Below are 276,559 nucleotides of genomic sequence, written 5' to 3'. Positions count from 1 at the left end.
ACAATATCACTTCTAGAAAGAAACAACAATTGATGAATAACTGTGTGAAAGCTATTTTTCGGTTTTTTTTTAATTTCAAGTTTACCCTCATCAACCATATAGGTTATTACCGGGGTTCGATACATTTTATATGTCACACAATATATTTATACACTTCAGGAAAGTAACAAGTCTATCAATGTTCTGTGGGGTGAGGATTGCTCGTAGGTCACCGGGTAAGCCACTAGCACGTCTTTGTCGTTGGTAAGATGGACAATCCAGAAGAATGTGGTTTATATCAAGGTTTGTTTGGCAGGTTTCACATTTTCTGCCCACATCTCGTTGAAGGAGGTGTTGATGTGTTAGCTTGGTATGGCCAGTGCGGAGCCTGGTGAGAATCACTTGGTACCTTCTACACATCCCCATGTATTGGACGGGATTCAGATTCGGGTTTATTTGCAAAAGCTTGTTGTTTTGATTTTTATGCCATCTGTCATGCCAAATATTCCGTATATACGTTCTAATAAGGAGCTTCATGTCTGTATATGGTATTTTTGATATAATTTCGGCAGATGGGTCTGCACTGGCCTCTTTTGCAGCCACGTTGGCCTTTTCATTACCAGGAATGCCTATATGGGATGGGATCCACACCAGTTCGATATTTTTTCCTTGGAGTCTCATCTCATATAACTGTGTCTTGATGTTCTTCAGTATGATATGTTTTGGGTAGGGCTGTTTAATGCTCTGTAAGGAGGTCAGGGAGTCAGTGAATATTACCGAATCTTTAGCGTTGAGGTTTGTAGAGAGTTTAATCGCTTCCGCTATGGCATGTAGTTCTCCCGTATAAACTGAGCATTCTGGAGGCATACTGAACTTATAGATGTTGGTCCCTGATATAACTGATGCACCGACTCGTTCATCTTCATACGTCTTAGATGCATCAGTGTAGAGAATGTTGAACCCACTGTACTTAGTTTCTATCTCGAAAATTTTTTTAAGGAGTTTGGGGTTGGAGGTAGTGGACTTAAGAAACGTTGTGAGTGAAGTATTACAGGTAGGAATTTCCACAAGCCAGGGTGGTGGCTGATAGGGTGTTAGAGGAAGTGAACCCATGTTTTTGACTCGTACATTGAATGGATCTCTAATACTTTTATTCTGTTGGGGATTTCTACCAGAAGCTTCCGAAAATGTATGTTCATAAGTTGGATGTTTATTATGTTTATTATTTTTCGGGTTTCTTGGCCGTAGTCTGCAGTTTTTATGTCTGATGTAAAAACTTGGAAGAGCTGGGCGTCAGCTTTCATGCGGTTCTTGATGGTTAGAAACGCATTGGAAAGGACAGAAGGCTCGAAAACTAGATGCCCCACAATTTGAACGATCAATAGAAATTATTACGTTTCTTCGTATATTCTTCTTTGCTTTTGAGTGACCAAATCAATCCTTTTTTGGATTGTATCATCACGTGTGATAAAAAGTGGATCCTCTATAATAACAGGAAACGTTCAGGATAGTGATTCGATACCGATGAGCCACCAAGATACTTCCCAAAGGCTTTTGCCTTACTGAAACATACCATGGTAACTATACGATAGGTTGCCTTTTTATGTTTCGGGAATTGGCAACCCTATAGTGTTGTAATCTGGCAACTGACAGCTCTATCCCCACATAGCAATAGATATTCCAGGAATATTTGATGAATATACATTTAAGGATATTGTATTATGCTATGAATACGCCATGAATATATGTATCTTCTGGAGAATATTCCATGGAAATGTTCCTAGCGAACGTTTGATACATCCCAAGAATATTTCTGGGGATATTCTTGGAATATCTTGAAATATTCTTAGAATATATAAGGTATATTATATTAAGAATAATTCCAGTAATAGAACCCGAGGAATATTCATAATTTATTGTAGGAATATAGAAAAGGGAGCCACCATATACTAAGGACTAACGAGGTCTTATCTTTTAACGTGTGATTCCTAACACGGTTGCAGAATCATCCCAGCTTCAACGAGATAAATTATCTCGAGAAAAATATCTGGTCGAGGCAGGAATCGAACCCACGGTCTTCCCATCGTGAGTCGGGCGCACTACCACCGCGGCCAATTCCACAACATGTTGAATGTTGAATGAGTTAATTCTCAAATTGACCATATGTATGTCAGAATGCCTGCTTAATAAACTATATAACTAGGTGTTTTAGTTTGAAGCAACTTAAACAAAAACATTTTTATCAAATATTGGACTATGTACCTCGCATTCAGCTCCTTCATTTTTAACAAAAATGGGGTGACATGTTCACCATATGGTATACAGCATACGAATCGCATGCAAGCATTTTGTATACGTCGTAACTTCTGTTTGTTATATTGCGGCAAAACATTGTAACACACCGAACAACAATACTCGATATGGGGGTAAATAAGAGTTTTAACTAACCTGAGTTTCATTTCTTCTGATAACTGATACTTTACTTTATATAGCGATTTGAGTTTGAAGAAAAATACTTTGAAAATGTTTGTCACTTGTTCATGGATAGATAAAGAGCTATCTATGGTTACGCCAAGATTTTCAGCACTGTCTAAAGTCCAACCAGTTATTATCTGCGTTATCGAGAGTGAGCCTAAAGTTACACTGAGTTTCTACTATTTGTTTTCGAGACCATATGCATAAGGCCAAAGTTTTATTTGGATTTCAGTCCATGATTCTCCGAGTATGAAGATGTTTTGTGCAAATCTATGTTTATATTGGCCACGCAACTTTCTGTATCGGTGTTATGAGAAGACAGATATAAATGTATATCACCACTTTCATAAGTATGAAAAACGTCTTGAAGCCGACCCTGTATTCTGTCAATCTACGTTATTTCTACGATTTACCCACTTTCATCACCTATATTAACGGGAACGAGTTGCCCACTATACGCGTTATTATTTAATCTGGTTTTCAAAGGGTTCGCCTAACATAACTCAAGGTGAGGATGGAATTCCTTTTTTGTCATCGCTTCGGAATTCAAGTTCGCAATTCCACAGGGTGATGGATATTATTGAGGTATTTTATTGATTAGCATATTGGTTTTACAAGGTGTGGTCAATATTCCGTTGTAAATATTATTGAGCAGTTCATTATCCAGTTCATTTTGGCGAATCCAGGAAATTGTTTTGGAAATAATCTCTCATATGTAAACGAACTATGTTTAGTCGAAGTAACCGATATAGTAATACTAAAGGTGTCGGCGAAGTCAAATGCCAAAAAAACCAATACAAAGGAATTATGCCGCAACGAATTAGTGGACTGAAGAATTGACGGTTCGTATTGGATAATTTTTACTAACCGAGTTTTATGATTGGCTGAAGAGTCATAAAATTGAATTTGAAGTCATGTTACGGTGATCAATAGAATGTAGCGATGCGTACCGCGTTGTGTTATTAAAGGGGAACTGCTGAATGGTAGGGGGCATTTATCTTTCACTTGAACTATACCAGGACTGTTTCCAAATACCAGAACTACAAAACTCGACTCGCATTTCGCAAACCAAATTTGCGTCTTCATTAGATGAATTGATGAATTCTATTACTCTGCTTCAGTTAAGTTCAGCAGTTCTGGTATTTGAGAATACTTTTAGTTTCAGATTCATTCTATTCCAGGAGTTCCAGATCTATCTTTCACTGAGCGCGTCCTATTAGTACAATATCCCGCCGCAAAATCACTACGTTCATAGCGTAGTTATTCAAAATCAAATTTTTACATACATTTATGGATAGAAAAATACATTATGACAGGTTGCCAGTCAAAAAGTGGCCGCCAATATTTTTATTTGAAAAAAATCAAGCTACTAAAATACTTCATGGAGCAAGAGCCCGGTCAATCCCTCTACGAAACCCTTCATCACTTGGAAGGATCGATTGCAGCTTGAGAAATGGTTCTGAAGCAGATTCTGTGAAACATGTTCTCCCTAATTAATCAGTAGAGAGTTGTCCTGAAAATCTTGCGAAAAAAATTATATTGGATAATTTAGGAAATGTTACCTACATGAATAGCATTCTACAAGTATTGCATTTATTCTTCAAACTCCAATCTTAAATAATATCCTTTTGCTGATATATGCAGTCTCGGACTGTTTGGACTGACTTGAAGAGTTTAAAATCATCAGCAAAAAGAAGACAATCTATATATTTCAGAACTGACGGTAAATCATTAACGAAAATTATGAACATGAGTGGACCTATATTCGATCCTTGTGGTGAACCTGAACTGGCTGGAAATTTATCTGAAATTTTTCAGTTATGTTTGACAATGAAAAACCGATTTTGAAGATAATTCTCCGTTAGTTCCAATTTTTTTTATTTTATATTCACTCACTTATTTTATGAAATTTGTTTTCAGATTTCTTATACTTTATTTGGTTTCCACGATATAGCCATTGTAAATACATACATACATTGTAGATGGAGTTGAAGAAGTTTTACTTCAGTCGTGTGGTTCGAAGAACGCTCTTTTTTTTTAATCAAAAATATTTGCGGCCATATTCTGACTGGCACTCTGACCCTGTCGTAAATGTATTCCTCTATTCACAAATGTATGTAAAAATCTGAGTTTGGTTAACTATGCTATGGACGTAGTGATTGAGCAGCAGGATCTTAGACTATACCTTTGAATTTAAATACTTAAAACAAAGTGTATGTGAGATATCATTAAAATTTTGCAATCCTTTGAAAGACCTGTCAATGCTATTATGTGTGAAATATAACACCTAAATCAGGCTGAATTTGACCGATGACATAGGTTATATTTCCTTTGAGAACCGCTGTGGTTTATGGCTTATTCGCAAACACCTGCGACTTGAGAAAACCCCTCAAGAAAATGTCTAACGAGGTCAAATCTCACGATCTCGGTGGCTAGTTCACATCACCACCACGTAAGATGACCATCCCCTCAAATCGCTCGTGCAGAATATCCGATGTGGCATGAGCTGTGTGTGGCCGATGCCGCCGCTAGCCCAAAATCCACACCAAACAGTGACTTTTTCGGTAACCATTGGGCGCTCTTAGATCTCATCTGGATTGATACCGTTCCAAATTCAACAATTTTGTTTGTTCACGTACCCAATCAACCAGAAATGGGCCTCATCTTCAGCGATGAGGCCCAGTTGAATGCTATATCCGTCCAAAGTAATTTGACAAAACAACTAGATTTAGCTTCAATAAGGTGATCGTTATCAATGGGGAATGTTCCTCAATTTGGGTTATTACAGCAAATGCAAGTTTGAACAAAATAAAGTTGAGTTCAATTCATGAGTTTTTCAAATTCACTTCGAAAAGTATTCAAATTGATGTTTCAAATATTGGGTTTTAATTTTTAAAGGGACTTGTTTCTAATTCACATATTGTCAACAGCGCCTATATCAAGTTAAAATAATTTATACGTACCTAGATATTCTACTTTAAAAAAGGAAAATTATCTTTATAAATCAACAATTAGGGTAAAATATAAATTATAGTTCAATACCACCTCCACAAGCCACATAAACAACAGTTGTTTTGCTATTTATTTATATAGATAGGTTAGGTGCACAAAATGTCATATGTCACTGAATGTCTCGGAACTCGGAACATAAGTAAACAGAACAGCACGCCTCTGAAATATGTCTTTGTTTGTCTCATACAGGTAACAGATTCATTGTCCTTTATTAGCTATAACCGATGTTGCCAAATGTTGAAATAGAAACGAATCCTTTAAATGTTGAATGAATTATTTCATTCCTCTTTTTTGAGTATTTAAATGATTTTTTAAAGAAAAATGTTGAAATGATAAGTTTAAAATGCGTTGTTTCAGAGATCTTTTATGATTTTCGTCAGGAGGAACATTCCTCATTGCCAAAGTTCAGAAGTCCATGTTGGAAGATCCTATACAAGCCCTGAAAAGTTACTCCTCATACCAACGTTTGATGATATTTTATACGAAAGCGGGGACTGAAAACTTTCTTTTCCAGCTTCTACAAGTGACTTCATATCGCATAATGTATTTTTGTACAATGGACACAGATTTCTAAGATTACGCAAATATAGAGAATACTTTCTTTTCGTTACATGGGAGTAGTTCAACTTTTTCATTTCTTTCAAGTCTCTGAGTACCTATGATTTTATTACGAGCTGATCCCTGCTCTACTGGAGATGAGAAACGTAAAACTTGGCACATCAACAACCGATGAAAATGTTGAGAAAGTGAGAAATACCGTCGCATGAGCGTCGCTCAGGAGTTTTTGAATGACGTCAACGGCGGATGGGAATATTGTTATGACGTTCCAATGGAAGAGCCCAGGACAGTCTAGACCAAAAAAACCACCCCAAGTTCTCAGATTACCGTGGCCTACTTCATCAGGAGTTCTTGTCACGTGGTCATACGGTCAATAAGAAGTATTATCTTGATGTTATGCGCCGCTTACGAGGAGCAATACGAAGAAAGTATGGTATAGCTAATGCATCTGCTCATTCGTCATTACTTGTTCCTAATTTTTTGGTCAAAAACAACACCATTATCATACCTCAGCCACCGTGTTCGCCAGATTTGGCTCCCAGTGACTTCTTTCTGCTAATGAGAGTAAATAGACCTACGAAAGGACGGCGTTTCGCGACGATCGAAGAGATAAAAAGCGAATTGCAGGGAGAGCTCAAGGATATACCGAAAAGGGCATCTCAGAACTGCTTCGAATATTAGAAAAATCGCTATCAGGAGTATTACTGGAGTTTTTTCCAACACCAAATCGTTATTTTACACCTCGACACGTGTTTCGATCACCAAGTGATCATCTTCAAGAGGAAGATAAAACTAACAACTACTCAAAACTAAAGCTACTTATACTAATCAGGTACATCATACAGGTAGGTAATCAGTAATACTACTCATACAAGTGTACCACCCTAAATTAATTTTACAATTAGCCTTTCTATTATTTTACAATATGTCCTTATGTATGTTTAAATGTAACAGCTAGATATAGAACAATTTTCAGCTATATAAAATTAGTTTCACAATATTGCCTATCTAAATATATTTACAATGTGTCTTTTTGTAGTAATCAGTAAACCCAACAACAACTAATTTGGTGTTGGGAAAAAACTCCAGTAATATTCATTACTACACCAAAGGTTCCAAACAGTACATCACAAGCTATCAGAAGTGTATTGATAATAATAATAATATTCTTTATTGTCACAAAAACAACTGAGGACATAGCACGTCAGGAGTTATAAAACAATGCATTAAAATGTATGTACTGTGACAAGGTTACAATACAATTCATTGACTAAGTAAAATAAATACAAGTACGCATAAACACATCTACTGAAAATTATTGTATTTCGAAAGTATATGAGACAAATACATTAAGACTCATCACCAGCTGTTGAAACTGTAATAATTTTTCTCTTTCAGATACTCTATCGTTAGGAGTCTTAATTTTCGCAGATACTGAGTATTTTTTATTTCAGTTGGTATGCCTTAATGGCTTTGTAGTGGGGTCCCTTTTGTGATGATGTGATGATGTTTTGTGTTTTAGTATACTGAGGTCGGTTCTTCCTCTAGTATTTATTGCTATTTGATCGGAATAATGATCACAGTTCCTTGTAAAGATGTGGTAGTGAATTTTTGCGGAAGTAACTAATTGAAGAAAGTACAAGGAAGGAACGGTTAATATAGCAAGTTCTTTGAAGTATGGTCTACATGTTGACCCTTAAGGTAATTTTAACATAGAGCGAATTATATACTTTTTGAGTTCTGAATATTTTGTTCGCCATAGTAGATGTACCCCAAAATATAATGCCATATTGAATACTAGATTGAACATGTGCATAGTAATATACCTTCATGCTGTTCAACGAGACTTGGTCCCTTGTTTGCTCGAATTACTCCTGCTACAGAACAGAGCCTGAAGTTCAGTTTATTCACGTGTGTGTCCTATCTGATACTGATATCAACTGTGACCCCCAAAAATTTGAAATCGTTTATTTCCGGAATAGATTTAATGGTCCAATTTGACATAGATCGATTCCTGTCTATTTTGGACAGTTCTGAAGTAGATTAGTCCTGTTTTGTTTGTATTCAATTTTAATCCGTTCTCCGAACAACACTTGAACATTTTTTTTGCTACCTCAGATAACCCTCTGGAGAGAGCCCTTGAATCAGACCCAGACACTGTTACCAACGTATCATCTGCGAATTGACAGACTAGACCTATACCAAGTGATTGTAGAAGGTCATTCACGTATATTATGAACAATATTGGTCCTAGGATAGTCCCCTGTGGAATAATATCTGAGAGAAAGCCTTTGAAGAGGATAACGTAGAAATTAATGAATAAATGCATATTTTTTGACAAAACTGAAAATTCACCTCATTTTTTGAACAGACAGCGTTCTTCAAACAAATGTATTGGTGGCTATCTGTAGCAACAATTAATCAGGTCTGTGACTTCACCACTATCTACAGCTTGTATTCTTTGTATACATATTTGCAACTTCAATTCTAGATTTATGGAGATTTATTTTTCTCTCTTCTATCGACACTTTCACGGGAAGTGTTCAAGTGACTTAATACATTTGATTCCACCAAGAGCGGTGCATATCAGAAATACGCGACGGACTGTGGCTACTCATCGTTTTGAGGTTCAACTCAGTACACCTTGAACTTAACTGTTTAAGAACTCTTTCATCTGGAGAACTGCGTTTCTGTGGAATAAACTTCCAGATAACGTTATTCCAAATGGATTTAATCTCCAACGATTCAAATCCAATGTGAATCGCTACTTTCGCACAGGCACCGCTCTGAGAGCGCCTTAAGAAGTTTCCTGTAGTTCTTGCGTTTTGTCCTTGTGAAAAAAAAATATGTTCAAGTAATTTTAATCGTCACTTCCGCCCATTTTTTTATTTTTGACTCCAAAATGGATGTATTTCATTAGTTCGGACTTACATTGTCTAATATGATATAAATTGGTTTGAAATCCCTGAAAAAGTCTCTAAAAATCAATAAAAAATAGCTGGAAAATAACAATTATGTATATTAAGCAGAAATACCAATACAAGCAACAACCAAAAAATAAAAAAAGAACTATTAACACGAGATGAAAATAAAAAATTCCAAAATTTGAAACCAAGTTACTTCACGACGTTTCGGTTGTTAGTATCCACAATCGTGTTCAGGTGATCATCTGAACTTCATTTTCATGAATTTTCATTTCTTGTTAATGATTTTTAATTTTCATCTTGTGTTAATATATAATAATCCAATATTTTTATTTTTTGGTTGTTGCTTGTATTTGTATTTTAATTTCATTGTTATTTCGTTTTTTTTTGCTTGGTATAGTTTTTATTTTTCAGTTTTAATCTCTTACAGATTTTTTCAGGGATTCCAAATCAATTTATATCATATTAGACAATGAAGTCCGAACTATTGAAATATACCACGATACATTGTCAACCACCTTCAAACAAACGTCCAAAATGGATGATTAATTTCCAATTCAAATTAAATAACTACATGAAATGAAGCATTTTCATAAATTTTCCCTTTTACCTTTTGCGTCTTTGTATACTGAAACTATCCATGATTGTTGCTCTTTTTATAAACCTTATTTCTTCGATTTTATCTTGAGTGACTAAGAGATGAAAACCCGTCGGAATGAATGACTGTATATTTGGTTATTTTTACGCCGTTTGGCATTCAATCTAATTACTTTCTGTCACCATTCAAGCCAGTCGAATCATTCAAACAATCCCACATATTCTTTTGTCATCTATCGAGTGCAGCTATAAAATATAATTGACGTAATTCTTTGAGAAATTCATTTTTTTCCATTTTATCTTTGCTCCTACGAATTTGACTGAACCATAATCAGTAAATTGGTATTTCAATTCCCATAAACTTTTTTTATACCTACCCTAAGAACGAGAAATCGAAACTAAACGATCTCTTCTCAGGACAAATCCTTTGACTTTTTCAACGTAACAAAAAGGAAATACAGTTAGGGACATTAAGAATTCTCACCAGTCCTAGTACAGCTCGAAGATAAAATATGTGTGACACATTATTATGCTTAATATACTGCCAAGCCACCTGGAAGAAAAACTCCAGACCAACATATATTTGATATGGTTTGATTTCTTGCCATACCATCGAAGACAGGTTTTGTGAGTTCACACGGAGAGGATTCGCAAGAATTTCCGATACCTTTGATTTCAATCAATTCAGTTCATCCAAGTCAGCAAAATACATTTTGTTGGTGAACTTAGCGAGGCACGTTATTGTAATACAGGGCGTTTTGTGAACTCATCACAAATGCCATAAAACAAGAAAATATATACTTTTGAGAACAAGCTCGAGTTGGAATAGACCCAGGATAGAAAATCAATTTTAGCGAAAATGAAATGAACCTTCTATGTGTTATGATAGACTAATGACTGAAGTTATTTCAAAATGAAGTTGATAATTGTTCCATGTATTGAGAATCCTTCAACTATATTGTCAAGCTGTAGATTTCTGGTTTCTCATTGTTTTTGTATTCTCATATTTACAATCAAACATATAATTGAAACTTGTCTATTCCTGGTAACTGGTTTCAAAAAACCCATTTCTCTTCAAATTCTTCAACTCTTTTTTTGAGAGAAGTTATCAATTATTCTATTGTAATTATAGTGTGCATTAGTACGAATTCTCAAACATGAATAGACTTGGCACGTAGAGTAAATGTTGCAACCCCTAAATTTTTTAAAATCAATTATCATTTAAAAACATTAAATCAACTGTTTGACACAATTCGCTACATTGCATTGAAAATTTAGTATGAGGTACCGTGAAAACAAAAAACGACACTGGTACACATATCATTTTTCATTAACCGATGGAAAGTATACTATGTTATAGATTATTTTGCATACTGAAGAACATCAGTGTGATACAATGTCATTTGAGCATGTAAATCCTGTATTATGACCCATTCCAACTGATGACCTTATGTTTGTTTGAAGGTGGTTGACAAGGGACGTGGTTGACACCTTCAAATGGAACCATGGGGATGCATAACTAGACATTTTCCTGCAGCACATCAACAACGTAAGTCCCTCCATCACTTTCACAATGGAGGAGGAAGTCCACAACGAATTGCCATTCTTCGACGTATTGATGAAGAGGACCGACACTAAATGGGATACATCTGTATATGGAAAACCCACTCACACGCGACAGCATCTAAACCAGGCTTCCAACCACCATCAATCGACTAAGAGAGTAATTATCAAGACTCTACTAGACCGTGCTTTCGGGCTCTATAATATAAAGGAAGGTCTCGAAAAGGTAGAACAGGCTTTATTTAAAAGACAGCAAGAGCTACACAAGGAAAAGAAGCCACCACAACCAGTACTTGTACTTCCCTACATCAGAGGATTGTCAGAAAGGATAAGAAGGATAGGGTCCAAGTATAATATCAGGACCTGCCTCAGATCTGGAAACATTATCCGTAACAACCTCACGAAAACCATGCCACCAAACGCGGATTGCGATTTCCAGAATTGCATTTACCGGATACCCTGCGAGTGCGGAGAATCATACATCCTTGAAACTAAGAGGCCTTCGAAAATTCGCATTGCTGAGCACGAGAAACACACACATCGGGGTGAAATCAGCAAATCCGGAATAGCAGAGCATGTTTGGACTCATCAATAAAACATCAAGTGGGCTCAAGCTGAAATCATTCACAAGGAGGAACACTGGTTTAGGAGAAAATTCAAAGAAGCCGCGTATATGTTGTCCAACAACGCATTTAGCCAAGCTAGCGTAGAGATACGTAAAATATGGAAACCTCTAATCAAGCGGAACACGACCAACTCCCACCAAACGGTCAGCTCCCGCTGAAGCGGAGAGAGGGAAGAGAGAATAGGTGAAAGCACTGAAATAACCTATGAATAGTCAATTCTCGGAGGAATAAGTCCAGTTATCACCCGAAGGCGATTGTGGATACTAACAATCGAAACGTCGTAAAGTAACTTGGTTTGGAATCTTAATTTTTCAGTTTTCATTTCTTGTTAATAATAATTATTAAATTTTCAGCTCGTGTTAATAGTTATTTTTTTTTTGTTTTTTTTTTGGTTGTTGCTTTTATGTTATTTCTTTGTAACTTCAGCTTTTTTGTTTGATAAACTTTTTATTTTTCAGCTAATCTTTTCAGTTTTTTACAGAGTGATGACCTTATATTAAATGTTATATGGCTTTAACAGACATGTACGTGAACTATAAAACAAAAATAAACTTATAAATTTCCATTCTGATGATAATAGAAATAATAGACTGGCGTACTTGTATACATTATTTCATGCATTTATGGGTTAATATTTTCTTGAATAGTTGGAGGTATATAGAGGAAGCATCCCTTTGAGGGTTTGATAAATATAAATGTAATGTAAGGTAATGTTTTAGCCATATTAATACTCAATAGTTCACTTTCAAACCATTGAATTATAGCTTTGAAATTTTCTTCAAGTTTTTCTTTCAGACAGCTCCACGTTTCCGATTTGTAAATGACTACTGTGTCATCTGCGAACCTTATTATGCCCCCTTCCACATCTATCATGAAAAGATCGTTTAGGTAGATATTGAAGAGAATTGGACTCGAATAGTACACCATATTGTACTATTCGAGATTCACTGAGAGTGTCTTTGACTTTCACACATTGATACCTTTCATGGAGATACCTATACAGGAGTTGGTGAGATGTTCCTCTGAATCCAATACTCTCAACTACCTCTAGAAGTTGATCATGGCTAACTGTATCAAATGCTTTCTTCAAGTCTACAAATAAACATAGCGATGGTGATTTTTCGTCTATATATTTACTGATTTTGTTATTAAGGAGTGTTATTGCATCTTCAGTTGATTTTCCCTTTTGAAATCCGAATTGATTGTTTCGTAAGATTTTATATTTTGTTTTTCAATGCGTGATTTCATGATGGTTTCGAATATTTTTGCAAAGTTTGTAATTACGGATATTGGGTGATAGTTATCCAAGTGAGTTTATTTCCAGACTTGAATATTGGTGAAATAACAGCACACTTGAATGGAGCTGGACATGTTCCACTACTGAATGACCAGTTGTATATGTATGTCAATGGAATTGCTAGTTCTTGTGCTATTAGTTTGATAGTTTCATCTGTAAGAGTGTCAATTCCGGGAGATTTTTAGTCTTCGAGTTCTGAATAACTTGCAAGACCAATTTCGCTATAGTGTTCAACAAATTTGTTATCAATTTTTTTCTGGTCAGTTATCATAGAACCATCATTAGATTGAATTTCTTCAAATGTATTCTCGTTACTCCCTTTATTTGTCATTTCTTTGATAGTTTTCCACAGTTTAGAGGATTCTCCTTTATTATTTTCAATTTTGTTTCGACAAAATTTATTCCTCGACACGTGTTTCGATCACCAAGTGATCATCTTCAAGAGGAAGATAAGATGTTCCTCTTGAAGATGATCACTTGGTGATCGAAATACGTGTGTAAAAATAACGATTTGGTGTTGGGAAAAAACTCCAGTAATATTCAACTCTATACATATTTAATGTTGTGTGATTTCAAAAATAAGTCTGATGGTTGAGTAGCAACAGTGGAAGAAGTTATGTATTCTGTTTTGAAAATATTCAAATGAAGTAAATTAACTCATCAATCACACGAAGTAAATTATCATTAAACCATATTCTAACTTTTCCAAATTATTCTCTGTTAGTTTTTTTAACTCCTTCCCTTCAATAACTGATAAAAATTATGGCAGTGTCGTCTGCGTAGCAAATCGAGTGTCCTTGTGAGTTTTTCATTTTTGACAAACTGTTGATATAAATGGGGGAAAATGTAAACAATATTGGACCTGATACTATACCTTGTGGTACACCAGGCTCATCCTCTGGCACTCATCCTAATATCAAATCAAACCGTCCTTTCATGTTAGTCAACAACTCGGTTGTGGACAATCTGATTGCGAGCGTTTTCCTTTTTCGCAAGTGAGCTAAATCTGTTGTTGCCTCCACTTTCTACTTATTTTTTTGAGGAAAAGTTCCACGTAGTGAGATGAAACGATTTTATTGTGTTTTTGATTATTGTGACAAATTTTATTCTGAAGATTTATTTATATTTTGATTCTTGTACAAAATTAAAAGTCATAAAATGAATACACAGTGACGGGATTTTGTCAAAACAACAAAACAAAAATTTCATCTGTAATGTAATTTTTTGAAAAATATGAACTTGAGAAAAAAAATCATAATCTCATCATAACGCAAAAATTATCAATCATGAACACACGTTTGAAAAAAATCGACGGAATATTTAATTTTCATATGTGAAATCTAAGAAATAGTGCACAAATATTGATACGCATTGACTATTTTATTGTGTTTTTCAAGCAGATCATTATTTCATTCAGTTTCAGATACAGACTGAAATTTTTCAACAATCTCAATAGAACCATATCCCATGATGATTATCATGTCGTTTTTTTAATTTCAACTTTGTAAAAAATTAAGATTTTATTATGATAATAATATATTTTGCACATTCTTCTATAAAGAACAACTGATATGTTAGTGATGAATAAGATAAAACAGATTGCATATATGAAGAATTGTTATGAGAATTTTTCGTATTGTTACGATATATTGAAAATCTCCTTTTGAATGCTTTCGACGTCTCCACCTTAGTTTCCTACGAGGAAGTACCAGGAGGACCAGGAGGACCAGGAGGACCAGGAGGGACAGTGGAACCAGTAAAATCAGGAAGACCCGTAGGACCTATAGGACCAGTAGGACCCGGAGGACCTGAATCGAAAGATAATATAAATGAACACATTTATTCAATAATAAAATAAAAAACGATGCTATTTTTCAACATACCACAATTTGATGCAGTCCAAATTGGTGAAATATAACAATTTCAAGATAAATGTAAGGTCAAATTCTAAATATCATGCATTGGAATTCAAACAGTGCACCAATTATCAAATATTCCTGAATATTTTTTCATCAAGTCTATCAAATATTCCCACAACAGTAATAAATAAGCTAACTGGGATGGAATACAAATTAGAACAAATGATAAAAGTGGTAATACAAAACATAATGAAATACTCGAAAGTGATTGATAATATTTCATGATGAATTTCATTAGTTCGGACTTCCATTGTCTGATATTAAATATTATGATTAAAATCCCTGAAGGAACTAATAAAAAAAGACTTAAAAATGAATAGCTGAAAATAACAATTATATTAAGCAAAAAGAAACCTGCAATGAAATAATAGTGAATTAAAATACAAGTTTAAATAGAACAATTGAATAAAAAATAAAAATTTGAGAGATTACAAGCCAAGTCTTCGGGTGATGACTGGACTGATTCTTCTGAGAGATGACTATTTATGGGTCATTCGAGTACTTTCACTTATCCCCGCTTTCCTTTTTTCGCTTCACCGGTTTAGTGAAAGATGCCCGTTTGACGGGAGTTGACCATTTTTCGCTTAATTACGGATTTCCATATGTGGCGTATCTCTACGTTAGCTTGGCTGAATACATTGTTGGACAATATATATGCGGCTTCTTAAAATTTTCCTCCTAAGCCAGTGTTCCTCCCTGCGTATGATCTCAAATTGAGACTACTCAATGTCATGTTGATGGGTCCAAACATGCTCTGCTATTCCTGATTTGCTGGTTTCCCCTCGCTGTGTGTGTTTTTTGTGTTCCGCAATGCGAACATTCAATGGCCTCTTAGTTTCAGTGATATAGAATTTTTCAAATGAATATATAGAATATATCTTTGGACAAACTGGAATATACCAAGAAACCCATAGGAAAAATAAAATAAAAAATCAGAAATTCTTAGAAAAATGCAATGAATACAATAAAATGAAAATGATTGATCGGCTGATAACGATCAATGAATTCATCTGGAGAAGAATTTGAAATATTGTCTGTCGATGCACGTTTTGCTAACCAAATTAGCATCATTGGGAGATGATTGAAACAAATCCTAGAACTGACATGTAGATCTGGTTGAACGTTACTCTTTGAAAATGAGAGTCATCAAATGGAGGCTATTAGTTATTTTTTATCGATCTCTTTAGGCTATTTTCACATTCCCCAATCTGAAAAGAATAGAAGATTGAAGTGGAGAACTTCATATTGCAGAAAAAAAAATCCTACATGGAAAAATTCTCTCGTTCAATACTTATTTCTGTCATTAAAGTTTACTACTCATTCAAATATTGAGAATATCTGATTCTGATAGCTAATATTCAACTCGTGATAATTCATTTCATGTGGAGCAAGATTTGACTTCAATGGTCTATGAAACCAATTCTACAAAACATGTTCCTTGTAGCGAGCTATTACAGTCCGCTTACTTTCACCAACATACTTTCAATGACATTCTCAGAGCATATTTTGTAAATTACAGACTTTTCATTTTTCATCGTCTTATCTTTTGAGGTTTTCAACACTTCAACAACACAAACCCATTATGTGTTCATTCCTTCGAGAATAAGTTGTTATATTTTTGTTCATAGTGATGAACTACAAGTTGTGAGTCGTCTTTATGGAAAGTCGAGAATTTACGAAGTCACTCTCTGAATTTTCGTTTCCTAATCAACTTATCCACTTTGTTTGGATAATACCCGTTACTTTCAGTTATCTCGTTGATAATTTTTCCTCCACATATTTATGTGCCAGTCTATGGATAAGAAAATGTATTCCTGACATTTTTTTATGACCAATGGTTGGTGATCTCAGAAATATTTGACAGTATAGTTCAAGTAAACGATATAGTGCCTACCTTCCAAGTGCTCCCCCTTCAATAATATAGTTAGGGAGCTATCTAATTTCGTTATTCAATAATCATTTCTGATTACATGTAAGAATGACAGTAACAGCTCATGTTGTGGCCGGAAGTATTCAATTTCTTCCTTATGATTTCAATTGAAGGTATCTCATTGCTTTTGTAGCAGTCGAGGTTTGTTTTTTTCAATGATTTTATCAGAGGTACACCTGAAGGTTTTGGTAATCCTGTATCACATCGCGTCTTGCGTTCATAAAGTTTGTTTTTGACTATTTTACGTACACTTGAGAAAGGAATTTCGGTCAAATCTGATGTTGCTTGTAATAGTTTATTTCCCTCGGAACCAATCTTGAAATGTAGATTATTATATACATTGAAACATACTCTCTATGTTTCAATATTCAAATGCCTCTGAATCTTATTCACTGGTACCTCTTTTTCGCATTGTTCACCATCGCTATTGGAATCACTACACAAGAAAAAGTCTGCGTTGTTATCATACTCGTTATTACTATTAGTACTTGCCCAAGGATGTCACATTTTAAACGGATAACAAAAATTTCAAGTGATTATAACTGCACCAATATCGAATTTCAACATTCAAGTGGCGATCAGTTCCTGAACTGAACATTGATAACACGACTCTTATAACCATCCTGGCATTCCATTCGTCACCGTAACATGACCTCAGATTTAATTTTATGACACTTTGGCCAATCATGAAACTCGGTTATTAAAAATCATTCAACACGAACCTCAAAGTCTACAGTCTACGTGGACTAGTTGGTAGCAGCTTTATTTCTCTGTTTTGGTTTTTTGGCCTTTGAGATCGCCGATAGCTTTAACTATGCACAATACCGGTTACTTCGACTATACCAGTATTCTTCCTCGTAGACTGTTTCGCAGCTGTGCTTCATGGCTTGTTACTGCTTGTTCGTGATTTTTTTGGCTAATAACAATCATACTTCAGCCACCGTATTCACCAGATTTGACCCCACGTGACTTTTTCCTGTTCCCAAGATTGAAGAGACCCATGGAAGGACGGCGTTTTGCGAGATTGAGGAGGTGAAAACCGAATCGCTGAGATAGCTCAAGGATATACAAAAAAGTGCATACTAGAACTACTTCGAAGATTGGAAAAAACGCTGGCACAACTGTAATATTCCTGAGGGGTACTACCCTGAAGAGGACAAAATAGAAATTGATAAATAAATTATTTATTTTTGGGAAATATTAAAATTTACTTACCTCGTATTTAGAAATATTGAAGACATTTCGAAGGAAATTGTTTCCAGAAATGATTCATTTAAAGTAAATATGCAATGATATTCATTTGATCATTCGAAGGGTTAAATGTTAAGGAGGTTCGCGATTTTCAGATCTTAATCAAAAATCATCGAATCATCGATAGTCTAAAAAGATTCTTATCAACACTAAACTAGTGAGGGACTATGGTTTGATATATATCTAAGTTATTACCAGGAGGTCCAACTACAACAACAGGAGGAGATCCTGATAAACTCTGATTGACTGAAACTACGACTTTGTTGTTAATGATGGGGCCTTTGGGGTGAGAATTGATTGGCACATCTTCTTCACTAGATGAATCGCAGTCATTCCACCAACAATCGAACTGAAAGAGAATATTATTTCAATATCGTGATTTTATGGAAATCAGAACTTAGAAACAAAACTTCCGTGATCAAATACAAGGCAGTGCTGTTTCGATCTGCTAAAAGTTTCAAAGATGGTGCTAGGCTGAACCACGAATGTAAGTATGAACATCTCCCATTGCGGAGACTTGGGAGCTGCGTTCATCATTGATATTTATGGTTGAGTTGATCCCATTCATGAAACAGATATTTCTTCATTAACTTTGTCCAAATATGCCTGAGAGGCTCAATAACATGGATCGGCTCAACAAGCATACATCAAATAGTCTTAAAATTGCAGAAGGTTTCAAGAACTATCGATATATAAGTTGCTACGAAGCAAAATTGATCAGGTAAAAGTTCACTGAAAACTATTTATCACATAGTTCAAGATTAGTTTGTGAAAATTAGTCTGTGACATAATCCAGTATATGTCTATCAACTAGTTGATCGTTTTTCCGAAACTGGTTGACAATATTTCATGGTGAGTTCCTCTAGTTAGAACTTCCATTGTCTAATATGATTCGAAATTTTAACACGTTTCGATTGTTAGTATCCACAATCGTCTTTGGGTGATGACTTGACTATTATAGGTCATTCGAGGGCTTTCACCTATCCTCTCTCCCCTCCCTCCGAATCATCGGTTTAGCTGGAGTTGTCCGTTTTCCGCTTGATTACAGGTTCCCATATGTTGCGTACCTCTACGCTAGCCGAATGCGTCGTTGGACAACATATATGCAGCTTCTTTCAACTTCTTTGCAAACCAGTTTTCCTCCCTGTGAATGATCTCAGCTTGGGACCACTCGATGTTATGTTAATGACTCCAAACAAGCTCTGCTATTCCCGATTTTTTGGTTCATTATCGCTGTGTGTTTCTCTTGTGCTCGGCAATGCGGACTTTCAATAGCCTCTTAGTTTCACCGATGTTTGATTCTCCGCACTCGCAGGGTATCCGGTAAATGCAATTCTTGGAATCGCAGTCCGCGTTTGGTGGCCTGGTTTTCGTGAGGCTGCAACGAATGGTGTTTTTCGTATCTGCAGCAGGTTCTGATGTTGAACTTGGATCCAATATTTCTCATCCTTTCCGACAATCCTCTGACGTAAGGAAGGACAAGCACTGGTTGTGACAGCTTCTCTTCCTTGCGAGGCTCTTGCTGTCCTTTCACCAAAGTCTGTTCCACCATTCCGTTGAAAATCTTTTTTGATGGTGCCTAGTTCCTTCTCTGGACCTTCCTTCGTATTTCGAATCATATTAGAATCATATTAGACAATGAAACTAAGTTGAATGCTGTTATATCAGCTAATCGAAGCAATAGATGCTTTAGAAGTAAGGACGTTTGAAGAAATATTGAATAGTACAGGTTGCCTAGTATTACGCGATGGCCCATTGAATGGAACCACTGAAAGAATTTCTGTTGAATTTTTTCATTATTAATAATCTCGAAATGAAATAGCCTGGCTGTCATTCCTTTCTTTTCAGAGCCAGTATCCTAAATTCATTTTAAAGTGCGATTGATCCTATTGAGTTATAATCAGGCCATTGATGATACTGTTGAAAAGAAAATCTGAAAAACTTGTTTTGCATTTTTTCAATTCCACCTAAAATTGTGATATATGTTGAGCTTAGGTATCAGTAAAGTGTTATATAGGTATTTTATAACGTTCATATTGGTAGAAAAATTAAACTAACGCTATGGAAGATAACGTAGTACCTAGATAAATGCCTTCTAATTTTTTGCAGTACCAACAATGTTCAACCCCTGAGGCATAGAGGATGTCATAAAGGATTCGCAGTCTGCAATTTGGCATATCCACATTGTCATTAGTAGACAATATTCAGGTACTCAATCAAGCTAAGTACCTCTATTATTACCTATAGTGGTGTTATTTAAGCGCTAATGTAAACAACCATTGTTAGTTTAATGTATAAGTTTGAAAATGTCCTCATAGGACGAAACTGTAGTTATATTAGTTACAAATAAAAGTGGTAAAAAACATAGACAGTTTCAATTCTCTTTTCTTCAATATGATATCCCGCCACATAGTAACGGCTAGATCGGTTAATCGGTTAACAGTTAATCTTTCACCACTTTATTTTCATGAAAAATTTGCTAGAATCAGCCGAATCATTAGGAAGAATAATATACTTGCTGGCAACCTGCTTTCGTTATTTCAATAATTGGTCATTGGATAATCGTTCAATATTGATTCTGCAGACAGTCAAACGACCACCATCATCGATATTGATATTTTCGTTATCTCCCATTGAGCGGAATATGCAGTCTGGTTAAAGTTCAAAATTGAATGACAGATAATAAACAGATGTTGATATATATTAATCCATCCAAAGAAAGTCATAAACTGTCCATCTTGCCTTACTTTTATTGACTTGGCCCGTGGTTTCATAACTGCCAAGTCATCCTAGAATCTAAACGGAATATGTTGTTTCTAGGAAACATGGGTACAGGTAATTTCTGAATCATCTTTCATCAATCTCCCATTTATTGTCTGTTGAATTCGGTGGGTGGAGCTGCAACCTTAATTGAAAGACGGTAAATGGTTATTCAAAATAATCAATGGGGAGATATTTGATGAGGAGATAGACCCTGAAATCCTAAGATTTCAGCAATTTTTAAGGGACCAAGCATGCTATTTGTATATGAATCTGGGCAGCTAAATATGCATCGGATCATATTCGGAGAGGATCTCGTAGTGAGAGAGTTGAAAATTTATGAAACATTGAATTTTTTCCCGAAATGATAAAGTGGCATGGAAATCCGAACAAATATCTTCTAAGCGAGAACCCCAAAAAGTAATGTTAAACTTTATAACCAAGGAAGTAAGAATGAAACGCTATCACCAGGAAACTTCAGTTACAGTTTGATTGTGATTTAATGAATCAATCTGGTCAAATACCACTTAGAGAGTATCTGAATTCATTGAACGTGCAACAAAAATTACACTTCTAGGGTCGTTAGCATTAATGAAGAGATAAATAATAGCTTCATATCCATTTTGCGAACTATTCAGATAACTGATTGGTTTCTCTAATCGTTTGATTAATGTGACAAACGCAACGTGAAGAAATAGGAATGTATTGAACGACTTTGTGGATTGAATTTCGATCCCACTCACACTAGAAATGGTGTCTAGTATTTAACAAAACGAAAGCTAGTGGAACTGTGTTCGTATTCCAGAAACAAATTCTCATTAAAACATTGTATATTTCAGACTTCAAAGTATTCATGGAATATATAAAAAGTGCGAAATTAGTTGGATATAAGTGCCTTTCCAGAACTTTCTTACCCCTTTTTTGTTACTTGGGAATGGCCTGAATTGAGAATCTTGGTAAAGTTCTACAGATTAATGGGCCTATCTTTTCACGAAACCTAATTCTAATAGCTGGTCTATTTGGTCAAGGTTTATTTTTGGATGTTTGTCAAAATAATTTTAATCCTTTCCTACTCGTGATCCAATGCCGTACATTCACATAAAATATGAGCAGTGTCTAATTTTTCGTTGCACTGCCTGCAGGAAGACAACTCCTCGGGAGGATGTACAATGAGTCACATGTGGCCTAAGTGCTGTGGACCTACACTCATCTTCCCTACTCTACAGATACAGAAGTGTATATTTTACCAATATTTTTCATATTTCTTATTGTCCCATTATCTGATTTGGTTCCACAGATATATTTTGGTACTTACTTCACAGCTTCAGAGCCAATATATAGATCTGATAATCCATGTCCAGTACACTCATCAATTTTCTCATTGCGTCGGATTTCCGAGAATCCAGAAAACTAATGGATCTATTCTAGTCTGCAAATCTTTTTGGTCTCAATGGCATTGTTAGAACAATTTCGACCTCTGCACTTTTGGGATCATCAATAACCCGATGTCTAAAGCCTCGAATTGATACTCTTTGGCAAGACAAGATTTTGTACAATTCCAATTGAGAGATGGTTGTGTATTAATCGAGCGTGTAGCTGTAATGCAAATTTCTGCCTGCACAGTATATTCCAGCTCCCGTTCCATATTCTACTTTCGTCCCGTCTATACATCAGGAATATTTGTCAAGCATATTCTTGGGATGAATGTTCATAACTATAGTTTTCGCCAAAAGTGAGTAAGTGAGGGATCCATTGTTTGAGCTTTTTGTCCAATACGTTTTGAACCATCAATAACAGCATTGGAGCTGACTCCCAGTTTCTCCGTCATCCTGTCGCCGAGACGGTTCCCGGAGCGGTCCCAAAAGGGTACCCGGCTGGGCGTGAGTTTGCAAGAGACCTCTTGCTCCTAGGTCGCTCGTCGCAGGCAGATCAGAGCCGGCGGGTGCTAGGCCACCGGAGGATCTATTTCCGTATATATCGTCGTCCTCGAAGATTAACTCCCAGTCCTGAACGCCTCGCGTCCCCGGCATCGTCGCAGATTTCCGGGGCAAGACCTTCTTTTCTTTACACAACAAAGTCTCGAATTTATTATTAGTATACCCTAAAATTTCTAGCTGTCTGACAGGCGCCGCGGAGGTACAGCTGGCCACCACGATGGCACTAGGCCGGACCAGAGGGTTCCCTACGATCCCTAACCACCTAGCCGACACACAATCGCGATTTGACCTACCTAACTCCCTAAGCCCGAAGGAAAGAGACCGCCTCCGGAGGCGCAGGGTCGCTTTAAAGCCCCCAGATATCAGTGCAATGGGACAGCCCGCGTAGACTGTCCCTTAGATATACTGGGTAGGCGTACCTCCCGATGTATTCAAGCCTGGGTAGGCCAAATACGTCCAAGGAGGCCGGCTAGTGGGTCCCTCGGTGCGGCGTAGTGCCGAAGACGAAGAAATGCGAATTCTTTGTGTAAGCCCTGAGAAGGGCAGTATTAGAACTGAAAAGTTCCGTTTGCAGCAATTTGGCCTTAAGAAAGACCTGTTTTATGATATATCCTGGATTCCTGATTCCTGGGTCGTCGTTGGAGCTCGGCCTTGATAAAGGCCAGAAAATTTGTTCCACAGTGTGGTCGTATACGAATTCAGATTGGGAAGTAAATTTGGTTTTTTTACTTCCCAAATCTCTGCCAGTAGAAACTGTAGCCGAAGACTCCTTGTACAATTTTTCTAATTCGAAGTTAGACAAAACCAATGTCCAGTCTTTTAGGTTTCCATTTACAATTATATTGTCAATCTATTATCCAGCAAAATCTCCTCTAAGATTTTTGTAATTCTCGAGCGCAGACTACGAAGCGGACTTGACTAGCAGGAGTCGAGCTCTGCTTCTTCCGACCGCGGCGCGCGGTATTTATTCGTTCGCGGCGAGCGCGCGCAGGCTCCGCCTACCTTGCTCGCTGCCGTCTCTCGATGATCATTCGTTCTCGCGGTTCATATACTCTAATCGCTTTTGTTAGAGCTCTGGACATTGGTAACAATCCCACGCACAGTTTATAATGGGTCAGCCTCCACCGGGGTCTTCAAATCCTCTTCCTGGTTAACTGTGGGTCAACCACTTCGAGGATCATCTTCTAGGCTGAAATCTCCGGAACAAAATCTTGCAAACCAACGTCGGATAATTAACACTATCACTGTCAAATGCTTGGTTAATTTTTCAGGCTGTTTCGGGAGCGCTTCGGTTCAATTCGAATTCGTTTAGAAAAATTGGTCGAAAATCGCCTAACAACATTGTAGAGTAATAAGCCGAAAAGAGGCAAAAAATAAAAATTTGGAAAGAAATGAGCATCAATGTGCAGAGTACAAAATTGAATGAATATTCAATGACATATGGAGCTTCAAAACCGAGCTAAACTTCTGAACCTAATATTTTGAATTCAATTTTATTTTCACCACCTTGGTATGTTATTTTTAAAGAAAAATCTTCAATGATGAATCAACATTACATTACGTTATTCTATGATATTGAGTCCACTTCACTGAATGGTGGAATTTCTGGCCTGCTGTCCATTATGTAACTGAAATTGTATTGTGATTAATATTTCATTGGACATGAATATTCGTTTTATTGTAGAATACCACTAAGACCTTATTACTCACCCAGAACTCATCAAATTTGTGAGACTCCCGTGGATTTTTTCAACTTTTACATCTGGTGTCATTAACCTTTTTTTACCATACGACTATGGAAGACCAAGGAGTTGAGGACACCATCCTGGCAAATTATGATGAATCTGTTAGTTTTCTCCTGCATACGAGGTCTTCGGAGGTAGGCTCTTACCTCCACGTGCATGGGTATTCCAAATCAACCGCTGCATAGCGACGATTTGTAGGTGCTTTTGCTAGTACTTGCCACTGAGTGGTGGTGAATGAAGTGCATTTAACGAAGCCGATTAGTTTGTATGGTGAATGATCTTTCAAGTCAGATTGTGAGAGTGTGGTTCGGCCAAACTCTGAAAACCTGATTCGATATGCAGCACAGAGTATATGCTCTGCTGTTTCATCATTTTCCAGATAGAGGCGACTTACACTGTTTTCCGACAGTCCGAATCTCTGCATATGATGATTCAAATGACAGTGACCTGCAAGGCCTGTTAGACATCGTAGTTCATCCCTACTGTAGTCCAACAACTGTTTGGTTCCAAGCTTAGATAGGTGAATGAACGCCTTGAAGTGAGCTAATCCTGGAAGATTTTGCCAGAAGTCCTCAAATATTTTTGCCATCCAGGTGTTCAATGTTTGTTTGGCAAAACATAAAGCGATGTCAATAACAGGTTCTGGTCCGATAAAGCTGTTTGCAGCACCTCCTTTGCAAGAGAGTCAGCAGCCAGAACCAGAGATAACCTGTTGAGTCTTTCTATTGGGGAGGGTCGTTTCAGGCAATTTGCTACTAATTCAGACGTTGCTCGGTAAGAGCCAAGACTTCCAGCGCCGCTTGACTGTCTGACAAATTTTTTATTGAATTGTGTGTGAGAATCGACTCTACCAATCTCTCCGCACACAACTCGATAACATAGATTTCCACTTGAAATACACTCGCATAAGTCCCTAGGCAGGTTGATATCTCTGTCCTGATCATGCAATTGAAAACACCTGCACCAGAGCCTGATGTTGTTTTTATCCATCTGCGAACCTACAACTATCTGCTCTTGATATTTCCAAATCCCAGAGAATTCAGTCCTCTCTACAAGGCAGTTCGTAGTTGACAGTTGGAGGCATGAAGTCAGAGGTCATTTTCAGAATGCTGTGACTTTTAACGTCTACCAGCCCTCGTTTACTTTTTGATCATCCTCGAAGATTGCTTTACAGTATCTAATGGTGCAGCAGCTGTTTTCGCAAATTTTTCCGAGGGTAGTTATAGTACAACATTGTATTCTCTGTAATTCAAAAATTATATTACCTTCGATTTCCACTATTGGAGCTACAACCAAATTAAAGAAAACGATAAAGAAGAAAATAATAAAAAGATCTTTGTCGAATCTATTTTCCGTGCAGTTTGGCCGTGGTCTGCAGGTTGTTATATCTGACGTTTCGTCTACTATTGCACTAAACTTTATCGAATGCGATGTAGTAACGATCGCACTGCCTGTGTTGGTGCTCGAGTTATTGTTCCCGTTCCGAACGCGGTAACTACTATAGTAGTATTTGCCTCTGGTTTCATATTATTATTAGTGATTTCTCTTGATTAAATTACCTAACCTTATTTATTTACCTGTAAGGACAGGTAGCCAGATTTTATTGATGTTGATTGCTTCTTCTTTTCTATTGAAATTATTCCTGTGTCTATATGTGTTCTGTTTTTCCGTTAACCAACTGTCGCACCCTTACGAACGACAACCCTCAGAAGTCGAAACTTGTGCGAGACAAGGATTAACGAGGTCTTAACTTTCAACGTGTGATTCTTAACACTATACTCTTGGATAGAAATTTGATCGAGTATTACTGTATCTTCGATTGAGATAATGTAAGTGCCTTCTTTATTGAGAGCATGTTGGGCTACAGCTAATTTTTCAACTTGCCCGAGTCGACCGACCCGTAGTTACAAGGAATCCATCATACTCCGGGTGTTGCTAAAGGTTCTTTGGGGTTCTTAGCTGACCTAAGACTCAGTCTGGTAGTTTTTGTTGGCCTAAATATTGGTTTCACGTCGTGTTTCACTACTAAGATTTTCCCAATCCGGTCTGTAACATTTCCAATATATGGAAGGAACGCTTTTCCCCTGATTTAGTTGGGGTTCTCTCCTGGGTCGTGAAAATTTACATTATAAACCGGCCAGAATGTTTCCACTTCTAAAAAAGTTTTCTTTCGAAGGAAACGTTCAAAAATCAAATATTTCTTGACAATGGCCAGGTGATGAAGAACGATAATTTGCACCACTGATATCAATGCGCTTTTTTAAATCTTTTCAACAGTTGAGTTTGAAAAAGGATATTGAAACATTTTAAAATGAGCTGATGAGTGTCAGAAGCAGAAAAATCACATTTATTTTGAAATACTATAAGTAAATATTACCGTGCCAACGAAGAGATGACGACCTAATCTGACATTTGTATAACTGTCTGCCTGAAATATAGATACAATAAATATTAAATTCCTTGAATCGATGAGAAAAAAAAGATCGAAACTGTTTTATGGAAGGTGAATTTTATTCCCTATAAGCTAATAGAAAGAATTCGTTAGAAAGCAGAGGAAACAGTTACCTTCATCAGTTAGAAAATCCAAAGGTTCGACAAACAAACAATGATTTTCTTCTGTAAGTCAGAAACGGACATGTTATCGAAAATTTCAAAGAACAAGTCAATTTTTATTTCTAGAGAAACTAATTCTGATATGAAAATCATACCTGAAACTTCACCCAGCTGCGGTCAGCAACTATCCCCCTATTATTTTTGAATGGTATGGGGCGTCGAGTGATACATCATTTGAAAAGTCTTTTGTCCCTGTATTACCTCTGTGATTTTTTTCGAAACTGGTTCGTTCGTTATTGAGAAATTAATGTTGGAATGTTGAAATGTTGAACGTTTTTTTTAATAAAAAACAGAAAAGTTGCTGTATTTCATTTCAATGAGGAAACCAACAACAAATAATATCAGTGGAAGCAAAATCAACATATAAATCGTTCAAAATTACCTCCACCTAGTTCCATACAATAATACGGTATACTCTCGAAAGCGTTCCGTACATTATTCAAGATGTCCGAAGTCATGAATCGGCATTTCCGAACAATTCTCTGTCGCAGGTCTCTTAGATTAGTAGGCTTAGTAGAGTACACTTTCGACTTCAGGTGTCCCCACAGAAAGAAGTCCATCGGTGTGAGAATCAGGTGATCTAGCTGGCCACTCCACTGGACCCCTTTTGCCGATCCAAGGCATTGGAAAATGTTCGTTCAAAAACTGTCTCACACGAATATCAAAATGTGAGGGTGCATCATCCTGCTGGAATGTTATTTCATTTTCTACGAAATTGTCATCGTTTTCTAAAATTTGTGTAATCATAGGATCCACACAGTTTTGTAATAGATTGAAGTATGTGTCTCCATTGAGATTACCTTCAATGAAGAATGGTCCAACGAAATCATTACCAAGAATGCCGGCCCAGACATTCAATTTTTGTGGGGTTTGTGAATGTGTTTCCATCACCAAATGAGAATTCACATCGCTCTAGTAACGAAAATTAAGTCTATTCACTTCACCATTGAACATGAAATAACTTTCATCTGAAAAACGTGTGTTGTATTGTGTTTGTCCTATGTCATTCACAAAAATATTGAATAACAGAGGTGAACAATGTGATCCTTGTGGCACTCCAGATATTACTAATATATCACTCGATTTGCATCCTCCAATTTTAACCTTCTGTGAACGACCAGCCAAAACACTACCGAACCAATTTACCAAATGTTCTGTAAAACCAAAATTTCCGATCTTCTTCAATAGAATATTGTGATTTATTCTGTCAAATGCCATGGAAAAGTCAGTGTATATGGCATCTATCTGACCTCTACCCTCCATGACATTCAATATTTTTTGGTCGTAGATGAGAAGATTAGAAACAGCCGACTTATTTCGAGACAAGCCATGTTGATTATTGATCAATCTTTCCCTACATGAGAAATTAAGTTGATCTGAAGTTATACTGTCAAGTAATTTTGGAAAAGATGACTGGCTGCACACACTTCGATGATTTTGTATATTTTCCTTGCCACCCGATTTGAAAATTGGAATAATAAAGTTGTGCTTCCAATAATTTGGATAAACTGCCTGATCTAAGGAATTCTTGAAAAGAAGGTACAGAGGATGAGTAGTATATACAATTTTTTAGGAAAATATTTGGGATTCCGCCAGGACCTGAACTGAGTTTGGGGGAGTTTGTAAGGAACGCTCTCGAAAATAGACTGTATGTATGGAACTAGATGGAGGTCATTTTGACCTCCATTGACAAAACACTTTTTAAGTGATGTATCACTCGACCCCCCATGCCATTGAAAAAAAAATAGGTGGGGGGTGAAGTTTCGGATGATACTCTGATAATACGAATATAAAAACTGTATAGGTAATACTGAAAAATATACTGTACAACCAATAAATAATTCAAATGAACCTACCAAATGAAAAACAGAAAACAATTTGTGTAGAATTTTTGATTGCATTCATCATTTTCAAATTTTGATCAGTTATTAAATATATAACACAGCTCTACAAAAAAAAATTTGTTTGTGTTGCCCTGGATATTTTTGCAAATTTTTATGTTTTCGAGTGCCTAAATCACGGATATATTTATGAAAGTACTGAATATTTTGTATGATTTTCACGTATCTTGTATTTTTAATAATAATCGGCTTGTTAGTAAAAAAAAATTATTTTCTCAGTCATGATTAGGCTTCTGCGCAACTTTTTTGCGCGTACAAACATCACTTCTCGGGCTCCTTGCTCTGGAAAACAGCTGAGAAGTCAGTTATTTGATAATATTGAAGTACTAACACGGAAATCTGGATAAGTTGTTATATGTTAATATTTTGTTTCAATTGTTGAGTTTCCGTTCTCTTTTCTTTTTAAACATGAGTTTGTCACGAAGGAAGTGCAAATATAGTAGGGATTTATTCTGTTATATTTGTGGTATTTATATATCAAAAAAAACAAAAAAGAAATAGCACAGACTCTGTTAAGGAAACTAATGCTGAATATTTCGGTTTTAAAATGGACAAATTAGATAAATCATGGGCTAATATGGCTAATAAAGTTTGTAAGTCTTGCGTTGAGTCTTTGCGGTTGTGGAAAAAAAGAGAACGTTCTGGATTAGACTTTGGTATTACTATGATCTGGATGGAGCCTAAGAATCATTTCGATGATTGTTACTTTTGCGTAGTAGATGCTAAAGGTTTTAATCGAAATCAAACGTGGAGATATCCAGACTTACAGTCTACAAAATGTCCTGTTTTACACAGTGAAAATCTCCCTCGGCCTATTTATGTTTCAAAAGTGATTCGCATGCCCTCAGAAACAATGATGTTGCCAAATTCACAGAAATCGACTCAGTCTACCAGTGGAAGTGAATGGGAGGGTGAAACATCTACGCCAAAGTTGTTTTCTCAAAATGAACTCAGTGATTTAATACGTGATCTAAATTTATCGAAACAAGGATCAGAACTATTAGCTCCAAGAACGAAAGAAAAAAAAATTATTGGCACCGACAGTTACAATTACAACGTACAGAACGCGAGAAAGTGAGCTATTACAATTTTTTGATGAAAATGAAGGATTGGTATACTGTAATAATATTGCGAAGCTGCTTCTGGACATGGGTTTGAAAGAATACAAACCTACTGAGTGGCGTCTTTTTATTGATAGCTGTAAAAGAAGTTTAAAATGCGTCTTACTGCATAATGGAAATGAATTTGCATCAATTCCAATTGCCCATTCTACAAAACTCAAAGAAAAATATGAAAATGTCAAATTAGTTTTAGAAAAAATCAATTACTCAGAGCATCAATGGTCGATCTGTGTGGATTTAAAAATGGGTAATTTTTTACTTGGTCAACAAAGTGGATACACGAAATACCCTTGCTTCATTTGTATGTGGGACAGTAGAGCAAAGCAACGTCATTGGGAACAAGATGCATGGCCTGAAAGAAATTCTTTAACTGTCGGTAAAGCTAATGTAATAAGAGAGCCGTTGGTGAGCAGAGACAAAATTATACTTCCACCATTGCATATTAAGTTAGGAATGATAAATCAATTCGTAAAAGCTTTGGACAAGGAAGGAGATTGTTTTAAATATATTTGTAGAAAATTTCCAAAACTTAGTATGGAAAAGTTGAAAGGTGGAATATTTGATGGTCCTCAAATACGGCAATTGATGAAAAACACTGATTTTATTAAAGTTATGACTGTTCCGGAAAGTAAAGCTTAGGAAAGTTTTGTGTTGGTAGTCATAAATTTCCTAGGTAACCATAAAGCACCAAATTATGAAGAAATTGTACAAAATATGCTGACAAACTTTCAGATTCTAGGAGCAAATATGAGTATCAAGTGACACTATTTTCGCAACCATTCGGATAAATTTCCAGATAATTCATGAAATTATAGTGAGGAGCAGGGAGAGCGGTTCCACCAGGATCTAAAAGTAATGGAAGAAAGATATCAGGGTCGATGGGATTGTCACATGATGGCCAATTAGTGCTGGTCTTTAAAAAGAGATTGTCCTCTGAAAAATTATGAAAGAAAAGCTCTTAAAAGGCGTTTCATGGAAATATAACATGTTTTCGAAATTTCCCTCTCTATTTACTTCACAGTATCATATTTTTTCCAAATAAAACTGAGATTATAAATGTATCTGTTATTTTGTTTCTTGTTTTCGAATTTTTGTAATGTAAAATGAAAATAAATATTTAAAAGAAAACGGGAGCAAATCTTACAAAACCATTGATAATTTCATGAATTGTGAGTATAAATACACCCAAAATCAATCTTATATCTAGGGCAACAAAACCACTGTAGACCAGTGTAATGATGCATCGTACATAAAATTAATTAGTAAAAATAATTGTTGATTGAAAACTGTAATATAACTGCTTTTAATAATTAACTGAGACATTGAAACATTCCAAATAATTTGTCATTTGAATCATTGATATAATTGTTACCAAATATCATACATTACAGATTAAGTGTATTGGAAAATGTTTTGAATTTTTTTTTAATTATGATGATAACAACATACACCCGATATCAATCAATAGCTTATTTAAGTATCTCAGGGCAGGCAGGCCCACGTGTGAAGCACTGTCCAACCAATAAATAATCCAAATGGACCTACCAAATCAAAAGTGGGAGCACCCGTTACGAGTACCAGGCTGACCACCACGACGTAACCGACCACCGGCAGAGTAACAGTCACCATACTAACAAAACCGTGCCTATAAAGCTGTCTTTAACTTCAAAATGAATTAAGGTGGCCCCACAAATAATGTATATAAACGAAATGAACCCAAACCCATTAGTCAGGCCGGATTAGCAAAACGAGCTCTCGGCCTTGTTGAAAAGCACGTTTTCGGTTCGTATAAAAAAATCGCGAATAACAATGTTTTTGTTCGACTGCTGTTTTGCATGTTACGAGCTTTTTTATGAAAGTATCGTGTTTCCATAATACGGATTGAAGGGGTCTAGGTGGTGTTTATTTGCAAATAAAGTGTTATGTGCTTGTTTTGTTACTTACGAGTTTTCCTGTATTGTGAATTTAATGCCCATTCGTCCTTAGTAACATAATATTTCTCAAGAATCCGCTTCAGGATACATATTTCATCATATATGCCTCACTGTAGATCAAACTTATAGTGGCTTTGAATACTTTCATATACAGTGCTTTTCAGATGAAAGTATCCACCTTTAATAACTTTTGTAATACTGGTATTTAGAGAAAATCCAAAAACACGTCAATTTATGTTGGAAGGGGCAAGCATTATGGCTTATTTAAACTTACTGGAAAAGCCACCCCCTCACCCCTAGCATCATCCCTTTTTTTTAAATTACTTCTCATATTTTTTATGTTAAATTTGGATACTCCTCTTTGAGCTGGTTTCAAAAATGTATAATACTTGTAGGTTAAAGTGGTTAGTTTATGAGATAAACAATTTTTCTTTTAATAGCACAAATTTCACCTAATTTTTACTATCACCTTATTTGCCTGTAATAAAATGGGTTGTACAACAGTTCAAACTCTTCAATCTTTTTAACTTTTCCAAAGTGACCTTTTTAGTATTCCGTTCTTCAGAAAATATGACCAAAATGACGTTCAGGGTAAGGTCTCGAGTTTTTCTGTATCATAAATTTAATGACCATTCGTCCTCAGTTACATAATATTTCTCGAGAAACCGCTTCATGATACATACTTATCACACATACCTTACTGTAGATCAAACTTATAGTAGCTTCGAATAGTTTCATATACAGCTTTTCGAAAGTGACCTTTTTAGTGTTAGGAATCACACGTTAAAAGGTAAGACCTCGTTAATCCTTAGCTCGCACAAGTTTCGACTTCTGAGGGTTGTCGTTCGTAGGGGTGCGACAGCTGGTTAACGGAAAAACAGATTTTAAACAGATTTTTTTTTTTTTTTTTAGTATTCCATTCTTTAGAAAATGTGACCAAAATGACGTTCAGGGTGGAGTCTCAAGTTTTCCTGTATCGTGAATTTAAAGCCCATTCGTCCTCAGTTACATAATATTTCTCGAGAATCCGCTTCATGATACATACTTATCACATATGCCTTACTGTAGATCAAACTTATAGTAACAAAACATTTTCAATGCGTTGAGATTGGAAGATTACCGATTTCAGGATACCTTCAATCAGATCTGCATATAGTTTTAGGGATCAATCTGTTCACTACTCGCTATAGACAATCTGTGGGATATATCATTTCAGTAGCCAATTAGAGGAGAAAGTTGTTCATAGTAAATTTTCCGAACTGGGAGTTTAGTTAAACTGAAGTGGAAGAGTCAGCTGACGACAATAATTTCGGTCAAACTAACTAGTGGACTGTAGATATTCGTAAATGAAACACATTGTACTTTTTATAGATTGATATAATTATTTCCAAAAACAAAAAATAAAACAACATTATTTTGAATCCAATCATTCTATCCAATTTAACTGTTTTGAAAATCTTGACTTCCCATTCTTCAGTAGACGTAACCTTGTATATGAGCATCAGAGTATTTTTTATGTCAATTTCTTCCCGAATGAATACTCTAGAAGGCATATCGATATACAGCTTGAAACTCAGTTTGCCAAGAGATACGACGCTGTTGGAAATACCACCACAATTTGAACGAATCCGCATTAGACATACCTGAAAATTGAAAGCACTTCATGTGGATTCAATTTGGAAGAAAATATTTCATTTATTCAAAGAATCTTTGGGCGTCATATTCATCCTACAAAAACTGCAAAGTAACATTTGACAATCATAGTTTCCCATAAACACTGCTGCAATAATCATATCACGATCTGATCTGATCTAATATAGATCTGATGAGAAGAAAGGTCTAAAATTCTAAATGATTTTAGCAATATTCAACTCACCCAATAGAAAAATGAAGCTCCAGAATTGGCAACCAATAACGGAATCTTCCGGAGGTTGCAATTTTCAAAAAGCTCAGCAGTTGTAACTATAAGACTGCTCATATAGGACAAGAGCAGTGAGGAAATCGATATGGTGAATATTGAGTTGAAGGTATCAACTATATTTTTAAGTTGCAGCGTGCATCGTAACGTATCTTTTATTTTTCTCACACAGTCTTCATCCTTCCTGATTGCCAAAGATTGGGACATCCATCCAAGAAGCACCAATTCACCACTTTCCGATTTAATAAACTCAGCAGGAGGTACCTCATAATAATCTGAATATTGCTTGGCGAGGGAAGTTTTCAAGTGTTTCGTTAGAGAAACAATCAAATCAGTTACGTATGTCAGAAGAAGTGCCTCCAGAAAAAGCATTAATTCAATTATTATTTGGGAAATTGATAAAAAAGTACCTGCATCGTTCAATATACAGATGCAAGAGACTTTCAGTTCAAGAATCACTAACATTATGGATATTTTCGACAAAACAGCAGCATTGCGTTTCATGAATGTCTTCAGCTGTTTCCTGTCTTGGGGGAATTGTAACAATCCTGGGGTTTTCATTGTAGATAACGAGTTGAAAAACATAGCAATTTCTTGAAATCTCGCATATCTGGTTAATATTATCACGAAGCATGAGCACAACGATATGTAATAAAATAATACATTTGCATGTATTTCGTGTTTTTGGTAGATGTTTCGAGAAGATACTAAACTTGTACACAATATCGTGAACAGGAAGATACCATAAATTTTTCTATTTTCATCAACACTGCGTTTACTCTCTTTGACCAAACTGATGGGGAGGTATAACCCAAAAATCAAACTACTTTTGTTGCAAATGTGTAGTAGGTACCACGTATTATCGGAAGAGTCCATTTGTACTTATTGGAACTCTACAGAAGTTTCAGGAATATCCAATGCGGGCAATTGATTTTCTCAACAGATACATCCAGAAATCAATTCCCCATCGAATATTCAGATTTCAATCAGTGATAAAGAATACTCACACGAAACATTGCATTTCAGCAATATAATAAATTGATTATAACACAAAATTCTTTGCCACTCCACCTAAATAAACAATTTTCGAATCAATATGGTACAGCTCTATTTGATAATGATGGCATGAGAAAAACAACAAAATCGTCATTGTATGACAACATGAGCCCAATTGATTTTGTTCTCAATGAAAATAATGTGACGTTCATTATTGATGGCGGATTTCTTCTTCATCATGTTGTATGGAGCAGAGAAGATACTTTTTCTATTATTTTTGATAAATACATGAATTATTTACAAAGGCATTACAGTTCCAAAATAATTGTTGTATTTGACGGATATTCAGACTACAGTAGGAACGTAAAAGCTATGGAGCAGCAGAGAAGACCTGCTGCACTTTCAAAAACGTATGAAGTTTGTTTCGATGAAACAATGGTTGTACCAGTTACTAAAGAAAAATTCTTATCAAATCGAAATAACAAAGATAAGTTCATTAATATGTTGATTGAAAAATCACAAGCTGCAAATATTACTACTAAACAAGCCAGAGATGATGCGGATGTTCTTATTGTTGAAACTGCAATTGAAGAATCAAAGTCTAAAAAAAACTGCAGTTATAATAGGACAAGATATTGATTTACTTGTCATTTTAATTGGGCGTACACTGTCTTACGAACAAGAAATTTTCTTTAAAAAAGTTGGGAAAGGTAATGTAAAAACGGAGATATACTCGACTAAAAGTTTTGATAATTATCCTCATTCTAAAAAACATATTTTATTTCTGCACGCATTAAGTGGCTGTGACACAACTTCTGCGCTTTTTAAAAGTGGAAAAAAATCATATTTAAAAGTTTTTGAGAAACTGACAAATTTGGATGAACTAGCTGCAGCATTTGAGGAAGAAAATTGTTCGGCCCAGAGATTATTAGAGAGTGGAACTCAAACCTTATTGGCAGTCTATAATGCTCCGAAATCTGTGAAAAGTCTCGATCATCTTCGTTATATGCATTACGTCAAGTCTACAAAACTTAATAAACCTGTGCAGCTTTCAAATATTCCACCAACAAGTGCAGCTGCTCATCAACATTTCAACCGTGTATATTATCAAGTTCAAACTTGGTTAGGACATCATTTGGAACCCCAGGTATGGGGTTGGGAAATGCGAAACGATTTTCTGGAGCCTATCATGACAATTTCACCACCTGCTCCAGAAGATTTGCTAAATACAATTTTCTGCAACTGCAAGAGTGGTTGTGGTTCGCGATGTGGATGCAGGAAAGCGGGCTTGCATTGCTCTTTAGCTTGTGGCCAATGTAATGGGCAAGCTTGTCTCAATGCTCTACCATATCAGAGCGACATTAACGAAGATAGAACCTTTGACCACGAAATCATGGAAGAACTTGAGACAAATGTCGTTGAAGACGATAATGAAGAACAGTTTGAAATTTACCAGCAGCCAGAAGACGACGATAAAGAGGAAGAAGATGATTAAAATTATAAATTGTAGTTTTTTTACCCTTTATTCCATTTCTTTACTTTTAATAAAAATAAATGTATTCAATGATATTTTTTAATAAAAAGATTAATTCATAGTTTATTTGTTTTTTTTTTTCATCATGTAAGAAGTTATAAATATTAATTAGGTTAAAATTCAAATATAATTCCTATATTTTCATTAACAATTCTGCAATTACATGGGCAGGTAAGTGTTGTTAAATAAATTAATACTGAATAAAAAGTGGATAAGGATAATATAATAGTTAATAAATAGTGACAAATATTTATAATCATTGATTTATCGATAGTTCATCAACTATATATGGCGCGTTTTCGACCGGAGGCACCGGTTGACCTGAAGTGATGCTGTGACCGCGTGCTCTCCGCCCTCTATCTCGAAAACGGTTCACCGTATAAAAAATTTTTTCAAACAAAATTTGTAGAGAATTTTGTATTCTACAATATTGATAATGAATACGAATAGCAAAAAACCCATAGAAATTGAGATATTTCCAAAAAAAGCGCAAAAAACCGATTATTGTGACCTTTGACCTTGAAATTTAACAGTTGCTTACACCCTACCATATGTAGGTTTTGAGACAACTTTAAGGGTGTCAATATACAAGTATTTACAGACTTACAGCTGGGTATCTCGAATTCCGAGCTGAACTTACTATAATGACTGGACTACCAATACAAGGTATTTTGAAACAATTTGTTAGATTTATTTTTTCGTGGAAGAAATCAGTTTTTTAAACCTTTCTGGAGATTTTTACTTTATCTAATTTGAAAAAATAAAAAAATATAATCTGTTCAAATTTGAAATTTGTTTTTTTCCAATATTTGTTTTTCCGTAATCCAGCTTTCGCCCCCTACGGAAGGTAACCCCCAAAAGTCGATATGTATGCAAGCTGAGAATTGACGAGGTCTTCACTTTTCAACCTGCTATTTCTAGCACAATGATGGCAACCTTGATAAAAGTGTAGGAGGTGAACTTTTCTATTCACCCCGATAAGATACTTCATGAATTCACAGTAAATTTCCCGAAGGAAAATGTATTTTCATCAGTAATTTTTCGTTTATGATAATTTTCCTATCAAAAAAGAGATGACAAATGATAGAGATAATCATTTGAACGTTGTGTAGACCAAAATACGAGAATGCCTTAATAATTGAAAAATTCTCATGTTTTTTTCATCAATTTGTCATATTTCCGGTTTTCTTCGACATATATTCTGAAAGACTCTTGTGACATTTGTCGAGGAAGTACAAAAATGAAACAAACCGAGGTGCACTGAATAGCTTATCTCTTCTATCACTGTAGAAAGTTCTCCATTACAATTTAATTTTTTTTTTCAGATTGTAGAATGAGAAAATATGCAGGAAAATTGATGAAAAGTACTTCGAAAATTATCAGACATGGTGAGTGGTGGAATTTTTATTTTACTTTTTTCAGTATCGCTATGGCGAAAACTGATTGCTCAATGAAAAGTTCTATTTTCCTTTATTGTAAACAAGGAAAATACAGTTCTCTGGGGTTCAAATGAAAGTCTTCCTTCAAGACAATTTATATTCATGGGAAATTTACCAATCAACAAAAATCACTTAAGTTCAAAATATCATGACCGTAACCGAACTTTTTGTTGTTCTGTTGCTAGTGCAAACAAGATGAAATTAACCATTAATAATAATAACAACAATAATGTTTATTCACCAGCGATGGAAGAAATTTCCAAATACATCGTAAACGATTTCAGATAGAATACAAAGGAAAATATTAAACAATCAATTGTTAACTAGTGTGGGACAGAATTCTCCAAAATACCAAGAAATTCTATGTTATAACCGTTTCAATGAGATCTTTGGAGAGATAAAAATTTTTAATACCTTCGAAACAACATTATTTAATTACCTAAATGTAAATACTTTTTATACAATACAGGAGTACCTCACTGTTTGTATGTATATAAAAATTGTCTGTGAGTTTTTCATATTCTCTTGTGAGTTCTATAATGTTCTTGTGAGTTTTAATAATATATATTTTGTACCATTGTGTAAAAAACTTTAACGATGAATAAATTATCTGTATCTGTATCTGTATGCTCTAACTGTTGTAACTAAATCTTATATTCAAGTTGCAAGATGATGAGAAGTAGTGTTAAAATTATTACAGTTATCATGAACAACATAGAGAAGTCCACAGGAAATGTTCCTGCCCAGAACTGAACTTTCCTAATTCTCACATGTTCAATCAAAAGTTTTAGGTCTTCTTTAATAATAATTTCTTGGGAGTTCTTGGTGTGAGACGGAAAGTCCAGAAGTAATTTATAACAGATGTTGGAAGTTTTTCTTGTTTCATTCGCTGTTTCCTGGCAAGACAATGCTAAGATGACACCGAAAGTCTGAAAAATGGCCGTTATTAAAAGATAATGCTGTTGATTTACTTCTAATACGGGGGTTTTACTAATGGTATGCCAAGATTCAGAAAGTTTTAGGAGGTTTTCTTGCTTCTTGGCAATGAAATGATATGATGACACCGAATGCATAAAAAAGGTAATCATGAAAAGATAATGCTGATAATATACTTTGAATAGAGGGGTTTACCTGATCATATGTGAAATTTCAGGTAGTTCAATTCAGGGTTTTGAAGTAAATGGTGTTGAAGTTTCGAAAAAGTGTTTTTGTTATAACTTCATGATAAACCATGGATTTGTATGTGGAACGTATAACACCTCTGCTCTTCTGTTACTCAGATTCGTCCTTCAAAGACATTTCACTAACAAAAGTGTATTTGTGGTTCAGCTAATTACCACTGATGAGCGCGATAGATCGCTGTCCGGCATGAGATCATGCTTTGTTTTTGTGAAACATGTTCTCAGATGCCTGTTCATCAATGTGGAGCGTATTTGATTTTAATTTTTTCACATATTCAAAAATTTCCTACCCCTGATGCTTGATGAAAAATCCAATATGAATTGGAATACCACTTAGGTTAGGTTAGGTCCGAAGTGAGTGAGTCTATTCAACCCTCCACCGCAATCTGCAAGGTTTATTGTGGCTCTCACCTATTCACACTCGACCAAAAAAACCCAGTTTCTTGACGAAACCGATTAGTTTATATGGTGAGTGGTCTTTCAGGTCAGATGGTGAGAGTACGGCTCTGTCGAACTCTAAAAAAACTGATTCGGTCCCCAGCGGGGCAGGCACAAAGTATGTGCTCTGCTCTTTGATCATTTCCTTAACAGACGCAACACACACTGTCTTCCGACAGTCCCAGTCTCTGCATATAATAATTCAAATGACAGTGACCTGTAAGAAGGCCTGTTGGACTTCGTAGTTCATCCCTACTGTAGTACAACAGCTGTTTGGTATCAAGCTTCAAGGGTATATAAAGGCCTTGGAGTGAGCCAAACCTAGAAGATTTTGCCAGAAATCAATCAATCTTCTTACCATCCAGGTATTCAATCTCTGTTTGGCAGAGTCTAAAGCGATGCCAATGATAGGTTCTGGTCAGATGAAGCTGCTTGCAGCACCCTTCTTTGCAAAGGAGTCATCAGCTTCATTGCCTTCCACGTCAGTATGGCCAGAAATCCAGATATCTGTTACGTCTTCGTATCGAGAAGAGTCGTTTTTAGCGATTTGTTACCAATTTAAACGTTGCTGCGTAGAAGCCAAAAGCTTCAAACGTCGTTTGACTGTCCAAAAATATTCTTATTGACTTGTGTATGAGGCAGGGTTCTTTCAATCTCTCCTCACACAATTCAATTGCGTGAATTTTCGCTTGAAATACAGTCGCATAGGTTCCTAGGCAGGTTGATATCTCTATTCTGGATCTGCGACTGAAAACACCTGCACCAGAACCGGAAGGTGTTTTTGATCCATCTATGAACCAACAACTATCTGCTTTTAATATTTCCTGCACCCGGAAGATCCAGTCCTCTCTACTCGAGAACAGTACTTTATAAGGCAGTTGGTAGTTGACAGTTGGTGGCTTGAAGTCAGAGGTCATTTCGAGAATGTTGTGACTTCTAGTGTCATCCAACAGTCTGTTGCACTCTGCATTAAATTGATTTGTGCAATTAGCAATGTGCACAAATCTATATGCAGTCCATCTAGCCTCTCTTCCAGAAAAATATGGAGAGGAGGTAGATCTAGAAGGATCTTTATGGCTGCTAACGGTGTGGTATTGATGGTACCACTCATGGCCAGACAAGCCTGTATCTGTGAGCCAGGAGCTTCACCTGGGCTCCACCAATTACTACGAGATGTGAAGGCAGCAGATTTGACAGTGTCTTCAAGGTGCCATTAGTATGGTTCTCATTCTACCCGTTATTTTTAAACAATCATATCTTTGCACTTTTCTCAGTTTGGTAATGGCGAGCTCTTGTTTGAGTTCTGGTTCCCAAGCTGAAGATAAATTATGTTATCATAAATTAATCACCATTGGTAATATAACCAATACGGCATATCTGGTTTCAACCCCCATATTTTTCCGTAGTCTCCGATCTCCCAGATATTAACTCTTCGAAACAATTTTAGTTCTTTATCTTTTTGTTGGATGCTTATTACTTTTGAATAATTTGCAATTATGACTTTTGACATACAAACTGTTATTTACTTACTATGTATTGCAGAATATTGAATCCACTGATTACAATCAAAGACACAGAGTTTGGTTCAAATATTTGTGATCCCAGTATAATTCGAAGTGAATTGTTGATATCATGGAGAACTTCAACAACTATGCAAATAAGAATGAAAAATATTTGTGTATCAAAAATATCTCCAACCATATTTGTAATATCACAAATCATGTCATACTTTTTCACGAAGAACTCGGTTTCAATCCTGAACATGTCTTTCAGTTCATGATCCACAAAATTTGTCGACGTGACTGGTCGAATTTTCTTCACCATACTCTCATGTGTAAATTGTATTATCCTCTTGATGCAAGAACAGTAAAAATACACTTGTGATACAATAATCGAAATTGACATCACGTCTGATTTGGACAAACAGTAAACAGCTACATGCCAAAATGAAGAATTAAATAGACCGCTATAAATATACAACTGATGCAAATTGATTCCGATGATAAAGGACTGAAATAACAGAAACTTAGTGATGAGTTTGTTGTTATCGTATATAATTGTTTCTTGACACTTCAGTTGCATTTGTTTTTCTAGTGTACTGATAGCTTTCGCTAACTTCACCATCTTCCTTCTCTTCAGAGTCACCGTCATAATTACAGAAATGATATTTGTTGCTGTTGATAGAAACAAAGCCACTGTATGGAGTATATTGGTGCTCAACGGCTGGAGATGGTACTGATTTCCAGTTGTTATGACTATATTGAAAATCAACGTTACAGTTTGTACCAAACAAAGTAATACACTGTAGATCACGTAGAATATTGAAAGTCCTTCATAAACATATAGGTTTGGAATGGATAACCCAAACGATACAGATAATATTTGTAATAATTTCACTGCTCTTATGGACTCCCATAGATGTACTTTGAACGGTTCTTGAGGGACGGTATTCATCTTCTCATGGGAACTTACGGAATAGTTTTTCAATTATTTATTCGGAAATTTTCATCGCCGACATCAATCGATAAGTAATGAAAGAAAGTGCTTTTAGAGCAACCGTAATTTTCTTTTTTTTATTTGTCAATAAATCATAAATTGTTTTCATTACATTTCAGTGTGGTAGAGAGGGCAATCATTTTTGGAATATTATCATCTCTTTCTGATAAAATCGAAACTGTTTTGGTTTCAAAAAGATATTTCACAAAACAGAAAAAAGGAGTCATAAAATCGAGACTAGATTAATAAAGGTATGTAGTAACAAGCTTACCATTTTTATTATAGTATCACCCAGTGGATGACACTCAAGTTTTCGAAATTGAATTATCTTCTGATAAACTTCAATATATAACCATCATTAGGATAATATTCCTGAAAATATTTTCAATAGCTTTATTGTACTTTTTCCTGCCGCAATAGATCAGGAACAAACTATTCCTTCAGATGATTTTATTTATAGTCAGTCTCCAAGTATGCCCACTGACTATATGTGAAGTTTTTTTCCTTATACGAAGAATTGGGCAAATTTTGGATATGTAGTTGTTACCTCGTTCACAGGCAGATGGGGCGATGACAAATATGTTGTTTGTTGTCCGCTTCAGCCTAGTTCGTGGAATGATACTCTGAAAGAATTCGATTTTCAATTATCGGAAATAATCTATTTTATGTTGATGATAGACACTACCTTGCACTGACGAGTGGCCAAATAGCCCGAGACCGGTCTGCAAGTTTGTTCCAATAATTGAACATCCATTGCGGCAGTTGTATCGCCAACAGTATATGCAGGAATAACTTCAGTGAAGAATCCTGCACTGACACTTGTCGGATGTAATCCAACGCCCTTCATGGTATTAGCCAGGGGAGTAGTTGTTTTCTGATAGGTGTCAGTCCAATAACCTTCAGTGTAGGGAGTTGGGACTAGACTGAACAAGTTGTTACTTTAGATGAGTAGAAAATGAAATTTCAGAATGAAATCCCTAAATTTTTCACTCACTAAATAATAAATTTTCTTCACTAATAACTTCTTGAGGTCAAATTCATACAAATGTTTTGACGAATAACATATTATATAATTTGATATCGGCGGATGTGGAAGAGCTTTATTACAATGCTACTCTATGATGTGGGACTTTTAATTCATTAGCATAATATCTGGTGATGTACGAGTGGATGAAATTTAGAGAATTCATAGTATTTCTAATCCCCTTCAGTGATAAAATTTCTCTTTGTTTCATCGGAAATGAGTAGAAAATATCTACCAATTTTATTTAAAATTCAATTGTTTGCTTATTAAATTCAGGGGGTATTGTAGACCATATTATAAGGAGGAAAAAGTTTAGGTTAAGAATGAACGGCATCTCGACCCGTAGAAGCGACAAAAACCAAGATAAATATATTTCAGTTCCATACCACCAATACACAAGGAACTTTGAAAAACTTTTCAAGGAACTAGGTATGGAGGTGATTTTTAAAATACGTCATAACTACAGAGCCTTCAAATAAGTTCAAAGGGCAAAGTTAAGAATTCGGAAAAGTCTAGAATCTACGAATTCAAATTTAAGGACTGTGATGCAAAATATTATGTACAGACAAAACGATCTATCAAAATAAGATATTTATCTGTAGAGTGTGGAGGGTGAGTGTAGACCCACAGCATTTAGGCCACATGTGACCCATTGTACATCCTCTCGAGGAGTTGTCCTTCTAGGTCATCGTCCATCCTGTCATTTCCAAGAAGGTGAACAGGTCATTTGGAGACATCTTCTTTATATTGGCAGGTGTAAGCCAAGACTCACCGAACACACACTCTCTTATCGACGATACCTCCATAAGACATGCTGGACAGTTTTATCTTCCTGTTCAAACATCCTGCATAGTCTCATAATATGAAGATGTTTCCTTAGTTGACAGTGGCCAGTCAAAAATCCTACTGATAAGCGTAAGTTTTTCCTGGTCATCGCCAGATATTTCTTTGGCACCAGCTTCCCAGGGTCGCCCAGGGCGATCGTTTCAAGACTGCATCTTTTGATACCATCTCATCTTTTCAGGGATTGAGCATGGGTGTGATGTTTGCCTAGTTCCGCAATTGTCCAAGTCATCAGGCCGTAGGTGTCACTGGGTCGTAAAATCCTTAGTCCAGCCGCTAACTTGGCTCAAGTGTAGCAATGCGATTACCTTTACTCCTGGCATGCCCTTTAACCCACCTCAGGATAATCTTATTATCTACTGAGGCTTTGGTTGAATCTTTATGGTACCCTAGTACTAGCCCTGAGGTAACACGTTGTCTGTTCAATGCTAATAGGGCTTGTCTACTGTCAGTGCAAATTGTTATCTTTTTGCCAGAAATTCCTTTCCTGGTTATTTCTTTTGTGACGATTGAGATACCAGCGATACCACGCTGGTATTTTTTCCCATTTCCCACTTAATCTTTAGGCTTAATAATCTGGAGTAAACTCCACATCCTGAGCCTTCTTTGGTTTTTGAGCCGTCTGTATATATGCGTATAGCATTTGTAGCATCTGACTCTGTGTTCAGTATTATTTGTATTTTGTAGCGTCTATTAAACACGAATCTGGGTTCAACAGCACCACTGGCTGCCTGCAGTAGAGGTTGCGCAGTAAGCGCTTCTCGCTATAGGCTTAGCCTCAGTTGACCCATTCTTACTTCAAGGTTTACACCAGGTGTGCGCAATCGTAACATGCCCATTAACGCAACCTTCTTAACATGCAGGTACAGATGGGTGAGACCATTAATTAATTCCATTGCCACGGTTGGTGTTGTTCTCATGGCTCCCTGTGATATTCAAACAAGGCAATCGCTGTATTCGACATATCAAAATAAAATATAAGGAACACTTAGCACACCGTTAATACAGAAGACCAGAAAAATCAGCAGTCGCCTATCATGTTTTGGAAAAAATCAATTCCATAGACTTTAGTTCACTAAGATTAGATAGGCATCTAGATGCCTATGATCCATTTTCTACTTGATTTCAATTCAGTACTCACTTACCCATTCATATACCCCGATTTTTATGTTGAAGAAATCCTGCAGTTGAATTTTTTTAGATTCGAAGATTAAAAAAGAATGTATTGAATTGTGTTCTTCAGAAAAGTGAAATTATTACTGTAGTTGTATTGAAGGGTTTCGAAGTTTTTACTCAGTCGAAAAACATCACATTCTTGACAGTTTCAGGTCGTTTCGTGATCAATAATAAGGTACGCTTGAAAAACCAGTATGATTTTGAAATTTAAAAGACCAAGGAACCATACAATTCAAAACATCAATACAACAAAGTGGCCTTGGTAGCTTCTGGGAAGTTCAAAAAGTAAATTTGCATTGTTTCTTCATTTATTTCGACAGCCATATCAGTAGAAGTAAAAACTTTTTGTGGGATACAGTGTTTCTCCAATAGTTGAGGCGCTACATTCACCAGCAGTAGCTTCAAGTAAATAGATAGTTGTAGTAAATTCACTTTTTCTTGCTTATGACAGATTCAAAAATAAGACATCGCCGGTAGATCAACAATACGATATGTTTGTTACAGTTGAAACATATGATAATCATCTTCAAATTCAGCTCACTAGAGCTGTCGATTTCCTCGATGTTACATTAAAAGTTCTTTGAAATTCTGAAAGTCTACTACTTCATCAGCATTCATTATTAACTACATGTCTGTACCATCAAGTACTAAATTATATTGATTGCTGAAGATAATAGGTCAAGATAAGATTATTGTATGTCTCCATAGGTATATTCTCATTCAGTTTTGATAAAGTTTTGGAACTCTAAAACTATTCAAGTTTACAATCAATAATGTATTTGAAAATGATCCAAAGATGCGAGAATGAATGAAACTACGATGCTTTGGGATTTCTAAGACATTTTCAAGTCGCGTCGGAGCGTTGGGTATGCTTAAAAACAATTTCAATGTCTCACAAAGATAAGCTGGTTTCCGTGCCAGGAGAGTTTTGTGGGTAACTGTGAAGGAGATGAAGCCACTGATGTCGGCTTCATCTTTGTGGAAAGAAGGTCACGATTTGGGTACAATTGTCGGAGAGTATTATATAATACCTTACATAAGTTGCTGACATGTCCCAAAAAGCTCAGCTCACTGTTAGATACAAACCTAGATCCGGCAGTCCTTGACCTGAGGGAGGTAGTCATTTTCAATTTTTCAATGGCTGAATTTCTGGACGACGTAAGACCCAGATTCATGAAAGGAGAATTTTTCCATTGAGCTTCAGACTGTGATCCGTAGATATGTCCAACAATGACTGAAGATCTTGATCTTCTGAGTGGGTTATGGAAGTCGACTTGAAAGTGGAGTATATTTGTCTGTCGTCTGCTTAATGGTGGGTTTGACTATTCTGATGTATTCATGGAAATCCGATATATGAATACTGAATGCAACATTCAATGTTTCAGATCTATCTTTGTCCATCACTACCCTTTGTGTGCGATTCGTTAGGAAGTCTCGTATGAATTTAACAGAATCAGATGAAAAACCAAAAAATTCAATTTTTGAACAGTACCTATAACTCAGATCATTCAAATTCTTGAATGCTCTGATTTTATCGTGGTATATTGATAAATCGAAAATATAATCGACAGCTTCAAATATACATTCAGCTCCTTGAATTTATGAAAAATTACCCTTTTTCATTATTAACACAGTGAACTACCAGTAATTCGACAAACGTTCTGCAAGATAGTGTCGAATTATAGCTTATACAGTTTGTTTTTGAAAAATATTTATAAAATTAATGACGTAGTTAGTCACGCCTTCTCAAATTTATTTTCTCAACTGGCAGATACTTGATGATTATACGTAACTAACGTATTCAAAAAACACTTTGTGAGATTTTCAGTAAACATTTTTACGAAAACGCAACACGTGTTTCGTCATATAATGGCTTTTTCGGGCATGAAAATCTCACGAAAAAGTGTTTTCTGAATAAGTTAGTTTCTTAACTTAATGAACTGAGAACCTCTTTATTGAGATCGAAAAAATGGTTCTGTCACAATTAACTCACTATCAATTTCGAAAATACCAAATATTTACCCTTCACATCATATTGCAGTTCATTACCCGATAGAGGATACTTAGGAATCTAAATGTCATACAGAAATGGATACTGAAAATTATATTCAACTGAAAAAAAATTCGCCAATTTTTTTTATATGAGAATACTGAATAATGTTAAAAAAGGAAACATCAAAATAGAACCAATCAATACTAGGAAAAAAGAAAACTCTTTAAATGCACCACGATGTGACAAAACTATAGGACAAAGAAACGCAACATATCTTGGACCACGCTTATACCAAATATTACCAGGAGAAATAAAAAATATCAACAGTTCTTCTATGTTCAAAAGAGAAGTGAAGAAATTTATTCTTAATACCGAAAGAACTTTTTTTCTGACTTCATTAATCAAACTATTCCAAACAGTAATTTGACCTAAGGAATTATTGAGTAGATGAAAATAACTATGTACTCTGTCTGTAACTACTGTTTCTGTTATTAGGTTCATTTATTAATTGATTGTTCACTCATTATTTTTCAATGAAATGTTATTGTAATGTAAAAGTATTTATAAACTTAATTCACAAAATAATAGTCTCATCACGAACAAGCTATAGATTTCTATGGTTTCTGTGATTATCTTGTTTATTTTCGATAGCAATTCATGTAATTTATATCAGTGTATGAGAAAATAAACATAGCTTTATTATTATTATTATCATTATCCAAGAAAAATGTAAATGCAGCTTTGTTGAACAACTGTATCGAGACGAAAAACTAAAAAAACATGTTTACAATAAATACAACGGTTCACATTCAATTTATCACATTGATTCTCACTTTTTTATTTGAAAATGACTATTTGGGTAATTCCTCACTATAGATTTGTCGTAAATGAATCCATTGAACGTATTATACTTTGCTAAATACTCGTACATACGTAAATACAAGTGGGTTCACAGAAATTACAACTTTACTCAAGTCAACAGTCTAAACGTTTCAGTCCTACCCACAATCCCCCTTCAGCATTCAATCTAGGAATTTTGGCGACCTCCAGAGGCACTTTCGTTTTTTCCACAGGTACTATTTCAAAATGAGACAGAATATGGTAGTACATAAGCTTTGCTTGCAGGATAGAATACTTCGATCCCATACAAGTTCTTGATCCAAAACCAAATGGAGTGAAAGTATTCGGTTTTATTTTGTGTTTATTCTCATCGCTGAATCTTTCGGGAATGAAGCGTTCTGGTTCTGGGAAGAACTGTGGGTCATGGTGAAGACTGTAAATCGGAACAATCACTCTGGAACCTCTTTTCACTAAAACTGGTTTTTCTTCTGGTAGAACGGGTTGGATCACATAGTCCTTTGAACAAATTCTGTCGACCTCGATGACGGAAGGCCATTTTCGCATAGATTCTGGAAAACCACTATTAATTAGGTATGGTTCTATCAAAGCCTTCGAAATATATTGAGAATTAGACCAACGAAAAAGCCGTCTGGATGTTTTCAACTAATGTCTATGTATTTTGGTGTTCTAAAAACTAATAAAATACTCAAAAAAACATAGAACATCAGGTTATTTTGCAAAACGCAAAATAATATTATAAAAAAGGGGTTTTTAGGCTAATTTGAAGTCATGAATGGATAGGTACGTTGGCATCCAAAGGAGCTCAACGTTGGCAAAAAGAACATTCTGCATAAAACATTAGGTGTCTCTTCATATAAAGCTTGCTTCACATAAAGCTTGGATTGATGAAGCAATTTATAAAGTCACTTCCAAGAGATGAAAGTTGCTTCATATACTTGATATCAAAATTTCCAGGCCTCTCAGAGGTAAAGTGAAGAAAAGTGTTTTCTTTGGACGGTTTATGGCTAATCCACAAATCATCACAACCATGACGATCCTCAACGAGAAGGGTGGATTGCTTCGAAGGAGGTCATAGAGAAATTTTTAGGCAATTGAAAAGATCCTAACTACCTGTCTGTATCTGTAGAGTAGGGAGGGTGAGTGTAAGGCCACGCACTTAGGCCACATGTAACCCATTGTACATTTCCCCGAGGAGTTGTCCTCTTAGGGTCCTAGGACATCGACCATCCTGTCCTTTCCAGGAAGGTGGACAGGTCGCTGGGAGACATCTCCTTTATATCGGCAGATGTAGGCCAAGACTCGCCGAAAACACACTCTCTTATTGACGATAACTCCGGGCACTCGCACAGGACAGTCTTATCTTCCTGTTCACACATCCTGCATAGAGGTGTGTCCACTAGCCTCATATTATGGAGGTGTTTCTTTAGTTAACAATGGCCAGTCAGAAAACCTACTGTTGAGCGTAGATTTTTCCTAGTCATCGCCAGATATTTCTTCGGCGCCAGCTTCCCAGGGTCGCCCAAGGTGATCCTGACAAGGTTACATCCTTTGATTTCATCCCATCTCTTTAAAGATTGAGCATGGGTGTAACATTTGACTAGTTCCGCAATTGTCGAAGTCATCAGGCCGTGGGTGCCACTGGGTCCTAAAATTCTAGCCGCTTCCTTGGCTAAAGAGTCGGCAATGCGATTACCTTTACTCCTGTCGTGCCTTTCAACTACCTAACTACCTACAAACAAATCGTCAAAAGAATGTTGAAAGTATTTCAAGCCTTAGGTTGCCTAATGAGTTCAAAAAGTACATTTTCTTCATTTCCACCTCAACTACTTTCCAGAAAATTTAGGAGATGTGACTGAAGAGCAAGGTGAACGATTCCACCAAGACATTAAGAAGATGAAAAAATGATACCAGGGAACATGGAGCGCATGATGGCAGACTACTGTTGAACGCTTTAGGCTTTGCCAAACAAAGATGGCAAGGATGGCAAGAAGATAGGTGGACTTCTGGCAGAATCTTTCAGGATTAGCTTACTCCAAGGCGTTTATTCTCCCTTTGAAGCTTGATACCAAACAGTTGTTGGACTGTAGTAGGGATGAACTACGATGAACTACTTACAGGTCACTGAATCATCATCTGCAAAGACATGGAGTGTCGGCAGACAGTGTATTACGTTACGTCACAATATTAGAACAGTAAGACGTATCTACCGTTTGGTGGGGAGATATATCTTTTCATACTAACAATGTTGGTTACGTCTTTCATCACTAATATTGAGAGCTGTTTCTGTATATACCCCTATCTTTGTTGGAAAAATGTAGTTACGCCTTTTTCAATTAACACGGCAGTCAATGAAAGGTAAAACTCAATCCTCTGGCGTAGAATAAATCCGAAACGATTACTTTCACGAAACACCAGAACTAAATCCAACTAAACAAAATACAACTAAACCAATAGGTTCACTTTATTTTCTGTTGAAATACGCGTCGGGTAGAGTATTGCAGTACTGGTGTTTAGGGAAAATGCTTGTTTCGGTCTTGCTTCTTGGTTTGCCCGTAAAGCAAACTGTGGTAATATCAGCTGATGACCTCTTAGTTGAACGAAAATTGTATTTGAAACACCACTTCTACTGTAAAGAACATACCTTGAACTACCATATCTATATATTTCATTCTATTCAATACTTCATAGGTCAATTTTCCTCCACATATTTCATCAGTTTCTCGAATTTCTTCTCTAACCTTTTCTTGTACATCGGGGTTCACTGCCAACTCGTAGCCCATGAAGCTCAATAATGTTGGAGCAGGAGCACAAGATGCAAAATGGAAAAAGAATGCTTGTGCTATGATGTCCATGTTAGACCAATCCGCATTGTAATCTGAAAATTCACCAATATAATGAGAATGACGAAGTATGAGTTGATGAAATAATTCTTTATCATCTAGTCTTATGCTATTTAGCTAAGAGTTGAGACAAGGAATGGCGTTGGGAAGTAAACCAAAGCCAGTAGTTGACAATTTCTACAAGGAATTATTTGAATGATGAGCTCTAGAATATTCACTGGATTGAACCTCCTGTTGGCTATGCAATGTTGATGTATTCAAATAACACCTCATTTTGAGATTTTTACCTAACAGTTTTAACATAGCCGCCACACGTGTTTGACTATAGAATAACTTCTTCAGGTGAGTTCAATACTTATGGTTTGGTATCAAGAAAATAACAACTGACAAAATTTGTAGAATATCTGAATTCCTGAAACCCAAAAATTCAGTTCGTTATTGCTTTCCTGGATATATTAGTGGAAATTTGGGAGAACGACTGAGGCATAATGTGTACAGAGAGCCGATCTATACAGACAACCACCATCCGCCATAAAACTGGCGCTTTAAAGCGCTGTTAAGTGTCTGGAAAAGAAGGCAAGATATATCTGCAAACTGGAAGTGCTGAAGAATTGAATATTTCATTTGAAAAATGCATCAACCTAGCCCCATAATCTAACCAAAAACACCACATATTGATATCTGAACAGACTGGAGAACTTTTTTGCCCAACATAAGCAGAGTGACGGACCGGATCCTCGAGAAACATAGAGTTAGAGAATCTTTCAAGCTCTAGAATTAGAAAATGATGTCAAGTCTGTTGAAATTCAGGATTCCAGTGAATCATTAGGCTATATAATGAATAATATGGGCTCCAAGACCGTTACTTGAGGCATACCACAGTTCTGACAGTGCTCATGCTGTTTTCCATTTGGATATGCTGTTGACGATTGGTCAGATAACTTGCAAAAAGTTTCACCACATTTCACGTCATACCTATTTTGCTCAGTTTTTTCAGTGAGAGTTGATGGCATCAAAGGTTTTTATCAAATCAAGGAATACGTTTTGGAATTATTTCCAAAATTATTATTATTATTATTATTATTATTATTGTTAAATTTCAGATTTTGTTATATCGTGTTGTCCTGACAAATTGGCCTAGATTTCAAATTTATTCAGAAAAATTCAGTTATTTTTTTTCCAAATATTCGATCAACCTCTTCCCAATATATTTTTTTCAATTTTGGATTTGTTCGATATTAACGATATCGGTAGTTATAATTTTTTCCTGATTTATCTAGCAGATTAATTTTGAAATAGGTATTTCGCCACTTTTCATAGCAATATTGATTATGAAACTATATAATAGTTCAGGGTTATTTTGTCAGAGCTTAAGTTTTTCATCTTTCAGTTCTGAAATGAGGTTTTCAAATCCCTAAAAAAATTGATTGACTTTTTTGTATGAAAACTGTTTTTTCGGTCATTTACGTGAATAACCAGTTTTCCACCAATATTAACAAAATGGCTGTTGAAAGTTTCTGCAATTTCAATTTAGGGCGGAAATTAGACTTTCGCCCTGAACGCCCGAAACATCAGACTCAAAAACTTGCCGACCTTGTAAATAACCACTGGTCTACGGAGCAAGATAGAAACTGAAATTTGAAAAAATAAAAAGTAATATTTATCAATTGAGTAACTATAGATGGAAATCAATCTGGAAGCACTTGAAATTATCATGGAATATGTTATGAACTAGAGGGAAGTTTTAACAATGTTTAATGAAGTTCGTTGATTTCCAGAACAAGTTTCTATCACAATCTACCTATTTTGAAGTTATGACTCACTTTTATATGTTGATTTCACGTTTGTTTCTTTGTCCTTGTTCATTTTTGCTCGTTTTCTTCCTTCTAGTAGCAAGTGTATGAGATCAGCTCCCAGAATTCCATTTTCTCTTTCCTTTTCTCTGATCTTCATGGTGTCACTTATGATTTGCCTGAAGAAAGAATCCGCATCCCAATCCACTATTTTCATTTTAAGAAACTGAAAAATTACAAATCTTCTGAATATACTAATGTGATATTTGACACAATTCACTTCATTACTATATTAATAATTATATTTCTGATTGATTCGGCCGTTACTTGATGAAGATCCATAGTATGTTTCATACAAATAATAAGCATCTTCTCTCATTCTACAAGATTATATTTTTGTTAACAATACGTTTCTATCGATAGTTCTCTTCAAGTCTGGAAAGACGACTACTACGTACATCAACATCAACTTACCTTCACTAGTTTCGGTGCTAACAAATAGACATTAAAGCTCAGCACCTTCGGCTTACTAATAGTATCAACAGCCTTGTGACACATCTGCCAAAATTCGTTGTTTGGTTCTGCAAAGGAATCGACGTTGATTCCGAAGGACATCTTGGCGGAAGAGTCATTACAAAATCGTGTAGTAGTATCACGCATCTCGATCCTAAGGACATCTTCTTTTCTACTGAGGAAATGTTTTGCCAATCTCTCAGAATACTCGTTCATTGTACTGAAGAGGCCCTTCATTTTACTACTTGTGTATGATGGGGTGACCGTTTTTCTTACCTTTTGCCATTCTTCTCCTATAAATGAGATGTGTCGAAATCAAGTAGAAGAGAGTTGGAATCAATGGGCTTGTTTCATGATTTTTGGTTTATAGTTCACTTGATAGGAATTTTAAATTGGAAAACAGTGCACTTTGTTTCATCTCTCTAAGTACCGTAGTTTTCCCGTAATTAATTATTAAAAATCGAATGTGGTAGGGTGGTGACGTCACGCCCCTATTCCCGCTTCTTGTTCGATTGATCAATAGGAACAATAGAAATAATCAACACTGCCAAATCGTAAAATTTACGGAGCCTATAATTATCAATTTAATTATGGAAATGTATATGAACCCGTTAACGTTTCCATTCTCCATTCTCCACATGAAATAAAATGGACACGATAAACTATGGAAATAAGTTCTATATCTAAAATCAGTACACAAAGTCGATAGATCACAAAATTTAACTATGATTTTATGCGTTATATAATAATATACAGTTATGAAAATCAAAACTGGATTGAAGAATCATTTCAAATATTAAATTTCTTCTACAATCCTCAATCTGTACAACTGCAATTTATTATAAAAAAAAAAACGATTCCCACATACATACATCTTTCTTATATAGCTATTAAATTTGAGCGTTGCGTTGGTTAATCTGTTGAATCTTTCAAAACTTGAGAGGAAGGTTGAATGAGCTCAAGTATAGACAGAATTGATTGTACTCGAACTGATCCAACAAAAGCTTCTGAGGTAATAATACCATTAATCATATGATAAAATTCAATTTATTTCGTTCCATACTTTCAGTAACAGGATCAACTCCAGATAATACTTTCTGTGGAGAATACTTGGAAGTTGGAATAAAAAACTCTGTCATCGAATTCAATATTTTCGTTCCCCTTTCATTTATAGTCACTTTTTATACACTATAAAGTCTTGGAAGAGTAGAAGGATTGTAGTTCCTTCTTTTCAATACTTTCACCCATTTTTTTCTCATCATTTTATCCTTAGGAAACCTAAACTCATTATATGAAATAACTCACTTATAAACCAATGCGCTTTCTGTTTTCTTGTGCCTTGTCGCACAATTAAAATCAGCACAAGAATACTAAAAGACGTTCAAAACATACACAAACTAAACTCGATGAACAAACGAATTGTTCCTACGCGAGCTGTCAGCTAAGAAAAAGTTGAAACTCAATGTTGCAAAAACAAGCAGAATGGATCCGATATGACATACATTTTCAATGCCGAATAAACCAATAATTTGTAATATGGGTATTCCATTTTCTTGAGAAAATGAACGATCAATTAAAATATTTTGTAAATATTCATTAATTTTTTTCAAGAATAAAGCCAGCAAACAAATCAATATACAATGATAAGATCGCTCGAGTCCACGAATTAGGCATAAAAATGGACAATAATATTTGCCTTGATAACTGATATAGTACAAGTTATATCTAAATATAATTCTGAATAGAATTAAACGAGCTGTAATTTCAAATAGTTTTCGAATGCTCATGAACCCTAATTAAATAAATCAATTATGCATTCATGCCACCCACTAAAAAATAAGAAATTCAACGTTACTGGTATATTAGCCATATTGTCATTCAGTCATCCAGATATTGAAAACCAATACACTTGGCAACTCCGCTATAGACACGATCAATTTTATTTGTCAACAGACACGCGGCCAATTTAAATTCTTGCTTTTCGAATTGTTCTTTTTTCTGCAAATATAAAGCGATCATGAGACCGATTAGGCTTCATAAGTATGATATACACCTAACTCGATCAGTCTATAAGCAAATCAGTATCATTTTCCATAGCATGAAACAAGCCCATTGTACGGAAAATAGGGAGAGAGATGAGGATTTTGAAAAGGAAATCAAGGCCCGTGGGTTGGGCTACTTATCGGGCGCGTCCTCAGGTGGCGGATAGGGGAACGGCTGGGGGAATGGAGGCCCTGTCCGGGAAGCCAATGTGGCCTTGCGGACGGAGTCGCCGGACTCCTGGTCAGTGGCAGAAATAAGTAGGGGGAGGGGAACAAAAACTCTCCAAGAGCCTTTGCAAAACATGCCACCGAGGACCAGCCTACCCAAGCTAAGGTGTAAGGAATCGTGCCGACAGCTGAATGGCCGCAGGATGATAGCGATCACGAACGATCCCGTTGGGGAAGTTAGCGAAACCTCATTGTAATCTGCCTACCTCTGGTAATGCGGGGCTCTACCAAGTCTTTCTTTGCTACTCGTGGGAACACACATGAATGAAACAAACACAAAAACAGAAACAACAAAAACAAAAATCAATCCCGAGGCTGGACAGCCAATCTAAGGCAGTGGCTGAACAGAATTGTCCAACCCGATCTTCCGCTTGGAATGAGGCTGGACATAGCAGATCACCACCCAACAGCAAGGGCACTTCCTGCAGCGGGCGCCAAGAGCTCCGTCTTGAATAAAGACAACCGGCTACCCCTGCAGGAAAGCTCCCTCACTTGTGCACCTCCACGGAGAGAACTCCAAGAAGGTTGAAGAAGCCGCGCAAGTCATATCGCTGCACCTTCCAAAACTTCGCAGAGGCCATCGTGAGACACCTCAAGCTTGCCAAAGGGAGTGTGTTCGGCGAGTCTTGGCCTACACCCGCCAATATTATGGGGATGTCTCCTAGTGACCTGTTCACCTTCGTGGAAAAGACAGGATGGACGATGACCTAGGAGGACAACTCCTCGGGAGGATGTACAATGGGTCACATGTGGCTCACATGTGGCCTAAGTGCTGTGAGTCTACACTCACTCTACATATACCAGAAGGAAACCAAGGAAAAAAATGGGAAATGGAAGTGACAACCTACAGGCATTTCATCTAAACTCACCTTTGAGGGCAAAAATACACTTGGTGAAGAGCGGGTCAAGGTCATCGTGTATGAGAACCCTGTGGTCATTGAAGTGAACATAGTCTGTTACTAGCATCTGAGTAACAAGGTCTGCATCTTTCACCATCAAACCTGGCGAGGTCATTTCATATATTCCATAATATCTATAAAAGAAATATAGAAGTGCAATGCAGATTCAATGAAAGTTCGTTAGAAAGAAAAGCAGAGTTGAATTTTGCCCCTATCGTTCACCATGTAGATGAAAATTTGCTTTTTCAATAAAGTACTTGTGACACGCTGTTTGAAACCAGTAATGAATATTACTGACGTTATATCACAACACCAGACCGTTGTTTTTAACACCTCGACACGTGTTTCGATCACCAAGTGATCATCTTCAAGAGGAAGATTAAACTTCAACAGGAAGATTAATCTTCCTTTTGAAGATGATCACTTTGTGATTGAAACGTTGAAAATAACGATTAAGTATTGAGATAGAAGTCCAGTAATCTGGAGTTGATCTTCCTGTTGAAGTTTAATCTTTCTCTTGAAGATGATTAGTTGGTGATTGAAATGCGTGTCGAGGTGTTGAAAATAACGGTTTGGTTTTGGAATAGAACTGAGGTAATATTTGAAAAATTCGGTGACTATTACTATTATTCGTACCAGAAAGATTACTTTTATTTTAGTCTTCATTCCAAATAGACCATCGAGAACTCGCTTCATCATGATATTTTAGTATTGAGAAAAATAAACGGGAAAAATTCATAATGAAACCAAATATGGACTACTTTCAAAAGTATTACAAAGTTTCAATGTATGAATGGCGATCACCAGTAATCTTCAAATATCTACTATTTGTTGTTATGATTCTAGATTTTTGACAGAGGTCGAATTGAGATACAGTCTACCGAAATCACTATTCTTTCACCCATTATATAGGAGACTCATTATATTTCAAGTTTCTGGTAAATCAATTCATGACACCTCCAGTGGTATGCATTCAAGTTCCTTATTCTATAGGAACTTGCTTGCATAGTGCTGGACAAGTCTTTGTAGAGCTGAGTGAAGAGAACTCAAGTCTTTAACAAGCTGTAAACCATACTCGAATGTTTTTGAAAACACTCAGTATAGTGGAAAATAAACTCATAGATCAAATAAATTATCTAACACAAGTATCTACTGGACAACCACATGAGGGGTCAGGTTATGTTTCTCAGAAGGTGTTTCAAATGGCCTGGCATAGACTAGAGCATATTATATCTAGGGTGAGTGAGTTAGGAAAGTACAAAATCAAAAATGTTCAAGGAAGAACTGCCCGAAAAAGTTCACGAGTACAGCCAGGAGGTGCTCTAATTACCAATGAGCGTGATTCTAATATTCCTCCTGGTTCATCTACCTAATTTGACTGCAAATGTAATTTGTAGAATGAAATTTTGTAAGCTATTCTGAAAAAAAAAGTTGACTAGGTTAGTTCTGCTTACCGATGAGAGTTTTGTTGAAAATAAAAAAACAGTAAAAATTATTGAACTTATGTAGGTATCTTCTTTGTTATAGATTTGTTGAACATCCTTATGAGATTCACTTTTCTTTGTTCGTTTGTATGAAGGTGGTTGACAATGTTTCATGGTGAATTTTAATAGTGTAATATTATTCCGAACTAATCAAATTTTCCATTCTTTATCACTTTTCTTTTTCTTTTTTCAATAGGAAATGAACATCTTTAATATTTTCCTTCATAGGATAGACCAATTACACATATCAAAAAGCAAAAATTTCAAAAAAATAACAATTATCATCAGAGTGTGACATTTGATATCTGTTGGAAGATGTCTTCTTCGGTCCTAACCTTGTGTTTTGAAACTGTCGTTTGGAAATGACTAGACGTTCTTTCTATGTGAACTTTTGGGTACAATCTACATGATATTTTATAGATACCTGGTTGACTATCCTCCTCAATGCTTGATTTTCTGTTTTTTATATGTCTACCTGAGGTATTATCAATTAATAGAGAAATGTAGGCTTTCACGGCTTTCAATTGACGTTGTCTTCTTTGGTTACAATCTTCAAACGTTTCAACTGCAACTGGGGCAGTGAGTATCAACTGAAACATCAAGAAGAGTACTTCGACCACGCCAATGAAGATGACTGCCGCAGTTGCAATCGAACCGTTTGGAGGTTGTCGCCAAAGAAGTCCACGGCAAAACTCGGAAACTAATCAAAACAAATGAAATCAAAGTTCAGGTGCTTTGAAGGCAAAAATTCTTCATTGTTGTTGAAAATATTCAATGTATCGGTTTATCCTCGTATTGTAAAGTGATATACGTGTTAAGCTCCCATTCAACTCGGTGACAGAGTTGTAATCACGCGTGTGATTTCGCAAACGAGGCAGAGAAGAGTATTTGAACCCTTTATGACTTTATAGTCTTCATTCAGTACCATTTTCTTGTGAAGACACTCCAAATTCAAAAGTCCACGGCCCCTCTGTTATCGAGGGACGTATAAACATAGAAAGGATGATGATGAGATGATGAGATGCGAACTCCCATACATATACAGTGTCATTCCGAAAGTATGCACCATATGGGAACTTTATTTGTTAAGGGTTTTTCGACAAAAAGTTATTCCTGATAAAAGTTTTTGCATTCCCTGAAACTAAACATGCACCAACAAAATACAGTAAAACACACGTAATATACGAGGAGCCTTCAAATATTTGATTTTGAGACAAGAGTAAAGTACCTCAGGAAATGTTATTGGGAAAAGTTGTGTTCAACATTAAAAAATACATCTAGATTTAAAGCCATGGCTATCTAAGTGAAGTTTTTTTTTTCTTTTTTTTTTTAAATGTGGATTACGAAAAAAATTTGCTAAAATGATAAACAGACAGCATCCTGATGTGGTGTTAACCACGGTCAATTTTTTTTAAGAGTAAAATAATTTTCTAAGTTTTTGGTGCAAAGTTATTTTTATTTTTTGTTAACACCGTAAGAGCTGGTAAACTCTCTTTAGCGATTGGCTAAAGAACCTCATCGCTTCTCTTCATCACGATCAAGTTTCCATCATCCACATTTTCGAAGGTGTTTCTTCATGCGGTTTTCAAAGAGATCATAAAACGGTTCCGAGTACATCTATTCATTAGCCTTTCTCGCACATGCTTAGGAAAGCAGTTTGAAATGTTACCATTCTCGCCTTTTCAACTTCACAAAACTGTATATTTATCAATTAAGTTTCACAGAAATACAAAATGACCAACTCATAGACAGTATTAACAGTGTGAAAACGATAGTTATTCAGAAACAATCGGATGATTTCAAACGAAAGGCAGAAGAAATTCACATGAAGACGAGTTACCTGCAGAAAGCATTATACTATTCAGGCCAATCAACTGAAGATTTCAACCCTGCACGAAATACATCGCATAAGTATATTGTATGAGTACTTCATCCGTTGTCTCATCGTCTTCGACTGTTCCTACCTCAGTTCAAGACGAAACTTTAGGTACAAAAACCTGCAGACCACGACCAACAACGACAATTAACACACCAAAGCTCATTCAGATTGGTAGATATGATTCCTAGATATGATTCCTAGATATGATTCCTATTTTAAAAGACATAAAAAAAATTTCTGGATCATCAACGCTGTTTTTTACACGCTTTATATTAGCTTCATCTGTATGTATGTATGTTTGTAACTCTCAAGCTCGGGATCTGTATTGACGGAATTATCGACATTATTGCTTGATCTATTCGCAGGTAGATGGCGCTCTACGTAACCTCCTTGATATTTCTTGATCTATTCGCGGGCAGATGGCGCTATACGTAACTAGCGACATTGTTGCTTGATCTATTCGCAGGCAGATGGCGCTATACGTAACCTCCTTGATAGTTGATAGGTTGTTCAAAAGAAATTCAAAATGGAAAATTAATTTTGAGAATTATAAGTGCTGGCGAAATTTTGTACTCAATATTATACAGTATTGTAACTTTATATTCAATAATATCAAATCAGAAAACATCAAAATAAAATAGGTATTTCAGAACAAACTCATTGATTTTTTGGAGATTTTCTTGTCCAAAATAATTCTCCAAAATAATCTCCATAATCAATGAGTTTGCTGCAAAATACCTATTTTATTTTGATGTTTTCTGATTTGATATTATTGAATATTAAGTTCTTATTACAATACTGTAAAATTTTGAGTGATTTTCGGTGTTAACAAAAAATAAAAATATCTTTGCATCACAAACTTTGAAAACTATTTCACTCTCCAAAAAGTTGACCGTGGTTAACACTATAGTTGTGTAATTCGTGATATCACAGGCTTTTAAAATAAACCGTTGTATATAGGATACTGTCTATTTATCGTTTCAGCAATTTTTTTTCGTAGTCCCATTTAAAAAAAATGGGTAAAAAATAAAACTACACTCAGATAGCCATGACTTCAAATCTAGATGTATTTTTCAATGCTCAACAACTTTTCCGAATAACATTTCCCAGAATTTTTCAAAATAAGGGTACTTTACTCTTGTCCTAGAATCAAATATTTGAAGGCTCCTCGTATATTACGTGTGTATTACTGTATTTCGTTAGTGCATGTTTAGTTTTAGGGGATGCACAAACTTTTATCGAGAATAACTTTTCGTCGAAAAACCCTTAATAAATAAGCTTCCCATATGGTGCTTACTTTGAGGATGACACTGTATATCATGTTTTGGTTCTTCACGTCAAGATGATACATATTTTCACGTCGAGTCTATTTCATTACTTCAATGAAGTAAAGTGAGATCGCATATTTTTTTTTTCGATAGGGTCACCATATCTATCGTAGTGTTTGCTGATACTTGCTTCGTAGAGAATTCTTCGCTGAGACGTTAGTGGCGCTGTTCCACCCCTAGGTGGATATACGTCCCCCAGGCATCCAGAGTATGCTTTCGTTTACGAGCTGCACATCCTCTCCGTAATTAACGCTCTTTCAAACGAAAACGAACCAATGAAAGAGAATATATGATACATTGATATTTTCATGGAAATGAATCATGCCAAAATCAAAATCGTTCAAGATTTTGGTACCGAAGTGACTATAACCTGACTATAACCTGAAGGTTATTAGGAAATAATATAAATGGATAATTTTACCGAGTAACTGAAAAACCGTCATATTTTTCTGGAAAATCTGTTGTTTGAAACATTCTAGAATTAAGAAAAAATCAGAGGTAACTACAAATTGAACTCACCGTGAACCTGGAAATTTGTCGTAGCGATTTATCACAGCTTCTAGAGGATCTTCACGTTTGAAAATCACATTATAGAAAGTAAGAAGCAGTTTTTTCAGTAAGGTCAACGGATTGTCCTGTTTCACTCCAAGGTTTTGCCAATAGCATAGTGGTCTGTAAAGATTGAAGTAAATATAGGTAAGTACTAGAACTGCTCCTAAAATTACAGGAACCAGCATTTTTTCAGTGAATCAGAACAGATCTGAAACTTATTTGGATCTGAAAAGTAAAAAGTAAATCAGTATGAAGTTTTCAACTCTCCTGCTCTTTTTTAGTCGTATTGTTTTTCTCGTGAACACTGATGACAACAAAATTAGGATTCCAAATCTCCAACTCACCTGAAAATATGTGTCCATACGTCAAGAGGAATACCCGCAAAATATATATCCTTTTGTCAATTTTCTTTATATATATAGAAATGTCCACACTTGTCGATTGTAAATTTTTATCAAAGCTTAAGAAAATAAATATCGTACCAGATATCGCTGAAAATAAAGTTTATTCATTCAATCTCAAACACAATAACGGATTTTCCAACTGTTATGTTTATGGCAGATATGTTTTCAACCAATATAAATAAGAAGTAAATGCTTGGAAAATATTGCAAAACTGAACAAAAACGATTCAGAGAGGAGTAATGATACCTTTGTTATGTTGTTGTCTGAAACCAACATAGCTATATCCAGTGTTTCACCTACTTCTTTTCGACTGACTTCCAGATACAGACTAATAAAAGAAATCCCCACCCTTCCGTTGGTATTGAGTGGAGTATTGGATAATGATATCTCCTACCACAATGAATCACTATGACGACACAAATCGTTTTATATATCCTAATATTATGGAATGATATGGAGCTGATTTGAAGCTGATGGATCTATATTTGAGGCCTACGAAGTCAAAAGCAAAATCTTCAAAAACACCTCGAGAAAGAGACTCGTACATTGGAAAAGATACTTGAATAGGATATTTCACGAAATGACTCTGGTTCTTTTTGATTTTGTATTCCTGAGTCTAGTTACTCATACAATTTCTGGCAAACAAGCAAAAATATAAAATGATATTGTACAAATATTTTTTCACGTTTTTTTGGGATGAATTCTGAACTAGACCCTATGGAATATTCATTTTTTCAGTTGCAGCTACAACTTCTCTTTTCCTAGATATCTTCAAAGTGGTGTTGCTCGGAATATTCCTCTTTTTCATCTTCAGCATGACTCAATTATCTCCAGTGGATTTGTAGCATAAGCTGGTATATCGGTTTAATTTTTTAGATTCTTCTGAGACTATTGAATATATAAATATTTGGGAAAGAAAGTTTTTGGCTTTCTACTACTACTCTATCTTGATACAAAAAACAAGTATGAGGGAATCTTCCAAGGAAAGGAAGGCAGTAATCAATTCTAAAATCGTAATTCATGAATGAACTGTGTATATTTTCTATAATGTTATCCAACTTGGTACTGAAGAGCCTTAGGGCAAGTGTCTTAAGGCGAAACATCGGTGTATACCAGTGAGGGTGACAGTGTTCCATGTAAGTGCAATTTATCACCATTCATTTAAAGTAGAACTCATGTGAATGATATCTGATTTTTATTCCACAACGAATGTTTGAAATACAAACTGAGTAGAGAAAAGTATCTTCTGTATAATTCAGTGCTCATATAGAAGTATTTATTTCGAAAGAATTTTTTTCTTTCGTGTAATTCAATGTTTATATGAAAGTAACTGTTTCAGGAGGACTTTCTTTCAGTTTGTGTCTGCATGATCTACACATTCATGTATAGAGTTACTTATTTTCGAATTGATTACTTCCTTTCTTTCCTTGGAAGATTCCCTCATCCTTGTTTTTTGTATCAAGATGGAGTAGTAGAAAGCCAAAAAAACTTTCTTTCCCAAAAATCAATCACTCTTAAAAATATAACCCCTTCAATTCATATAAATATTATTGTTGTTACTTGCCATCAATGTAGATTTCATGTGTTTGTTGTCCTCTCAAAGTAATCATCATTTCCAAATTATTTGCATTAATTTAGATGTTCATTATTTTAGAGTGATTGTTATGTATTTTGTAGGTTTGTCTGATCTTACTACGATAGTCATAATATCGGCAAACAACAGGCCCTCAGCCGTCAAACAATATTCTGCAGTCCTAGTCATTCGAGGTTATATATGCAACTAAGTAACCTATTGTATCTCGATTTTCTACTTTTTGAAGGTATATATGAACGTGAATGATTTCTATGCATTTTATGAACAGATTAATGTGAACAGTTGACTTTATTGATACCAACTCTTGATGACGTTGAGATTGTTTGCTAGCATCAATTTTCGAAGATACAAGCGCCCTCATAAAAATGTCTTTGAAAGTTTTGCTATTAGACTGAAGTGATTGTTCATGAATGTTATTATCGTATAAGACACAAATGAATTGAGCTGCCAGGAATATTTCTGCAACTGATTTCTTGCACTCGCATGTGAATTCATAATCACTTATATTACTCTTAAGTGTACTTACAAATTCTGGAATCGGTTGTTGTTCATTTTGATAGATTGACAAAAAGTGATATTGAGCAACTAAAACGTTTTTCTTTGGTGCAAGATGTTTTTCCAATAACTCTATCAATTCATCATATGTTAACTGATTAGGAGTTTTAGGAGCAGTCAAATCTGTAATCATGTTGATATTTTGAGCTCCAATAGAATTGAGTAGCAATTGAGCACAATAAGGCTTATTTGTATTGATCTGCTTCATTCAAAGGTAATTCTTGAACCTGCTTTTGTAATTTCAAAACGATTCTTTCTTGTTGTCAACATTTTTTAAGTTAGCTAGAAGTGCGTACTCATCACAATTTCTCCTTTTCTTGTCTGACTCTGTGAATTTGGTAATTGAGAAAAGAGAGTAGATATTTGGGAGAGTTTGAAATTCCATAAATTTATTGAACTGTTGTGCGTCCATTTTGAAATGTCTTTTTTTCGATTATTTTTGATTTTTGTAACCTTTCTAATTAACCTCGTCGCCAAAAACTGTTGTCAATGATTGGTATTTGATCTGATTTACGCATTTATAACACTTTCTAAATGAATATGTGACGTTCTTTTTCGTGATCTTTTAATTGGTAACTTTGACAACTTGATAACTTTTAGAATAAGAGTGTCCCAAATAGATAAATATATATAATACACCACACCAAACGACTTGAAAAACGTTAAAAATATATATAATAAACAACATAGAGAGACAACTGATCAAAATTTGATGTGTTTGTTTATTATTTTTTTTTAATAATAAACAAACACATTAAAAAGAAAGATATCAGAGTACATAGAATGGTGGAAACTTCTTTGTATTAAAATGTTAAGGAATCCGATTTAACAAATTTAAATGAGCATTGTTCAGTCCTTCTATGTCTTTTCTAGTGTTAACACTTTTTTTGTTTGAAAATATGGATCATCTCTCGTTTACACAGTAAAGGTTGAACATCCAAAATATTAGGGTTTGCAAAGTCAAAACTGTGGTTGTTTTCTCTTGTGTGTTCAACGAAGGTTTATGGATTGGCAATATTCAACTTTTTTGTATCTCTTTCATGTTTAGACAACGTTTTGTCCCGTTTGTCCTACATAACATTTTGAGCAATCCATGCAATTAATTTTATAATTGGAAAAATATTTCACCTACAGTGCTAGCATTTGCAAACGCAATTTTCATATGATATTTTTTTTTGTGAATAATTTCTTCCGGGTAAGTTTAAGTGTTACTTAGTGTTAATTAGCGTATGTATTTTCAATAGCAGTCATCAATTTATTCAATGGCTATGTTATCTTAATGTTTGTAAGCTTGTTTTCGAATCTGAACAATTCAATATCGAAGTGAGTAACAGAGTATCATTTCCATGATGAGCTCTATACTGATTTCTCCGCAAAAATGAAGTCATGATTGACGCAAATTCCGTCACAATTCTTCAATAGACCGTTCCTTGTCGATCACACTGAAATAATATTCTTTTGTTTCATCATTTAAAATTCAGATATTTACCTGGTAACGACCTTAATATAAAAATGTAATATTTATTCGAAAGTTGAGTCAATATTTGGGAAGACGGAGAATCTCGAAACTGTAAAATAATAAAACAAAGATAAATATTTGATATAATCTGCAATTTTGTAACAATAAGACTATCTATACGCCATTGTTAATAGCATGTGTCTGATGATCAAAAAAAAAAAGAAAGTGAACTTTCGCCGCCGGAGATAACTGTGTGAAAGCTATTTTCCGGGTTTTCAGGTTCGTCTACTACTGCAGTAGACATTATCAAAGGCGATGTGGTAATCAAATTGGTGCTCCAGTTGTTACTACAATACTGGCATCTGACTCTGGTTTTATATTATTACTATTATTATTAGTGAGCGTGGCTTGGTTTCACTTGATCAGATTACCTGACCTTGTTTGTGTTCCTTTGAGAATACAGGTAGCTAGATTTTATGAATGTTCATTGCTCTTCTTTTCTATTGAAATTATCCTTGTGTTTTTGAATTTCTATCTTAGATGGTTATTTTGAGGTTTATCGAGTATTACTGTATTTTCTAATGGAATAATGTGAAAGCCTTCTTCGTTGAGATCACGTTCGGCTACAGCTGATTAATTGGTTTGTTCAAGTTGACAATTTCTCTCGTGTTCAGATACTACACATACATTTTTTTTCGTTCGTTCCTCATTTTTCGAAGAAATTAGTATTGCATATAGAACAAGTAATACGTTGGGAAAGTTAGTTGAAAGTTATAAAGATAAAACATCCTAATTCGAGAAATCAGAGGTATATAAATTGAAGTGTGGAACGTGTCCTAAGGTGTATATTGGTCCAACTGGCAGAACATTTAGGAATCGAATCCAGGAACATCATATGAGCTATGTAAATAAAAAAAAACAAATTCAAATCATGTTTTAGAAGAAAATCATATCTTCAACGAAGAGTTCGAAATTTTGCACATAGAAAATAAAGGTTCAGAACTGAATCATTTGGAAGCAATGGAAATAAAAACTTAACTTAAATAAACTTAAGAATTCAAATATTCTAATGAAAAACCAACTGGATTCGAATAGATCGCCATTATTGAACTTGTTTTCTTAGAAAAACCAAGAACGAATGGTTACACTGGTAAACACACAGTTTTCTGCCGAATTTTTTAACTGTTTCTAGGTAATTTGGTTCTGCTGAAAGTTCCACCAGATTTGCTCCATCAGATCGTTTTCATAAAATACGACAACAGATCACATTTCTAACATATAGGGTAATTTAACGCAGCACTACCTACATATATGTAGTGCTGCTACCCATCAAATAAACGAAACACGAATGAAAAGTAAGATATTTATTGTACAACAATATACTTACAAAAATCATCACACATATCTGCCAAAAAAACTTTCCATGTAACCTAACCAGCATCGCAGCACAAATCTGTTATTCGGCGTCACCTAAAAAAATCCTTTCATATGATTTTCTTGCAAATGCTTTAAAAGGACGGTTCGTTTGAAGATTTCAGTAGTAATTCGCCATCATGTGATTGTCCCATCTCCCCTGATACCTTTCTTCCATCGTTTTGATATATTAGTGGAAGCGTTCTCCTTGTTCCTCACTAAGGTCACCAAGATTTTCTGGGAAACGGTCTAAGTAACTGTGGAGATAATGAATTTTGATACTCATATGACAACTGTGTTTTTTAAAATTGTTGAGCATTTCTTTCACTGAATCCCGGTATTTTTCCGATTTATTATTTCCAAGAAAATTTTTCACAACTTTCACAAAAGAGCATCATGCATTACACTCAAGTTTAGTCATCGATTCTGTAAAATGCGAATCTTTTACAAGTTGTCGTATCTGAGGCCCATCAAATATTCCGGATTTCAATTTTTCTTTACAAAGTGCAGGGAATTTGCTGGACAAGTATTCAAAACAAGGACGATTCTGGTCTAGACCCTCTGCAAATTGTTTCATCAGCCCTAGTTCAATATGTAACGGAGGTAATATTATTTTCTCTCGGTCGACCAATGTTTCGTTAACTACTTTAGCTTCTCCTTGAACTAAAGCATCTCTAGAACTTGATGTTTTTTAGCACCAGCAATATTTTTTTATATTTTTCTTTCAGTTTTGTAGAATGCACAATTGGTATACTTCCATATTTGTTGTCATTATGTAGAAGGACACACTTTAAACTTCGTTTGGAACTGTCGATAAAAAGAAGCCAGTGATCTGGTGTATCTGTCTGTTTTAAAAAATCTGTTTTTCCGTTAATCAGCTTGTATATACTCCGATACAATCATTTTTTCTAACACCCATACACCCATATCATCTTGCTGAGAAAAAAAAGGCAAAAGATCTTTTTCTCTATTACGGTAGTATGTAATTTTGGTGTCTGGGTGAAGAAGTTTCTTTTCCTTTAGTCTGGAGGCAAGCAACTCGGAAGAATCCTTCGAAAGGTTCAAATCTCTTATGAAATCGCTTAGCTCAGGTAAAGTGAGTAAAGTGCTCAGGACGTGTTGAATCCCCTTCAAAATCACTGTCCTCTTCCTCAACTCTATTTGTCTGTAGTTCGTCAGATAACGTTTCGACATTATCCTCTGGTAACTTAGGTAGGCTGCTAAATATTGGAATGGGTATCTGCTCAAGCTGGTGTGGAATTGGTCTTATTGCTGAATCCAGGTTAGGATATGTCCACGTATGGACATATTTTGTTGGAGGTAGTCTCAATTGTAGTTACCTGTAGTGTATAAATATTAGTATTCAAATCACTGTTGACAAATTTACTGTGTTAGCTGTGTTTGTGAAGATCAAATCGTGAAGTGTAGTTTATGAAATTACTATGGATCTGTTTAAAATCTATTTCTCCGTTAATCAGCTGTCGCACCCCTACGAACGACAATCCTCACAAGTCGAAACTTGTGCGAGCTAAGGATTAACGAGGTATTACCTTTTAACGTGTGATTCCTAACACGGGTTGGACGATAGCAGGTGAAAATAGATCGTTCAGACTAGGGCTTGATCCACCGACCAGCACATCAGTCAATTCGAGTGAGTGAACAAAGCACCTACGTCGAACCGCCTGGCTACCGACCGATATTCATCAAGTAACGGCCGAATCAATAAGAAAAATATACCGTATTACTTGTAGCTGCGGGTCGGTCTCCATTGGAACCACGAAAAGAAGTGTGGGTATCTGTCTCTCTGAACACAAAAGAAATTACCAGGTGAAAGGTAGCTGTTTGAAAATGCTTTTCAAGATAGTTCTGGTGGATCACTAAAATTCCAGTTTGCATTTCGAACTATCAATACTCGAAAATAATTACCTGCTTACGAAGTCGCATTCATTTCAAGAACTTATTTCTGTATCAATTCAAGAAGAATTTCCTAGCCATGACAATACTATAAAACATGTTTTTAGTATATTTTCACGAAGTGTTCTTCTGTTAATAGGTACCTGTAATAATAACGCAATAAAAATTGATTACTCTATTGTTCCTGAAAATTAACATTTTCAATTCCAATATAAAACAAGGAAAGTTGTTGGTTCCTAATTGAAAAAAAAAATGTTATTGGTAAGTAGCTTATTATTTGTGATCAAAATAAAAATATAGGGTATGTTTTTGTTTTCAGATACTGATTCTTCTTTTCAGTATTGCATGTGGTGAGTTCAATACTATTATTATTTGTACATGCCTAACGTGAATGATAGGTAGTTCGAATTTTATCATTAACTCCTAAATAATTAACACGAAGTCAAACAACCTCTTAGAGAATTTGATTCATGGCTGATCGATCACCTGACAAAAGAAAAATTGGGTTTCACAATTACCTCAAAATTATTTGACTCTTTACTTTGGTTAGTGAGTATCAATATCAAGGGATCATTTTTTTTGGTTTATTATTTTCTCTGTTTTACTGTATTGAGAAATAAAATTATTCATCTGCTGAAGGAGAATCTTGGTTGAGTTAGCTTTTAGAGTACACATTATTTTTGTTGTAATGTATATTTCAGAACTTAATTAAATCTTCATATCCACAGATAGGTTGTTATTGTTAGCTCTTCCAGAAGAAAAACTGGGTTTGGCATTGTTATAAAAGTTTGGAAAGAAGATTTTTGTCTGAGATTCGATTAACTTTCAGTAGATAACTAATGACAATACCACATTGTTATTACGATCATGTTTACTTCATAACACATAAAAACAATTGAAGAAACTTTATATGTACATATTCTTTGAACAATCTAAGGAAAATCGAAGGTAACTAATATGGAACGTGGAGAGTCAGTTTTCAATACTGTTGAACTTTAATTAAAATTGAAGTGAATAATTTGCATTCTGAGTATTTCAGGCAAGCCACAGAAGCATGATGGAGTGGATAGAAAAGAAGTGGCCCCAAGTTTATTCGAAGACATATACCACGAAATCAATAATGTTTTCTCTGAAGCGATATCAGGACTGAGACGACTCAATGAGAAAAGAAGAAAATTTTTCGGTGAGTTTGGAAAATAATTCTGGTTAACTTACGCATTGGTCTATCAAGTTATCCAATCATTCGTTATCGTCATTTTGAATTACTTTTTTGAATAGTTATGTTGAGTATCTAGTCGCAGCAAACGTCAACATCTAGAATCTTTATCGTGTATAAAGGTAGTATGAGGTTGAAAATAGCATGAGAATAAACGGTAGTGGAGAATTGTGAAAGCAGGGAATTATGGATAAACTGCCTACCAGCCATTTTTCAAAATTTCACCACTAACACAGGCCGATGATTCAACAGTAATGTTAATAAAAGAATCGAATTCATTTGCTGAACAATTTTTTCAGATTTCACAGTAGATATTCAGACCATTTTTCATTAACTCCTTCGTGATTATATAGTGTGGCTGTTGATATTACAACTAGATGGACCAATGAGGAAGAAGTGAAGATAATACCAATGAAATGGACCATATCAAAAGGACCAGAATAGAGGGCTTAAGAACTTTGAAGCGAAGATATACATCTGTCGGAGAAGGTACAATATGTTTGAGTGATACTAGATCCTTGACTGACCTGGAACCATTATTATGAAAAAGTATAAAAAAGGTTGAGGTAGAGGCGATACATGATATACTGGCTCTACACCATGGTGGTTGAACACATAATAACATACGGATCTATGGTGTGGTGAACAAAAATAGATCAAACCAAACAGGGTGCAAAGACACGCATGTTTGTTACTGAATTGGAGATGCTCGTGAATCCTTCATGTTTCAGATTGAAGTAACATTGGCTCGGGCAAAACAGAATATGTGGAATATGGAATAAGGAATATGTGGAGGAATGAGGATCAAAAATATTCTCGGACGAAATAACACAAAATTCATGGTAAAAACCGCTAAAAGTAGAGAACGAACAGTAATCCCGAGGTCATGCTCGGCAGGAACACAAGATACTCAAACTAGTTGAAATCCGAACATGGGGGGGATCTGGAATGTACTGAGCGATGTTTATATTAGTGATCCTCTCAGTCAGTACAAACCAATCTTCCAAGCTGAAGTGTATGCAATATTTCCATGCGTAAGGAACATCAACTTTCAGCCACAGCGAAATGAGCGGAACAACATTTTCACAGACAGTCAAGTTGCTCTTTAGGCATTCATGAACCCAAAAGTGACATCAAAACTGGTCTAGAAATGTCGTGAAGAACTGAGGAAACAAGCGTACTGAAATAAATTGACTCTATAGTGAGTACCAGGACATTCAGTTATCACAGGTAACAAGAACCTGATGAGAGTGCTAGATGCGGGTCATCAACTCTGTTCATAGACCCTGAACCAGCTGTGGGAGTACCAAAATCTTTGGTATGAAACCAGATTGAAAAATATAACATGAAAAATATAGAAAAGTACTGGAAAAATATGCGAAAACATACTCGCGAAATATTTATGAAAGGACTGTCTGAACTGTTTCAACAAAGTAGAGAAATTTGTCTACATTTTAACCCACAACAAACTTAGCGAAGCAAGACGCAGATTTGTCTGTCTCTGACATTATTGTATCCGGTTTGAAGACATTCAATACTTTGAAGTAAACCGATGCCTGGGTTTTTGTGACATTGAATTGAACCTGGTTAGTTCCACCCCAATTCGAAATCACCTCTAGATCCTCATCAAGATATGCAACCTCCTGCTGCCGGTGAAGATGTGCATCCTGAGTCAATGTCCTGGAATCCCAATGAAATGACGAGACAAGTGTGCTGTCGTCAACAAAGCAATATATTGGATTCTCCGTTTTTTCCTCGTTTTATTATATGCCGCTGGTTCAAAGAAGGAAATCAATCGATGGAGTAGCTGAATTATGTCTAGCAGAATATGTTGAATATCTAGCAAGAGACATGTACAAACTGGTACGGGGATCAAGAGTGTTCGAAAGGGGTTGACGATGTTTCTCTCTCCACTCCCTCCTTTTGATATCATGTTCAGTGCAACATAGACCGCTTTCCCGCCTGAACATATACTCGTAATTATTTTTTTAATGCACAGATTTTGTTTTAGAATCTGTGTGTTTTTTTGTCGTAGAATCTGTGGGTGTTTACAAGAAATAACTTGTTCTTGTTATTGAAATAACTTCAGGTTAGAAATTCGCATTATATGAGAACACTCACCTCTACGATAGTTATATCGAGACAACTTTTTAAAAAATATTTAATACTTTTTTCGAATCTTCTCTGGATTGATTATATAAATATCGATCAGAAAAATTAAATAAAAAATATTCTGTTTTAGGAATCACACATTAAAAGGTAAGACCTCGTTAGTCTTTCGCACAAGTTTCTCAACTTCTGAGAGGTGTCGTTCGTATGGGGGCGACAACGGAAAAACAGATTTCAAAACAGATTTTTTTTCAAACAGATTTGTTTGGCCTACTATTATTTAGACAGTTCATTTAACACGTTTAAACCGGAGGGAACGAAGCAGCACCTTTTTTGTGATATTTTATTCTTTTTTTTTATAATTTTAGTTCTTTGAATTGATTTGTATTTCATGATTGTTCCAAATTTCATTATTTTTCTAGATAAGATACATATTGTAATAATATTATTGATGATGAAGCAATGATTTCTTTTCAGATGAAATACTGGACCGCGGATTTTTTGGATTTGCAGCATCAACAAAGAATCGTACTAATTTATACTGAGAATGAATAAATGAACCTAGTACGTATGTTGTGTTTATATTTATTCCGAATTAGGAGTCATTGAGAATTTTGAAAAATGTTTATGTGGACTCTAGTTTTTGTTGGCTGGGAACGAAACATTTAACGTCGATTTAATACTGTACATTATCAGATACGTATTAGTATTATGTGAAAGCAATTTTCCGGTTTTGATGGCTGTGTTCTGCAGGTTGTCAATCCTGTAATTTCGTCCACGACTGATGTGAACATTCTCAAAGGCTATGAGGAACGGACGCCTCATCGGGTGCTGAAAACACCACGACGAATATCGTTTTGCTATGTTGCTCGAAAAGCACTACATCTGGCTTATTAGCTTGCATGAGCCTGAGGGTGGGAAATGAATAAATTCGGCATTTCCTATTTTCTACAATGGGGTCTCGTCAATACCGTATAAGTGCCGTAGATGGTTATAAAGCACTCTTAGGACGCTTTATGTCGATAGATACATACTGAGAACGCATATGTCGGACATCAAGTGCACTAGGATCTTACGAGCCTCGCAGCAGGTCCTGTACCTTCTGTCAGGAACTTGTATACCCATCACGCGACTGCTATAGAGTAAGGTGGTATAGACACTCTCCTGATAGGCCATAATGAACACCCCAGGTTCCGACTTTCGCTCACTCGACCTGAGGAAAGCGAAGGTCAGGAGCTTTGATGAACCGAGGTCTTCAATATTGTTCCGATGACCAGTGCGAGTGGCGATGTTCTACCCCGAGGTGAGTAAACGTCGCAGCGATATCCAGATGGTACTGGATGTTTCTGTCTACGAGCTGCACACCCTCTCCATAATACCCGCATCTTCCTCTTTTGAGATGGAGTGTCGCACATTTGTCTAGCCCAAATTTCATAACGATAGCAAGCGTGGACTCTGCCACTACCGTCAAGGTCCGATGGAGGTTCTTTTCTCCAGAGGCATAAGTTGCAGATCATTCATATGAAACAAATAGGTGACCTCATGCCTGTAGTTTCCGGGGTGCCACAGTTATACCCTCGAGTATTTCTGAGCGCAACAGATAATGGCCTGACTGGCGCTGTAAACGGCGTTGTTAATTTGACAGATGTCAGCCTCCTCTTTAAAAACACTATGAACCTCTTCATCCAAACAAGCTAGTTCTTGTGGGGCAAATTCTGACACCAAGTCCATTGATGACTTGATGCGAGTTTCCTCTTCAGTCGTGCCAACTGATGGTAGAACTGCTACTTCCACCATTTCGTTAGCATGCTGGGGTGGAACAATATAGCCCTACTGACCAAGATAAGATACGTAATCATTAAGGTTTTAAGAAAAAAATCGGCATGATCCGGATGTGTTTCACACCACAGTGCATGCATTCTCGTCGTGTACCCTCGTTGTGCGGGCTCACTACTCTCGCACTGGCATTACCTTTATCACTATCATTATTAGTATTATAATAGAAAAAAACAATTATAAGTAAGTTATTCTACTTTATCTCAATGGGATTAGGCAGCGTTCCGATGTAAGCAATGAAATTTCAAGACTATCGAGACATTGCTCATATTTTTTTTAAGGACAGAACACAAGCACTGCAGAAAAGTTCTTAAGGCGCTCTAAAAGCGGTTCCTGTGCGAAAGTAACGATTCACGTTGGTTTTGAATCGCTAGAGATTAAATTCATTGGGGAAAACGTTCTCAAAAAGTTTATACCACATAAACGCAGTAATCCAAATGGAAGATATCCTAAGCAGTGAGGTTCGAGCTGTACTGAGTAGAACCTCAACCTTCATTAATCTGGTTGAAGAATATTGATTTCTCGAATCTATTCAATGTGTCCGATGAGCAGCCCGTTGTGTATTTTTCATATATACCACTCTTGGTGAAATCAAATGTGCCAAGTCACTTGAACACCTCCCGTGAGAGTATCTATAAAAGAGAGATAAATCTCCAACCTTTTATTGATGTTCCTGGCTATCAAGGTTGCAAGTGATGTTCGAATCTCCAATAAGGCGGATGGCTCGTTTCTGGATGGAATCCAGCAGCTTTAGGGTATGCTTAAGGGCGAAGCTCCATACATGAGAACAATACTCCAAAGAAGGTTTGATCTGAGATTTATAATGCATCAAAATTTGCTGAGATGTGTACAGTTTTCTTGTTCGTAACAGTTTTCCAAGCTTTCGAGAAGCAGCCTTTGCAATTCCAGCGACATGATTTTGCCAAGACATATTGATGTCCATTTTAACCCCCAACAAACTTATCGAAGCAGAATTGTCTGTTTCGACAATATTATATCCGGTTCGAAGGCATTTATCTCTTTGAAGAAAACCGATGCATGGGTTTTCCTGGCATTGAATTGAACCTGGTTACTTTCACCCCATTTCGAAATCACCTTTAGATCCTCATCAAGATATGCAACCTCCTGCTGCCGGTTAAGATGTCCTTCTGCCGATGTATTGGCATCCAAATGAAGACAATAGAGTATCTACCGTTTCCTCAAATTCCAAACGTAGCTTTACACTCCAACACATACATCTGCATGGAAAATTTTTTTGGATCAAGGGAACGAGCAGCTTCATATAGAAAATTCTCACTTTTGAAGCTTAACTTTGCTTTTTGTCACCAGTTATGTTATGAACCTACTCTTTATAGTGTAATGCTATTTTAGGAGCGATAAAAAAGCTCATTATTTTCTGCCCTGTCTCCAAAACCTCGATACATTCAGAGGAAGCGCCAGTATCTTCAACCAATGACTACTCTTTACACCAAGAGGTGAGTGACCATTGGGTATAAGAATCGTGTGCTCAAAGTAGACGCAACGAACCAAAGTGACCTTCCTTTGTATATATCCGGCCAAAATTTCTGACTTAAGGCGACAAGCTGGCATGATGATGATATTCAAGAATAGGGAGAGCATCATTTCTCTGGGGACTCCAATAATCAGTACAGTCCTCTTTCAAGATGGTTGGTGTTGGTTTCCGGTGTGAGGAACCTCTATACCGATCACACGACTGTGCTAGACTGAAGTTGAAGTTGGAGACACAATCCTGACATGTCATGATGAATCCCACAATTTCTGACTTCAGCCCACTCGAACTAATGAAAGGGAACTAATGAAAAAGGGCTCCAATAATCGGAAAAACCACTCAAACAAAGTAGTATCAGAAGCTGAGAAGTCCCTATTTCGGCCAATATTCGCTTCATCCAGAGCTTCTCACTGCGATGGTCAAGAACAACCACATCGAGCCTACTAGTTTGTATCATTCTGTGGGTGAGATATATAGTTTTAATGAATTCGACATTTCTCACGCCCAACTGGCCTACACCTGTCGAGATATTTCCTAGTGACCTGTCCACCTTCCTGGAAAGGATAGGACGGACGATGAGCTAGGAGGACAATTCCTCGGGAGGATGTACTATGGGTCACATGTGGCCTGAGTGCTATAGGTATACACTCACCATCCCTACTATATACATACATAGGTCAAGACCTCATATCCTGCACAAGCCGATAGCAAATGTATGAGAGCCTGAGACGTTAAGTCATCTTCATCGTCATCATCATCGTCGTCGTCATCATCATAGAAGTTCAACATCGTATCTTGGCATCAAATCGGTACGTGCGGATCGTCGAACTGCTTTCGACTATGATTGCAATATAGTTTTAGTTGTTATTAATATCAACAAATTATATTATCGAATTATATCGATACATTTTCATAAATCTGGTTGAAGAATATCGATTTCTCAAACTTATTCAATGTGGTCAATCAACTATAGACAATATGGATGTCTTCAATGACATACAATTTTAAAAATCATTCCAAGCGCTCTGCCCTACTTCCAATTATTGTTTTGTTTTTGGAAACGTAATTATTTGATAAAAACAAAACACGTATTGTCTTGAGATAACAAAAACTAAAAATTAATTAACTTCAACGGTATTAAGTTACTACCGTCAATAAATTTTAACGATTCATAAAAAAGTCCATACTAATATATTCGGAGATTGATACTCTGAACTATTATTTTATTCAATCCACATGTGTATGTACTCAATATGGTTTCGGTAAGCATAATATTTCATAAAACTCATAAAACTCAAAAATAATTGCATATTTTTGTTTCCAGAATCTGGTTCTTGTTTTGATCTTTCTCAATGGTGAGTAAAAAATGTATCTACCAGAAAATTTACTTCACTTACGAACAAATTATTCAATAAATAGTTGTATTCTGCATTTCCTCAAGGAGTTGAAATGAAAATGAATGAACAACTTCTTAATTTTGTTATCTGGAAAAAATCGGGGAGTCAACAACTTCTTGATCGGACACAAAATCGGCCGCCGAATCAGAAAGTCGAATAAAGTCCCACTTTTGTTTCTGAAAATATACCGGCTGGAAATTTTACACTCTAGAAAATTTTACGATAGAAGAGTACAAGAGAACATTCTAGAACGTCCCGGAATGTTCGGAAATAATCTGTTCAGTTCCTAAACAGTCTGGAATACTCCAAATCATTGTAAAATGAACAAATATCATGCTGTGGTAGATTACTTCTCTACTTCCATTGTTTTGAATATATAAGGGCTAGGATTTCCGCCTTCTAAAATTGTCAAAACAATTTAGAGCGTTCAAAAGTATTCGAGATCATTCCAAGTAATTTCAGAACATTTGTCCAAGAGTTTTTTCCCATTAAAACTTATTTAAAAAAGTTTTTTTTCCACTATCCTTGTAGTTTTATTTTATTTCTCTTTCATTTTGCAGTTTTCACAATTGATAACGTAATCATGAAAATTCAACTTATATCAGTGAAAAAAGTGATGATGAAATGTTCAGTTATACTTCCAATATTATTATTACATGTATGACTTGGATTGGAGAAGGTGTATTTTGAAGAGAGACTAACTTTATGGAATAATGGTTACTTTTGAGTTTTCTAATATTTTTTGTTCAACGACGGAGAAGTAAAAAGCCAAACAATTTTGTTGCGGAAAAAATAATTGAATCATTTTTATACTTGACCTAATAATGAAACTCAGTGGTATTTTTATATGAATTCTCTAATTTTTTTATTTGTTTTGTACTTTTTCCATATAAGAAGGGTGAAAATATGAAATATTTTCGTTTATTTTTCCCAACAGCATTCGTTTTTGGTGTTTTTTCATCATTTTTTAGATCCTTTCAATTCCACTTCATTTCCACCAAGTGGTTCGACTGATTCAGTTTCATTATATATGCTCAATGATTTATGATTGATATTACTTTTGTTTATTTCAATTTTTTAACAATTTCAAGTTTTAAATTTGTCAATACGATCAGTTATAGAATATCTTCTATCAAACCGTACTCTGAGCCGAGAAATTCACTAATTTTTTGTTTTCATTTTCAGTCCTAACAACCTTTTATGTTTTTGCATATGAAGCACCACCATTCCGAGAACCTGGTAAGTATAGAGGAAAAACCAACTGAATCTGGAACAAAAAAAATTTAGAACGTAACGATTTTTTTCAGAAATTGAATGAGACTTGAATCCTTTCAATATATATGTTTGGATGTAATAATTAATAAGCACGTGTTGACAAGAGTATTAAGTTTATTAATTATTACATCCAAACAATATGTGTCATATTTCAGTACATATGATAAAGTAAGTGAAAGATCTGGTGATATTCAGATTTTTCCACTTGACATATTGAGAAATTTCGTTATTTTATGTTTTCTTCATTAATTTTTGAGCCATTCGATTTCGACTTTGAAGCCATTTTCAAGAGGCTATGATTACACTGAGGTCTCAATCCGCCTACCAGGTAGTGACACGCTGCAAGGAAGTCGAAAATAACAATTCGCTTTCATTCTTGGACATTCCCATCACAAAATACCATCATTTCTTCTTACACACTGTATACCGAAAACCAACCCATACTAAATGTCAGCTACGTCGATGCTAAGTTCCTTCATCATCCTGCCTAATCAACTCCCGTTCTGAATTCCTTCGTACACAGGTCGATCAGACTCACTGGCAGCTATAATAGATTCAAGAAACTATACAAACTCTAATCCGCACTTCGGCAAAAAGACTATCCCGAATCCCAAATCCAAAGATCGATCTGACTTTAGCAAACCCATACTACCCCAAATCCCAAACTGCCCCATGAACTGATGGACCATCCAACAGCTTTTTTTCGTCATATTCATGGAGCTACCGATAAAGTCGAATTATTAGATGACACGATATGAAGACACTATTCACAGCCAAAAATCAAATTTCCACTTTTCTACGAACATCTGAAGACACGATACCTAATGAGGTACAGTGCATACACGAAATACCAACATGCAACTGCTCCGGAACTGACATCGGCCCGACCAATAGAAGTGTCTCCAACAGAGCCTATGAACATGAACTTGCTGTTGGTGAATCAGATCCAGCTTCATCCGTCTTAAAACACCATCATGAAACAGGCCACACAATATGCTTCGAAAACACTAAAACTAAAACATCTCACAACATTGCATACCTCGCTTCTGCGCCACAACCCCGTTCCCACTACCAACTCTACCCTCCGCTTGCAATCCCGGCCCGCCCCTCCACTCGTCCAGGGACATAAATACCAGACCAGAGTGTCGCCAGGACGGTACCTGGGGATGTCTGTTAAAGATGACACCCGGCTGGGCGTGGAGTCCTGAGACATCAGCAAACCCCAGGCCGCCTGCCGCACCGAGACCAGAGCTGGTGGGTGCTAGCCCTCCAGATGATCTATCAGTCGAGCCTCCTTCAAAAAGGAAACTCGGCTCCAGCATCTCAGTTTCACGTAGCTCCTTCTCCATCACCATACGTTTAAAACCAACAGTTCAGCTAGATTATTACTTTCCCTGCTTTCTACTAAGCTAATTGCGCCGCGGGGGTGCAACTGGCCACGATGGCCCTAGGCCGGGCCAGAGGGTTCCCTACGATCCCTACTCCCTAACCGACACACACTTCGCGCCTTGACCTACCTAAATTCCCTATCCCCGAAGACGAGAACGGCCTCCGGAGGCACACGGGCGGTTTTAAGCCCCCAGACAGCAGTGCAATGGAGCAACTCACGTGAGCTACTCCGTAGTTGTACAGGGACGGCGTACCTCCAGATGTATTCGGGCCTGGGTAGGTCGAATACGTCGAAGGAGGCCGGCTAGTTGGTCCCTCGATGACGAAGCGTTGGAATCGAATTCGTTTTATTGAAAAGTCCTGAAAAGGACAGGTTTGAACTGAAAAGTTCAGGTTTTATTACTATCTGCAGCTCCTGGTATACGTTATCTCCTCAGTATAGTCCTGAACAGGACGATCCACAGAACTACGTCGTTCTATTATAGTATCACAGCAGCGTCCACGTAGAAATGGTATACACACATCCAATACCTCCGAGATGTTCTCCTTTGCAATTTTATTAATCGCCTTTGCCTTGAAAAAGACAATTTTTAGCTTTGATTGATAAAAGAATCCACTTAGGGAAGTATCTTGGGGATTTGTTTGTACTTCCCTAATCTCTGAAAAAGAAACTTGCAGCCGTAGACTTTCTTTTACAATGTTTCTAACTATTAAACCAACTTCCAATGTTATAGTCATATGCTAATGATACTCTCTCGCGAAGTTTACTCTATTAAGTCAAAGCCTGAGTCTAAGACTGAGTCTCTCTAGCCTGCGAAACGCGCTATATTTATCCTTCCGCGGGGCGCGCGCATAGGCTCCGCCCACCTATAGTTCGTCCTTTGTCCTAACCTGATTCGTCGATTACTGAACTACATACTGGAGTTGGTAACACCCCCCCGCTCTAAGAAGTCGCTTGCAGTTTCTTTGATCAGAGACCGAAAAGTGTTCTTTATTAGGGTAAAAATCAACAAAATCTCAACAATTTTTACAATAGGTCCTTACTTACTAAAGTTACAATATTTCAACCCCCTTAGTTAATGCTTAACTAAACTATACAGAATACATTGTCCAGTTTCCCTGCCTGTCTCTCCTTTCAGGCTCTACTGGGCAACCACATTACTACATGAGAGATCTTATCTAACTTAATTCTAAGCTAATTCTTCTATATTTACAGAACGCGGGTCAAGGTGCTTTTGACCTTCGCGTGCTGATGGGGCAGGTCTCAGGTCATCCACGTGGATGACCCGATCTATACCACCTTTATTTACTACGTAAGTGCTGGGACCGAGTTGCCTCCGGACTTGACAAGGAGTGGTCCAAGTTGGGCCAAAATTCTTGCGAGCTTTGCGATCATAGTTTCTGCACAACACCCACTGGCCTGGTGCGAACGTGACATTGGGCACCTTATCCTTGTCAGGAAATCGCTTGCTGCGAAACGCGCTATATTTATCCTCCCGCGGGGCGCGCGCATAGGCTCAGCCCACCTATAGTTCGTCCTTTGTCCTAACCTGATTCGTCGATTACTGAACTATATAGTGGAGTTGGTAACAAGAGCCTATGCCTATAGAGCCACAGTCAACGCTTGGGAATATGCAGATTGAGACCCGTGCAGAGACCAGCGACGAGACCTGGGGAGTAGCCAGATTGAGAACCCGGCGCCAAGTCATAAAATCCTTACAGCGTGTCATTACCTGTGGAGCAGGCAAATTGAGACCTAAGTGTAGTCATATCTTATCGAAAATGGCTTCAAAGTCAAAGCCAAAACGTCAAACATCTATAAACACCAGACGCAGTTCAACCCAGACATCAGATTCATGACAGTGCTCAGTGTCTTCCCAATGTATTTTGTATACATTTTTCCAGAAAAACCGACAACAGAAACTGTAGCCACAACTACTAACTCCCAACGCGAGACCCCGGTGAAAGGTAAGATTGAAATAATGATAAGTGATTATCATTGATTGTGCCAGATTTTTATTTTTGTGTTAATGTTCATAGACCTCAAATCTATTTTCGTTTTTTTAGACCAGCCTATATTTCTGTCGAGCGCTTATGATAGTGAAATTCATAATAATAAAATATTACAACCAAGATTACAAGCAAATTTTTTCATCTAGCACGACAGATATCCAATTATTTCTGAATCCGAATTTTTTAATGTTCCCCACATAACTATATTCAAATGAAAGTTAATACTGGGAGTCGAATCTAATCAAATTATTATTATTATTATTCACCGATTGGTAAGCTGGTCGTATCCTGTCTGATATTTGAGGATCGATAATATTTGACCATAAAGGACAACCATCTCAACACAGTGGTCTAGAAGAGTGTGCGAAGTTCGAAGAGAACATTTTGATATTTCATCTGTTTTTCCTCCTCTTTTTGGACGATATTCTTCTCAGTCGAAGCTGAAAACTCCACCACGAATATTGTCTTGCTCTGATGGTCGAGAAGAACTGCAATAGGATTTTCAGCTTGTATGAGCCTGAGGATGGAAAATGAATACTTTCAATGAATTCGGGACTTCTCATTTCCCAAAACGTACAAGCTAATAAGCCTGATGTAGTCCGTCTCGACCACCAGAGCAAGATGATATTTGTCGTGGAGTTTTCAGCTCCTGGCCAGACGAATATCGTTCAAAAAAGAGAAGAAATCACGGATGAAAGATCGAGATTTTCTCTTCGAACTCCACTGACTCTATCCAGACCACTCTGTCGAAATGGTTGTTTTGATTATTGGAGTACTTGGGAATAGGGTTCAACCTTAGGTTTGATTATTGGAGTCATATTGGGGTTAGGGCTCAACCAGCGAAACCTTAGGTGAAGAAAATATCAATAATAATAATGATAATATTTTTCAACTATAATTCATAGATTGAGTTAAGTTGAAAGAATTGCACTAACATGATTTGTTGAAATAAACAATATCTGTGAAATATTTTAGGCTTTGAAAATTGAGAATAATTACAGAGTGAATACAACCCACAGCGGTTCAATGTGACAGTGCTTTTTATCTAACCTAGAGTATAGTTTTATGTCCACCTCGATATCAAAATTCCGATATCTACTACGTTACAGTATGAAATCAATTTGACATTTAATTGTGAACAATTTTCCAGATGAGTATGAAAAAGGAGGTTTTTTAACTGGACTATTCAGAAGAGGTATCAACCGCGGAGTAAGGAGTTTTCGAAAAATTCTGAATGTACAAAGGAAGATAACAGGTGACATAATTGTTTTGAATTGAAAATAGATACGAGAAAAACATGCCTACTGGAACCGTTGAATAGCGCGGTTATATGAGTCAATATTTTGGTGAACCTGTCGTTAATCATACGGTGAAATGAAAATTCAAAAATCAAGCATATAACAATAACATGGTGTTATTCAAGGGGGTAGGTAGGTATGTAAGTCTGAAGTGAGTGGGTCTATTCGACCCTGCACCGCAACCCATAAGGGTTTATTGTGGCTCACACCTATTCACACTCGGCCAAATAAACCCATGTTCTTAACGAAGCCGATTAGTTTGTATGGTGAGTGGTCTTTCAGGTCAGATGGTGAGAGTACGGATCTGCCGAACTCAAAGAACCTGATTCGGTCCCCAGCGAGGCAAGCACAAAGTATATGCTCTGCAGTTTCATCATTTTCCAGACAGAGGCGACACACACTGTCTTCCGACAGTCCAAGTCTCTTAATGTGATGATTCAAATGACAGTGACCTGTAAGAAGGCCTGTTAGACATCGTAGTTCATCCCTACTGTAGTCCAACAACTGTTTGGAATCAAGCTTCGAAGGGTGAATAAACGCCTTGGAGTGAGCCAATCCTGGAAGATTCTGCCAGAAGTCCATTACTCTTCTTGCCATCCAGGTGTTCAGTGTTTGTTTGGCAAAGCCCAAAGCGATGCCAATGACAGGTTCTGGTCCAATGAAGCCGCTTGCAGCACCCTCCTTTGCAAGAGAGTCAGCAGCTTCACTGCCTTCCAGGCCAGTATGGCCAGGGATCCAGACCAGAGACACTCTGTTTAGTCTTCCTATCGAGGAGAGTCTTTTTTAGCAGTTTGCTACCAATTTAGACGTTGCTTGGTAGGAGACAAGAGCTTCCAACTCCGCTTGACTGTCCGATAATATTTTTATTGACTTGTGAGTGAGGTTGGATTTATCCAATCTCTCGGCACACAAATCAATAGCGTAAATTTCCGCTTGAAATACAGTCGCATAAGTTCCTAGGCAGGTAGATAACTCTGTCCTGGGTCTGCGACTGAAAACACCTGCACCAGAACCGGAAGGTGTTTTTGATCCATCTGTGAACCAACAACTATCTGCTCTTAATATTTCCTTCTCCCGCAGGATCCAGTCCTCTTTACTCGGGAAGAGTACTTTATAAGGCAGTTCGTAGTTGACAGTTGGAGGCATAAAGTCAGAGGTCATTTCCAGAATGCTGTGACTTCCAATGTCAACCATCAGTCTGTTGCACCCTGCATTGAATTGATTTGTGCAATTGGCAATGTGCACATTTCTGTATGCAGTCCATCTAGCCTCTCTTTCCAGAAAAATGTGGAGAGGAGGTAGATCTAGAAGGATCTCAATGGCCGCTGACGGTGTGGTACTGATGGCACCACTGATAGCCAGACAAGCCTGTCTCTGTAAGCCAGAGAGCTTCGCTTGGACCGTTCTCTGTAAACCTGTCGTTAGTCATACGGTAAAATGAAAATCAAAAATTAGGCATATAGAGAGGATATCTTGATAACATGGTGTTGTTCAAAAGGGGTACTTTGATTCTACTTTGGACAAAAAACCTCCATATGAACATATATTTACTCAAAAACACAGTTTTTGCATTACCAATCTAGCGATTCCTAAGATCAAGCCGATGTCATTCATATGGATTTCCAGTAAGCCTTCGATCAGAGAGATCATTACATTTTTCTGGCAAAATTGAAGGAGATGAATCTGACAGATTCCTACTTCACTTTTCGAGTCATATTTGTTTGATAGAAAGCTGTTTGTTGAATACAAGACACTGAAATTTTCTAGTTAGCTCGATTGTGTCACAAGGTTATAACTCAGGCTTCTTGTCATTTGCAATTTCCACGTACAAAGTTTTTTATTTTACATTTGATTCATTTTTCAAAATTTCAATTCATTTAGAGGGCACAATACCAATTACAAGAGATTACAAATGAGTCCGCATTTCAGCCTAGAGGCGGTGATATCGGATATTGCATAATTTAATCTATTCGAATAACTTTTTCATACATATATCATCAGTTCGGACTTGCATTGTCTAATATAATATAAATTGATTTGAAATCCCTGAAAAAAATCTATAAAAATTGAAAAGATTAGCCGAAAAAGAACAATTATATTAAGGAAAAAAAACTGAAATTACAATGAAATAAAATACAAGCAACAATCAAAAAATCCAAAAATCTGACTATTAACACGAGATGAAAATTAAAATTTATTGAGATGAAATGAAAATCAAACAATTGAAAGATTTCAAGCCAAATTACTTCACGACGTTTTGGACTACCCAAAATCCATAAGAATGATGTTCCGCTCAGACCGATCATTAGCTCTAGAGATTCAGCTACTCAAAACTTGTCCAAATTTTTACTACCAATAATAAACCCACTGCAAGGAAAAACATCATCTTTTGTGAAGAATTCAAGACATTTTGTCGATCTACTAGGGGCAATCGAAGTCAAAGAGCTAGATCAACTGATCTACACCAACGTTTCTGTTGAAGAAGCACTTCAAACCATAGAGAGAAAGCTATCAGAAGATGGGGACCTGAAAAATAGAACAAATTTACCGATACAAGTAATCATAAAATTAACAGGATTGCTGTGTACGAAACTGCTGCTTCCAACTGAAGAACGAATTCTTTACGTAAGATGAAGGACTGCTAATGGGATCGCCACTGTCACTGGTTATAGCCAATGGAGTGGTTTGAAACTCTGGCCATTGAAGAAGCCCACAAGAAGCCCCGAGTGTGGTTGAGATACGTAGACCTTCACAATATGGAACCATGGGAATGCAGAACTAGACACCTTCCTGAAGCACATCAACAACGTGAGTCCTTCCATCACTTCCACAAAGGAGAAAGAAGTCCACAACGAATTGCCATTCATAGACGTATTGGTGAAGAGGACCAACACTAAATGGGAAAAATCTTTATACCGAGAAGCCATTCATACGGGACAGTATCTGAACCAGGAATCCAACCACCATCAGTCGACTAAGAGAGGGATCATCAAGACTCTAATAGACCGTGCTTTTGGGCTCTGTAATACAATGGAAGGTCTAAAAAAAGGAACTGGGCATCATCAAAACTGACCTTCAACGGAAAGGTTACTTCAAAGTGATGGTGGAACAGACTTTGGCTAGAAGACAGCAAGAGCGTCACAAGGAAGAGAAGCCGCCACAACCAGTTCTAGTACTTCCCTACATCAGAGGATTGTCGGAAACGTTGAGAATTGGGTCCAAGTATAACATCAGAACCTGCTTCAGATCCTAACTATCCGTAGCAGCCTCACGAAAACCAGGCCGCCAAACGCGGACTGCGATTCCAAGAATTACATTACCCGGATACTCTGCGAGTGCAGAGAATCATACATCAGTGAAACTAAGAGGCCATTGAAAGCTCGCATTACCGAGCACAAGAAACACATACAGCGAGGAGAAACCAGCAAATCAGGAATAGCAGAGAATGTTTGGACTCATCAACATAACATAAAGTGGTCTCTAGCTGAAATCATCCATAATGAGGAAGACTGGTTTCGGAGTAAATTCAAAGAAGCCGCATATATGTTGTCCAACAACGCATTTAGCTAAGCTAGCATAGAGATGGGTAACATATGAAAACCGATGAAGCGGAAAGAGGGGATATGTGAAAGCACTCGAATGACCTATAAATAGTCCAGTTATCACTTGAAGACGATTGTGAATACTAAAAATCGAAAGGTGGTGAAGTAACTTGGCTTGAAATCTTTTAATTTTTGATTTTCATTTCTTGTTAATAATTTTTAATCTTCATCTCGTGTTAATAGTTCAATTTTTTTATCTTTTGATTGTTGCTTGATTTTCATTTCATTGTAATTTCATTTTTTTTTGCTTAATATAATTTTGCTCTTTTTCAGGTAATCTTTTTAATTTTTATAGATTTTTTCAGGGATTTCAAATCAATTTATATCATATTAGACAAGGGAAGTCTGAACTGATGAAATGCTCCACAAAACATTGTCAACCACCTTCAAACAAACTTTTTCATGACGCCCACATTTTATCCAATATGGATATTTGGAAAATTTTGTCTCACACAAGAACAGAAACAGAGATACATATTTTCGGAGCAGTTCATTACAATTTATTTTGTTGTTCAACATATTGCACTAATTTTGAAATTGATACATTATAATAGGTACATGAAAAAGAATTTGTTTTATTTGTATTTCTTGTAGAACGGAAATTTCATGATACTGCTCTGGATTGCCATCCTCTAATTTGCTACATACTAACAAGTCATATGTTAGGTACTCATATCCTAGTCAACCATTTTATGAACCCTGAGAAGATTTTGGCCATTCATGGCCTATATAAATTCATATGGTGATTTTGACGTAGTGTACAACATAATATTTACAACTAATAATTTCACCGAAGTCATTTTGTAAAGAGAGTCGTTTATAATTCGAATTTTGACAGTAATTTTGAAATCATCTGCATGAAGTAGACACGAACTTTCAACTTTCGAGACGATATTATTGATGAATTTTAAAGAGGACCCAAATTTTTAAATTTTCTTCACACCAGCTTACTAGCGGAGATCTATCTTTAGAACAAAAGGTGAAGAATTTCAATACGTAAATACCTATTAAAGATATTATATTTAAATTTTGCTGGAAGTGTCATGACTCAATTTGTCGAATGCTATGGCGAAATCTATATAAATACAGTATTTTTTTTATACATCCATAAACATCAATAAACTTGTCTTTTTTTATCGATGTATTCCTTTAATCGTGTATATAATTTTGAAATAATGACAGATTTTTGCATACAGAACGAATTGATAAATTTAGCAATGCATTTCAGAATAGCTAAAAATCTGTAGGAAATTTTATGAATAACGATCAATGGATTTTAAAGATGTTTTTGCAAGCCTTGTACCATCAGTTCTTGAAGCACACTTAGGTTTCAAATTTTTTAATGCTTAATCTAGATCTTTGTAGGAAACACAATTGAATTGGATTCAAGAGCAGGTGTATATTACTTTACAGTAACACTGAGTGGCTTAGTAGTTGGATAATGAACTGATTTTTTCTTTATACAATTCAATTCGTTTAATGATGCAAAAAAAGTCCTGTCGAACTCAGAGTAACATAATATAGACGGTTTCCATATAAAACTCTGAAATATATGTTTTTAAAACTAACCAGAAATTAAATTTTTCAGATCATATATTAGACCATGGATTATTCCGCTAGGGAGCCCCATCGTGGGACCGTCTAATACATAAAATTCATCCTTATGGATGAAATAATATGAATGGACATATATGGACTTTATTGTAAATAAACGATCAGATCCAAACCAATTGAACGATTTATTGTTAATTGAAGGTACTTATGATGCACTGTTTGGAACCTTTGGTATAGTAATGAATATTACTGGAGTTTTTTCCCCAACACCAAATCGTTATTTTTAACATCTCGACACGTGTTTCGATCATGAAAGAAGAAGAGCTTCCTCTTCGAAGATGATCACTTGGTGATCACGAAAGAAGAAGAGCTTCCTCTTCGAAGATGATCACTTGGTGATCGAAACACGTGTCGAGGTGTTAAAAATAACGATTTGGTGTTGGGAAAAAACTCCAGTAATAATCATTAATTGAAGGGTTGACAAAATTTCAGACAAATAAATCATAAGAGAAACACTGCTCCCAAACATCTGGACTGCAACACTCTTTCCGACGTGCGTTTCACTAAGTAAACGTTTTTAGAACAAGTAGTAGACTATTTTCCAATACCAAATCTAGCCTAGTTATATCTAACAGAATACACTTTCAATGACTCTCAGTGTTAATATCGGGTTTGAAGACCGTCGTAGTTTGGAACTGCATCCTAACGTTTTGCCAGAACAAGTGGCTGGCTTCTTCAGAGGTTTATTCATCTTGATGATTCACCGAAGACTGGTGATTTCTAGTTTGTAGGATGTATTTATGTTGGCTCAGGTAGTCCAGCTCTCTTTTTGATGCGTTGCTATTGGCCGAAGTGTTATTACCTGTTAATGACATAACATTGCATTGCGTTTTGCCACTTTTGCATCTTTTAGTATGGGATTTCAAATCCGGTTAAGCGTTACCGCCTCCTCTTTTCTGTTGTAGTTTTCCGTACAAGCCGACTGTTGTATCCATGATTGGGGGGCAAGTAGTTTCACATCTTCAAACATATTCGTGCGATCTCCTTCATTTAGTGCGTGTGGCGCAATTGCCGATTTGTTTATTTGACCTAATCTACACTTTCTCCGATGTTCATTCAGCCTTGTACCCATAGATCTTTTGGTGGTACCGATATAAACTCCGACAGATCTGATCATCGGAACTGTCGGAGAAAACGAAGTTACTGCAACGAATATGCTTACCATTCCAAACTTACTCTACTTATTTGGAGCTGAACAAAATCATTGGTGGAACAGCAGCTCCATTAGCAAACTATTAGGCACTCTTTATACCAGGAACAAATCAGAGAACATTTTTGTTATATTTCTCATTTCATTATGGATGAGTGAAATCATGTCAAGAGGAATATGACGAACATCCCAACGAAAAACCTTAACTATTAAGGTGCGTATTCACCAAAAAAGCGAGCACGAGCGAGCATTCGTGTATGTTTGCTCGTGTTCGCTTCTGTTCGCTCGACATATTGATGTCTCGTCCACACCAGAGCGAATATCGTCAAGTTCGTAGTCGTAGTTGATCCATCTACTTTGTGCGAGCACCTTTTGATGTACCGCTTTCTTCTTGATCTTTTCTGAACGCGAACAAGCATACGTTCGCTCGCTTGCTAGCCCGTACTCACCAGACGATTATTGATGCAGAATGCTCGTTCACTCTTGCTCGCTCGTGCTCGCTTTTTTTGGTGAATACGCACCTTTACAGATGGTGGAAGGGATACATACTCTGAAGGAACGGAAGAGATAGTGGAATAAGCCCAGATACACTGCATGTTTTCTCAGAAACGTGAGAGGAATGGACCAATCAACAGTTAATGAAATATTCTTTTTTTCCATTCCGAATATACTGAATGATCTTTCAATCTGTTTCAACAATGGTGAATATTTGCCACATAAGTCAATAAAAGATGACTCAATCATGAGTAAATAAAACACAAACCGTCAAACTAAAATTATAATCCAAAACTAAAATGAACAACATCTGCATAACAGTGAACTGCTTTTCGTATCAAAGCTATTTTGATATCAAATTGTTTACCAAAGTTTTTGCAATTTTTTTTAACTGTACCTACATTCTCACATTGTGAAATTTTTGGATAAGCACAAACAACAGGTGTGTGAATTTGGCAAGTGCTTTGGGTGGTGATACGGCCAAAGAGAGTCTAAGTTCTCTGAAAAATTCCTACAAACTAAGAAAATTCTTATAAAAATATGAATTATTTTAGAAGGCACAAAGTTTGTTATAAAAATTAAAGTTTTATAGACAACATGCTGTAAAAAATATTTTATATATATATATATATATATATATATATATATATATATATATATATATACCTAATCATAATTCAAGGAATGATTTGGTCAACAACTACAGACTGTTTGGAAAAAGGAGCTTTTGACACCAAAAAGGCAGTACTAACGCCAAGAAAGGTCGAATCAAATAAAAAATTATTATATCCAAAAGAACAAACTTGCAATTATTAGTTTCTGGTATAATAGGTACTTCAATAAAAGGATAATGATACAATGCATAAATCGCTGAAATGAAACTTCTGTTTTTCAGCGAGAAGTAAGGCAGATTGCATTATTCAGTCAGAAATAATACGGGAATCATGGAAAATTAGATTAAAAAAAGAGAATGACCAACGATTATATCTTACCGTTTACTCTAACAAAACATTTTTGTTTTCTGAACCCTGTTTTCCAAAAGGCAAAGTTGGGTATTGAGAAACTCTCCGGAAAGTTTCAAAACGGTTTGAACCGAAAAACAGTTCGATTATTCAGTAGCAAAAAACAATAAATATATATCCATACATATCATAACATCAATACTGTGTAATTCTCTTCAATTTTCATGGTCATCGCATTTTTTTTCGACCGCCATGTTCTTCAGCTCGATCTTATCCTCTTCTTCGATATCGCTGTCACCATAACCCCAAATTTGGGGATGAGATCCGTCGCCGGTTTTCTCCGCGCGCCGCAGTATCATATTCTTCGAAACACTTTTCAGCTCGTAGGCCCAACCCAATTTCGCGAAGAAGTCTATGAACGTTGTCGAGGGATTGTAGGCGTTTCCCAACTCTCCGGTCTTGTAGTCCCACGGGAAGACGTGGTGATAGTTGTGCCAACCTTCTCCTAGTGCAGCAAGAGACACCGCGAGGTTTTCGACCGGGCTGATATTTCTGAAAATGAATTAATGCTAATTATTCGGTTACAAGGCTCGCGGATATTTCTGAAAACAAAATTAAACAATGAATTTGTGTAAACTGATCACGAAAAGGGCAGAAGGTCACAAATAAAAGCATTGCCATTTTCTCCGACAGCCAGGAGGCAATTAAGGCGCTTAGCTTCTCAAGACTGATGGGAAGCTGTCTGAGCGAAGCTGAAGGAGCTAAGTACCCAAAATAGGATCTCTCTAGCTTGGGTACCCGGACATGAGAGTCACAAGGGCAATGAGGAGGCCGATGTTCTAGCCCGTGAAGGCGCATCCAGGGCAATGATCGGCCCAGAACCCTTCTGTGGGGTAGCGAAAGCATGTATAGACATCCATAAATTCATGTATGCAAGCCAAATCAATATAGAGGTGGAATAAGCTCTCCGGAATGAGGCAGGCGAAAGATTTCATAAAGAAACCATCGCCCAGATTCACGGAAGACCTGCTAAACCAAAACCGTAAGATTGTAAGGGTAGTGGTGGATCTACTAACGGGTCATAGACGACTCAGGAAACATGAGCAACATGGGTCTGACAGAAGAAACCCAATGCAGGTTCTGTCGAAAAGAGGAAGACGCCGCACTGCATGTGCTCTGTGAATGCGAAGCGATAGCAAAGCTGAAACACGCCAGATGCGGGGAAGAGAAACCAGAGGCTGCCAGCTATATCAGGTGAATCAGGCCATGGGCCAGCTCCCCGAGAATCTAATCTAAGCTGATTACGAATGTGAATTTGAAATGTAGCGGTCTACACTACTTTCAGAGATACAGCTACTCAAAAGTCCAAATTAATTATAAATCTTTCATTTCGGGGACTCTCTTATGGTGATAGAGACAGAGATAGAATTAGCTATCGCAAGGCAGCATTTTTGTTCTGGTGTTCATTTCACGACGAAAGTTTCCAATTCTACTTATTAAATTGAATATATACCTCTGCCTCAATTTTATCAGGGTGGTCCCAGAAGTACATGGCCTGACCTAGAGATGGCGGTAGTTGTTTGAAAAAGATCACGGTATTAGAAAGTACACACCCTATAAGGCATACGTTTCAAGGTTGAATACGCTGCGTTGTTTAGTGTAGAGATGGGCTTATCGATATTAGAGGTTATCGATATGATATCTCATCGATACCGATATTTTGAATTCGTATCGATATTCCTTATCGATATATCGATATTTTTTATCGATATATAATAGATAAAAAAACATACATTATGTAAAATATATTACTAAATAAATCAAATTCTCACAACTCGAAAACAAAAAGTAACCTAAATGAATTAAATACATTCTAACAATCGGAAAACGAAAAGTAACAACATAACACCTAAATAAATTAAATTTGTGAAATAAAAATATTTACATAAAACAAAACAATTATTCTGGATAAACTGAATATATACCTAGAAACTTAATCCAAATTTGAAGCTAAAAATATAATTTTTTCAACTCTCTTGGGACTGAGGCGAGTTCTACGGTCTCGTAGGAGTTGTCCACTTTTAGGAAAAACTCTTTCCGATGGAACAGACGTATAAGATTGCATATCTAAAAAATATAACAATCAGTCCCATTTGGTATTTAGTTATAAAAGATTGAATTACTGTACACCTGGCTTGTCTCCATGAATCATTTCCATCAATATTTTCAAAATATATCCAGCATGCACAGCGTTTTTGTCTGGGTTTCTTAAACTTTTCCTTTTTTACTTTTTCTAGGGATGTTATATTCCTTGGTATATTAAGATGATGAAAGATTGTTATTGTTAGGAAATAGAAACAAACCAACAAAGTCAAAACAAAAAGTAGATAGGATGAAGTGACAAAACTATTTTTTAATTTACGTTGACCTAACAGTAATGTCATATGACAAATTGCAAGTCTCGAAGACAGACACTCTTCTTTCCTACCTTTACTTCTTCTTCTGAGCTGTACAATGAAACTATGTTGCCAACTAGCCAATCGTCTCACTTAATAGTTACGTGGAAGAAGTAACGTTTTATAACAACAAAAGTGTTTCATTCTTTTCATTAAATTGATCATGAATTTCCACAAAATAAACAAGTCATCAATTACACAAATTATTTCCATATTCTTATGGATATAACTTTTTGTATCGATATTCTTATCGATATTACTTTTTGTATCGATATTCGATGTTCAAAATGTTTATCGATACCTTATCGATATATCGTATCGATAAGCCCATCTCTATTAGTATTTGATTGGCAGCCATAGATAGCGAACTGTAATATATTAACGTTCACAATTCGAACCTCCCGCCAATAGTCAAATATGTATGCGCGACACATAGCCGAAGGGAAAATCACGACAAACAATATGAAGGTACAATATGTTAAGGTATCGTCCGCATATGTAACCGGCGTAAGCCGTTGGATGTCAAGTATTGATAAACGAATCAATCTGGACTCAACGTTATTTACATCTTCCCGCAAACATTACACGAACGTTTTCAGTGAATTTGTGAAAATGGAGAAAATTGGTAATCGTGTTTCAATCGTGACCCAATACAGAGCCCCAGGGCTCTGTAATGGGTCCTCTGTTGTTTATAATATATGTGAACGATATATTCTATCAATTTTCTCCTAAACATTGCATTTGTTTTGCTGATGATACGACGATCATCAATCAGCATAAAAACATTCAGAAGTTGCACGCATTATCTGAGGAATCTGGCAAAGAGGCTGAAAAGTGGTTTGCATCAAACAATTTGAAACTAAATATCGAGAAATCTCAAAGTATTATGTTTAAAACACACGTTGATAAGTCAGAAAAGGTTAGTACAAAACTGTTAGGTATCATTTTAGATGACACCCTCTCATGGTCAGCTCATATTGAGCAACTCTGAAAAAAACTTTCCAGCCAGTCATTTCTCCTGAGACAATTGAAAAAATGTCTGAACGGCCATGTTCTCAAAATGGCATACCGTTCCTTGTTTCAGTCCCACTTGAGCTATGGCATACTATTGTGGGGAAACTCTACTCAGTTAGAACGAGTTTTTCGCTTCCAAAAGAGGGCAATGAGAATTTTAGATGGTGCTCCCTTTAGAGAAACGTGCAGACCACTGTTTAAAAAATATAGGATATTGCCTACCTTGTTTGTTTATTTATGAATCAGTCATTCACAAAACGATAAATGAATATATGACACACTCTGATGTGCATAATTATCCAACGCGAAATGCAAATCAGTTAAAACCTCCTCGTTACAGACTTACTGTTTCATCTCACAACTCTCTGGGCTTGAGTCTTTACAACAAACTCCATACTGATATCAAAAATTCCAATCTTCATCATTTCAAACGTGAAGTGAAAAATATCTAATTAGAGCTTAGTTTCTATGAAGTGAGTGAGAATTAATCTCTTTGTTTGTTAGTAAATTACGTTAGGCTTTTTTGTACTTTTACTACATTAAACTTGATAGAAAATAGTCATTTTGTGAATTTTAAATTTTATACATTGAATTATTTATGTATACATATTAGTATATACACTTTTTGTATGATCTGCTACAAATGTAATGTAACGTAGTCAAATAAACTTACTTACTTACTTTTATTTGAAAGGCCTCAGCCCAACCAAAATAAAAGCTGAAATGGATTCTACTCTGAGTGAGTCTGCTCCTTCGTTTACAACAGTGAAATATTGATTTGCAGAGTGAAGTGAAGAACAGTGAAGAAAATCCACAAAGCGGTACTGAATGATCGTGATGAAGTGAAGAACAGTGAAGAAAATCCACAAAGCGGTACTGAATGATCGTGAGCTAGCAGACTTAGTGGGCATTTCAAAAAGTGCGGTACATCGTATATTATCTGATAATTTGGACATGAGGAAGCTGTGTGCAAGATGGGTGCCGCGTATGCCGACACTCGAGCAGAAACAGTGTCGTGAAAATGTTTCAACTGAGTGTTTAGCGAAGTTTCACAGCAACGAAGTAGAATTTTTGCGTCGTTTTATAACCATGGATGAAACATGGGTCCATCTCTTTACACCCGAGACAAAAAACAATCAAAACAGTGGACTCAAAAGGGACAACAGGCTCCAAAGAAGGCAAAAACCGTTCCACTTGCAGGCAAGATCATGGCATCGGTTCTTTTGGGAAACGCGTGGGATAATTTGCATTGACCATCTTGAATAAGGTAAAACTATCAACGGCGAGTATTATGCGAACTTATTGCAACGTTTGAGTGAAGAAATCGAGCAAAAACAACCGCATTTGGCTAAGAAAAAAGTGTTGTTTCATCAAGACGATGCACCAGCTCACGAATCTATTATCGCAATGCCTCTAGTTTTGTAATTATATCTACTTGCCTTTCGGCTGGTCTAGATGTATTTCTGATTCTTCCATAATTACATGTTTGCAGGTGGAGGAAGCATCAAAAAAATTTGTGTGGAAGATTCTAAATTTTATATTACAGAAATTAATGTTGAAACCAACAAGTTATATGTTGGATACTTGAGGGTTGGCGTGGAAGTTACAAAACTGAGAATCAAACCCTTCAAACCCCAAAGAAGCATCCCCACAACCACTTTTCAGGTAGAATTGCTTGATACAGAGACTAGTTCTCCGGAGTATATTTAAAAGTAGCTAAAGTCACCAATTTGTGAGACTAAAAAAAATTTCCAAAGACAACCGGCAGACATGAATAATCTAGATCTGGATTAAAGGAAATGAGAAAGCCGTGAGATGTAATACCAAAACTTTCCTGTAGACTATCAAAGAATTCCGATAGTGAATGAAATATAACTGCAATAAAGTGCTAGGATAAGAACCAGCAAAATGGTTGGTAAGCTTATCGTCGAAGGAAGCTGTTAAGATTCGACAAAAAGGGCCCGAGATCGGTAAAGGTATTTCTTACAAGACATTGACATCTGAGGTATATTTTCCGTAAAACTGGCAGATCCAACAGGAAAAGTTGCTACTACAGTGGCCAAGTTGTTAAAATTACAAAACATTAGTTTTGTTGAGCAGAAAGCTTAAGTTCCTTTACTGGAGTGGTCAGCCCCAGAAATTTATCGATTTAAACAGAAATAGATTAAAGCAGAGCCCATGGACAGAGCGTTTGTGATTCAATGTCGTACAGCGCTGTTTAGCCTTGCAAAAGTCTCATTGGTGGTACTAGCCTAAGCCATAAATGAATTTTTTGGACTGAATTGTCATTAACAAACAGCCATGAGTACAATTAAGCCATCTATAGGATTGACAAAAAAACTAAAACTTTGCTTATCCAAGATAGACAAGGGTCCAACAGCGACCTCGCATTGGTATCATGAGTGAAGCCAGAATGAGTCACAAACAGATTGTAGAATTGTTAGGCAGAAAAGAAAAAAAAACAGCGATGTTGGATCTTGTGCCGACTTTTCCATAATTTATTTCATCATTTTAGAAGTTCAATTAACATTACATTAGCATTACAAATAGAACACATCCACACATCAGATTGAAGTTAATGAAAAATAAGACACGAAATTGTTACATGAAAGTTTTTTCAGGAACAGTAGAACACACTCTGTGTCCAGGAATATCTTTATGAGTTTTTTTTTTAGGAAATTAAAATGAAATATCAATTTATGTTATTTTATATACTCACTTATCATAAGGTTTCTGTCCCCACATATGAGCTACGCTGTTGACGAAGAAGGCGATATTCAAGGTAATTGTGAACCTCATAGTGAAGTTTATCCAGAAGGAGATCCATAAATTTTCGTTCCAATAATGTACGGGAATGAGCACTGGAAGCAATATGTTGAAAATGAGGAAGAGTGGAGGGTACAACCTGAAATAAATCAGTGACAAAAGTTGAGGTTTCATTTTTACTGAAATGAAGTTCGTAAGCATCAGGAAATCCTTCAATAATTATTTTTTATCAGTTTCATTCGAAATCTGTTTCATTTGAAAACAATTTGAGAATACCAAGATGAAACTATAGATAAAGGGTCTTCCAATAGGGATTTCCGAACTTTTACAATTGATAACGTCCATCTTGTTGAGGCTACATCAGTCAAATTAATTGTCAGTCATTCAGTTTGTTTTGCCAAATCATCATGGACGGATATAGCATTCAAAAATACGTGCAAATAATAAAATTGTTTTATCAAAATGGGTGTTCTGTTCGGGCAACGTACCGCGCGATTCGCCCATTTAATGCTAGCCATAATCGTCCTAGCGAGAGGATTATTCGCAATGTGGTGGATAAAATTGGATCCACTGGTTCAGTAAATGATCGACCAACAGCAGTACGTCGAAGAAACGCAATATCTGCCGAAAACATCGCTACTGTCTGTGAGAGTGTGCAGGAGAATCCAAAGCAGTCTATTTCGCTTCGCTCACAAGAACTCCGCCTTTCGCAGTCCACAACTGGCAAAAGACCATAGACAACGGTGTGTGTTCGCTGAATGGACTCTGGAGAAGTTGACAACTGACCCGAATTGTCACCGAAAAATCATCTTCAGCGTACATTTTGAAACGTTTACTACTAATTGAATAATTTCTACAAATCTAGAAGACATGCGACAGAGAATTGTTTGGGAATGCCAGTTTCTGAGGTATATTTGACCACTTCATCCGTTGATTGTATTGCCATTGATATCACTGTTGTTGATCTCCTCAATGAAATAGGCGACAGCGAATTTTCTGTTTTTATTTAAATAAAATGTTTCACATTAAATTTCTCAATAACAAATGAACCGATTTGGAAAAAAATTACAGAAGTAATAGAGGGACAAAACACGTTTCAAATAATGTATCAATGGACCCCCCATGCCATTGAAAAAAATAGGTGGGGTAGTTGCTGACCGCAGGGGGGTGAAGTTTCGGGTCTGATTTCCATATCAGAATTAGCCCCCCTCGGAATAAAAATTGACGTTCTTTTTGAAATTTTAGATTACACATCCGTTTCTGAATTACATGCGGGTAAGTTTTTGTTGAAATGCTCTGTATGTATATTTCCTATATTCAACACTTTCATCCCAAAACTATGTATATATTATGTTTGCAAATCATTTAAGACTTGTTTGTTTATTATATATATATATATATATATATATATATATATATATATATATATATATATATATATATATATATATATATATATATATATATATATATATACCAAAGTGTATGAGTGAAGACCTCAGCCACCTCTGTCTGACTTACTGTTCGACTCAAAGTGTTTCTTGAAGAGGTGCCTCATCGTTCAAAATGTATGAAAAATTAAGTAGGTATGAAAAAAAAAATGTTTTACCACTGACGAACAAATAATACCGCTCAGATTTACTATAATTTTCTGTGAGTTCTTATTCATGATGAGATGAAAGTACAACAATAATCAGTCGTATGTAATTTTATTGACATCTTTAGAGCTCAACACTTCAATAAGCAATCGCTTACACTTTTGAAAAACAGGTACAGATACTGTTGTAAATTATATGTTTATATAACTAACAAGTAATTTGGCAGAAGAATAAATAAGCAGCTATCTCGAAAAACAAATCATTGAAATTGAATTGAAATGCTTTATTCAAATAGGATACATCCTTATATACAACAATGATAGTAATGTTAACATTAATATACATATAAATACAATAATACAAAAAAGATCTACTTATATTTGTTAATAAGTATTCTTACCTACGATAATTGAAAAGACAAAAAAAAAGAATGGTCTAATAAATTTTTTTTAAACAGAATAAGACTGTTAGAAGACTTTACATTTTCAGGTAGACTGTTATACTTAATAAATCCTTAACATTAATGTTTTAGTGTTGAATGTGTTTGTTTGATTATTTACATACACATTTTTTTTAATTCTAGTATTATACTGATGGACTTGATTATTGAAAATTACAAATTTGTCAAAATATGAGGGTAGAAGGTTATGTAACATTTTGTAAATGTAAATAATCGTTAAATATGTAAGCTTACTTCCTATAGACAACCATTCTAGAGATATGGATATATGGATATATGGGTACTCCTGTCACATCTCAAAATAATCCTCATTGCGCGATTCTGTAGTTTTTGTAGTATTTTTATTTCATTCAAATCACTTGTGTATAGAAGAGTGGGACAATATTCAAAATGTGGTTGTATAATTGTCTTATATACAGTTATCCGTGATTGCTTAGTTAAGTGTCGGGATACTCTTGTGAAAAAATATAATTTCTTCAAATTTTTTTTCTGTATGTAGGTGAAATGGTTATTCATTGATAGATGATTGTCTAACATGAATCCTAGATATTTGAATTCAGTAATGAGCTCAATTTTATCATTTTATATTTTTATTTCAATTTGATTTAAATCTAATTATCTGTATTTAAACGGTGTAGTGAGTATCGTAGCCTTTCTTTTGTTTACATTTAGCTTCATTATTTGATAAGCAGTTCACATTTGGGCTAGGTAAATTAACAAGAGATGCAATAACGGTTATGATGTCTAATATCTACAAATAGGTTGATAAAAATATACAAACACTTTGTGCTCTCCCTGATTTTTCCGTAGCTTCTAACACAGCGTGTTACGGAAAATTACTTTATACGCTGGAAATCATTTCGCAAATTAACTGAACGCAATGATTCATTGCTTGAGAAAGAAAGCAGCCCGGAGCGATAAACTACGGTATTCTCCAGGGAACAGTTCATGGACTCGTGGGCTATCCTCAGCGAAACTGCCGAACAAAACAACAGTAAAAATGCTACATAATTCACTATCAGAGCAACAAGAATAATTCACGATGAAATCATGCATTTTGCTGCAAAACTCTATTTTGAAAATCCACCAGAGCTAGTTCTAAAATTATTTGGAATTGTTTTGATAGTGTTTCTTTTGAAGTTATCCCAAGTTGAAAGTCTCCGTTTAGCGTTAGAGCATAATTTTTCAACAACCTTGTGTATAACAGAAAAGTACTAATAGTTTAAAAGTGATACTCACTTTTTCTGCCACATGACTATGGGGTCAGCTTCTAAATCGCTCATATCTACCGATTTTCTTTTTTCCACTACATTGGGATGGGGCGTCAGAACTAGCCATCCGACGTGTGAGAAGAAGAATCCCCTTTTTGCGTTGTGCGGATCTGCGTCTGTTTCGCTGTACTTATGGTGGACCCGGTGATCCAGAGCCCACGCGTAAACATGCCTCTACAAGAAAAAAAAATTTAGTTTCGATCCCAATAAACAATTTTTTGTCCGATTATTGATTATCATTAATTTTCAATCATTTATTATTAGTGATTCAATTTCATTTTTATAACGATACAATTAACTTCAAGCGATTTTATTGAAAACAAATTGATTTTATTTAATGAAAAATAATTTTTACCACTTGATCGTGAGTTTTTACATTCCTATAAAAAGTAACGCCAATCTGTCATCTATATGAATATCTAGAAGTGAAAAAGTTCTTAGACTATTTTAGTTGCGTTAGTTAAGATAACAAACATAATTTAAATTGAATTTTCAGGTAATTTCCCAATATACTATAATTCCTAACAAATGATGACATGGAATGCATGAAATGGAAGAACATTTTTGTAGTAAAACTATCGTTCGTCTGCAGAAAATGAACTTCGCCCTTTATTTTCAGAAATGTTTTTATTTTTTGCATACAATGTTAAAATCTATATGTATATTATTTGAAAATAATAAAGACCTTTATTATTATTATTATTATTATTTGTGAATGTATACATTGTATATATTCACATATACACGTATATGTCAATTGTACCTCGCGTTGTACCCAACAACAGAAAAAATATATCGGTATCCTAAAATCGACATGTAGAAAAAATTAAAAAGGAATATGGATTTCCAGAGATGGAAAACCAGGAATTATGAGTGTTACACATCAAGTTCGCGACAAAAATCAAATCTCACCTTCAATAATGACTAAAATACAGGGGTGTCGTCATCTCAAGTGTATCACAGGGTATGTTGACAATTCTTCTGGGTGGTGATACAGGTTTTGTTTTATGATGGTCTCAGATATTATCAGTGTAATATTACAATTAAGACTATTTACTGTCTATGGGGGAATTGACGAGACCTGACTTGGAATGCTAGTGTTGAGTTGAGCCAAGAAAGTGTTGACCCTTCGATAGAAATGTGGATCTAGTGAAGTGGATCTTTTTGAAGAGATTCTCAAATTTGTGATGATATTCACGAAGCCGAGAGTTTGACGAAACCACCATCATTCGTAACAGTGTCACAAATAAAGATATAATGACAATTCGATTTCGCAGCTAGTTTGTCCTTGAAAAATGAGTAAAAAGCATCCTCTTTCTTTTTGTCATGTTCTACTCTAAACCTGTCAAATTTGACATTAGTTTTGGAAATTCTTAAAAAAATCAATGTTCTGGAAATTTCGAAAAATGCCAAAGAAAAATCTTTTTGAATCTTCCGCATTCGATTCGAATGAAACATGATTTAAATTTCATGATTTTAATCAATACGAGACCAGAAAGAGAAATGAATACAACCTCCAGGAATTCGTCTTTGTTAATCTAGTTTTTTCATTTCATTGTTAAACTGAATCGAACTTTCAATTTATGGACGTTAATATGTCGATGATCGAATAAACTTATTTATCTTCATTTTTGAAAGATTTTTATTCAGTTTGATTAGTTTTTTGACCAATAATTCAGTTGCAAACTAACCCGAAATAGGCTGAAAACGCGGTAGGCTGGGTTTTAGACTGTCACTCGGGCTAAATAAGGTCTACGCCTGTATCAAAAATCAAATCTCTGCTCTCAAAAATATTCAAACTACAAGGGTGTCTTCATCTTAAATGTGTCACAATACACAATACAGTGCATTACATTTAAAACGTGCCACCTTGAATAACTTTTGGTACAGCGATTTTCAGGAAAAATAAAAAAAACACGTCAACAATAGTATACAGGAGAACACATTTTGACATATTCACATTTGATGTTACTTCTCCTATCGCTACTTCAGAGCATGCCCCCATTTTTTTATTGGATCACCCTATATTATTTCACATCATCAGATGTTTCATGATAAGCAGATTTCAACAAAGTCAGAAGCTAATGATTCGAGAGCTAAAAATTATTTGAGTTGAAAACGAGCAAACCTGAATAACTTTTGAAACAATGATTTGCAGGAAAAATAAAAAAAACAGGTCAACAATTATATAGGAGGCCACATTTTGAAATACTCGTTCTAGAGACAAATATGGAAGCCATAAATCAGAAAAAGCTATTTTTTATTATTTCTTGAATCAAAATCTGATGACTGGACAATGAGAAGAAAAAGATTTTGAATAATAAATGTTCAAAAACGTTTCCCCCAACTTCCATACAATGGTACAAACGAGCTTCCATTGTCGCCCTCATATGGTTGAGAATCTCTGCGATGCCTCTTGATATTCTCTCCCAAATCTTCTAATGTTGTTGATTCTATCTCATACACTTTACGACTTCAAATGACCCCATAGAAAAAAATCTACAGGAGTGAGATTCGGAGACCTTGGTAGCCACTCCGTAGGACCTCTTCTGCCAATTCAGCGACCAGGAAAAAGATCATCCAAAAATTGTCGCACTGGAGCTGCATAATGGGGAGGTGCACCATCCTGCTGAAAAACTGTTTCGTTTTCGAATGAATTTATATCCTCGTCAATTGCCCTATTGATGCACGGTGGTATTATTCTATTCTCCAACATATCCAAATATTTATCACTAGAGAAATTATCAACGATAAAATCACCTAAAATTCCTGCCCAAACATTGAGTTTTTTAGGTTGTTTGGTATGAACTTGAGGGTATAAATGAGGATTCGTATCAGTCCAATATCGAGAATTTTGCCGATTCACCCCTCCATTCAAACTAAAGGTACAGACATCCGAAAAACAAATTTTATACAAGAAATTCTAATGCAAGTTGATCCGTTATTAGTGAGACTTTCACAAACCTCGATACGTCTATCGAAATCATCTCCGTTCAATTCATGAACTAGACACTAGACTAATCTTATATAGATGAAATTTGTACTTATGAAGGATCCTGGAAACATTTGTAGGCCTGATTTCTGATTCTCGAGATGAGAGATTGCGAGTCCAACGTTCCCTAAAACTGCATTACAAATATCTTCATCGTTGACAACTCCTGAACGGTTATGCTTTTTATTGTTAACAGATCCAGTTTCCATAAATTTGTTCAATAATTCCGAAACGTATTTGTGTCGTACGTTTCTTCCTGGATGATTAACATTGAGCATAAGGGCAGCAGCTCTAGCACTATTACCATTCTGGTAGTTCAAACTCACTATTGCAATCCGTTCTCGAAGCGTATAAACTATTGTTTCTCAAGAATTCATAAAAATAGAAACACCAATTGTAATGAAGAGAATATCGAATTCAAACTCAACTAGTATACTTCAAAAAAGCCCTAAAAATTAATCTCACCTTTCACACAGCATTCAACATGTTTGCAAATGAAGCATGGTTTCACAGGATTTGTCATGGAAAATCGAACAAAAAATCTCTTCATCTGTAAGTTCCCTTCAGCCTTGTAACTAGCATGAAAATTTTCCATTTAAACAACCTCAACACGCGGCAGAACGAAATAGCGCTGATTCTTCCTATACAAACATTTTTATCTCTCCGTGTACATAGAGGTTAACAAACAAAAATTTCCGAGTAGAATGATCAAACAAAAACAAAACAAGACACACGATATTTCGTGTTATTGTGGTGCGAGTCTGAATAAAAAATGTCCTACATACTTCCAATCGATCCAAGAATGGATCGATGCACATTAGTTAAATGTCATGAGTTTTAAGTGGGAATTAATAACATGAGTGAAAGGTGGCGCTAACCAGGACCGGATTCACACACAGGGTCGGACTGGTCCGGAAAGACCCTGGTACCTCTCCACAATTATAAATTTTCGATCACATGTATTATTGAATAAATATATAATTTCAGTTAGTTATAACAAATCTCAAGTTTGTCAATCAGCACCCTCAATTACACACGATTGTTTGTTTGAGATAATCATCGAATCCAACAGTTTTTGCATCCCAAGTAATTATTTAAACTGAGAATGATAAAATATAAAACATGAATCATTGTGATTTCAAATATTTCATGATCAGTTTTTTATATTTCTTCATTATTGAAATATATAATTACTATATGGCGATCTGCCTTCACCACTATTTCGAAATATTTGGGAAAACTTCTGAATAAAACGACGAAATGTAGTTGAAGAGAATCTACAGTGAATCAACTGAACATTCAAATAAACTGAAAACATTATTGCATTTGAATGGGATTCGCTTTGAAAACTGGCAATTCGTTCCTTCATTCCCATCACTATTACATATATAAAATAATTCCTATTTATCGAAATTGGCAATCGATGCATCTCGAACAATAATATTATTATTAATAATGAACTACCAGCCAATTTGAAACACATGAAATTCAAAGTACGTTTAAAAAGTGTATAGGCATAGATCATGTATGTTCCCAAATACTGTGCTTAGTTGTTTTCTATCATTTATTTCACCCATAAAGGAGATGTATACTTGTCAAATACATAACTGACCGTACGCGTACTGTGGACGATCATCAATATTGTTAATCGGTGAAACGGATCTGAAGCTTTCTTCTAGAAACAAATTCTTATTCAAAATGCGGACAGACTTTCGCTGAAAAGAATCCAACATTTATGCTGAACTTTTATTATTAAAACCGAAAGCTAAATTGGCTATGTAAATGTTGGTATTTGTTCTGTAGTACTTTAAATTTTCTGGATTACAAAAATTCATCGATAATAAATGCCATGTATTATTGATATGTACATATATCTGTGTGACAGAAATTACTAGAACTGATATAAATAGATATTTGAACAGGTGCGTTATATCAAATCGATTAGTATGTACATTAGCCGATAAGATGAATGACAGTGAGAGGCCAGGAATGCTAGAGACACTTTACAACAATGAGTTTGATAAAAAACGACTTCAAGAGAAAAATTAACATAAAAAAATTGGTGATTGCACGCAAATAATAACTGGCAAACAAAAAATTGTATGTGTCCACCTTGGTAGGACGATAGCCTGATGGGTTGATGGTAGGACGGTAGCCTGGTGGGTTGACGTGGGCGATTTGCTCGACACACTCAATCGACCGCTGTGTGAACCGGTGGTTCGAACCGCAAGGCCGAACGATCGATTTTCACTTACTATCGTCCAACCAGTGTTAGGAATCAAACTCTGACAGGTAAGACCTGACAAATTGTTTCACAACCCTAGAATATAATGTCAATATATTCTACTACAAAATGGCGGAACTTTTAATAATTACCTGAATACATTGACATTTAACTACATAATATGAGGTAATAAGCTTGAGATCAGTTCAGATAATGCTCGAAATGGTTGCCTTAAACTTCTTGACATATGAACAGCTCATCTGATATTTCACGCCTAACATTTTCGAACACAGTAATGTCAATATCTCTACAAATATTTATTATTCTCTGCCGTATATCCACTATTGAAGCAGTTTCAGTTTCGTACACCTTTTGCTTCAAATAGCCCCATAAAAAAAGTTCAAAGGTGTCACATCTGGCGAACGGGCTGGCCAATCTGTAGGACCTCGACGGCCAGTCCAATGATCGGGAAAAGTAGTATCCAAATAGTTTCTTGTCTGGAGTAACGTGGTGGTAATCCATCTTGTTGAAATGCAATATTCATATCGAATTCATTAGGACTCGATTCTACGATTTCAGTGATGAGAGGGTCAACAGTAGTTTCCAACATATTCAAATACAGTTTTTCTTCAAATGGTAACTTGTTATCCGGAGTTGACGAAATAACAAAACTAGCTATGGATAACTCATTTGTACCACATTGATAATCTCACTGCCAAATTTCATAGTTTTTGGGGTTCACATGCGAAGACTTCAGTCACAATGCTGTGTTTCAAATCTGTCACAATTTTTTTTTAAATAGATTGATAAATTGTAAAAATAGCCATTATTCTTGTCCATGTCCATCTGATATTTTCCAAAAGACTATTTTCAGAGCTGATTTCACTGAAAATACCTATTCGAAGTAGACGTGATACTGAAATATTTACTACACAATTTTATGCGACCAATTTTTCACTGTTTTCACCACTCAGGAGAGTACAAATATTTGTCAACAAATATTAATGCTCTTGATTCTTTTTCCATGAGTGTAAAAGAGTTGCCTGAAAGGTACTGATGGACGATAATAATTGAATTTCATTGTTTCCTCTCGTTATTTCTATATTGATTTCAGATCGTGAGTTCACTGAACTTTGTCATATTTATTCGGTTCTCTTGAATGAATGAAAACCCAAAAAAGAATGATTAATACTTGTTTATATCAACTGAATGATGGATAAAACGTATGGGTGACACGGAAAGATCTGGATATAAAGAGTAGGGTGGCCCAGGGATATGTACTTTAAATTCAAATGGTTCCAGAGACAATGTATATTGGCCGAGGCCATGAAACTGGTATTTCTGGTATTACAGCTAGTTAACGGAAAACAGATTTGAAAAGATTCGAAAATTATTTAAGATCGTGTTCAACATCGATAATCCCTATGGCTTGATGTAACTATAATGACTTTAGATAAGTCTGAAATCAGAATAAAATTGATTTTCACTAGTTCGGACTTCCATTGTCTACTATATAAAATGATTTGAAATCCCTGAAACAAGTAAAAAAGAATAATTAAAAAGGAATAGCTGAAAATAACAATTATATTAAGCAAAAATGAACCTGCAATGAAATAATAGTGAAATAACCTACAAGTAAAAATATAACAATTGAATAAATAAAATAAAGGAATGAAAAAAGAAAATAATAAAAAGTGTAGAGATTCCAAGTCACGTTAGTTCACGACGTTTCGATTGTTAGTATCTACAATCGTCTTCGGGTTATGACTGGACTGATTCCTCCGAAAGATGACTATTTATAGGTCGTTGAAATACTTTCACTTATCCCTGCTTTCCATTTTCCGCTTCACTGATTCCGTGAGAGATGACAGTTTTGGCGGGAGTTGGCCATTTTTCGTTTGATGATGGGTTTCCATATGTTGCATATTTCTACGCTGGCCTGGCTGAATACGTTGTTGGACAACATGTATGCGGCTTCCTTGAATTTTCTCATAAACCAATGTTCCTCTCTGTGCAAGATCTCAGCTTGGGACCACTCGATGTTGTGTTGATAGGTCCAAACATGGTCTGCTATTCCTGATTTGCTGGTTTCCCCTCGCTGTGTGTGCTTCTTGTGCTCGACAATGCGAACATTCAATGGCCTCTTAGTTTCACCAATATAGGATTTTGCGCACTCACAGGGTATCCGGTAAATGCAATTCTTGGAATCGCAGTCCGCGTTCGGGGGCCTGGTTTTCGTGAGGCTGCTACGGATAGTCTTACCGGATCTGAAACAGGTTCTGATGTTGAACTTGGAACCAATTCTTCTTATCCTCTCCGATAATCCTCTGATGTAGGGAAGTGCAAGCACTGGCTGTGACGGCTTCTCTTTCTTGCGAGGCTCCTGCTGTCTTTTAGCCAAAGACTTTTCTACCATCGCTTTGGAGTATCCATTCCGCTGAAGATCATTATTGATGATGTCTAGTTCCTTCTCGAGACCTTCCTTTGTATTACAGGGCCCAAAAGCACGGTCTAATAGAGTCTGGATGATTCCTCTTTTTGTCGATTGATGGTGGTTGGATTCGTGGTTCAGATACTGTTCCGTATGAGTGGGTTTTCGGTATATAGATGTTTTCCACTTAGTGTCGGTCCTCTTCACCAAAACGTCTAAGAATGGCAATTCGAATCGGAATGGCTACTCCAAAGAGATGGTAGAAGAGACTTTGGCTAAAAGTCACAACCAGTGCTTGCACTTCCCTACATCAGAGGATTATTGGAGAGGATAAGAAGAATTGGTTCCAAGTACAACATCAGAACCTGTTTCAGATCCGGTAACACTATCCGTAGCAGCCTCACGAATACCAGGCATCCGAACGCGGACTGCGATTCCAATAATTGCATTTACCGGATACCCTGTGAGTGCGGAAAATCCTATATTGGTGAAACTAAGAGGCCATTAAATGTTCGCATTGTCGAGCACAAGAAGCACACACAGCGAGGGGAAACCAGCAAATCAGGAATAGCAGACCATGTTTGGACCCATCAACACAACATCGAGTGGTCCCAAGCTGAGATCTTGCACAGAGAGGAACATTGGTTTAAGAGAAAATTCAAGGAAGCCGCATACATGTTGTCCAACAACGTATTCAGCCAGGCCAGCGTAGAAATACGCAAGGAAACCCATCATCAAACGAAAAATGGCCGACTCCCGCCAAAACGGTCATCTCTCACGGAATCAGTGAAGCGGAAAATGGAAAGCGGGGATAAGTGAAAGTATTTCAACGACCTATAAATAGTCATCTCTCGGGGGAATCAGTCCAGTCATCACCCGAAGACGATTGTAGATACTAACAATCGAAATGTCGTGAACTAACGTGACTTGGAATCTTTACACTTTTTATTATTTTCTTTTTTCATTCCATTATTTTATTTATTCAGTTGTTATATTTTTACTTCTAGGTTATTTCACTCACTATTATTTCATTTCAGGTTTATTTTTGCTCAATATAATTGTTATTTTCAGCTATTCATTTTTAATTATTCTTTGTTTCAGGGATTTCAAATCATTTCATATAGTAGACAATGGAAGTCTGAACTAGTGAAATTCATCATGAAACATTGTCAATCACCTTCAAACAAAAATTGATTTTGTTGTAAAAAGGTGTGGGAGCTTTGAGTCATATTTTTATTACGGCTCCAATCTGGCAAACAGCTCCACACCAATTATTTATAACAATGGATATTTAGCTCCCACACTTTTTTACAACAAAATTATTTTTTTTGTAAATAGATTTATTCCGATTTCTACAGGTCGGTAAGACAAGAATCGTTGTCTTGATAACAACTTCTTGTCTTGTGAAAAAATCAGGAAATTTAAAAAAATCTTGTCTTGACATTTTCTTAACATCTCATATCTTCTCTTGACTCAAGAAATTTTAAGATCCGGTTTCGTTATATTTCTGATGAGAGTGTGTGAAAATTGTTGATGAAAAGTACATTATATTAAAATTATCTTTTATTTTTTACCATGAGTGACAATGACTCTTCAGTGAATAGTATTTCTGCTGATTCATTTGGCTCCGATTCTGGCTCAGAATATTTTACCAAAAAGCAAAATACAGAAACATAAGCGTTATAGTTGAAGCCAGATTAGGACATGAACCAATAAGAAGCACACAGAGTACTGGACAAAAGTACCTGGCAACAAACATAGTAGAACCTTCATCAGGGAACCGTTCGAGAAAAGAACCGAAGAACTACTTCAATATAGTAGGGATCGGCTCAGAATAATTACAGGGTTTACTAACCGGTCATTGTCCGCTTAGAGGGCACCTGAATAAAATGGGGCTGTACAACGGAGACCTCAGCTGCAGATTATGAAACGAAGGGATAGAAACCGCTTTACATATCTTATGCTAATGTGAGGCACTGAATCACAGGAGGCAGGCAATATATGGTCATACAAAATTACGGAACCTGTACAAACTAGTACAGGGAACGAGACTTATGGAATGGGTGTCATGAGAAGATGGGAGAATACACGCAATAAGCCCAAGAGGCTGCAGGGTTTTCTGGAGACTTGGACTAAATGGAGAAGTCAGACAGCTTCCAAAGAACCAAACAAAAAGCGTTATGGTTTAAGTAAATATGAAATAATCATTGAGACTAACGCGTGCGAATGTGAATATTGAGAATGACCAAACTGAAACCATTGAGACTCTAGCTGTCTACGATAGTGACAGCAAAAGGAAAAAGCAGCAGCATTTATCAATACAGGATAGTGTTAGTAGTAGTACTAGAGGCGATACTGACACTATAGGCAGATAAAAATTCTGTGACTTTTTTGAAATTGAGGTGGACACCAGTACCAATGGCAAAAACAAAAATGATAAATTAGCCAAATTTATACCATGTTTCGAAAAACATAATGAATGTGTTTTCCTAAAAATGAACAATTCTGGGACTTCTGGGTTGGAAAGACACTTAAAAGTATAGCATGAGATGTTATTTGACAAAGAGTGTTCTCAAAAGGTGCCTGATCGAAGCAAGTTTTAATGTTCTGCGTCGAGTGGAAGTGGAAGTAATAGTATTTTAGATTGGATGAACAGAAGTCAAAGTGAAGACAATGTAAGTTAAGATTTAATAGAATAGTGCTAAATTTGATATTTAAAATGAAATCTATAGTAGGTAAATATCATTTACCTATTCCTAGTTACGTTAAAATATAATATCTTTTTCACAAATAAATACGTTTTAGAGTTTTCATTGTTAGTCAAGATATTTCAAGATTTGTTGTTTGACAAGAAATCTTGATATTGACATAAAATTTCTTATCTTGTCTTGAAATCTGAAATTATTTGTTGTCTTGAAATCACGACAAGATCTTGGAATTTTCAAGAACTTGGCGACCCCTACTGATTTCAGACTTATTAAAAGTTACATCTAGCCATAGGACTTTAATCGATGTTGAACAAAAAATTACTTATTGATCTAAATGAGGTTGTCAAACACTTATAGCCTACATTTCAGTATGTCGTCCTCCACGTTCAATACAAATTATGTTCCTTCTACTGACATCTGTAACTGCATTTTTAATAAATCGGGGATGTATATATGCACAGCACTTGCGAATGGTGTTTTCCAGATGTTGTATGTCAGTAAATGGTCTACTTCGGTACACTTTTTGTTTCAGGTAACCCACAAGAAAAAGTCTAAAGGCGTTAAGTCGGGTGATCTAGGCGGCCAATAATGTTCCCAGTTATGTCCAATAACTTTGCCTCTGAAAATTTATTGGAGGGTTTGTTTTACAGCAACCGTGTGATGCATTGGTGGGCCATCAAGCTGATACCATAGGTCGTATTTGATATTTAAAGGCATATTATCTAAAACAACCTCATTATTTAAAAGGTTGTGATAACCGACGGATGATAAATTTTTCCTAAAGAAAAATGGCCCAATTGTTTGGTCGTTAAGTATCCCACACCATACATTAGTTTTAAAGGAATACTGATCACCACATTCAACTGTGAATTTTGAGAACAATTTTGAGAACAAACCGTTCCATTTGAAGAGAGCGTTGCCTCATCTGTCCATAAAATTTTATGCGGAAACTTTATATTTTCTTCTCTCTCTCCTTGAAACCAGAATGAAAACCCCAAACGGACATCAAAATCTCGTTCTTTCAATGTGTTAATGAATTTTGGCTTGTAAGGCCAAATTTTATTTTTTAATAAAATTTTTCTAACACTTTCTCTCTTGTAATCGGTATTTTTTATAATATCGGTTATGCTCGTTTGCCCGTGTTCAATAACTTTCAAACAAATGTTAAGCTGGGCCTCCTCAACATATTTACTTGAAGTGTGCTTTTTCTTAAATTGATTTGCTACATTTCCTATTTCTCTGAATTTCGACATTATCCTTGACACAGTAGTATGTTGAACATTTTTCCTGGATGCCGTTCATTATAAATGTTAACTACTTGCCGGTATGGTATATTCTCACCACATATTAAAACTATTTCTATTCTTTCCTGAAGAGACAACATTATTACAACAATAACTGTTAAAAATTTGACAAGTAAATCAACAACTTAACACTACCATAGCATGCATTTTGTTTGTCAAGACCTACTTAAAAATTTTATTCAACGTGATTAAGCAACCTTACCGCCCTAGTTAGTGTTTATAAATAATCTGTAAATACTGAATATTGAAATTTTCATGTAATTTCAACTCTAGTAATTTTATTAATACTTATTGCAGTTTTTCAGTGGTGTCTACTTTTTCAAAATTGAAGGTACTGACGTTTGTTCAAGAAAATAGCCAAGTGATTGAAACTTTGCACCAGTCATGTTAAAATTTTTATAGCACATTTTTAATTTCTCTGTAAGTTTATCCTAGTTGGATAAAATTTGACAAATGGATATAAAATTGCCGTAGACACAACTTTTTCAAGTAACTTTTTGTTAAATTCGATCTAGAAATGCACTTTTTCAATTATTTTCAAAAAAAAAAGTTGAATTTGACAAACACTAAACGTCAGTGGGTCGCAGTTGGCCGCATCATTTTAAGTTAAATTTCAAGCACAAACAAGTGCCGAAGTTAAACTTAATTGAAACTTTTCGAAAAAAAAAAAAGGTTCCCATATGGTGCGCACTTTAATGGTGACACTGTATATGGACGTACCGTTTTGAGTTAAAAACAATGGTCAGTTTATGTATTAGCTACATTACTGTGAAGTTTCATATAAATCCGTTCAGTCGTTTAGACGTGAAAGAGCCACAAACATACATACATACATCCATCCTCATAAACTTTCATATTTATATTAATTTTTTTTTATACGAAAGTGTAAAAATTTTTCAATTGTGTGAATTTTACTCTGTAAAAGGGAAACGGTTGGGCAATAAACGCTATTATTATTATCATTATCACATTCAATATAGTTGTATTACATAGATATATGATGGAATCGGCCGATACTTGATGAAAATCCATAACTAACGTATTCCAAAAACACTTTATTGTGAGATTTTCACTAAATTGTTTTACAAAAACGCAACACGTGTTTCGCCATACAATGGCTTCATCTGGCGTGTCTTTCAACTTGAAAGACACGCCAGATGAAGCCATTGTATGGCGAAACACGTGTTGCGTTTTTGTAAAACAATTTAGTGAAAATCTCACAATAAAGTGTTTTTGGAATACGTTATTACATAGATGACTAGGAAATGGTATATTTTTAAATAAATAAATAAAAGAGTAACATTATTTTCTTGACACTATCGCAAAATTTATACCTAGCAAAATCCTGAATTTTTATATCTGAAAACATAAAAAATAATTCGTGATAGAATTTCCTACGTCCAAAGATATTATATGCAGTACTTTTACGATCAAGTGAACTTACTGAACAATTAGAGTATTTCAACTTCAGTGACGTGTTTATATACATATTCATGTACACTAAAGAAGGCGAGAATAACTGCCGAAACGTTTGCACTGAAAATTGTGAAAACAGAACCGTATTTTTGAGTCCACATGCTCGTGAAAATACCACCCATAAAAGAGAATATTTACCTGGCCGGTAACTGTAAATAAAATGACTAGAATCAGCCTCAGCGGCCATTTCGCTTTATACGCTCTGTGTGACCACAGCCTATGAGCCCCAGCAGTTATACCGAAGCCTGTGATATATACTGTAAGGAATGCTGAAACAAAAATAAACAAATAAATAATTGACCAACAAGTAACACAGCTCTACAAAAAAAATAAAAAATTGTGTTGCCCTGGATATTTTTGCAAATTTTTATGTTTTCGAGTGCCTAAATCACGAATATATTTATGAAAGTACTGAATGTGCTCTATTTTTTATGATTTTTACGTATCATGTATGTTCAATAATAATCGACTTGTTAGTAAAAAAAAAATTATTTTCTCAGTCATGATTAGGCTTCTGCGCAACTTGTTTGCGCGTACAAACATCACGTGATCCCCACTTTTCGGGCTCTTTTCTCTGCAAAACAGCTGAGAACTCAGTTATTTGATAATATTGAGGTACTAACACGGAAATCTGGATAAGTTGTTGTATTTTAATATTTTGTTTCAATTGTAGAGTGTTCGTTCTAATATATTTATCTTGTCTTTTTAAACATGAGTTTGTCACGAAGGAAGTGCAAATTATAGTAGTGATTTATTCTGTTATATTTGTGGTATTTATATATCAAAAAAACAAAAAAGAAATATCACAGACTTTGTTAAGGAAACTTATGCTGAATATTTCGGTCTTCAAATGGACAAATTAGATAAATCATGGGTTCCTAATAAAGTTTGTAAGTCTTGCGTTGACTTTGCGGTTGTGGAAAAAAAGGGAACGTTCTAGATTAGACTTTGGTATTCCTATGATCTGGATGGAGCCTAAGAATAATTTCGATGATTGTTACTTTTGCGTAGTAGATGCTAAAGGTTTTAATCGAAATCAAACGTGGAGTTATCCAGACTTACAGTCTACAAAATGTCCTGTTTTACACAGTGAAAATCTCCCTCGGCCTATTTATGTTTCAAAAGTGATTCGCATGCCCTCAGAAACAATGATGTTGCCAAATTCACAGAAATCAAATCATTCTACCAGTGGAAGTGAATGGGAGGGGGGAAACATCTACGCCAAAGTTGTTTTCTCAAAATGAACTCAGTGATTTAATACGTGATCTAAATTTATCGAAACAAGGATCAGAACTGTTAGCTTCAAGATTGAAAGGAAAAAATTTATTGGCACCGACAGTTACAATTACAACGTACAGAACGCGAGAAAGTGAGCTATTACAATTTTTTGATGAAAATGAAGGATTGGTATACTGTAATAATATTGCGAAGCTGCTTCTGGACATGGCTTTGAAAGAATACAATCCTACTGAGTGGCGTCTTTTTATTGATAGCTGTAAAAGAAGTTTAAAATGCGTCTTACTGCATAATGGAAATAAATTTGCAACAATTCCAATTGCTCATTCTACAAAACTCAAAGAAGAATATGAAAATGTCAAATTAGTTTTAGAAAAAATCAATTACTCGGAGCATCAATGGTCGATCTGTGTGGATTTAAAAATGGTTAATTTTTTACTTAGTCAACAAAGTGGATACACGAAATACCCTTCATTTGTATGTGGGACAGTAGAGCAAAGCAATGTCATTGGGAACAAGATGTTTGGCCTGAAAGAAATTCTTTAACTGTCGGTAAAGCTAATGTGATAAGAGAGCCGTTGGTGAGCAGAGACAAAATTATACTTCCACCATTGCATATTAAGTTAGGAATGATAAAGCAATTTGTAAAAGCTCTGGACAAGGAAGGAGATTGTTTTAAATATATTTGTAGAAAATTTCCAAAACTTAGTATGGAAAAGTTGAAAGGTGGAATATTTGATGGTCCTCAAATACGGCAATTGATGAAAGATACTGATTTTATTAAAGTTATGACTGTTTCGGAAAGTAAAGCTTATGTGAATAAGCTAATGCATGTTACACACTTACAAGACCCTGTTTAGCGATTGTGTCTTTAAGCTGTAAAATGGCAAAATAAGCTTTATTAAGCAGCTTGCAGACGTGGTCAATGTGTGGTTCCCATGTTAACTTGCTGTCTATAAAGGTGCCAAGGAACTTAGTTGTTTCAGATAGAGCAAAATTACAGCCAGGTGTTAATAGCCTCCTAAGGTTAAAGTTCATAAAAACCGTTTTCTCATGGTTTAAAATAAGTTTATTTCTTTGACACCACGCATACACTTCGTCAAGCGTTACCTGAGTTTTGTGGTAAAGTTCCTCCTCAGTAACACCCGACACAGAACAGTGGTATCGTCAGCATACAAAGTGGTGGCACCATATTGAATATGATTTGGTAAATCATTAACATAAATTAAAAAGAGTAGTGGGCCTAAAACAGAGCCTTGTGGAACACCGAGAGTTACGTCATGCATGTCTGATTGGCATTCATTACATTGTACAATTAGTTTTCTATTTTCCATGTAGGAATTGATATAGCTTAGGAGACATCCTCTTATTCCGATATTATATAATTTTTTAGACAGTATGTTCCTGTCCACTGAATCAAAAGCTTTCGATAGTTCAAAAAATAGAGTTAAAACATATTTGCCATCATCTAGCTCTTTATATACATTTTTGAAAAAATGTGCGGATGCTGTCTCTATTGATTTTGATGGCCTAAATCCATGTTGACAATCTGTAAAAATTTTGTTCCCTTCAATATATGCTAAAATGCGGCAGTAGAGAATTTTTTCTATAATTTTTGAAAATGCACTTAGCAAGGATATTTGTCTATAATTGTCTACTTCACTCATGCAGCCCTTTTTGAAAATAGGGATTGAACAAGCTATTTTGAGAAGATCAGGAAACTCTCCGCTAAGAAATGACTGATTTATGAGGTGCAGCAGTGGGTCTATGATGTTATTGCAAATATTTTTTATGATGTGAGTAGTGAAACCGCCCAAACCAGCCGACTTTTTATTTTTAAGATTGCTTATAACAGTTGCTAATTCATTTTTACTCACTGGATAAAATAATATGGAATTTATCCTATGTTCAGACAAAGTACAGGGCAAAGATAAGTTATATCCGAAATTTTCGGCGATATGATCAGGCACAACGCTAGAAAAATAGGAAGCAAAGCAATTTGACACTTCTAAGGTTCAGTCTGAAGTAGGTTTAATGACACCATTAACCCAAATCCGACGAATAATGGACATAAACGTTTTTTCCCTGGCCCCGTCAATTGTAATATAAATGAAGTAAGGTAAGGCAAATGGAAACAGCAGAATTGAAATCATAACCAAATCACGAAAGTCAAGTCCTTCGGTTATATTTCCTCATACTGAAATACAATGGTTCCAACAAGCAAGGAAAATAATTTAACGTTAACTTCAACAACTGATTTTGAAACCAGAACTCTCATTCTAAATTGTTTCCGCCTTGTACCAGGCAAAATTCTCGTAGTCATGCGAAATTAGGTATAACACAGAGAAATTTCAAATCCCTATTTGTATTTTCACGCTCGAAAACCCACATCTGTAAAACACTTCATTATCTAAACCACACATTTCAAAATAAATGACAGGAAACATGCTCTACCGTTCTTTTCCAGCAATTAGATTTAATTTCTATACAAATATTCATTGTGTTTATCTGATTTTAAGCATTTTTAGGTTAGCGCTTCAGTAGGCAAAACAAACAGAGGGTACTTTGTAAAGTTTTCTCTCTTTCATAACAACGCATGTGCTTAGAAAACATCGATGAAAATAATTGACCTCTTTCTCTAATAAAGTAGCTTTTTCCGAGTGAATTAAGTACCAAAATTTCATTCTGATATTTATATACACTGCATAATCACAATTGAGACTTTCTAATTAGGTACTCACTCTCAATTTACCTAAAACATTTACAACTTTTATGTACCTACAGCTCATGTACAGCTTCAATTATATTATCTAAGGCATTTACAGGGTGAGTCAACAAGATTCTCTCGGTCCATTGCTATCATTGCTGTCCATTGCTCGGTCCATTCCAACTGCTCAATTTAATTTGCAACCATATCGTGCAAAGCTTATTGTTAAATCATCTAAAAATGGAATTTCTAAAAGGTGATGCTCGACTGTATTGCCAAACATGCGCCAAACTTACTGACTGTTATAAGGTAAGTATAGCTGAGGCACCAGTGAATCTAATATAACACTGATGATCTTCAAACATGACTTAACCTCTGACGGAAGCACCAAACTCTTACGAAGGTTCGAAATAGATGAACACTTCAATCTAGTAGGCTACTATTATAATCTGCATGCAGTCATTGTTTACTGTGGTTCTGGCGTTGAATCCGGTCATTATTAGGCATTGGTCAAAGACGAAACGAACTGGTTTAAGTTTGAGGATGGTCGTGTCACGATGTGTTCTGGCGATGTATTGAATTTATTGGAGCCTCTGGAGACACCCTACATTTTATTTTATGAAATTGAAGACATTGGCAGATAAAGATCTTCAGATAATGTGGTGCTGCAGGTTTTTCCGGGTTTTCCTGCAGCTGAAAAAGCAAATGTGCCACTAGAATCAATGAAGTCGCCCCGGAGCGTCAATTAATTTTTGTTTCTTGTTTTATAATTTCATGATTTGTATTTTATTAAAAGACAAAAATGTTTATTGAAAATACTTACTTTCAAAATTATTTTCTCGCATAGCGGGTGACTCAGCCAAGCGTGGTCAACCAAAAATATATTTTATTAATTAGAACACCTGGTATATAAATACGTCATTCGATTCCATATTTTTTTAGCTTTCTAAGGAAATTTTGTTTTCGAATTTTCATTGCGGCATTGCCACAGTGGAGTCCTATTGTGAGGAAATCGACGAAATGTACCGAACATTGCGTCAGCAGCTGCGGTCTGATTTTTGAACGTCGACGTTATGCCTCACCCACTCGCTAACCAACTACCATCTTTTCGAGAACTTTGATGAATTTATCACCGGTAGAACCTTCGCCAATCAGGACCAGACAAAAAACAGCCTCCGTCGACTTCAACGAATCCCGAGCACATCATTTTTATGCTGACGGAATAATCGACTTGTGTTACGTGACGGAATCAATCTTTTTGTCACCTACTGCAGATGAAATATTTGATACTACGAGTAACATTCAACGACGGTCTACAAGCTCGGATTTCGATCTCTCTAATAGTAACTCAAGATCGAGCCGATTCTTACTGAAATGGATAAATATGCCACACGGGTTAATAATATCACTATAGTAGAGCACTATATAAAAAATAGCAAGTGTTCGTATTTACAATACAATAGTTGGGTTGTATTGAAAAAAGAATTTGACTAATATCTATACAAAATTTCGGAGTTGCTTTGTGTCACAGTAGAATTTAATAGAATGGATGCCTAGGCATCACTTTTTTCTATGAGAAATTCTCTTGGAATTCAACTGGGCTATTTGATGTCAATTTGGATTCCAATATGATATTGGAATGGTATAAGCAGCTTCTCAGAAACTCAAACTACTAGTTCAACTAGAATGTTCAACTTTCAATGACTTATAGAGTTCAAATTAGCCATCCATTGGAAAACTGCTCACATTATGGAAAGAAAAAATAGCAATGGGAGCTTTCCGTCTGATGGCGTGTTGGCTCTCCTTGTTTATCTTTCACTACCTGAACCACTGTGCAAGCTGTTTTTGGCGAGTGCATTGGCTTGGGATGAGGGGGTTGAGCAAACCGACCATCAATTGCCTGCTTCCACGTAGCCCCACTGGATATGGGAATGACAGAATCACTTGTGGTTCTGTTATTCGCTAAGTGAGAGGCATCACAACGATGGCTCAATCCTAAGGTGTGTGTATCCGTGCCGAGAGGATGAATGACAATGAGCCTATCAGCTGTCTCTACGGAACCTTCGAGATACCGGGCGCCCTCTCGTCGTAGCATCGCCTTGTCACGGTAATGCGGGGCTCTGCCGTGATTGACCTTCTTTTCCTAGCTACTCGTGGGACTTTTATGGACAGAGTAAACTTGAAAATTCTTAATGAAGAAACGAGAATTGAAACTTTCTATGTTTTTTACCACTTTTATTTGTTACTAACGTTACTGCAGTTTCGTCCTATACGGACATTTTCAGACTTATACAATGAACTTATAAAATAAACAGTAACGTTAGTTACAAATAAAAGTGGTGAAAAACATGGAAAGTTACATTTCTCTTTTCTTCGTTATGATTTCCTACCACGTAGTAACGGCTACATCCATCAATTTATTGAAAATTCTTTCTAACGCTGAATCTATAAAGGAGATGGATGTCGAGCTTATAACTCCAACTGACCTCTCTGTGAATTTAGATCAGGAGCGAGTCTACAAAGGAGATGGATGTCGAGTTTACGACTCCAACTGACCTCCCTGTAAATGTAGATCAGGAGCGAGCGCTTCTCAACTCTCCAACTCCTAATCCAATAACTGAACATAGGAAAGAAGGTTTGGTGGTGCAGCCAGGAAACGACTGACTCGTCTCCTCAAGAGCGGGGTACCTTATGAAACTGCCTTGCACCAAATTCTTGAGAGGCGTACGCAGAATCTGTCTCAGGTGGAGGAACAAACCTCCCATGAGCAGGTTAACAAACGTTTGACTATCCGACTACCTCATTAATGATCAAACAGCAGAGCATATACTTTGTGCCTGCCCCGCTGGGGACCGAATCGGGTTTTTGGAGTTCAGCAGAGCCGTACTCTTACCAAGCAAATCGGCTTCAATAAGAAGCCGATTGGTTTGGTAAGGAGAAGTAAGGAGTGAGAAGTAAGAAGTTTATTTGGTCGAGTGTGAATAGATGTGAGCTACAATAAACCCTAACCTATCCGTCTGATTGATGGCAAATATTCGAGCACTTTTGATAGCTTGGAACATCTTAGAAAGTCTGGTATTTCTAAAATGAATTCTATTACGAGATGTGTTCGATTGTCGACAATTTTCTTATTTGAATCTAAAGACACTGGTTCAAACGAAAATAAGCCAAGTGACGGCAAATTTGGATGAAATCTCTTGTTGATTTAAATGAATGCTTCGAACATAGTTCTCATTATTATATGGATGCAGATGGTCATCAGTTTGAATTTTCAAATAACTAGGTAACAACAAGTGAACATTTAACCAAATTCCAACTTTCAAATGTAAAGTAATGGACGATTCCCTGCTTTTGGTTTAGTTTCCACCCTGTTTGGATAGACAACTGTAAGGTTTCAATTCAATATAATTACTCTTTCAGAAAATTTCACAGATTTTATCAGTGACTTAACATTCATTCGTGTTCATTCTTTCACCTTTGTGATTCCGTAGAATCCACTCAAAAACCTCTCTATTGAAATTTTGACCGAACTAGTGCAAACGCTTGATGAAATAACGTCGGCGTCGTATCATATCTAGGGCGTCGGCCTTCGGCGTCGCAAGGGCAGCGGACGCCCGTTCAAACTGATTAAAGAGCTTTTCTGGCGCCACGACAAATTATATCAAGACCTTACAGAATGTTTGTGATTTGAGGATGAAATGAGTACAGAAACGGTGATAGCAGAGTAGAAAAATTTCATTTTTCGCTGTGAAGCTTTGTTCAAGAGTGAAAAAAATGTTTGAAAATTCAGAAACACATATTTAAATCAGTCTAGCACCACTGACTTATTGAAGGTCGAAACAGTGCTGTCTAGTGATGAGTCATCAATATTTTAATAATAACAACCATAATAATATAAGCGCAACCTCTGGATCGATTACCGCAAGGCATTTGATACAACATCGCATGAGCTCATCTTGCATTTGCTCAAATGCCTTGCGGTACTCGACAAAATAGTGAGATGTATTGAACAACTGATACCACTCTGGCGAACTCGCTTCATCATAACATCTGGTCAAGCTATAGTCCGAACAGGGTGGGTCAGAAGGGGTGTATTTCAGCGGGATTCTTCCAGTCCTCTTCTCCACTGCACCCCACTATTTCCATTATCGGGGAAGAACAAAGTTGCTGCAACAGATATGCTTGCCGTTCCAATCTTACTCTACTCGTTTGGAGTAGTGAAGTGGACTCGGGAGGAACTGTATCAACTCGACGTAAAGACCCGAAAAATTATGCATCTCTATAGTAGTTTGCATCCCAAATCGTCCGTTCCACGGTTGTACTTCCCCCGACAACAACGAGGCCTTGGACTTTTGAGTTTGGAGTGTCTACATGACAGAAGGGTATGGATGCAGCCTGTAAAGTCGTCAGGAGTTCGGATTCCTGCTTTCTCATGGTCCGTGACCATGAGAAAGCAGGAATTGGAGCATTTCTCTTTAGGGCAGCTGCTCGAGCAGCTGATGAACACGGTTAATTTTCGACACTGAACGAGGTGATCATAATCCTGTCACCGAGTTGAAACCCGTTCAGCAAAAAGCTCACATAGAAGCCGCAGAGATTACCTCACTTCTGCGAAAACGCGTGGATAAGCCAATGCATGGGGGTCTTCTTCAATAACATTGGAGACCTTGGCTTATCAAAGAGCCTGACTTTCGCTAATAATAATAATTGGTTTTATTCATCGACAAGAGTAATAATGTGCAGAAGCAAAAAATCGATGAAAGGCGAAGTTCAGCTTGGGCTGTTTTTCAACTAAACCTAGTTGAAAGGACACAAATTCACACAGACATTCAAATAGTTAAGAGAATATTTGAAAGGTATATAAAATATTGAATAATAAAATAATAGACCGAAAACAAGAGGAAAACTGCATAAAAATATCACGAAAGAGAGCAATGACGATATCCAATCGAACTATCCAGCTAATTTCAAGTGAAGTTTCAGTTTCTTCTTGAAGTTATATAACGTGTAGTGTCTGAACTCACTGGGAAGTACACTATAGAGGATAACTGAATTATATAATAAATATAATAAATTGAATACAATCCTATATGATAAACAGAGAAATGGTTGCAATCTGCGATGGAACGACATCTGAGTCAAAGACGGTAAAACTCGGGGTGCCACAGGGCTCTGTTCTAGGACCTCTACTGTTTCTTCTCTATGTCAATGATCTTCCTCAACATATAAAGGAAGGCTACATCACAATGTTTGCTGAACAACTCATCAGCAAATCTGAACATATTATTGATCAGTTCAGTACCTGGTGCCAAAGAAATAAGCTCATTCTCAATACTTCTGAATCGATCAGTGTTAACTTCCACTTCAGAAGAAATATTCCAACTGATCGACACTCTAACTATGATATTAAAAATTCTGAAGAAATAAAATTTTTAGGGACCTACTTAGACGCCAATCTAAATTGGGATAGGCAGGTGGACTATATATGTGCTAAGTTAACTAGAGCATATTATGCCATAAAACAGCTGAAATCCTGTTTAGATGAAACTGGCTCACTCAGCATATATTATGCCATGGCCTACCCTCATATAAGTCTGAATATTATGGCTTGGGGCAGAGCAAGGGATTTTTCCAGAGTCTTCATAGAAACGCATCATAAGGCTAATCTTTAATATGGATTTCCGGGATAGCTGCCGGCCCGTTTTTATAGACAAAAAAATATTGACAGCCCCCTCCATCTTCATTCTTGAATGTATTTCATTTGTTAGGCAAAACCATAAATTATATGATAAGACTGCTTCAGATCACGGTCATAATACAAGAAATCGTGATGTTCTAAAAATCCCACAGCATCTCATGACAAGCTGTAAAAAATATATTCAAATTTCTTATCCATTTCTGAAGATAAGTATTATTTCTTAATATTTGTTTGATAGGCAAAATTGTTAAATACGACAAGTTACTGATAAATAGAAGATTATTCTTTGTGAAAAATACTTTGATTTTCACGCAGTAACTTATCGGGGTAACTTAAAAGTTTGCCCTTCTACACTTGTATAAAATTCTCCATTCTAATTGTTATATTTTTCAGATTATGGAAGGTAACAAATACCCAAAAAAGGTCGATGAAAAACTGAATCATCACCAAGTCGTACATCGACCAGACCTTCAATTTCAGTCCTTTTCGTTTCGTATAATACAAAAGTTGGGATTTACTCGTGTTCCGTTTCAGATTGTGAGTGGCTGACATGTGCGTGCGTGAGATTGTCAAAATTGTGACTGACAGCTTCTTGCCAGTTATTTTTACTGAATAAGTAATATAACTGAGTGTCATCTACATAATGATGTATACGACAGTTATTTAATTATTATTTATTAATTTGATTTTTGGTTCTGGTTCAGACTAACCAGAGCTGCACAACTGGATTACTTGTTTCGAAAGAATTATTTTTTTTCGTGTAATTCAATGTTTATATGAAAGTAGCTGTTTCAGGAGGACTTTCTTTCAGTTTGTGTCTGAAAGTTACTTCTTTGCATGATCTACACATTCATGTATAGAGTTTCAAATTGATTACTTCCTTCCTTTCTTTGGAAGATTCTCTCATCCCTTTTTTTTTGTATCAGATGGAGTAGTAGAAATCCAAAAACTTTCTTTCCCAAAAAAAAAGTAATAATTCATTTTTAGTTTAATGTATAAGTTTGAAAATGTCCTTATACGACGAAACTGCAGTAACGTTAGTTACAAATAAAAGTGGTAAAAACATAGAAAGTTCCAATTCTCTTTTCTCCATTATGATTACCTACCACATCGTAACAGCTACATCCATCGATTCATAGCATACACGCATGCCAGACACGGTCAAAGGCCTTAGAAATATCAAGCGCAACAGCTCTTGATTCTGCATGTTTCTCGATTGCGTTATTCTAAATATGAGTGACACACGATAGAAGGTCGCCTGTTGATCTTTGTTTCCGAAAGCCATATTGATAATCGCTCAAGATGTTGAAGCCTTCTAAATATTTGAGGATTTGGTGGTTTACAACTTTATCCATGATTTTTGATATCACTGGTAGCAAAACGACTGGTTTATAGTTATTTGGTAGAACCCCTTGCTTGCAAAACAGGTTGAAAAGTCTGCAAAATACTGGCGCGAGTTAATTTGCACACTTTTTAAGTAAGATGACGGACACTTCATCAGGGCCAGACACTGTCGAAAAGTAATTTCCAGCCTTGTGGATTTTCCCAGAAAATCGACTGTGGAGTGTCCATGCCTCCATTACAATCAATAGAAGTAGAGTTCCCCAAGTTAGGTCTTTTTCATTTAAAATTTTCTCCTCTTTCAGAATCTCTCATTTTTATTTCTCGAGTATAGATAGTTTTTGGGTTACTAACAAAACATTGAATGCCTTCTTTTCTATCTCAATTCATCAATGACATTCGCAATAGTTCAAGTGCTGTAAAACACTTGAAATTCAATTTTTTACAAGTGATTTTTGAATGACTCGTCATATTTTGATGAGCTCCATGTTTATTGAACAAGAATTGCAGATTTTGAACGAGACTATCATGCACAAACATGAGTCAGTGATATCGTTTACTAGGTATATAAAATAGCCTGATAAACAATCGCTCATGGGTAAACACAGTTATCATGTTCAAACACAAACTTATGATTATATGTAACTATATATGTTACGTGATGTCTCTGGCCAGGTATGCTATTATTCGGGATCAATAATCATCATGCGACGGTATTTTCTTGATGATCGTGATCGCTTCAAAATAAATGATATTATTAACTTCAAATGTATATTTGGATTGAAGTAGATACTTATGCCTTCTGAGTGGAACTCAATTTTTTCAAATGGAATACCCTGTAAATTTCAACATTTTTGAGCTCTACATCCAATTTTAGATTAACTTTGTTCAGATAATACTATTTCTATTTTGAACCGTTTTCGAGATAAACTGTTTCAAACGGAAACTGACGTGGTTTTTTTGCTCGTTTTTTTGAATTCATCACTTATTTTGGATATTCAACATTTTTTTTATACTTAGTAATATTTCTTTTTGTTCCAGTTTTTTTACTGTCTCAGATAAGTCAATTCGAAATTGGTATGTACCTACCTTAGTAAAAGTTACAATTTGTATACATTGAGGTATTGGTCTCTAACATACAAAAGTACACATTAATATTTTTTAATAGTGTGCTTTGGAAAAATAAATAAACCAATTATTTAACGTCAGACTTTCGTTGGTGGTTTTGACTGATTGTTATAGCTACCAATTATAATAGAATAATGTCAAGATTAGGTTACAGTAATGAAGATTTCTTGAATTTATTAATAATTTATGGTAAGTGCAATAGAATTGCAAGTAGAACATGCCGAGTATTTCATGAAAGATATCCACAACTTCCGAAGCCGAATAATAATGTGATAAATCGACTACTAAAAAACTGTAGGTTGAATGGAACCTTCCGTCCAAAAATCATTCGTAAGAAGACTAAAGTGGATGTCACGTAGATATACCCTACGTGACAATTTGTCTAATTCTTAATAAGCATAAATGACATCCCTATAAGTTCTACTGTGTTCAACATTTGAAAGAGACTGATTTACCTCGTAGAGTGGAATTCTTTGAATGATTACTTGTCAAGACTCAAGAGGATGAACATTTCCTTGAAAATATCATATGGACAGATGAGGCCAAGTTCACAAAAAATGAACTTTTCAATAGACACAACAGTCATTATTGGGCGCCAGAAAATCCCCATGTTGTCCGCCAAAGGGGTTTTCAAGAAAGATGACAATTTATTTTGTGCCATAAAGAATGAGTAAATATTTTATATCGAGTTTTATGATGATAATTTGAATGCATCAAAATATGAAGATTTACTGAGGAATGGAATTCAAATGATTTTAAATAATAGACCAGGAAGAGAACGTGTATGGTATCAAATGAATGGTGCTCCACCCCATAATTCTCATTCAGTCAGCGAAGCTTTAACCGAAATCTTCGAAGACAGATGGATTGGTAATAATGGACCTTTTCGTTGGCCTCCTAGAACACCAGATGGCAATCCATTAGATTATTTCGTGTGGGGTTTCATTAAAAATATGGTTTACTCTACTCCAATAACAACAATGGAAGATATGAAATCGAGAGTTACAACTGCTTTCAATAGTTTGACTCCAGACTTGATCAGAAGCGCTACACATGACAATCTTTTGAAGAGATTACATGATTGTTTAAGTAGAGGTGGAGATGTGTTTGAACATATTCTGAAATACACTGACGATTAAATTAACTCATTAATTTATGGGTTTATTATTTTCAGTTCGTGTTTCAGCGTTAATAAAACTATTGTTTGAAGAGAAGTTTCATTCGATGAATCTGTGACTAATTGAGAAACATCAAACGAAATCTGTTTTACAAAAATGAGTGATGAACAAGGAAACCATGTCAATTTCCGTTTGAAACAGTTTATCTCGAAAACGGTTCAAAATAGAAATAGTATTATCTGAACAAAGTTAATCTAAAATTGGATGTAGAGCTCAAAAATGTTGAAATTTACAGGGTGTTCCATTTGAAAAAATTGAGTTCCACTCAGAAGGCATAAGTATCTACTTCAATCCAAATATACATTTGAGATCAAAGTATCTGCATTTTTTGAAGACCCTGTATGAGGCAAATGAAAATATGACTCGGAGTGAAGATTCTCATAGTATCACCTCACTCCATTTCAAATTTGATCGTTTAGGTGCAAGAGAGTTCAAGATTATCAGAATTTATAAAAGTTCATGTTTGGTAAAAAAAAATATCGAAATTAATTTATATCTTCTAAACGGTAATAGATAGGTATAGGGAAATAGTATATGAATTTGTTGAAAAAGTGATAATGAATCATAATATGATATTATTTACGGGGTGTTTCATTCGAAAAATCAAAGAGCCGCTATTTTAGGCGTGTAGGTCATATTGACTTATGCATACTGTGGAATTTTCAGGTTGATCCGTTGAATAGTTTGCCAGAAACGGCTAATTAACGCTCATCATGAAATGCCCTGTATTGCGTTTACTGGTAATTTACCTGTACCTAATACCTGCAATTTTCCGGTTATACCGGTTATACCTACTTCCAAATGATTCGAAAGTAATATATCCACCAATTTTTGTACTCTCAACATTTTTATTCTTCAATTTTCATGAATTTTATGGTAAATGAAAACGTATTATTATTGCCGTTCAATCATATATGAATAGGAAAGCATGAATATATTCAATGGATTCCCAGACCTTCTGATTTCACCCATCGCCAGTGTTCTGGTGATGTTTCGAATTCATTGGAGCCTCTGGAGATACCCTACATTTTGTTATACGAAAGAAAGGACATTGGCAAATCAAGATATTGAGATGATATGGTGCTGCAGGTTTTTCCGGGTTTTCCTTCAGCTGTAAAAGCAAATGCGCCACTGGAATCAATAAAGTCGCCCCGGAGCGTCAATTAATTTTTGTTGTTTCATAATTTCATGATTTGTATCACTTTCTTCTTTAATACAGGGTGGGCCATCGAAAACTTGACATGGAGGTTTGGGGACAGTTTTATCCCCATTTACAGCGTCGTCACTTCAACCCCGGAGCAGAGAGGTGAACAACCCTTGGAATTTCAATAGGAAAATGGGGGTGAGTCTCACATCTTTTGAAAGATCTTGGAATTCTCTAAAGAACGGTGTACATTTTTTTGAATTTGGATGAACCATATTCAATTTAGAGTTGAAGTTACTCACCTTATTCTCATGTTAGCATATGCTCAAAATGGGCACCTCCCGATAATTGTGGTCGTTTTCAATAATATCAGTGAGAAGGGTACTAATAGTATCTTCCAGAAGCTCCAGATACATTTAATTTTTGTGGACGTTGAGTATGCACTTCATCAAAAATGTGAGGATTTGAATCAGCCCAATAGCGAAAACTATGGCGATTAACTGTGCCATTTAGAAAAAAAAAACATTCATCACTGAGGCAAATGTTGAAAACAAAATGTGGATTTTCCACCGCTCGTTCACTAACCAACTCGCAAAACTGCAAGCGTCGATCGAAATCATCTTCATTCAGTTCTTGCGTTAATTTAATCTTGTAAGGATGCATTTTGTGGGATTTTGAAATACGCAGAATGCTAGTTCGTGACACCTCGGAAACAAGTGCTAACTTGCTTGTACTCAAAGTATAGTCAAGCTCAACATGGCCCAGAATTGCCACTTGTGGCGCCTCATTTTGCAATTGAATCGAAAACATACTGTCGCGACACATTCTCCCCATGTTGTTGATTGAACAGTTCAGTGGCTCTCGCAGCACGACGTCTATTTCCATAGTACAGTTCAAGGCAAATTTTCGTTATGTGGACACCCGGCGATTTTGAAAAAATTTTTGACTGTACTTACGTATTTTGATGCGTAGATTACGAATCCGAAAGAAAAAAGCGGCGCTCTCCCTTATTTAAAAAGTTACGACCCTTCAAAGTTCAGAAAAGGGCAACTTTTCAGCCTTCTTTTTCACTAAATAAACTATTTAAAAACACATGCATTTATTCACTAGGTCACCTTTACACCTTATTCGTCCTTCTTTAACACTTTTCACTTCAATAATCAACATTTTTCTTATAAAAATGTTAAAAAATGTACGGAGCTGCTTTTTGGTTACATATCACTGCATTTTACGTTTTTAAGGTTAATGATATGGTTGGTACGACTGATGCAGTCCATATTCCTGAAGTAATTCAAATGTTTTTTTACCTTCATTCTTTAGATCGTAAATTGGTTTTTGGTGGTGTATTACGAATTTGAAATAGTAGGCGACGGCAAATACCAACCGCTTTTTTCTGAAATGTCACTAGTAATTAACCTAAAAATAGAATAATGTCACCAGGAGAAGCATTCATTTTTAAATTAAGTTTTTTATAAGAAAAATGTTGATTATTGAAGTGAAAAGTGTTAAAGAAGGAGGAATAAGGTGTAAAGGTGACCTAGTGAATAAATGCTTGTGTTTTTATATAGTTTATTTAGTGAAAAAGAAGGCTGAAAAGTTGCCCTTTCCTGAACTTTGAAGGGCCGTAACTTTTTAAATAAGGGAGAGCGCCGCTTTTTTCTTTCGGATTCGTAATCTACGCATCAAAATACGTAAGTACAGTCAAAAATTTTTTCAAAATCGCCGGGTGTCCACATAACGAAAATTTACCCAGTTCAATCAACTCAACCCTCTCTGCAGTTGTGTAAACCATTGTTTCTTTAGCAAAACACTTTACGGCACTCCCTACTAGTAATAATGTAAATATCACTTTTAACATAAAAATGAGAAATAGAAACAGCATTTTTAACCACTTCCCAATTGTAATAGTCTAAAACTAAAAAATTGACAAAAAAGTAGCGTAAGAAACAAATGAAAGAGTTCCAAATTCATTCCAACTGAGCAGTGGCGTACAACAATTTGTTGCTATTAACAATATTGAAAAAGTTAATTAACGGAAGAAACTCTTTTAAATACATACAAATTTGAAAAAATGTACACCATGGAACTTCATCTAGCTTTTCCTAATACGACTAATTACCAGTCCGTGCAAAGCTTATTGTTAAATCATCTGAAAATGGAATTTTTAACAGGTGATGATCGACTGTATTGTCAAACATGCACCAAACTAACTGACTGATATAAGGAAACAAGTATAGCTGAGGCTCCAGTCAATCTAATAATAACACTGATGATTTTCAAACAAGACTCAACCTCTAACGGAAGCAAGAAACTCTTTGGAAGGTTCGAAATAGATGAACATTTCAACCTAGCAGACCACTATTATAATATTCATGCAGTCATTGTTCACTGTGGTTCTGGCGTTGAATTTGGTCATTATTACGCCTTGGTCAAAGAAGAAACGGACTGGGATAGTCGTGTCACGAAGTGTTCTGGCGATGCATTGAATTTATTGGAGCCTCTGGAGACACCCTACATTTTGTTTTATAAGAGAGAGGACATTGTTAGATCAAGATCTTCAGATGATGTGGTGCTGCAGGTTTTTCCGGGTTTTCCTGCAGCTGAAAAAGCAAATGCGCCACTGGAATCAGTGAAGTCGCCCCGGAGCGCCAATTGATTTTTATTGTTGTTTTTATTTTATTTGTATCGTTATTTATTGATAATTAGTTTGAGACATATTATATTGTACACCATTGTTTAGAGAATTCCAAGATCTTTCAAACGATGTGCGACTCGCCCCCTATTCCCAATTAAAATTCCAAGGGTTGTTCACCACTCTGCTCCGGGTTGGAAGTGACGACGCTGTAAATGGGAAAAAAATTGTCCCCCTCCCAATAAAAATCGACCTGTCTGAGCGTTTTTTTCGGATTTGCAAGATTAGTACCCACAACCTCCACGTCAAGTTCTCGATGGCCCACCCTGTATAATTTAGATTTGTATTTTGTTTTGACACTTCCTACACAATTTCATTGTCTGAAAGAAAATAAAAATTTATTACTATTGTTATTATTATTATTAGAACACAGTGGACGTCCAAAAAAGGCAGTTACACCAGAAAACTTTAAAAAATCCACAAAATCGTTTTGAATGATCTAAAACTGAAGTTGCGCGAGTTATCTGATATTGTAGGGATATCAAAAGAACGTGTTGGCTTTATATTGCATGATAATTTGACTATGAGTTAAGGCTTATTAACATACTATTTGAAAATCTGGAAAACGTTGCCACGACATGTCAAAAAAATTAAATTTGCCGATTATTTCGTTTTAATTTTTTTCTGACTCTATTTTGGAAATGGTCACAAAAATTTACGGTACATTATGATTCTACATTATTTAAATCAGAAATGGAGAGTTTTTACAATTACTGGAGCAATTACTGGAGCACAATTTTATAGAAGTTAATGAATTTTTTTCAAATAGTTTTCCGTTCAAAATCATCTATTTTTCTTGGATATTTGATTTTAACAAAAGAACTGTTCGGGAGATCTTTGGATCAATCAAAAGGATCGCTTCTTGAACCACTTAAAAAGTTTATCGAGTTCGGCAGTTCAAAAAATAATGATTATTTGTTTGAATATTCTTTATATTTACTCCATTTGATTATTTGGTAATTTATTCGATCAATTGTAGCCTTAATATATTCAAAATGAAATCTGCACCTTTTTTTTGGTACATCTTCTGAGGTAATCGGAATTTTTTTGAGCAATTTTTCTCTATTTTAAACATATTTGTAACACTTATGGTTTCCAGGATTCCCATGATAGACTTTCTTATCTTGACCACTACTGATTTTATTAATAAAAGTCACACAACTCACCAAATAACGTCGTATAAAATTTAGCCGAGACAAGGCATAAAAACAGTCCATATAAACATCCTATATGTAGAAAAAGTTGCACTATAGTATCTGGCCATCGTATTTGAGGTACAAAATCTTCAGTTTTGGTATTTATTTCACTGGCAGTTTCTATTTTTTCTTCATTATTGTTTTTTGTTGTGATTCTTTGGTGAATTGTGGTCCCTATGTTTCCTTCGCTAGTTGCCGGGCACATGTTCCTCGCTGTTTCTTCATCAAATCCCTCAGTCATTTCTAGAAAGTAGAAAGTAGAAACATGTTAGAAACCAAAAACAATATTTTTCACAGTAAGTAAGAGGGCATACTTGAAGAGACTTGCATGGAGTGACACCTATCAGAAAACAACTACTCCCTTGGCTAATACCACGAAGAGCGTTGGATTACATCCGATAAGTGTCAGTACAGGATTCTTCACAGAAGTAAATCCTGTATACAGGGTGTTCCATCTCAGACGAGCCACTCCGTATATTAATGAATCGAAGAGGTTTTGTATTAAAGTGTATAATTTTTAAAATTCTTGCAAAGCGCTTTCGACTTTCGTCATCATCAGTGCTCACCTGAGAGTAAGTGATCTAGTTGAAAAGGGAATTTAGTGATAATTGAAGTTGTAAAATTTTTTAAGGTTAAGAAATTTGGGAAAATTGTTTGAGATTACTTACTTGTCAGGCAACAGGAAGTAAGTATCAAATTAGGTAAATTGCACATTTGTAATATTTGACTTATATAAAACAAAATAGGCTTAGAGCCAAGAAAATACATTTTTGGATTGAGGCCATGTGGTTCAGTCAAATTATCATATGAAGAACAACTTGAGACAGAATGTGTCAAGTGTCATGTTAAAATAATGGTACCAACTTGAAGAGTGATCCATCATGGATTTGATTGAATATGTAGAGGAAAAATATTGAATAAACTCCAACTTTTAATTTATTGCAACAACGATAAAAATAAAATAAAAACAACAATAAAAATTAACTGGCGATCCGGGGCGACTTCATTGATTCCAGTGGCGCATTTACTTTTTCAGCTGCAGGAAAACCCGGAAAAACCTGCAGCACCACATCATCTGAAGATCTTGATCTAACAATGTCCTCTCTCTTATAAAGCAAAATGTAGGGTGTCTCCAGATGCTCCAATAGATTCAATACATCACCAGAACACTTCGTGACATGACTATCGTCAAACCTAAACCAGTCCGTTTCTTCTTTGAATAAATTATACTAATAAAATGTGATTAATTAATAATTCATAATCCTCTTATGAAGGGGAACGAAATCTCTGTTTAAGTTTACTTGAGTATTCAAACGATGATCATTGTTGGAAAGTTCTTTGGAAATCTCCAACTCTTCAAACAAGTCAAGTCTAAGGAAATTTTTTTATTATCTATTTTATGTAATATTTTGAAATTTCTATTGGGACTAAAGTTGTGATTGTGAAATGTTATGTGGTGGCCAAAAGCAGATTTGTCAGGTGTTTTTATATGTTCATTAATACGAGTGAAAAGAGGTCTACAGGTTCTACCAATGTAAGATGCCGAACAATCAGAACAGTCAAGCTTGTAGACTCCACTTCTGTGTAATTTGTTGATTTTGTCTTTAGAATTTACTAAAAAGTTACTTGAGTTGTTTTGAGATTTAAAAGAAATTTTTGTACCAGGTATAGTATTTTCTATAAATTTGGAAATAACAGTACACATATTTTGATCAAACTTATCCCATAGTGAGTTTCCCGAAACACGTCCCTAATACGGGGCTCTTCAACCCCTCAAACTTGGAGAGAGGGGAGAGAGGTTGAGTGATACTTTATTTGAAAGGTCTTGGCAGCCTCTTTACAACGGTGTATGAAAAACGTAAATTTGACGAACCGTTTTCGCCAAAAATCTATTTTGCAGCTCGAATGAGCCACCTTGAATAATTTGGTTATTTTTACAATGTACAAGCCCATTTTTATTGAGCCCTTTTTACAAACTAAAACAATCGTAAAAAAATTACATTCTTAAAAAATTTAATTGTGTTATCATCCTGCTTACAATAAAAAAAATCAAATCTGCGTGTTCAAATCCAATGTTCAAATTGTCCTCCATTGACTTCCATACAATAATACTTTCTCTCACACTAATAAATAAAAAAACAGCAAAACATTTCCTTATCTTGCCTTAACTATTTTGTGCTTAGAAGGTGATTATCTAGTTGAACGTTTCTTCGGTCATTTCAGAATTGAAATCAATCTGTTGAGTTACTACTTTGCTGATTTGTTTAAAATTTCAAAAAATATGGTGTACACATTGCAAGAACGTGTTGAGCTGGTTAGCTTTTATAACCAAAAACAAAACTGTGCCCGAGCGGCTGCAAGTATATTTAACCAAAACCATCCTGAACGTAGCGTTCGCCATAAGTACGTAGTGGAATTGATTTCAAAATTTGTGGAGACGGGTTCAGTAATGGATAAAAAAAGGGCACCCATTGGAATTTTGAATGATGAAGGAGCAGCTGTGGCGGTATTGGGACATGTCCAACTTATGCCAAACACGCAATCTGTACGACAACTTTCTGCAGTTTCCGGTATTAGTCAATCTAAAGTTTTCAGAATTTCACATAGACACAAGTTCCATCCGTACAAAATTAAATTAATTCATGAATTAAATGATGATGATTGAGATCGGAGGCAGGAGTTTTGCGAAATTATGGCCGAGCGTATCAACAATAGCCCAAATTTCTTGTACAACGTATGCTTTTCTGACGAATGCACCTTTTTACTTAATGGAGAGGTTAACCGGCATAACTGTAGAATTTGAAGCGATACAAATCTTCATGTAAGTATTTCGAGAAGCTCACACTCAACTTCCAGAAAAGCTAAACGTTTGGGTAGGAATTTTGGAGACCACTTAATTTGGACCTCTGTTTATTCCAGGTAATTTAACTGGCGAACGTTATCCGTTAATAACTGAGCAATTAGAAAACGATCCTCTACTACTTAAACAACAATTGCATTTCCAACAAGACGGAGCTCCTCCGCACTACGCCGCACCAGTTCGCCAATACCTCAATTTGCAATACCCCGGTCGTTGGATTGGAGTGGCCTGCCCGATCTCCTGACCTGAACCCTCTCGACTTCTTCTTGTGGGGACATCTCAAGTCCAAGATTTTTTTGATTCACCATGAAAATTTGGACGAACTACGCCAAAGAATTGTGAATTATTGTATGGAAGTCAATGGAGGACAATTTGAACATTTGATTTGAGCACGTAGATTTGATTTCTTTGATTGTGAGCATGATTATCCCTCTCCCCTATTCAAGTTTGAGGGGTTGAAGAGCCCCCTATATTAGGGGGTTGCTCGTTGAAGCCTAAAATATACGACAAAAAATGCCCCCCAAACAAAATGATTCGAGGTGTTTCGAAAAAGTTTTCCAATCACTATGGGATAAGAAATATACGGGGAGGCTCGTCTGAGATGGAACACCCTGTATAATGTAAGCGATACAAGTGCAACAGCTTCAAACACTGCTCAGACTCATCAATTCGCCGAAGAGTAGTGCTTCATCAATACACGAAATTGTTTTTTATCCTTCTTCAAACTAACAAAAGTTGGTTAATTCAAAATGTTCCATCTCACGAACTAATAGTCCGATAGCTGTGAAATTTGTACACATGACTTTTGAAGGTTAGGGTTAACTAAAAATCATATGGATTCAACACTAGTAGCGCCATCTGTGTGTTAGTCTCCGAACTTTTCAGCCGATCTGTATATGTTCCTTCACCACACCTCATTCTTGATAAATTCATTGTCATTCTACTATTTGAATGAATAATACACCGAATACCTGTAATGTTTCTATATCCCAGCCCTCTTGGATTTGTTTCACGTCCTACATGTTTTTTAATAATCACTAGCCAACAAATAAGAAAAAATATTGCGACTAATATTATAATGGCTATGCATGAGAGTTCAAAGCATCCTGACTGCAACTTGAACATCAACAATTTTCCATCACGTAAAAATTTTGAGTTATAGTTATTTTTATTTCATACAAAAACTTTCAAATATTATAGGGAAATATAATAATAAAAATAAATGTTTTTATTGCTACACAATCAGCAGTTACAGAGAACAAGGTTAATTGATAATGAGTAGCAAATGGCATCGTTCGCTCTTCTACCTTATGAGAATAGAATAGCGCTCTTCCACGCAACCACGTGAAGGGACCAGTGACAAGAACTGGTCCCTCCAGAAGAAAAAAAAAGACTTTGGCTAGAAGACAGCAGGAGCCTGGCAAGGAAGAGAAGCCGTCACAACCAGTGCTTGCACTTCCCTACATCAGAGGATTATCGGAGAGGATAAGAACAATTGGTTCCAAATACAACATCAGAACCTGCTTCAGATCCGGTAACACTATCCGTAGCAGCCTCACGAAAACTAGGACACCAAACGCCGACTGCGATTCCAATAATTGCATTTACCGGATACCCTGTGAGTGCGGAAAATCCTATATTGATGAAACTAAGAGGCCATTGAATGTTCGCATTGCCGAGCACAAGAAACACACACAGCGAAGGGAAATCAGCAAATCAGGAATAGCAGACCATGTTTGGACCCATCAACACAACATCGAGTGGTCCCAAGCTGAGATATTGCACAGAGAGGAACATTGGTTTAGGAGAAAATTCAAGGAAGCCGCATACATGTTGTCCAACAACGTATTTACCCAAGCCAGCGTAGAAATACGCAACATATGGAAACCCATCAACAAGCGAAAAATGGCCAACTCCCGCCAAAACGGTCATCTCCCACGGAACCAGTGAAGCGGAAAATGGAAAGCGGGGATAAGTGAAAGTACTCGAACGACCTATAAATAGTCATTTCTCGGAGGAATCAGTCCAGTCATCACCCGAAGACGATTGTAGATACTAACAATCGAAACGTCGTAAACTAACGTGACTTGGAATCTCTCCACTTTTTATTTTTTTTTTTTTTTTCATTTCTTTATTTTTATTTATTCAATTATTCTATTTTTACTTGTATTTTATTTCACTATCATTTCATTTCAGGTTTATTTTTGTTAAAATAATTGTTATTTACAGCTATTCATTTTCAATTATTTTTTTTAGTTGTTTCAGGGATTTTAAATCATTTTATATAGTAGACAATTGAAGTCCGAACTTGTGGAATTCAACCTTTTTCTTGAAATTAAGGATTGACAAGTTTTTGAAATCATCAGGGATACAATTGTAGATTTTAGCCATGCTGTAGGAAAAGCAAGATCGGTAAAGCGAAGTGTTGTGCATGGGTACAGATAATTTCTGTCGAAACCGGACATTTACATTGTGCGCTTCAGAAAGCCTCTGAATTTTTCAGTAGAGATATGAAGGTTTTTTTGTGAGTATAATTTTGTGATATAACACACAACAATGCAAAATACGTCGTTTGTTCATAGGCAACCAGTCCAGTCCAGTAATGTAACTTGAGGTCGGAGTCCGTCTTTTAATACCGCATATCAGTTGGGTGCAAGAATTTCGAGTTTGTAGGCGAGTTCTATCGGAATTTTTGATAGCCGGCTCATAAACAACATCGCAGTAATTTAGCTGTGAAAAGACGAGTGACTCGCATAGGGTAATTTTGCAAGCTTTACGTGAGGGAGTCATCAAGAAATAGACTAAATTTTTTTCGCAATTTGACAATCCGAGTGTTTCATTACGAATGTGAAGGGAAATCAGGGGTCGGGATCTATTTTTGGTCGATTTTCTACTGGAAAGTATAGCTTTGGATTTGATTGGATTGATGGACACACAGATTTTTTCTGATATATCGACAAGTCTCGCGAGATCCTCGTTAACTTCATTGCAGGCAGCAACAATATCTTTTTCATCAAAAGCGAGGTACAGCTGCGTGCCATTCGCATAGAAATGTGATGTCACATGTTTCAAATGTTCACAGAATGGAGAGGTGTAAATAGTGAAGAGTAGCGGTCCCAATATTGATCCCTGAGGTACACCACACAAGGTTTCGATCGAGTCTGATGATGTAGAGTTCAGTATAACTCTTTGTGTACGTTTACCGAGATAAGCAGCAATAAGTTGCTGCGCTGATGAAGAAACGCCTATATAGTGTAGAATAGCTAACAACAATTCATGATTAATACTGTCGAAAGCTTTTGAGTAATCAAGAAGTACGAGAATACAAAGCTTGTTCGCATCTATATATGAGAATATGTTATCCGTCTCTTTGAGGAGAGAAGTGGCGCAGCTATGATTTGGACGGAAACCTGATTGGTGGTGTGGAAGAACATTGTACATCAGGACGTGCTCACGTCAATTATTTTTTCAAGAGCTTTTGACAGGGTGCGGAGTATGCGTATAGGCCTTAGATCATTCATGCTTGTAACATCATGTTTTTTCGGCAATGGGATGATATTTGATTGTTTCCAAACAGAAGGAAAAACAGAATTAATTAGGCAGAATACAATACAGGATCATCGTTACGGAAATTTTGTCTGGGCCAGAGGCAGTGGATTTGATAGAAAGTAACTTTATTGAACCTTCAATTCCTCAATAGGAGAGAACGAGAGCTGTCTAATATTCTCCAAAGTATGATTGGAGAAATATTTGACGGTTTGTTTGTCAGGGATATTCTAACCTGTACCAGAAATAAAGTTACTGTTCAGTACATTGAGATCACCAGTTAAACTGTCCGGAATGAGAGACCTCTTACTACTAGTAATAATGTTCAGATTTTTCAGTTCCTTCCATATGTTACTACTAACGTGGGCGAGTTGGAATTGAATATATGCTTTTTTCACATTTGATTGCATAGTTTATCTCGTTACGCAAAGCTTTATAATATTCTCATTGGCCTCATCATCATTTTCAGAGTATTCGTGAGCCAAGGTGCCCTTATTTTAGTGACTCTAGCGTTTCGCATCGGAGCATGGATATCAAACAAATTTAATATAATCTCACTCAATAAATTCACTTTCTCCTCAATATTATTAGTACGGATCAAAACAAAAAAAAACAATATATTTTGAAAATAAGACTATTTACAATACACATGAAAAAACATTCAAATGAAGTCTTTTGTGCATAACCCTTTTGCAAATGTTGACTTTCGTTTATATGTTACATCGTTTTCCCTCATAAGGAACCAACAATAATCCCCCATCATTGCTGCAGCCCATCTGCCTTGGTAACGTTGCTCCATTGTCAGTATGTCTAAGTGGAACCTTTCCCCTTGTTCGTCACTGACAGCACCCAAATTTTCTGCGAACAAATTCAAATGGGAGTGCAAGAAATGGATTTTGAGAGACATGCGACATCCCATTCTGCAGTAGTTTTCAAGTAGTTATTCTACAAGTGTTTCGTAATTTTCTTCTTTCATGGTCCCTAAAAAACTCCGAAACAATTCTTTTCAAAGAACTCCACGCAACTAATTCAACATTACTTGATTTTTCATCAAAGTATTGTATTGGTTACTTAGTAGTTTTCTAATTTGTGGTCCGAGAAATATACCTTCCTTGAGCTTTGCATCACTTAATTTTGCAAAAACGTGTTTAAGATATTTAAACGCATCACCTTCTTTGTCAAATGCTTTTACAAAATTTTTCATTAACCCCAATTTAATGTGTAATGGAGGTAACAAATCGTTTCTGGGAATAACAAGAGTATATTCTTTACATTAGCTTGACCTGGAATATATTTATCTCTCTGAGGTCATTTTTTTACTTGATAATGGCTCTGTGTTGCCCTACTGTTCCAAAGGCAAAGAAAACAGCAAAACTTCTTAAATCCGCCCTGAAGACCTAGTAATATTTGCCAGCATATATATATATATATATATATTTATATATATATATATATATATATATATATATATATATATATATATATATGCTGAACTGGTTTTTCCGGGTATTTGATCCGTGTATGTGATATTATCTCTAATTTCACCGACGTTTCGACAAAATCTCATTTGTCATTATCAAGTGTGCTGTTACGTGTTCAGAAGTTTGTTGACCTTGCTTAACTCACTTCTTACTATACTTACTTACCATTATAGTAAGAAGTGAGTTAAGCAAGGTCAACAAATTTCTGAACACGTAACAGCACACCTTGATAATGACAAATGAGATTTTGTCGAAACGTCGGTGAAATTAGAGATAATATCACATACACGGATCAAATACCCGGAAAAACCAGTTCAGCATATTCCTATCCGTGAAAACTTCAGATTTCATATATATATATATATATATATATATATATATATATATATATATATATATAGAATCTTGAACCCTTTTAGCCACTTATATATTATATATATATAAGTTAATTCGGACGATCATAAAATGAATTTTGAAATGATACATATTAATAACGAAGAACATTCAATGAATAAACGAACTGATATTGATAGTCTTAGCAAAATTTACACGTACCTACTGAAATATGATAAAGAAAATAAAAGATCTAGTAATTGGAGTATCATTCAGAATTGTTCCACTTGACATTGTCAGCCAAAATTTTTATCAACTGTCATTTATTAATGTTTTTCTATCTGTTTTTGAACCATTTTATATTTTATTCTCACGTTAGTAAGTTCTCCATATTTATATATTTTTTACAAGATATATAATCTTATTATTGTAGTTGTCCTGACGAAGGTGTGAAATATACCGAAAGCTTGACATATAACAAAGAGTTTTCTTTGTAACAGCCCAGCTATTGACTGCATTGACTTTTTCCATCATACCATTTGGATTTAAACAGACACACAATTTATCCTGCATATAGTAAAAAACGAGGATAGCTCATGGTTACGGTTCCTAAATATTGTAACTTTGGTTTTAGGGGCTAGTAAAGCAGATCCGAATACTGGGCAGAGCCACTGTGTTGCCAGATTTTAAACAATTTCCGCAGTTTAGGGGAAAAGCAGATTTGGAATGTCGTGTTCATTATATAATTGTGAAAAAGTCATAACTCAAAAATCTTACGTGTTAGGAAATTTTTACTATCATTTTCGCATTTAGGGACCAATACTTAACTTTAGCATTACAGTCGTAAACTGGCTGTGAACTAGTGAAATATTTCAACAGAAGAAGATACACTACAAATAATACCGGAACACAATTGTGAATAGGTGAGATACAAAACTTAATCAACAATTAACCTGAATAATAGTCACTTTAGGTTCACACAAGAAATACATCTCACTGAAATTGACTTCGTTGTACGCAACATATTTATAACCTCCAGAAGTTTGAAGCCGGGTACAGCCCGAAGCAACAAGCACAGCAAAACATTCTCAGATAATACAGAACATGGATGCTTTCAAAAATATCGTGGTATTTTTATGCGGTAAAATCTTGACATTGGAGATTACTTTAATGGAATCACGTTTCGTAAAACGTGTCCAACAATATTGATGAGATTCCACTAATGATGTATTGTACTGCACTCAATTACAAATTCGTTTTTCGATGGATGACTACTAGAGTTCATTTCTGAACTATCGGTATTGAGCAATAATAATTATAGTCGAAGTAACTGATATAGTAATTCTTAAAGCAATCGGCGAACAAAAAGGCCAAAAAAAACAATACAAAGAAATAATGACGCTACGAATTAGTCCACGTGGACTGAAGAACTGGAGGTTCGTATTGGATAGTTTTTATTAACCGAGTTTTATTATTGGCTGAAGAGTGTTTAAATTAAATTTGAAGTCATGTTACGGTGACCAATAGAATGTAGCGATGAGTACCACCGTTGTGTAGTCAATGTTCAGTTCAGGAACTGATCGCGATTTGAGTGTTGAAATTCGATATTGGTGAAGCTATAATTATTTAAAGTTTTTGTAATTTGTTTAAAATGTGGCGTCCTTGGACAAGTACTAATATAACAAGTGTGATAATAACGCAGACCTTTTCCTGTGTAGTGATTCCAATTGCGCTGAATTGCATTTGAATATTGAAACACAGAGAGTGTGTTTCAATGTATATAAGAATCTACATATCAAGTTTGGTTTTGAGGGAAAGAACTATTACAAGCAACATCAGATTTGACCGAAATTCCTTTCTCAACTGTACTCAACTCAACTGTTCTCAACTCAACTGTTCAATCCTATCGAGTTGATTTGGGAAAAATTGAAACAAAGCATCAGGCGTAAAAATAATTTTCCAAAATTGGATAAGAAGGTGATAAAGTTAGTTAAAGAAGAAGTATCTAAATATTACCGAAGAAGACTGGCAGAACAGGATCATCAATGGTGAAAATAAATTTATTGTTGATTTAAATGACGACAGTGATAGTGAAACCTATAGAAACCTATAGGAACGTGGATATTCATCAGCACCTGCATGACCTTTCTAGTATGTTTAATTCCATGCAGCTTTCTAGGTTAATGATCATGAGTCACGCGCTGCACAAACACATGAAAAATGAATGGAGAGTGTGTCATTAAACATTCATTTTGAAACCGACAGTAATTGGCAATGGAATACAGTATGAAATAATCTGAAAATTATTATGTTAATTCATTCCACAATACAGTGGATGTTCTGAATAGAAAAAAATACTTCAACAAATAGAAAGTAAGTAACTGACAAAAGTTTCAGTTATTGAAAAAAAAAACTGTTTCACTACATTCAATATTTCTGTTGAATGAATGTGAATGATTAGGGTGAATGAAGATATTTCATTGTAATTGTAATTTTTATACATTTTTACGACCCTGATACGGCCCAGGGCCGCGCCAGTTCATTTGCAAATGGAATTGATATATCTTCAATCGGACAATAGTTTAAAAAAAAATCAAAAAAATTAACGCTCTTCTGTTCCTAAAGCATTCGGTTGTATCGACCACAGTCATATACTAATAGAAGACACACGCGGTCCCTTAGAATGACCTCCTAGATCATCTGATTTGACCCCCCTAGATTTTCGGTAGGGATTCGTGAAATCCAGAGTATATGTACACAAACACAGTTATGTCATACCTCGTGAATAGAAACATTTTACTTTCTAGCAGCATATTTATCGAATATACAGTGCATTTTTTTAATGCCCCCCCTTTTATTTTTTGATCGGGTCAACTCAAAAAATATAAATTTGGGATGATGAAATTAATGCATGAATACTTTATTTTGAGGAGAAATTTACAGAAAAAACTTTCAAGATGGCAACTGGGCGCCACCTGGGAAAAAAATTAAATGGAAAGGGGGGTCTTGTGACACATCATTTCGAAGCTTTTTGTTTATGAAAACGACAAAAAATGTCAGTACGACAATGTTCAGTTACAATATTTTCATATAGTTTTCGGTCAATTCTGGTCCATTGTAAGAAAAGCGATTTTTATTCACGGTGCGACGCGTAACTTTCACGAGACCGAAAGGATTTTGGATACTACTTTTCCCGGTCGTTGAATTGGCCGTCGAGGTCTTAAAGAATAGTCAGCCCGCTCGCCAGATTTGACACCTTTGGACTTTCTTTATGGGGCTATTTGAATCAAAAGGTGTACGAAACTGAACTTGCTTCAATATTGGTTATACGGCAGAGAATAATAAATATTTATATTGACTATACTGACCTCAAGCTTATTACCTCATATTATTTAGTTGAATGTCAATGAATTCAGGCAATCATAGAAAGTTCCGCCATTTTGTAGTAGTTGAAGATATTGACATTATATTCTAGGGTTGTGAAGTATTCGTTAGGAGCTTGAAAATGGTGTTGAGTGAACCCGTTCAAAAAAATAAAAAGAGGGGGGACATTGAAGAAATGCACTGTATTTGAAACGAATAATAAATTACTGAGTGATCAGAAATGGATGACTTGATACGGTAGAAAACTAAAGTGAGTAGAGAAATGTAATACATACCAATCGAGATATCACATTACCACTCTTTTCATTATAAAAAAAAAGTTGGCAAGGAGTTATGCGACACTACTATTGCGTCTCTTCTTTAAAGTACTCGAAGTTATACAGGGCTTTTCATGATGAGCGTTAATTAGCCGTTTCTGGCAAAATATTCAATGGATCAACCTGAAAATTCCACAGTATGCATAAGTTAATATGACCTACACGCCTAAAATATTTTAGACGAAGCGGCGTTGTCGCTTCTACTGTAACTTAGCGGCTTCTTTGATTTTTCAAATGGAACACCCCGTATATAATATCATATTATGATTCATTATCACTTTGTCAACAAATTCATATACTATTTCCCTATACCTATCTATTATCGTTTACAAGATATAAATTAATTTCGATATTTTTTTTACCAAACATGAACTTTTATAAATGCTGATAATCTTGAACTCTCTTGCACTAAAACGATCAAATTTGAAATGGAGTGAAGTGATACTATGCGAATCTTCACTCCGAGTCATATTTTCATTTGCCTCATACAGGGTCTTCAAAAAATGCAGATACTTTGATCTCATGAAAAAATGAGTGAAACTCAATTTTTCCAAATAAAACACCCTGTATATTTCAACATTTTTGAGCTCTACATCCAATTTTAGATTACCTTTGTTCAGATAATACTATTTCTATTTTGAACCGTTTTCGAGATAAACTTTTTCAAACGGAAATTGACATGGTTTCCTTGTTCATCACTCATTTTTGTAAAACAGATTTCGTTTGATGTTTCTCAATTAGTCACAGATAATACAATGAAAAGATAATTTTAAAATAATCCTCAACCATCGAATGAAACTTCTCTTCAAACAATAGTTTTATTAACGTTGAAACACGAACTGAAAATAATAAACCCATAAATTAATGAGTTGATTTAATCGTCAGTGTATTTCAGAATATGTTCAAACACATCTCCACCTCTACTTAAACAACCATGTAATCTCATGTGTAGCGCTTCTGATCAAGTCTGGAGTCAAACTATTGAAAGCAGTTGTAACTCTCGATTTCATATCTTCCATTGTTTTTATTGGAGTAGAGTAAACCATATTTTTAATGAAACCCCACACGAAATAATCTAATAGATTGCCATCTGGTGTTCTAGGAGGCCAACGAAAAGGTCCATTATTACCAATCCATCTGTCTTCGAAGATTTCGGTTAAAGCTTCGCTGACTGAATGAGAATTATGGGGTGGAGCACCATCTATTTGGTACCATACACGTTCTCTTTCTGGTCTATTATTTAAAATCATTTGAATTTCATTCCTCAGTAAATCTTTATATTTTGATGCATTAAAATTATCATCATAAAACTCGATATAAAAAATTTACTCATTCTTTATGGCACAAAATACATTGAATTGACATCATACCAATTTCGAATTGACTGATCTGAGACAGTTAAAAAACTGGATCAAAAAGAAATATTACCAAGTATAAAAAAAAATGTTGAATATCCAAAATAAGTGATGAATTCAAAAAAACGAACAAGAAAATCACGTCAGTTTCCGTTTGAAACAGTTTATCTCGAAAACGGTTCAAAATAGAAATAGTATTATCTGAACAAAGTTAATCTAAAATTGGATGTAGAGCTCAAAATTGTTGAAATATACAGGGTGTTCCATTTGAAAAAATTGAGTTCCACTCATTTTTTCATGAGATCAAAGTATCTGCATTTTTTGAAGACCCTATATGAGGCAAATGAAAATATGACTCGGAGTGCAGATCCTCATAGTATCACTCCACTCCATTTCAGATTTGATCGTTTTAGTGCAAGAGAGTTCAAGATTATCAGCATTTATGAAAGTTCATGTTTGGTAAAAAAATATTGAAATTAATTTATATCTTCTAAACGGTAATAGATAGGTATAGGGAAATAGTATATGAATTTGTTGACAAAGTGATAATGAATCATAATATGATATTATATACGGGGTGTTCCATTTGAAAAATCAAAGAAGCCGCTACTTTATAGTAGAAGCGACAACGCCGCTTCGTCTGAAATATTTTAGGCGTGTAGGTCATATTGATTTATGCATACTGTGAAATTTTCAGGTTGATCCGTTAAATAGTTTGTCAGAAACGGCTAATTAACGCTCATCATGAAAAGCCCTGTATCTACTCACGTCAATTTTGTCCGACTTTGATATTTTCTTCTATTCGAAAGATAAGAGGGGAGATATTTTACGTACGCATTGTGTATCAGCACGTATTATATCTACATTACCATTTTTTCGCTTTACAATCAAAGTTATCCTACTTCATATTCCATGTGATACTATTCATTTTGATTTATTTTGCACTTGATTGTCTATATTATCTTAAGTGAATGAAAGTGAATGATAATATTCATTATTGGTTATTTTCAAATTGAAATTATTTCGAATAATGCATATTTGGAGATAGCTTCTTATTGTTATTCAATTATTTTCTGATTGGTAAGATAAATTCATAGAGACGTGGAAGAACAACTAACGATAATCGTTTCATCGATATGATGTAATGAAAAAATTCATCGGATATTATTTATTCATAGTTTGTGAAATATTTGAAAACTATGGTTCATAGGAGAAAAGCTTTTTGTAGGAAGTTTCCAACATTTTTTTGTATGGAGATGTGTATAAAAATGAAGAAGAAAGTCAATTAGAATTTCTCGCACAAGTCCAGATACTTCTGTCCAAAAACTGTTATCGGAAGTATTGCGTACAGTATTTTTTCGGCAACCCTGTAGAATAACAATCGATGAAACGTAGATGTTTCGAAAGTATTTCGTGTAATTCAATATAACAATATGAAATTGGCAATATATACCTGATAATATTTGACAAATAGTATTTCAACAAAGTTTCGAAGCAACTTGATTACTCATAATGTTTCTGTTTTATCAAATCAAACACATTTTTTTCCAACCGCATTAATATGACGCTCCAGTATTTTCCGTTCTGTACAAAATGGCTTCAATGTTATCATTATAGCAGACACTTCTTGATTCACAAAATAAATACGGCTAGTGGAACGGCTTTAACATACAGTACATTTCTTTAATGTCCCCCCTATATTTTCTGAACGAGTCAACTCCAAAAATTGAAATTTGGGATGAGGAAATAAATGCATGAGTACTTTTTTTGAAGTAAAATTGACAGATGAAACTTTCAAGATGGCGACTGGGCGCCGTCTGGGAAAAAATTGAATGGAAAGGGGGGTCTTGATGTGTCATTTTGAAGCTCCTGGCGAATACTTCACAACCCTAGAATATGAAGTCAATACCTTCACCTACTACAAAATGGAGGTAAGGTTTGTTAAGTTATTTTTTGTTTATAAAAACGACAAAAAATGTCAGTACGACAATGAACATTAGGTTTGTTCTGGTTCTATCATCCCAAAACGTTTGGAAAATGCGCAAGACATGGTGCGTACAAACAAAATATCTCAAACAGTCCGAAATAGTCTCAGACACTTGTTTAAACCAGAACGCTTTTGAGGAGACCACTGTGCCACCTATCGTATATATGAAGAGATGAAGACGAGAAAATACTATTAATCATGTCCATTTTGTTATGTAGCGTATCCCTATAGTCAGTTCAAATATTATCTACCCTCAATCATCAATTATTCAAATCAAATATATAAAAAAAAATCCTAGCAAATAGCCCAAACAAATTTCCACATGAATGCGCATGAGCAACGGGAACAGTTCTCAACAGTTCAGCCTCGAGAGCAAGAACGATTCGGGACGGTTCAAAACAGTTTAGGATCATTTCGCAATCAAAACTAAAACAGAGGATTATTTATCAGTCCGAAATTATCCTCAATAAACCAAAACGCTCTATATCAACTGCGCATGATCCTGACGTCCTAGAACCTGAATTTCGCAGAACCAGAACAAACCTATTATTGTTCAGTTAGAATATTCTCCTTTAGTTTTTGGTTTTACTAGTAGAAAGGTACCACGTCAACAATCTCTGAAATGGTCAATTCTGGTTCATTGGAAGAATAAATTGAAGATATTTTTATTGACGGTGCGACGCGTAACTTTCACGAGACCGAAAGGATTTTCAATGAACGTTTTCCGAATCGTCCTATCTGTAGAAAATATTTGAGGGAACTTGTATACAAACTCACAACTACCGGTAGTGTACATAACAAAAAGCCCCCAGGTCATCCGTCCATTCCGGAAGAACAGCAAGTGCAAATAATTGGTGAGATGGTAGTAAATCCTCAGTCTACTTATTTCATCGCGAATGTTTGTGAGGTGTCTCCTTCTACTGTGTGGAGACTTTTGAAGAGAAATAGTTATCCTCCATGCAAAATTGAAATGGTTCACCAATTAACTGAAGATGACCCTGATCAAAGAACAGAATTCTGCGAAATCATGACGGACACCATTGCAAGGCATCCTATCTATCTCCACAGTATTTGTTTTAGTGACGAATGTACATTTATTTTAAACGGCAATGCTCATGAAAAACTGCCGTTATTGAAGTGACACCATCCCTCACGTTTTCCGGGAAACAGATACTCAATATCCAGAAAAAAATTAACGTTTGGGCAGAAATATTGGGAAACCATATTGTGGGACCTCTATTCAATGATCAAAATTCAACAGGGAAACTGTATTTGAATATGCTGGAAACTATTGTTGACCCTCTCATTACTGAAGTCGTCGAAGGGAATCCTATTGAATTTGACATGGATATTGTATTCCAACAAGATGGGGCACCACCACATAACTCCAGACAAGTAAGAAACTACTTTTCCCGGTCGGTGGATACGCCGTCGAGGTCCTACAGAATGGCCAGCCCGCTCGCCAGATTTGACACCTTTGGACTTTTTTTATGGGGCTATTTGAAGCAAAAGGTGTACGAAACTGAACCTGCTTCAGAGAATAATAAATCTTTGTAGAGATTACTGACGTTACTGTGTTCGAAAATGTTCGGCGTGAACTATTGGATAGGCTATTCATATGTCAAGAAGTTCAAGGTAACCATTTCGAGCATCTTCTGAACTGACCTCAAGCTTATTACCTCATATTATGTAGTTAAATGTCAATGTATTCAGGCAATTATTAAAAGTTCCACCATTTTGTAGTAGTTGAAGATATTGACATTATATTCCAGGGTTGTGAAGCATTTGCCAGATGGCGCCCAGTCGCCATCTCAAAAGTTTCATCTGTTGATTTCACTTCAAAATAAAGTATTCATGCATTCATTTCATTATCCCAAATGAAAATTTTTTGAATCGTCCCGTTTAAAAAATATCAAAGAAATGCACTGTATAAATTATCGTTACGTAAATTAATACCAGATAACTCAGTGGTGTCAAGTGAGTGGTACGACATGATTATCACGGGTTTCACGAGTTCAAATCCCAGCGCAATTTTCTCTTTTTGCTGTTAGTAACAAAATACTGTCATTCGTAAAAGTACCAAAATTAGAGGTTTGGACAATCATGAGGTTTTATTTGCCAAAACAAAGACATTTTTGTACAAGTGGAACACCCTATATACCACGCCGCCCATGCCACACAAAGAAAATTCCGACGTTCGGTAACTAGTGTTTAGCCATTCGAATTGACTTCGTATATACTATATAGATAGCTAAATTCCAAACATGCAAATGCCACATCGCAGGAATCTTGCATTATATATATTACGTAATATCAACATACTGATACGATTGAGTAGGAAAACGTAAATCACATCACATTCATTTACATAAGATAGAATACGTGAAGGTTAACTTGTTTTCAATCCTGTGAGTGAGGTGAAAGAACGCTGCCTTACAAATGATCTGAACAGAAAATGAAGATTCAAACGCAAGGTTATTAGAAAAAAATAATCAAGAGCGAAAATAATAAAATTCTGGTGGAATCCACTGGGTGGGTTTGAAGTGTATCTTTATACATTAAGCAGCTGTCGTAGAACTCGAAACTTGTGTGGGCTAACAGTTAACAAGGTCTTATCTTTCAACATGCGATTCCTAGCGCCCGAAGTCAAATTATAAGAAAATACAGGGTGCCGCTACTTTATAGTAGAAGCGACAACGCCGCTTCGTCTAAAATATTTTAGGCGTGTAGGCCATATTGATTTATGCATACTGTAAAATTTTCAGGTTGACCCGTTAAATAGTTTGTCAGAAACGGCTAATTCACGCTCATCATGAAAAGCCCTGTATATGTGTATATATATAGTTGTATGTGTGTTTGTTTCATTTTTTATATATGTATATAGTAAAGTATCTGTCTTAAGTGTCCGATCTATGTTATACTGTGGACCGTTATTATTGTTTTATATAATTTTCATATTTTTATTTATGACATGTCTTATATCATGTAAATGATCGAAAAGACGAATAAAGTTATTATTATCATTATTATCAAACCTTATCTCGCACACGTTTAAACTTTTGAGAGTTGTCGTTCATAGGGGGTGGGGGCGACAGCTGGTTAACGGAAAAACAGATTTTAACAGATTAACAGATTTCAACTAAAGTTCAGTCTTGAAGATGATCACTTGGTGATTGAAACACCTGTCGATGTGTTAAAAATAACGATCGATGACCATCTAATCGAGGCAACACTTGATACCCATCACGATTGATATTCCATGGCTCAGGGATCGAATTGAAAAGGTTGACAAAATATTCAAGATATTTCCCCCTTCAAAATAACAATCAATGAAACCGAGCGAGTTTTTTGCTATATTCAGGACCGTTTCGTGTTTATTGGTTAACCCTGTACAACAAAATACCCCGCGTGCAGTCCGGCCCTGCAGTGACATTCAACGCACTCTTTGATTCCGTAATGTATTCTGTCATAAAACTATAGCTGTAGCTGAGTTAATTAACGTTTTCCTTCTAGAAGTTGTCATTCGGAACAGCTTGGCTTATTAAAAATTCATTAAACAGAACGATCACGAAGCTCATTCATTCAATTATTGATGCGGGGCAATATTTCATTAAAATGGTTACAAAGAAATGTTAGATTGCGAAATAGAAGAAATAAAATGTTTCAAGTGAATATTCTTGAATATAAAACGTTTGCTTATCGGTGAAAATATAAATAATGTAAATTAGGTATGAATATTACTGGAGTTTTTTTCCCAACACCAAATCGTTATTTTTAACACCTCGACACGTGTTTCGATCACCAAGTGATCATCTTCAAAGAGGCAGATTAAACTAGTAACTAACGCGAAGCTAACGCTATTTATGCTATATAGATATCCCATACAGGTAAACCATCCAGGTGTACCACCCATACAGGTATACCAACAAACAATTAATTTTACAATTTTGCTTCATTTATTATTTTACAATATATGTTTAACTGTTATAGCTGTATATAGAACAATTTTCAGCTATATAAAAATTAATTTCACAATATTGCCTATCTAAATTTATTTTTGCAAAGTGTCCTTATGTAGTAATCAGTAAACCCAACAACATTATTTTAACAAGCTATATAGTATGCTCTTTGGTATAGGTCCGTCATCGTTATTCATAATATTATTGTGTCCACTTATTTCTACACTCTCATAGGCATCTAGTTGCCTATTGTTGTTAACTTGTCTAACTAATCTTAATGAACTGAAGTCTATGGAATAGTATCGTTGCAAAATATGACGGACGACTGCTGATTTTTCAGGTCTTCCATATTTTAAGTGTGATATGTGTTCCTTATATCTTACGTTAATAGATCTTTTTGTCTGTCTATAATATTTTGCATTGCAGTCCTTACATTCAATTTCGTAAATTCCTGAATTTTCCGAATCCTCGACTTTGTCTTTTGGACTTCCCAAAAGGCTCTGTAGTGTATGGAGTCCAAGTGTTTTAAAAAACAAGTCATACACTACAGAGCCTTTTGGAAAGTCCAAAAGACAAAGTCGAGAATTCGGAAAAGTCTGGAATTTACGAAATTGAATGTAAGGACTGCGATGCAAAATATTATGGACAGACAAAGAGATCTATTAAAGTAAGATATAAGGTACACATAGCACACTTGAAATATGGAAGACCTGAAAAATCAGCAGTCGCCCATCATATTTTCCAACAAAAACATTCCATAGACTTCAGTTCATTAAGATTAGTTAGACAAGTTAACAAAAACAGGCAACTAGATGTCTATGAGAGTGTAGAAATAAGTAAACACAATAATATTATGAATAACGATGACGGACCTATACCAAAGAGCATACATAGTATATAACTTGTTAAAATAATTTTGTTGGGTTTACTGATTACTACATAAGGACACTTTGCAAATTTAGATAGGCAATATTGTGAAATTAATTTTTATATAGCTGAAAATTGTTTTACATACAGCTATAACAGTAAAACATATATTGTAAAATAATAGATAAATTAATTTAGGTTGGTATACCTATATAGGTGGTACACCTGGATGGTTTACCTGTATGGGATATCTATACAGCATAAATAGCGTTAGCTTCGCGTTAGTTACCAGTTTAATCTTCCTCTTTGAAGATGATCACTTGGTGATCGAAACACTTGTCGATGTGTTAAAAATATCGATTTGGTGTTGGGAAAAAACTAATATTCATTACAATATTCATTACTACACCAAAGGTTCCAAACAGTGCATCACAAGTAAATTAGGTATGTAAATTAGGTCTTTTGCAGTTGTATAATTTCTCATAATTGATTAATTATTGAGGGGATACCTTATTCATTGGAAATCAATAGGTTTGTTGAATATTGATGGACTGGGAAGAAATTTATCTTTGTTTCGTTATACTTAGACGCCCAGTTTCTGGATATAAAGATCAACAACAGTAAGAAATCCAATCATTGACTACCTGAAATTCTCTTACGTTTTACTCAATTGCTGGTTTTTTTGTCACTTGTTCACAAACAATGTGTGTACCGTGTCATAGACTTGAAGAATTACGATTCTCAACAAGTAAGCTTGTAGAATTTATGCGAGCCACCATATGAGTAAAGGCTATATGTAGGTGTCTTATGAAGTCATTGGTATATGTCACAAATAAAAAGAGACCTAGAAAAACACCTGACTCAGTGATAACCGGTTGATATGAGATGTTTTATTACTCGTTGGATTTTCACTTCAGATAAAACTATAATTGAAAGTGAATGATTCATATCTAGGAACGATCCTATTTTCAGATAGGGAATGGTAAATATTAACACGGCCACTTCACAGCAAATGCGATAACATGAAAATAGTTAACTGACAAGAGATGTCAAAATGTGTTTTTATAGGTCATTTCTGCCCTCCAAATATGAGTTGCAGTACTCGTGCTTCTAGTTCCCTTTCAGTGGAAGAGCTTCATAAAGCAAGAGCCCTATCTAACCCTCTACGAAACTCGTCATCACTTGGAAGGATCGATTGCAGCTTGAGAAATGTTTCTTATGCAGATTCTGTGAAATATGTTCTTTCTTACGAATCAGTAGAGAGTTGTCCTGAAAATCTTGGGAAAAAAATTGGATCAGATAATTTAGGAAACACTTGCTACATAAATAGCATTTTACAAGTGTTGTTCACGACAAAGAATTTTAGGAAAAAGGTTTTAACGATGAACGAGAACGAGAATGTTTCCTACTTATTCACTAAACTCAAACACCTGTTCATGCAGCTAAAGTTCCGTAAGAATGTATCATCTTTCCCGCCAACCGATTTCCTGGAGTCTTTGAAATCCACTAGATACTCGTTAGGACAACAAGAGGATTGTTCCGAATTCTTGGGGTTCTTGTTGAATACTCTTCGCGAGAAAAAATAGCAGAATCAACACTCCTGACCGCTCTGGATTGAATGATTCCGTACTTTGTATTAAATGTTCAAGAGTAGGAAAAAAATATGTGAATTTTTGGAACGTCAACTAGCGCTTCCTAATATGACTAAAACCAGTCCATGCAAAGTTTGTTGTTAAATCATCTGAAAATGGAAATTTTAACAGGTGGTAATCGACTGTATTGCCAAACATGCGCCAAACTAACTGACTGTTATAAGAAAACAAGTATATCTAAGGCACCAGTCAATCTAATAATAACACTGATGATCTCCAAACATGACTCAACCGCTGACGGAAGCACCAAACTCTCACGAAGGTTCGAAATAGATGAACACTTCACTTCAGACCACTATTATAATCTTCATGCAGTCATGATTCACTGTGGTTCTGGCGTTCAATCTGGTCATTATTAAGATAGTCGTGTCACGAAGTGTTCTGCCAATATATTGAATTCATTGGATCATCTGATGACACCCTACATTTCGTTTTGTGAAAGAGAGGACACTGGCAGATCAAGATATCCAGATAATGTGGTGCTACAGGATTTTCCGGGTTTTCCTGCAGATAAAAAAGCAAATGCGCCACTGGAATCAATGAAGTCACCCCGGAGCGCCAATTAATTTTTGTTGTTGTTTTATAGAAATATTATGAAAACAGGACAGTTGAACAAAAAACTTTGTTTGTTTGAAGGTGATTGACAATGTTTCGTTGACGACACCTTCATAATATGGAACCATGGGAATACTGAACTAGACGCCTTTCTGAAGCACATCAACAGCGTGAGACCTTCCATCACTTTCACAATGGAGAAGGAAATCCACAATGAATTGCCATTCTTAGACGTTTTGGTGAAGAGGACCGACACTAAGTGGGAAACATCTGTGAACCGAAAACCCACTCATACGGGACAGTATCTGAACCACGAATCCAACCACCATCAATCGACAAAAAGAGGAATCATCAAGACTCTATTAGACCGTGCTTTTGGGCTCTGTAATACAACGGAAGGTCTCGAGAAGGAACTAGACATCATCAAAAATGATCTTCAGCGGAATGGATACTCCAAAGCGATGGTAGAAAAGACTTTGGCTAAAAGACAGCAGGAGCCTCGCAAGGAAGAGAAGCCGTCACAACCAGTGCTTGCACTTCCACACATCAGAAGATTATCGGAGAGGATAAGAAGAATTGGTTCCAAGTACAACATTAGAACCTGTTTCAGATCCGGTATATAACACTATCCGTAGCAGTCTCACGAAAACCAGGCCCCCAAACGCGGAGTGCGATTCCAAGAATTGCATTTACCGGATACCCTGTGAGTGCGGAAAATCCTATATTGGTGAAACTAAGAGGCCATTGAATGTTCGCATTGCCGAGCACAAGAAGCACACACAGCGAGGAGAAACCAGCAAATCAGGAATAGCAGACCATGTTTGGACCCATCAACACACCATCGAGTGGTCCCAAGCTGAGATCTTGCACAGAGAGGAACATTGGTTCAGGAGAAAATTTATGGAAGCCGCATACATGTTGTCCAACAACGTATTCAGCCAGGCCAGCGTAGATATACGAAACATATGGAAACCCATCATCAAACAAAAAATGACCAACTCCCGCCAAAACGGTCATCTCTCACGGAATCAGTGAAGCGGAAAATGGAAAGTAGAGAAAGTGAAAGTATTTCACCGACCTATAAAATAGTCATCTCTCGGAGGAATCAGTCCAGTCATCACCCGAAGACGATTGTAGATACCAACAATCGAAACGTCGTGAACTAACGTGACTTGGAATCTCTACACTTTTTTATTTTTTTTATTATTTTCTTTTTTCATTCCTTTAATTTTTATTTATTCAATTATTATATTTTTACTTGTAGGTTATTTCACTATCATTTCATTTCAGGTTTATTGTTGCTTAATACAATTGTTATTTTCAACTATTCTTTTTAATTATTCTTTTTTACTTGTTTCAGGGATTTCAAATCATTTTATATAGTAGACAATGGAAGTCCGAACTAGTGAAATTCAAAAAACTTTGTATGATATTTGTGTTAAAGTTTTATTTTGAGCGTGAAATTGTTCAACTCGCTACGCTCGTTTAGCAAATTTTTTCACTCGCAAAATAGAACTTTACTAATAGCTATAACCTAGTAATGAGCATGTCATGAGCACAGTTATTATTTACACATCATACATTATAAACAACATTTGTTAACCTTGGTTATGTATAATTCATGAGGATATATCTATATCTGTATGTTTCAATATAAATCTAGTCATTACGCCACACCTGTTACCCATTATAGTGGAGGATTTTGAGATGTAGGTGATATTTTTATGACGCAAAATATGCCTCTTAACATATAACTTCAGTTGGCCAAGAGAAAATGAACGATCTATATTATAATTCAATATTTTGTATACGAAAGCAATTTTTTTCGTACTGATTTCGAGTTTAGTTATAATGAGTTCATTTGTTAAAGATTCAAAGGACGAGTGCCTCCGAGATGTAGCACATTTTTTGTAATATAAAATGAAATAAATTCCTTCTGGATTACAGCAAATTCCAATCGACTCATAACTAGGCTATACTTTGAAGATTTGATTGTTTGAATATTTTTTAGAAGTCACAACTTGACCGTTTAACGAGACCTAAAATTGTTTGTGCTTTCTGGCAAGTATCTCTTATATGCTTCTCAAACGTTAAATTTGTTTGAAACGTTATTATTTCGTCCTCGCAGTTGCTGACCATTTATCGAATACTGAAATTCGTGATGATTTTTAGTTTTGCTGGAAGAAACCACATGGCATTTATCAATTTTTATTACAGTCTGTTGTTTTCAGATCCATCAATCAGATCAGATCAATGTAGAGATTTGAGATCGCCTTGTAGTGAAATGAATCTGATCTATAATCAATTTTTCTGAATATGTTGCAATAATCGGCATATAAAAGGCAGTTGCTTGACAGACAATCAGGAAAGTCATTTATGAACAAAAGGAACAGAAGGGTGCCCAACTTTGATCCCTGGGGTACACCGGACCTTGCGAAGGATTTCCCTGATTCTCTTCTTCTGTAATATACATGCTGCTTTCTGTTAATTGAGTAGCTCAAAATTAAATCTTATAGTTATTATCTGCCACAAAAACTTTGGTTATTATTTTCAAATAATATTTTGTCTCTCATAACTTTTGCAGATTTTTATCTCGTGTTGTTTTACTTCTCTGCCAGAGTACAAATACTCATTATTTTCTCTTGCACATTCCGAATATGAGAAGGCTAAATTTCTCAGTTCATTTCGTTTTTCTTTGATCTTGGAGTAGAAAACATCGGTATATTCTAGTCTAGTTTACAGAATGAGTATTAAATTTCATAGATGACTCAATAAGACTAATAAGACAAAATACTCTATGAGATATTCACAAAGGAAAATTTCAATATCAAACGATTATTTACCTCAAAGCGCTAAAATGATGAAACATTTTAAGACTAGGCTGTCAAAACTGAGACTTACAACGGAAAAACGCTTCATCCGAATAGCTATAAAATTCACAGCGATAAAACCTACAGCCAAAAAATGAACATCTATCAGTCATTAATGAAATTGATTTAATTTGTACTTACATCGACGCATTCAGCTAAGAACATTCCAGAAAATATCATTACGGAAGATAATGCTCTCAGTCGAATGTCCTTTTGTTTGAAAGTACAATTATTAAAGACACCTTGTTCAAATATATGAAAAGAAAACGTAAATGACTGAATCCGTATTTTTCAAAGATGGAATTTCATTGTTGAAATCTATCGTGTCTTGACTTGAGACCGCTAAGCCGGCACTCACCTGACTGACTGACTCACCTGACGCGGTTAGACGCATTAACTTTACTTCCAATGGAGCTGCCTTAATATTTTAACAAGTATTTCGACAAAAAAAATCTTCGATTTGTTAAAATGGTGATTTTTTTCAAAAAAAAGATGACACGCATAGGTGGAATGAGTCTTCTTTATATAGAAATGTAGGCTTTCACGTCTGGCGTGAGCTCCACAAGGAAGAGAAGCCGCCACAACCAGTGCTTGTACTTCCCTACATCAGAGGATTATCGGAAAGGATAAGAAGGATTGGGTCCAAATATAACATCAAGATCTGCTTCAGATCTGGGAACACTGGGAACACTATCCGTAGCAGCCTCACGAAAACCAGGCCACCAAACGCGGACTGCGATTCCAAGAATTGCATTTACAGAATACCCTGCGAGTATGGAGAATCATACATCGGTGAAACTAAGAGGCCATTGAAGTTATTTTTTTTATTTTCAGCTTGTATTGATATTTCAATTTTTTTTTTATTTTTATTTTTTGTTGTTGCTTGTATTCCAGTTTTTTATTTAATAAAATTGTTATTTTTTTCAGGTAATCTTTTTACAAATTATTTCAGGGGTTTTAAATCAATTCATATTAAATTAGACCATGGAAGTCCGAACTGATGAAATACACCACATAACATTGTCAACCACCTTCAAACAAAAATTTCAAGTGTCATTTTTTCAATTAGAGTCACTGTTCGCCAACCCTTAGGGCCGCCATTGATAACAAGGTATAATGGAACGTCCCTTTCTATCATGACTGTAGGAAGAAATCTACTACCCCGAAACGATTGTAATAACTTTTAAATAAAACACCCTCACTATCAAATAGTATCAGTAACGCAGGAACTAAATTTATCTGCACCGTTTGGAATCACATCACATGAAAGTAAAACCTCATCAATCCTTCAACATATGAATACGACAGTTGGTTGAAGAAAAAACCCAATTCAAACTTAAATGTTGTATGAAGCTACTACCAATTCCTGAAAAGCTACTCACCAAACGGATTCGTTAATATAAATTTATAACGCACTAGTTATCACTGTGATGAGTACTAGACCACTGAGTTATTTTCAGGCTATGATCCTCCGAGATTCCCAATCTTGCTCAATCATTCAAAGTAATCGACTAAATAATAGTTTCGGCGAACACTGGTAATGGTGCCACTTGTAACGAACGATAAGGCTGAATTGGTCCAGGTGTGATGATTTTCGAAACAGATTGTAGCTTTACAGAGATATACTTTCTTAGAGAGCATGATTATTGTGTATTAAGTGATAAAAGGAGAATTTATTGAATAGCGAACAGGCCACTATAATAACATTTATAGTATAACGGTATAAATGATGATATTATAGGAAATTTACAATGATAAAGTACTCATCAATAATCATCATAAATAAAAAATTCATCCAGTACTCTAGATGTCGATGACATCAGTCATGGTGTAAATCAGCGTTTCCCAAACTTTTTTGCCTGGGGACCCACCTTCAATGTGGATTTTTTTTCTTGATTCTCATATTAAATAATATTAAGTACAATTATTATTTTTAATAATATTTTTATTATCATTATCGTGATCATTCACTATTGAGGAATATACCTCAAAAAGAAAAAGCTAAAAATGATATGATCTTAAAACTAAACAAATACAAAAAATGAAAAAACGAGACTTATGTAACTAATGTGACTTGTGGAGCTGGTGCTTACGATTTACAAGATATTCTATATCTGGGTTGAAAGTTGAAAGGTGAAAGCACTTTTCACACAAAGCCTTTTTATATATTCATTTTTTCAATATACAAGTTCAGAATACCCTCTCACACAAATATTTGGTTGAAACCCCATCAGCTCTTTTAAGGCTATGTTCGAAAAAACTGGATACTCTTCCCTAGCCTTTATCCAAAAACGGAAAAAAAATCAAAAGTATCAAGTGTTTTCAATCCCAAATTCCTCCCGCGGCCCACTAGTGGGTCGCGACCCATAGTTTGGAAACCACTGGTATAAATAATATGACGAAGTGAGTTAATAAATGCCTGAAAGTTAATGAATATATCTTCGAACATATTTGAAATAGTTTTAATATTTTGTGTGAAGAAACAATGCAATATTTTTGAGTTATCGCTCGTTTATAAAACATTTAGAACAAACAACTTTTGATTCATTATTTATTCATCTGAAATCCTGTATACAATAAAAACCATGCCGACAAATAATAAACTTTATGTATAGTATATCCAATCCTAATTGGAACGGCAATAAAAATAAGAGTACAGTCATAAACATTTCTTGCCTGTGGCCCCTAGTCGCCCAGATAGTTAGTAAACGTGATATCAAATGTAGTTGAGGCTCGGCTAGCTCGACTGGCTGAATACTAATTTTTTGTCCGTTTCACAATATTTCTTTATCAGTGCCGTGTGTTCGTGGGGTTAGGTGAGGAAGTGGGTGGTTTTGCAAACCGGTTTTTGAAAAATTTTTCTAGAGATCAGTTACCCTAACACCAAACTGATATTTTTGGACTCGACACGCGTTTCGCTAACAAGCTTAGCATCTTCAGATGAAGAAAATTGATACTGTATTTAAAGATAAGGGTTAGCTGTTTATATAGCTGCAGTTTTTTGGTCCGATGTGGACTTTGTTTGTTAAATGATGATTATCTTAATTGATTTTTCGCTAATTAACTAGTGGAACCACTACCTGCAAATTAATTTGTCAACAATAGATTAAAAAGCAGACAAGCATTGTCCAACTCCGACAAGAATATTTGAGACGAATGAAAAGCTACCGAGAATCCAGCAGACATATAATCTACCTCGACGAAACTTGGTTTGACACCCATGATGTTTTCTAATATGGTTGTGCTTTGAACACAGCTTCTTCAATGGGAAAACGTATTATAATTTTACATGCCGGGAATGAAAGTTGTTTCGTACCTAACGTTTTTCTTCTGTCAGCCAAAAATTTAAAAGATTCGTCTGCTGATTACCACGAAGATATGACTGTGGTTTTATTCGAAACCTGGTTCAGTGAGCAGCTTCTCCCAAATATTCGGTTATTGTTATGGATAACGCTTCGTATCATTCTCGGTTATTGACCACAATACCCAACAATAACACAAAAAAAGCAGATATTGTTGATTTCATGCGAAATCATGACATGGAAATACCCGAAAAGATTCCAACGAAAAAGTAATTACTGGCGACCATAAAACAACGTTATTTCAAAAAAGAGTATATTATTGATTCGATGTGTGAAACACGTGGTCATATTCTCTTACGTTTGCCTCCACACTATTGTATGTTCAACCCATATGAAATGGTTTGGGCCACAATGAAAGAAAGCTTGCGGAAATGTAATCAGTCACCGACTTTGAATGCTGTAATGCTTGACAATATAAGGCGAGTGGTAAATGAAGTAGGTGATAGTGATATGCAGAAAAACCATATGGCCCACGTTATAAAAGAAGAGAACAAATATAATGTGCAAAGTTCCATAAATTCGATCGTTATTCAACCCGATAATAATTCCACCTCATCCGAATATAGCGAAGAATTTTGATTTTTCCAGCAATTTTGTTGGTTTCTATTATTTTGTAAATATATGTTTGACGAGAATTGAGAGTGATTATTTGTGTTTTCATTGTATTTTAGAGTTTTCGACTCGGAAATCAACTACCTTAAATTTCGAAGTTTTTCATAATTACCCATGGTGAAAAAAATCAGTTGGGTGATCAATTGCTATGATCGTAAGAAAAAGTAACTGAAAAACTACCACTGAAAAATAATATGCCGACGCCTATGTCGAGGCGGAAAATTCTTCTCTGTGCTGTTCCAATTGGTATTGGAAATACTATAACTGTTTCGTAGCCCGTAGATTCATGGTGGACATGCGCATGTTTTATTTTTTCAAGAAAAACTGAAATATCTTGTGAACGGTTGATTTTTATAATAAGGAATGTTTCAGACATCATCGATAATTTCAAAACTATCCTAAATTACAGGGTGTTCCATTCGAAAAAAACTGAGTTTCGGCCAATTTTCATATATTCTCAATTAGTCATCGATCCCGAACACCTTGTATAACATTTTGGAAATGTTACTTCCTACAAGACGATGTAATGAAGTACTTTGATCCTTATTCCCATTTTAAAATTAGGAAATGACACTCTCGCTTACAAGAGTGAAGGTTTCACACTGGTGTTAGGATCATAACTCGTAACCCTTTTTTAAATATTTTTCTGCCCTGATGTAGGTACATTTTCGATGATCCACTCTGAATGTTTCACATAAATATCTATAACAGCCATACGCATACCAATCGATTCTCATCAAATCAATTACTGGTAGCCAGACTATAATTGAACTGTAATTGAAAGCAATTGATTTTAAGTACAGTTGAACCATATTAGTGAATTCAGATACGACACAAACACAAACCTATTGCCGAGAAAATGAGGAACTAATTGCTGGCATGTTATAAATCGGTCTATCAACAACAAAAAGAATATGGAAAAGTTTGAGTTTTGTTTCTTTAAACAATAACAATTTCTGAGTTCCGTTTCCGATGTGGTGGTGGACGGACGTGTCGATAGCGACCGATCACAAAGAAGGTAAGCGGACGCCATTTTTGGAGACGGAATTCAGTTTGTGTTGTGATGTCCGCCGTTTTATAACGAGCCAGCAATCGTAAAAATAATAGTGTTAATAAAAATTGTTTGTGTTTGTGTAAAATATTTATAATACTTGCTCCCATTCACGCCGGTTGGAGGCCGGGGTGAACCGGATGTCCACGTGGGAGTGGGATCGCAACAATACTATTTTATGAAGAAGAAAATAGTTTAATTTCCAAGAAAAGTAGAGCCCATTTCGGACACAGACTTGCAAACTGCAAGACAGTCTTTGTCCCCCGACGAAGCTTTTGTAACAGCCAGTTACGTAACAGGAGGAGCATTGGTCAAATGCGCCTGAAGATAGGAAGCAACGACCATCCAAAATAGAGAGAGAGAGAGAGAATCACAATTTCTAAAGACTGCGTTACCTCGAAAACCGTTACTAACGATATAGTCCCACCTCAAATACATATATATTTCGTCAATATCGTGGCAACTTCAGAATATAATTATTATTGCCTCTGAATATCATCATTTTGTATTTCAGGTAGAACTAGTTTCATAGTTTCACTCTGTGTCCAAAATAAGGAAGGCGAACACAGGAAAATTGCAACCCATGTGGTATACACACACAGGAAAAAGGTGATCAATACAGAGTTAATTGGAATCATCTCAGAAGTCTAGGGAATTCCGATCAGTTCTGTAGATATTCCAAAGAAGGTTTAATTTTTTTTAGACGTTATCTAAGAAGATACTAAACACACTTTCTCGTTGCCACTTTTTACGGTGTACAAGACGGCGTTCACAGATTTTCAATCTGTCGTTTCGTGGCAAATATAATTTTTTTACAAGGACCGGAAAAAATAATCACTCAGTACCTATAATTTATCCTTTTTTGTCGGAGCAGCGAATTCAATCAAATCTCCTGAATACTGTCATCTTTTTAGTATTCAGTTTAGGTTTTATCACCATCAGTAGCGTCAATATCTCTACAAATATTTATTATTCTCTGCCGTATATCCAATATTGAAGCAGGTTCAGTTTCGTACACTTTTTGCTTCAAATAGCCCCATAAAAAAACGTCAAAGGTGCCAAATCTGGCGAGCGGGCTGGCCATTGTGTAGGACCTCGACGGCCAATCCAACGACCGGGAAAAGTAGTATCCAAATAGTTTCTTACTTGTCTGGAGTAATGTGGTGGTGCTCCATCTTGTTGGAATACAATATCCATATCGAATTCATTAGGATTCGCTTCGACGATTTCAGTGATGAGAGGGTTAACAGTAGTTTCCACCATATCCAAATACAGTTCCCCTGTTAAATTTTTATCAATAAATCGAGGTCCTACAATATGGTTTCCCAATATTCCTGCCCAAACGTTAATTTTTTCTGGGTATGTGTTTCCCGAAAAACGTGAGGGTTGGTGTCACTCCAATAACGGCGATTTTGTCTGTGAACATTCCGTTTGAAACTCGTTAATGATGTATCACAAGTAGGGGGTTTGCAATTTAAACTTTTTGTGTTTTGGTGGGTGGGGCCTAGGGGGTTGATGGGGGTGAGTTTTCTTTCATGTCACTTTAGTTCCCCCTCACTATCCCAGAAACGATTCCAAGCATTTTTCGATATCAGCTTTCGTTCGTGAGATAGCCCATTGTAAGTTTCAAAATTGACACAATGTTGATGGTATTTTCCTTCTCAAGATAGTTGATGAATATTACAGCACGCACATCCCAAAATACCAAGGCCATAACCTTTCCAGCCGATTGTTGTGCTTTCCGGAGCTTTGGATAAAATTCACCAGTTGCTCTCCACTCAGATGACGATCGTTTTGATTCCAGAAGGAAGTTATGGATCCATGTTTCATCCATTGTCGCATATCGACGCAAAAATTCACTGACACTGCTCAGAATAATTATAATATAATAATATTCATTCACACAAGAAAAATAGGGTATAGTTCAACAGAGTATAGTTTAACAAATACAGCATTACTGTGAATAAACAAGAATATACAGTTGGTACTGCTTGTGTGTGGGCGTATACACCATGAGTACTTACAAATTATTCGAGAGTACTATAGGTATAACTGCTTGGTAGCCGAAGGCTTTACAGAAAACGGCCCAAGCGAAGCTCTCTGGCTTACAGAAACAGGCATGTCTGGTGTCATCAGTGGTGTCATCAGTACCACACCGTCAGCGGCCATGGAGATCCTTCTAGATCTACCTCCTGTCCACATTTTTCTGTAAAGAGAGGCTAGATGGACTGCATACAGACCTGTGCACATTGCTTATTGCACAAATCAATTCAATGCAAAGTGCAACAGACTGTTGATTGAAATTGGAAGTCACAGCATTCTGTAAATGACCTCTGACCTTATGCCTCCAACTATCAACTACGAACTGTCTTATAAAGTACTATTCCCGAGTAGAGAGGACTGGATCCTCCGGGAGAAGGAAATATAAAGAGCAGATAGCTGTTGGTTCACAGAAGGATCAAAAACAGCTTCCGATTCTGGTGCAGGTGTTTTCAGTCGCAGACCCAGGCAGAGTTATCTATCTGCGTAGGAACTTATGCGACTGTATTTCAAGCGGAAATTTACGCTATTGATTTGTGTGCGGAGAGATTGGATAAATCCAACCTCACTCACAAGTCAATAAAAGTATTCTCGGGCAGTCAAGCGGTGTTGGAAGCTCTTGGCTCCTACCGAGCAACGTCTAAATTGGTAGAAAACTGCCAAAAACGACTCTCCTCGATAGGAAGACTCAACAGATTGTCTCTGGTATGGGTTCCTGGCCATACTGGCTTGGAAGGCAATGAAGCTGCTGACTCTCTTACGAAGGAGGGTGCTGTAAGCGGCTTCATTGGACCAGAACCTGATTCAGATCCGTACTGTCACCATCTGACCTGAAAGACCACTCACCATACAAACTAATCGGCTTCGTTAAGAAGATGGGTTAGTTGACCGAGTGTGAATAGGTGTGAGCCACAATAAACCCTTGTGGGTTGCGGTGGAGGGTCGGGTAGACCCACTCATTTTAGACCTACCTACCTACTACAGGTACTAAAATCACTTACAATAAAATCAAGTACACAATTATTGTGAGAGCTGAATAAGTATAATTATTAATGCAGACTACCATACAATATATTTATGAAAAAATTTTAGGATTTCAAAATACTGGAATAGAGCGATATACAAGTACTAAGTGCACTTAGGATAACATTATGAATATCTAAACTTACTTTCAATTTTCAATTATTGACCGTATATAATGACGAGGCGATTGTTTTATAAATAGTTTTAAATCTTTTTTGAATCTCAATGCTGGCGTTTCGTTTTGCAGTGTTTCGGGAACGAGATTAAATACTTTTGGTGCTAAATATTGATAGCATTTTTGGCCTACTCAGTTCGAAGCAAAAGCTACTAAATAACAATTTTTTTGTCTCGCAGTATAGGTATGAGGTTCAATAAGTTCGGTATTATTGAAGAAGTGAGTTGTAGCGATGTGGTAAAAGAATATTTGTCTGATATTAAAAATCTCAGACTCTTCATAGAGAGCATCACTCGGGTATCTGTTGTTTTTGAAAAGTATCCTTCTTAGGAATCGTTTTTACGATTCCTAAGAGTGGCTTTTAAAAGGTTTTGGAAACCCCTCCCCATCCGACTGTTCCATATTTTTGGTAAGATTCTATCTAACTTTGGTAAAGAATTTTTAGCTGTCTGGTTTCAAATATGTCTTCTATCCTTCTGAATCTATATAGAATACATCGTAGTTTTTTTGCTTGATAATTTATATGTGAGTTCCATACCAAGATACTTAGTTTTATCTGCTGACATAATGGTGAAGTTTTTACCGATAGAAATTTGATTGAAGTGCGGTGAATAAGTTTTATTGCTGCTGAAAGGTAAGTAAATGGTTTTTCCGAAATTAATTGACAGCAATCTATAATTCAGCCATTTTATTTTCTTGGAAAAGTCATTTTGGATTTCATGTTTTAATTCCTGTCAAGTGTCACTTTCATAGAACAGGACAGTGTCGTCCGCAAAACTTATTATTTCACATTCAGCTCCTGTGATGAATAGATTATTCAGACTAGGGGCCCTAACACGGTACCTAGTAGTACACCACATGTAATCATTTGTTCCTTGCTAATGTGGTTTTGAATTCGCACTTGTTGTTTTCTTCCAGTTAAATATGATTTCATAAGATTGTATACTGTACCTCTAATACCCATATCCTCTAAAGTTTGCAATAGAATGGAGTGATCAACAGTATCGAAGAAGGCTTTTGCCAAATCTATGAATACTCCGATGGTTTTTTACAGCCTTGTATATTCGAACTGTAATTTTTTTTATAGCACCCTGAGTTGATTTTCCTTCTTTGAATCCCACCTGTGAATCAGAAATGAATTCAGTCGCTTCTTTATTATTTTCTCAACTAGACGTTCTTGTTTTTGGTCAACAGTGAGCTCGCGCGACACTCATAGTCGAATGCTCATACAATATAAAACCAACACGTTCATTTGACATTTTTACAATGTCAGCTAACTTACGCTTGAAAGGTTTTTTCCCATCAAGAAGCAGTGTGAAATCAAAACACGATTTTTTTTTATCCAGTATTTTGAAAATAACGAAAGTAGTGTCTCTCTTAACACAATAACTCACAAACTTATGGGTAGAATATCATAAAGGTACAACAACTTTCTTCTGAAGGTTAGTACTAACTGGAAAAGCGGTGAATGCAACAAGACTAGCGCCATCTACGTGTTAGACCCGAAACTTTTCAGCCCAGGTAGTATACTGATACTGGCGTATGTCAGTATCCATAACCAAGCCAGGATTTCAAGTTGTGTTACTGGCCTGCAGTTCCCATTATATTGTTAGGTATGCCCTATTTTCAATCTGAGTCGATTTATGTTGTTTTGAAACAGTTTTCCCGGTCCTGGAATAACAGTTATTGCCTTGAAGGTTCCTAGGCAAGTCATCAGATTCCCAGTATTCTTTCTGTTCAATGCTTTTTGAATCTCTACATCTAGTTCGAGATTACATATGGATTCCATACTAAATAACAGATCTTTTGGCTGAATTCAATACTAGTTATGATCTCAAAATTTCAGTCGGCAACGATAAAAGAACTTGATCTTCACGTTTATGTCGTGATTACTTTCAGAGGATACACTACAAAAACACACTTTTGTCTATTTTCCACTATATTTCTTTATTGTTGACCGGTTTCGACTATTAGATACACCATTTTCATCCTCAGTGAACATGAATTTCCACAAAATAAACAAGTCGTCAATCGAAGAAATTACTTTCAGAATTTTCTTTGAACTTGAAGCATCCACCAACCTTTCTGGATCTGGCAATGTTATATAAACGGCAATCAAATCAATTGAGAATAATGAATTATTCATATGAAATATGTCCTTCGTTTCGTCTTTGAGGTTGGAGTTTCAAGATCTGTAAATTGCTAACACCAGCGTTGAACCTTCTTGTCTGGATTTTTTTATTCTTTCTTCTGAGTAAACAAAAACAATCAAAACATGACTTTCACCTCTGATAATATATCAGTGAAATTGGTATTAGTTGAATATTTGATAATTGGGAAATATAATCTACAGGTGCGTTTCATGTTGTTTTCGTAACATCACGAATGGTAAATCATTTTTTAAGATGAATTATTGAAGATATCTGTCTTTAGGTTGAATACTGTACTGAAGCATGAACAGTAATTATAATAATTTCATTCACAACTATTTTTAGTCGCATTTTTAACAATCGTCCTACGTGAATCCCAACAAATATTTTAGAAACTCCTTTATCAAAGGATGTGGCAACTCCGTCAAGATTTTAATTAGTATTATTAACCACCACCCACAAACTTACGTCATTATTCGCGAGCGATGACAGCACGATTCAAGCCTTTCGGATGAAAACAGAAAATGACAAGTCGAATTATAAATCAAAAATCCCGCATCCAAAGTAGGCGTCTGGCAGTCTAATTGAAATAACTCAATATACCTACAAATAGGTATACCGCCCAATAACAAATCATACTGTTACGTATAGAAGCTGACAAACTTGTTGCCAAAACATGGCATGTTTTGAATGCATCATATGAAGTTTATAAGTAAAACAATGTTATGTAAGTTCAGAAATCAACTAGATTTTTGTTGATGAAGTATTTGACTGGTTAACTAGGATCAGATGTAAAAAACCATCGTAAAAACACACTAGTTTCTCTTACCTTCAAAGTTGTAAAAACAGATGGAATTAATTTAAAATAGCGATCAAATCCTGCACTAGTTCACAACACACTGAGTCTTTTTGTTTTTTAGTGATGACAACACAAGTAGTAACATTCTACACAATCCTTCTAAGCAAACCGCAATCTAAGGAAAGATTACTGGAACTGAGCACTTCTGAACAGCGCTGTTGCCAAATTGGAGGCGTAAGTCGCTACGCAAGGAAAGAAAAAACCGCTATGGAGACAAAAATTCCGCTACGGTATAATTAAAACCGCGCATGTACAATGCAAAACTTTTCTAGTGTTATATCCACTAATTGACCTATACCAGGTGTTCCTTGCGATTATTCAAGGGTATGAATCTGCATGAAAAAATAATTATAGGTTGTTATATAAACACGAAAATATGAGGGATTGGAGTTTAAAGAAAAAGATGGAAATTATTCAATAGTTGAGATATTTCAGTGTTATTTGGTAAGTAGTGACAGTTAGTACAAATTTTTATTTTTCAATAAAAAGAAATTCCACTTGAAACAGTTGCGCGGGTACTAGAATTGACATCAATTTTTTTGAAAAAAAAAATGATACGCCTATGAATTTTTGTCATATAAAATTTATTTTCGCACTGTTCAACTGATTTGGGATAAAAACGTTTCATTTCTACGATACGTCGTTTTCGCGTTAAAAATCCTTGTATCATCTGAAAACTTTTAGAAAAATGTTTTTGTATTGAATTCGATCTTGCTGTTTTGTAAACTGTGCAATGAAAATCTCACAAAAACGTGTTACTTGAAAACCTTATGGATTCTCATAGGCCAATTCCATCATATAACGTTTTACTCAAAAATAGCGCGTCTAAGAAAAAACTCAAAAGAGAGATTTCTTGTTTGAAATTGAGCATGGGATTCGAAAGTGATATTCATTCGGAAACAAACATTTAACGCATCGGTAAATATCCAAGTATGATCGAAATCAATACAATTAAATTTTTCAATAATTTCTTGGACAATAGGTTTTTATTTATTGTTTGAAAACTTTATACTGTAGGAAAAACCAAAAGAGAACTTTTTTTTCCAAATTGAACGAGAAGTTCTAAAATAAATTTACATAGGCGTATTATTTTTTACTTCAAAAATATCGAAGTCAATTTCCGTACCTAGGTATACGCCAATGTCGAAGTTGAAAATAAACTTTCCATTGAAAAATATGAACTTTTATCAACTGTCACGGCTTATCAAATATCACTTGAATATGGTTTCGAAAATATTTGGTAGTTTTAATTTTCCCCTTAAAACTTGAGGTTGAGATCTATTCATCTTTGTTCTCTTTTATTCATGTTTATCTACCAGACCCTCATGATGTAACAAGTCAAAAATTGTTTTTGTTCTCTTGAGTCATTTCCCTATAAAAAGGTCCGTGATCGAAATACACAATCATAAAATAGCCTCAATATCACAAGCGTCTACCTAAAATGTGTTCAAGCTCCACTGATTTTAAACGATTTAATACAGAGCAAACTGAGAATCAAAACACACTTTTCATGCCAAATCCGTAGTTTCAACTTCACACCTTATTCAAACTGAACATACAAATCGTGCTTTTATATTCGTTTGACTATTGAGCGAGTGATTGCAATAAACTGCTGCAATATTAAAACAGTTTTCAACAAAATATTAAATTTCTTTTAAAAAATGAACAATACTACTAACTTTCTTCGGAAAAATAAACACATACCATACTACCTATCTCAACAAAAATAAATGATTTCAATAACTATTCCATTGTAAATTTAATATGATAATTAAAAAAACAGTTCATTATTTCGGACTTCCATTGTCTATTATGATATAATGAAATCAGCTGAAAAATAACAATTATATTAATCAAAAAACTGAAATTACCATGGAATAAAACAAGCAACAATCAAAAAATTGAAACGAGATGAAAATTAAAAATTAAAAGATTCCAAGCCAAGTTACTTCACGACGTTTCGATTGTTAGTATCCACAATAGTCTTCAGGTAATAACGAGATCTAACTATTTATAGGATATTCGAGAGCTAGGAATCATCAAAAATGACCTTCAATGGAATGGTTACTCCAAAGTGATGGTGAACAGACTTTGGCTGGAAGAGAGCAATAGCTTCACAAGGAAGAGAAGCCGCCACAACCAGTACTTGTAGTCCCCTACATCAGAGGAGTATCGGAAAGGATAAGAAGGATTGGGTCCAAGTATAACATCAGGACCTGTTTCAGATTTGGGAACACTATCCGTAGCAGCCTCACAAAAACCAGGCCACCAAACGCGGACTGCGATTCCAAGAATTGCATTTACCGGATACCCTGCGAGTGAGGAGAATCATACATCGGGGAAACTAAGAGGCAATTGAAAGTTCGCATTGCTGAGAACAAGAAACACACACAGCGAGAAGAAACCAGCAAATCCGGAATAGCAGAGCATGTTTGGACTCATCAACATAATATCAAGTGGGCTCAAGCTGAAATCATCCACAAAGAGAAACACTGGTTTAGGAGAAAATTCAAAGAAGCTGCATATATGTTGTCCAACAACGCATTTAGCCAAGCTTGCGTAGAGATACGCAACATACGGAAACCTATAATCAATCGGAACAAGATCAAATCCCGCCTAACAGTCACATCCCGCTAAAATCGATGAAGCGGAAAGAGGAAAGAGGGGATAGATGAAAGCACTGGAATGACCTATCGTCAGATCTTGGAGAAATAAGTCCAGTTATCACCCGAAGACGATTGTGGATACTAACAATCGAAACGTCCTGAATTAACTTGACTTGAAATTTTTACTTTTCTGATTGATTCGGCCGTTACTTGATGAAGATCCATAGTAATTTCAAAAACTACACCTCTCGATTTGATCTCGACAAACTTTATTAGAAAAAATATAATCACAACATGTTTCGCTAGCACAGTAGCTTTCTCAAGTGTATGAATGAACACATTATTTATTCTTGATAATAATGTACCATCCCAAAATTTTTATCAAAGTTGTTATTGAATTTTCTGCTAAATTCGCTAAGCCGCCAGGGAGACTGAAATTCCGTTACGGTTGGCAACACTGCTAAACAATGCCGAATGTAATAGATAAAGACGGAAGGTAGATAGAATACCGATTCAGGTCACTATTCGACGAGGTTGCCAGATTCACTGTCACTACAGAGGAACTGTTAATATAAAAATTACCAGTAAAGTGAAAGTCGAATTGAATAATTGAAATCTGTTATTTATTTACATTGTAGGTGCGTGATTTCGAGATTAGCGGAGAAACAAGTTAGTCAATGGATGAAGTGAAATCAAGAAACACCTGCCCTTCATTCGTCCGGATGTTCAAATCCTGGTGGTTCTGGTTCGAAAGTAGTGCCATTGGAATATACTTGACACATGAAACAGATGAAATTGCAATGATTGTGGTCACGTGGACTAGTGTCAAGAGGGTACCATCAACTTGGGGGTCACGTGGCTCCTGGTTCTGAAGACCTTCCGAGTCTTTATCCGCTGTGTTTGTGGAAAGCCGTTCCAAACTGACAAGCGTTTGAAATTTGCCACCCACACAAAAAAAGTCCATAGGTGTCATATCAGGTGACCTAGCTGGCCATTCAATGGGCCACGTGGGCGTATCCACCGTCCAAGAAAATTCTCGTTGAGTCAATCTCGGACGGGTCTATATTATTGAGGGGATGTACCATCTTGTTGAAAAGTAACATCCATGGTAAATTCATTTGGGTTTGCCCCAGCTAACTTCTTGAATACTGTGATGGATCTGATTTTGAATCATATTTAAATACAGATGCCCAGTTACATTTTCTGCCATGAATATTGGAACTATGATATGTTCACCCAAAATATCAGCCCATACGTTGATCTCCTCTGGAGTTTGAGTATGATCCTATCGAAAAAATTGAGGATTTATGTCGGACCAATAACACACATTCTGTTTACTGTTCCATTGAGAAAAAACGTACTTTCATAACTAAAACAAATAGAGTTTGGGTTATGCGGTCAGACAAGAACTCACAAAACTGTAGTCTTCATCCGGGTTGTCTTCTGTTAATTGATGCAGAATTTTTAATTTATATGGGTGAAATTTGTGTTTTTCAAGATATTTTTTCACAGTGGTCGTAGATACGCCATAATCCAAGGCTACCGTTTTCATTGTTTGTTGCTCATTATTAACAACAGCTGCCAGAACGTCAAATTGCTGTTCTTCTGAAATAGATTTTCTTCCAGATCCTTTTTCCCAATCCTTTGAAATTTAGTGTACCAGATATTGGATTATTTGGGAAGAGCCCATTAAACATTCTTTCTGCTTCATGGTAATCACGCCTAGCATTAGCGTAAAATTAAAATTGCTGCGTTTTTTTCTTCTAAAGGACAGGGACGAGGCATTTGAAAATTATAAAGGGATGCTGAATCCAATGAAAACTGTCAAAAGTATCGATATGATTAACGTCATTATTAGATGAAAAGGGTCTCCAAGTTGTTGGTTATCTTTGCGCATCATCTCTCTTGTTCATATTGCTATATTGCTGGGTCGTTTTTCAATTCGGATAGCCTCTTTGATTGTTCGAGAATAAAAGTTTTTATTGCTGGTATTTCCATGTTCTCGAAATTGATGTTGTGTCGTGCAGCCAATACGTGCCACTGCTAGTTTGTGTTCATCTTTCCGTATGTTTATTCGCCTGTTGGTTTGGCCGATGTAAGTCTTGTCACAGTCTTGGCATGGTACTCTGTACACTTCTTGGGACTCCAGTGGTATCTCATCCTTTGGATTACGGAGCATGAACCTATTGTCCATGTAATGTGATGTGATTTAGCTTTTCCTACACAGGAAGTAACTTGCAACGAATCTTCCAAATGGAAGACGTTGTACAGGTGCCTGATGGTTTCACTTCAACTTTCTGCGCGACATTAGCTGGCTTAGTTGTTGTCTTTGCATCGGGGATCTGCCACACGTACCTACATAATCGTAGATCCACATAAGAGGCAAGGGATAAGGTGTTTTTCACTTAATCTTTGGGCATATATATGCAGTCAAGTTGCTGGAAAATAATTCCATGAAAATCCAAAGATAAATATTGAAAATATTGAATAGATTCAGTATTAGTCACTGAGTCAAGATGATGAAATTGTGGGTATAGTATTTCTCGAAATATGCCACAAAACCTGAAAGTGTAAATAAAGGATTGGTTTTTGCAAACTATAGTCAAGTTTACTGATTATTATTTTCCTGGAATTGAAGTCAAGCCTCCAACTGAATTCTGTATGACGATCAGATATCTGGTCAAACAATAGGTACCTAAGTAGCTTTTCCTTTTCTGTTATTTCAAAGAGCGTTTATGTTGTCATTATCGCAAAATAGATTACATTACATATAAGATACCAAATCGTTTACATTAATCGTAGGAGGTGGAAGTATTAAGTGATAAACACACTTTGTTGGAATTCCCATTTGTTTTTCCACGGAAAAACCTTGAAGAAACTTATTTTAACTTCAGTTCGAAGAAAAACCAGTATATTGTTGACATAATAATAATGATGTTTTCACTGTATCGAGTTTGTATTTAGTTGAAAAACATAACCTATATTTCACTACATGAATATTTTTTTTAAATAATTGAAAATAAAATATCTCTGACAGTGACATAATTTTCATAGCATATAATATTTTCAAATTGGTTATTGATTGACTTTAATTTCATTCCTATGAAAAATAAAGCACTGAAAATTTCATAAAACTGACAGAATCGTATTTCGAAATAAGCTGATAGCTGATTTTGAAATACAATTCAAACAATACAAATGGAAAAAATGGGAATACTTTGACATGTTTTCTTAACTTTTCCACAGTATTATGAAGTACTGATCACTGCTTTGGAACTTTTGCAAAAGAAATGGGCAAGACCCATTTTTTTCTTCCATATATACTCGTAAACGAATGAGTATATAACTGTTGTCGAATCTGTGGAAGAAACCGATTTCTTGGAATCTACTCTATCATTTGCTGCTTTCGAAAAACAATCCAAAACGAATATTTATCCGAAACGAATACACCTATAGTTAGATTCATCGAACTTCTTATGAATAGAGAAGAATATTTCTCTTCGATGACTGATCCAGAAATTTTAATGAAAAATACCGTTGCAAAGTCTATACGCAACAAAAATTTCAACTGTAAAAGCTTATGTCACTGTTTTTGGACCAAATGAAACTTATTTATAAAAAATGCTCTATTTGAACTGAATCTCGAAATGAACCGTTTCATCAATTGAAAAACTTGAAATGTTCGGAAATAGGGTTGTTTTTTCAAATGTCACTGTCCCTTTAGTAGAAAAGGGCGGTTACCAAAAGAAAAGAAATACTCAATGAACCCATTCATCAACTTCAATATAACAAATATTTTTATTCAGTAAATAATATTCTTGGCTTCATATTGTTGTAAATCGTCCCCTGAACAAAATAAAGCCGGCCGCCGCTGGTCGTCGTCAGTCGATTGTGACTTGGCCAAGGTCGCGCTCAACTCGACTTGCGCTTCGCGACTGTTCTAGATGTCGCGTCGCTTCGAGAAACTTCCAGAGACTTCCGATTTACAGAGACTTCAAATGCCATATATAAACACTACCAAGACGCAGGTAGAGAAGTTCAGATGAAAGTGTTGTACGAAATAAGTGAAAACAAACATAGCTAAATATTAGTTGAAAAAAAAATCAACAATTTTCAGATATTTCATTTTGCAATAGTTATAAAAAATCATAATTACCATATAATAAATTTTTATGAACTTTTATCGCAGTATCGTATGAAGTATATATATATATATATATATATATATATATATATATATATATATATATATATATATATATATATATATATATATATATATATATATGTATATATATATATATGTATATATATATATATATATATATATATATATATATATATATATATATATATATATAAGGGGCTCCACGAAGTTTAAAATTTATAGGTTAATTATTTATACCTTTTATTCCATTATTTATGCCAACGGAGATTGGGAAAAAAATTGTTAGTTAACAATTGAATAACTTTTTGAAAAATGGTGATAAAACTTTTTTTCTACGAGATTCGATTCATTTCTTTTAATAATGTCAAATTAAAATTATAAATAATGGAGATAGAGTTTCGGGACTCAGGGGACTTTTTTATCAGAAATTTCCTCCTCTTCAACGAGCTTTTTTCAAAATTGCTCAAGTATTGATATTTTTTGAGTTATTAACGAAAAACTAAATACCATTTTTTGTAAATCTTATTTTGTTAATAACAATTGCAATTTTTTACCTGCACCAAAATCCTTCAAAAACATTTTTCTAGAGGTGATTCCGAATCGAATGAGCTATCGCTTATATTTTTAGGACCTTTACCTCTATTTTTCATGTTTTTGCACTTGTTGATTAGACTAATGAGTCCAACGTGAACAGATTTGTCAAAGGGTTCTTGATAAATAGAAATTTGTAGGAATCTTATTTTCCATCGAGTTATTGAAATTCTAGAGCCGCAACTCTGTTTTTTTTTTGAATACTTTATATAACTCACCTTGAAGAAAAATTTGTGCAGCAAAATATATTCCAAGATTTCCAGTGCACTAATTTACAAAAATCGAAAAGGGAATCAAATACGTAGAAATGGGGTGATCCCCGAATGTTTTTAACAACGTTTCTACTACGTCCAGCAAAACAATCGTGGTTGTGACAATTATGAGTCTCACGCCGACCGATTTTTTGTTTTAGATGCAAGTTATCCTGTGATACCGTTACAATCAATCCATGCGATAAAAGTAAACTAACTGAAAGTGCTGAAAGCATCGAAAACATTTCTAACGTCATGCGTAGAGCTGCGTTAAGATGCTTACTTCACGATGATTTAAACGGATTGCAGCGTTGCCGCTTTGTGAAAAATATTCTTAAAATAAAGAATTACAACAATGAACTCTAAATATTTGTTTAAACTTTATTCTCAACCTATGTGCTCCTCCTGAGGTTTCAACGGTTCTGATGAAACCGTAGAGGAACCCCCTTTCTTAAATTTTATTCCAACTTCCTCTCGAATAGTAGAAAATCCACAATATTCAATAACTTCTTATCAAACGAATACTGAAACAACTCATTGATGACGAAGTTTTCAGACCTGATAAAATAGCTGCAATCGTAGTCCAAAATATGCCAACGAACTTATACCAGTGTTTTTATGCTCTTCAACCTGTCTTATAAATACAGATTTTTAGTTGAAAGATCGTAGGCTAAAAAAATTGTTAACCGTCACGGGACGCCTAGCAGATATGAAACATCTGCTAGCAGATGTGAAACATCTGCTAGGCGTCCGTTATTTTCAAATTGATTACTTCCTTCCTTTTTTTGGAAGAATCCCTCATCCCTTTTTTTGTATCAAGATGGAGTAGTAGAAAGCCAAAAACTTTCTTTCCCCAAATTCACTTCACTTCTAAAAATATAACCCCTTCAATTCAAATCAGCTATATATTGACATTTACAAGAGACAAATCACACAACAAATTGAGAAAACATGAATATTTTTCATACGTGCGTGTAGTGAAGGAAGGGAAATGAATTCATTAGAAGCATTGGAAATAAATAAATTGAATAAACACCCCAATTTCAAAACCCTCAATGACGAACTAGAATTTTGGATCAATATTCAGTAATTTTGATATGTCATGGGATTTGGATAATTATTGTTTGGATATCTCAAATAAGGTATTCATGATTTAGGTAACATTTTTGTTATTTCAAGTACAGGTTTGATTAACCAACTATATTTATTTATTTATGACTATATTTATTGATTTATTTACTCAATACATCCAGCAGGCCAAAAAACCCATTTACTGGTGTATATAATTAGAAATATAATAATTATACATAGATCGATTTTGAATGAGACGAAGAATCTCTTTTTTGAATTGTTTGAACGTTATAAAAAAAATATACACTAGGAACATTAAATAACACTTCTAGATATAGTAGTTATGGGAGAATGAAAATGATGCAGTGTATTGGAAATCGGGATATTGAATGTGCTACAGAATCTAAATGAAATACGCGGTACACTGAATAACATTTGAGATAATAGAGGCGAAGAATATATCTGTCCATGTATTATTCTATATGCAAAACACATATCTCGGCTTTGCCTGAATTTTTTTAGGAAAATCATTTGGAACTCGTTCTACAATGAGTATAGTCTATAAGCGATGTTGTTTGAAATATGCATATTTCAAAAAATTTTTTGAACATTTTCTAAACTAGATAAATGTTTCATGTGGGACGGATTCCAAACGACACGGAAGTACTCTAATTTACTCCTGATCAGTGTAAGTAAACTGTTTTCATAGAATGAAAGGTCTTAAATTCCTTGCAGTTGCGTATCAAGAAACCCAGACTTCTCATTGAAGTTGATATTACATTCTGAAAATGATTGGAAAACGTGAGTTTTTGATCAAACAAAACCCCAAGATCGTTTGATTCCGTGATTCACGTTAAACTCTCACCATCTTGTACATAGTTGAATGTTACCGGTAATATTTCATGTGGGAATGTCATTATTTCACATTCATTTGTGTTTAAGTACAATTCATCAAGAATACACCAATTAGTCAAAGAATTTATGTCCTCCTGCAATGTGAAACAGTCTGCTTCATCTTGGATTTCACGATATATTTTCATGTCATCTGCAAATAGCAATTTATGAGAGAGATATCATGGGCAATGTCATTTATAAACAGTATAAATAATAACGGTCCAAGATTAGACCCTTGTGGAACACCTGAACTCGCTACAAAGCAGGAGGATTTTATACCATCACATTCAACATAACTACGTCGGTCGGATAGATATTATTTCAGAAGCAACGGAATATTAGATGATTTGCCAAAATTTGACAGTTTCTTAGCAACTGTTGATGTGACACTCGATCAAACGCCTTGCTGAAGTCCGTATAGAGGACGTCAACTTGACGCTTATCATCAAGTACATCAGAGACAAATTGAGTGAAAACACAGACATTAGTTTCAGTACAACGAGCCTTGATAAAGCCATATTGATAAATTGACAGCGAGGAACGGACATATGGTTATAAATCATGTCTGTATAATTTCTAGTATTTTGGAAAAAAACTGATAATAATGTAATTGGCCTGTAATTTTCAACATTTGTTACCTTTCCGTATTTGAATACAGGGCAAACTTTTGACAATTTCCATATTTTAAAAAAATGGCGATTTTTTATATTGGAGTTATATATAATCTCTAGCGGCACCGAAATGCTACTTATTAATAATTTAATTGTCATTGCTGAAATTCCATCAGGACCACATGACAACGTATTTCAATAATTTGTTGAATTGTAATTGTTGTTAAGTTTCAAGTACTGATGATTGTCATCTTGACTATATAGTACACCTCTGAAGTGTGTTGCAAATGCATTCACAAAAGAGTGTGCTGATCCATATGTTTGATTATTATAAGCCATTTGACCCGGAATGAGAGACTTATTTTTTTATGAATTTCTTATGAATTTATGTAATTCCAGAAGTCGCGTGGATTATTCTTTAGTCTTTTTTTTAGATCTATATAACATATAATCTGTTATTATTCTGGATTTGATAATTTTTGTTACATATCATCCTATATTCAAGGATTTGTTTGTCAAACTGCGTCAGTTTACCTGAGAATGGTTCAATAAACCGAAACCGGTTGTAACAAATAAAAATCTTAGTGGAAATTAGACAAACGTTATTTTCTCTATCCTATATTCAATATGAATTTCTACAAAAAAAATAGGTCATCAATCGAACAAGTATCATTTAAAAACATTTAAAATTTTGTTTTCATTTCCATTTGTCCCAGATTACAGTGCAGTTGTTTGCCCGTTAATCTCGGTTCTGTTCCATTCAATCCTGAAGTGAGGAATGGCAACAAAGTATCGGCCTTCTTTCTTGCATGAAAGAATAGACGGTCCTTTCAGGAAAACAATGTATAAACACACCACGCCTTCTACAACCTGTGGATGTGATGTAATCAATCCACATAATATTTACCAGTCTTGTCGTGACCTCATAAGAATGTTATTATGTGAACCTGTTTTGTTTTTGGGATGAATGCGGAAGTTTAACTGGTATTACCCGTCAAAAGAAGACAATGAATCAATGGATTGTGTAACACTTTTCGAACACAGGTAGTTTTCCCTCGCACTAACAAACTCACTTTGTGAGTTTGTTAGTGCGAGGTATTAAAATTAGAGGTGTTTTGCTTATTCGGCGATTTTCCGCTATAGAAAGAAATGTATCGAAGAATTTGCAAAAAATTTGGTGTACAAAACTGAATTAATTGCTCAAAAACACTTAAAATGTTGACAGTGGCATATGATGCTTGTACTCTGAATCAGAAAAATGTTTATTGGTAGTACAAGCTATTCACAGAAGGTGAAGAGGATGTAACTGAAAATATCAAAGAGCGATGACCAGAAAAATATTTTCATAGTTAGAGTAGTAAACAATCTGTCGCTGCCTTCACAAAACGTCAAGATGACAGAAATGTCAAAATTTCCGCATTTGAGAAATCTAACAATAAAAGATATTTGCAATGAAAAACCTGTTCTCCTGATTGGACAGGACAACATCGATCTTATCGTTGCTCGGCAGATACGGTGTGATCCAGAAAATTCTCCTTGGGCAAGTAAATGCAAATTAGGATGGGCTGTTCATGGTGTGAGCAATTCTGAGGCTCCAATGGCTGAAAAATATCATATTGCATATTTGCGAATCAGATCGAGATGAAAATTTGCAAGAAATGGTAAGAAAGTCATTTTTTACTGAAGCTTCGGAGAACTGCTCACACCAGATAGACCGAGTCGAGAAAATGTAAGAGCACTCAAGATCATGTCGTTATTCCTGAAACTAAAATACAAGCATTACAGAGATTGAAATGTATCGAAAGAAAATGTCGAAGTATTCCAAAATTTGGCGAAGAAGACTGTTAGAAGTTATTTTGGAAAAGTCATTAAAATTTTGTTAGACTGAAACAATCTTTAGAGTCGTAGGGGGCTGTAGAGAATCAATCATTCCTCAGAGCCGTAGGGGGCTGTGTGGCATGGTTGAGTTGTTAGAAACGCAAGTTTCTAAATGCACAAAATGGATGATGCACAAAATGGAGTTCTATTGGCGATTCCTGAAAGGAAATATAACTAGAGTTTTACCACCAATAATACTCACCACAACACAATATTCCAATAAATTAAATATTGTGTTAGGTTGCTGCATTTGAAACATAAATTATTATGACATATCGCGCCATCTATAGGATAATAGCAACACTTACGTTCCATTTATAAAAGTTTTCAGTTTAATGATGTTGGTGAAACACTTTTTCGAACTTAGATGGTGCTTTGTTCAAATGGGCTATTTTTAAAGCTATCCTTGTCGTAAGAGAACATCAAAGTGCATAAATCCTTAGACAATGGTGGAATACTATTACATAACCTTGTCATAAACGTATACTTGCTATCACTGCCTAAAAGGATAGTTCCAATTTTTTCTCTGGTGACAAAGATAATATCAGTAGAATTGAAATTATGAAGTTGGGTCGAAATATTCTGATGACAAGGTGAACCATTCCCGATAGGGGTAGATTCAATTTTGACAATGGGAACATTGGTCAGAATGATATAAAAAATTACATAATTAGACTACCCCCCAATAGGAGTAGTTTCCACTTTTGTCATTTGTGGTAATAATAAGATACCAAGAAAGATGAAATTACGAACTTTGATCTGAATATTTCGAAAGGAAGTCAGCAAAATATCTTCAAAACTCACAAGAGCAAACTACCCCATAAAATAATAACAATAATGTTTATTCACACTGAAAAAATAAACATATAGATATTACTAAACTTACATACAATGTTGGTGTAGAATACACAACTTACCCACAAAAATCATAAATTGTGTGTGTGGTTTCATTTATCTAGTATTCCATTTTATGATCTCTATATGTGTTAATATACCGGAAACTTATGTAATACATTAATGTAACTAAAATTTGTTTTATCTATACACATGAATAGATATGTATACATATACATACACACACATATATAGGTACATAGTGTTTCTATTCAAAAATTACAATGAATGTATCTCTATGAAGAAAAAAGAAAAGAATAAAAAAATCAGTTTTTCTCAAAAAAAGAAAATATTTTATATCATTTACACCCATTTACAATTTATACCTAAGAGCTTAGAATTTCAATCCTATACCTATATATACAGGGTGTAACTGAATGAGTGTAAAACATTTAAGGAGGTGATTCCTCATCGAAAAAACGATAGGATCTTTCATATAAAAAAACTTCATTGGAGCATCCCTTGTTAAGATACAACCCCTTATAGGGGGTACATAAAATGTGTATAACAATTTTTTTACAAGCACTGAGAAAGTTACGATATTGAAATTAACCTGACGTTCTGTACTACCAAAAAGACACTTGGCCAGTAATTTATTTGGTTTACCCCATGGTTGTAAGGGGTGGAAAACGCAACCCCCAAAATGTATTTCCAATATAACTATTTGTCTTATTATTTGTTTACCATTTGAAAATTTCTTTTCCGATAGCCTGTTTCATTCTAAACAAAAAATGTCTCTTGGGTTTTTTGCCCAAAATAAATCAGTTCGTAGCAAAAAATTATTTTGCGAACAACTACAGAGATACATCGTCATAAATGCGAACTGGATTTGTTGTTATTTTGTAGTAGTACCTGCATTAAACGATTAAAGGGTGATACCAAAACTAATTTATTAATAACAAAACACAACATGTAGAAATTATAGTAAATGTTCAATATGTCTACCTTCAGACATTACGCATGCGTCTAGACGTCGGCGCATTGAGCCAAGTATTCGCTCAAATATTCCTGGAGTCTCTCTGATTACCCTGCACGCATCGATGATGCGGTTTCTTGAGTCCTCTACATCGCGAACAGGAGTACGATAAACCAAATGCTGTAAATGGCCCCAAATAGAGAAATCTATTGCAAATGTTTCAGTTCAATGCTGACGTGCTACTTGACTAAAATGGGTGGGAGCCCCATCATGTGTGAATAACATAGCCCTTCTGACGCCCAAAGGAACTTACTCCAGCAGAACGTATGCCTCACCATTTAATCAAGGAGGTAGAAAATGAAGCCCAATTAAATCATCCCCAATAACTCCGAGCCACACGTTGAGAGAAAACTGTTCTTGATGGTTAGTTTCGACAATATCGTGAGGGTTTTCATCATCCCATATGTGGTAATTATGAAAATTAATAATCTTGTCCCGAGAAAAACTACATTCCTCTGTGGATTCTATCGTCTTCATAAAGTCACAATTTCTTCTAATCATTTCCAGCATCCAATTGCAAAATCCAATTGCAAAAGTCTCGCGGTAACAGTGCCTGTACTCGTTGCAGATGGAAAGGGTATGAGAGTTGTTCCTTTAAAATTCAAAATACCGTCATATGATCAACATTTAGCTGGAAAGCAATATTTTTAGTAATGGCAGTAGATTGTTCTTCAATCAAATTAAGTACTGCTTCCTCAAGCTGTGGTGTTTGTACTTCTCGATGGCGACCACAATCCTGCGTTCTTTTGTCGAATGATCCATATTCTCGTAATCGTTGATGAAGTCGAGCAAATATTCTATGTGAAGGATGCTGCCGTTGAGGATATATTTCAGCATATTTTCTAGAGGCTTCTAACCCATTCCCCTGCGACAGACCGTAAACGTAATGCATATCAGCCATTTCCTCATTTGTGTATGCCATTTTAATAACAAGTGAATTATTAAAGTAACAAATTAAGAACAGAACAACAACACACAATTAGTATTAATTTAATTTCGAAAATTCACAAACTGACAGCATCATACCAATTTAATTGTCACTATCGCTAATATACTAATAATAATAATAATATAATAGTAGTAGTAGTAGTAATAATAATACTAGATAGATTAGTTTCGTATTTTCGCATTTATGACGATGTATCTCTGTAGTTATTCGTAAAATAATTTTTTGCTGCGAACTGGTTTATTTTGGGCAAAAAACCCAAGAGACATTTTTTTAGAATGAAACAGGCTATCGGAAATGAATTTTTAAAAGGTAAACAAATAATAAGACAAAAAGTTACATTGGAAATAAATTTTAAGGGGTTGCATTTTCCACCCCTTACAACCATGGGGTAAACCAAATAAATTTCTGGCTGAGTTTCTTTTTGGTAGTACAAGACGTCAGGTTAATTTCAATATTGTAACTTTTTTAATGCTTGTGAAAAAAATTGTTATACAAATTTTATGTACCCCGTTTAAGGGGCTGTATCTTAACAAGGCATGCTCCAATGAAGTTTCTTTATATGAAAGATCCTATCTTTTTTTCGATGAGGAATCACCTCCTTAAATGTTTTACACTTATTTAGTTACACCCTGTATATTATAAAGCATGATAAGATAAAAACAATGAAAAAATGATTAGAGATGAGAAATGATAAGAATATTAAATTATTTTGATGTCCCCTAGAACCACATATTTTTACTGACAAAATAGGTAACACTCTTTCAACTCAACTATTATTCAGATCAATCAAACTACGAATATCCATGCTATTTGAATGAAGCAACTAGTTTTTTACTTTGGTCTTGAATACTTTTGTGCTATTGATTCCATATTTAATATCAGTTGACAGGGTATTGAATAATCTTGCTGCAAGGTAAGTATAGCATCTTTGAGCTAGGGTTCTTGTAGCCGGATTTGTTTTAAGATTTGCATATAAGGGTGGATTGCATTTTTTGTATAGTGGCATCAGTATCAAGTAAAATTCTTTTATTTTTTTTAATAGTAACGCGTTATTCTAATCCTTTTCTGGGTAGCGAATTATACACACTCCAAAGAGTAACTAATATAACAAACTATGTAACTATGAACTTTTGATTCTGATGCTTATCCGGGTCATTGAAAGAAACGGCGAACGGTCGGACAATGTTGAGAGCATGTTTCACATTTGATGTTAGTAGAGATCATCACTTTCTCTAAACTTTAAACAATGGCCGTTGTGTCGATGGCAGCTATAAGTGTGTGCGATTGAAATTCCCCTCCATTAAGAGAAAACATCATTGATTATTTTAATAACACCAATCGAGAGGCTTTTCTACTTTATTTTTTTGGGATATCCTGTGGATGCCAATATACAATCGGCTGGAGCTGATTGAAAAATTAGCACTAGCCGAAGGCAAAACTGGTGAAACTTTGTGATTAGCAAAAATATGGTTTTCAGTTGCTAATAAAATTGGGAAGGCATTGAAAAAATCGATGATTGATTCGAAATAATATCACTACTATCGCAGAGTTCGAAATAGAACAGAATGGTTTTATTGGAACACTTTAAAACAATGAATATACTGATAGTAATTAATGAATTATGTGTTCAATGATCACAATTCAAGGGATACAATGATGAAATAGTGGGTAGTTGATGAATCGGCGAAAACCTGTTGACAAACTGCTTTCAAACCCAACCTGGTGATTTCTTAAAAGGTTCATATCATTAGATTGTCGACAGTTTTGTCCGTTTCGATGTCATGTGTTTTTGTAGTAACATATCTCAATGAATATGCATTCTACTGTGTGTATACAGGATATATCATGACGAGTTAACGCAATCTAGGTATATATAGAAAACTGAGAGTAGGGCGTTTCTGAAAATTAGTAGGATGGGTGAAGAACTAATAGAAAATTTAACTGAAATATTATCATTGAGGTGACTTTTCGGGTTTCACCGGAAGTGACGTCATCTTTGTTATTTTTAATGGCACACCCTACAATCTCTCAAACATACGTCATTTTTATGTAAATTAACATTTTTTAAAATATGCAGCTAGTGAATCGTGATAATTGAAAGTTGAACGGATCACGCATCATTTTCACGACCACTGAATAATCCACAGGGTGCACAAAAACTAGGGTCCAATCAAATGGGAACGCCAATTTTTTTCCTCAAGATTCAATTTTATTATGAAAATAAGACCTAGTTATGATATACTTCCCTATACCCAAAACTTATAATTTTGAAGATATTCCATTTTATTTACATACTTTCCCGAAATGTTGATATTTCCAGTAGGCTGCTGTCCATCTTTCAACACAATGTTTGGTGACGAATGAAATAATCACGATTTCTTCAACTCATTAGTGATTTATGGCAAATGCAATAAGGTGTTAACAAGAACATGTGATGCTTATGCTACAAGGTGTCCAGAAAAACCGAAATCATTTCCAGATATCATTAGAAGAATAATTTTCAATCTTATGATCATTCGAAAGGAAAATTATCAAAACTAAAACGGTTGTTGACAATGAAGATAATGCGATTACAGTGCTTGGGTACGTCACTGCTTTTCCAGAAGCATCTTTGAAAGATGTAGCACGAGATTTGGGATTGAATGAAATGTCCATGCAAAGAATATTAGCAAAACCTGAAGCTATCCGATTATGAGAGAAAAATCAACTTTGTGGAGTTCTTCATTATGAAAAATCAAGAAAACGCCCACTTTTTGAGTAATATTATATGGAGTGACGAAACGAAATTTACCAAAAATGGGATATTCAAACAAGCGGAATTCTCAGTACTGGAGCCATACAAACCCGCATTCAGTTCGAAAAAGTCAATTTCAATGTTTATTGCGCTGTTAAAGACGACCCAATAGTGGTGCTTCACTTCTATGACGAAAATTTAAATGGTTAGTTGAAAAGTATTGGAATTGTATTGTTTCATTGATTTAAAAAATTAAATACATCACTCAAGAAAATGGCATCAAAATGGCATTTTCAGGTGAACGATACCTAGATATTTAAAAAAATCTCGATACGGATCATTTGAAAAAACTGACGCTCGATGACCATCGAAAAATTTGGTATCAACATGATGGAGCACCTCCACATAATCATCAGATGGTGAAGATGTATTTAGAAGAAACTTATTACGACCAGTGGTTTGGAACCGACGGTCCTCAATTATGGCCACTGCGATCGCCCGATTTATTTCCAATGGATTTTTTTATTTGGGGTTTTATAAAAAACGAGGTGTATTCCAACACGCCAAAAACAAAAGAAGATTTTAGCAGCTTTCAACTCTTTTCCACCGGACATGATAAGACGAGCTGTAGGAGACGTCATACGGAGAAGGGTAAAATGCTTAGAAGTTGGAGGCAATGTATTTGAACATTTGTTGCAATAAAAAAAGCGGTCGACAAAAGCATTGAAAAAAAATTTGAAATTGTTGTTTATTCAAATCATGATTTTTGTTTCGAATATAGGATTATTTTTCATGAGATATTCATTGGAAACTAAGCAACAAAGAAATTTTATGGAACAAAAAAATGGGGGTTCCCATTTGAAAAAGTTGAGATTTTTAATTTTTCCCATTCACGTATAGCACCCTAATTTTTGCGCACCCTGTGGATTAATCAGAAGACGTGAAAATGAGGCGTGATCCGTTCAACCTTCAATTATCACGATTCACTAGCTGCATATTTTTAAAAATGTTGATTCACATAAAAATGAATTATGTTCCGAGAGGCTTCATCTGTCACTTTTACTAAAAAAACTCGAATGATTTGAAAACGGTTAGAATCTAAATCATGGGAAGAATTCAAAAATGAGGTGAAATACAGGGTGTGCCGTTAAAAATAACAAAGATGACGTCACTTCCGGTGAAACCCGAAACGTCACCTCAACGAGAATATTTCAGTTGAATTCTCCATCAGTTCTTCATCCATTCTATCAATTTTCAGAATCGCCCTACTTTCAGTTTTCTATATATAGATTGCGTTAACTCGTCAAAATATACCCTGTATACTGATCGATAGAGAATTCTTTTCTATATATACATTGATACTGTTTTTTTTGCTTCTTTTGAGCCTATTACCATATGATATCGTTAAGAGATTTTCCGGTCAATTTTTCTACATGAATTCAAATTAAATCAAAGCGCTACCAAAATAGCCTGAAAAATTTACCAGATATTTGGCAATGACAGTGTTTACGAAATTTCGTTCGAGAGATTTCAGCCTCAAAGATGAGCCCCTAAGTGGTCGACCTACGGTGATCCAGGACGAGGATTTTAGGACCTCAGTGAAGACTGACTCATCAGTAAGGGTGTGTGAGATAGCGGAAGACCTGGATATCATTTCCGGCGGTTTTTGATGGTTGGGCAGTGGTTGGACACCGATGAGCCACCCAGGTACTTCTCAAAGGCGAAAACCCAGCAAAAAACACGTTTCACAAATCACCATTCAAAAATTGAATGGATTGAGCGTCGAAGTTCTGCCCCAACCACCATAGTCCCTAGATCTCCCGCCAATCGACTACTACCTTCTCAAGCACTTTCTCGCCGGTAGACGCTTCGCCAATCAAGACCAGGCAAAAACGGGCTTCGTCCACTTCATCGAATCCCTAGCACATAATTTTTATGTTGACGAAATTAGTCGACTTGCGTTACGTTGGCAAAAGTGAACTGATTCAAATGGGGCTTACTTTTATTAAATGAAATAAATATTCAATGAGATATTACAGTTTTGAGTGAAGTCATAGAAAGTGACGAAACTTTTGAAACTGTTTAATACATACCGTCAGCTGGGGTAAGATTGGCCCAAATCTAAAGTTTTGTTATGGTTTTATCAGCTCCATATCTTTTGACATTAATTGTATTTATTTTCTATGTATCTTACTGTATAAGCAAACTTGATATCAATAAATCAAAACCCTATTGAGAACTCTCAATAATTTTGCAATATTATACTGAATTTTTTGAATGTTTGGGCCAAAGTTGCCTTGAATTGGAGAAACTTTGTCACATACTTTTAAACCATATAAAATCTATGTTTAGTATTGGTTGGGCTAAAGAAATCAGTACATCATACATACTAGTTGTCCAGTTCTGGCACATGGAACTGGTTCCTCTTTGAAACTATTTTTGGAGGATTGATGTTCTGACAAACATCCACCCAGTCCTAAGTCAGGCAATCTTGTTTTTCTGGCCAGCGCCAAAACTTGAATCGTTTTTCCATGCATCCAACTGTAGGTCCATTTCCAGATAAGCTAACGATTTTGCCAGGATATTTCTGTCCATTATATGTAACAACTACAAAGTTATCAATAGCAAAGTCTTCGGGCTTCAACTCAACTGGTGTTTCTTCATCATTAGTATTGTGAACAGGTATGCCTGCTACTTCCTGTGATATTTCTTCCAGATCGGAAAATGTTTCGCTTTGCCCATCAGACTCTAATTCCATTTCAACATCATCTTCATCTGAAGAAGAGTTTTGCTTTTTTTTGTTTTCCTTCTTGGAAACTTTTTGTGTTTTCTTTGACGTACTGGTAGAAGGTTTGTTGGCTGCTTCTGAGATGGCTGCTTCAATCCCTTCAAATGCAATACTGTTGCCAGCAGGCACTTGCAAATTCTTCTTCCTTCTTCTCGGGCCATCTTTAGTTAAAAACTCAGCTCTTTTCTTCTCCAACTGTTCCATAAAAGCTCCTCCACGGGCTGGTTTTCTGGAAGACGGTCTATCAGTCTTTGCTACATTGGCCATTGCCACATTTGGCAAATCCAGCCGTCGAATTGTCTCTTCGCTTTTCTTCCAGACTTGACATTAGTTCTTTTAGCAATCGTGGAAATAAATCTTTAGGGATCGTTGCAAATTTGGATCCTGACTCTGACTCTTTCCACTTGCGGAGGATATCACGCCACGATCTTTTCATTGGTCCAAAGAAAGCAATGTCTAATGGTTGCGTTAGATGTAGAAAATCCATTTCAACTACAGGAAACACATAGTCTGACATTTTTATTAAATGTTGTTCGAAAACATGCTCCTCTTCATCACTAAAGATTCTTGCACATCCTACATTTTTTGTATGAGTCCCTTTAACTTTGTTTTTTATCGTAGATCTAGGTATATTATACCTTTTTTCTGCAGCTCTTTAGGTTAAGTCACCTGACCTAATAGCCGCTAAACACTCCTCTAACACTTCTGGTTTGTAATTGGCGTAATTTTTTGTTCCAAAAGGTTTTATTCGATTTCTCGGCATTTTTCCTGCGACAAAATCCGAAAATTAGTGCTTACGATTGAAAGTGGTTTCGTTTAACAAACTGCTTATAAAATACTACTCAAGCATTATATCGAAAACATGAGTCTTGGGGTAACTTTGGCCCAGTCACCATCTTGGGCCAAAGCTACCCCAACTCTAGGCCAAAGATGTCATGAAATAGTGAAATCGAATTATTTTGTGTATAACAAAGGTAACAGCATTATTACACCAAAAATACTTGAAACAAATGAATATATAATATTATTATACACTTACCTGCTAGTAGCTCTTCAAGAATTAGCGTTCACAAGTAAAAGTAACACTTTCTCACAGTAAAGGTGGAGTAACACTGGAGGGGTGGTGAAATATGGAACTAAACTCCCACTTTCCACATCATCATATAATTACAATACAGCACAACAAAACTTCTTCTAACTTTGGGTCAATGTTACCCTTAAAGGGCCAATGTTACCCTTAAAGGGCCAATCTTACCCCAACAGAACAGGTAAGAAATAATAATGATCAACACTAAAATAATGATCTGATTATAATAATAGTCAAATCAGAATGGTGAAAATCAATATACAGTAGAACCCCATTTATCCGAGTCACGTTTAACCGAGCTCCGGATTAACCGATGTTATGTACTGGGTGAGTCAAGCTTGGGATTCTGTGCGCGCTTGAAGAAGATATTCCATTGAAGGGTTGCGAGAATGTGACAAGATACGATGTTGTTGAATGGATTACAGCAGATAACATAGAAGAAGAACTAAGTATCGAAGAAATAACGGATGCCTTGCAGGAAACCGGAGAAGTCGATGACGATGACGAAGTGGTAGATGAAGAGCCTGCCACTAAGATATCCCATCAAGAAGATTTTGCCGCTCAAGAAAAGGCTTTAATTTAGCAGCAGCCAGAGGCAACACCTGCTGATCTACTTCTTCTTAATAGATGGCGGAATATTGCAGAGAGAACAAGAGGATGGAATATGAAACATAAGTGAAAAGATAGTTATTTTACTGTTTTGTAATGGACTTATCTACATTCCTCATATCTAGGAACATAAATGATGTTTTATTGGGCGAATAATGAATAAATCCGGATTATTCGAGTTTTCATTTATCAGAGATGGTTTCCCCCCCCCCCCATTACCTCGGATAACCGGGGTTCTACTGTATACTTGAATAATGAAACAATACGATGATACATATATATATATTTAAGCAAATAAAGATGTTTGGAAATCATGAACACTTCCCAAAACAGTCAACTACCTAAATTGAAAGGGCTACCATTTTTAGGGGTGACTAACTTTTGGGAAAAGAATTTTTTGGCTTTCTGACCAATTCCAAAAGAAGTAACTCTATACATAGCTTTGTAGATCATGCAAAGAAGTAACTTTCAGAGGCAAACTGAAAGAAAAAGCCCTCCTAAAACAGCTACTTTTATATAAACATTGAATTACACGATAGAAAAATTCTTTTGGGCTCAATACTTTTATATGAACACTGAATTATACAAAAAACACTTTTCTCTACTCAGTTTATATTCCAAACATCCGTTATGGAATTGAATCAGATATCATCCACAGTATTTGTACACAATGTACTAAATGAAAGATTGAAAATGTAATTAAACGGTAGGTCGTGTCTAGAAATACCCAAAACATGTATATTGCGTGTTTCATTTTACGATAATGAAGCTAACTTTTTTCTTATTAGGTGAGGAGGTTCACCAGATCTCAAAACTTTATGCGTGAAAGTGGGGAGATGTTGTTCTCGAATTTGCTTCATATGCAGATGCAGTGTGACAGATCCATAGATGACGTCAACAATGCAAGGCTCTCACAAAACCTCAATTTCAACGGTGTGGAAAGCAAATGCCTAGATACCAACAAGATACCTTGTTGGTATCTAACCATAAACCCATTCACAAACTAAATACAATGGTTATTAATATGAATTGAAAAATATTTTCCTCCAGTTATAGTGCATTTGGTTTTGGTTGAGATATTGTTGAATCAAAATTCAGGTTGTGAGCACTTGAAACTGAAAGACAGGCATAACTGCGTATGTTGTATATATTAATAGATCTGACAATATATATATATATATATATATATATATATATATATATATATATATATATATATATATATATATATATATATATATATATATATATATATATATACATATATATATCATTTGAATAAAATATAGAATGAACAACATTTTCCTATATATCTCTCAGATTTTTTGATTTTTCATGCTGTTTCTTCCTATCTTGGAATTCCTCGGTGAAAATGAGAGTCCTGTGAATTCATTAATAGCAAACCATCGAGAAAAGCGTTTGCTGTCTCTAGACGCTTCTGGTGAGCCTCAAGTCATACATTTCCTTCTTCGAGAAACTCTCGCTTTCTGCGCACATATATCCATATCATCTGAAAGTATATTCTGATAGGTATAAGAGTTTAAACGTGTAGCTTATTCATGGTCAGATAGTAACAATTGAGAAAGTCTGCTTGGCATACATTATTCTCATACAAAAGCACGTAATAAGTCTGGCAAGCCTGAAGCAAAGTTCAGATAAAATTTGATACGTTCATTAAAAGAAGTGTTTCAAATTTGGAATGATAATTTGGACGAGAAAGTAACAAGTTATCAATCAATTAAAAGAATCGTCAACAGGTTTCCATTTCTTTCAAGAAAGAAAAGAAACTAACGATTTAGGATCATTAAATGAAAACGTGGGTGATAAATGGAACACAAAAAACATTCAATAGTTTTTTAGAAGAAAAAATATTTTATTGAGTACTCTGAAGCGTTCAGACTATGAAGACTTTGTGAAATTCGTGAATTATTATATAGAAATTATTAGATAATGAATAATAAATTACGTCTTCGGTGAAGTTTTACGTATGTATCTTCTACCTCCTCAAAGCTTAGTTCTTTCCGTCTACAAGTACCGGCTAGTTCAATGACTGTTGCTGCCTGAAAATAAAAGCAAATTAGGTTGATACTTTTATATCTTACAATCGTAATATTTTGTTAAAATTACCTTCAGCATGAGATATTTTTCTTTATTTGCTTCCCTAATAAATTTGTTGATAGGCTCGCTGTTGAAGACTTCTGTTTTCTTTACTCTATAACCAGCATTCTTGGTTTTGATAAATGCGTTAACTTTCGGGAAAGTGGCTATACTTTCAACTTTTCAACTCCACAGAACTACCCACAAAAATGATTTTTGATTTTTAAGCAATACATTTCTAAAATTGATCCAAACTGTGAAACAATATACAACGAGCAAAAGAGAATTGCAATAAACTTTTAGAAAAGATAAGAGAAGATAACTATACAAATAAAAGAGCCAAGTCAGATAATAAATCTAAAGCAATGTGGCAGGTTATCAAAGAAGTGACAGGGTCACCTCAAATTGGACAATTTGAACCCGATAATCTGCATGAAGTTGCAAATCGCTCCAATGAATACTTTATAAATGCGGTTTATGAACTTTTGACAATACAATAAAAAAATATAGGTACGGTAAATGGATTTGAAAGAGCAAAAGCCTTTTGCAGTCGCACCTTTTTCTTGAACCCTATAACAGAATGGAGCTGCTTGCATTTGTCAATAATATGAAGAACAAGAAAAGCACAGGTATGGATGAAGTACCAATCCAAATACTGAAAAAATGTGCATATGAAATTGTAACCCATTCAACCAATCGTTCTTTTGAGGAAGGTGTTTTTCCAGATAAACTCAAGGTACCTCTAGCTCTAGTGAAGCCACTTCATAAAAAAGGAAATAAGACGGAACTTTCCAACTTCAGACTCAATTAACTGAATTGTATATCAAATTTTTTTGAATTACCCATGGCTTAACGATTAGTTTTCTTTTTTTACAAAGTCCAATATGTTTTTTAATCACCAGCATGGATATCTGGAAAATAATTGAATAGAACTCGCCGATACTTGATGTAAATTCATATTAAAAAACTAATCAATTCAGTTTATTGTATGATTTTCACTATAAGGGTTTTACAAAAACCGCGACACGTGTTTCGCTACACAATAGCTTCTTCAAGCATAAATGAGAGTTACTTCTAAATTACACCATTATATTCTATAACCTAGTACCTATTCGTCTATCTAAATGATAAATCTACCTGAAAAAGTCAGGTATCAATACATTTTTCGAAAGTCTACTTGTAAATATACCTAACTATTTTTACCTGCGAATGAACAGATTCAATAATGGCGAATTATTCAATTCACTTTGATCGTTCATAATATGTTGAGAGAGTTTTTGAATTTGTTTATTTCCATACTCTCCATCAGGTTAAGTTTCAAACCTTTCTTCGGGAAATGGAGGGGTTTGTATTCATGGTTGAACTCATGTCCCCCTGAGATTAAATGACTGGCATATGTGGAATTTATTTTTCCATTCTGAAAACTATATTTGTGTTCCTTTATGCGGGTATTAAACGTTCTTCTAGTTTGACTTATATAAAACATCGGACATGACCCACACGATAATTTATTCACTGAATTTTTCTGAAACTGAATTTTTATCTTTGTTATTTTTAATGTGCATGCCCAAGTTGTTGTTGGTTTTGAAAGCAGTCTTTACACCTTTGCTGTGCAGAAAATCTGAAATATTTGTAGTGGGTTGGCCTAAGTAAGTTGAGGTTCTATAACTTTTATCCTCTTCTTTTCGAATTGGGTAAACTTCTTTCAAAGCTTGACTGTATAACTTTTTTGATAATAAAGAATGTATCAGACCACTATCATAATCATTGTTGACAGCTATTTGCATTATTATATTCAGTTCTTCATTGAAATTTGCTTCTGACAAGGGTACATTTATCAGTCTGTGGATCATACTGTTGAAAGCTGCTACCTTATGCTGATATGGGTGAGTGGACGAATTATGAATGATAATATCTGTATGTGCCGGTTTACGATAAATTGAAAAATCATGTTTGTTGTTAACTTTTCTGATTGCCAAGTCCAAAAAATGTATAGATTCGTCCTGTTCCATCTCCACTGTGAATGTAATAGAAGGGTGGAAAGAATTGATGAACTACAAAAAGTTTGTCAACTGTCTGTTCGTTCCCGTGAAATATACCAGGATATCATCCACATATCTATATCAATACAGGAAACTTCTTACCAGTGGGTTACTGTGTATTCTCCTCTCCACATCGTCCATAAAAATCTCTGCCAGAATAGGACTAAGAGGGTTTCCCATTATGAGACCTTTGCAAGATGAATACAACTTTTCATTGAATTGAAAGTAATTCTGTGACCAAGTCTAATATTTCATTTTTCAGTACTGGATTGATAAATTATCCACCAAAGTAATCGTTTCATTCAGAGGGATACTGGGAAACAGATTCTTTACATCGAATGAAATCAATTTGGCATTATCCGGGAGTGTAATATTTTGAATTTCATTGATCAAATGGTATGATTTGATTTGAAATTGGTGTGGTTTTGAATGATTGCAATGAGTTTTTCGGATATTTAAACTAAGGGAACTATGACGAAAGAAACTACCGGTCTTATCGTATAGTTATCTTTGTGTAATTTAACTAATGAATACAATTTCGGTGGTTGCGGGTTCATGACTAACGATCGGAATTTTTCCTTTTCATCTAGACATAATGAATATTTTTCAAAGTTTCCTTGAATTCTTTCTGATATAAATGGGTGGTATCGTTTCTGATACTATCATACATGCCAGCATTTAGAAAGTTTGAAGTTTTTTCCACGTATTCTTCTTTGTTCATGGCTATGATCGTTTTGCCTTTATCAGCTCGCGTAAAAACAATGTTATCTTATGCCAATTTTTTTTTATGGATTTCACTAGTTTCAATTCCGGATTGAACCATATGCATCTTTTCAGATTTTAAAATTTGTTCGTGAGATTGACAAATTTGTCACAGAACATATGTTGTGAAAATAGTTCACCTTCGTTGGTCATTTTCTTGGATTTTCATCAAGTATCGGCCAGTTCTATTCAATTATTGAAGAAAGCCAGTATCGGCTTTTTGGCCTTGTGGTATTTTAAGTTACTTCTAAAGTGTTCCATTTTAAATCAAAACATTTGGTTTTTCAACCAATGTTCAAAAGAAGAAGTGTTCCCGAGATTCATCCGATTGAAGACCAATAACATAAGCTACGCTGCATCTGAAGGAAGTAAACATGGAAAAATCAAATCGATAAAAATTGAGAAAAAGATACCAACATCTATCTTAAAGTGGTTCATACACAACTGTTGTGTAAACTCCACTACATTGAATTTAAAGTCCTAGACTCGGATATTCGTGAAAAAGTTAATGGTATCATACATAAGAAGTTTTTAACCCAGAGAAAGAAATCAGATGTTTCAATTCGGAGCAAGCCACCGAAGAAAAAGAAAAAGGCCAAAGACAGTGAACTATTTTCACAACATTATGTTCTTTGACAAATTTGTCAATCTCACGAACACTAGTTTCACAGAACAGGAAACTCATCTATTGAATAAAAGGTCTCAATTACAATATTGAACCCAATATTAAACAGTGCAAACAATATTTTCTTGGGAATAAGTTAATTCCAAATTAAGGAAAAACTGACTGCCTCATATTTGGAACCAACAACAGTCTAGAAACGCCACATCACGTAACATTTAATAACGAAAAATGTATTTGCAATACCTCAGTGAAGTTTCTGGGCATCAACATTGATGATACTTTGGGTTGGACAGAAAAATAAAACTAATCAATACAGTGACAGTGTTCTATGTGAGTACAATTTATTACCATTCATTCAAAGTAGAACTCATGTGAATGATATCTGATTCTTATTCCACAACAAATGTTTGAAATACAAACTGAGTAGAGAAAAGTATCTTCTGTATAATTCAGTGTTCATATAGAAGTATTTGTTTCGAAAGAATTATTTTCTTTCGTGTAATTCAATGTTTATATGAAAGTAGCTGTTTCAGCAGGACTTTCTTTCAGTTTGTGTCTGAAAGTTACTTCTTTGCATGATCTACACATTCATGTATAGAGTTTCAAATTGATTACTTCCTTCCTTTCTTTAGAAGATTCTCTCATCCCTTTTTTTTGTATCAGATGGAGTAGTAGAAAGCCAAAAACTTTCTTTCCCAAAAAATAATCAATACAGTTTATTGTATATAGTGAAAATCATACAATATACTGTAATAATTAGTTTTTTAATATGGATTTTCATCAAGTATCGTCTAGTTATGTTCAACTATTGGGTTGGACAATTCAGATAAACAATATATATTAGATCGTCTTCAGTAATATATGGAATAAGAGTACTCAACAAATATGTTGATCTTGAGGTATTATTAACAGTATATTATACCAATTTCTACTCTATCATGAGGCTAGGAATAACAGTTTGGGGTTTAAGTAATGAATTTTTCTGTGTCAAAAAAGAGTGGTACGAGTACTTTTCAATAACAATTCTGGGGATTCCTATAGGGGAATTTATAGGTCAAGTGAGTTGTTCACTGCACCAGTTTATATCTTTGGAACAATAAAATTTCTAATGTTTCATCCAATCTTTTCGAGAAACACCATAACACCCAATTTTAAACACAATACATAAAAATTATTTTGCGTATCCCACTTGAACACCTCCCGTGAAAGTATTTATTGTATTGAATGTATGTAGATTTGAAATTTTGTATTTTGTGACGTACTTTTATAGACTACGAAATTCTATATTTTCAAAAAGTGTGCAGAATTTCAATTTTTGTATTTCTTGACGTACCTACTTTTACAGACAACATATTTTGAAACTTTTTTCATGTAGGACTACAAATACTCTGTGAAATAAATGAACATATGTATATATCTATCTTCTCACTATTTTTTTACTAAGTTTCACTTTTCAACATAAAGTATATGCTCCACAAGGTGGATGATTCGACAGTTTAAGATTTTTGGCCAAATAAGTTGAAATTACATCCTCTGTAATATTTTTGCATTTCTTCATATCCATCCAGTTCGAGAACAAATCAAAATCCAATGAAGCAGCTGCTGCATTGGAAATCTCGTAAGGCAAACTTTTAAAGTCACTATCGCTGCTGATTTTCATAGTTCATTGCGATAATCGCGAACAAAAAACCAGGCAAACTTCGAAAAGTCAAAATGACAGCTAGTTTCATGACAAACAGTTGTCAGTCATTTCGCTGCTATGGTAATCATCCACCGCATTTACCCCCCATACCTACCAAGATTTCCATATTTACAGTGTCAACAACTACTTTCTCAAAGAAAGAGCGTCCGGGAAGTATCCACTTCCCGGACGGTTGCCAAAAGAGTCAATTTCAATAACTCTGCCCTTCCACCATCTCTTGTCGCCAACCCATCTGGCACAATTTCTCCGCGCGCTAATGAATGAATAGAAATTCCCTCGTCGGATAACAAGTACCACCTCGAAAACGAAAACGGTACCATCTCTTCATAGAAAGGAAAATCGCCTGCATCGACTCTTTCAGTGCCACGGACAAGGACAAGCAGAAATCGGTAATGAGGGGGGCGACCAGCGAAAATTTAACATCAGGTACCATTTGAAAAGATCGCATGTTCACTGCCGGCCAGAACGCTGGAAAGTCGGTTGCGTCGATTTTTTTCTGCGATAGTGAGTTTTTCTATATGTTTCTGAAACGCATCCTCTTCAGGATTGGTGAACTGGTCAAGGCTGTGTTGGTGATTTTAGCGACGTACAAAATATGTGAGTTTTCAATTAATTTTTCTACACTGATGATAATTTTGAAATGAAATTTTTTCTTCAATAATAATACGGGTTAAAAAATGAATTAAGAAACTTGATTGAAACAATAATAATTTGGATAATTTTCAATCAATTGAAAACACTTTTCCAACACCAGAACAAAATCACGGTCTCTCGACGCGTGTTTCGCTAACCTAGTTAGCGTCCTCAGGAGATTATTATGACTGAATTTCACAACTATGTTAGTATTTTTATATGCTAGTGGCCTAACTACTTCTTGTTAGTAGTACCAACTACTACCGGTTAGTATCACCTATCTCTGCCTGTTATTGTTCCTATGTTAAACTACCTGTTTCTTTAATACCTCTGATTTGTTATGTATCTCTATTTTAGTGACTACCCCCTACATTTTTTCTCCTCTAATATTTATTTGTTTTCATTTAGAATTATCACGTATAAGACCAAACAAAGGGCTGTTAGAAATAAGACCGCTGTTGCTGTTCTGATGTTGGGAAAGTGACGAATCACTAGATCCATTTTAAGCCAGAGGTTTCAGTACGAACTATCGAACTTTTCAATGTTATGAACTTTCACTCGGGGTCAATTCTCGTGATTCTTTCTTTATTTATATATAGATGAACTGAATCTTTTTGAATTATATGACGAGTGGCTGAAAAATCTTTCAAAAAAGGTAGGTTGAAGACCAGCGATATCAGGACAGAAGGTATTAAGCGTTAATATGACCAGTATTCTAGCCTAGACAAAGCTGATTTTTATGTGTTGTGTTGAAGGTGTTACTATTTTTGAAATTCATGAGGATTAAAAATCAAGATAGTGATGGCGAACCTATGACAATTGAAATAATTAGAAATCCTAATACTTTGGTATTGAATAATTTTGAATGAATGCAAATTGACGATTTACATATGCTGTGCTTTCTTAAATGGTTCATATTTATATGATTCAGATAATAAAATATGACTCCATTTCTGAAGCCTTCAGATACTCCCGCTGGTTCAATATGAAAAACCGTATGATTCATCACTTGGGTTATTTTGTTCATAAACTGATTAATTTTCCCCACTCTCTCCTTTCGATACAAAAACTGATTCTGCATGAAGATATCCACTCAGTAAATATTATATATGAAAACAAATTAACTATGCAATGATGTCGCACTGCACAGTTCCAGAGATCATTTCTTTTCGGTATTGTGAATCTCCACAATTTATTGCCTGAGCAATCAAAGAGATTCAGTATCAGGAAATTCGATTACAAATATAAAAATTATATCCATGATAGTCGGTATTTGTCAATTTTAGCTTATTGGACAAATGAATAATAAATAAGCACCAGATCAATTTGATTCATCAACTATTTAGGGGAAAATCACCAATTGATATTTTTTTTTTCGTGGTACCATCACTGTCCGTTGTTTTTTTAATGGTTAGCTCTGAGCTAAACTTTGCCAATGAGTACCAGAATCTCCTGTAAATTTTTTTGCTATTTTCTCTTTGTATTTTTTTTATATTTTCAATAAAGACGATCTATTATTATTATTATTAATTGCTAGATTTTCAGAATAGCATTTGAACTCAGTGATTTGTCGAATTAAGATTAGAAGTAAAAAATATGGAACAAAATCAACCCCATTCATTCAGGTGGTAGGTGCATTTTGAGCATTTCCATCAGTCCTGAGAGTTTCATCGTTCCACCTCGAATATTACGGAAGATACGGGGGTGTTTCCATAAGAAATGAGACAAATTTGGATTTTTCAGGACTGAAATTTTCTCAGGAAAAAAATGTACTCGTAGTAAGTTGGTAGTCCTGATTACGAATCTGAAGAAATTTTGATCCTATTTTGCCCCCTAATATGTTTTACCGTAAAAATAGGGTGTTCCATCGCGAGTGGCGGACAGTGTATATCACTTTGGCCAACCCCATTCAGGTGGTAGGTGCATTTTGAGCATTTCCATCAGTCCTGAGAGTTTCATTGTTGTATCTCGAATATTACGAAAGATACGGGGGTGTTTCCACGAGAAGTGAGTCACACTGTATATGAAATCTAGAAATGTTAATGCAGTCAAGCTGCTGGAAAATAATTCCATGAAAATCAAAAAATAAATAGATAAACACTTTCTTGATCATTCCCATTCAGCCTATTGGGCATCGTCAGTACCAGGCAGGTGGTCCTCGATTGAAGACAATAGGCTGAAACAGCTGTCTACCGGTGGCTCTTAAATTGAGATCAATATGGGAATGATCAAGAAAGTGCTTATCTATTTCTTTTTTGATTTTCATTGAATTTTTTTCCAGCTGCTTGACTGCATTAACCTTTCTAGATTTCATATCATTTCTAGAAACATGTGGATTCGTTTTCCGATGTCGCAGTTGTCGGTTGATTAGTCAAACCACCAACACTGACATAATAACTTGGTAAGTCCACTTGGGTGTCACAACAATAGGTGGTTCCACTTATGTTTCGCTTGCGTTTACGCAGCTATTTTTATCAAGTACTTTCTTGGTTTTTCTCATTTTGTCTTCAATCGAGGACCGCCTGCCCGGTACTGACGACATCACATTAAAAAACTCTAAAATTATCAATCTTTCTCTACTATATTATATTATGCATCTTATATACATATAAATCTTCCTCTTGATTCATTATATCTATTAAAAAACCCTTATCAAAATCCGTTGCGTAATTTTAAAGATCTAAGCATACATAGGGATAGACAGCGGGAAGCGACTTTGTTATATACTTTGTAGCAACAATGTTAAACATTTTTCAGATAATATTTACTGTACTTGTTATCATACTTCTGTGGATGACAAATTTCTGTAGAAACATTAAAAGTGTTAATAACATTCCTAAACAAATTAGGTAATAGTTTTGAGAATCAAGTTATTTTTCCACAAAGAAAAAGTACGGTGACATAACTCATGCTAGTTCATATTCATGATAACAAAAACTGAACTTTTTCAATTTACCGTAAAGCTCACAAAGAGGCATCTATTGACACGAAAAAGAAAAAAGAGCATAGTACCAAAAAGTATCAACTTTAATCACTTATACTATCAAAGAGAAGTTGAAAAACTTGTGTCTCGCACAGCAATGATAAGGCTATCCTCACGAACTATTGGATCTGTATACCCAGTTACTTCCATTATCAACACTATTTAACTTTCTTTTTTTTTTTAATATTCTCTTCGTAACGTTGTTCTTGAATATAAACTTAATATGAAAAAAATAAACTCTCCACACGAGGTTGGGTTTAGAAGCAGCCTTTATAGCTGAACTCCGCCTGTTGAATAAAAACATATTATCATTATTATTATTATTATAGCACAACTAAATGATTGACGGGTTTTGTAGAAAGAGGTATTCTTAAGAAGATGTATACACCTTCATATAATGGAAATTATGAGCAGGCAGACTATTCATCCATTTCAGACTTTATTAGATACCTCTGTTTAGTTTGTTTAGTTTCAAAAGGAGAAGATTCTCACGATTTCCGTGATGTATATCTGGTTTTTTCAAAAATGCGGTTAACAATGTCCTGCTATTCGTAACTTTTTGTGGCCAGCTTGGAAAAAAAAATACGATTATTTAAACAGTCAATTTATCAGTGGGTTTCTCACGAATTCATTGTAAAATGAAAGTTCAACTTATTCATGAAAGATCACAAGTTATTGAAATTCACATTGTTGATGACTATACCGTTAGACAAAAAATTGGTTCAATCTATTTTTCATGATTAGGATTAGATACCTACTTATAATCCACCAAAAATGAAAGCGACTTAAGGAAAATGATTCAACACAATCCACTGAGAAAAAAGAATGATTCAACAAATAATATATAATTTGAGATATTCATGAGTTAATTTGAAATTTTGTTTTATTATTTTTTCCTCATGCACACCACATCTCATTAATATGTTCATATATGCTCCAAAACGCATTTCATCACAGATTTCAGTGGTCTTCAATCAAAATTCCGAAAGTTCAGAAATTTTTCAACTCAACCGATTGCCGAATGAATTTGGGTCGATCTCCAAAATATTTTAATCGTCAGGGAAAGTGTACCAAATTTTCTGAACAGGTACCTTTTTTGTCTCTGCCTAGCTGGTTTTTTATTCCTTTCACTAATGTGCCTAAGCGTTGAAAACATTTCGAGAAAGATCCTGATTAATTAAATTGACCAATCTCGATCGATCGATGATGAGATGAACGATTTCAAAATCAAAAACATAAACAAGTTGAATTGTTGAATTGATAATTCAACAATCCACATTAACTATTACAGAAAATGATCAGTAGCCGTACATACAGTGTGTAAAAGCCAAATATAATTAATTCATTATTTCGGTTACGGTACATATTTTAACAAAATCCCAAAACACGTCAAGTTTAAATTATAATCTAACATACTTTGAATGACAGGTGCAATATCCAATTTTTTGAATGGGAATAAAACAACTAAAAAAGAAGAATTGAAAATCAGTAGCTGAAAATAACAATTATATTAGCCAAAATAAACCTGAAATGAAATAATATTGAAATAAAATATTATCTACCTATAGAAGTAATCATGGAATTACTAGGATACTGTGTACGTAACTGTTATTTCCATCTGAAGGACGAATTCTTTACACAAGATGAGGGTCTGCCAATGGGATCGCCACTTTCACCAGTCATAGCCAACATATATATGGAGTGGTTTGAAACTCTAGCCATTGAAGAAGCCCACAAAAAACCTCGAGTTTGTTTGAGATATGTTGACGACACCTTCATAATATGGAATCATGTGAATACTGAACTAGACGCCTTCCTGAAACACATCAACAGCGTGAGACCTTCCATCAATTTCACAATGGAGAAGGAAATCCACAACGAATTGCCATTCTTAGACGTTTTGGTGAAGAGGACCGACACTAAATGGGAAATATCTGTATACCGAAAACCCACTCATACGGGACAGTATCTGAACCACGAATCCAACCACCATCAATCGACTAAAAGAGGAATCATCAAGACTCTATTAGACCGTGCTTTTGAGCTCTGTAATACGAAGGAACTAGACATCATCAAAAATGATCTTCAACGGAATGGCTACTCCAAAGCGATGGTAGAAAAGACTTTGGCTAGAAGACAGCAGGAGCCTCGCAAGGAAGAGAAGCTGTCACAACCAGTGCTTGCACTTCCCTACCTCAGAGGATTATCGGAGAGGATAAGAAGAATTGGTTCCAAGTTCAACATCAGAACCTGCTTCAGATCCGGTAACATTATCCGTAGCAGCCTCACGAAAACCAGGCCACCAAACGCGGACTGCGATTTCAAGAATTGTATTCACCGGATACCCTGTGAGTGCGGAATATCCTATATTGGTGAAACTAAGAGGCCATTGAATGTTCGCATTGCCGAGCATAAGAAACATACACAGCGAGGGGAAACCAGCAAATCAGGAATAGCAGACTATGTTTGGACCCATCAACACAACATCGAGTGGTCCCAAGCTGAGATCTTGCACAGAGAGGAACATTGGTTACGGAGAAAATTCAAGGAAGCCGCATACATGTTGTCCAACTACGTATTCAGCGAAGCCAGCGTAGAAATACGCAACATATGGAAACTCATCATCAAGCGAAAAATAGCCCACTCCCGCCAAAACGGTCATCTCCCACGGAGCCAGTGAAGCGGAAAATGGAAAGCGGGGATAAGTGAAAGTATTCGAACGAACTATAAATAGTCATCCCTCGGAGGAATCAGTCCAGTCATCACCCGAAGACGATTGTAGATACTAACAATCGAAACGTCGTGAACTAACGTGACTTGGAATCGCTCTACTTTTTTATTTTTATTTTCTTTCTTTTTTCATTTCTTTATTTTTATTTATTCATTTGTTCTATTTTTACTGGTATTTTATTTCACTATTATTTCATTTCAGGTTTATTTTGGTTAATATAATTGTAATTTTCAGCTACTCATTTTCAATTCTCCTTTTTTAGTTGTTTCAGGGATTTCAAATCAGTTTATATAGTAGACAATGGAAGTCCGAACTAGTGAAATTCATCGGGAATGATAGGCTTGTGATATATTGTTTGAAAGGTCTCTTCATTTTCTATTAAAAAATGTCATCGCTTTCATCATAATCATGTGGTTACTCAAATTCCATAAAGTACACTCAAAACTTATTGCAATATACTCAAAACTTATTTCATTTTGAGGTATTGATAATGAGAAAGTAAGCGAAACCCTTAGTAATGTTCGTTTTAGATGGTATCCTTTGAAAAACTAAATAATTTTCGTGGAAACGTTACTTTGAAACGCCTTGTCAACTTGTTTTCTATGTTACAACATTATTTGTCTGTATTTTATCGAGAAGACAGGCATCCTCCACATTAAATGTTAGCGTTGATAGTAAAGATTTTGAAAGAAAACAAAATACATCCCTATAAATGATACCTACTCAGGAACTCAAAGAAGACGATTTTGATAAAAGAAAATATATTTGTGAGCAAATGATGGACATGTTGGATAACAAAATCATCCAATTAGAAGAAATTATGTTTTCTGATGAGTGTACTTTGTCTTTTAACGGTCATGCTTATCAACAAAAACGCTGCTACTGGTTAACGGAAAATCCTCACTGGATGAGAGAAGAATACACGCAATACCCTCAAAAGGTTAATGTTTGGGCAGGGATTGTAGAAAACCATATCATTGTCCCCTTTTTCATTGAGGGCAACTTGAATGGGGATAATTATTTAGCACTACTTCAAAATGATGTCATTACAAGTTCAGCAAATTCATATCCTAATCTAGGAAACCCTCAAGTTCCTATGACTACGATATGGTTCCAACAGGATGGATCACCACCACATTACCAAGTTAATGTCCGGCAATACCTCGATACAACATTTCCCAATCGGTGAATAGGTAGGCGAGGATCTATTGAATGGCCAGCGCGGTCACCTGATTTTTTCATCATTAGATTTATTTTTTTGAAAATATGTAATGAGCAATGTATACATAACTAAAGCTTCAGATTTGAATGACTTGAAATAACGAATAACGCTTGCGATTGAGTTGGTCACGCCTGATATGTTAAATAGTGTTAGAAGACAGTTTTATTTAAGATTAGAATTTTGCGAGAAAGTTCGAGGTGATCATTTTGAATATCTACTTCGTTATCATCCATAGTTCTTTTTCATATTCTACATTTCATTACGTTTTGCATTACATTTTAGTATTTGAGTGTATTTTATCGAATTTCGGTAACCACATGATTTTAATTTATTTTATCTCAATTGTTGCAATGAACTCAGCGTCAACATTTTTGAATAGAGAATAAAGAGATCTTTCAATCGATATATCACAAACCTATACTTCCCATTCAAAAAATTGGGGGTTGTAACTGTTATTCGAAGGGGGTTGAAGGTAGGGGTGGCATTTTTATGTTGAAGAATGTCACATTATAATTTACATTTCACGTGCCTCTGGATTTTTAAAAAATATGTACAGTAACCGAAATAATGAATTTATTGCATTTGATTTTTACACACTGTATAATTGCTCAGCAGCTGAGCATCTATATGTACTTAATGGAATTGTTTTTTTGAATTTGGACGGTATTTTTCCAGCATTTTTCGTACGGTCCCAATAGACATCTGGTTGTTTCTGGTATTCTCATTTTTATTCCATTTCACTATGAAAGGCAGTGGAAAATGAAATTGCTTTCAGAAAAGTATGTAATTCCGTTGAACAGAACTTTTTGAATCGCAACTGCGGCAGTCATCTTCAGTGCCATGGTCCAAGTACTCTTCTTGGCGTATGAACTGAAACAGTGCTGATTTTCTGCGTTCTTTCTGTAATGGCGGGTTCGCGCGTCCTGACCAACGTCTTCAGTTTAATCGGGATGGAGCCCAGCTCCCTTACACTTTCGGCTGATTTCTGTCAAAGAAGGACAAATGGGTTCATGACTGAGGAGATATTGGCAGTATGAAGTTCTCAGACATCAGAACCGCCCTTCACGGGGTACCCCTACCTGGCTGGGGTGGGATGGATGAAAAATCTATTCGTCCGTTAACGGGGGACATGAGGGAGGGGTCGTCTACAGCATAGTCTATAGCTTCCCTAACTAACGGATTTTCGTGAGTTTCCGCACCTTCAAAAACTCGCCGATTCCTCGACTGAATGGACTGCCGAATGGAAGGCAGCTGCAAATCTCTGCTTCGTTCCGCACGAACCAAGAAGCATTCACAAGCATTCCCATTAGCTTGTTTTGCAATACCTCCAGAATGGAGATATTAGATTCCGCCGCTTGTCCCCAGACGCCTGAAGCATACATGATGACAGATGGTAATCTTGTTTTTCAGACTCATTCCATACCACCAATATACGAAGAACTTTAGAAAGATTTTCAAGGAACTAGGTATGAAGGTGGTTTTTAAAACAAATCATACACTGCAGAGCCTTTTGGGAAGTCCAAAAGACAAAGTCGAGAATTTGGAAAAGTTTGGAATTTACGAAATTGAATGTGAGAGACTGCGATGCAAAATATTATGGACAGACAAAAATATCTATTAAAGTGAGATATAAGGAACACATAGCACACTTAAAATATGGAAGACCTGAAAAATCAGCAGTCGCTCATCATATTTTGCAACAAAACCATTCCATTGACTTCAGTTCTTTAAGATTAGTTAGACAAGTTGACAACAACAGGCAACTAGAAGCCTATGAGTGTGTAGAAATAAGTAAACATAATAATATTATGAATAACGATAACGGACTAATACCAAATAGCATACTATAAAGCTTGTTGAAATAATGTTGTTGGGTTTACTGATTACTACAAAAATACACATTGTAAATATATTTAGATAGGCAATATTGTGAAATTCATTTTATACAGCTGAAAATTGTTCTATATATAGCTGTAACATTTAAACATACATAAGGACATATTGTAAACTAATAGAAAGGCCAATTGTAAAATTAATTCAGGGTAGTACACTTGTATGGGTGGTATTACTGATTACCTACCTGTATGATGTACCTGTATAGCATAAATAGCTTTAGTTTTGAGTAGTTTCTAGTTTAATCTTCCTCTTGAAGATGATCACTTGGTGATCGAAACACGTGTCGAGGTGTAAAAATAACGATTTGGTGTTGAGAAAAAACTCCAGTAATATCCATTACTACATCAAAGGTTCCAAACAGTATATCATAAGTTCATTTTTGAATTTCTTTTGATCAGAGGGTACAGACTTGCAATCCGACCCTCGATCCTAGATTTGACGTACTTAATGTGCGGGTTCCAAGTGAGCCTACGGTCTATTAGAAGGTTGAGGTACTTTACCCGCGCTTGCCAGTCAATCTCCCTTCCAGAGATTCTCACTTTTCTGGCCGGAGAGGATAACAATCTTCCTATGGTTATCGCCTGAGTCTAGGTTCGCGCGTCTTTCCGTGCAATTGGAGTTCCTTGAAAGGCTTCATTTTGGCGCCTTTCAATGCTGTCTGTCATATATTTGGTGGATATGATCTCTCTTCTTTTCTGTTGAAGTTCTCTTGGAGTTTGTGTATTTCTATGGGTTCTAAATTCATTCTTGTTTGAATAATTATCCGACGTTACTAGCCTCTCGGTATTTTCGAAAAGGTTCTTGTCTTCCCCGTCTGACTGAGCATGTTAAACGACTGCAGACTTCTCGATCTGTCCCAATCGGCAACTCCGCTTGTGCTCGACTAGATTGGTACTAATGCTCCTTTTCTTCTGACCGATATAAACTTTACCACAGTCACATGGAATCCTGTAAACTTCCGCTGATTTGAGTGGATCTCAGATACAGAAAATAACAAAGATAACTTACTGAAAATTGTTTTTCTATGAAAATTGATAAAAGGATCAATTATTTGAATAAGTATCCAGAGTAATCTATAACACAGCTCTGAACCAATCACAGTTGACGAGATTTGTAACTCACTATCTTCGAGGCCAATAAAAATGAGCGAATTCATAACTGGGATAGTTATGAATAACTCCCTGGGTCGATGAAATGAAAGGAGGGGTTCTACAAAATGGCCACCTGGATACCCCGATATGAACATTTTTCTCTGGATGGTCAAATTTGTGCTGTAGGCTACTGGCAACTGATATTCTTCAGAATGTGAGGGTTAAAAAAAAAGATCTTTTATACTTCTTACAATTCATAAGATGGTTTGTCTGGTGGTATAATCATGCATTAACTAATTTCAATGATATTCAAGTTTGATTTATGTGTATTACTTCTGACACTGAATGAAACAGCTAATTTTGATATGGCATTTGATATATACTATTGATTATTTTGTTTTGTGTGTTTTTTATATGTGTCATTATTGATTAGTTTCTATCCCACAAATGAATTTGAGATAGTTATTTAATGATATAAAGTGAATTATTTTATAAAATTCCAATAGGATATTTTTCCCATGACATGACAGGTATATATCAAGAAATTTAGTTTTTTTCATTGAGCCAAATGAGATTTGAATCATATTTCATATCATTTTTCATCCTATCGTAACTGTCTGAGAAATATGTAATGGTAGTATCATCAGCAAATAATTCTATGGCACCATTCAGTATGATGAATGTATATAAATGAAGAAAACGGGACCAGGAATAGATCCTTGAAGTACACACAAAATAAAGAAAATAAATACTTTATCCTTTGAGGTACTTTGAGTACCTCTATAAATATATAGTCTTTTACTACACAAATAATTTTTGGTACCTATCGAAGAAACTTAGATGAGTGATAGTAAGCAAAAATCTATTAGAGAATTGTGAAGATTATTGAAACTTTCTTTCGCAGAAAAGAAATAACGAAATACGTTCAACAAATAAGATAATGCAAATACCACCTTACTCTAATGTTATACATTGAATATGGCAGTTTCTCAATAATTATACAATTGAAAGTATAATTGATGAAAACTAACTGATCCACTACGACAGTATAATACATACATGCACGATTTAAGATGTAAATGCTAAATTTTGAAGAAATTTTACTATGATAAAAAATGTAACTTTTTTACCTACTGTCGATAGTTCCAGATTAATTGAGAAAATACTTGAATTGACATCTTTGATTTTGACTTCGAAAAACTGCTTTTCTGGAATTTGTTTGTATTTTTCATCATGAATATTAAATGAATATGACTTCAATTATGACTTTCGCAAATTTCATCAAATAAATTATAAGTATTTGGATTCGCAGAGAAAGAATCAATTATTTTTGGGACAATTTCTATGGCCTGGTCATAATTATTTTCATTATTTAGTTATTCACGCCATTTTTTCACGCTGAGATTCACATTACCTTAACGAAGTGTGAAGAAGTATGCGAGAAAGGTGAAAACAAAGTGAAGGCCATTATTCTTGTGGAGAACGAATTCTATATAAATTATTGGTTGCTTTTTGGAAGGCATTCCAAATATTTAGGATTATGTTTATTTACAACTTCCCCCAAGTTTTTTTCATTTACGATCTTGAAGGAACTGATACATACTCATTTGAAAAGATCTTGCTTGTTTAGAGTGAACTGAATTCAAGCGGTTTTTTGCTAAGAAAAAAATGTTTTAGAAACAATATTGTGCTAGTTTGATGAAAAAAGTTATCTAATCATTTGTAAAGCATAACTATGTAACTCGTGCAGACCAATTTTCATAGATCAGGAAGTAATGACCGTAGTAGCTTTGTTGATTTCAAAGACTTTGTGTCTCAAAAGAATTAACAAGTAAATCGGGCCCCTCGTCGGGGTACACAAATCACGCCAAATTGACAGCAAAATCGAGATTTTTTCTCACTGAGGACTCTTGTTTGTACAGAGTTGTCCAAATTGGACACTTCTGAGTGGAAATTCCTGTTTTCAAACTATCTAAAAAGAAAACTGATGAGTTACAGCATGTTTTTCGAAAATGTACATTTTCAAAAAGTTCCTGTAACTTTTTTCCTGTCAAAAATGAATTGTTTATATGAAACATTTCCAGAGCACCTTTTTACGTGGTGTGAAAAACTTATTGATGGGAATCACACGTTAAAAGGTAGGAACTCGTTAGTCCTTAGCTGGTACAAGTTTTTCAACTTCTGAGAGTTGTCGCCCAACTAGCAATTCCGTATTTTATAATAGTTGCGGAAACGTTTCAGAGAAACAAATTATAAAACTACATTTCTTCCAGAAATGTTTTCAATGTGTTTATAAAACTGTTATAAATAGGAAATTGGCACCGTTTTATAAAACATTATAGTTATTATCAATATTTTGTAAGGCGTTTTACAAACACTACAAAACAGTTTCATGAACATTTTGGCAGTTACTATAAAATTTGTCTAACTCTCCTAAAAAGTAGTTTTGTAAAGACTTCCCTTACTGCAATTTTGCAACATATTTAAGCGATACCTTTAAAATAATCAGAAGACAGTTTTATTAGAGTTTTTAAATAGTTCCAAGTAGGCGTTATAAAATACAATACAGTCGAAAACGATAACAATAAAATTTAAAAGTGTTAAAAATGTTTTCTTGAAGACGCAAGAATTAATTTTGTATTGGACACTACGAAAATATAATTGATATGTCACCAACTGAAAACTAAGAAATTGAAAGGTTGAAGCCATTTTGAAAATCCACTTTTGCACTAATAAAACTGTTAAAGACATTGTTTGTGTTTCGAAGATTGATATTTTTACTGCAAATGAAATTTTATTGACAAATATATAGCTTATTATTAGCAAAATTTAAGCGCGCCACTCATTTATAAATATTTTCAGTAAAATTATTAATTATTCAAAAATTCACTCTGTCGAAGTATTAATTTTCCAGTCACAAACTTAACTCACTTCATTCTAAATAATATAATGTTGTAATATTTATGTATCTTTCAGCTGTAAATATCACTATATGTGCGGTATTTCATATTTTCAACTCATCTAATTTCAGTATCCCGGATCGCTATCATTTAAAATGGCGTCGTTCTATAAAATAAATTGTTATCAGTAGCAAGCATTTCAACGTATTTTAGCTACTATGCTACCCCTATAAAACTGTTGAGAAACACTTACTTCTGGGAGTGATGGTATTGCGGCAGAGTCGGACTACTTTTAAAGCTGTAGGTTTCTACAAAAGTACTTGTATGAATAAAGGATTTCTCACATACAGTTTGGATAAATATTATCTGTCGGGATGTTTTGGCTGAAAAGTTTCTTTCATCGATTATAAAGGCTAAACGAGGGGTTTTAACCATTATAATAACCTATTCCTTTTTTTTGCAGAAAAAATTGAAGCTCTAGGTTAGGTGGGATAGTTTTAAGTGTTTTTTTTAGTCTTTCCAATATACAGGGCGACTCAAAGCTTCCAGAAAGTGTCCTTATGGAACACCAAGTCATTTCTTCGTCTATTTGAAGCACCTTGAACTGAATCTTGAACTACTATATACCCCCCCAATAAATGTTTAAAATGGCCGCCACTGAGTTATTATTTATTTCTATTCATATATTCGGGATATAAAAGGATGAATCAAAAATATTGAATTTACTTATGGGGTACCTATACTCAATAAAAATCAAATATTTAGAAGTTGCTGAAGAACTAATTTCCACCACGATATCGATGGTGTCCCACTTGAATAATTAAATAAAAATATTCTCAGTAAACATAACTAAAATTTTGAAAAATTTTTCAAAGCTGTGATTAGGAATCGATGTCAGCTGGTTGTTCTTAAATGCTGCATTTCATTCTCGGTGGCACTGAATATATATATTAGCAGAAGCAATTTGATTTTATAACAGTTATATAAGTGTTTTTCAATTGTAGTTAATATACCATACTATAAAATAGTTGGGAAATTATCTCATTTAAGTGACAATATGGTAATAAAAATAAAATAGTATCTGAAAGCATTCCAATAAAATAATTTCATTATAGCTACAGGAAACAGTCATAAAATAAGCTAGAAATAGTTTCATAACTATCATAAAAATCTCGCAGAGAAGTGTTATAAAACTGCTACATAACAATTTACTTTTATAGGATAATAAGTTTTATAAGTTAGTTGCAAAAACGTTTCTGTGATAATTTCCTGACTATTTTATGATGGTTTTTTAATTTTATTTCATAAACGTTCGTATGACAAATTTATAAAACACTCTTATTGCCTATAAGTGTATTGTGTTCACCGATCATCTAATATAATCAATTAGTATTTTGGAAGTAATTATAAAATACTAATAAAATGAAACTGTTGCACCACCATGGAATTATAAAACAACTTTGCTGGTTGGGCGTTCGTATGGGGGCGACAACTGATCAACGGAAAAACAGATTTTAAACAGATTCAAACAGATATGATAGTTTTTTTCATACAAATTGGATAAAATTCAGAAGCAGCAAGCAATTTGTATCACGGAAGGTATCCAGAGAGAAGACAACCTTTTAGAGACATTTTAGTATGATTGGGATACAACCTAATTGATGGTGGTCAATTTGAAAAGAACAGGCCTAAATTATATGAATCAAATAGGAATAAGGAGTTGGAAAAAATAGTCGTTGAAAATAATCCTGAAACGTCAACGCGAAATTCGAAAATTTCAACAGGCTTACCTAGAACTGGCATTAGGAGGATTTTGAAAAAACATAAATTCAAGCCATAAAAGACCAAAAGGGTTCATCACCAGAGACCAAGTGATTTTGAACGCCACATGGCTTTTTGCCAGTGCCAGTGGTTCCTGGAAAGTTGTAACGAAGTGCGTGATTTTTCGTGAAATTGTATTTGGACAGACACATCTTTTGTGAGCAGTGCCGGCATTTTCAACCGCTACAATTCTTATAGTTGGGTATAAGAAATTCCTTATTCTATTGTGGAGCAGAAGAGTCAAGAAAGATTCAGATTTAGTGTATGAGCAGTTGTTTTCAAGGGTAGAATTATCGGCCCGTTCATTTATAATGACACTCTCACATCTCGTAGATATTTGTAAATTTCAAGGCAAAATATTGAACCCCTTGTTGATGAATTACCACTATCAGAGCTCAGAAAAATATATTCCTAACCAGACAGGGCTTTGCCCCACAACACTGCAATTGTCACCAATTTTTTTGGTGCAAATTTTGATAATAATTAGATAACCAACCGTTGGCCGGCCAGGTCACCGGACTGAACGCCTATTGACTTTTACCTCCGGGAAAAGTTGAAATATCTTATTTTCTAATTGCCGACCGATTCTAGATACGGATTGGACGAGGCAGTTATGCAAAGTTTTGCTTCTCTCACTTGTATTGAACTAATTATTTCGGCAAAAAACGTTTAGAAGAGGTATCGCCTGTGTGTGAGAGAAGCTGGTTGACATTTCAGACACCTTTTCTAAGGGAATATATTTGATCGTTTCTTCTTTATCATCATTATTATTATTGAAGTTTCATTCATTAGTAGTAAATATAGTATAGTTTGTTATCAGTTTTATTGCAACTATGCGCTTAACTCACTGCTCTGAAAAGCTTTCTCAACATTTGATAGCTACTACTGAACAATTTCTTTCTGCTAGATCAAAGTGTGCATTTCAAATTTTTCATGAAAAAACCTAAAAGCTCTGCATTGCAGGTATAATTTTTTTGAATAGTGATATTGATTTTCATTAAGTGACGGGTCAGTGAATTTAAAATTCCAAATCTATGTATTTTAGTCATGAGAAGTTACTGGAATAATGATATATTAAGGTATTCAATAATTTCAATATTCTTTGAGATACATCGTGAATTGACCAGCATATAAAAATGTGCAAACGTGTTAAAGATGCAGTCGTGTAGATTTTATTGAAAATTTAGCACGTTTCTTACTTTTCGTGAATTATTAACTGCACGAATGATTGAAAAACAATTTCGTATAAGATCAATGACATGCAAATTACTAGTAATTTTCATATTGGTGAGAAAAACAAACATCAATATTATGATATTGATTGAAGTGTAAGATTAATATTTCTCTATCTTAACCGCCCTAAGGAAAATAAATTATTTCATTAGTTTGTCATGACTTGACATTACCAATAATTCAAATGTCGCATTTGTTAAGAATTATGCAAAATTCTCAGTAGGTACGATTAACAACTTTCCAACGCAATATTGCTGATACTAGTTTGAATAATTGCTGACATTTATTCTACTTGACTCACCATTAATGGAAATATCTCGGTAAGAATTTGAGTTCAACAAACACTTTGCTTATTTATGACTTCCAGTTGTTGGACTACAGTAGGGACGAACTACGATGTCTAATAGGCCTTCTTACAGGTCATTGTTATTTGAATCATCACATGAGGCTCAGTCTGTCGGAAGACACTGTGTATCATTTCTGAGGGGGAGGTTGACTATTCACTTTCTGCTTTCACTGTTAAATACTTTTATTATTTTCATTCTTTTCAGTGACGTCGATTCAAAATTTGCACTGAATCATTTCAAAAACAAAGAGTGATAAAACATTGCTTTTTCTGGAAAGAAATTTCAGAAACTGATATTTTGATGCATGGTTTGCCAATAAAAAATTATTCATTGGCATCCCGCGAATGAGAAGTTTGGGTAACATCAAACAATAAATAATGTGAAGGAGCAAACAGTACAAATAACAAATTGATAGAAACGGAATACATTCACCTTGAACGCACAAAAAAATAAATCTCAGCCTCTGTTCTATCTTGTTCTCATGGTTTCACTACTGTTCGGAAAATACCGATACTGTTTTAAACGCGCTAAAAACTAGGCTGTCTTGAGAATAAACAGTGTATGAATCCGCCAGAGAAATCTGAAAAACTCTTGATCATCGAATGAGCTTTGGGAGCTGCATTATTCGAAATTTATGAATCAAACCAATGAGGTGATTCTCTCAAATAAATATCAGGAGCTTCATGTGTTTGCGGGGCTGATCATGTCGTGTAATTGCCGTGACGTCCTGTGTCATCAAGCAAAAATTTCATCAACTTACACTACTCAAAAATATACACAACCATGCAATATGAACATTGAACAATGGTTATTATTTGGAAGCTTGAATCTATAACGTTCCCATTGAGAAGCGAACGCTAAACCAACTATACCTCATGGCCTTTTATTTGATAGATACGAAACATTCTTGCCCTGTGGATAATGGAAAGAACATTTACTCAATGGAAGCTTGGGTATATGTTCACCTTATGAAGTATTATCACAAAGATTATTGAAATGTAACATAATATTTAATGTATGATTTGGTGACTAGTACAGTGGACCAAGTGAGTTTGTGTTGTGATTGCCCGCCGTCATATAATGTGCCACCATGAAAATAATTTTGTGAAAGTCTTATAAGTGTTTTAAAAGAGAAATAACTCACATTCACGCCGGTTCAAGGCCGGGGTGGGTCGGATTTTCACGTGGGAATTATACCAATTAGACAATTACACACAAGATATGTGTAAAAAATCAGAAAGTCTCCCGAACAAGAGGGACTTTATGAAAAATTTCAAGTATTTTATATTCAAAAAAGTCCTACCGACGAAGCTCCTGTCAATTTTGATAGGAGGATTGGCAAATGTATCCGAGTAGGAAGCATCGCCCAATAAACCTAGAGAGAGAGAGAAAGAGAGACTAGTACAGTAGAAAAACATAATGGAAATTCTTATCATATATTAGGGCAAGAAAAATCTTCCAAATGACTATGAACAAGTCGCTTTGCTATCAGTGATATCAAATATTTGGAAGCCTTAAACATCTTGAGTGATCATCAATGATCTATCATAATAATATAATATATCGTAATAATTCTAAGGCCTTTGACCGTGTGTGGCATGAAGGTTTGCTGGCCAAACTTCGATGCTATGGTTTGTCGGATCATGTTTGTGTATGGCTCTTCAGCTTCATGAAATAACGTTCCCTGCAAGTGGCCGTCGATGGATATCTCTCGAATACTTTCACCACCCATGTCGGTGTTCCCCAGGGATCCATATTGTCTCCGACCTTTTTTTATTGTATATCTACGACTCATTGGAAGAATCCAATATATTGCTTTGCTGACGACAGCATACTTGTCTCGTTATTCCATTTGGATTCCAGGACATCGGCTACGGAGGCACATCTTCACCAGCAGCAGGAGCTTGCATATATTAAAGAGGATCTAGGAGTGATTTCGAATTGGGGTGAAAGTAACCAGGTTCAATTCAATGCTTCAAAAACCCAGGTTTTCTCCAGGAAGATAAACGTCTCCGAACCGAATATAATGATGTCAGGTCAGACAATTTCGCTTTCTGCTTCGATATGTTTGTTGGGGGTTGAAATGGACACCAATATCTCTTGGCACAATCATGTCGCTGGAATTACAAAGGCTGCTTCTCAAAAGTTTAGAACACTGTTTCGAACCAGGAAACTATACATACCTCAGCAACAATTGATGCCTTATAAAGCTCAGATTGGACCTTCTTCGGAGTATTGTTGTCATGTATGGAGCTCTGCCCCCAAACATACTCCGAAATTGCTGGATTCCATCCAGAAAAGAGTCAGTCGCCTGATTGGAGACGCGAACATCACGTGCAACCTTGATATCCCGAAACATCGAGGAAAGCTTGGAGATTTGTCTCTCTTCTATAGATACTTTCACGGGGGGTGTTCAGGTGACTTGGCACATTTGATTCCACCAAGAGCGGTACATATCATAAATATGCGACAGACTGTGGCTGCTCATCGTTTTGAGGTTCCACTCAGTACTCCTCGAACTTCACTGTTTGAGAACTCTTTCATCAGACATGCCGAAGGTGTTTGGAAAACTGTATGCATTATAGATAATATACAAATCACAAAATCAACCTAATCACCTAACCTTATTACCCAATTTCTCAATTCCCCCTCACATCCAAATCAATTGGCCAAAACTGTCACGGAGTTCTAGTTCCAAAGGCATTTGATATACTTCCCAAAGAATTGAAAAATGAGACTTCCAAACTCAGATCCAAGAGAATAAAACTCTTCACGGAACAATCTGATTGATATAGGACTAATTGAAAACTGAAAAAAAATTGGCGTAATGATACCATTCACTCTTTTATATTGCTTCTTCATTCTTTATCAATTATTGGAACACACTTGCAGACCGGTTTTGTGCTGTTTGACCACTCGTTAGTGCAAGCTAGTGTCTATCATCAACATAAAGTCGATGATTTACGATAGTTGAAAATCGAATTCCTTCAGAGTATCATTCCTCGAACTAGGCTGAAGCGAACAACAAACAACAGGTTTGTCATCGCCCCATCTGTCTGTGAACGAGGTAACCAACCGCATATCCGAAATTTGCCCAATTCCTCGTATAAGGAAAGAAAACTTTTCACATATACTCGTGGGTATACTTGAAAACTGGCTATAAATCAAATCATCCAAAGGAACAATTCGTTCAGGCCAGTCTCAACTCCCTACACTGTAAATAATGGACTGACACCTAATAGAAAACAACTACTGCCTTGGCTAATACCACGAAGGGAATTGGATTATATCCGACAAGTGTCAGTGCAGGATTCTTCACTGAAGTTATTCCTGCATATGCTCTTGGCGATACAACTGCCACAAAAGATTTTAAATTATTGGAACACACTTGCAGACCGGTTTCGGGATGTTTGGCCACACGTCAGTGCAAGGTAGTGTCTATCATCAACATAGAGTCGATGATTTTTGATAATTCCTTCAGAGTATCATTCCTCGAAGTAGGCTGAAGCGGAATTGAGACCTCTAATATTACTCTGAATGTTTATATTGTTATATTACTCTATATTACCCATATATATGTATGTATATCCACAATCCACACACAGGCAGTACTGCTTCCGTGGTATTACATTTTTCACAATCTGTACCCTTATATCGTTGTGAATAAATTAGTATTATTATCACTTCCAGGTTCCTGGATACGAACATGTGCAGAAAAAATTGCAATACACTGCACGGCAGCTCTAAATGTTTTGAATGTTTGTGAATAAACTCTGAGGTGTGCATTTTTCAAGTAGGTCAATACATAGAATTAGTCGAATCTTCACGGGCAACGGTCATACGCCTATACTCTTACACTGATGACAACTTTCGCTTCCAAAAGGAGGACAGTAGAAGTAAATTCAACAGCAAGTACCATTCGCGGTACTGACGCTGATCCGAATGAATCAAGTTCAATGTGTTGCGGAAACAAAATAACCTGATAATCAGACACGTCTGAGGGGGTGGGAATTTTGTTCGTTTGTATAAGTGGTTTGCTGAATAACGGATATATTTGAAAGTTGGTGAGTTTAAACTTGACAGAAGTGATTGAATGAAGTCGCTGACTTCAGTGAATTGAAAACAATTTTTAAAAATCCGTAATGTTGTATTTAAAGTTAGCTGAACGGGATGAAGGTACTCAATTTGGGGATTCCTGGAAAAAAAGTCAAAATGTATCGAGAGAAAACATCTTGACTTTCTTCTTCTTCATGGATATGTGAAAAGTTGAAAATTTCCGAGGGAAGTCAGAGAATAATGTAATAAATTGGAAAAAATGACATATGACAGATGAAATCATGATAGTAAGATGCAAAACCCCTACTTTACATGATTGGGCTGTGGCACTAGGTGAACCACAGGGTTCAGTTCCTGGCCCTTTGCTGTTTTTTCCTACAATATCTAGAAGACATTCATATGACATTCATGAAACAATGTGTGCCGACTATACAGCGTGACTCACGGTCGATGGTAGGTTAGACGTTTCTGGAAAACGCACGGCATGATTTTTCTGAAAATTCCACCTCTCACATTTCCTTACCTGTTCTATCGATCTAAAATATTTTCAGCATTGCGGCATGAATTGAGAGTACTGATGTACTTACTTTCAATTAAGGCTATGTTTTGTACCATATTTAGCACAATTTATGTTTAATCTCGAAAACAGATAGAGATAGGTATAGAACATTATCAACAAAAAAGTATTAAAATACTAGAGCAATTCCAAAAATATATTAATATACAGGGTGTTTCATTTAAAAAAATATAATTGCTAGGACTTTTTGATAGAAGTGGCAACGCCGCAATGCTGAAAATATTTTAGATCGATAGAACAGGTAAGGAAATGTGAGAGGTGAAATTTTCAGAAAAATCATGCTGTGCGTTTTCCAGAAACGTCTAACCTACCATTGACCGTGAGTCACGCTGTATATGATTGAATGCAGAGAAACTTTTGGTTCAAATAAAAAAAGTTTTATTGTCAAAAAAAAATCGGTAATCGTCCCATTTTTCCATCGAAAAATTGACCAATTGAATGTGTTCAGATCCAAAAATAGCTTATTTTTCTGTGAAACAAATGAAATTACCATTAAAGACAGATGTCTTGTTTAGCAGTCATTATGCTTTGGGATACTCTCATATCAGGTAATCTCAATACTTTGAGGTGAGGTCGAGTAAAAAAAAATCCATTGTTTAGACTTGGGAAGTTATGGAGAATTCCTAAACTTACTAGGAAAAAATCCTCAGTGCTCTGACATTTCATAATGAAGTACCGGAATTATCAAAACAAGTAGGGAGTTTTAACATATTGATCCGTCACTATATATTATAAAACAAAGTCGCTTCCCGCTGTCTATCCCTGTATGTGCTTAGATCTTTGAAACTGCGCAACGGATTTTGATGTGGGTTTTTTTTTATTATCAACACGCTTTTATTAGTCTCAACTGTATGTATGTATGTATGTATGTATGTTTGTTTGTAACTCAATCTCGGGATCTGTATTTGACAGAATTATCGACATTATTGCTTGATCTATTTGCGGGCAGATGGAGCTGTACGTAACCTCATTGATATATCGACATTATTGCTTGATGTATTCGCGGGCAGATGGTGCTGTACGTAACCTCCTTGATATAATTCGAACTCACTTTACATGTATTTCTTCATTTGAAAAAAGTAATTTTTTCAATAACACGCGCGCCTGCTGCCTCACTTGTAACACTTCTTTGCGCGCCTGCTGCCTTGGGCTTGGTGGATGATTTTCAGGCGCTCTCTCCGGAATAAGAAAATATCGATGGTCATTTTTCTAAACAATATACGGCTGATTGATACCAAAGTTCAGATAAAATAAATATAGTCCTCAAAGACTAAAAAGCACGCTTTTATAGCATACAAAACTAAAAAAAATGAAAAAAAAATAGTTTAAAGAATTAAAAAACAAGATTTTAGAGAACATCGTACTAAAAAGTTAAAAATGATTTTTTTAAATAAGCTCAAAACAATAACGAACGAAAAATACTAGTTTTATTGTGAAAAAAGCGTGGGCGCTTTGTGCCATATTTTTTGTATATTAAGCGCCCGTCACTTTTTTCACAATAATGGTAGTATTTTTTGTACGTTATTGTTTTAAGCTTATTTCAAAAAATGTTATCAACTTTTTAGTTCGATTTTATCGACCTTCTTTGGGTAATTTTTATCTTCCACAATGTGAAAAATATAAAAATTACAAGTTACTGATAAATAGAAGATTTTTCTTTGTGAAAAATACTTTGATTTTTACGCAGTAACTTATCGGGATGAACTAAAAAGTTTGCCCTTCTACACTTGCTATAAAGTTCCCCATTATAATTTTTATATTTTTCAGATTGTGGAAGGTAACAATTACCCAAAGAAGATCGATAAAAAAACTGATTTTTTCCTCCACAAAAAATGACTTTCGTTGAATATCAGTTCGATGTTCTTTAAATGCGTGTTTTTTTTTAAACTATATTTATTCAGGCAATAGTTGTGCTGTATCAGCTGCTGCTTTGGAAATTTCGTAGTGCACATTTTTAATCTCACTCTCGCAGCTGCTTTCCTTAGTTTACTGCGATAATTGCTTACAGAAACCAAGCAAACTCCCAAAAATCAAAATTTCAACTGATTTGCTGTCAAATAGCTGTCAATCATTATTTCGCTATCATGGTAACTATCAAGATTTGAGATTTTCTTATTTACAATGACAACAATGATGTGATTCTGCCCGGCCTAGTCAGGAAAAGACGTATCTCTTGGGCTATGCCGGAAAAATTATATTTTCTCAAAGACCGGGAAGTACTCGTAAGTACTTTCCAGACGGTTGCTGAAAAAAAGTATTTTACATAAGCTGTATGCAAAAACTAAACAGATGAGAAACATAAACTCATAGATCCTTCTGGTCGGAAGATAAAGCTGTTAATCAGAAGTTTACGAAATCCACAATTCCATCACTAACACAAGCGGATGGTTCAATTGCAACAACAGCCATAGAAAAAGCAAATCTACTAGCTGAAAAATTTGTGTACCACTCCACAGTCGATTTTCTGGGAAAGGCACTTCCCACTATTCCCACACAAGAATCCACAATGTCGGAAATTCTTTTTCGACAGCGTCTAGTCAGGCGAATTTTGGTCTGGTTCTGATGAAGTGCCCGGCATCGTACTTAAAAAGTGCGCAAATGAACTAGCGCCAGTATTTTGCAGACTTTTCAACATGTCTTTCACAAAAGGGTCTTTCTTTCTTGTTGCAAGATTGCTCGCGTTCACCCTATTCCCAAAAAGGGCAAGAGAAATCTTTCACATAACTATCGTATGTCACCCATATTTGGAATAACGCAATGGATGAACATGGAGAACTAAGAGCTGTTAAGGGGGCTTTACACGCAACGATAAGTTGTAGCAATATCGTTTTGTGTAAAAGGGAGATTGCTCTCGATTTATTGGTACTGGAGTTGGAGTGGATGGTTGAAGCCGGCCGGCATCAATTTCTGGGAATCGTAACGATGTGTGCAGAATCATCCCAGCTTCAACGAGAAAAATATCTGGTCGAGACGGGAATCAAATCCACGGCCTTCCAATCGTGAGTCGGGCGCACTACCACCGCGGCCAATTCCGTCTGCAGATAGGAACACTGTCGAAAAAAAAAATTAACGCGTTGCGTACGGTTTATAAAAAAAAACTTCTGAAAGTTAAGAGTTCGGAGAAATCTGGGGCTGGTGCAGATGACATCTACAAATCTAGTTAGTGGTATTTCGACCGTCTTCATTTCTTGAACGACCAGGACTTTGCAAGACCAAGTAAGTGGCATTTGACTAGAAATCGTTACAATTTATCGTAGCGTGTAAACAGTGCTCTACTCTTTCGATTTGTTGGAGCGATAAATCGTTCAATCAATCGTGTAAAGCCCCCATTACGCTGGATATTCTAAGGCCTTTGACCGTGTGTGGTTTGAGGGTTTGCTGGCCAAACTTCGATGTTATGGCTTGTCGGATCATTTTTGAGTATGACTCATCAGCTTCATGAAATAACGTTTTCTGCAAGTGGCCGTCGATGAATATCTTTCGAATACTTCCACCATCAACGGTGGTGTTCCCCAGGAATCCATATTGTTTTCAACCCTCTTTTAATTGTATGTCAACGACCTATTGGACAAAACCAAGATACCAATATATTGCTTTGCTGACGACAGCACAATTGTCTTGTAATTCCATTTGGATTCCAGGACATCGACTAAGGAAGCACATCTTCACCGGCAGCAGGAGGTTGCATTTCTCAGTGAGAATCTAGAAGTGATTTCGAATTGGGGTGAAAGTAATCAGGTTCAATTCAATGTCACAAAACTCAGATATCGGTTTTCTCCAAGAAGATAATGTCTCCGAAACGGATATAATAATATCAGGTCAGACAAATCCGCTTTCTGCTTCGATAAGTTTGTTGGGGGTTGAAATGGACACCAATATGTCTAGGCACAATCATGTCGCTTAGAATGGAAAGACTGTTTTTCGAAAGTTTGGTCCACTGTTCCGAACCAGAAAACTGTACACACGTCAGCAACTTTTGATGCTTTATGAAGCTAAGATACGATCTTCTTTGGAGTATTGTTCTCATGTATGGAGCTCTGCCTCCAAACATCCCCTGAAGTTGGTGGATTCCATCCAGAAAAGAGCCGCGAACATCACGTGCAATCTTGATAGCCTGTGTAATGAGTACGCTACAAAATGCCTAAGTGCCAACTGTCATCTGTCTCGAGGGTCACCTAGCTCACAATTATGTCATAAATTCTTGATCTCTGTAATAAATTGTTCGATAGTTTGCCCTTCTTTTTGTTAATATGTCAAAAACTCATGTCTTCCGTACGTCAAGTTGCTTTTACGAATGAAATGCTGGTCAAACTTCTTCAATAATTCGTCTAAGGTGTCTTCCTCATCTCCAGTGAAAGTATTGTAAATTCTCATACCTTCTTCTCCTATCAACGTGAGGAGTTGAGCACATTTCGTCACTTCTTCCTTCTTAGCGATTTCGGTTGCTTTCAAATAAGTTAAAAACCTCTGCTTCCAGAACCTCCACTTTTCGGCAAGGTTACCGCACATGACCATGGGTAGTATGCCACGAAAATCCATGTTCCAGCTTTTCTTTGATTGATGAATAACTAACTATCCTTTCACTTTTCGTGTTTGCTGTTTTTCAGTATCGGATGATTGAAGATTTAATATTCAATTCCCATTTCTCGACTGCGCCATGTGTTATTGAATATATATGGACAGGATGGCTAGGGCTAGGATGTGGAATGATGCACGACCTGAGCTTGTTGCGTTCTTATTACAGCCTAGAGCATCGAAGAATGGTTGGAGATTTGTCTCTCTTCTATAGACACTCTCACAGAAAGTGTTTAAGTGACTTGGCACGTTTGACTCTACCAAGAGCGGCACATATCAGAAATATGTGACGAACTGTGGCTGCCCATCGTTTTGGGGTTCAACTCAGTACACCTCGAATTTCACTGTTTAAGAACTCTTTCATCTGGAGAACTGCGTTTATGTTGAATACACTTCCTGAGAACGGTTTTCCAAACGCATTCAATCTGCAACGATTCAATTTCCTGTAGGGCTTGTATTTTGTCCTTCAAAAAACAATCAAATTGTAAATTTAAAAAAAATGAAATTGAAAACTGTAGACCAATAGCTCTACTATCGACCATCAGTAAAATATTCGAAAAAGCCCTATATAATCGCCGTATAGCCTATCTAGAAAAGTTTGAGTTATTGAGTGACACCCAAAATGGCTTCCGAAGAGGCAAATCTACTACACGAGCGATTTATCAAGCCTTTTACACAGTGCTTGCTAGACAAAGTGAAAGAAAACACACTTTAATGATTTGTCTAGATCTGTCAAAAGCTTTTGACAGTGTCGACCATAATATATGGAATCGGGGGAATCTCAGCCGATTTAATAAAATCATACTTGCAAAATAGAACACAAAGAGTTGTTGAAAAATACCACCTCACTAACGAAAACATACAGTTAGATGAATCAACAATCTTGAGAGGAGTTCCGCAAGGATCAATCTTAGGGCCGTTGCTATATAATATATTGGAAGATTGGTTCACAAATAATCACTTAAAGTTGAATATAAACAAAACACAAGTAATAAACTATTCCTAACAATCAACTGCATGTGAATACTCAGCCTCAGCCTCAACAATATCAGCTTGCAAAAGTACAAAGTTCTTGGGAATTGAACTTGATCTTAGATTGGACTGGAAATCTCACCTAACTTCAATAATACAAAATAATGCAAAATACTGCTATGCTCTAAGAGTGCTAACAAGATCAATAGATATAAACGCTGCTACGTGTGTCTACTATGCACAAGTTCACTCAAGGATCAAGTACGGTCTAATATTCTGGGGTGCTTCGACAGATGTCCCCAAGATATTTAAGATGCAAAAGCGATGCCTTAGAATTATATTTAACCATAAACAAACTGATAGTTGTAAACTCTCATTTATAAAAAATAAAATACTAACCTTATACAGCCAGTACATTCTTGATACTATACTATTTGTTAAGGAAAACACCAAACTTTTTGAGAACTCTAAAAGGACACACATATACTCTACAAGAAATAAGTCAGACTTGACCTGTTATACTCCAAATTTCTCATTTATTCTAAAAAACGTACCGCATACTCTAATAACAATTTACAACAAGCTCCCTCTTACAGTGAGGGAATTTTAAAACAACATTAAAAATAAAATTAAAAGCATTTTTACTTGAAAAAGCATACTATGCAACTGACGAATATTTAAAAGATGCTATTATTATTTGATCTATTTGACTGCAATCATGGACTCTAAGAGCCTACACCTACATGCTCTATCTTTATATGTATGCATATATTTTTGTGCAGTTTATGTACTGTACATCTTTCCTTCCTCTTTTAACCTTATATTATTGTGATATATGTTTATATTTATACTGACATGTTCTATGCCCTCAGGGGTACTGTATTTTTATCCTGAACAAATAAATTTTATCTATCTATCTAAATTCGGTGGTTTTGAACGACTGTTAAAAAGGTGTGATTTTCCAGATATATCTGAGTTTCTCAGTCGTTGCTGAAACTCCGAGGTACTACCTTCATCCTCACAGCCAACGCACATAGCACTGAAGATGTCTGCCGCAGCAGCAAACGGAACGTTTGGTACTACGAGTTCCTGTCAATAATGGTCTACCAGCCCGGATGTTGTTTTCTCTAATCATGACTCCGGCTGTGAATGACGGTTCTGTTCAATAAATGACAGCTGTCATTTGAGGAATATTGATTTGATTCATCTTGAAATCTTTCTGACAATCTTCTCTCGTCTTAATTTCAGTGTTGGTAATGGTTGAAGTGATGTTAGACAACCAAATTCCATAATTTTGAACGATAATTATGGGAAACTTGTATACTCAGTATTCATTTCACTATTTTAATTTTTTGCAACTATGATGAGCAAGTTACCGTCAAAAAGAGAATTACTTTCACCGATTCGTGAAAGTGAATTAAAAAATAATGAGATATGTATAGCTTGATAAAAGTATTTCTCTTCACGGTCAGATGTAGCTGTACAAATTCGCGAACTATTCAATATTTTAATAGTTCTTTTATTGTCAAAGGATATTATTCAGCGAGTGTTACTATTTATTCATTAGTTCAGCACTTTTTGAAGCCAGTGAACGTGCTGTTGTTTAGTGCTCCAGTTCGTTGATTCGTATAGTTGTCTAGGTGTAAGATTTTAAAAATACAGAAAATTCCATCCGACGATAAAGTAACAAGAAACTTCCAAGAGTTATTAAAAATGGGTTTTTGTATATTTGCAACAAAAAAACTCAATGAATTATAGTTGATGTATTGGAAAACATATTGATTTCAGGTGAGTTTAGACGACTTCATATTTTTTTGCTTTCTTCAGCACATTCCAGTAACTCTTCTTCAATACCATATAGACCAATGAAAATATTTCGCTCCATGAATTTCAATTCGGAAAGAAAATTACTCGGTCACACACTCCTTCAAAGGATTTTTTGATACTTTGCGCATTTTATTCAATAATTTACACAAATTTGAAATATGTACTAATGTAGAACTATGTTTATTATACGTTCGTTTTATACAGCCTCATCATTAACAAACACTGAGAATTGATCAAAACATATGAAGCATTCAAATAATGTTCGAATGCAAAAACTATGGATACCGATACGGAAATGTTGAAATGAAATATAATCGTTTCTACTATTTTTTTGGATATATAACCTTCCACAATCTGAGAAACTGAAGCAAAATTAGTAGAGAATCTGCTGAAGTCTAATGAAGAGCAAATTTAAAAGTTAACCCCGAAAAGTTACTGCCCATTATAAAGTCCAATGAGTCAGTATTCATAAATTATGCCTGAACATTGAAAAAATCGAAACTCATTATTACAGTTTATTGTATGATTTTCACTATATAGGGTTTTACAAAAACCGCGACACGTGTTTCGCTATACAATAGCTTTCTCGGGCGATAATAATAATAGTTACAACTATTTTATACTCCTACTTCTTTGCCTATTTTCCAATGAATGAAACTAGCTGACAAGGTCAGGTATAAATTCATTAACTATATGAATGAATAGATTGGAAAACAACGATAAAAATAAAAACAACAATAAAAATTATTTGCCGCTCTGGGGCGACTTCATTGATTCCAGTGGCGCATTTGCTCTTTCATCTGCAGGAAAACCCGGAAAAACCTGCAGCAATGTCCTCTCTCTCATAAAATAAAATTTAGGGTGTCTCCAAAATACCTTAATTACACTTTTCTTGCCTGGAAAAAACAGATTCAATAATGGCGCATCATTCAGTTCAGTTTGATCGTCATAAAAAATTTGGAGTTTTTAAATTTCTTCATTTCCATACTCTCCAACAGGTTAACTTTTGAACCTTTCTTCTGGAAATGGAGGGGCTTGTATTCATGGTTGATTAAATGGGTGGCATATGTGGAATTTATTTTTCCACTCTGGAAACTACTTTTGTGTTTCTTTATGCGGGCTTTGAACGTTCTTCTAGTTTGACCTATATAAAATATCGGACATGACCCACATGATAATTCATATACTCTCGATTTTTCTGAAACTGAACTTTTATATTTGTTATTCTTAATGTACATGCCTAGGTTGCTGTTGGTTTTGAAAGAATTATTTACACCTGCAGATAATTTGAAGTATTCGTAGTGCGTTGGCTTAAGTAGGTTGAGGTTCTATAACTTATATCCCCATCTCTTCGAATGGGTTAAACTTCCTTTAAAGCTTGGCTGTATAACTTTTTTAATGATGAGAATGTATTAGATTGCTATTGTTATCATTGATGACGGCTATATGTTTGGTTATGTTCAGTTCTTTATCGAAATTCGCATCTGACAAGAGAACATTTATCAGTCTGTGGTTTATACTGTTGAAAGCTGCCACTTTATGCTGATACGGGTGGGTGGACGAATTATGAATGATAATATCTGTAAGTGCTGATTTACGATCAATTGAAGAATCATGTTTATTGTTAACTTTCATTATTGACAAGTCCAAAAAATTTATAAAGTCATCCTTCTCCATCACCATGGTGAATGTGATGGAAAGGTGAAGAGAATTGATGAAATTCAATTGTCTGTTCGTTCTTGTGAAACATACCAAGATATCATCGACATATCTATACCAATACACAATGAGACTAAGTTTTCCCATTAAGGGTTTCCCATTATTGAAAAAATCAATTAAAAAATCAAATTCTCCATTCGAACAAAAGGATTATAATATCCTCATTCTGCAAATTGCCGTTTCTTCTCTTGCGCCAAGAAAATATACTAGAAACTTGTGCGAGCTGGCGATTAACGAGGTCTACTCGTACATCGTGAGGTAGACGGTCATTGGACACGGGAATTAGGTGATCTGAGTAGAGATATTGAGCATTTGTCTTTCCAATATTTCTGATGTAGTATGGAAAATCAATATGATCTTAGCGTTCGACAGTAGGGAAACTTCGGTGTTCAAAAAATAATCTTGATATTTTATCGACCCTTCTCCATTTTTCAAACATTTTTTTTCTCACCCTGAACTGAACAGTTCACGACGAATATGGTTCATTATCATTTGTTTTTGTTGTTTTATTATCCATCCACTTATTAAAGAGATCAACGAAATACCTTTAAACGTTTTTATCAACAATATACTATCATTAGTTTTCCATTGGCTCCATTAGAACGGCGATAAAAAATAATTGCGCTCCACAATTGTTTTGTGTTCATCAATATTATATCCTCAAAACTGCCTCATTTGGAAGTCAACTGCGTTCTGCATTATCGGTTTCTCTACGACCACGTTTGAAGTTAGTAAATTAACGTTCAATCGGTAATTGTCCCATCAAGACGAAGTGTAAAAATGAAACGAACTTGTTTTTGATACATTGTTTTGGAAATATCAAAAGTAGTGTCAGTCTCAGCACAATAACTCACAAACTTATTAGTAGAATATCATGAAATTTCAACAGGTTTTATTTTGAAGGTTAGTACTAAGTGAAAAAGCAGTGTATACAATAAGACCATCGCCATCTATGTGTTAGGTCCGAAACTTTTCTATCCAGGTAGTATTTCAGTCTTCTTCTGACAAGAGTTCAAAATTATAACTTTATGATTCCTATATCAGTAGAATCGGAGATTGGGCGCTTGAGGAAGCCAAATAGTTCGCTGGACTCCATGGAAACATCGAGAAAAGCTGAGATCAATCTGAAAGGGAATGCCAAAGTCTTTCATTCCCAAAACATTCTCCATTACTGAATTCAGCATAAAATAATTAAAAATAGAGCCCATGGGTGCTCCTTTCAAAAGACGTAGCTTTGCAATTTGAGAGATTGAATAACTTATTTCTTCTGCACCAGCCAGATATTTTAACAATGTCATTTTGAATTTCAAGACAATCGTTCACATTACATACTTACTCAAACATTTCAAAATCATCCGTGTACAGTAGATATCCCAAAGAGACTCCTTGAGGAAGGTCACTAAAAAAAATCAGATCAAGTAATGGTCCTGAAATAGAACCTTGTGGTACTTCCGAAACTGCTAGGTAATAATGAAACGTCTCATCATTATGCATTTGAAGATAAGATACGTTAAACAAAATCAGGTGACTGATTAAATTTCAATTTCAACAACTATTTATCATCATTACTGTATGGAAGGTCTTAGCTGTATGAATACAATGTACTCAACGAGTACGAGAATATTTTTTGGGAAATGTTGCGATTTGATAAAGGAATTTGTTATTCTACACGGTTGCCGAAAAAATAGTGTAAGCAGAATGTCCGAAAACAGTATTTTCCAGACTTGTTACGTAAGTAACTAATTATCGGTTTTCTCAGTAGAAATTCACTTCAATCTCAAGTGTAGCTCGCTTAAATGAAGATATCGACTTCTTTCTATACATTTCACTTTCTCCTTGTATAATGCCTTTAACTTAATCGGCTTCATCATATATCTCAATTTATTCAACACTGAGTGTAATCTACGAGTTTATATTATCTTACAATGCACTCACGTATTTCAAAACTTTCTTCAAATCCCAAGAATGCAAATCAAGCAGATTATTTCGAGAAAGCATCTCAGTCGTTGTTCTGTGTCAGTGGGTCAATGTTCGATCATGACTCAAGTTTGAGAACGCAAGTTCTCTCTTTGTAGCAAGTTCCGTTTATTGTTCAAACCTCCGTTGGAGAATACTTTCACTCAACATTAAACAAACGTGCTAGTTCAAAGGTATGTTTTGATGTTCTCTGTGTTGAGGTGTTGGTTGATGGCCATGACATTCGATTGGAAAATTATTCTCACTTCAGTCAGTGACCGGATGGGATATGCTAATAATTGATGAACGTGGACATTACATTTGCTATAATGTAAGAGTGGATTGCTATTTTCTCAGTGCTCTCTCTGAGAAAGCATATTCGCTGTCTGGGTCGAAACTCTCACAATCAGAATCAATGAACTCTCTTCGTTTGAAGAAAAACTGAAAATTCCAAAATATTAATGAAATGCTATTCACCTACTAAATGACTAATAATGCGTAATATATGGTGTTTAGGAAAATACGATGTTACGAAAGAAATTCGTATAGAAGAGACGGAGACACAAAAAATACATGGTAATAGCAAATAATTTACAGAATACAGTTTTTAACCTTCTGATCAAGCTGCTGATAGTGGAATTAATTTCATATATTCAATCGAATATTTTTCACTGCTTTTTGAGTTCAAAACCTACCGCAATCTGGAAAATAAACCGAGCTCAATTATGATAAATTGGTTAAGGCTTTCGCGGCCAAGATTTTCAGTGTTATGATCTTCGTTTGGGTTTGAAGGCTGTCGTAGTTTGGAACTGTATCCTAACGTTTTGCCAGAACGAGTGGCTGGCTTCTTCAGAGGTTTATTCATCTTGATGGTTCACCGATGACTAGTGATTTCTAGTTCGCATGCTGTATTTATGTTGACACAGGTAGCCCGCCTTTCTAGTTGGTGCGTTGTTATTGACCGGAGTGTTATTACCTGTTATATTGCGTTGCACTGCTGCCTCCTTAGCATCTTTGGCCGAAGTGTTATTACCTGTTACATAGCGTCGCACTGCTGCCACCTTAGCATATTTGGCTGAAGTGGAATTACCTCTTACATTGCGTTGCACTGCTGCCACCTCAATATATTTGGCCGAAGTTGTAATATCTTCTACATTGCGTTGCACTGCTGCCAGCTTAGCATCTTTGGCGGAAGTGGTATCACCTGTTACATTGCGTTGCACTGCTGCCACCTTAGCATCTTCAGTCGAAGTGTCATTACCTGTTACATTTCGTTGCACTGCTGCCACCTCAGTATCTTTGGTCAAAGTGTTATCACCTGTTACATTACTTTCGCAGCTTTCACGGCCAAGATTTTCAATGTTATGATCTTCATTCGGGTTTGAAGGCCGTCGTTATTTAGAACTGTACCCTAACGTTCCGCCAGCACGAGTGGCTGGCTTCTTCAGAGGTTTATTCATCTTAATGGTTTATCAAAGACTAGTAATTTCTAGTTCGTACACTGTATTTATGTTGACACAGATAGCCTGACTTTCTAGTTGGTGCGTTGTTATTGGCCGGAGTGTTATTACCTGTTATATTGCGTTGCACTGCTGTCTCCTTAGCATCTTCGGCCAAAGTGTTATTACCTGTTACATGACGTTGCAGTTCTGCCACATTAGCATCTTTGGCCGAAGTGTTACATAGCGTTACATACATAACATACCTGTTACATAGCGTTGCACTGCTGCCACCTTAGCATCTTTGGCGGAAGTGTTATTGCCTCTTACATTGCGTTGCACTGCTGCCAACTTAGCATCTTTGGCTGAAGTGTTATCACCTGTTACATTGCGTTGCACTGCTGCCACCTTAGCATCTTTGGTCGAAGTGTCATTACCTGTTACATTTCGTTGCACTGCTGCCACCTCAGTATCTTTGGTCAAAGTGTTATTACCTGTTACATTACTTTCGCAGCTTTCACGGCCAAGATATTCAATGTTATGATCTTCATTCGGGTTTGAAGGCCGTCGTGGTTTAGAACTGTACCCTAACGTTCCGCCAGCACGAGTGGCTGGCTTCTTCAGAGGTTTATTCATCCTGATGGTTTATCAAAAACTAGTGATTTCTAGTTCGTACGCTGTATTTATGTTGACACAGATAGCCTGACTTTCTAGTTGGTGCGTTGTTATTGGCCGGAGTGTTATTACCTGTTATATTGCGTTGCACTGCTGTCTCCTTAGCATCTTCGGCCAAAGTGTTATTACCTGTTACATGATTTTGCAGTTCTGCCACATTAGCATCTTTGGCCGAAGTGTTACATAGCGTTACATACATAACATACCTGTTACATAGCGTTGCACTGCTGCCACCTTAGCATCCTTGGCCGAAGTATTATTACCTTTCACATTGCGTTGCACTGTTGCCTTTTTGGCCGAAATATTATTACCTCTTACATTACGTTGCACTACTGCCACCTTAGCATCTTTGGCCAAAGTGTTATTACCTCTTACATTGCGTTGCACTGCTGCCACCACAGCATATTTGGTCAAAGGGTTATTACCTGTTACTTTTCGTTGCACTGCTGCCACCTCAGTATCTTTGGTCGAAGGGTTATCACCTTTTACATTCCGTTGCACTACTACTACCTTAGCATATTTGGCTCAAGTGTTATTACCACTTACATTGCGTTGCACTGCTGCCACCACAGCTTATTTGGTCAAAGTGTTATTACCTGTTACATTTCGTTGCACTTTTGCCACCTCAGTATCTCTGGTCGAAGTGTTATTACCTTTTACATTGCGTTGCACTGCTGCCTCTTTGGCCGAAGTGTTATTACCTGTTACATTACATTGCCCTGCTGCCACCTTAGCATCTTTGGCCAAAGTGTTATTACCTCTTACATTGCGTTGCACTGCTGCCACCTTAGGCTTAAGTGTTATTACCTCTTATATTGCGTTGCACTGCTGCCACCTTAGCATATTTTAGTATGGGATTACAAATCCGGTTGAGCGTTATTGCCTTCTCTTTTCTATGAATTTCTATGGCTTCCCGTATCATGGATACCACAATTTTGTTTGTTCACGTACCCATTCATCCATAAATGAATGGGTAATGAGCTCATTTTCGATTTATTTTACTCTAGAGGCTTGAGCTTTATCTTTTATTGAAGTGGATTGAACTAATAGTTCATAAATATGGAAAAAATCAGCTAACTTTGATGCTGGAGGAAACAATCTCTCGAGGTGTTCATATTATTGAGTTTTCAGCACGTTTTTGATCTATACCTGTAACAACTTCAGCTGGGAGGTGAAACTAGTGGTGATTAAATAGACCCAAAACTATCCTAATTTTATTTTAATTACCTAACTTCTTTAGTTGTCGAATATGAATTAAATTCATCGATCAATAAATTAATCATTTGAAATGTTATACAACTTGTTTTATGTAATCAGGAAGCGCACTTCTTTACCTTTATTTCTAATGAGTGACTTCAGTGAGTTTCAAATTGCTATATTAAGTAAGCTTATTGATTTTCATTAATAAACACAAAAGTGACATCAGGACTAGTACAGGATTGCCGTAATAAACTAAATGTTCTTGCGGTCAGGTCCCTCTGTAGTGACTGTCAGGACTTTCAGAAATCACAGTGAACCTCAGTAAACTTTTGTTTTCAAGTCTACTGCTGTTATTCAAAATCTCTTGCAATGGGTATCCATAACATGTTCTTTTGTTTCAGAAAAATGGCACCCAGTCTCCTAAGCAACTCATCGTTATATCTGGAAAGTTCATCTGCCGATCCAGTTCAGATAATCAGCACAAAACAAGATGTACAACAAAGTTATCAACAATACCAGAAACCAGTCAGAAGGATAGTCAAAAGAGAAGGACCTCATTATAAATGGGACATAGTTTGGAAAAACGTTTTGATCTTCATCCTTCTACATGGATTTGGAATTTATGGGTTATATATTATGTTCGTGAAAGCACAATGGAGGACAATTCTATTTGGTGAGTTTACATCACGACCTGATGACGCCAACATGGTTGGTGGAAATTGTGTTGAAAAAAGTGTGAGGGTTTTGGTACGTGGAAGAAGTGTTTTCCTTGAAATTTAAGTCTTATTTTCGATGAATTGTTATTGAATTTCACTTCTGAGTCCATTCAAAAAAGTTTGTGTATTCGTATACTTTGTGTAGGTACTAAAAAAACAAACATATAGGAATTTTAGTTCGAAAAAGTTTTATTATGACATTTTCACAAAACAACATATATTCCACTATGTAGCCTTCATCAATGTCATATAGTTGAATAAACTATATACCGGGTGACACTTGTGGTATACCTCAATTTTTTTTCCATTTCTTCAACTATATTTTAGAAATTAGGAGTTTCGAATATGGCGTATTGGGAATTTTTTTCAACTCAAGGTTTTTTCTGAAATGACGTCAACATTCGATTTCCAAATAGAATATCCTATACAATTTTATATTTTTGAAATCTACATCATTTTTTGAATATAATGATCCCTCACTTGATATTTGAATAATGGCTTGGAACCCATGATTCTATAAGGTGACCCGCAAGGTTACCCGAATTGAATCCTCCAGACAGAAATAAGTTGAAAATGCCATATGTTTATGACGGAAATGTGAAAGTGGATATACAGCTTATTCCTGAAATGACATCAACATTTCATTTTCAAATTGAATACCCTACACAATTTTATATTTTTTGAAGTTACATAATTTTTTGAATACAATGATCCCTCAGTTGATATTTGAATAATGGCTTGGAACACATGAGTCTATAAGGTTTACTAAAATATGTTTAAAATATGTTTTTCCGTTAACCAGCTGTCGCACCCCTACGAACGACAACCCTCAGAAATCGAAACTTGTGCGAGCTAAGAACTAACGAGGTCTTAACTTTCAACGTGTGATTCCTAACATGGGTTAGACGATAGCAAGTGAAAATTGATCGTTTATTCTGCGACTTGAACCACCGACTCACACATCGGTCGATTGAGAGAGTGAACGAAGCACCCTGGTGACCTGCAAGATTACCCGACTTGAACCCTCTAGACATAAACAGTTTAAAATGCCACATGTTCATAACAGAAACGTGAAAGTTGATTTACAGCTTATTTATGGCGAATATCGTTGATTCTTTATTTCTCTAGCTCTTTTTCCATACTCAAAACAATGGATTTGCTCATGAAAAGGCCCGTTTTGACGTATTGGGATATTTTTTCTAGTTCCGAATTTTCCGGAAATCATATCAACGTTTGATTTTCAAAGGAATCACCCTGTATGTTTTTAAATTTTTGAAATCTACATAGTTTTCTAAATAAAAACAAACCCCATAGTTGATATTTCAAGTGTTGAGACTTTCGGTTCATTTTTCGATCTAGAGAGCCATGAAGAATAGGGAAAAGAATCAATAAAATTTCAGTTGGGTCATTGCAAATCAACGTCATATTGGTCATTGTTCCGAATAAGACTTAGGTAGATGGTTCTGTTTAAAAAATCTGTTTTTCCGTTAATCAGCTGTCGCCCCCATACGAACGACAACTCTCAGAAGTTGAGAAACTTGTGCGAGCTAAGGACTAACGAGGTCTTACCTTTTAACGTGTGATTCCTAACATTCCTTTTATATTTCAGGATTAGAGAACAAATACAAATATTAATCATTGAAAATCACTCAATTGTTTTTCAAAACATTCCCCATGAAGATCTATACACTTTTGCATACGTTTAAACCAATTGTCGAAGCAATTTTGCCACTCTAATTGAGGTATCTCCAAAACATGCATTCGGAATGCAGCAACCGCTTCTTCAGGTTTGGAAAAACGTTGACCTCTCAGTTTGTTTTTTAAGTGCGGGAATGAAAAGAAGTCATTCGGTGCCAAGTCTGGACTATACGGCGAATTACTCATCTAATCGATGCTTTGGGTGCTCAAAAATGCAGTTGTTGGAGCCGATGTGTGAGAGCTTGCATTGTCGTGGTAAATAGTGATCCGTCTTCGGCGGTTGGTTTTCCTGATTTCTTGGGAGACAACTGGCAAAAAAAGGGTTGTGTACCACTCAGAATTGACTGTTCTGCGTTGTTCTAGTGGTACGGTTGCGACATGTCCAGTTTTTCCGAAAAAACAGGCGACCATTTGCTTTGAAGTGCTTCGTGCGTGAACAACTACTGTTGGATTTGGCTCGTCTTGAAACACCCATATCATCGACTGCTGTTTACTTTCGGGCTCATACGCGTAAATCCACAATGTCATAGACGTGTTTCGAAGCATCGCGATCGTATTTTTTGAGCATTTCCTTCGACCAACCGACACAAGCCTTTTTTGAGCAATTAACAAATTGTGTGGGATCCAACGCTAACAAATATTTTTGACAGTCAAATGTTTATGCAATATTGCGTATTTTCTCAAATGGTAATTTTTGAAATACAGAAATAATTTATAGCAGATTTTTAAATTGTAGACCGTCAACATCCAGGCATTTTCGAGCTCGTTTGTTGGTGTCGAGAGATGAAAGAAAACTGTGAGCAAGTTTCTTATTTTGACTACTTTTATTTTCCAGGGTACCTCTATGCTGCAACGAGTGCCATGGGCGTAACAGCGGGTGCCCACAGGCTCTGGGCCCACAGGACATACAAAGCAAAATTACCGCTGAGGATATTCCTGATGATTTGTCAAAGTGCTGCTCTACAGAATGACCTTCACGAGTGGGTGAGAGACCACAGGGTGCATCATAAATTCACCGACACGGATGCTGATCCTCACAATTCTAGAAGAGGATTCTTTTTCTCCCACATAGGATGGCTGATGGTGAAAAAACACAAGGATGTTTTCAGTAAAGGGAAAACAGTGGATCTGAGCGATATTGAGAGTGACCCTGTTGTCATGTTTCAAAAAAGGTAAGCACGGAATTGAATCAGTAGTGTGATTATGAAAAATGTCAGGAAATACAATAAACTGAGCAGAAAATTCCAAGTGGAAAATAGTGAAACCTTTCAAAAATAATGACAAATGAAATTTTCGAAAACTTGAAGGTGGTTAAGAATTCTTAATTTGGTATTGCAGAGGTATTTTCAGAACTTTGAATACGTATCAACTTCAAAATGGTAACCTAATGAAAAACTAACTAAAAGTTTCTGCCGTAAATAAATAAGCCAGAGTTTGAATCATTGAAATCATAAATTCCATTTGAGAGATTATTCAAGAAAAAAGGCCAGTTTCATCTCAGCGCCAGTAATTTGGATAAAAGCCAGTGTGGTGGAGTAATTCACTCACTAGCAAATATCAAACCGTGATATTACAAAAATTAAAGAAATTTGAATAAAGTTGCTGTTTGCAAATATAATCCAGAACACCTATCCATAGGTAATGAAGGATCCCCACAATACTACTATATTCTCTTCTGTATATAACTCAATCTATTCAAACCATGAGATTCTGATATTTCTGGAAAAATTGACGAGGATCGAACCGTCTCGGTAATACTTCAAGGAATTTAGGTATTTCACAGACCATAGCATGGGTACTCGTATTCTAAAATTTCGGAGGCAATGACATAGTAGGTCTCGATGAGTGATATTCACATTTCAATGTCATAATCATTCCTCTATTTTCTGTACCTTCACCAATCTCTGCTCCATGCTCTTCCACTTCAAGAAATATTCGAACTGTTCCTATCAATTAATTCATCAACCTTTCAACTTATCCCTTCTTATCTTATAATTTTCTCTGGGCCATGTCATTCGACCAAATCGATTCATGATCTGACACTCACATCAAGTATACTTGATTTCTCCACGCCAATTAGTCTTCAACAGTATTTGAAGTCTGAGGAGAGTTTTGACTCGTACATACTCGTTCAAGCAACTAACAACAAGGCCTCTTCTGAATAGTTTCATAAATTGTTGACAGTCGGGAAGTGTTATTATTTTCGAGGTTGTTTTTGATATTAGGTCTAATCAAAAATCATGTAGGACCTGTGGAAAAAAGTAAATTACGAATCAATTTCAAAAAAGTCAAATATTTCATATGTGCTCTCAAATATCTCATAGCTAGATAATAGATTTTTGCCAGGAGTGATTGATTCAACTTCAATCTATAATTCCTGAGATTTTGAAAAAGGTACCCATGCCACAATTTATTTTTCAAAGCTTAAAGCGATGCCAATGACAGTTTCTGGTCCGATGAAACTGCTTGCAACACCCTCCTTTGCAAGAGAGTCAGTAGCCTCATTGCCTTCTAGGTCAGTATGGCCAGGAATCCAGACCAGATACATTCTGTTGAGTCTTCCTATCGAAGAGAGTCGTTTTTGGCAACTTGCTACCAATTTAGACGTTGCTTTCAACGTTGCTTGACTTGTGTATAAGGTTGGATTCTTCCAATCTCTCCGCACACAATTCAATAGCGTAAATTTCTGCTTGAAATACAGTCGCATAAGTTCCTAGATAGGTTGATATCTCTGTCCTGGGTCTGCGACTGAAAACACCTGCACCAGAACCGGAAGGTGTTTTTGATCCATCTGTGAACCAACAACTATCTGCTCTTGATATTTCTTTCTCCCGTAGGATCAAGTTTTCTATACTAATCTCTACTCATCTCTACCATCATATCACTTGTATATACTAACTCATCATCTATACTCTATCTACTCTATTCTATACTATAGCAACACTCGAACAGCTAGATACTACATATTTGCCAGAAGTGATTGATTCAACTCCAATCCATAAGCAACCTGTTCCTAAGATTTTGAAAAAGGTCCCTTGCCACAATCTATTTTTCATCTCTTGAACACTCTGACTCGTTACTAGATGGAAATGGTAGCTTCATCAGTTATAGTATTTCCAATACCAATTGGAACAGCACAGAGAAGGAATTCCCGCTTCGACATAGGCGTCGGCATATTATTTTTCAGTGGTAGTTTTTCAGTTACTCATTCTTACAATCATAGCAATTGATCACAAAAACTTCGAAATTTAAGGTAGTTGATTTCCGAGTCGAAAACTCTAAAATACAATGATAAAACGAATAATCTCATTTATTATTTACAAAATAATAGAGGCCAACAAAATTGCTAGAAAAATCAAAATTCTTCTTCGCTATATTCGGATGAGGTGGAATCATCATCGGGTTGAATAACGATCGGATTTATGGAACTTTGCACATAATATTTGTTCTCTTCTTTCATGACATGGGCCACACAGTTCTTCCACACATCACTTTTATCTACTTCATTCACCACTCGCCTTATATTGTCAAGCACTACAACATTCAAAGTCGGTGACTGATTACATTTCCGCAAGCTTTCTTTCATTGTGGCCCAAACCATTTCAATTGGATTGAAAATACAATAGTGTGGAGGCAAACGTAAGAGAATATGACCACGTGTTTCACACATCGAATCAATAATATACTCTTTTTTGAAATTACGTTGTTTTATGGTCGCCAGTAATACCTTTTTCGTTGGAATCTTTTCGGGTATTTCCATGTCATGATTTCGCATGAAATCAACAATATCTGCTTTTTTTGTGTTATTGTTTGGTATTGTAGTCAATAACCGAGAATGATACGAAGCGTTATCCATAACAATAACCGAGTTTGGAGGAATATTTGGGAGAAGCTGCTCACTGAACCAGGTTTCGAATAAAGCCACAGTCATATCTTTGTGGTAATCAGCAGACGAATCTTTTATATTTTTCGCCGACAGAAACAAAGCGTTAGGTACGAAACCACTTTCATTCCCGACATGCAAAAGTATAACACGTTTTCCCCTTGAAGAAGGTGTGTTCAAAGCACAATACTTGCTTTCGTCTACCCAGCCATAATTGACAACATCATGGGTGTCAAACCAAGTTTCTTCGAGGTAGATTATATGTCTGCTGGATTCCCGGTAGCTTTTCATTCGCCACACATATTCTTGTCGGAGTTGAACACTGCGTGTCGATCCCATTATGACCATCCAATTGTTCAATTTTTTATATTTGAAACCACAAGACAATAAGACACCTCGTGGAGTTTCTAAAGATTTGTAACTGTAATCTTGATGGTCGAGTAATTTATACCAAATCATTTCCAAGGTTGGTACTTCATTTTTTTGGTATAGACCATAAATTGTTCGCCGAATCACATCTTTTGTAGCACCATCAACATTAGCGAATTTTTTATTCCTTTGTTTTCGTTTCATTGCATGGTCAATGACATCCTCTATTTTAATGACTTGAAGAACTGTCGAAAGAGATAGTTTCGTTAACTCGCATATTCTATTCACAATATCATTCTGTGAAGTGTGACAGTTTTCCTTCTTCTGGCGTTCATGAATATTTAAAATAACTCGCTGAACTTGAACATGAGTGTCCTTATTTTCAAATTCTGGATCCCTGTCGATTGACACAGATTCCTCACACGTAATGTTATCATTTGTTTCAAAAGGTCTCCAGAAAACCATATTGATGAAAGTACCCAAAAATCGGTTTGAACGATGAGATTGGAACCTTTGGTGTAAAAGTTGAAAATTTTTTCTAGAGATCAATTATCCTAACACCAAACTGATATTTTTGCACTCCACGCGCGTTTCGCTAACAAGGTTAGTATCTTCAGGAGAAGCAAATTATTACTGAATCTAAAGACAAGGGTTAGCTGTTTATATACCTGAAGTTTTTTGGTCCAATGTGGACTTTGTTTGTGAAATGATGATTATCCTAATTGATTTTTCGGTAATTAACTAGTGGAACCACTACCTGCAAATTAATTTGTTCGCTTTTTAATCTATTATTGAAAAACGAACTAAAAATGGATATAGAAAATGAAAATGACTTTTCAGAAATTAGAGAAGCTGCTAAAGTTGCCTCACTGAATTCATTGCCGAAAAGTCAAAGAAAGCATATAATATGACCTATGAATCTTTTTCAAACTGAGAAATAGAAAAGAAAACCACTTCATTTTCTGAATCGACTTTGTTAGTATACTTTACTGAATTATCCGCAAAATATAAATCTTACACCTTACATCGAAAATTACACAAGCATTACTAAAACGAATATCAGAAGGTTTTCAGCCTGAAAAAGCGATATCAATAACTTTTTAACTGAAGCATCTGATGATAAATACCTAGCAACAAAAGTAACATATTAAGTGAATTTTTCACATAGTTATTTCATTGCCTTCTGTAATATAAACTTGTGTCTTGTTATACATGAATATCATGTAAGATTTGAAAGTGATATTTATTAAGTTAAATGCATAGATTTTTGTGTTAATCATTATGAGATATTATACCATTATTATAATCTTCGATAATATACTGTGTGTAGATGAACAATAATGTATTGTATGAAATATCTGTTAGAATTAAATAATAGTATATATGTTAGTAATGTAACAAAATTTTCCAACACAAAATTTGGTGGTTTAGGCCACTCACCTGCGGCTCGTGGCCGTAAACTTCACCTCTTGAATAATAGACATCCTTATATGCTCGTTAAATAATATTCTATTATATAACAGTAGGTACTAACAAAACGTATCAGCTAATTGAATAAATCTGGTAAAACACGTAGATTTTAAATGAACAATCAGGTGCCATTCAATATTACTTCTAGGAAGCAGGTCATTTTATGTCGAAACCAAATTAGATGAATGATTAATTCTAGCAAAACATGTCGTAGTAAGTAGAACCACTGCCAGAATTGTAATATGCTGTTCAAAAATGTAAGTCTTCTTTTCTATATGAATTCAACTCACAATACGAAAAACATGTATCACTTTCCACCCCTTTGTGATTCGATAGAGCATATAGATTATAATGACACGGAGCCGCATTGTCTGCTCCATAATTACTCAAATCTAATCCTTCTAGAGGAAAGTTAATGACAACTTTTAATTCGCTCCTAAATATTTCCGTTGGAAATTAGCCAGTTCTCTGTGATATGGGGAGAGACAAATACAAAAAGGATCGAAGGTTACTGATGAGTGTCCACAGTGGTCACTCACGTGGATTTTATTGACCAACGACATATTTTTCATTCAATAATTTACACAAAACAATTTCGATATAAAATAATGCTATAATTTTGATTTTCAGGCACTATGTATTGATGGTGACGTTTTTATGCTTCATGATTCCTGCCCACATTCCGTGGTACTTCTGGGGAGAAGATTGGTGGGTTTCCTGGTACGTGACAATCGCAAGGTACACGTTATCCTTGCATTTCACATGGTTGGTTAACAGTGCTGCTCATATTTGGGGAACGAAGCCTTATGATAAGTGAGTATCTTGGATTGTTCAAAGACAAAAAACACGCTCTTTGTACGTAATCAATTTATTTGAATGTTTCTCGTATTGTCCAAAGAACATCTTATTGACAAAGCTACAAACTCTGTTGTCACTATACAACTAGATATACATACATGTAGAGTACAGATTATATTGAAATAGCTGAAATATAGAGTAAAGATATAAATGCACAAATTTAACAATTTTATTCAAACACATACAAAACATACGGATACTGAAGAAAGATATAACAACACCAGAAAAGTTTAAAATTATAAAACCATACACTGTCTAAATATTAAAAAATACATAAAACTCTTCTAAACTATAATAAGGTCAACCACATAATATATCTTTTACTGATTTTCTGAATTTACAATTATCCTCTGAAATTTCAATATGGCCAGGTATATGATTGAATATATCAAGACCTTTATAATATAAGGAGTCTTCGACTAGAGTAGAGGCTGGTATGGGCAATCTTAGGTCATTAGCTTGACGAAAAGAATAATTATTGGAGTAGCCGCTAAGTAGCAGTTTATGTTAATTGATCAAACAGACTGTTCACAAAATAAATATTCCAAAGACTATCAAAATGTTATGTAGTTCAAACAAGGGTTTGCAGGAGTCTAGACTTTTGACATTGCACATGAATCTTATGGCTATTTTCTAAATAATGAAAACAGTCTACAATTGAGTTCTGTAAGATACTCCCCAAAAAAATGTCATACCTAGAATGAGAATTAATGAGTGAGAAATATGCTGATTTAGCGGCAGACAAAACAAGTTCCTTATGAGTTATTCTCACTGCAAGACACCCTGCGTTCCGTTGAGTGTTACAATGTGATCGGCTAATTTGAGTTTATTGTCAAATAATAAACCCAAAAGTTTAGAACTAGGTCTGTTTTCAATCATCTTGTCTGCGTCCTTTGTTGGTAATGGTATGCTGTCAATAAAACAGCGGAATTATATTAAGTTTGTTTTGGAAACATCCAATAATAGCAGATTGGGGTTGCACCAGTTCTTCATTTTTTTAAATCTGAGCTTATAATCCCGTGAAGTTTTATTTATAATATTGTGGTATCATCGGCGAAAAAGGGTGAATTTTTTTCTACATTTATAGATGTTGAATCGTTAATGTATAACAAGGAAATAATCTGTCCCAGTATTGAACCTTGTGGTACGCCATTTTTCATTTAGCCTTCTGATGAGAATGATGAAGTTTTCACAATCTGACTTCTTCCTCTGGGATAATTCTCGGACCATACATGAGTAATTTCACGGATGTCATAGTAATAGAGTTTTTTCAGCAGTATTCTGTGATCTACACAGTCAAAGACTCTAGCAAAATCACAGAAGCATGTTGCTGATGACTCTTTTTTATTAATGTTTCCATAAACATCATATATATCAATATTATTGAAATGGAACCCGGTATTGTAACTTTTAGGTCTATGTGTCTATGAAAAATCATCAGAGAAAAGTTATATTGAAAATTCTAGACGTAAGCTCTCTACAATAATTGTTGATTTCCAAGGAATATTCATCACTGCAATTAGTTGAAATTAGATTAGTTGATGTATACATGTATACATTCTTCCTGCCATCTCTAAAGTCTTTGAAATGATTATTGAAGAACAACTCTCAGATTACGTTAAATGAAAAAATCGTATTACCTCCGTTCAGTCTGGATTTCGCCTTCTATATAGAACTACTACGGCTCTGAGTCTCGTCACTGACGACATATTCAAATCACTTGATGAAGGAAATTTCACATGTCTCTTAATGCTTGATTACAGTAAAGCATTCGACACCTTAGATCCTTCTTTATTGTCCATAAAACTTAAGTGCTTTGGTTTCACCCATAATGCAGTGTCACTTATGAATAGCTATCTCTCCGGAAAGACCCAATCAACTCACCTTGATGGTAACCAATCAACAATAATATCGAAAAAAATTGGTGTACCGCAAGGTTCAGTCCTGGGACCGCTCCTTTTTGCAATTTATATTAGTGACTTCCATGAATTTGTTAGATTTGGTAAAATACATCACTACGCCGATGATACTCAATTGTATAGTTCATTCAGCTTTAAAGATATTACACCTGCTAATGAAAATATTAACAGAAACCTCAAAACTCTATATGATGTATCCTGTGCACATAATCTTACTATCAATCCAAAGAAATCACAGGTCATATTATTTGGTCCCAAAAGTAAAAGAAATATTGTGCGTGAGTCATTGTCGATCCGTATCAACAATAACATTAGATACAGACATGAGATTTACGAAGCATGTAAGTCATCTGTGTAAAACGTCATTCAATGTATTAAGACAACTTTATCCAAGTAGACACCTTTTATCAAAAAGTCTGAAGTTGAGTCTCCGTGAAACACTTATTTTTTCAAGATTAGCTTACTGCGATTGTATCTAAGAATCCGCCTTACAACAATTAGATGTAATGCGACTCCAGCGTATACAAAATAGTTGTGTCAGATTTTCCTACGGTATCCGAAAGTATGATCACATAAGTCCGTCCTTTCGAGATTCTGGCTGGCTTTCACTCAAATATCTAAGAGCAATCCATTTGCTTTGTTTCACGCATAGAATTCTTGTTTCGGGATATCCGCCTTACCTACGTGAAAGACTGGTTGCACTATCCGACCTAGCAATAGATATTCCAGGTATATTTCATGAATATACATTTAATGATATTGTATTATGCTATGAATATGCCATGGATATATATATCTTCTGGAGAATATTCCCTGGAAGTGCTCCTGGCGAACCTTTGATATATTTTAAGAATATTCCTTGGGAATATTCTTGGAATATATTTTATGAATATTCTAGGAATATTTGGAATATTCCAAGAATGTGACGAGTAACCGCTATTAGGCATGTATATATTGCATTTTGATACAAGATTTACACAAGTAATAAAACACATAATATTCATAAACAAATATATTTTTAAAACAATATACACTGAAATATTTGACGTTTCAACCAATATCAAAAATAAAAAATCCAATTCAAAATATTTATTCACTGAATAAAATATTCCTGAATACTGTCATATTACAAATATTAGAAATGTATTCAAATTAGGATGTTCCTACTCTCAAACAAATGTATACTAAAAAATATGCTAAAATAACAACTCTGTGAATTCATCAGCACTAATTAAAAAATAATAAATATATCATTTCATTGAAAAAGAAAAAATGTATTACATCAAGAAATAGGTTAGGTTAGGTTTCTCACTTAGAAAAATAAACCCACAAATGAAGTATTTAAAATGAGTGGTATGACGGGTTCTTCAATGAATTTCACTTACTTAAAGTTATTCAAACTTTGCTCACCAGAAAAGTTCTCCTTATATTTGTCCAACAATGCATCAGCCAGTGTTTCAATAGTAATACCTGGAACAAAATGTACATTAACGTTCATTATCACTATTTGAAAGTGGCACAATAAAACTGGAATAAAAATCAAATAGATATTTTTCGCATAGGTTACTCATGAACATTTACAACATTTTATGACTTGGAGAACAACATGCATTGTCTTGTAAAAAAGTAATCATTACGTTTTCAGTTTCTTGGCGCACCTGCCTGTACCAGGTACCACTCTGTTTCCTTTTGGGCAAATTGATACTATCTTGAAAACGAGTGATAAAAATTATGAAAACAAATGATACAAAAGAATGTGCCATTCACTTACTTTTCTCTATTGAAGATACACAACTGAAATCACTCTAGTTCAAACATGTACTTAGTCAAACCAACAAATCCCACACACCAACTCTCCTCGAACCTAAAATGAGGTATAGTAGGTTAATCACCATGACTTTACTATCGATACTATTGCATTTCACTTACTTACTTTTCTTGAAGACTGAATAGATGCAACTCTCCTGTTTGAAGATCCAAAATCAAACTATTCGCTGTACTGCAAATTGGACAACCCTAAATTATAAATGGTACACTGAACGTGATAGAATTATACTTTGAAAATAACATCAACACACCATGCATTACACACGCGAACCTGCCACGTCAACCGCCATGTTGAATCAAATGTCGAATTTAACGCAAACGCAAATGTACCATGCATTAAGGGACAGGCGCTTTCACAGAGCTTATTCGACTGTCGTGCGCTACACTTCAATTGACCAATGAGAAACGTTTACTCCAATTATTCACTTCCCCATTTCTCTGTTTCCAGGATTTTTCGCTTTGTAATTAAATAATTTCAAATACAAAAAGACAAATAGGATGAGAATTAACCAATTTATTGATGCAATTGGTTCATTTATTGGCCCATTCAAATTTTTTTGTCGTTTCCAACAGTTGCTGTTGGAGCAATTCATCCAGAATCTTTGCGTTGAGTTCAAAAACTGGTTAACACTATCGGGGTTATATACATTAGGTTATGCATTCGATTAAGATCTTCAAATATTTTTGTTTTTAATAATATTGAATTATTTGAATACGTTATTATAAGATTATTCAAAATTCCATTGTATAGAATATTCCAAAATATACCGTGGGGATATATTCTAAGAATATACCATATGGTATATTCGAGCGACAATATTCTTAGAATATTCAAGGGAGAATAATCCATTTATAGACATTCTATGCACATTCTTTCGGGAATAATCCTGTCATATTCATTCAAGCATATTCTATGAATATTCTAAAGGCATCTATATATTCCAAGAATATTCTATGAATATTTGGAATATATACGTTCGTTTTCTGATATACAGGGAATATTCCATGAATATCTAGTGCTGTGTGGGATCACGTAGTGGCACTTCTCGTTATAGGCATACTTTGCTCATTCCCAGGCATTCTATAGCAATATTTACTCGAAGTTTCTCCTACAATGCGGCAAAGTTGTATAACACCATCCCTACAGACTTTAAAGAAAGTTCATTAAGAAACTTTAAGAAAAGGTTGAAAGACATGTTTCTTACACGACAGTGATAGAGCACGACATATGCAAAAAGATTTTGGCAATTTCTCACATATCCGAATACATTATAAATTATTATAATATATTATATTACATTATAAAAAATAATAAAAATACATACCCATCGAGGTTGGGTTTGAAAGCGGCTCTCATAGCTGAACTTCGCCTATTCATCATTTCTTTGAATTTTATTTAATTTGTACTTCTTATTGTGATGAATAAAGACATATTATTATTACTATTATACATCTTCTCTCACGAATACGCCATCTATGGTATTCTGAGGCAACTCGAAAAACCCGAATAGAAAAGATAAACGAGGCTCCCAAAGGCGGCCGTTAGAAAACAAAGCTCAGATATCATTGGGACTACCATTAAGACGAAACAAAAATTGAAAAATCAAACAATAAAATGTATTTTCAAACTAGTTGTTGTAAGCGACTTCTCTTGCACAGACTTCAGTTTTTAGGTTTTCCAACACAGCAAACTGTTTCCATGTGTTTGCCTATCTTTGATGTATCGAAAGTCGCTTTCCAAATCATATAAATAATCAACCAATGTTCAAGCCAAACCAACTGAACGATATTTTTATAGTATTTTGTTTCAAACAATGCTCGAGGTGATTCTTTAAATTGACATAATTGCATCAATGAAGGTCAACCGGGGCTTCTCCACTTGGGGCTCTAATCACGAAATGGAGCTGTTACTAGGTAACAATCTTTATCTTAGTCGAAGATTTCATATATGCAGCGGAACCAAGTTGGAATTAAGCGAGTCCCAGGCACTTTGCTGTCTAGGTTGGATCTTCCCTGCACTGACGAGAGCTACTACTTCGAAACCGGCCTGTAGGTGATCTACTCGAAAAATTTCAGTCGAGTTCTACTGCTGAATGAACGAAAAACATCTACGAAACTAAGCCCTATGAGGTTTTTTGCATAAATGTATGTCCGATATAATTCATTATCCATCGTGGTATTAGTCGGGGAAATAGTTGTTTTTCTGCAGACACTTACCAGAACCTATTGTGTAGGTAGTTGGCAGAGAAGAATATTTCAGATAAGTCTATTTTACTATGAGATTTTTTTTCAAAAAAAAAAACAAACGTATGAAAACGTACCTAAATATATTTGTACAAGAATATACAAAAACTCAGTAACAAGTTCTCAGCTTAAATGAATGCTGGTGCAGCAACATAGGGAGATGCGAAGTAGGGCGAGGCAGCATACGGAGACGCCACATATGGGGCTGCTACGTAAGGCGAAGCTACTACGGGTGCAGCTACCAACGGACTTCTTACAGCAGCTACCGGAGCTGCGGCTACAACTGGGGCTGAAGGGGCTACGAGAGCATTGAAGTTACGTGCGACTACTTGGGAACTGTGGGCTGTGACAACTGCTGGGGCTACGGCTGGGGCTACTGCTAATGGAGCTGCTGCGATGACTCCGCTTGGCTTAGGGTCGGCCAGTACTGCACCAGTTAGAGCGAGAAGTGCTACCTATATAAAAGAAAACGATATTCACTCAGAATTGAAGAATTGAACACAAATAAGGTTAGCCAAGGAATGAGATGAAAGACTCAAAGACACATATAGTGTCAGCATATGAACGGCAAGGAAAGAGATTGAGGTTATTGGATATTCTGAAAGTTGAAGAAACTCAGGACTGAAGCTGGTTAAACTCGAAAATTTCAACAGAAATATACAATATTTTTAAATCGTCAAAAAAAAGTTTGTAAGTTCGTATTCTGGATTTTTTGAAGTGTGTCAAAACTCCTGAATAATACATATATATTCTCACAAGAATGTAATAAGAATAATAATTTTGAAAACGTATAGATAATCTTTATAAATTTCTTTGAATGTAATTGAACATGTTTCTTTGCGACTGTTAAAGGTTGACAGTTTTGAAATCTAAGGGGAGAGAAAACAAAAATTAATCAACCATTGTATATGTTGGGACTATCAGGTTTTTGGTGAATTTTTCAAATTATTCAAAATATAAATCATTCCGAAAATAGAAGAATATGACATTGATTTTCAAATGATTTAAAATTGATGAATGCCTGTGAGATATGACTTTTTGGGGTATAAATTCTCTAAAACCCATTAGGTAATAAACGAATTCATTAGATAAATGTTGGATTGATATCCAAAATGTTTTCGATATAAACATATTCAACAACCTTCCAACATGTATTTCACTATAAAATGGCGTCCTCAAGTGTATCTTATTCTAAACTATACACAGTTTTTCTTTATTGTATTGTTAAGCAGGTTTATAGTGATCAACAATCCATAACAATTCATTGAAATGAAATATAAATGTTACTAAAGTGTTGTACCAGCCTTAATTGGAATTATCGAACTAATTACCAATTTTAAATTCAACAAATGGCATTGATTTAATATGAATCGTTCATTGAGATCTTGAGATTTTTAAGCCCAATATTCTAAAATGAAAATTTTTCCAAATATAATGCAACCTTTTCATTATTAAACTCAGAATATTCTGTCAGAAGATTTTTTTGATCTGATTTTTCATAGGCCTTTTCATTTAGAAAAAGTAATTCTATGTTTTTATTCTTATAGAAAAAGCCTACACCGTTTTACTAATATAAAATGGAGCAAGAACCCCAAGCATCTAACATATTACCGAATTTTATTTCTATAGTTTGCTGAAATACGGTTTTGTTGTCGTTTATTGAACTATTGGAATGAAGTATTGATTAATTCAGAATGGATCTATCTAGAATCGGAAAATGCATTTACGAAATATTTCAATTTTTTCGTTAGTTCACATCCAGTATGATTTATTTCAAACTAGTGATCATGAATTGAGAATGATACTCTGATTCTCAGAAATAGGAGAGCAATGATTTTATGAATTCGAAATTTTTCTCAGTGACTAATCGAATATTTTGAATATATTTGAAAAGTACAAATAAAACTTTCAATTCCTTAATATACAATATTGATCACAAAGTAGTATGTTACTTACGAGTTTGAACATTTTTGATGATTTCTTGGATCGTTGATTCACAATGTCTAACAAGCTGTGGTACTAGTATTTATATAAAAACTCCCACCTGATATCATAACATTTCCAGGGAGTAAGTTTTGTAACTGAAGTTTGGTCATATACCAGACGAAATGAGTTTTAGTATGCAAAGGAGTGCTTTCAGTTACCCAAGTTGGTGCGACATAACAGCCTTGCTTGCATTATGTCTGAAAATCAAATCACGGATTGGTGTTACATAATTCCGTTCTTTACAAATTGGTTTGTACTATTAACCCACATATACATAGAGGATTTGGAAAAATCATGTTTGATTTGCGAATCCCTATTTTGATTAATGAAAGTATATTATGGTTTAAATTGAAAGGGATATTTTTTTGATAGATTAATTTTTGGGAAAGAAAACCTTTAGCTTTCTACTTCTCGATCTTCATACAAAAAATTGGAATCTTCCAAAGGAAGGAGAATAGCAATCAATGTCAGGGTATGCTTTCACTTACAGACACACATCAATGATTTGAGATAGAAATTCGCCAAACATTTTTCATTGAAACGACAAATCTAACAGAGATATTCATATGATGTTTGTGATCGGACTTTTCTCACTGTTTATACTTCTCACAACAATTTCATTTTAGTTTTTATTCAATTCATGTCCGTTCTCCAAGAGCGACACTAGACTTTTCTAGACTCCGAAATCGAATATGCACTATGTGTTCTTTGAAACAACTGTCAATAGCTCGCTTAGTTTGACTAATGTATTCGTGTCAGTTTAAGAGTTGGTGAAACACGCTTCGTGAAAAGTGTCACAGTTTTGGTGTTTGGGAGTAGTACTTGTTTTGGATTTCATTACAATGTCTTTTTTTGTTATTTTAGAACTATCAACCCGGTGGAAAACAAATTCGTAGCATGGGTAGCTTTCGGAGAAGGCTGGCACAACTATCACCACATCTTCCCCTGGGACTACAAAGCGGCGGAATTGGGAGACTACAGGCTAAACCCCAGCACAGCCTTTTTGGATCTCATGGCCTACTTCGGCCTCGCATACGACCTGAAAACTGTGTCCGAAGACATGGTTAGGAAGAGAGTGAAAAGGACCGGAGACGGAACGTGGAAAAATAAAAATGACAACGCAGGGGCGAATATGGGAAATGAGAGTGATGACCACCACCATGGTGAAGGAGTGTGGGGTTGGGGAGATAAAGATATGGAAGAGGAGGACATAAAGGATGTGAGAGTTTTTAATGAACTGAAGGAAGATTAGTTCTTGTTGTTGTAGTTTATTATATTTTCAGTTTGAAAAATGTGACCTGTAAGTTTCTGAATTTCGAATCAATTCAATGATTCGTTGATTAATTGTTGTGTTTTGACATTTTTGTCATTGTGTTTTCAAGTTTGCTGAATATTTTGCAAATTGTTATCATTGTTATCATGTTTGTGGACGATTCTTGCTCAGTTTTGAATATTGAAATTCTACTTTAACTCTGTGTATACCTACCCTCTCATTTTTTCATACCTATGTAGTATTTTTCATTTTTAGACTTTTCAATGAAATTGAAATATTCTTTAAAATACAGCTAATATACAATATATACAATATACTCGATATTGCAATTGATAACTTTCATCTGATAGTGATACTTTATTCTATTTTTATTTATTTCATAAAAAATCGTCCATTATTATTTCATCCTTATTTATTCTATTTCTATCATACAATGCGTAGTATGGTATAATTAATTTATTTGTTAAACTTTTGTTAATTTGAAATGTTATGTTATGTTGAAGTCTATTAATTTTTCTGAATAAATGTTCTCTCAACTCTATATTTTTTTCATTATAATCCTCTGTCTCTTAGGTACTACAAAGATATATTTTCTGAATGTATCAGATATTTCAGAAACTTTTATTTATTTTGATTCAGAGTTCGAATTGAAAATTTGAATATTTTCTCACAATTCCTTCCTAAATTTTTCGAATAATTTTGTGTCATTTCCATTTTTTGCTTTGTAGTTTTTTTATATATTATAAATGTTTCGAATTTTTTTTCAAGCATTCATATATCCACTCACTAGTATTGCTTCATAATGATAGATCCATACTAGTATACATTGAAAACGAGAGAATAGTTTGTTGAAAAAAAACCTGTTTGACTTTCTACTCTCTATCATTGAAAAAAAAATGTTAGCAGGGGAACCCAAGATGCAAAATGGGGATTTACTCGAGCGTCATTGAGACATATTAGGTTACAAAGCTTAGATGATAAGAAGAAAAAAATGTGATATAATATATGCCTTTTCAGCGGTGGGTAAAGCGGCTATAGATTTTTAAATATGTAAAAAAATACTGTTGCATGGACATACTCGAGCGCGTCAGATATTGATAGCGTCAATGTCCTACGTCTTTTTAATAATGTTGGTATGTTAATCTGATCGTTTGCATGATGTGGGTGGTTGTACGTAAGGTTTAAAAGTGAAAAGAAAAAAACTTCAATCGAGCGCGTCAGATTTTCTATGGGGTTGTTAAGTGCAACAAAAAAAAGCTCTCATTCAATAATCTGACGATTTCGATCTGACGCAAACTCGCGGCCATTATTATAACGTGCAAAAAAAATCGCCATTTTGAAATAATCAAGCGCGTCAGATTTAGATATGTATGGTTCATCTTTATGTTTCAAACGTGCCGTCTCATAATCTGACGATTATCTAGAGGGATTCGCTTAATCTGACAAAAACAATATTTTTAAATTTTTTTTTCAATTCATTGAACTTAATTCATTGAAGATCTCAGGAAATAGCATGCAAATAAATAAGTGCATGTTTTTTAAGTAGAATACTTGTATTTCTAAGAAAATAGTTTTTAAAAAATGCTCAAAAAAAATTAATTTTTTATAATCAATTGATTAATTAATGAAGAAAAGAGAAATGAAACTTTCTGTTTTTTACCACTTTTATTTGTAACTAACGTTACAATATATATGGACATTTTCAAACTCATACAATGTATAAGTTTGAAAATGTCCTTATAGGACGAAACTGTAGTAACGTTAGTTACAAATGAAAGTGTTAAAAAACAGAAAGTTTAATTTCTTTTTTCTCCATTATGATTTCCTACCACGTAGTAACGGCTACATCCATCAATTAATTGATCAATTAATCATCATATTCATCTTCATCACGAACGGGTCTCTGTGATCAGCTGTGATGGCGTCATGGCAACAGAATTCAGAGTGAGGACGGAGTTAGAGAGTAATAGATAGAGAAAAAGTGAATAGAGAATAGAGGAATAGACTTTATCGACGAATTTTTGTTATTTCGGCTTGCGGAAATCGTCAGATTATATATTTTTCGTTATCCTAGAATTATTTCCTTCAAAATGAAAAAAAAAATAGCTGCGCTGGAGAATGTCGAAGTGACGTTTTTTTTTACAACTTTGCTGCCCTCCTCTTTCTTTACGTCACTCTCAAATTGTCAGATTACTGGAATATACACTTTTTAGCAGGTAATTAACTCACCCTACCTTAATCTGACGCGCTCGAGAATTTCTGATGATCAATTTTTTTTTAACTAATCTGATCCTTTACCCCTCACAGGCGGCATTATATATGCGGCTCATATTTAGTGGAGGTACTTAACCAGGTACAAGGTATCCCCCTGTATATTAATCTGCCGCGCTTTAGTAAATCCCGAAATCCCCGCTTGGGCTCCCCTATTATGTGGGAAATTTACAGAATGCTACATATATGTGATTATGAGAGAGTATATATAAAATATTATTTATATGCAACACTTATCATTCTCAATGATAAAATTGTGAATTACATTTTTCATTGAATTATGGAGAAGTAAAACGCCAAAAGCCTTTTTCTCTAGAAAATCATACTAGTATTATCATTACCTTCACCTGTTTTCACAATGTGAATCCCCTAATTAATTTTCGTTATACGCCCCTGTTCTGGCTAACTTTCAATTCATCTGACCAAATTCTTTCTAGGGAAATCACTTCTCTATTACAAATATGATTTTCACCGACTAGTTATCTTATTTGATAAGTATTTCATGTTTTCCTAGTTTCTTTGTTGTATAGCAAGCAAGTATGAATAATTTTTACCCTGTCGTAAACTTATTTCAAGTTATCTTTCGTTCAACAACAAAATTTGGTTTGCAACTTTTGAATTTTGCTTGATATTGATCAATACAAACTGATTTTGTAAACGCTTGTGACATCTACTGTAGAGTAGTGTATATATAACCCAGCAGAAGAAGAACTTCTGCCTAATAGATGACACGATTGCAATTCATTTGATATTTTAGGAGGTATTTTGTGTGGGATATTGATATTGATAAAGCTTTATTCATTCAATAATAAACGTTACGTATACCTTCAGTGATGAGAAATCAAGTAGGCAACCTTTTAGAAATAATTTTTCATTTCCCATTGTTCAAGTGACCAAATAAGTGAAAAACAACTTGATAATAGTCTCAAGCATAATCACTGACATTAGGCAGGATTCCATTGATATCTTATTTGATTTTTTTTGAAGATTCCTCTGGAGAATCCGAACTGTTTTGTCTATTCTTTCTAATAAACATTATAAAATTATCTTTTCAATAATATCTGCTGAAAAACGTTTTACGTCAACCATATAACTGATTCTAAACATTTTTTGATCTGTAGAAACGAAATTTTTTTTTTTTTTGCTGAAATTTGAAAATCTCTTATGAAATGCATCAGTTTTTTATCCTCAAATGGATAACTTTTCAGCCATTGGAAATCTTTTTCAAATTACAGTTTTCTATATGCATTATTTTATTATTTTGGAGGGTCCACGGTGTAGGCGACATCTTGCTGTTGTATTTCAAACGCCAGACAGGAAAATATTGGTTATCAACCAATAGTCAGAAACATTTGATTATTTGTTGTTACATCTATCTGGTGCAATATTTTTTCATAGAAATGGAAGAAACAACTCTTCACGCTCATTTGTGAACTCAAAAGTTACTTGTGATACACTGTTTGGAACCTTTGGTATAGTAATGAATATTACTGGAGTTTTTTCCCAACACCAAACCGTTATTTTAACACCTCGATACGTGTTTCGAACACCAAGTGATCATCTTCAACAGGAAGATTAAACTGGAAAAACTTCTGCAAGGCTAACCCTGTTTATACTATACAGGTACACCATACAGGTGTACCACACATACAGGTCTTGGTGTCTTGAATTAATTTTACAATTTGCTTAATCTATTGTAATATTTGAATGTTATAGCTATATATAAAACCATTTTCAAGCTATATAAATATTAATTTCACAATATTGCCTATCTACTTGTCCTAAATTCATGTCGCCACAATTCAACAAAAATGATTGTATCCCCAAGTACAAAAATATTATGTATGTGTAGGTATGTATGCATTTATCCACTCAGATCGTTGGAGACTCCAGAGTTCATTTCACTTCCCCAGGATGAAGCCGCGTCAATTGATAGCACGAGAAAACTTCACGAAGAAAAATATTTGTATCATTCTTCACATTTCATTGAAATCACTAACTTATACATATACATCCATCGTAACAACTAAACTGATAGATCACAAATATTAAAATATATGAATATATTTTTGTAGGCGTAATTTAATCGTGCGACTTATTATTGGCGATCTTTTTTTGGACATCTTGTATAGTCCAATCTTCTTGTCTTACACAAATATGACATTATCAATCCCTGAAAACTGCTTAGCCTTCCACTTTGAACCTAGAATTATCTTCCAGATAACGGATTATTTCCGTCAAGTTTTGGAGTTTTGGAACAATTGTCAATACAAAATGTCACTATGATAATCCTCAGTTTCCCTTGAAGGTTAGGTTATGTTTTGGGGTAGACAGAGACTAGGGAGGAGGGTGGGTAGGGTGGCTTTTAGTTGGGTTAGTTGGGATAGATGGACTTGGAGGTTAGAGTGGACTTGGAAGTTGGGCTAGACCACCACCGTTTTGGGGTGGACTTGAATGTTGGATTGCCTTGTTAAGTTAGGTCATTTGGGGTGGACTTGGAGGTTGGATTGTCTTGTTAAGTTAGGTCATTTGGGGTGGACTTGGAGGTTGGGATGATGATTTGTTAGGTTAGGCCATTCGGGGTGGAGATTTGAGTGACTTGTTTTAGCTCATTTGGAATGGACTTGGAAGTTGGGCTAGACCACCACCGTTTTGGGGTGGACTTGGATGTTGGATTGTCTTGTTAAGTTAGGTCATTTGGGGTGAACTTGGATGTTGGATTGTCTTGTTAAGTTAGGTCATTTGGGGTGGACTTGGAGGTTGGGTTGACTTGTGGGGTTAGGCCATTTGGGGTGGAAGAGGTTTGGGTGACTTGGGTTAGCTCATTTGGGGTGAACTTGGAGATTGGGTTGTCTTGTTGGGTTAGGCCACTTTGGATGGACTTGGCTTACGATATTTGGGGTGGACGAGGTTAGGGTGACTTGGGTTAAACCATTTAGGGTGGAGAATGATCTTGAATATATACTCAATGAATATATACTCAATGATTTTCAATGTGTCAACCACCATTTTCAATGTTCAGGTCCTTTTACCTTTAAATCTAGGCTACCATTGTTCATTGAAATTATTTTCTTAGAAAATATAACTAGAACTCTGACCACGTGCAATTCGTACTCTTTCACTTATAAAACTTTCTTTCAGAATACCATGATTTTTCATTTCATAAACCGATTTGTCACAGGAAACTCTGAAATGAAGTTATTCAGGTAATGGTTGTCACATAAGCCACCCAAACTACAGCGGAGCATAAATTTACATAGTGAACTGTGGCACAAAGAAATCTGTACCATTATTCAAGTCCAAACTCTGAAAAAACAGAATATATTACCACGAAACGTTAGGGAAGATGTAGTTTCTTAATTGAAGTGTCCACTATACAGTGAGAACGTCAAAAATCCCTCCTTCTCTTAATTAATGAACAAAACAAGTGATCAAGGTCAAACTGAGTTAATGTAAAGAAGCATAATTGTCAGTATTCTTTAATAAAAAACAAAACTGTATAGCATTCTTGGTATCACTTGTCGCCGAGAGGATGCTATTCTTTTTTATCAAATGGAGTCCTATGGTAGGTCAGTCATTTTCTGACAATAAGGATGACTGTTAACAAATTCATTTCTTATTTTTTTAAATTTTATTGACGAGTTCAGCAATTGACTTCGATTGTATAAAGAACACTTCAGTCTCAAAAATATAGAGACTTCATATTAGGTGATCGAGCGGATCATTCTGAGGAAGCATGTCTGCCTATCCAGCGGTGATGATAACAGACAAACCCAAACAAGTTTTCAGCTGATGTTACGTTTTAATAATTTTTAATCATTTAATCATTTTCCATTATGATTGCCTATTCTGAGAGTGATGAATGAAAATCACCCAAACCGGTGGTGTTTATCTAGACATGGGGTTTAGTGAAATCTTAAGGAATTGTTACATATTAATGAGAAAATCCGGGTTGGGCACATAACCTTATTCCATTCCGGAAGTCATATATGGAGTAAGAGGTACTTGCAACAAAATTACCATAGAAACAGTCCGAAACATCAGAAATCAATTTGTGAATGGTCTTAATTATTACCATTAAGTGAATAATGAACATCTAGAACATTTTTGGGGATGAACTGCAGTGAGTAGAATATAAAATGTCTTTTCTTTTCTCAGACGATTCCAACATAAAGGTTTCCTTTTGTGTGTGTGTCACCAGATACATTTTTCCAGTTGTTTCTGTTTTCCATTAGCTCATTTTTGAAATGGTGGCGTACAAATGATTTTGAAATCTTCACAGCTAGTTGTACAACGAATGTATCATCTGAAGAACACACTGTATTGTTCACCAGGGTATTTCTCATATTGAATCTTTAAACTAAACTTAAAAAAATAGTTTTCACGCTATTTCAATCCGAATTGGAGTAAAATCCAGTTACTGATCAGTAGAGTCAAATATAAATAAACATGTTTCATCGCTAGTTACCAGAGTTGAAAATTTGATTCATAGTTGAACCTAGGTTAGGTTAGGTCCAAAGTGAGTGGGTCTATTCGACCCTCCACCGCAACCCGCAAGGGTGTATTGTGGCTCATACCTATTCACACTCGACCAAATAAACCCAGCTTCTTAACGAAGACGATTAGTTTGTGTGATGAGTGGTCTTTCGGCTCAGATGGTAGGAGTATGGCTCTGCTGAACTCTAAAAACCTGATTCGATCCCCAGCGGGGCAGGCACAAAGTATCTGCTCTGCTGTTTCATAACTTCCCAAACAGAGGCGACACACACCGTCTTCCGACAGTCCAAGTCTCTGCATATAATGGTTCAAATGACAGTGACCTGTAAGAAGGCCTGTTAGAACTCATAGTTCATCCCTACTGTAGTCCAACAACTGTTTGGTATCAAGCTTCGAAGGGTGAATAAACGCCTTATATCTTCTTGCCATCCAGGTGTTCAATGTTTGTTTGGCGAAGCCTAAAGCGATGCCAATGACAGGTTCTGGTCCGATGAAGCTGCTTGCAGCACCATTCTTTGCAAGGGAGTCAGTAGCATCATTGCCTTCCAGGCCAGTATTGCCAGGAACCAGACCAGAGACAATCTGTTCAGTTGAACCTAAGTTGGGATTCACAAAAGATTAAGATCCATGAGATTTTTTCATTCTTATACGAATCCGTCTGAATGGAGATATTGGTTTGGCAAATGGTTAAGTTATATTTTGTTTTTTCAGAAATCATATTGTAACAGTTTCAAGACAATAGAGGAGTTCGGAGTGATTCATATTGAACACAAAACTCATCCCTAAGGATTTTCTTCATACCAAAAATATAGTCATCTCGTTCACTAAAGCTAGAGAAGGTTCCAATTTTACATTGAATGAAATAATAGTTAGTTGTTTTAGTTGACCACTAGACCTAGACGTTCAGCAAGACTGGACGTTCAATTACTCAGATAGTTCAAATTATGCATATCCAGGTTTTGCTCATAATGCAACAACTTTCATTTTGTTACTTTTAGAGTCCGTGAATTTCAACTATGATGTAAATATTACAATCACTAAATAAATAATTTATTCAAATAAACAACATCATCCATAGTTATAATGCCCTTTCTTTTTATAGCCATGATTGACGTAAATGACGTGTTCTGTTGGCTCTTTCTCGAAGACATAACTTCGTATCAACGCAGCCAATCCGCTGGTAAAAACCATGTTGTTCATCATGGATACCATCATGACGGCCATTTGTAGCTTTGGCATTATCCACGGCATGAGACCGGACATGAGGAATGCTGGAACCAACATGTACTGCATCATGTTGCTCATCGAAGTCTTCATTTTTCTTCCTTCGCCGTGTTTATCCTTGTAGAAGAGGGAAACCGCGAAGTCCGATAGTTGTAGTTCCATGGTGATGTTGCTATAAATGAAACAAAAGGAATTAATATTTGAATCTCTTTCATCTCATAAACAAAGCGAAATTATATATTGTTGTTAACAACTTGGTATCCCGTTTTTGCGTAAGTTTACACTTTTTTTGAAATAACTAAAACAATAGTGATGACATATTTTTTCCTATATCAGTTTAGGTTGAGTGATTCTCTCATACAACCATGATTTTTATCATACGAGTATAGGGTCTTACAGAAAATTTTCAATCAATCAATGTATTTGCTTATTATCAATACAACAGATTTAGCATCGTCAAGGTAGATAAATATAGTACAAAACATACACACTAAAAAGGCAAAGCAGTTGAAAAATTCACTTATGTCATTAGGGCAGAGATCAACCAGCAGATTGCCAGTCGATGTTGTGGAATCAAAAGATTGTGGCCATTTCTGGTTGCGTTTAACTTGGGGGGTGTTATTTTGTGTCTTGATATGGACATAACATTTAAATATGTGTAGAGCCGTAATGGTTAATATAGAATTTTTTTTAAATAGAGGTCTACGGCTGTCAGTTCATTTTGCCTTTCCCAGGATTCTAATAGCCATTTTTCGTAAAATTAATATCCTTTTCCAATCAGTTGAAAGTCCCCGAAAAACCAATCCAATGACAGCTTAGACTGAAATAACCCCATGTAAGCTGCTCTCGAAACATAAGAGGGAACAAATTCATTGATTCTACGAAGCAGGTAAAGAGTGCTGGACAGCTTAGTGGAGAGATCTTTGATGTGTTCTTTCCAATTAAGTTTTTTATTCAGCATTACCCCCAAAAACTTAATGGATTCTTGACTGTCCTCCAGATCTTTTAATGTGAACGTAATTGTTTCAGTTTTCTTGACATTCAAGCTTAATTTATTGGCTGCAAAAAAATCTTCGATTTTTTTCAATGCGTTGGCAGTTAGTTAGTTGCTTTGGATATTCTTGTTCAGGGTGACTCTCATAAATAATAGTATCATCGGCATACTGAATCGTGTTGAGTAGGTTCATATGGTGTGGAAAATCATTAACATATATTAGGAATAGTAGGGGTCCCAAGATTGACCGTTGAGGCACACCTGCTGTTACATTCACTGCTGGAGATCTCACACTACTTTGTTCCACAACCTGCTTTCGTTCGGATAGGTAAGAATTGATCAAATCAGCTATTTTCCCCTTAATTACATAGTACGGATGTTCGGTCTCAAAATCTCACTATCGAAATTATTATGTTTTTCAAGTGAATCCTAATTTTTTAGTATTTAGCCTAGAGTTGCAGCTCTAAAATCTGTACAACAAACTAGACTGTTTTATGACATTATTTTTATTTTATGTATTGTTAACTAATCTTGTTTGAGTTATTTGATTTTTCATTATTCATAATCGGGGTTTTCCAGTTGGTCTCAAATTTACGGGTCTTTCTAATCCACTTATCTAATCCGTACATTTTCAATTCCTCAATTATTTCTTGTATCCCTTATCTTGGGAATTACCCGCTATTATGATCTCTCCTACCTATGTTAATCCAAACCTTCATTTATCCCTCCAAAGACCACTCTGACCCCTTCTATAACTATCGATGTGAAACATTGCATTTGTGTAAAATTATTTCATTACGTTTCAAACCTTGTAAGAGAACAGTAATAATTGAATCTTGTCTTGTCTACAGTACATTTCAACAGTTATTTTTCTCAGATACACAAGAGTTATTGTAATTCTTGTGTGCATTGAGCATTTATATTCACGATAAAACAATCGTACAATCGTGGGTCAAAACAACGGAAGTTTATCGAGTAGAATCGAGTATGACACACAGCCCAAACATTAATGAATTAGTACAATACAAAAAATGAATTAATATTGTTGTTGTTAATGATGATATGATATACAAGGTCTGTTAAAAAAATAAGATGACTACGTACAGTCGAGTAGCGATTTTTAAATTATTTTGAGTTGGTACACTCAGTATTGTCTCCAACCATCTTTTTATTTTATTGTATAAAATTAATTTATTAAAAAAAAAGAAGAATCCAATATATTGCTTTGCTAATAACAGCACACTCGTCTCGACATTCCATTTGGATTCCAGGACATCAGCTTCGGAGGCACATCTTCACCGGCAGCAGGAGGTTGCATTTAGTGAGGATCTAGAAGTGATTTCGAATTGGGGTGACAGTAACCAGGTTCAATTCAATGCCACAAAAACACAGGCACATCCGAACCGTATATAATAATGTCAGGTCAGACAATTCCGTTTTCTGCTTCGATAAGTTTGTTGGGGGTTCAAATGGACACCAATATGTCTTGGCACAATCATGTCGCTGGAATACCGAAGGCTGCTTGTACAAAACTTGGAACACTATTCTGAATCAAAAAACTTTACACACCTCAACAACTTTCGATGCTTTATAAAGCTCAGATTAGACCTTATTTGGAGTATTCTTCTCATGTAAGGAGCTCTGCCCGCAAACATATACTGAAGTTGCTGGATTCCATCCAGAAAAGGGCCATTCGCCTGATTGGAGACGCGAACATCACGTGCAACCTTGATAGCCTGGAATATCGGAGAAAGGTTGGAGATCTGTCTCTCTTCTATAGATAATTTAACTAGAAGTGTTCAAGTTACTTGGCACATTTGATTCCACCAAGAGCGGTTCATATCAGAAATACGCGACGGACTGTAGCTGCTCATCGTTTTGTAGCTCATCATCGACTAAAATATAGGGATTATTTGATGAAATTCGAAACATTTGTATCACACAGATTTTCTACATGTTAGGAAACAATTACTTTACCGGGTAACACTATGACGGATATTAGTTTATAATCGATGATAAAGAGAGTTTTTGGCTTTCTACTACGCCATCTCGATACGAAAAAAATGTGGCAATCTGCCAAAGAAAGGAAGGAAGGAATCTATTTCAAAAAGAAGTAACGCTAAACACAAATGTGTAGATCATGCAAACAAGTAACTTTCAGACACAAACTGGAAGAAAAACCCCTCTTGAAACAGCTACTTTCATTCAAACCTACTTTCGAAACAGACCTACTAAGAACTAACTCTTTGAAAACAGATGTTTGAAAAAACACAAATTTAAGCCATACGGGACCAGAAGAGTTCATCAACATAGACCAGGAGATTTTGAAAGCCACATACTATTTTGCTAGTGGTTCCTGGAAAGGTGTAACCAAGTGGGTGATTTTTAGTCAAAGTGTATTTGGAAAAACGAAGCTTATGTGAACAGGGCCGGCACTGCTAGAATTCTAATACTTTGACACAACAGAATCCTCATTCTATTGTGAAACAGAGAAGTCAAGAAAGATTCAATGTGTGGGCAGGTAATTTCAGGGGTAGAATTATCGGCCCGATCATTTATAATGACACTCTCACATCTCAGACGTATTGAAAAATTTCAAGGCAGAATATTGAATCCCTTGTTGATGAATTGCTACTAATGAAGCTCAGAAAAATATGTCTCCAACAAGACGAAGCTTCTCCTCACAACAATGCAATTGTCACCAATTTTTTGGCTGCAAATTTTGGTAATAACTGAATAGCCAACCAAGGACCCAACCGTTGGCAGGCTAGATCACCAGACCTAACGTCTATGGAGTTTTACCACTGAAAAAGGTTGGACAATCTTATTTCTGAATTCTAGATACGAATTGGAAGCGACAGAAGAAGAAGATTCGCTTCTCTCACTCCTATTGAACTGTTTAATTCGGCAGAAAACGTTCAGAAAATGTGTTGCCTGTGTGTAGGAACAGCTGGTAGACATTTCGAACACCTTCTCTGGAGAAATATATTTCATTGTTTGTTCTTTATTAATATTATTGTGAAGTTTCATTCATTAGTAGTAAATATAATGTAAATTGTTATCAGTTTTATTGAAACTATGCGTTTTAATTGCTACTGTGAAAAGCTTTCTCAACTGAACAATTTCTTTCTTTTTTATCGTTGCGTCCTCCTCAGCCTACTTGATCAAAGTGTGCGTTTCAAAGTCTACATGAAAAAAAACCTTAAAGCTCTGTATTTCAAAGATGGTTCTAGCAGAACATCAACTGTGCTACATTTCTGGAAAGGTAATTTTAAATTCTATCGAAATATGTAGGGTTATACAGTGTGTGTCATTGAAAAATTCATTTTCCATCAATAACTATTGATATATCAATAAATTGATGGATGTAGCCGTTACTACATGGTAGGAAATCATAATGAAGAAAAGAGAAATGAAACTTTCTATGTTTTTTACCACTTTTATTTATAACTAACTTTACTACAGTTTCGTCCTATCAGGACATTTTCAAACTTATACATCTAGATGTATATGTTTGAAAATGTCCATATAGGACGAAACTGTAGTAACATTAGTTACAAATAAAAGTGGTAAAAAAACATAAAAAGTTTCAGTTCTGTTTTCTTCATTATTGATATCCCATTTGACAAAATAACTTTTTCACAACATTGAATTCTGGGTAAAAAAAAGAAATTTTCGACAGGAAAAAAGATAAAGTAATTTTCCGAAATGGCACATTTTCGAAAAACATATAACTCTGAAACGATGATAAATAAAATTGAATAGGACTGGCCAATACTTGATGAAAATCCATATTAAAAAACTAATTAATACAGTTTATTGTATGATTATCACTATAAAGGGTTTTACAAAAACCGCGACACGTGTTTCGCTATATAATAGCTGTGTCAAGCAACTGCTTGAGAAAGCTACACGTGTTTCGCTATATAATAGCTTTCTCAAGCAACTGCTTGCTTGCTATAGCGAAACACGTGTCGCGTTTTTGTAAAACCGTTCATAGTGAAAATCATACAATGAACTTTATTAATTAGTACGATGATAGATATTGATATGCGATTTTCACTATTATCATGAAATTTGACCCTCAGACACAGTTAGTTTTCATCTATCTAGTTTGGAAACAAGAGTTTCCCTTTGAAAGTGTCCAATTTGGAATATTTATATATCGTGTATAGGGTATACATAAATATTCCATTTGGACTGATGAATATAATAATATTCAATAAGTTTCAACCACTTTTGTGTAATATCCATGAATCAACTAAAAAATTCGATAGTTTCTTCGAACAGTGGTTGAGCTTAATTTAATGCCACAAATATTTACCTGGACAGATCCATATGATCCTTCAAATAGTCTAAGTAGTCACTTGTCACATTGTCTTTCAGATAATCACTCCCACTCACTGCTTTCAGAGAAACGTTCTTGGCAAGAAAATCTCGATCGGTTCCATTACCACCCAAACAGTTACGAATATTTTCTTTATTTATCGACTGATAAGTTTGACAAGGATCTTTCACACCTCTTCCGTTAACGAAGTTCAGAATGAATACGATGTACACTTGTTTCATGTCCATTCTTGGTCGTTGACGCCGGAGAAATGTTAGCTTCTCGTTTTTAGCGGCTGGTAACCTACATTTTCCGGTTGCAAGCCGAAGATATGTTGAATATTCGACCGGTGTCGATCACATTTAATGGTAATTTGGCGGAGTAGGTTATCCATCGAATATTTATTAATGAATTAATAATGAAAGATGTGTCTTATGAAAGTGGTATTTCGACGGTATCCATATTTTTGAGTGTTTAACGACTGATTTTATGGTGGGTTTCGATTCTCTATCGAATGCTATCGGAAAAGAAGTTTTGATGCATTCAGTTTTTCATTACAATTAATGCGGTTGAACCTGAATTGGCACAATTTCTGCATATTAGTGCCGTTGCAAATATGACACTTTTTTTAGGTTTTTTATATAATTTCTTCATTCCTTAGAAAGTATTGAATATACAAAAAAATTGTGAACCCTGGCAAAAAATTTGTGACACCTGGGAAAGAAAGTCATTGGCCTTCTACTTCTTCATCTGATACAAAAAAATATGGGACTCTTCCAAAGAAAGGAAGGAAGATTATATTAGATTGTCGGGGAGCTAGCCCATGGTCTGATTCACTTCGTCCTTTTCAGATCTTTTGTGATGCTCTTTGGTTATTTGAGCTCATTGTCTAGCTTGATCTCTTTGATGAGACTCCATAGCCTTGACACTGACCCCTTCATATAGCTGACAGCCTCTGGTTTCTCTTCCCCGCATCTTTCGTGTCTCAGCCTTGCTATCGCTTTGCAATCACAGAGCATATGCAGTGCGGTTTCTTTCTCTACTACTACACTTACAATCTTACGGTTGTGGTTTAGCAGGTATTTCGTGAATCTGGGCGATGGTTTCTTTATGAACTCTTCCGCCTGCCTCATTCCTGGGAGCTCATTCCACCAATCTATCGATTCAGCTTGAATTCATGAGTTTATGGATGCCTTTATACATGCTCTCGCTAACACACAGAAGGGTTCTGGACCAATCATTTCCTTGGATGCGCCTTGATTGTTTTTTTGACCCTCATCCAAGCTTGAGTGACCCTATTTTGGGTACTTAGCTCCTTGAGGGCAGTCAGACAGCTTCCCACCAGTCTTGAGAAGACTGGAAATGAGCTGAGCGCTTCAATTGTCGCCGGGCTGTCTAAGAAAATGGTAATGGTTTTATTTGTGACCTCCTGCCTGTTTATTTCCGCTATACAATGTTCGATGACCGCTACTTCTGCCTGGAACAGGCTGAGGCTGAGTGCGATTCTCGTCTTTGCTCTACCTCCATATACACCGGTTCCCACTCCTTCTTGGGTCTTTGAGCCATCTGTATACCAAGTTTCTTCAGCTTCGACCGGTGAGCCGTTTTTGCCAGTCTCTCTACTTGGTATGATGGCTTTGAAATCTTTTTGAAACCTGTACTGCGGAACTGTGTTATCCACGGGCATTCCTGGTATTGAATCTACTTTCAGTTCATTGTACAGTTTCAAGTATTCTGCACCTTGTGACTGGCTGATTGGGATTTGTCCCTGCATTAGCCTGTGTGTCACCAGTCGAGCTTCTATTTTTATGTGGATGTGCAATGGTGGAAGTCCTAGTAGGACCTCAAGTGCTGCAGTTGGGGTCGCTCTCGTGGCTCCCGTGACACTTAGGCACGACAGCCTTTGTATGCCGCCTAATAGCCTAGCCCGATTGCCTTGTTCTTGTCCACCAAGTCACTACACCGTATGTTATCAGGGGTCTCACTACCCTTGTATATAACCAGAGTGTCATTTTTCGGTTCAGCTTCCAGTTTTTCCCGCGCATTATTCTGCAGATTCTCAGGGCCATCCTGGACTTATGTACTGTTTTTTTGGATGTGGAGGTTCCACTTCAATGAGTATTGGTGGTTTTAGTCCTCGCATACAGGACTACTGTACAATGAGTACAGCTGGTACTCCTCTTTTTCCTAGTGCACCTATAAGTGACTCCGTGGAGACATTATTAAATCCTCCTTCGATGTCTAGAAAAGTAGCTACTGCCATTTCTTTGTCGTGCAGAGAGTTAGATAGTAGTCTGTTTAGGTCGTCTAGCGCTAAATCTGTCGATTTCCCAGGCTGATATGTATATTGACGAGCACCAAGAGGTCTTTCCTTCAACGTATCGTCTCTTATGTATGGACCCAGTAAGCTTTCAACGGTTTTCATGAGGAAGGACGTTAGACTGGTAGGTCTGTATATCTCGGGCGTTTGGTCTAATATTTTGCCTACTTTGAGCAGGAAGATTACTTTCACTTTTTGCCATGATTTTGGAATATATTCCCAGGCCACGCAGGCGATGAGAATCCTGCTCAGATGTGGGAAAGGAAGGAAGCAACCGGTTTAAAAAATACAAAGATGTTTAGATCATGTAAAGAAATAAGTTTCACACACAAACATATAAATATTGAGTTATATCAAAGAAAAACACTTTCGAAACAAATAATTTTATTTAAATGCTGAATTATATGAAAAACACTTTTCTCTATTACGTTTCCAAACATTTGTAATGAAATTAATTTCTCCCAAAAATATACCTGTTCAATAAAAATGTAAAACCTATTGCAAAACAAATCAAAAAGTAATGTGTGCTATATCGTCAGAAAAATTTCGAAAGTCACTTTCAGTGTTACAAACTCTGTTGAAACTCTTTTTTTCCGTTAACCAGTTGTCACCGCTCTACGAACGACAACTCTCAAAAGTCGAAACTGTTGCTAGCTGAGGACTAACGAGGTCTCACCTTTTAATGTGTGATTCCTAGCCGCAAATCTTGAACACATTACTATTTAGTGTTAGTTATAATCAAATATTTGTATTTTTTAATATATCGGCGTGGCACGCCGTTTTAATTTCTATTGGTATTTTGTAAAAATGAATTGTTCTGATTGTTGTTTTTAGTTGATACACGAATTAAATTGATTGTTGATAATTTTCATTCGAGGCTGCGGTCGGACGGAATATTGTGTTACAATCACTAGACTATCATGTTGCCAGATTTAAAAATTCAGTTTCTGCAAGATTCCGCTTGACACTAGCGCCGAATTGAAATTATCAACAATCGTTTCAATTCATGTAACTATAATTATCAACAAACAATTTCATTCATGTTTCACAGAAATTGTAGTAAATTATTCGATAGTTACAAAAAAAGTATATATGACAAACATTTACTTCCAAAAATTCCAAACATTGAATCTATATTATAACTGTTCGCGACTTTTCATCAAACAAATTAATTCATGTAACATTTTGAATCAAATGTCATTTAAAATAGAATAAATTTTGCGAACAATCGTATTTAATGTGTCGAACAAATGCATGAATCAATTAAATTCATACAAATAAATTGTTAGTTGAATAAATTGAGGAAAGAATATTTGTGATAATAAAAAGTAAAACGGCGTTCCATAGAAATGTGAACATTCACCTTATTTTTTGAACAGACTTCGTACACTGTTGCGATCAAATTATAAGGATTTTTTTCTCAGATACCAAAACATGGAAACGGCGTATAAGATTATTATGGTGAATCAAAAAGCCATTATTGACGTTGTTTTTAGTTACCGTTGTTCAGTTGTTGTGCATAACGCATTATTGAGGTAAATTCTTTTAAACAAGGTACCGTGACTCCAGTAGGTAGTAACGCAACAGAGTAGAAAATTTATAATAAACATATAAACGCACCTATCTAATTGAGTTCAACCAAGAAGTTTTTATTTGGAACAAGAGTGAGAGAAATTTCCAACCGTGGCCGAGGATGACTGATAATATCTTCATAGGCTAGGTAATAATAATAATAATAATTCTGGCGAACTCACTTCACCATAACATCTGGTCAAGCAAGAGTCCAAACAGGGTGGGTCACTTTCAGAAGGGGTGTATTTCAGGGTGATTCCCTCAGTACCCTTCTCTTCTGCATCTCACTATTGCCATTATCCGTTGCGCTCAGAAATACTCGAGGGTATAATTGTGGCACCCTCGGAAACCGGAGGCACAAGGTCACCCATTTGTTTTATATGGATGATCCTAAACTTTATGCCTCTGGAAAGAAGGATCTCCATCAGTCCTTGAGGGTAGTGGAAGAGTACACGCATGCTATCGGTATGAAATTCGGCATAGACAATGTGCAATGGTCCATCTCAACAGGTGACGATGCGGGGACTATGGAGAGGATGTGCAGCTCGTAGATGGAAGCATCCTACACCATCTGGATGCCGGAGAGACGTATACTTACCTCGGGGTGGAACAACGCCACTCACAAGAGGTAACTGCAGTGAAAAACTCTCTCCGCGGCAAGTATCAGCACAAACTTCGACAGATCTGGTCATCGAAACTGTCGGGGAAGAACAAAGTTGCTGCAACAAATATGCTTGCCGTTCCAGTTTTACTCTACTCGTTTGGAGTAGTGAAGTGGACTCGGGAGGAGCTGTATCAACTCGACGTAAGGACCCGAAAAACGCCGTCCTCTCATGGGCCTCTTCAATCTTGTGAGCAGAAAAAAAATCGCACAGTGTCAACTCTGGTGAATACGGTGGCTAAGAAAGAAGTCAGGAAAAAGTCGCAGGGGGCCAAATCTGGTGAATACGGTGGCTGAGGCATGAATATGGTGCTGTTTTTTTGCAAAAAAAATCCAACAATCAATGGCGTGAGCAGGTGTATTATCATGATGTTGAAGCCATGCATTTTTTTTTCCACAATTCTGGATTTTTTTCCGTATTGCCTGTGTAAACGGTGATAATTCAAGATAATTCTTTTCATTGACCGTAAGACCATGATGCAAGAACTACTGATGCACTACTTCACGATAATTGAAGAAAACAGTGAGCAGCATCTTGACATTTGATTGAATTTGGCGTGCTCATTTGGGTCCTGGCTCTCCAGTACAAGGACTTTTATAATGAATCATTTTTATGTTTTCGAACAATGAGTAGTGAATTTCATTTGCGTTGAATAATTATTTTGTATCATTTAGAACGTTCATTGATAATGTAATACCTAACGAAAGCTTTGTATAGTAATAAAAATTTTAACTTCGGGAAGAGACAGATTTCTTCAATTCATATTTTTTTTAAACACCGGATCTCATACAATGTAATTTTCGGCAAAACCGAGAGTGTTTATATAAACACTATTCATTGGAGTGTTTTGAAAAGCCAGATATATTTGTCACGTAGCTCAAGATGTGAATATGGGCATATCAATATCCCAGCATTGAAAGTTTTGTCAACTTATCGAAACATAATATGTTTTCTGATGACCTACATTGCACGTGTACGATAGTTGCGAAGAACGATTTGAGGAACGAGGGGGTTCTTGAAAGAAGAAAATACAGAGAGTTCTGGGAGCTCTTCGCTTAAGGCAGCGGTCTTAGAGTGGTGCGAGAGTTTTTCGGAAAGTAAGTCTGCGTGAATTTTGAGGAGGTTCGAAAACTTGGGAGTTTAAAGGGTTCTCGTGACGGTCAATCAAAGGCGGTATTTTGTTTTGGGGGATAGTTTTCCTGGCTGGAACCTTAAATTTTTTTATTCTTGAAAAACAGGTGGTTAACGCGAATTTGGGTAGTTTTTTTATTCTGAAGCGAAAATCGAGCAGTGTAGTGCAAAAGTTATTTCTTTTCAATTACAGTTTTTTGTTCAACAAAATTGTTATTTTCGGTTAATCTTTTTGATTTTTTTCAGGGATTTCAAATCAATTTATATTATGTTAGACAATGAAAGTCCGAACTGATGAAATACACCACGAAATATTGTCAACCACCTTCAAACAAATGCCTTATAGATATTTAGCGGTCAGAAATCATCGGCCAAGTTAGAGTATTTCGTCACTCTCGTATATTATAGTAATTTCCGGCAAAGACACAAATATTGAGTCTAATTTATTGAGATTTGGCTATGGTTATTTTTTATTTTGGTGTTTGTGTTCTTTGTCTATTTTGTTATCTAATTTTTCCTTTATTTTTTATTATTATTGAATATAGTATCTTCTGAAGGTTTTGAGCAGACTTTCACTTCAAAATCTCCTTTTGGAAGGAAGTGTCTGCGAATTTTTGAGATCTTTTTTTTTTCTGCAACTGAAGACCTTCTTCTAGTGCAGAAAGCGCAATTCAAGCCTTTTTCGGACTTGCCTGACATCCAAAATTTGATGTGGAGAAATTCGCATCTGGTGACAGTAGCTGCCAAATTTTATTTGAATAAAACAAACACAGCAATAGCAAAAGAGTTACCAATGGTTGATAGACACTTAATGGCGTATTATTTCACTGATGACTCTGCTATAAACCCGTAGATGTTTCACTGAGATACGTATATATAATAATAATAGTAAAAACGTTCCGGATTTACTACAATTATTATTTCGTACACATGTTTGTCTTTACAATTCACTGTCTTTACACCATCTTCATATTGTTTCACTACATGTTTCGTCGACAAGACGATAAAGTATATTCATCATTATTATTTTTTTATTGAAACGGTTGTGCCGGTTGAACCCTCACCTGAAGTTCCGATACATTTGAAGAGTGCATTAATGTTATCAACCTATGATTGATCCCCACACTGTGAGGTAACTGATCATTGGGTTCAAGAATCATGTGCCCTGAACAGGAGTGAGCCAACGTTGACAGTCTTCTGCATTTTTCAGCACTGTCAGTTTTGATGTGATCCTTTCCACAGGAAATGTTTCAATCATCTAAAAAATGTTGCTTTCAACGAGGCAAAAACGGTTCGGAAACTTCAGATTATATTAAATTCATGATATCACCAGAGTTCAATGTCACTTGCCAAAAAATGTAACCTCGTTTTCCCAGTTAGTTCGTGATTGACACCGATGTCATTAGTATCCTACTTATAGATATCAAAAGCCCGACATCTAACTGCACATTTTCACTAAATAAGAATCTGATCAAATTCTTCAAGCCATTGTTCACACGTGACGAACATTTTCAATACGATTTCCCTATTGGGAATACAAAAATGGGTGGTATTGAAAACATACCACTATTAATCGATCAGTTTTCTTGAAGGACAGTAGTTGATAGTCGTCATGGAAGTATTCAAGAAATTGTGTTCGAAGTTGGTTTTTGTTTTCGTGTTTTGTGTTGTTGTTTCTAATGCAACAAGTACTAAAACCGAGATAACAAAAAATGATGCTGGAGAATTCGTTGGGAGGATGATGGAGCAAGGTTCGTGGAAATATTTTTTAAATGTTTGAATGTCTACATTTCGAAATGTTATTCTTGTGCAGTGTATACTTGACAAGTAGTTTGCTTGCCATACAATCAAAAAACAAGACTCCAAAGATAAGAATCTGAACTGAATTTCAAGACATAACAATGTTTTACCAGTATGATGGTATGAAATGCTTACTGTATGTGAACACAAACTATTGATGAGAGTTTTGCATGTTGGATATAAAATGTGGGTTATAAAAATTTAATGATTCCATTTTTCAACTGTAGGTACATATCGTATAATTTTTTTTAGAATGTGAATTTTTATCTCAAATCATTCCAAGCGATGTTTTTATTTAGTCAAACGATATATTCGTTATATTTATTAATAATAATAATAATAATCGATTTTATTGCCAGAAAATCATAACATATACATATAGATACCTATACATATGATAAAGTGAAAGAAAAGTAGATATATATATATATATATATATATATATATATATATATATATATATATATAAAGATTTTATCGAGTGTGCATGATATAAATCAAAAATTAAACAATTTGTGGACACAACACTCAAAAAAGGGGAGCAAACCGCGGACACGTGTTTCTGGCTATTGGCCTCATCAGCGCGGTGCAGCCAAGTGTAAAGATGGGAAACACTTGTTTGCCGAAATCAGGAAACAACACAAACGCACGGAGTCAACAACAGGAGCCAACCGCACATTTGTGGTTCCAGTTAGAAGACCTAGAATTCCCAGGCTACATCTAACATGACCACGGAGGCAGCTATAGCTACCTGCGTGACATCCGGGTCCAGGATAAATACAAATAGAGATTTTATCGAGTGTGCATGATATAAATCAAAAATTAAACAATTTGTGGACACAACACTTGTGTCCACAATTTGTGGACACAACACACACTTGTGTGGACACACACTTGTGTCCACAATTTGTGGACACAACACTTGTGTCCACAAATTGGTTGAAAAAAAAATTTGCAACGATTAGTTTTCAAGATAATTTAAAAATTTAAAGGTATTTTTATTGAATTCAACTCTTTTTAGAATAAATCAAATTGTTTTTAAGGTACAAGTGAATCATACTAAAAACTTACCTACACAACGAATACAACCGGCTGATTTCCTTGAATGCTGATGACACAGATAAGTTTTAAAAACTGTTTTAGGGTTAATAAATCCCAATAATTGTTTTTAAAGCACACACAAAAAAGTAACACCTAATAAGGGTAACTCACATAAGAAATTTAGAGTAAATGTTCAAAATGTGCGCCATTTTGCTCCATGCAACAATAAAGATTTTGTTTTACTTTACATGTAAAACAATTACATTATTCAACATCTCAGGAGTTATAGACATTCATCAATAATTGGCTGGCTGTGTAGCATAAACTTTAGACTTTAAATATCCCCACAGAAAGTAGTCCAGTGGTGTTAAATCTGGTGGCCATTCTATTGGACCTCTTCTGCCAATCCATTGTCCTTCAGAATTATTATTCAAAAAAATTTCGAACCTACTGGGCATAATGGGGTGGTGCACCGTCTTGTTGAAAATGGATAAATTCATCTTGACATCTTGGATCCTGTTCAATTATTTCAACTATACGAGGTTGTATTGCCTCTTCAAGAAGTTGTAAATAAGAATCACCGGTTGAATTTCCATTAAAGAAAAATGGACCTATAATATGATTGCCTAATATTCCGGCCTAGACATTCAACTTTTGGGGATGTTGGTTATGTATTTCTGCGTATTGTCTTGGGTTTTCATCCGACCAATTACGGCAATTGTGACGGTTCACGCAACCATTTAAATAAAATGAGCTTTCGTCCGAAAAACAGATGTTATAAAGCAGCTCGGGATTTGGCATTAATATCTCACTCAAGCCCTCACAAAACTCCTGTCTTCGGTCAAAATCATCCTTATTGAGTTCATGAACAAGTTTAATTTTGTAAGGATGTAATTTGCGGTTTTTAAGGATTCTCCATGCGCTCATATGGCTTATTCCGGCCATTGCACATAAACCTCTGGTACTTAACCTGGGATTGATGATGACTTGACCAATCACTCCAATCGCATTATCGACATTCACTACCGTTCTCTGAACATTTCTTTTCTTATTTAAAACCGAACCTGTCTTCCTGAATTTTGTGACCAAATCCAGAACGTGATTTCTGCTTAGGTGTTTACCAGGGTTTTGCTCGTTAAATAAAATTGATGTTCTATTAGCATTTTGGTCGTTGCCAAAAAATAAAGCAATAACTGAAACCCTTTCAGCAGTAGTGTAAGGCATTTTTAAACAAATAACAATACACGACCTGTTTAAACAAAACAATCGAACAATGTACTAATGAAAACTGGAAGAAGAGGAGTGGGTATTGATTTTAAAAAAGGGATTTTATTTAACAAAAAACTGATAAGAAGAACTGCTCAAAAAATTTTTTATTTAGGCATACAAGTAACCGAGTGGTCTGTCTAAAGTATTATTAACATGGCAATTTTAACTTCAAATTATCTCGAAAACTAATTGTTACAAAAAGTTTCTTCCAACAGAGTTGTAAAGGTATTCGAAAGACCTTTAAAACAAGGTGCCACTCGACCTACTTTCCCTATCTAAATAAGGGTCGTCGGATGCACCCCTCCGAGGGGGTGCGTACTACAAAAAATCTGATTAGTCTGAAAGGTTTTCCCCTTCAATTAGAAATCGACGTGTTCGAGCTTCTTTTAAAAATTTCACTTTTTATGTTCAAGAACGGCTCTGTTAAGTTTTCGTTGTTACACACTGTATAGCTTGATTCCACAGCACATGGGGTGATTCTTTGCTACTGTCAAATAAGGTTGACGAAGTTGAGAGTTATTTCTGGTGAAATGTTCATGCTCACTTCTAGAAATAATTGAAATATTGTTATATATATATATATATATATATATATATATATATATATATATATATATATATATATATATATATATATATATATATATATATATATATATATATACAGGGTCCTGCAACAGTGGCGCGGTGTTCCATATCTCTATATAGGAAGCAGATAGGAATCTAATTTTCTATAATATTACCTTATTGCTCGAGCTCGACAAAATAAAAATATTGGCGGTCACACAGGGTGTTCGATTTTTTCTGGGCGGATCCCAACTGTGTCTTTTTAAATGGCAACCTATATTTTTTATCGCTTTTTCGGTTTCTTCATGGAAAATAAAATAACCTTTATGTATATCTGCACTTCGAAAATATTGACGGTTTTCGAGATATCTAGCATGACAGGTTTTTTTTCCAATATTCGTCACTCAGAATATTTGAAATTATAAAGTGGTGCCAAGTCCAGTTGAAATTTTTTTTTGGTCGAATATTCTACATTGGTAACTCTCTCAAACGATATATCTGAAATCGACCTGTGATATACAGGGTATGAAAAACCGCTTGCCAAATATTGTAAATGAAAATTTGCAAAATCTTCCTTAGATTAAATGGAACACCCTGTATATTATTGATCCATAAGAAGCGCCAATGAAACCTCTACAAATTTCATTAAGTATTCCCTATGGCTAAGTTCAATAGTTTTTCTTAAATGAGCATTTCTTTCGAAAAATGGTCATTTTTTCAAAGCGAAATCCATTTGACGACTGATAAAAATATACGAAAGATATCTTGTTTCAATTTTGTACATTAGAAGGTGTCCAAACAAATATTTTTTAACGAAATAAATGTATGTACCTATCACTTTTTGCTAAATGGAAAATTATTTTTTAATTGGATGCAGAATTTCACTCATAAATCGTGCAATATCAAACCAAACAAGTTAAAAGAAAGAAACATTATAAATAACTATTTTCTTCATGTTATTATATTCATTCAGAGCTTGAGTTCTAGATATTCAAATTTGTCAACTGGCAAATTACAAAACTACAAAAGGGAGAGTTTAATTAAGGTTGATAACGAAACTTTTATAAAATATGTTCAACATGTCTTCCATTTTCTTGAATGCAGAGCTGAAGTCTATGTTTGAAAGACTGTTCTACCCTGCGCAAGACAGCTGGTGTAATGCTGCGAAAAGCATTCGTTATTCTAAGTCGC

The 276,559-nt window shown here is 35.4% G+C and overlaps 6 protein-coding genes and 3 long non-coding RNA genes across 15 annotated transcripts; 3 read left to right on the top strand and 6 right to left on the bottom strand.

The window, feature by feature from the left end:
* Positions 1-14,549: 14,549 nt before the first annotated feature.
* On the bottom strand, positions 14,550-31,912 carry LOC111511393 (uncharacterized). 3 transcript variants are annotated; one of them, XM_074182934.1, is made up of 4 exons: positions 31,754-31,908; positions 26,951-27,001; positions 18,327-18,480; positions 14,550-14,812 (listed from the first exon to the last, which is right to left on the bottom strand). In XM_074182934.1, exons 1-4 carry the CDS (start codon positions 31,835-31,837, stop codon positions 14,727-14,729), a joined length of 375 nt encoding a protein of 124 aa, XP_074039035.1. In that variant the 5' UTR covers positions 31,838-31,908; the 3' UTR covers positions 14,550-14,726. The 3 variants fall into 3 exon arrangements, with proteins under 3 accessions (XP_074039035.1, XP_023023175.2, XP_023023176.2); XM_023167407.2 differs by having other exon boundaries at positions 14,550-14,839; positions 31,754-31,907; XM_023167408.2 differs by lacking the exon at positions 26,951-27,001 and having other exon boundaries at positions 14,550-14,839; positions 31,754-31,912.
* A 16,008-nt stretch (positions 31,913-47,920) lies between these two features.
* On the bottom strand, positions 47,921-62,090 carry LOC111511395 (cytochrome P450 9e2). The gene is made up of 7 exons (XM_074183027.1): positions 61,944-62,090; positions 61,567-61,824; positions 56,327-56,490; positions 53,149-53,480; positions 52,705-52,900; positions 50,683-50,916; positions 47,921-48,589 (listed from the first exon to the last, which is right to left on the bottom strand). Exons 2-7 carry the CDS (start codon positions 61,782-61,784, stop codon positions 48,156-48,158), a joined length of 1,578 nt encoding a protein of 525 aa, XP_074039128.1. The 5' UTR covers positions 61,785-61,824; positions 61,944-62,090; the 3' UTR covers positions 47,921-48,155.
* Positions 61,441-61,818, top strand: LOC141485724 (uncharacterized). The gene is made up of 2 exons (XR_012467384.1): positions 61,441-61,471; positions 61,534-61,818. It is a non-coding gene; the product is annotated as an uncharacterized lncRNA (long non-coding RNA).
* A 3,969-nt stretch (positions 62,091-66,059) lies between the features above and the next one.
* On the top strand, positions 66,060-72,834 carry LOC111516817 (uncharacterized). The gene is made up of 4 exons (XR_012467387.1): positions 66,060-66,074; positions 69,078-69,288; positions 69,978-70,121; positions 72,741-72,834. It is a non-coding gene; the product is annotated as an uncharacterized lncRNA (long non-coding RNA).
* A 17,278-nt stretch (positions 72,835-90,112) lies between these two features.
* LOC111507622 (acyl-CoA Delta-9 desaturase) lies at positions 90,113-176,097 on the bottom strand. 3 transcript variants are annotated; one of them, XM_074183057.1, is made up of 6 exons: positions 175,846-176,097; positions 131,795-132,067; positions 113,643-113,773; positions 100,338-100,543; positions 96,994-97,179; positions 90,113-91,356 (listed from the first exon to the last, which is right to left on the bottom strand). In XM_074183057.1, the coding sequence occupies exons 2-6, from the start codon at positions 132,063-132,065 to the stop codon at positions 91,020-91,022; spliced, it is 1,131 nt and encodes a 376-aa protein (XP_074039158.1). In that variant the 5' UTR covers positions 132,066-132,067; positions 175,846-176,097; the 3' UTR covers positions 90,113-91,019. The 3 variants fall into 3 exon arrangements, with proteins under 3 accessions (XP_074039158.1, XP_074039157.1, XP_074039159.1); XM_074183056.1 differs by lacking the exon at positions 175,846-176,097 and adding an exon at positions 168,233-168,409; XM_074183058.1 differs by lacking the exon at positions 175,846-176,097 and adding an exon at positions 158,373-158,528.
* A 21,893-nt stretch (positions 176,098-197,990) lies between these two features.
* Positions 197,991-251,696, top strand: LOC111507620 (acyl-CoA Delta-9 desaturase). Of its 3 annotated transcripts, none has more exons than XM_074182857.1 (5): positions 197,991-198,194; positions 233,852-234,123; positions 236,700-237,036; positions 242,217-242,399; positions 251,285-251,696. In XM_074182857.1, the coding sequence occupies exons 2-5, from the start codon at positions 233,856-233,858 to the stop codon at positions 251,670-251,672; spliced, it is 1,176 nt and encodes a 391-aa protein (XP_074038958.1). In that variant the 5' UTR covers positions 197,991-198,194; positions 233,852-233,855; the 3' UTR covers positions 251,673-251,696. The 3 variants fall into 3 exon arrangements, with proteins under 3 accessions (XP_074038958.1, XP_074038960.1, XP_074038959.1); XM_074182859.1 differs by lacking the exon at positions 197,991-198,194 and adding an exon at positions 218,362-218,518; XM_074182858.1 differs by lacking the exon at positions 197,991-198,194 and adding an exon at positions 226,177-226,422.
* On the bottom strand, positions 245,372-246,809 carry LOC141485674 (uncharacterized). The gene is made up of 3 exons (XR_012467340.1): positions 246,297-246,809; positions 246,135-246,227; positions 245,372-245,833 (listed from the first exon to the last, which is right to left on the bottom strand). It is a non-coding gene; the product is annotated as an uncharacterized lncRNA (long non-coding RNA).
* Positions 248,501-250,507, bottom strand: LOC111507621 (uncharacterized). The gene is made up of 2 exons (XM_023162964.2): positions 250,391-250,507; positions 248,501-248,889 (listed from the first exon to the last, which is right to left on the bottom strand). Exons 1-2 carry the CDS (start codon positions 250,400-250,402, stop codon positions 248,563-248,565), a joined length of 339 nt encoding a protein of 112 aa, XP_023018732.2. The 5' UTR covers positions 250,403-250,507; the 3' UTR covers positions 248,501-248,562.
* A 7,800-nt stretch (positions 251,697-259,496) lies between the features above and the next one.
* On the bottom strand, positions 259,497-265,343 carry LOC111514611 (uncharacterized). Its single transcript, XM_074183037.1, has 2 exons — positions 265,004-265,343; positions 259,497-259,857 (listed from the first exon to the last, which is right to left on the bottom strand). The coding sequence occupies exons 1-2, from the start codon at positions 265,252-265,254 to the stop codon at positions 259,530-259,532; spliced, it is 579 nt and encodes a 192-aa protein (XP_074039138.1). The 5' UTR covers positions 265,255-265,343; the 3' UTR covers positions 259,497-259,529.
* Positions 265,344-276,559: the final 11,216 nt, after the last annotated feature.

Source organism: Leptinotarsa decemlineata, unplaced genomic scaffold, assembly GCF_025532065.1.
Source record: "Leptinotarsa decemlineata unplaced genomic scaffold, Ldec_3_MD MMD2_tig00026330_RagTag_RagTag, whole genome shotgun sequence".
Classification (NCBI taxonomy): Eukaryota; Metazoa; Arthropoda; class Insecta; order Coleoptera; family Chrysomelidae; genus Leptinotarsa; species Leptinotarsa decemlineata.
The sequence above is the reverse complement of the archived record's forward strand: the minus strand, read 5'-3'. Positions and strand labels throughout refer to the sequence as shown.

Coding starts and splice junctions, on each gene's coding strand:
- LOC111511393 (XM_023167407.2), bottom strand. CDS start 31,837: ATGGTGACTGTTACTCTGCCGGTGGTCGGTTACGTCGTGGTGGTCAGC. Junction 27,002..31,753: donor GTGCTCCCACTTTTGATTTG/GTAGGTCCATTT, acceptor TCTATATTTCAG/GCAGACAGTTATACAAATGT. Junction 14,840..18,326: donor TGTTGTAGTTGGACCTCCTG/GTAATAACTTAG, acceptor CTTTCGATTCAG/GTCCTCCGGGTCCTACTGGT.
- LOC111507622 (XM_074183057.1), bottom strand. CDS start 132,065: ATGACTGAGGGATTTGATGAAGAAACAGCGAGGAACATGTGCCCGGCA. Junction 97,180..100,337: donor ATAGTCATGTGGCAGAAAAA/GTGAGTATCACT, acceptor GATTTATTTCAG/GTTGTACCCTCCACTCTTCC. Junction 91,357..96,993: donor GGACAGAAACCTTATGATAA/GTGAGTATATAA, acceptor ATTCATTTTCAG/AAATATCAGCCCGGTCGAAA.
- LOC111507620 (XM_074182857.1), top strand. CDS start 233,856: ATGGCACCCAGTCTCCTAAGCAACTCATCGTTATATCTGGAAAGTTCA. Junction 237,037..242,216: donor GTTGTCATGTTTCAAAAAAG/GTAAGCACGGAA, acceptor TTTGATTTTCAG/GCACTATGTATTGATGGTGA. Junction 242,400..251,284: donor GGAACGAAGCCTTATGATAA/GTGAGTATCTTG, acceptor TTGTTATTTTAG/AACTATCAACCCGGTGGAAA.
- LOC111514611 (XM_074183037.1), bottom strand. CDS start 265,254: ATGGACATGAAACAAGTGTACATCGTATTCATTCTGAACTTCGTTAAC. Junction 259,858..265,003: donor GATCATATGGATCTGTCCAG/GTAAATATTTGT, acceptor TTTCATTTATAG/CAACATCACCATGGAACTAC.
- LOC111511395 (XM_074183027.1), bottom strand. CDS start 61,784: ATGCTGGTTCCTGTAATTTTAGGAGCAGTTCTAGTACTTACCTATATT. Junction 56,491..61,566: donor GACAAATTTCCAGGTTCACG/GTGAGTTCAATT, acceptor TTTCTTTTATAG/ATATTATGGAATATATGAAA. Junction 48,590..50,682: donor TATAGATATGGTAGTTCAAG/GTATGTTCTTTA, acceptor GTGGTTTTCCAG/AATCTATGCGAAAATGGCCT.